The sequence below is a fragment of the Amyelois transitella genome, chromosome 2, assembly GCF_032362555.1.
Source record: "Amyelois transitella isolate CPQ chromosome 2, ilAmyTran1.1, whole genome shotgun sequence".
NCBI lineage: Eukaryota > Metazoa > Arthropoda > Insecta > Lepidoptera > Pyralidae > Amyelois > Amyelois transitella.
In genome coordinates this window covers 13,095,388-13,383,745 of record NC_083505.1, presented here as the reverse complement: position 1 = coordinate 13,383,745, position 288,358 = coordinate 13,095,388, and the positions used below count along the sequence as shown (strand labels likewise).

The following is a 288,358-nucleotide window of genomic DNA, read 5'->3' as shown; positions in this document are numbered from 1 at the left end:
AAGACCCAATGCATTAAATTTACCCTTCCAAACGTAAGGCAGGCCAATACTGACATAATACTGGAAGGCCAGAAATTAGAATTTGTTGAAAATACAAAGTTTTTAGGAATTATAATTGATGCAAAGCTACAGTGGGGTGCTCATATTTCTAAACTATCCAATAGACTTAGCTCTGCCGCTTATGCTGTTAGGAGGATCCGACAATTGACAGATGTAGCTACAGCTAGGCTTGTTTATTTCAGCTATTTTCATAGCTTGTTATCTTATGGTTTACTTTTATGGGGTAGCGCGGCTGATATACAAACTATTTTTATAATTCAGAAAAGGGCCGTTCGCGCAATTTACGGCTTAGGACCAAGAGACTCATTAAGACAACTCTTTAAGAAAATAAACATACCTACAGTAGCGTCCCAGTACATTTTTGATCTTATAATGTATGTTAGGAAAAATACCTCTTTTTTTCAAAAAGTTAGTGCCACAACTGATAGAAATTTACGTAATAAACATAAATTAGTCATACCGTTTCATAGGCTTAGCAAAGTCAGTAAATCATTTATGGGGAACTGTATACGATTTTATAATAGGTTGCCGGAGTCTGTTCTTGATATGCCCTACCGAAAATTCAAAGAGTATGTAAAGAAAGTACTTTGTGAGAAGGCTTATTATAGGACTGATGATTACCTTAATGATAAAAACATCTGGCTCGAGCTTGGCACAGGAACCTCGTAATTAATTGTAGTTTAATTTGAACTTAAATCAAAATTTCAGTACACTCTGTACATAAATCTTTTTAAAATTGGCAATCCATAAAATATATATATATATATATATATTTTTCTTTTTTCAATATTAAATCTCATAAATATATAAATCTCCCGTGAACAATGTATTCTCCCGTCCACATTATATTCTAAGTATAATTTAATATTGTGAAGTTGACGTTGTTAAAGAAAATGCTGCAGTGCAGTTTGTTACCGCTTCTTCTGCACTGACGCCTTGGAAGCGGCAGTAAACTTAGTTTTTAAGTAATATATTTGACGTCAACCAAGTTGTTAAACCATACGACAATTATTAAGCGATATAATAATATCCTATAATAATGAATAAAAAATTTTGAATTTTTTTTTTTTAATTTTTATACCCTTTGCGGAGTAGACAGAGCCAATAGTCTTGAAAAGAAAAGGCCGCGTTCAGCTGTATGGTTCAATGATGGAATCGAGATTTAAATAGTGACAGATGTCTAGCCCATCGCTTAGAAAAAGAATCCCAAGTTAGCTTACCCTTATTCGCCTTTTACGCTATTTGTGGGAAATATATGGTCCTTTTCTTAAGTGCTGGGAACCACACGGCACAACAAAACGAACATTTTATAAGTAAATCCATATCAAAACCCAATCTCGCCTTCAAAGTACATTAATTTCACACTGAGCGCAAACTAGAAAGCAAAAGTAGATGGTATTTTCCACAATTTCTCTTGAAACTGCAGAAAGTATTGGAAAAAACTCTCCTCGTCCGCTTTCAATTACTAATAGAAAAATCCCCTTGGAAGTCCGTGTTCCCAAGTACATAAATAGTTATATAAAGGACACATCGGGAAGTTTGTAATGGGTATGAAAGTAACCCTCACTGGGTTCTTTCATTTGTATATAGACTTGATAAGATCCCACTATCCTATCCTACTACTATTATAAAGGCGAAAGTTTGTATGGATGTTTGTTACTCTTTCACGCAAAAACTACTGAACCGATTACCATGAAATTTGGTATGTAGGTAGCTGAAGACCCAGAATAACACATAGGCTACTTTTTATCCCAGAGTTCCCGCGGGATTGATAGGGTTTCCATGCGGACGAAGTCGCGGGCGGCCTCTAGTATAGAATAACAATGCCTTCTTAGCGTAGTAGCGACGTTAGCTTGCGACTGATTGATCCAATACGGGTTAGGTTCCCCTCTAAAGGTTACGGAGGTCAGAAGGTGTCGAGATGTCAATTTACAAATACAGAACCGAATTAGAAACTCTAAAAATACATAAATATAATCACGTCTATATCCCTTGCGGGGTTGACAGAGCTAACAGTCTGGAAAAGACTGTTAGGCCACGCTCAGCTGTTTGGCTTAGTGATAGAATTGAGATTCAAATAGTGATAGGTTGCTAGCCCATCGCCTAAAAGAGGAATCCCAAGTTTATGAGCCTATCGCTTAGTCGCTTTTTACGACATCCGTGGGAAAGAGATGGAGTGGTCCTATTCTTTTTGTAATGGTACCGGGAACCACACGGCACTGCCGGGAACCACACGGCACATAAAAATAAAAATACATACATAAATATAATCACGTCTATATCCCTTGCGGGGTTGAGAGAGCTAACAGCATGGAAAAGACTGTTAGGCCACGCTCAGCTATTTGGCTTAATGATGGAATTGAGATTTAAATAGGGACAGGCTGCTAGCTCATCACCTAGAAGAATAATCCCAAGTTTATAAGCCTATCCTTTACTCGCCTTTAACGACATACATGGAAATGACATGGAGTGGTCCTATTCTTTTTTGGTGCCGGGAACCACACGGCGCCCTCTAAAAATACTCCTTTCATGCGCAAGGTCACGGCTCAAGGTACTTTTGACCTCATTTTCATCGAATTTTCTATAAATGTGAATCTATGGAGTTACCTAGTGGATTGAATTAGGATTTTCATAATGCCACGTTGAGCTAAATATCGCTTTATTTTCCGCTGGTATGAGTTTGTTCAGAGTTTTCAGTAGTAGGGTACAGTAAGTACAGCACAGAGTAGAGAACGAACAATAGCACAGAGTGCGAACGAGGAACGAATCTACATACATACATAAAATCACGCCTTTTTTCCGGAGGGGTAGGAAAACACTACATCTTTCCACATGCCACGATCTCTGCATACTTCTTTCGCTTCATCCACATTCATAACTCTCTTCATGCAAACTCGGCGTTTACGGGTACTCTTGACCTGACCTTTTGCCAGGACGTCCTTTTTGATCAAGATACGTTCGTCTAGGTCTTCCCACTCCGACCTTTCCCTCCACATTATCGACCTGCTTTCATTCATCCTCTCCAGATCTCCAAATCGAATCTATATAGTTAATTTTATTCGGATATTGTTGGAATTTTTTCAGTAATAATAGTAAAGGTTGAATCCTTATCTCTCTTGATAAGTGCCCAGGGTCCTGATATCGACTCCCATCTGAGCTCCACACAGGGGCAATATTATCTCATTCTTCTTCTTCCAACTGGCTTTGGTACAGATTGCATCCTCACCACTCTGGAGAGGAGCCCGGGGTAAGCTTTTGACCATAGAGCTTGAATTGGATGAGTTAGGTTTCTATACGAAGTGACTTCCATCTGACCTTTGCAGGGGAACCTTACTCGTATTGGATCGATCATGGTTACATATCCAGTTGCCTGAATGTACAGCTTTTCTCACGATGTTTTCCCTCACCGTAAGATTATTGGTTAGTATTCAAACTAATGGACATAACTTCGAAAATAGTCATTTGTACATGCCCAAGAATCCGAAAGGAACCAAACAGTAATAAGAGTTAAAAAAAAAGATTTTTTATCATTTCATAAATTTTGAAACTGCAGAATTTGATGACTTCAAACTATAAAGTTGGAGAATCAAACTTAAAAAGTCGTTAATATTTCAACCTGAAATGACACTTGGAATCCAAGATCAATTATTAAAAGTAATACGCGGGCAAATTCTAGTTTATATATATACAGTTTTAACTATTGTTTGCACTCAGTGTGTCTCATACTTTGTGCGCTAAGAGCAAAGTTTGGATTTGTGACTATGGCAGCCAGCTGTGTGCAGATCTGCATTCTTCTACAATCTTCCAGGGAAATAATGCACATCTTTTGTATTTAAAAATAAAATTCTTTCCGTGAAAATTTAAAACTAGTCTACACTACTGAAAGTTGCAATCCAAAGTTTAAATTCAATTGTATCAGTACCTTCACCATCTCACTGAACGTGGCCTTCAGTCGTCGAGATTGACTCTATGTTCCCCATAAAAGATCAAAACGTGATATATATGACTAGCTGTGCCCGCGACTTTATCCGCGTGGAAAAGTTATTTTGTGCATCATTGAAGCCCTCAAGGATGAATAATTTATCCCTTTTTTTCACATTTTCCATTATTTCTTCGCTCCTAATAGTTGCAGCGTGATGTTATATAGCCGAAAGTCTTCCTCGATAAATGGCCTATTCAACACCAAAAAAATTCGATTCGAACCAGTAGTACCTGAGATTAGCGCATTCGAACAAACAAACTCTTCAGCTTTATAATATTAGTATAAATTGGAACATACATACATAGAAATAGTCATATCTGTATACCTTGCATGGTAACAGAATCAACAGTCTTAAAAGATTGAATTTCTCCGTAAAGCAAACCTTAATCTATATTAGTTCCTAACCTAACGTTTAATGCATTAAGTCTAAGCTCTCTTATATGACGATTTCATATCTACAGCCGTAACTGGGTAACTTGGAGGTTGGTTGAAGTTCCCTCAACGTTACGATCATGGCGGACAATAAAACCAGATTTCAGAGTTCGCGCGAATCAGGAACTTACTAAGCAGACGGGCGACTTACTGAAAAATGCTACATATTTTCATAAAAAATACATTTATTTTAAAAATAGAACACAAGGTATCACTTAATGACGTCAGCAAAACTATATTATGGTCAACCAACATACATTTGTCACGCCTCTTACCTGGAGTGGTAGGCGGAAACTACAGTTTAAGCATGCTACCTATCCCTGAATACCTTTTTGCTTCTGCTTATAAATTTATTCATGACAGCTCATCAGTTCAAAGCACACTTGACCTGACCTTTTACTTAAATTTTATAAATGTTAGGATCACGATTCCGACAGAAGCATTGCAGCTAGCTTCTCCATCTATTATGATATCTGTATGATGAAGAGTTGAAGATACTGGTATTTGGATTATTTTGATCACCTGGATGGACCAGGGTTCTGGACTACTTCTTGTATTCTTTTATCATCTTCCACCTTCGCATTTTTTGGTAGTTTGCAACAACTACTAAATATTCTCCATGCATAGTCAAATGGTTTAGTTTTGATCCAAATCTTACTTAACCCTGTCACATCTGTAACACCTGGTGTAGCAAAATGGTGTGACTACTGATCAGGTTTGAATTTTACGGGCTCCATTCGTTATAACTTAGATTTCACTTATTATTGTACTAGCTGCGCCCGCAACTTCGTCCGCGTATAGTTATTTTGGGCACCATTGAGCCTTGAAGGATGAATAATTTTCCCCGTTTTCTTTTTCACATTTTCCATTTTTTCTTTGCTCTTTATAGTTGTAGCGTGATGTTATATAGCCTTGCCTTCCTCGATAAATCGAATCGAAAAAAGAATTTTTCAATTCAAACCAATAGTTCATGAGATAAGCGCGTTCAAACAAACAAACTTTATAATATTACTTAAGATATATGATATTTTCTAACACGACATACAAGTCACAAAATTTTTGCATTCAGCACCCATCCAGAAGTCAGTTGCTCACTTTAAAAAAAAAAGTCGCAAGTATACAACACTCTGCCACAAAGTACGATGACGTCGCGACACGACAAGGCTTCTAAGTTTATCGTCGGTCGCTCGGCGATTAAGACAATCGTTCTCACAGCGGTCAGTTACAGCTGTGATGGACGCACTCCATTCGGCAGATGGCTTTTAAATGACACAGTGTTGAGAGCCAGGCATCAACCTGCCACGTCACATTATATGGTGTATGTACTTTGGAACCTTCGCTACTTTATCTTTTAACTAGCGACCCGCCCCGGCTTCGCACGGGTGCAAAATTATAAATGTTATTATACATAAAAACCTTCTTCTTGAATCACTCTACCTGTTACAAAAAACCGCATCAAAATCCGTAGCGTAATTTTAAAGATTTAAGCATACAGACAAACAGACTAAAATAGCGACTTTGTTTTATACTATGTAGTGATACTTATGTTTTTAAAATTGAAAAAAGTAAAGTAAAAAGAATTTGTTCAAAAAACACCATAACAAAAGGGAAAGAATAATATGTACAAAATAGACATGTAGTAGTGCCGTGTGGTTCCCGGCATCAATACAAAAAATAATAGGACCACTCCATCTCTTTCCCATGGATATAATAAAAGGCGATTGAGAGAAGTCACAAGTTTGTAAAACTTGTGATTCTTTTTTAGGCGATGATGGGTTATCAACTTGTCACTATTTGAATCTCAATTCTATCATTAAGCCAAATAGCTGAATGTGTCCATTCAGTCTTTAAAGACTGTTGGCTCTATCTACTCCACAAGGGATATAGACGTGACAATATGTATGTAAGTGTGTAGACATGTAGTATGGTGCTCCCGAAATGGATTAAGCATGGGGTCGTTTATAGGAGGCATGAGAAAAATAATGAGCAAAATATTATAAAAAAAAAAAAAAAAAACATATAAGCAAATTTATATCCCTTGCGGGGAAGACAAAGCCAAACAGTCTTGAAAAGACTGATTGGCTACGTTCGGCTTAATGATATAATTGTCGCCTTTTACGTCATCCACGGGAAAGAGATGGAGTCGATTTTGTATTTATTTTTTCGAGATTTTTTATTACATTATGCATTCAGCCGGTAACCAACCACACTTACAAGTCCTTTATAAAATTCAGTCACAACCTTTCTATATTTCTCTGACCATAACTATTATTCCGACCGAGAAAAATCCCGAATCCAATAAATAAAACGTAAATGTCATGTATGGCCGAGTTATGCGAACTGCAAGCATGCATGCACGGTTGCATCAATTTGCACGGGGCGGGTGGACGCCCGGTGCAAATCCTTATCGCATTTATACTTTATCGGACAATCCGTTTACTGAATCGAATGTACACATGAATTCTATTCTTTATTGTATAAGACCTATTTTTGGTTTAACATTTTTTTTAACGAATTAATATCGTGTATTGAAGTAACGCATATTCAGGCAACTGGATGTGTTACTATTATGATTACTAGAAAGCGAAACAAAAAAATCCGCTATCTGCCTTCGCTGCGTGAATTTCCTCTCCCTTTGGGGTAGGCAGAGACATTCACTTGCTACGATCCTTACAGACCTCTCCCGCTTCCTCCACACTCATTACTATTTTCATGCATATTCGACGATTATGGGTAATCTTACTATCTCCCTTTTTTAAGACATCTAAATTTAATCCTTGAAAGTTGAATGAGGCCGGCCCTGTCCTACTTTTACAGTCAGCTGTGCCTTATAAATTCCTTTCGTACATAAAGACTGATTCCAATAGGTTAGGTTCCCTGCAAAGGTTATACGGGAGTGTCATACATACCTACATATCATAGCGTCTTTATCCCTTGCGGGGTAGACAGAGCCAATAGTCTTGAAAAGATTGAAAGGCCACGTTCAGCACGAGAGGGAAGGCCTAGACGAACGTATTTTGATCAAATTAAGGACGTCCTGGCAAAGGGTCGGGTCAAGAGTACCCGAAACCGCCGAGCTTGTATGAAGAGAGTTATGAATGTGGACAAAGCGAAGGAAGTATGTAGAGATCGTGGCAAGTGGAAAGATGTAGTCTCCGCCTACCCCTCCGGGAAAGAGGCGTGATTTTATGTATGTATGTATGTATCAACCGAATTTCATAAAGTTATTTTTATCTATAACAAAACACAAACTTCAACATCAATTTAGAGTTTCCAACAGACGGTACTAATGACACGTATTTATTCAGTTTCAGTCATAATACCTTGGCAAATATTCCTAATGATCGGAGGCACGCGAGTTCTATGAACTGACACCGGTTCGGTTTCTATGATAAATGCAAAGACTATTATCACCTATTGTTATTTTCTGCCGTGTGGTTCCCGGTACTCGAGAAAAGCTCCATATTCAACAGGGATGTCGTATAAGGCGACTAAAAGAAGTATCCCAAGCTTATAAGCTTATCTATTGATAGGCTAATTAGATAGGATTATTCTTTTAGGCGATGGGCTTGTAACCTGTCACTATTTATATCTCAATTCTATTATTTTTGCCATACAGCCGAACGAGGCCTTTCAGTCTATTCAAGACTATTTGCTCTGTCTACCCCACAAGCTATATAGAATTAATAATATGTGTGCATGTATGTTGAAGTTTGGTGATAACAATATTCATCCCTTTCGAGGTAGACAGAGCTAATACTCGTAAAAAGTTTAATTTTTATCTGAACGGCTTTGGTGATAAGCTGTTTGATTTCCGACAGAGAAGGAATAGGATCATTCCATCTCTTTTATACACGCAACATTATTTACGCATAAAGCTAAGGAGTAGAGTCTCGAAAAGACTAAAGTTATGTTAAGCAGGATGGCTATCAATAATTCAAACTAATGGAGAGATGTTTTTTAGTGATCCATCCTTCCTGGAATGGGTTGGTCAGATTTTTATACGAAGCAACTCCCGTCTGAACGTTGCCAGATTGGATCATGATAACACATTTTTCTGTGCAATCTTTATACCTAAAACATACATACATATGATCACGTCTATATCCCTTGAGGGGTAGACAGAGCCAACAGTCTTGAATAAACAGGAATGGCCACGTTCAACTATTTGATAGAATTGAGATTCACATAGTGACAGGTTGCTAGCCCGTCGCCTAAAAAAGAATCCCAAGTTTGTTTTGTTAGCCTCTCCCTTAGTCCCCTTTTACGACATCCATGGGAAAGAGATGGAGTGGTCCTATTCTTTTTTGTATTGGTGCCAGGAACCACACGGCACCTAAAACACTTCAGAATTATTAATAGTACAAACCAAATAATACTAAGAAGTGTTTTAAATTTGTCCGACAGTCAATTACTCAATTTCCGTGAATTCTTCGCATTAATTCGTTCTCAAATAAAAGCGGACTTTTAAATTGATTCACAAGAACATTAAAGTGACTTTCGAATAAATACACCCACACACTTCCCAAATAACTTGAGGATGAAAACTGAAAATTTACCCAAGAAACCGAAGATGTATAAAATGTTAGGTACCTATATAACAGTTATGGATATTTTTAAGGAGCGTCCGTGGTCGAATCGGTAAAATGCCATGCAAAAACGTAAATAAAGCTTAAGCCGTGACGTGTGGTTCCCGGCACCTGTAACAAAAAAAGTATAGGACCACTCCATCTCGTACCCGTGGATATCGTAAAAGGCGACTAAAGGATAGGCTTATAAATATTGTGGCAAGTGGAGATATGTATGTACTCCGGGATAGGCGTGATTTTATAAAAGTAGGTAATTGACCTCGTTCTCGGAAAGCCTAGTTTACTCACTTTTATAAATAATACAGGTATTAAATGCGAAGAGTCGCTCGATGATCACGAATCATTGTAACATGATTCGAAACGTCCAAAATGAAATAAAGGTATGTTAAGTGCGCGTTTAATCTATCTTAGATCTGCTTGTTCCCGTTTGCACTTCAAAGAAGTGTTTCCGGGCCCGGGGTCCGCCTTCGTGCGCATTTAATGTCTGTATTATTTATAAATAGTATAATACATACATACATATAGTCACGTCTTTATCCTTTGCGGTCTTGAAAGACTGAAAGGCCACGTTCAGGTGTTAGACTTAATGATAATATTGAGATTCTAACAGTGACAGGTTGCTAGCTTATCGCCTAAAAGAAGAATCTCAAGTTTATAAGTCTATCATTTAGTCGCCTTTTACGACATCCATGGGAAAGAGATGGAGTGGTACTATTCTTTTTTATATGGTTGCCGGTGATAGTATAATACAACGGGGCAATTTAAATAAAAATGGTTTACTTAATTCCATTGCGACTGAATTATATGATTCATTGTATTAACAATAAAATTAACGATTAATCGGAACCAAAGTTTGAATTCCGAGCGCGTCTGTAGTCGGCCTAATCCCAAGGTAAACGCGGGGGCATCAGTGGATATCGATCAACGCAAAACAGCACAATTAAAACTAAATCCAGTTGAGAAACTCCTTACTAAGCTCAAGATAATTGGTCCAGATTGTCCCGGCAGCCATTGGCAAAGTTTAAAGAATTGACTATTAGGCTAGACCTACTTTCAAAATAGACATCAACAAGGTTGTTAAAAAATATGTTCTGGGCGTACATAACATAACATAAAATCACGCCTCTTTCCCGGAGGGGTAGGCAGAGACTACATCATTCCACTTGCCACGATCTCTGCATACTTCCTTCGCTTCATCCACATTCATAACTCTTTGTGGCGACATCTCTACGCCACTCGCCACAACATCAAATCACACAACAACTGTCAATCATCTCGAAGAAATCGACGCGCTCAGCCAATAGCAGCGAAGAACCCAAATCGCGATTTTAGAGATTTCATGGATTGGAGCTATATATACAACCTCCGACACAACATCGTCGGAGCCGCGGTTCCCCAGGCATAACACCTAGCCTGGCGGAAGATCTTCCCTTTGGTGGCGGTCGAGCCGAATCATCGCTCCCGCTACATTGGTGACCCCGACGTGATTGGAAGCAACCTTCTCCATCATCATCAACTCCAATCCTCAGCATCACTCCTCACTCTGCAAGCAGTCTCACAGCAAGCCAGCAACTGGGTATCGCAGCAGGTCCATCGCAGCCGACTCACCGAGCTTCCTGGTCCTGTCTCCACCCGCACTCACTCTCATCGACTTCAGCGACCGACGCATCTACCGCAGCCCACGCCTGGATCTCTTCGACGGCCGCTCTTCTCTCCAGCGTGGCAGCTCTGCACGACTTCTACCGGCGCCAACAAGTCGACTACGCTCTCTACTGTCTCGACTCACCGCAGACTACGAGCAACGCAACGGCTCACTCCTGACTCACTAGGACTTCGAGTAACTTCCGACTCACTGGAAGACAACTGGCACTTGCAAGCTACTGAAAGCACAGATTGCACAGCAAGATCTCAAGACTTCAGACCTCCGGTCTTGGGGGGGAGTACTGTGGCGACATCTCTACGCCACTCGCCACAACATCAAATCACACAACAACTGTCAATCATCTCGAAGAAATCGACGCGCTCAGCCAATAGCAGCGAAGAACCCAAATCGCGATTTTAGAGATTTCATGGATTGGAGCTATATATACAACCTCCGACACAACATCGTCGGAGCCGCGGTTCCCCAGGCATAACACCTAGCCTGGCGGAAGATCTTCCCTTTGGTGGCGGTCGAGCCGAATCATCGCTCCCGCTACATCTTCATGAAAGTTCGGCGGTTTATGGACGTACATCCTACTAATATTTTAAATGCGAGTGTTTGTGACCATGTCAGGATGTCAGTATGGATGTTTGTTATTTTTCACGCAAAAACTACTGAACCAATTATATGAAATTTGGTACGTGGGTAGCTGAAAACCCAGAATAACATTTTAACTTTTATCCCGAAGTTCCCGCGGGATTAATTCCACGCGAACGAAGTCGCGGGCGGCCTCTAGTAAGACTTATATTCTTTTTTTACTTAAAAGATTTTTACACAGAACGACTCCCATTTGGCAAATAACGTTCAATATTATAAACACGTTTTACAGACAGTGCACATCTATTTTTATGTTTATCAATGGCTATCTCCGTTTGAATTGGCAAGGGTTAATGTGGGTAGGCGGCAATTAAACTTGCTGATCCGCTCGCGATGATCCCCCATTCTGGGGATCCTGGGTTTACTGGCCTCAGCTGGTGGGTGTTGGGAACATTTTTATGATAATCTACAAAGTCAAGAGATTACCCTTCAATTTGAACTTCATAATTAGTTAATAGGACTAAATTTGACGGCCTCTGTGGCGCAGCGGTAGTACGCTTATCTGTGACACCGGAGTTTCCAGGTTCGAATCCCGGCCAGGGCATGATGAGAAAAGAACTTTTTCTTTTTCTTTTTTGAAAAAGTTCTTTGTTCAGTCTTTGTCAGTACTGAATAACTTTACTAAATTGTACAGTCTTTGTCAGTACTGAAGTATAGATATTATTTGCCTTGCGTATTATAACAAATTATATTTCCAGTTGTATCATGGATTGTGGTACTACAGAACACGAGTTTTTGAGAGCTCTTTTCCCCATGGGTAGACAGAGACTTAAGATCTCATTCTACTTACCACGATCTTTACAGATTTGTGTGTATTCCCCTACAAAAATTACTCTTTTCCTCATAAAAGTATATAATAATTCAATAACAGCATTAAGATCCGTCTTCGACACATCAAAGGATCGTATAAAAAATATTGATTACTCCGTCTGTAGGCATGTGTTTTTATTACACCTATTCCATTCCAACTCAATACCACGGCGGAGATGTTAATAAAATGTTATATTTATCTTTCGCAAGTAAATAAATATCGTGTTGCAATATTAATAATAAAAATGGGCGCGTCAAAGGGCGGGCGGGCGAGGAATCCGTCAGGGCGGGCGGACATCAATATAACCTTATCAGCCCTCGGCAGCCGCTGACGAACTGTTAGCTTTTACCGCCTTATTTTAACTTGGCGTGAAAAAATTGTGTGTGTAACAACGGTCAATTGCCTTTATCGAGAAGTACCTATGTTTAAGTTTTGGTGTGCAGTTAACGTGTTCATATTTCTTTGGTTAGGTTAAAAAGTGATGGAGTGAGTACTGCGTTCTTAGCGTTTTTTTTTAATACACAGACATATATAATTACATCTATATCTATACCTTGGGAAGGAACTGAATACCTTTATAAATTCGGCCCTTATGTTTTTGTTCCGTTGTTTTTGAGTTTATTTGTTACAAACAAAAATATACAAACTAAATCATTCTCGCCGCTTTTAAGTTTACTCGTTACAAAAAGAAGTATTTAGTACAAAACCTTACTATTATTTTATAACTTAATTATTCGTTTAAAAATACCGTGTGATGTCGTGGTAAAAGGCGACTAAAGGATAGGCTTATAAACTTGAGATTCTTCTTTTAGCCTATGGGCTAGCAACCTGTCACTATTTGAATCTCAATTCTATCACTAAGCCAAACAGCTGTACTCAAGACTGTTGGCTCTGTCTACCCCGCAAGGGATATAGACGTGATTATGTGAATGCATGTATGCTAACCGATGCTCCTATGAAACGCATCTCAAAGAAACCTCTGAACATTGCATACTCTTTCACACTTGCGCAAATAAAACGTCTTCTGTGTAAATACTACGTTATCAGTATTTTTTTCCAACGCTTCATCTTTTATATGTTACTTATCCTGATAATGGTATGAGCAGTCGTGGCCGAGCGGTTAAGGCGTCTGACTAGAAATCAGATTCCCTCTGGGAGCGTAGGTTCGAATCCTACCGACTGCGAATATATTTTTAACCGCTTTGTAAGTGTTATTAACATACGAGTACATATAATATTAGCTTTTTGAAAAACAAAATCATCGTAATTCATTCATCGGTTTCACCTCTTTTTCCCGGAGGGGTAGGCAGAGATTTATCTTTTTACTTGCCAAGATCCCTGCATACTTTTTTCGCTTCATCAAATTCAAAACTTCTATTCATTATTATCGGACACTTCAACATCACTTAATAATTGTCATATCTTTTGGTTTCACAACATTGGTTGACGTCAAATAAATCACTTAAGCTTAACTAAGTTTAGTGCCGTTTCCAAAGCGTAGTATAGAAGAAGCGGTAACAAACTGCACTGCAGCATTTTCTTCAACGACGTCAACTTTACAATTAACCAAACTTAGAATAGAAATCCACATTCATAACTCACTTCATGCAACATCGTCGTAACCTTAATGAAATCGTCCTGGCGAAAGGTCAGATTTAGACTAATAAAAGAGAAAAAATATCTTTTTCAGTATTGGCTTTTACTCGTGGGAGCTCCTGGACTGCAAATAAAGAAGGCTCTCCTTTTTTAGGCGATGGGCTAGCAACCTGTCACTATTTGAATCTCAATTCTATCATTAAGCCAAAGCTGAGCGTGGCCTATCATTCTTTTGAAGACTGTTGGCTCTGTCTACCCCACAAGGGATATGGACGTGACCATATGTATGTATGTTTATTAGCCTATCCCTTAGTCGCCTTTTACGACGTCCGTGGAAATTATATAGAATGGTTCTAAAGTACCAAGAACCACACGACAATATGCGTCGTATAGATTCTCTATCTTACATAATAATAAGTAGGTATATATACGACGCGGTTTATTACTCAATACAATGCTCCAATTTTACGGCCTCGGCGCGAAATGTGAAAGTATCAAAATCGTGAGCCATCAGAACGCAAATTATCGAGTTAGTATCACGTAGCAGTCGTGGCCGAGCGGTTAAGGCGTCTGACTAGAAATCAGATTCCCTCTGGGAGCGTAGGTTCGAATCCTACCGACTGCGGAAATTTTTTATGAACTTTTCACTAATTTTTGATTAATTTCGCCGGGTGGTTCTCAGTATTTCAATAAAACAGGACCACTACAACTTTTCCATGGATGTCGTAAAAGATGACTAAGAGAGTGTGTATATTCTTCAAATGATTTTACCACGATCGGCAGCGGATCAGATATAGGTTATTCATCTAGTAATGCTTTTACCATTAATCAATACGGGTAAGGTTACCTTGCAAAGGTTGCGGAGGTCAGACGGGAGTCGCTTAGTGTAAAAATCTAACTCACTCAATCCAGAATCATAGTCAAAGGTGCACATCGGATTCCTCCCCGGATAGGTCAGGATGTAACCTGGATTATCGTCACGAAGTTATCGAAAACTGATTTCGACATACATACATACATATAATCACGTCTATATCCCTTGCGGGGTAGACAGAGCCTACAGTCTTGAAAAGACTGATAGGTCACGTTCAGCTATTTGGCTTTAAGATAGGATTGAGATTCAAATAGTGACAGGTTGCTAGCCCATCGCCTAAAAGAAGAATCCCAAGTTTATAAGCCTACCCCTTAGTCGCCTTTTACGACATCCATGGGAAAGAGATGGAGTGGTCCTATTCTTTTTTGTATTGGTGCCGGGAACCACACGGAACTGATTACGAGTTTATACTTAACTCCATTGTATTATAGGATCGGTAGAACGTCGGTGGTCGAGTCGGTAAGGTCTGGTCTAAACACGGTTGCGCATAAAGGCACCGGTTCGAATCCCACTGCGGCCATGTACCAATGAATATTTTCAAAGTTATGTACATTAGTTTGATAACCAACCGTTGCTCTTACGGCGAGGGAAAATATCGTGAGGAAACCTGCACATTCAGGCAACTGGCTGTGTAACCATATGACCCCGAAACCCGTATTGGGTTAGATTCTCCTGGAAAGGTTACGGAGGTCTGATGGGAGTCGCTTCGTGTAAAACCTGATTCACCCAATCCAGGATCCGTGGTCGAGAGCTTACCCCTCCTCAGGCTCCTCTCCAGAGTGGTGAAGATGCAACCGGGACTAAGGTCAGGTAGAAGAAGATTGTTTTTAAGGATCATAGTTGTAGGTACGTAAGTACGATCCATAGAACGGCTTGTTGTCCAGGGTAAAGTGGAAGGCTCTCGACCGCGCGGGAGGTCACCCATGCGATGGACCGACCAAATAAAGTCTGTGATTGGCGGTTCACTTAACGAGTGCAGCAGGATGACTTCCAGCAGGGAGAAATGGCGGGACATCGTAAGGCGCACATTGGCGCCCGCCTCCAACACTACATGATGACCACGACCACTCTGTCAAGAGTGACACGACTAAGAAGAAGTACATACATATGTAAAAACATAAAATCACACCTCTTTCCCGTTTTCCGTTTTCTCTCTTTCGTTTTTTTTTTGTCTCGTTCTAGGTACGTAAGTATATAGCTTTATATCTTTTGGTAACCACACGAGACCTTTCACCAAAACCTTACCCACTCAAAATGCTTAGATGAAGAAGTTTTCAAAACTTGACCATTATGCCTATATGACTTACTATAAATAGCGTGCGCGTTAGAGTGAAACCAAGTCCTAATGGTGCGATTATTAATGTACAAGACAGCTTAGGCTATTGTCTCGGCTATCTTAGGGTCCTATTATAGAAGGCTATAATTAGTGCTTTGAATTACTTACAAGGGTGGATAACACGTGACATTTTTTCCATGAAGTATAGCCACCAAATGTATGTCTTTTTTTTCCAATTCCTCTTAAAATTTTAGGCGAAGAATAACTATCTTTCATAGAAGATTGATTGCAATTAAGAATTATTCAAATTAAATAAATATTTATAATAGTTTATGAAAATTACTTTTTGATCATATGATCAAGTTCCAAATAATATAGTAAGTAAATGATTTTAAACTCAACATTTTAAAAAATTTTAGTACAAATATTAACAAAACCCAACTCAAATTTTTCTCTTTTATTGCAAAAAAAAACATAACATTAAATTAAGATTCAATTTTACAAAATGTAAACAAGGGCCTCCAATAAAGCATCAATTAATTTTCTAAACTTCATTACGGAAATGAAAACAAACTCATTTTCGTTTGACCCTTTTTGGTAACCGGTTAAAGCATGTGACGTCATCACCTTCAGCTATTATTCCAATGCTATTTCTGGTATAACATAATATAAATTTCGTAAAACACATTATGATACTTATAATTAAATAGAAATTATATAAAAATGTACACAGAAATAGTACCTGGATGACCAAATGCGTATTACCGTTTATTTGTGTGTTTGTACGAATGCGTGTAGGAAGTATTTTTTATCTTTAAAAAAATGTTTTAAAAAGTCAAAGTCGCGTAACATAGATTCCTTTACTTTTCTTTTAGAATGCCACTATCTGATTCTTAATTCCAAATTTTAATCAATCAGCTATCAAGATTAAAGTAATCTTTGATAATGATCATTGACTCTGTCTGCCCCGTAACGGCTAAAGACATACTACATTGGTATTTATATTTAAACCGTTTTAATTTTCGAATGTTTGAATTGACAACTATAAAGGTATAGTGGTATTTGCCTGTAAAACTGGCACAAATCAAATAAGTAAAAAAAAAAACAATTCCAATTTTGATTTCAGCTAAGCCATTTCCACCACATAGGAGAGCATTGTAGTACTCATGTGATAGTTTAAGTAATCACACTCGAGATCCAGCCGGCGTTGAGTCAGCATAACTGAAACCAAAACCTCGGCCTGAGAAGTAGTGATGGGATTATATTTGTTTAGCTCTCACTTATAGACGTTTTCTAAATCACATTTTTAGCTGTTGGCATTAAGTTCAGTAGCATTTTGTTACATACGTACATATAATCGTGTCTATATCCCTTGCGGTGTAGAAGGAAGCAACAGTCTTGAAATGACTTAATGGGTTCAGCTGTAGGGTTAAATGACGAAATTGAGATTTAAAAAATGACAGGTTGCTAGCCCATCACCTACGAGTAGAATCCAAAGTTTATGAGATTATCCCTTAGTCGCCTTAGATAATCAAGAGACACGAATTAAATAAACACCGTAATACTTCCTCATTATTCATGAGAAAAACCTTAGATTTTATCGTGTCGATAGCACAACAGTTTATATAAATAAAATAAATTTATCGATAAGTCGACAGGACATCACTAGGCCGCTCTCGGCCGACCAGTCCGGATAATTGGCTAATCCCGTTAGTTCGGTATCTCCGCACTCACAGACACACACTTTCAACTTACATCGTCACATATTTATTTGTAGGTACCTACCTAATATAATTAGTATTGCGAAATGTCGCGCGATATAAACGGCGTCGCGCGTGTCATACTACGGAAGCCGAGCTATGACTTGCTGCGTCTATGTTACCTTTCAACGTAGAAACTTTCGGAAACCACACGGGTTTTTGTTCGGCAATCTGTATTTGATGTGAAATTCAGAACCAAATTTAAAGCTCCAACTATTAACTAAATAAATATATAGGTACAGGAAAAAATACACATATTGAGTTAGCCTCGAAGTAAGTTCGAGACTTGTGTTACGAGATACTAACTCAACGATATTATATTTTATAATAAATACTTATATAAATAAGCATCTTAGACCCAGGCCAATCAGAAAAAGTTCTCGTCTCATCATGCCCTGACCGGGATTCCAACCCGCGACCTCCGGTGTCACAGAGAAGCGTACTACCGCTGCGCCACAGAGGCCGTCAAATGATGTGTGTTTGAGTGAAACAGCTGAGCACACTATTTAATTGCTAACTCTTGTCGGTGGAGTTAAGTGGAGCGTCCTCCATTCATCTTTTCTTCTCTGGTATTTTTTTAATTGTTGGTATGTTGATACGTTTTCTTTTCCCTTTATTACATACATACATACATAAAATCACGCCTCTTTCCCGGAGGGGTAGGCAGAGACTACCTCTTTCCACTTGCCACGATCTCTGCATACTTCCTTCGCTTCATCCTGTTGTAATTACTAATTAAAAGTTCAAAGAATTAAATAACGCAGTTTATTACTTGACGAGATTCCACAGAGAACAGATAATATATAGTCTATGACACAAGTGAGGTGACACACTCTCCAATAGTGTTGTATGAATCGATAAAGTCAAATTTTAATATTTCAACACATCCACATTCATAACTCTCTTAATGCAAGCTCGGCGGTTTCGGGTACTTTTGACCTGACCCTTTACCAGGACGTCCTTAATTTGATCAAGATACGTTCCTTTATTTGATTACATATTTTATTCTTGGTCTTCCTCTTCCTGTCTTCCCATTTACTTTTCCTCCTACTATTCTTCTTCCTCCTGGCTTTAGTCCCGGTTGCATCCTCACCACTCTGGATAGAAGCCCGGGGTATTCCTTTGATCATAGATCCTGGATTTTTACACGAAGCGACTCCCATCTGACCTTTGCAACCTTTGCAGGGAACCTAACCCGTATTGGATTGAATAGAATAGAATAGATTTATTTTTAAAATTGGTTCTTATTGACGTCACATCACTTAAATCTATATATTATAACTACTACCTCTTTCAAAACACATGTGTAGAAGAAGCGGCGGAACAAACTACACTTTTCACCTAAATCGTAGATGAATGCACATTGTCTACATTAAAAACATGAATAAATGTAAAACTATTTCAATACGAATATTTCAAATATATAAAGATAAAAATAAAATAAGATATGCACACACTGTACAAATTATGTCAACACCATGTCAAAAATGCACAAGCATTTAAGAGGCCATTATGTCAAGCTCGGGCCACACATGTTTATCATTAATATAATCCTCCGTGCTGTAATAGGCTTTTCTACAAAGCTTATCTTTAATGTACTTTTTGAATTTAAACTATCAGTCATTTCAAGAACACTTTTGGATAATTTATTATAAAATCTTATACAATCAAAAAATATATACATAATATATAAATAAAATGTTATAGATATATACAACGCGGGTTTTTAACTATTTGCATACCAAATTTCATTCGAATCGGTCAAGAGTTTAAGCTGTGAAAGCCAATAATCTTAAAAATACTGATAGACCACGTTCAGCCGTTTGGCTTAAACATCCACATGGTAAACGATTTATATGGACGACCTCCTAAATAAAGCTAATTAATTTCTATGAACATTTACGTAAACGAAAGTATGAACTAACAATATTTCTGGTTATTGTTTCAAAGTTTCTCGGAATATAATTCAGCAAAGGAATCGCGCACAGCCAACTAGAACTTTCTTTGCTCCAATTCTGACCCAACTTCATGGTTTAAGGTGAAGTTCTACAGCCTTCTGATAAAGGATTTGTTTCGCAATAAACAGCGTCTGAATTTCACACTATAACTCCTGTTTACTAGTGAAACCCTAGAATAGATTTATTTTCAAATAATAATTAAGACCGAAAGGTGAAATAAAGAAAAACATTAATGCAGTTATTGTGCAGAAAATATATTTTTTAAATCTTCTTATAAACTTGGCATTCTTTTACAAACTCAGGATTTTTTTAGGCGATGTGCTAGCAACCTATTACCTTTTGTTATCCATGGGAAAGAGATGGATTGGTCCTACTCTTTCTTCTGTTGGTGCCGGGAACCACACGGCACTAAAATTTTCCTTTAAAATTTATAAATAATCTAACACTTCTTGGAGATTTCTGTATAACTACCACCATAAATCTATATATAAATCTTCTTATAAACTTGGCCTGCAATTAACACCAAATTTTAATGCGCACATATAATTTGACACTACAAAAAGGTATTTGAATATAATATATGCGTAGCAATGGATCGGCGCCTTAAGCTTCCAGGCCAACTTCGTGATTTATAGAGTACTGTGTTCACGTATGAAGATTCGGGCCATTGTGGTGCCTCCTAACAGAATAACCTTCAACAATGGATGCAAAATACTAGCAATTGTACACCACTTTGTTTGCTACCACTTGTTGTGAATTAATTGTTCAAGAGTTATCTTCATTTTGATTCTATTTTCATTTATATCTTATATTATAAAGCTGAAGGGTTTGTTTGTTTGAATGCGCTAATCTCAGGAACTACTGGTTCGCATAGAAAAATTCTTTTTGTGTTTAATAAACCATTTATCGAGGAAGGCTAAAGGCTATTCATCATCACGCTGCAACTATAAGGAGCGAAGTAATAATGGAAAATGTGAAAAAAAAAACGGGGAAAATTATTCCTCCTTGAGGGCTTCAATGATGTCCAAAATAACTATTCCACGCGGACGATGTCGCGGGCACAGCTAGTGTGTTATATACTTAGTCGCATTATAGGACATCCATAGGAAAGATCTGGAGTGGTCCTATTCTGGAATGTCGGGCGGCACATAAAGGTTTAAAGCGGACACAGTCGTGGGCTACAGATAGCATTATCTGTGATACATACATACATATAGTCACGTCTATATCCCTTGCAGGGCAGACAGAGCCAACAGTCTTGAAAAGACCGAATCGCCACGTTCAGCTATTTAGCTTAATGATAGAATTGAGATTCAAATAGAGACAGGTTGCTAACCTATCGCCTAAAAAAGAATCCCAAGTTTGTAAGCCTATCCCTTAGTCGCCTTTTACGACATCCATGGGAAAGAGATGAAGTGGTCCTATTCTTTTTTGTGATAATTATATAAAGATATTATGAATATCACGCAGTCGGAACCACGATCCACGGGCGAGGGTTATATAAAAAATAAATAAGAGAAAATATGAAACGTATATGTATAAAAACATAAAAAGTCCCAGTTCATATCCACCTCTAACTCGCCAACGAAATATCGGTCGTCGAAATGGCCAAGAGTTGCCGCATTGTGGCGTCGCGTGGCGTGGCGTGGCGTGGTGTGGCGTGGCGTGGCGTGGCTAGTCCACAAACATCGGACAATCAGCGGGGAACAAACACTAACTCCCGATGGAACCAATTCCTGAATATCCGTTAGACAATTTCGGATTCATATTTTCGGTTTTCCGATATTCCGATGGCTCGGTGTGAAAATGAATATGTTATGAAGTTTAAGAGTGGAAATTTAACTGATGACGTCAATGTCATTTAACGTTCGATTTTTTTCATTTGTTAATTTTACATAGGCTTATAAACTCGGGATTCTTTTTCTTAGGTTATGGGCTAGCAACCTGTCGCTATTTGAATCTTAATTCTATCACTACTACTACTACTTAAAGGGGTAGACAGTTTTGAGCGTGTTTCCCGATAGAAGCTCACGCTCATGAGTACGAGAAAGACATTAAAATTTTACAACTGTTGCAGTTTAACTAAGCTGAGGTATTGTTTTAAAAAGGAAAAAGAACGCGTTTTAATTTAAATAGACAATTTCGTTATAATACAATAGTGGCAATGCAACCAGCTTTCTGGGCACGTTGCCGTGGGCAAATAGATTTTAAATACTCAAGAGAGAAAGGATTTTTAAGAATTAAGAAGAGAGTGCAATGTAATCGCTTTTGTTTCCTTTGTATAATTACGTCTCTATCCTGTGCGAGATGAAATATTCACGTGACTGGAAATTATGCCTAATCAAATGTATTTTGATACGAGTACATTGATGATAAAATATTGTTAAAGTCATAGATATAAACATAATAATCACTCAATCTTTACATTCATACATATTATCACGTCTATATCCCTTGCGGGTAAGACAGAGCCAACAGTCTTAAAAATACTGTTAGGCCACGATCTGCTGTTTTGTTTGTTGATAGAATTGAGATTCATTTAAAGTGTCAGGTTGCAAGCCCGTCGCCTTAAAGAAGAATCCCAAGTTTATTAGCGTATCCCTTAGTCGCCTTGTACGATGCATCGACGATCCATGGGAAAGAGATGGGAATGGTCCTATTCTTGTTTCGTTTGGTGCCGGGAACCACACAGCACTAAAATATTCCTTAAAAATATATTAATAACCTAACACATCTTGGAGATTTGCCTTTTATCAATAGGTAACTACCATTACGATAAAACAATCAACAAACAAACAAAATATCCGCAGTCGGTAGGATTCGAACCTACGCTCCCAGAGGGAATCTGATTTCTAGTCAGACGCCTTAACCGCTCGGCCACGACTGCTCATACTATCACATGTATAATTAACGATAATAATGAATAGATAACAAAATTTATTATTTTACAAAAACATGTGGCATTGAAAATTCATTTTTCAATGCTACAACTTTCATTCATTGAAAAAGACTAAGTATTGTTCTTGCTCCTCACAAAATAAAAGTTGGTAAGGCCCATGAATAGCAGAGTAAATCCTCAATGTGAAGAACTTCCTCCATCATTCCGCTGCATCCTCATCTCGCTGGAAAGGCACCCAGGCTCAGCCTATAGCCATAATCCTAGTCTTCATAAATTTGGTATTCACGCGAAGCAAACTTATGTCAAACTTACAATATGTCTGAAGAAGAAGCCGTTTTTAGGTTGAAATTAATTTACACGAAGCCTTCACGCTGGTCTGTGAGACATAACCAAGCCAGCTGTTTTTCTTTCTGTAAAGATTGTAAAAGCCGATCAAAGGGATGGCTAAACTAAAACGGAAACTTGGGACACCTTTTACGCGATTTGCTGGAACATGTTCTATTACTAGGTAATACAGCCGTGCGTGGCCTATCAGTCTTATCAAGTTTATTCCGCAAGGGATACTGACTAACTATATTTAATATATATTTCCCTTTAAGGTCTATGTCCTGATGATAGAAGTCCTAAATTACTAAATACTAATTAAAAACATAAAAAATCTATCGTTCATTGTAAAATCGGCGTGGTTAGCATCTAAACCGCGGGAATTGGTCAACATTCGAGTTCGCAAAACAAATGCATGGAAATTGATGGAAATGGTCGGACGCTGTGATTAGCGCGTGATCGAATTAACTTAACGAGGGGCTGATTGGAGGGGAAGAGCTACGAAACATGGAGATATTGACTGATATTTTTTAATAACATTAATATGTATGTCGTGAAAGGCTTGTATAAGCCTATCCCTAATATACAAGCCTATCCCTTAGTCGCCTTTTACGGCCAAATGTATACTTGGGATTCTTCTTTTAGGCGACATGTTACTTTTTGAATGTCAATTCCATCTTTAAGCCAAAGAACTGAATAACACCTATCAGTCTTCTTAAGACTTTTGGCTCAGTCAACCCCGCAAGGGATATAGATGAGATTATTTTATTTTATTTTTTTATTTTATTTATTATACACATAACAGAATACAACATACATTATATGCTAGATACACCGAAAAGCCTTTATTTCCTTCAAATTAACTAAAATTTAACAGTGGGAACTAACATTCGCTTCGCACAAACAATTAATCAGAAACCATTTAATGATTTCGCACGCTGTTTGATCAGATTATTTCATTTACCGTTATACATAACGTTATTAAATCAATATTGACTTTGATTGTGTTACTCAAAAGGCAGGGGCCGTTAGTTTTGCGTTTAAAATAGCGATAACAACTAGTTATTTTAGTTAATTACAGATTTTATATCAGTATAATAACCGACGAACTTGCATGAAGAGAGTGAGAGCTTGTTAGGCTTACCTGCAAAGGTTACGGAGGTATAGATTACAATGTAGTATTGTACAAGATGTATTAACAATACATGTCGTCGCTCGAATTCATTTTTTTTTTCAATGCCACCAAAAAACGCGGCTAAATCAAACGTCAAAAGGCAAAATCAGTATTGCCAACACACGAAAATAAAATACCATTTTTTTTCTAATGTTAACAATACCAACTTAGCATTAAAAGTATATTTCATAATGAGTTTCCGAACGCGCCGACGGAAGACACAGCTGAGTCAATATTAATTTTCTTAATTAATCTGTTGTTACGCCATTGACACAGCTGCCTGTTCCGAACTTCGTTATATTTTAATTACTTATGTACAACTAGTTTTACATACATCCATCCATCTATCCATATAATCACGTCTGTATCCCTTGCGGGGTGTACAGAGCCAACAGTCTTGAAAATCTGACAGGCCACGTTCAGCTGTTTGGTCTAATGATAGATTTGAAATTCAAAAGATGTAAGGTTGCTAGCCCATCGCTTATAAGAAGAATCCCAAGCTTATAAGCCTTTCCCTTAGTCGCCTTTTACGACAGCCATGGGAAAGAGATGGATTTTTCCTATTCTTTTTTATATTGGGGCTTAGAACAACACGACAGCTTTATATACACTGCCTCGAAAATATTAAGGATTTATTTTCGTATGTCTATATGATGATATAAGATATACATGTGTTGGAAAAAAAAATAAAAAATAATGATATTTTTAAAGTAATAAGTAGGAGCAGTCGTGGCCGAGCGGTTAAGGCGTCTGACTAGAAATCAGATTCCCTCTGGGAGCGTAGGTTCGAATCCTACCGACTGCGAATTTTTTGATATTTTAAAATACAATGGCGTAGCAATTTTTCAAGTAAAATCGAAGGAATATTATCTAAGGCAGAAATAAATAGTGTTCTAATGCGTAAAATAATTTTCTTTTATTCTCACACAAGCGGATTCTCGGGCAAAGCTAGTTTGGAATACACGTAAGGCAACTTGTAACTCGAAACTGTCGAAAATGCAAAACCTTTGAAACAATCCAAGCAGCAAATTTCTATTTAAGTTTAATTAGAAAATGAATTTTATAAATTGAACAATTGTAGAGTTCGCAAAACGCAAGTGTTTGGTTCAAAACTTGCTTAAAATTAATGACCTTGAAAGTTAAACCCACCTCAAATCAACTACCTTTCACTTTGCTTTGAAACTTTCATTAACATTATCGAACTTTAATTCCATGTCACAAAGTCAATTTTACTTTGTATGTGATTATTGTAAAAATATACATGTGATACAAAACACATGTTTTAACATAACAGAGTGTAGCAGTCGTGGCCGAGCGGTTAAGGCGTCTGACTAGAAATCAGATTCCCTCTGGGAGCGTAGGTTCGAATCCTACCGACTGCGGAAATTATTTTGCTTTAGAAATTTCAATGGAGACTAAGCTGTTAAGAAAGACATATTATGTATGTCACATACATACCTACACATTATCACGTCTATATCCCTTGCGGGGTACACAGAGTCTTGAAAAGACCGATAGGCTATACATAGACGTAGCATTCAGCTATTAAGCTTAATGATAGAATTGAGATTCAAATAGTGACAGGTTGCTTAGCCCATCGCCTACAAGAAGAATCCTAAGTTTAATAAAGCTGTGTGATATAATATATTTTATTTATTTCCTTCATTTGCCAAATTAGTGCTGTAACGCTATCAATATTTTCTACAATTTTCTTCTAAGGGATAAACTTGAAATTCTTCTTTAAGGCGTTGGGCTTGAATTTAGATTCAAATAGTGACAATATGTTGCTAACCTGTCACTATTAATAATCAGTCTTATTAAGACTGTTGGCTCTGTCTGCTCCGCATGGGATATAGACGTGAATATATGTATGTACCTATGTATTTTCTACTACACAAAGCGTGGGTTTTGAACCGGCGACCTTCACATCATAAGGTAAATACTATTAGGCAGTTGTTCAATATTGAATTTCCGTAACAAAGGGCAAAAAATATGATACGTGTCTCTGATACAAGGCCCTTGTATACCTACCGGTATTTTGATAATGTCGATCGCTCCGTACTTCACTCAAATTATGCCTTTGAGCTTACTGGCAAATTGTTTCAAGGAAGCATTGTTATTTTTTGTATTTTTTGTGTTATTTTGAATATAAATATTGATATCTTTTTGTATAGAGCAAAGTATTATGCTAGACGCAAGATATAACATGATTTTGTTTAAACCGCCTTCAAAAAAGGTGGTTCTCAGTTTTTCCTGTATGTATGGTTGTCGGCGATTATCTTGCGTTTCGCTGGACCGATTTTGATGCGGTTTTAAGAAAAGTGTTTGTTACACTTGTGAGAAGGTTTAAGAATTTAACCGACTTCAAAAAAGGGTAAAATCGATTTAAGAAGCTGTTCTCCTTTTTACGAAAATTATTAGTTGAATTAATTTAATTGTAACCTGTAAAGTAAATTTTTAGGTACTGAAATCTTTGTATGTACCTATTTTTTATGTGGAAAATTAAATTTCTTAAATAATAGCAAACGTTATTCATTATTTAGTTTCCATGTTCCTTCTCATGACTATTATTAAATTTTTAATTTTATTTGTTAACTTATGCCTATCAAGATAGTTGTAAATAATAAAAAAGATAATTAATTTACCCATGATTAAAATTGTGTAGATACGTCAGCAGATAAACAAATAGCGATAACATAAGATATTTTAACTCGCTTTCACATCATTGTTTATATATTTTCTCAAAACAAAAGTCACAATCCACTCGGCCATTTGCGATGTATTTTTTCAGGTTATAAAGCCTATTCGTTCGGCGGGCAATGGAAAACATTCATAGGTATTTGTCAAAACATTGCGAACGGGGGCGAGATGAAAACGAACGGTGTCCTTCATTGTTTGTCCGGTTTTATTGGATTCCCAATACGAAACCGACATTATTTTTATGTTTTTAAAGCCCATAAAATGCTCGCTTCAAAGTGAACAAGCCTTTTAGCGCTTTGAGCATTGAAAATATTGTGTGTTACGGCTGTTGCGAGTGAGAAGATGCGATGAGTAAGTCCTTCGTTTAGTTATGCCGTTTTATCAAAAGTAAGGAGTAATTACATAATTACTTACATTACATAATTACTTCTTACTTACTTTTCACGGATTGGAGCTATATATACAACCTCCGACACTACATCGTCGGAGCCGCGGTTCCCCAGGCATAACACCTAGCCTGGCGGAATATCTTCCCTTTGGTGGCGGTCGAGCCTGAATCATCGCTCCCGCTTCATACTATTTAATTTATTTTTAATTATTACTTAATACATACTAAGGTATCTTAAGATTAAGTTGCTTTACTTACTTCTTGTTGTATTGGTGCCGGGAACCACACGGCACTGAAAATAATATTTTAATAAAAATAATAAAGTATCTGAATAAAGAAGTTCATCCCGCAGGAACCAACCATCTGTTTGCAATATCAGCCCCGAGTAATATTTACCCTCTGCATCCATTGTACCGCTCCTGTAGGAACCGAGATTGGTGTTACGATCGCCAATATTGGTCATTGATCACTTATTCATAGACATTTGATAATAACTAAAAGGTTTATACATACATACATAAAATCACGCCTCTTTCCCGGAGGGCTAGGCAGAGACTACCTCTTTCCACTTGCCACGATCTCTGCATACTTCCTTCGCTTCATCCACATAACTCTCTTCATGCGAGCTCGGCGGTTTCGGGTACTTTTGACCTGACCCTTTACCAGGACGTCCTTAATTTGATCAAGATACGTTCGTCTAGGTCTTCCCATTCCAACCTTTCCCTCCATACTCTCCTTGTATATCTGCTTTTAAAGGTTTATAAACTTGGGATTCTTCTTTTGTTCGATGGGCTAGCAACCTGTCACTATTTGAATCTCAATTCTATCGTAAAGCCAAACAGCTGAACGTGGCTTATCGGTCTTTTGAAGACTGTTGGCTCTGGCTACTCCGCAAAGGATATAGAAGTGACTATATGTATGTATGTACAATTGCAGCGCAGATAAAAAGCATTAAGGATGCGTTATAATATTTTTTCTTTCAATAAACATGCATACATGTATACTCTTAAGTAGTTATTTATCGAAATTGTCTACAGGAATATAATTGTAAATAAACGCGAGCGAAACCGTGTACAAAAGTATGTATGTCGCAATATATATTTTTTATAAATCGATTTACATATCGATAAAAACTTTTTATAAAAATGTAATAAAAGTAGTCTCTACATTCTATTATATACATACAAATAATCACGTCTATACCCCTTGCGGGGTAGACAGAGCCAACTAATAGGCCACGTGCAGCTGTTAGGCTAAATGATAAAATTGAAAATCGTCTAAAAGAATAATCCCAATTTTACAAGACTATCCATTAGTCGCCTTTTACAACCGGATCGAGTCGGAGTGGGACTATTCTTTTTTTTCTGTGCCGGGAACCACACGGCACTACCCATTAGAGATGCTCAAATAGTGTATGCATTACTTTTAATTAGTCACATATTTTTTTAAAATATTTTTGCAGTCTATTTGAAAAACGTGGTCACTGTATCATAGTTTTTGATCTTATTCACTGCGATTTCTTGCAATGTTCTGTTAAATATTCTTGTACCTACTACTAAACTATATTTTAATTCAAAAAATATTTCTTTGTTATTTAAGTGTTTTTTTCATTTTCTTGACTTAGCCTGTGTCGGTAAAAAATACTGATCAAGCATAGGCTTCCATGGTCGCTCATCACGACAAAACAAATTTATATTCCAACATAAATTATAACTACTTACAAAATTATATACGTAATTAACAATTGCATTGTAGGAAATTCTATTAAATCGAGTTCATTTAAAAACACCGAAACTTTTAACCTAGACCTAGTTATAGTTTACCTTTTAAATAAATTCATTTCGAAGTGTCCAATAAACTAATAGCAGATACGAGTATAGATAATCAAAAAGTCGATAAGACATAAATATAAAAAGGTATAAGGTAAAGGAATGAAAGCAGGTTGACTAAGCAGATATACAAGGAGAGTGTGGAGGGAAAGGTCGGAGTGGGAAGACCTAGACGAACGTATCTTGATCAAATTAAGGACGTCCTGGTAAAGGGTCAGGTCAAAAGTACCCGAAACCGCCGAGCTTGTCTGAAGAGAGTTATGAATGTGGACGAAGCGAAAGAAGTATGCAGAGATCGTGGCAAGTGGAAAGAGGTAGTCTCTGCCTACCCCTCCGGGAAAGAGGCGTGATTTTATGTATGTATGTATGTATAAAAAGGTAATTTTTAATTCAAACATTCAATAACCAACCTGTACCTAAACAATTAAAGGGACATTTATTGCTAGAATAAAACACTACGGACGAACAAAAAACCCATTAAGGATAACAAGTGGAGTGGCGTTTGTCGGTTTGTCATTATTTATCAATCGTAGAGCTCAATTAAGGGCCCCTATTGGATTTCCCTGGATCGGGACCGTCATTTGTAAGGACCATAGATGTAAGAAGAATGTAAGACCGTAGAAGTGACAATTTTAAAAGGGATGGACGAACGGGTTAAGTGCCCGAATAAAATAACGTGATGCATAGTTGTTAAAATTCTACTTTGGTGTACAATGTTGATGAGATATAACATAGTAAAAAAAACTCATTCCTGCAACTGGGATATCATTTGGTTTAGGTTTCCTTCCAAAGATTAAGGAGGTCGAAAGAGAAAGTTATGTTTTTATGAGACGAGCGTCTCATAAAAACATGACTTTTCAATCAAGTATCAGATGCTTATTATACACCTAGGGATCTTCGACATAGTGGTAAGAACCGCATCGACACTTCCGCCATGATTTATGATTTCTACATCATCCCTATGATGTAGAAATCATAAATGCTTGTAAAATGTGACGTCGAAACTGATGTTTGTGACACCATAACGGATTCATATTTGAATGTCGAATCTTAGATTTATTTGTGTCATACAAGATTCCTCTAGTTAAAAAATAACATTATGTCATTTCTATAGTCTTATACTGAATTCTATGGTAAAGACTATTGGAACGTGGGAAGGTGAAAAATACAATGGCGATACGGTTCTTATTCTGAAAATTCTGTTATGAATCTTTTGGTGGGTGATTGAGTGACTGACTGATTGAACTATTTGCATGCCAAATTTCAACTCGATCGTTCGATATGCAAGTCAATCAGTCACAAACCTATACATGAACACATGTTTTTTCATTGTGAATCGAACCTGAATCTTAAACGCCATTGCCACTACGCCATAAGGGATTTATGTATTTTTTTCTTGTATACTTAGCCCTTATTATAGTACCGGCTACAACTACTTCAATGAGAATTCACCTCTGAATACTTACAAAGTTTAGTACAACACAATCATTGGAATTCAATTATATTTTACTTTTCAAATCATAATTTTCTTTGTCCTACAAATTGTAATCCCGGATGGTTAAGAGCCCCTCAGTTTAACAATAGCTAAAAAACTTATGTTTCATTATTCTATTTATGTTTTCTCCACAGCCTGGCAAAAGGTCAGGTCAAGAGTACCCGAAATCGCTAAGCTTGCATGAAGAAAGTTATGAATGTGGATGAAGCGAAATAAGTATGCAGCGATAGTGGCAAGTGGAAAGAGTCTCAAAAATAGATTGAAAGAGGCGTCATTTTGTTAACTGTACTGTACTATGTGTATGTATTTTTTATCATGGCAAGAATGGTGAATCCAAACTTATAATATATATGTGAAAGTTTGTTCGTCCCTTGGTTTTTCCTTATAAAAATGGAGACGAATATTAGATTGTTTTTTTTTTTGTTTTCTCGCTTACTTTTCATGTTTTATAAAGTACCAGGAAACACACGAACTAGCATAAACAAACTGTTAATGGTACGATTTTTATATATGCTCATATAAAACTGAAAAGAAAAGATTTATTTTCAAAATTGGATACAGAATATCACTAATTGACGTCACATCATACATCACTTATGTAAATCTAATCATATCTACTACCGCTTCCAAAGCGCATGTGAAGAAGAAGCGGTGGAACAAACTACACTGCAGCATTTACACCGGACGTCAATTAATAAATATAGACCTCTTAAATCTAAATCGTGGCCGAATGTACATTGTTACTACATTAAAAAACATGAATGAAAAACCGATTAATTCAATACGAATATTTCGTCAAATCAAATCAAGTCTTCCCAAGACGACCTCCGCTGCTCAGACATGGTATTCATAATATTATCGACCACAGATTTGAAAGCCTTGTGGTTCTAAACCTTTTGGGTCCACCGCAAGGCTTTCATAACCAATTCCAAGACATATGTGATTCCATATCAGCTATGGATTTGTTGCTTAATGAGCAAGTAAGGCGATAACCGGCCCATCTCCGTTTCCACTCCATTATTTTTGCACCGACCTTTCGGCTAAAAAGAGGTCGGGTTCCTGAGATATCTTTTCAAAGGGATAATAATGTCTGACGTTATTACTTAGATAGTTTAATTGATTTTCCTCTTTTCTTTGTCGTTATGCATTTGTTGAACGATTGCATTTTTATTAATGAAATTATAATTATTAAAATATTATCTATATTTAATAATCTATTGGTTGTAAAACTTGCTTATATTTGGATGACCAACAGCAAGTTTAATATAAATAATGAATAATGTAAATTTGATTTTGTCGAAAATAGTGTGGCCGGCACCAATATAAAAAACAATAGGACCACTCTATCTCTTTCCCATGGATGAAGTAAAAGTCGACTAAGCGATAGGCTTATTACATTGGGTTTTATTTTAGGCAATGGGCTAGCAACCTGTCACTATTTAAATCTCAATTCTATCATTAAGCCTTATATCTAAACTTATCCTATCAGTCTTTCAAAACTGCTAGCTCTGTCTACCCTGCAAGGTATATAGACGTGATAATAAAAGTGAGAGCTAAAAAAAAAATAAAAAAAACAAAAAATAAAAATCTTTTACTAGGCAACAACATAGCTTTAACTTAAAATTTAGGTGCTGGAGCCATCTTTTAAGCAAAAGAATGCTTGTGCCAGATGACTCCGCTCTTCTTATCGATAAGACACATAAATGTTACCTAAAGTGATTTAGAACATGCATGACTGAGGTTTAGCACAAAGATTTTGTTGTAATCTCGCTACATAGTGACACTTTCAAAGTGGGATTTGCGAAGGATGTAAATTTCTACCGCTTTTTTATTATTTATGTAGTGGAAAGACGCATGATTTTATGTATGTATGTATGTTTTTTATTGTCACATCATCAAATTCCCCTTCTCTTCACTCTTATGAATCTTTTTTAATTTTTGTCTAATTCTAAAAGTTAACACATTCAAGTGATACACGGTGTGATTTTTAAACGACTTTATTTTTTTTTATATTCTATATTGGATAAGTCACTTATCTTCCATCTCACCTGATAGTAAGTGACAATAAAGACTCAGACGTTACATGCCTATCCAAGAGATACCCATTTATTCTACTTTTAAATGTTCACGGACTGTACTTGTCTAGATATGCAGACGCAAGCAGTTCATTTCACACCTTAAAATAAAAAGGAAGCTATTACATTGTACTAATAATGTTTACAAAAGTATACCTAGTAGAAGGCAAGGGCCAGTATAATAGGACCACTCCATCTCTTTATCACGGATGTCGTAAAAGGCGACTAAGGGATAGGCTTGTAAACTTGGGATTCCTCTTTTAGGCGATGGGCTAGCAACCTGTCACTATTTGAATCTCAATTCTATCACTAAGCCAAACAGCTGAGCGTGGCCTATCAGTCTTTCAAGACTGGTGGCTCTGTCTACCCCGCTAAAGATATAGACGTGATCATATGTATGTATGCCAGTATTACGATTGGTGCTTAGTTATTAAAATTTCAAATTTAGGACGACTGGCTTCGGGCCGAAAATACCTTTCTCTTCATCTACGACAGTAGAATTTTGATTCAAATTCACCCGGAGTTTGCTTAAAATTCAGCTTAGAAAATGTCCATTCGTTAGAGCCAATATTTCATTGTTAATTTTAACGAGAGCCCGGGGGGAGGGATGAGCCGTTTTTTTGTGCGAAATTAAAAAAGTTTCCGTCAGATACGTCGGCTGTCTTTGCCCTGTCCAGTCTCGGATACATAACAGATGTTAAACTCACATTATGGACTAACTTTTCAAGGTTTGGGAGCGGATTTTGGTGGTAGATACTTGAATTATTGACGAAATAATAGATAATTTACTTCTTTATTAATGTTCTTTGGAGCATTATAATTAACTTGACAAAAAAAAAAAAAACAAAATAAATACTGATTGGCACATTGAGCTTGTGGATTTAGAAACAAGCTCTGAAACAGTTACAGGTGGTCATCCCATATCTATTTAAAATCTGCAGACAAATTATTAGACTAACTTGTAAAAAATGCGCTGAAGAATAAATTATAAATTTTGCTATAAGAAAAAGCAACAGGTTGCTAGACTTCATATTTTTTTCAAATATTTATTCAGACTGTTATGACTTATACGTGAATACATGATGTCGGTACACTAAGTTTACTCTTCTAGGGAAAGCCATTCCATTTTCTAAAGTTTGTTAGAAAATTCTATTAGCATTAAGTTCACATGTGGTTCCCGGCACCAATAAGAAAAAGAATAGGGCCACTCTATCTCTTTCCAATGGATGTCGTAAAAGGCGACTAAGAGATAGGCTTATAAACTTGGGATTCCTCTTTTAGGCGATGGGCTAGCAACCTGTCACTATTTGAATCTCAATTCTATCTTAAAGCCAAATACAGCCAGTCTTTTCAAGACTTTTGGCTCTGTCTACCCCGCAAGGGATATAATACGTGATTATATGTATGTATGTTCACCTATTGTAGCTTAAAAGCTTAATAGAATTAAATAATAATAAATTTAGACATCTTAAATGTTTGGACAAGAGAAATAACAATTAGGTAGTTACGAAATGTACACTTATGTATTTCAATTTGTTACTGCTTAATATTTAAGCTGTCTGAGTTTGGCCAAGTGGCATACGTGCTTTATATGTAAATAAGTTTAAAAAAATATATATACTTCTACTCTTCTTTATTTTCATACTGAAATGTCTTCTTTATTTAATTCGGCCCCAGGAATACTTATCAAGTCTGTAAGTATCTGCCGACGGTGTCCCCTGCTCGGCCTCTCAATAATTTCCCTAGATAGCCATTGGCAAATTGACTTAAGGCATCGCCCTAACAATTTTTACAATTCATCATTCCGCATTTTATTATCAAGTTGCCAGCGATAACCGGTCTGAACCGGTTTCCGCCGCCGCGAACCGATTTCCTCGATAATGGAATTTTTTTCAGCGCCCTCTAATGGCGAGATAAGGTTTTGACACGATGCTGGAATTTAAATTCACTTTGATTGGTTTTTTTTTGTGTGCTCATACAAAAACTGTTTCCACCTCTGTGGAGGATAAAAAGGACCAAAAAATACTTGAGTATATACGTGGCTGTTTTTTAGTATTTTATACTTAGGTGATGGCCCTTTTGTATAGGTCCAAAATATACTCCCAAAATACAGATAGACTTCGATACGTAACTCTTAAACCGTTAACTGACCTCACATCTTCCTTTTGACTTTAGTCCCGGTTGCATCTGTGTGTCTTTTTTTCTTAATTTGCAAAATTTCGATTCAGTCGATTAAATGTGAAATATAGACAAAAACACACTTACACATTAATAATATAAATATGAATAACTTTGCATAAAAACTTTGCACAGAAGTATAAGGTTGAAAGCATTTTCGAAACTGCATCCGCAGAACAATAAAATCTCTATGAATTGTGCGCGCAGGTTGCAAAATGCATGTCATCCGTAAAGTGCATCTTTTGCATTACCCCGGACCGAACTTACGAGATGCAAATCCTCTTGTTACAGAAATGTACTGGGAAAATAATATCCATCCATAATACCAACTAATATTATCAATGCGGAAGTAAGTTTATTTGTTTGTTTGTTACCTCTTCACGCGTTATCTTCTGAACCAATATTAAAACATATATATAATTGAAAGACTGGATAAAAAATTTCAAAACATTGGTTGAGTAATATATACTCGTGTGAAGAGATAACAAACAAAAGATTTAAGTAAAAACAGTATATGTATATGAATTATTTGATAACTTCAAATAACTAATTCCTATACATAACCTGTCATCTATACAAGTTACTACGTTTCTTTAATTTTTATTATGTATTGAAGAAGACAAAAAGAAACACATTTATTCCAATAAATTCAAATTGCGATGATCCGATTTTGTAACGGAATTAAAAAAAAAATATTATGTTCATTCGCTGCGTTAGTTGAAAACTTTTTATTTCAATTTGATACTGAGATTCAATTAAGTATAAAAATTTCAATTGCAAATGGACGAACTGAATCTTGGTGTAAATGAATAAAGACGCTTGGCGAACGTCAGAGGAAATTTTTTGTTAATGTTAAAAATACTGATTCAATTAAAAAGTTACTTACCTCTTCGGCGAAGAAATGATTTGTTGCGGGAATCCTGATTTGTTAAGATTAAAAAAAAATCCAACAAAATTGAGGAAAAATGTCTGACAGCTTGTTGAAAGTTTTAATTTATTTGTTTATAAATTTTCACTCGTGTCTATCTGTAACGCTTTCATGGCTAAGCTGCTGAACGAATTTTGATGAAATTTTATTTCAATATAGTTAATTATTCAAATTCAAACATATGCTCTTTTTTTCTTCAACAAGTTCTCACAGAAGCGAAGGCCCGAGCAGAAGCTTGTAGTTCTCTAAAAAAGATACACTAATCAATATTTTTAATCGAAAAGTTAAAGAGAAAATATTAATATTTTTGTTTCTAACGAAAAACCTGAAAACTGACCGATTTTGATTAAATTTGACACAGACATAGACAAAAGTTTAAATATAGGCTTTTTTTCACATACAACAGAATTGTGAAATTCAACTCTGAAAGTTTGACTGACAATTATTTTCCTAAACAACCTTTTCAGTCCTTTCAAGACCGTTTGCTCTGTCTACATCGCAAAAAGTAAAGACGTGAAAAGATGTATATAGGTATGTACAATCTTTTCTTCTCAATGAAGACCCCTAGTCCTGTTTTTACTGAAAACCTTTGATTGTCAGAGAATATTAATAGAAATATCTCCCCGGTCATATCTGATTGGACGAAATTCAATAAAAGGTTTTTAAATTTCAAAGGTAACTTCATAGTTATTCTGTGAACATTTTAAGGTTTATTTTCATTCGTTAAGCAAAACGAAGTCTTTGTAAATTGATTTGTATAAAGTGATGTCGCGAAAGGCTTACTAATATACATGTTTTGTATAATGGTGCGTACAGATTATGTAGCATAACATGATAAAATAACAATTAACATGTTTATCAATGTTACAGTAATGTAAAATGTTTTGAAGGAGTAAGTAAGTATTTAGTTATTTAACAGGTTATTATTGTTACTTTCAAATATTAAATACAACATTGTTATTCCAATGTGTATCGTTATATGTTGCAAAGTTGTAACTCTAGTCAGATAATGTGGACATCTTATTTTACAACAAAGTTAAACAAGATTGTTACAGAATCTATACGCACCTTTATATACCTTTTGACAATTCAATCTCTTATCTCGGACATAGGTTGCCATCAACCGCGGGAATGCAGCCAGAATTCTCAGAACTCGGAACGTTTGGAAAATAGAAAATAGTTAAAAATCTGATGTTAAATTTTTCTACCACGTTTATATTTTGAATTTGGATAGTAACGAAGTTGACGTTGATGAAGAAAATGCTGCAGTGCAGTTTGTTAACGCTTCTTCTGCACTGACGCTTTGGAAGCGGCAGTAGACTTAGTTTTAAATAATTTATTTGACGTCAACCATTTTTGTGAAACAAAAAGATATGACAATTATTAAGTGGATTTATTGTAATCTTTTTATGAGAACACATTCTTGTAAACTATCTACAGTTGAACGTGGCCTTTCAGTCTTTGCGAGACTTTGGCTCTGTCTACAACGTTGGGATAAAAACATTATATGTATTTAATTCGAAATTTGTTTCTAGTGTTTGTTAGTTATATCTTTATTGCATAGAAATTTATTCAGTAACAAGAAAATAGTAAGTACATAGTTATAAAAGAATTAAACAAGTGTTTTAATGAATGCAACATTGAAGTTGATAGAAAAGGAATTTCGTTCGCTGTAACGTAGTAGTGTCGTTTTATTTTGTAAACAGTGAGAATTAACAGTTAATTCGGTGCTATCCCGTTTTGTCGTTACTTACTTTTTACAGTTACAAACTTTGTTTAATTTGAACGTGTAAATAGAATAGAATAGAATAGAATAGAATAGATTTATTTTCAAAATTGGATACAAGGTATCACTTATTGACGTCACATAACTTAAATCTAATTATAACTACTACCGCTTCCAAAGCGCATGTGTAGAAGAAGCGGCGGAACAAACTAAGGAAAATAATTCTCGTTTCTATGAAAAAGAACTGAATGATGTAATGTTACAAGTCTATTGTACATACATTTAATTTCAAACCCCAATCCAAATCGCGTTATTTACAGTATTTTTAATGAATATCATTTTGGATTCCTTCTCATACATTTTAACATACATACATACATATAATCACGTCTACATCCCCCACGGGGCAGACAGAGCGAACAGTTTTAAATAAACTGATTGACATTCAGCTGTTTGGCTATCCAAGAATAAGTGTAATTTTAAACTAAGACTTATGCATGTGCTTAAAAACTTGGGATTCCTCTTATAGGAGATGGGCTAGCAACCTGACACTATTTGAATCTCAATTCCATTATTAAACTATATTCAGCTGAACGTGGCCTTTCAGTATTTTCAAGACTGTTGGCTCTGTCTACCACGCAAGGAATATAAACGTGACTATATGTATGTATGTTATTACCTATATTGTAACGTCTCCATATCAAAATAAACCGTCAATAACACGCCAGAGTCTAGAGATATTACCCAAAAGCAGCTATGTCTTATAATATTAATTTCACTCTGATAATTCTCAGCTCATAATATCGCTATATTAATTGCAGTTTTAAACTTTACCAGGACAACTATAGTACACTATAGTTGTCCTGGTGCAAATAAAATCTTTAGTAGCGGTGTCAGGGCTAAGTCATGAGCGATGGCGGGAGATGAGTTGGTCGGCTTTTGTAGCGCGATTCCGGCCTTGGTTAAAAGATTTTACTATACCCGGGTCGGACAATTTCAATGTTTATTATTTACGGTCACAATCTCAAGAAAGCTCGATAGCCGCTTTCAGTTTGATATGTGTTAATATAAAAAAAATCGTTTTAACTTTACATGGTTAGTCAGTAAGTTGGTAAGATGTTTAATAAGGATTAATAACTTATAAACGCAAAATTCTTTTGTCATATCGGACAGCTATTTTTTTTTCAAATTCCTAACAACAGCTATAATGATTTTGACGTTGATATAAAAAAACTGTCTTATATACATAATTTTGGTCTCAGCATACTTTGCTTCATCGCTCTATCAAAAAAATGTGGTTTCTTTAAAATAAATTGGTGTATCTTACACACCAAATCGGTAATTAACTTAAAAACATTAATTTTCTCTTTAGTTAATTTTATTAAACGCAGTTAAAATAAATTGAGCATAAGAGCAGATTGAAGAAAACTGAAGCTGAGTCTTTCAGTACCTAGAAACGATAAACAAACGCTTCCTCGATTAACTTGCGCCACACCCCTTGCACGTAGAAAAATGAAACTACCAGCTCTCCAGAAAATTTGTTGCTCTCTTGCACACGCCATGCAGTATTCAGCTTGTTACAAACTTAATAAGGGATTAATTAGTTTATCAACGCTTTGTGAGACTCTCGCATGTTTTAAAAATAAGTAGCGTCTGCTGGAATAAGTTCCAGCTGTTGTGTGGCGCAAAATTAAAACTGCATGAGCTCTCCTTTTGAGCTGGTGGTCGCTTTGTTACTGGCTAATAATGTATTTTATATTGTACGTGTAACTAGTTTTAACATGCATCTGCGCCCGCGCGAATTTAGCGCCATCTATACGCGTGATTTAGATGATTTATGCGCCACGTATACTATTTATTTATATAATATGAATAGATACTCTAAATCCCACGGGAATTTTTCATTTACCTATTCTTCCATCCGTAACATTTATTTTTGTATTCATTGGATCAGTAGACAACACGTGACGCAAATAAACTTAATTTCGTATTTATAATAGTATTGTGGTTTTTTATGTTTTTTATTTTTTCTTTATCTTTATTATTAACGGTATTTAATGTATTTAGTTAAAATCATATGTTATCAAATTTATGATATTGTATGAAATTTGGATTCCGTTGACTCCTACAGCTTTTCCCCAATAAGATCAGACAGCAGTTTATTTGTTTGGTAGGTATATCTTTATGTTTAGTACATAGTTATAAAAGAAACAAATCACTTGCAATGACGGACTTATGACGGGATCTCTTCCAGTTAAGTTAAAAGCGGCAAGACACTATGTTGTTAGCAACAATATAATAATATACTAACAGAAATACAAATAAAATACATAACAGTCGTTCCCTGAAATGGATCATGTTTTAAAACACACCCCGGACTGCCTTGATTACATACATATGTCACGTCTATATCTCTTGCGGGGTAGACAGAGCCAACAATCTTGAAAAGTCTGAATCTTTTTTGTATTGTTGCCGGGAACCACACGGCCTTGATTGACCGTTACATTTACCTAAGAAAAAAAACAGCATGCACATAACATGCACATGCAAAATAAAAACTAAGCGTGTTCAGATAACAAAAAAAAATATATTGCGAAAACACATGTTAAACATTAAAAACAAGTTTATGCGAAAAAGTTTCTAACTCAGTATAATGTACACCTATTTGCAGTGGAATCCCCGAGTTGGGGAGTTCCCGGGGGAGAATATTTTTAAAATTCAAATGAAATGGATGCACATTGCAGAACTCTGGACTGAACCAAAGTTGATATGTTGTCGTCATATTGAGAACAGTTTCATTCGACCTTTGACGTGTTACTGACCTCATTTTTGGAGAATTAACCGATCCACAAATTGAAAGTGATGTGTTTTCAATTTCATATACATGACAAGTTTTTAAGCCTTACGAGGTAGATTTAGTCAATAATTTTCAAATTTTCAAAAAAGTATGTCTACATGCAAAATCTTTGTTCATTAAAAACAAAATAAGTAATGCTCCTAACAAAACAAAGGAAACCTGGAGTGTTATAAACAAGGAAACTGGTAGAAGTAATTTTAAAGAAAATATTAATGAAATTAAATTTAATGATAGGAAAATTACATCTACAACAGAAATAGTAAATTTATTTGAACATTTTTTTACAAATATACCGTTGGAATTAACTCTAATATTGACTCATGCCCTAATGAAGCTGAAATTCTACTTAAAAATAATGTCAGCATTTGCAGTTCCAAATTTAAATTCTTAAATATTGACCCTACTGACATTATTAATACCTTTAAAGAACTTAATCTGAAAAAGTCTGAGGATTATTGGGGTATGTCGGCTGTTGTGATATGTCATATTATAAATATTATAGCTGGGGACTTAGCTTATATATTCAATAATTGTGTTGACCAAGGGATATTTCCAAATTTAATGAAGTATAGTAAACTAATTCCATTATTCAAGAAAGGTGAAAAATCAGATCCTGGTAATTATAGACCAATCTCAATTTTACCAATTTTGAGCAAGGTGTTCGAGAGAATCATGCTTAATCAAATGCAGCGTTACTTTAAGTCTAATAAATTATTTCATAGTCAGCAATACGGCTTTACTGAGGGGAAATGTACAACAGATGCAGGTGTGGCTCTTGTCACTCATATTCTCAATGCATGGGAAGACTCACAGGATGCCATCGGAGTGTTTTGCGATCTGACCAAAGCATTTGATTGCGTAGATCATAGAACTCTTCTGCTCAAGCTCGCTCATTACGGGTTCGATACTGCTGCCGTTGAACTAATTAAATCATATCTTAGTGATAGATTACAGACGGTAGATTTAAATAATACAAAATCGAAAGGAGCGACGGTAAAAATTGGGGTACCGCAAGGTTCCATTTTGGGACCTTTTCTCTTTCTGATATATATCAACGACCTGCCTTGCATGATTGAGAAACAGACTGGCATCGTGTTGTTTGCAGATGATACGTCACTAATTTTTAAAATGAACCGCCGTAGCGAAATCTGTGATGATGTGAATAGCACTTTAGCCGCCATCTCTAACTGGTTTACAATCAACAACTTACTGTTAAATGCAAATAAGACCCAATGCATTAAGTTTACACTTCCCAATGTGCGGCAGGCAAATGTGGATATTAGTATAAGTAGTAAAAGATTAGATTTTGTTGATAGTACTACTTTCTTAGGAATAACATTAGATTCAAATTTGAAATGGCATGCTCACATTTTAAAACTTTCTAAAAGGCTTAGTTCTGCAGCATAACTATTTTCATTTTACAAAAAAGGGCAATTCGATATATCTACGGTCTTAAACAAAGAGATTCCCTTAGAGATTTTTTCAAAAACCTAAATATTTTAACTTTGCCCTCCCAATACATATTCGATAACATCATGCATGTTAGGAAAAACTTAGACTCTTTCAAAAAAGTAGGTGAATGTACTAGTAGATCACTGCGGAACAATTACAAGTTGTCGATCCCAGCACATCGGCTGGCTAAGGTAGGGAAATCATTTCTGATTAATTGTATAAGATTTTATAATAAATTACCAAAAAGTGTTCTTGAAATGAATGAAAGAAAATTCAAACAGTATATTAAAGTTGAGCTTTGTAGGAAAGCCTATTACAGCACGGATGATTATATTAATGATAAACATGTGTGGCCCGAGCTGGACATAATGGCCTCTTAAATGCTTGTGTATTTTTGACATGATCTTGACATAATTTGTACAGTATGTACATATTTTATTTTATATTTATTTTATTTGACGAAATATTCGTATTGACATAATCAGTTCTACATTCATACATGTTTTTTAATGTAGACAATGTGCATTCGTCCACGATTTAGATTTAAGAGATCTATATTTGTAAATTGACGTCCTGTGAAAATGCTGCAGTGTAGTTTGTTCCGCCGCTTCTTCTACACATGCGCTTTGGAAGCGGTAGTAATTATAATTAGATTTAAGTTATGTGACGTCAATAAGTGATACCTTGTATCCAATTTTGAAAATAAATCTATTCTATTCTATTCTATTCTATTCTATTCAATATCGTAAGTACTTTATAAAATAACTAGCTTTTGCTCGCAGCTTCGCATCTAAACACGCGAATTTACCGCCACCTACACCCGCGAATTTAGCGCTACCTACCCACGCGAATTCATTGCCACTTACAAGAGATTACAGGTTATTCGCAAATCACAAGGTATCTATAGTATTTACTGGGATAAAAATTATACAGCGGGTTTATTATTACCTGTCACAATTTGAATCAAATTGAGACAGGTTGCTAGCCCATCGCCTAAAAGAAGAATCCCACGTTTATAAGTCTGTCCCTTAGACGCCTTTTACGACGTCCATATGAAAGAGTTAAAGTGTTCCTATTCTTTTTGATATTAGTACTGAGAACCACACGGCACCTATAATGTAATTTGAATAAAACTTGTGACACTTGTTTTATTTTCCAATTTATTTACATGAACATACATTAAATCCCGAATATTCATGGTAACAAGTTATAACTGTGAGTTCTTAATGCACTACATTTGCATACTTTGCGAACTTGAAACTTTATCTTCCACCAGTTTTTATGTTCACGAGAAAAACTCTTAGAGAATGTCCAATTTCTGGTCTAAAGCTGCTCTAGTAACGGCTAAAATGTGTTCTTCTTACACTTCAAAGAGGGGGTTTTTTAATGCCTAATACATACTTCTTCTTATGGTCGGATCGTCAGAGCGTCGATGGTCGAATCGGTAAGCTGCCCGGTTATAAAGCATGTTGCGCTTAAAGGCGCCGGTTCGAATCCCACCGAGGCCATGTACCAGTGACTATTATCGAAGTTATGTACATACAAAGTGCCGTGTGGTTCCCGGCACCGATACAAAAAAGAATAGGACCACTCCATCTCTTTCACATGGACGTCGTAAAAGGCGACTAAGGCTTTCAAACTTGGGATTCTTTTTTAGGCGATGGGTTAGCAACCTGTCACTCTTTGAATCTCAATTCTATCATAGAAGCTAGAAGCTAAATAGCTGAACGTAGCCATTCAGTCTTTTCAAGACTGTTGGTTCTGTCTACCCCGCAAGGGATATAGACGTGACCATATGTATGTATGTATGTTATGTACATTACCATCACAAAGCCATATAGCTAAACGTGGCCTGTCAGTCTTTCGAGGCTGTTGGCTCTGTCTACCCCGCAAGAGATGTAGATGTGATTATATGAATGAATGAATGAATTGTGTACATTAGTTTGACCGGTACTAAAGCCAGGAGGTAGATGAAGTAGGAACAGCTTCTCAATACAACATACATACATATGGTCACGTCTATATCCCAGTAGCCAGAGCCAACAGTCTTGAAATGTCTGAATGGCCACGTTCAGCTATTTGGCTTAATTAAAGAATTGAGATTCAAATAGCTGCTGCTGCTGTATGGGAGTGAAAGTTGGGAATGCAAAAGAAGCATGAAAGCAGAATAAATGCAGTGGAAATGAGAGCGTTAAGGAGTATGATGGGTGTGAAATTGAGTGACAGGATAAGGAACAGCGTGATAAGGGAATGTTGTGATGTGAAAGAAGATGTAGTTACAGGAATAGAAAAGGGTATGTTAAGATGGTTCGGTCATGTGGAGAGGATGAATGAAAGCAGGTTGACTAAGCAGATATACAAGGAGAGTGTGGAGGGAAAGGTCGGAGTGGGAAGACCTAGACGAACGTATCTTGATCAAATTAAGGACGTCCTGGTAAAGGGTCAGGTCAAAAGTACCCGAAACCGCCGAGCTTGTATGAAGAGAGTTATGAATGTGGACGAAGCGAAAGAAGTATGCAGAGATCGTGGCAAGTGGAAAGAGGTAGTCTCTGCCTACCCCTCCGGGAAAGAGGCGTGATTTTATGTATGTATGTATGTAGATTCAAATAGTGCCAGCCTAAAAAAAAGAATCCCAAGTTTGAAAGCATATCCCTTAGTCGCCCTTTACGACATCCATGGTAAAGAGATGGAGTGATCCTATTCTTTTTTCATTGGTACCGGGAACCACACGGCACTCAATCAAATTCTCAATAAATATCTTGATATAATATGGCAATCTACACGTAACTAAACCGATCAAGAGCAGACAATAGCTAACGAATGCAATCAAAGCACCTTGTAACATCACACCCCACTTAGGAGTTGCAGCCACAAATCCTATCAAATTGTATCTATTGACTGCCCCCGGGTTCTGGGGGGCAATTAAAGTTGTGAGGACACAGTCAACACAGGCGTTACACGGAACTAAGGAAGGGTTTGGAACAGGATGGTGGTAAAAAGATGCCGTGTGGTTCCCGGCACCATGACAAATAAGAATTGGACCACTCCATCTCTTTCCTATGGATGTCGTAAAAGGCGAGTAAGGGATAGGCTTACAAACTTGGGATTCTTTTTTAGGCGATGGGTAAGCAACCTGTCACTATTTGAATCTCAATTCTATCATTAAGCCAAATAGTTGAACGTGGCCATTCAGTCTTTTCAAGACTGTTGGCTCTGTCTACCCCGCAAGGGATATAGACGTGACCATGTGTATGTATGTATATATGTAGGAGAAAAATCTAGATCTTACATGCGTCACTCTTCTGTTCCGAAGGCGTAAGAAGAGACTACGACTGCGTACCTTTATTTTATGTCAGACGTTTCGAATCAGTCGCTCGGTGACCACAGATCATTGTAAAATTCAAATTCAAATTCAAAATTTTATTCATTACTATAGGATACTTCATATCCCTTAATAATTGTCAAAACGTATGGTTTAACAACATTGGTTGACGTCAAATAAATTACTTAAAACTAAGTTTACTGCCGCTTCCAAGGCGTCAATGCAGAAGAAGCGGTAACAAACTGCACTGCAGCATTTTCTTCTTCTTCTTAAACGTTGTAAGAAGATTCATAACGTCCGAGATAAAATAAAGGTACGTTACGTGCACGTTTAATACCTGTTTTGATAAATATTATAATGCAACGCGAAAGTAATAAAGAAACTTGTAGATTTTAACATAGCTTTTTTAGGTAGGTACAAAGAAAATTATCTTCAAAGGATACCGGCCAGGTCGTTAGTTAGGTATACAAATAGAAGAAATTTATTTTTTTAAATTTTGAATTGTATAAATAGAATATTGAAGGCAAGAAAAAGAGACCTTAAAATCAATTAGAATTTCTTTCAAAATGATCTTAACATCTATAATTTGACGGCCTCTGTGGCGCAGCGGTAGTGCGCTTGTCTGTGTCACACGAGCTCCCGGGTTCGAATCCCGGCCAGGGCATAATGAGAAACGAACTTTCTCTGATTGGTCTGGGTCTTGGATGTTTATCTATAAAAGTATTTATTATAAAATATAGTATCGTTGAGTTAATATCTCGTAACACAAGTTTCGAACTTACTTCGAGGCTAATTCAATTTGTCCCGTACATATTTATTTATTTATTTATAATTGCGCCATCCAGATCTCTAAGTCCGCGGTCGGAGCTAAACTTGCCCGGACTTGGCGGAGTTAGGCAAGTTGGGCGGCTTAAACCGGCGGACTTACGCCAACTTGAACTATCCGATCGACTCTCTAAAGCTTTTCGAGTAATTTGCTAACAAAAGTCGGACGCTTAGATTTGGGGCTTGTCTTGCGGAATTTAAGGGGATGTTATGTATGGTGGTGACCTAATTTCTGCTATTACATCTTAACCGTTTGGTTCCCGGCACTATTAGAAAAAACAATAGGACCACTCCATCTCTTATTGTTAAATGTGAAGGTATTGTTTTGTCAATCTTTCACGTCAAAACCACTGGACCTATTTGACTGAAATTTTTAATACATGCAGTGTGAATCACGGAAAAGGATATTGGGCATCGGCGGGTCGCGAAAGCTAGTTTGTACATAATTAATACAATACCTACAAAATTGTCTATCTGTGTATATTATAAATTAACGTCCGATGAAAGTGCTGCAGTATAGTTTGTTCCGCCGCTTCTTCTACACATGCGCTTTGGAAGCGGTAGTAGTTATAATTAGATTTAAGTGATGTGACGTCAATAAGTGTTACTTTGTATCCAATTTTGAAATTAAATCTATTCTATCTAATTTGTAGATGGCGCTGAATTCCCACGGACAAAGCTTCGAGTACAAGCTAGCGAACAATAAAGAAAAAAAATACCTTTTCCGTAAAAAAATGTCTGAGCTCATCACGAATACACAACACCTTCAGACAAGCTTTATATATATTATTACACAAGCTTTATACATATATATATACAAGGCACGTTGACAAGAACATATTCCTGTAACAGGAGGCACGTTAGCCCATTGATCTCACCAGCTTTCGGCAATACATTAGCGGCTGAAATATAGCCTTTTGGATAAATTAAAGACGCGTCTTCCATTTTTTGTTACGAAAAATGAACGTGCTTTCACATCATGGGTGGTAAATGGTGTGGAAATGCAGGAAGTTTAAGATGAAGTTGAGAAATGAGAGATCCCATGAGAATCTTATCAAAATTAAATATTATCGGTACAAATACACATATTTAGTTAGCCTATTCGTCATCATCTTATAAAGAAGCCCTTTCTTCCTCCTGGCTATAGTCTCGGCTGCATCATCACCAGTCTGGAAAGGAGCCCGAGGTAAGCCCTTGACCAGGGATCTTGGATTGGGCGAGTCAGTAGATATTTACACGAAGCGACTCCCATAGGACCTTTCCAGGGGAACCTAACCCGCATTGGATCATATGGTTACACATCCATTTGCCTGAAAGTGCAGGTTTCCTTACGATGTTTTCCCTCACCGTAAAAGCATCAGTAAGTATTCAAACTAATATACTAAACTTTTTTTAATGCATATAAAGAAGCCGTGTGGTGCCGTGTGGTTCCCGGCACTAATACAAAAAAGAATAGGACCACTTCATCTCTTTCTAATGGATGTCGTAAAAGGCGACTATGGGATAGGCTTACAAACTTAGGATTCTTTTTAAGGCGATGGATTAGCAACCTGTCACTATTTGAATCTCAATTCTATCATTAAGCCAAATAGCTGAGCGTGGCCATTCAGTCTTTTCAAGACTGTTGGCTCTGTCTACCCCGCAAGCGATATAAACGTGACCATATGTATGTATGTATGTATAAAGAAGCCCTTTATATGCCTTTAAAAAAAAGTATCTATACCAAAATGTGCGTAATAAATTTATATTCCCTGTGACATTACAAAGTCCTTCTTCTTAATAAAGGGTTAAAGTGATGACGGATTGTTAATTAGTGAGAGGAGTTTTAATATTCCCAAGTATTAATTAGGCCCGGGTAAATATTGCGAAGACCGTTTCAAAGAGACTAATTTCCACCTTGTCTCGACGACTGTATTTTATGGATTTAACTGAGTCTCAATTTATTTTTAACTAGCTGTAGTCCGTGACATTGGATGCGTGGAAGAATCATTTAGTTCGTTGAGAGGTTAGAAATTCTAGTTACCAAAATAAATTGTACCGTCACCAAAATGGCAATGCTGCCAGCCTTCTGGGCACACTCCCGCAAGTTGATGCCATGCGGGGACTGTACAATTTTAAAATATAATATTAGTTTGGTATCAAATTAGTTATTTATTTATTCTGATTAATTAATGAAATAATTCGATTGATTTACAAAATACGGTACTTAATAATATAGTATTTGTTTTTCTTATAAAACAAAAGGGAAATAAGTGTACCGTATATGTTGACTAGAATAAAAAAATGTTCATCAAAAAACATACAAACGATTAGTAAAGAACCATTAACCAGTGTAGCTACAAATGCAGTTGCCTTGTTGGAGGTTTAACTGTTAAGTTGTCAGTTACTATACAACTTATGGTCCTATATCTTACGATAGCGTTTGGTACTCGGCTTGTTTATACACACATACATATAACCTCTTCATCCTTTATGGAGTAGACAGAGACATAATCACGAAAAGTCTTAGAGTCTATTTCATATGAGATATAAAGCCAGGTCAGGTCAAGAGTACCTGAAACTGACGAACAAGAAACAGACTTAAGAATATGGATAAAACGAAAGAAGTATGCAGGGATATGCAAGTGGAAAGATGTAGATTCTATCTACCCCTCCGGAAAAGAGGCTTGATTTTATGTATGTATGTATAAAGCCATTAACATATGTACCTACCATAAAAAAATTATGCCATATACATATGTACGTACAGTGTAAAATCACCACTAAATAATATTCGCAGTTAATAGATTTCTATAAATAACACACCGATAAACCCAGTCCAAGTACTACTTGGACCATAAATGAAACTTTCATCACAGGAATCCATTCATTTTATGAGCTCTTAAACCTCCAAGCAGTCCTTAGCACAGACTTATTTTACAATCATCCCGCTACCGGCGCCTTTAAATTATATGACACTTATGAAAGTTCCACTGTGGTCTAGTAATGTATTATCTTCTGATATTCTTCCCGAATGAAGTATGCAGAGATCGGGACAAGTGGAGAGATTAAGCCTCAAGAGCCAAGACTTCAAGTGGGTACCTACGTACGTAAGGAAGGCTAAAGAAAGTCGCTTTTGTGAGTCGTGTCTTGATTAATTCAGGAATGTATAAAGATCGAAATCAATATTCTAATCAGAAAATAAGCCCTCGCAAGCACTTTTTTTTTTCGCATAGTGATGAAAATGATTGATTGATAGTCCTACTATTTCTAGTCCCTCAAAAATGTCTGCGCACTTCACTCCCAACTAAAACCATGTTTTACTAATCAGGATTTTATTTCCCAAATTCACCCAAGCAGACATTTTAATAATTTAAGCCGGCGGGTCTCCGGATAATATTACAACAGCTGATTTATAAATGGCAGGCCGCTTAAGGAGATTATTAAAATAAGTATCTGCCTGCTTAAGATTATGTAAGGGCTTTGTTGGTTAAATTTGTTTTTGTCAAAGAACTGCGTTGGGTCAAAAAGGCCACGTTCAGCTGTTTGGCTTAATGATGGAATTGAGATTAAATAGTATGTATACTTATGTATGTGCCGTGTGGATCCCGGCACTAATATAAAAAAGAATAGGACCACTCTATCTCATTTTCCCGTGGATGTCGTAAGAGGCGACTAAGGGATAGGCTTTTTAACTTGGGATTCTTATTTAAGGCGATGGGCTAGCAACCTGTCACTATTTGAATCTCAATTCTATCATAAAGCCAAACAGCTGAACGTGGCCTGTCAGTCTGGTCAGGACTGTTGACCCTGTCTACCCCGCAAGGAATATAGACGTGACTAGAACTATCCATGTATACATACTTACAAGTCTCGCAAACTTTGGCATTCGAACCAAGTTTCACAACCAAGGAAAATATGAAAGAAATCATGACCTTGACCGCGAACTCTGGACTCCACATTTGTAGGCGAGAAAATCACCACTACGCCAAGACGACAGCCATAAAGTAGGCTGAATCGTAAATTTTACATAATCTTATCTTTGCCAATGACAATAGTGTGTAGATTAAAATTAATGTAATCCTTGCAAGTCATAACCTTTTAAATGGAGCCTTGAAATATAGTGGATGAAGTACCCTGGGGGACATTCCAGGGGTTTTATTGCCGTCTTGAGAGCCGCTTAGCCATGATGGGGCTAACTAATGGTTGGGTATTACTTGTCTCAGTCAGTACAGAGTTTATATGAGCGTGGTTAGGTTAGTGTAAACTGAAAAATATTGATGAAAGTCAATAGGTTTTTGGTAAAATGAAATACTAAAGTCTCGAATCTGATTCGGATTGAGCGAAAGCGGCCCTAAAATACGTACATACAATTACGCCTCTCATTTCCAGACGGGGTAGGCAAAGGCTACATCCATCCACTTTCCACGATCCCTGCATACTTCTTGCGCCTTATCCGTATTCATAACTCTCTTTTTCATTTATACATACATATGGTCACGTCTATATCCCTTGCGGGGTAGACAGAGCCAACAGTTTTGAAAAGACTGAATGGCCACAGCTATTTGGCTTGATGATAGAATTGAGATTCAAATAGTGACAGGTTACTAGCCCATCGCCTAAAAAAGAATCTCAAGTTTGTAAGCCTATCACTTAGTCGCCCTTTGCAACATCCGTGGGAAAGAGATGGAGTGGTCCTATTCTTTTTGTATTGGTGCCAGGAACCACACGGCACTTTTCATTTATGTACACAAAATTATATAATTCAGTTATTATAGTACAAAGGTGCTACTTATTTCAATAGAAATCTCTTCCAGTAGACCCGCGAGAGGAGAGATGAATATTGGAGCAAGCTCGGAAGATTTCGTGTATTCTTGATGTGACCTTACAAAATGGCTGCAAAATAACATAACAGTGCAGAGTTTGTGTGTTTATCTGTGACTGTGGTTGGTATAAACTGATAAATAGTGTCAGTTAGAAAAAAAGTATAATATGACTTTTTGACATATCCATTTCAGACTGTCTTTAAAGACTTCTGGTCAAGGTGATTACTACCAATTACTATTTACGTCTCAAAATTACCGTAAAAACAGAAATTAACGGAATAATACTTTTTACTTGAGAAGCCGCAGGCATACCAATTTGAATCTAGGTATAAAATATACGTCAAATTGAGAACCTCTTATTTTAAACTAAAGCTTAGTTAAGGCATTCAAAACGAGATAATTTACTTAACAATTATACCATGAAAAAAATCCAAAAACACAATGCACCAACAAACATAAAAGGTTTGAAAACGGTCACTCTTCGGTCTTCATACAATGAAAGCTGAACCTTCGTAAATTTTGTGTTGTTTATATTCAAACAAACTTCTGTTAGCCCAGCCTACATTTCCTTTTATATCTGAATTCTGCAAACATAAACTGAAAAGGCCTCCACTAAGACGCAAACGGGGTGCTAACGTAAAAAGACCGCCTGATTTCAACTTGATAACAATAGGCGTGGCTAGTGACTCCGACCCTCACACTTTGCCGCTGAAACTAAACTACTTCATCGCTTCAAACAAGATCCGTTGCTTGTTTCGTTCGCTTGGTGAAATTAAATCTGGTTCATTAACAGTAATGGTTGTGTTGTTGTAGAATAATAAAATTTAGTTGTGAAAGTTGAAGCGGAAAGCGAAAGATAAACATTGTTGTTGATTAATCATTGTGAAATAGTATCGCAGAGATAACGTTGTGCGGTTCTCAGATTTTTTATGTTAAAAGGTTCCTTCGCGGCGCTGTTACATTTTAATTAGAAGTTGCAGGTGTGTATTTAAATGTACGATGGTTTCGTTAAAACCGAGTGGGATTTTTAAATGTATCTTATTGTTTACAGTGTCTTACGTCAGAATAATTCAGCAGAAATTTTTATTTTTAATTCCATCCAGCTGTTTAGTTTTGCTTTGCTTCTGTTAGTCTGTCGTCATCTCAAAAACAGGTTAATCAAATTGATAAATATATGAAGATTGCACTGGGCAGACAGCTAAGACTGCGTATATCCTTAACGGGGTAGACGGTGCCTATTGTCACAAAATTTGAAGGCAAATTTTGATAGCTTAAAAACGACATTGAGATTCGGATATAACAGGCTAAGTAGATAAAGTATTTTCATTTGTCACCTCGAAATATTACTAACGTATCCTTTCCTATTGACAAATGAAGGTAAACTCAAAGCATTTCCTGCCGTTTCTGCGTCAGAATTTGTATTTGGCAAATTAGTGCCTCCGCAGCAATAAGATCGTGAGAAATGTTCTCATGTACAGTGGACCACGCATAACACTCCCCAACATTAGCTTGTAAGCCGTCGCAATAGATGCCGTATTACGATATGAGTAAGTTGACGTTCAGCTGACTGTACAGTAAACGCGACACTTGACGTAACACCGTTATTTGTGGACTGACGTGATGCGAATACGACTTTATACGAGTATGTAGCACGAGTGTGTGAAATCTTCGATGAGAAAAATTACTGTTTTTGTTTCATTAAATCTATACTAATATTATAAAGCTGAAGAGTTTGTTTGTTTGCTTGTTTAAACGAGCTAATCTCAGGAACTACTAGTTCTAATTGAAAAATTATTTTTGTATCGAATAGACCATTTATCAAGGAAGGTTTTAGGCTATATTACATTACGCTGCAACTATTAGGATCGAAGGTATAAAAGAAAATGTGAAAAAAAACGCCGAAAATTATTCATCCTTGAGGGCTTCAAGGATGCCCCAAATAACTATTGCACACGGACGAAGTCGCGGGCACAGCTAGTAGGTAAATAAAGTGCCGTGTGGTGCTCGGCACCGAAAACAAAAAGAATAGGACCACTCCATCTCTTTCCCATGGATGTCGTAAAAGTTGATAATGGGAAAGGCTTATAAACCCGAGATTGTTTTATAAGGCGATGGGTTAGCGACCTGTCACTATTTCAATCTTAATTCTATCATTAAGCCAAATAGCTGAACGTGGCCTATCAGTCTTTTAGAGACTGTTGGCTGTGTCAACCCCGCAGGGGATATAGACGTGACAATATGTATATACAATATGTCAGACAGGAGTCGCTTCGTGTAAAAACCTAGTTTAACTGACCCCGGTCTTCTCTCTAGAGAGGACGCAACCATCAAAACTACCACTATATCGGTATGCCAACATGACAAATCAGAATTCTTTTGAAAATCATGTTCTATTCCATTGAAAAAATTAGTTATCTTTATTTTTGTACTCTATGCCAAGTTACCATAGAGTTCATAATTCAGTGAACTCCTACCTGCCTTTAAATTCCTAGCGATTCTCGCAGGCAGCACCCGAGTGGAAGCGTGTTGTATGTAAATGGCGGCCGAGTCTCATACATACAAACATGATGTTTCAGCAACTAGTTGCACTCAGGAGACGGGAACCAAGATGGAAACTACCTATAAATGGATAATGTGACGTTTTAACGTAGTTATTCTATGGATCTTTAAAAATTATCTCTCTCTTTTGCCTGAACCAGTCCCGGTACCAATAGGAAAAGGAATAGGACCACTCCATCTCTTGCCCATGCATTTCGTAAAAGGCGACTAAGAAATAGGCTTATATAAGGCAATGGGCTATCAACCTGTCACTATTTGAATCACCAGTTTTATAAACAAGTATTGTATTACAGTTTAAATTCACCTGTTATTTTCTGCCTACCTCTCTAAGAAAGAGACGTGAATTTATGTATGTTTGTATGTTCACACTACACGTTGTCATTGTCCTCGGTGAGTTTGACCTAGAATGGTAAGTAGCCTCGTAAACATGTCATGACTTGCTGGCTCTTGGCACTGCATCCAGTGTAAATCTCACCTAGCTTGGCTCGCAATTGTGTTTGGACCGTTAATCGACATCCACAACAGATTATGACCAAGTTTACTAAATTTACTAAAAGGGTATGTTAAGATGGTTCGGTCATGTGGAGAGGATGAATGAAAGCAGGTTGACTAAGCAGATATACAAGGAGAGTGTGGAGGGAAAGGTCGGAGTTGGAAGACCTAGACGAACGTATCTTGATCAAATTAAGGACGTCCTGGTAAAGGGTCAGGTCAAAAGTACCCGAAACCGCCGAGCTTGTATGAAGAGAGTTATGAATGTGGATGAAGCGAAGGAAGTATACAGAGATCGTGGCAAGTGGAAAGAGGTAGTCTCTGCCTACCTCTCCGGGAAAGAGGCGTGATTTTATGTATGTATGTATGTTTACTAATATATATGTATGTATGTATGTTTACTATACTATGTTTACTAAATTATTACATACATATAATATCAAACATACATATAAGCTATATCCCTTCTGGGGTAGACAGAGTCAACAGTCTTTAAAAGACTGATAGGCCACGTTAAGCTGTTTGGCTTTTATGAAATAACTAAATTAATAACTGGTTTATGTTACCGTTCACCGTGGTTACATCCTCAATACTTTAGTGTGACTTTAATATATTTTAATACTAGAGGCCGCCCGCGACTTCGTCCGCATGGAAACCCTATCAATCCCGCGGGAACTCTGGGATAAAAAGTAGCCTATGTGTTATTCTGGGTCTTCAACTACCTACATACCAAATTTCATGGTAATCGGTTCAGTAGTTTTTGCGTGAAAGAGTAACAAACATCCATACAAACTTTCGCCTTTATAATAGTAGTAGGATTAAATTTTTATATCTGTTTAAAAATTTTCATAATATGATATCACGTTCTTTTTTATTAACATGACATAATCACGTCTATACCCCTTGCGGAAACAGAGCCAACAGTCTTAAAGGCTATAAGAAAAATCCCAAGTGTACAAGCCTTAGTCGCCTTTTACGACAACCATGGCAAAGCGATGGATGTGATGTGGTCGTATTGTTTTCTATATTGGTGCCGGTAACCACACGGCGCGCCTCAAATGAAAATTATTTATCAGATATTAATTATTGTGTTCAACAAAACTCGAACCTGGATCAAGTTAGATACCAACTTCCCGGGCGGAACGATGGCCACTAAATCAACGAGTCCATTGGCTGGTGTAGATGCGCTGATAGCGCCGATATGAGCTGATTGCGATGCGCACGCGATCCCGGTAGAGATTAATGAACTGTTCGCACCTGACGTATCTATTGTTTTCACTATCTTGCCAGTTTGTTGAGCAGTTTTGAAACTAAGAATCATAATCGTCGACCTCGGCGACGCAGTAGTAACGATCTTGCCTTTTCATGAAGTGTACTGGATTCAAACTAATGTGTGATCAAGAAAAAAAGAGATCATTCTCTCATCGGCTGGATGGAATAGATGATTCTATTAAAAATAGTGCCGTGTGGTCCGGCACCAATACAAGAATTGGATCACTCTATCTCTTTCCCATGGCGTACAACGGCGACTAAGGTATAGGCTTAGAAACTTGGGATTCTATTTTTAGGCGATGGGCTGTCACTATTTAAATCTCAATTCTATCATAAAGCCAAATAGCTGAACGTGGCCTATCAGTCTTTTCAAGACTGTCGGCTCTGTCTAGCCCGCAAAGGATATAGACATGACCATGTATGTATGTATGTATTAAAAATACAATAATGCTGCGCTAACAATGAAATGTTTAAAAAAAATAACAATAACATACTGACTTTGGGTCTGGCTAAATCTGTTTAAATTGTCCCAAAATACATATTTATTTTATTTATTCACGCTCACCGCCGTTATTAAGGACAGACAGCCAACACAATACATATTACACACGCTTAAATATCCCAAATCCTCTGTGATAGAAACTCGTGGTGAATTTCGCAGAAACGTTGTGATACGTCACCGAAAATAAACACACGATCCATTTTTTTTTGTTCATAATTTGCTTTGTGAGGAATCATAATGCCCCAGTTAAATCCCCGATTCGTAAATAGCGACTAAACATTGTGACGGATATAATTAAATGCTCGTTGCCATGGCGTTTGATAAAGACGGGCATAATGCTAATTAATTATTACCGGATTTGATATAATCTTGAAACAGAAGTTGTCAAAAGATTCTTTGAAGTGTGGCGTTCCTCAGGTAACTTGGCTGCCGTGCCGGGATCCCATTTATAAGGTTTTAGGGGCGAGAGGAAACCATGGAACATTTTGTATTCAATTCGTAACTGTATTCTACTTTCATTACGTAGGAATAAAATATTATCTTGGTCATTATATTTATCCTTTTTCTGAGGTACAATTACGTTTTGGAGGTACTATAGCGCTAGTGGAAAGAGGTAGTCTCTGCCTACCCCTCCGGGAAAAAGGCGTGATTTTATGTATGTATGTATAGCGCTAGTTTAATAATCGCGTTCATATAAATCGACAGTATTTGAATCTCAATTCTATCATTAAGCCAAATAGCTGAACGTGGCTATTGAGTCTTTTCAAGACTGTTGGTTCTGTCTACCCCGCAAGGGATATAGACGTGACCAAATGTATGTATGTATTTTTTCATTAAGCCATCACCACGGCCACGGCCTCTGTGGCGTAGCGGTAATACGCTTTTCTATGACACCGGAAGGTCCCGGGTTCGAATCCCGGTCAGGGCATAATGAGGAACAAACTTTCTCTGATTGGTCTGGGTCTTGGATGTTTATCTATCTAAGTATTTATTATAAAATATAGTATCGTTGAGTTAGTATTATATCTCGTAACACAAGTTTCGAACTTACTTCGAGGCTAACTCTGTGTAATTTGTCTCGTATATATTTATTTATTTATTATACAGCTGAACGTGACCTTTCACTCATTTCAAGACTGTTAACTCTATCTACCTCACAAGGAATATCTTTGTAATAACATTTTTGTATACATATATGCAAATAAAAGTTTGATGTTTGAAGTTATATGCAAAGTACCAGGAACCACACGGCGCCGACGCAGTCTTGCCTTCAAAGCTTGGACGTCGGATTCGGAAGCATGTAAATTGGTGTTTATCGGGGGCCGTCGGCGGTGTTCGGGAGATACAGCCGTGACCACAATAGCTCGTCACCGCTCATTATGCAGTCCCAGCTTCATCCCGTAAAGCACCTTCGCTAACATAAGGTGCGATATTCGGAAATTAGGGAAAAAAAGGAACAGAGCCTCTGGGTCTTTTTCTTATGAATATCGTAAACGGCGACATATATATAGCCTTATAAACTTGGGATTCTTCTTTTAGGCGATGGGCTAGCAACCTGCCACTATTTGAGTCTCAATTCTATCATCAAGCCAGGTAGCTGAGCGTGACCTATCGGTCTTTTTCAGACTGTTGGCTCTATCTTCCTCGCAAGGGATATAAACGTGATTATATGTTAGTATGTATAAAATTAATTTCGTATCGTACACAGTGAAGACTCTTAATATATGATGCGAAATTCTGGTCCTTTTTTATTCGGTTCGCAATAACGGTTACAATGCAGTCTCAGCTTTATGCAACGAACTCATCGCTAACATACATACATATGTACATAAAATCACGCCTTTTTCCCGGATGAGTAGGCAAAGACCACATCTTTCCACTTGCCAAGTTTCCTGCATACTTCTTTCGCTTCATCCACATTCATAACTCTCTTCATTTCGGATTTCGGGTACTCTTGACCTGACTCTTACATCTATTATTTATAAGTTACAAATTTTTTGTTGTAAAATTTACAGAATGTACGAGAAAATTTCATAATGGCACACCCAAGTAATATTTTTTTTTTGATATGAACACAGCACGTATGAATATATGCTACTTCTTCCTCCTGGCTTTGTCCTGGTTGCATCCTCACCTCTCTGGAGAGGAGCTCAGGGTGTGCCTTTGACCATGGAACCTGGATTGGGTAAGACTGGTTTTTACATGAAGCGACTCCCGCCTGACCTCCGAACCCTTGGAGTGGAGTGGAGTAAAGCACGTTGGAGCTCTTGATAATACACACCTGTCTGCGAACCAGAAAGTAGTAATTTCGAATAGATAGATAGATTTAATTGCTATCAAAAGACACACATATAACATTAAACATACATACATACCATCACGCCTGTCTCCCATTAGGGTAGACAGAAACTATAGATTTCCACTTGCTGCGATCCTTACAAACCTCTCCCGCTTCCTCCACACTCATTACTCTTTTCATGCATCTTCGACGACTAGCTGTGCCCGCGATTTCGTCCGCGTGGAATAGTTATTTTAGGCATCATTGATGGCCCATATTTTTCACATTTTCCATTATTTCTTCGCTCCTTATAGTTGCAGCATGATGTTATATAGCCTAAAGCCTTCCTTGATAAATGGTATATTTAACACAAAAAAAAATTCAATTCGAACCATTAATTCCTGAGATTAGCGCGTTCAAACAAACAAACAAACTCTTCAACTTTGTAATATAAGTATAGATTACGGGTACTCCAAACATCTCCATTTTTAAAACATTCGAAATTTCACATTGAACATGAACACATAAAAACATGAACCTAATAAAACACAATCGTAAACAAGTAATAAGTAAGTAGTACAAGTAGTTATAACAAGTGAATAGTCTTATTATACCGTATTATCGTCATAAGGTTAAGAATTTCAAACGACGATGATAGAGAGACCAGAATAATAACAACGCTATCAACCATTTTTCGAAGCCGGCTAAACCATCTGCAGGTATTGAAAGGAGACTTAAGAATTCTTCAACAATCCTTTACAAACAGCTATTGCCCTTTAGAATGTTGAACACAACGGGATCGGATCAACAAAGGTGCACATGTTTGTAGCGGATTTCCCATATCGTTTGTTAACCAGAATACGCAATATGGAGAGGACAGATGTGGTACTTTGTCCATCAAATCTATACTAATATTATAAAGCTGAAGAATTTGGTTGTGCTGTTTGAACGCGCTAATCTCAGGAACTACTGGTTCGAATTGAAAAATTATTTTGTGTTGAATACACCATTTATCGAGGCTTTAGGCTATATAACATCACGCTGCAACTATTAGGAACGAAGAAATAATGGAAAATGTGAAAAAACACGGGAAATCCTTCCTTCTTGGCTTCAATGATGCCCAAAATAACTATTCCACTCGGACGGAGTCGCGGACACAGCTAGTGCTATATAAAAAGTTATCGCGTGGCATTACTCTAATCGCCAAGTTGATTAATTACTCAAAATTAAAACTTTTATCGAGAATCTGCTAGAACAAAAAGGCGGGAAGGTCGCCTTCTTTATTATCCTAACGCAACTTATGAACCAGGCTCCATTGTATGAGAAAAAGGTTGTACTTCGAAGAAAATAATGACATATAAATTCAAAACAATGACGCATCTGCCTTCACGAATACTATGAACTATTATATTTATTAGCCATTCATGACTCTTTCTATATTTTATAATTAAAAAAGTTAATTTAGCGATGTAAAAAATAAAATACTTAATGCATTATGAGGTTGTTTCTTCTATAGTCTTATTATTTTGTATTATAGATCTTTCTCATACAAATGCTAACCGGTTATCGGCCGCCGGGATCCGGCGCAGGGCGGTATTTCCTGGATTTTTCCAGTTACGACCGGCCCGATACAATACTCTATCAAAGGTAAAATCTAGACGCAAAGCTCTAGGATTACTCAGTACTAATACAGTGTACTGTACACTTACTTTCATATTTTTTTTTAATATGCAAGATTTTCAATTTAGTCAACTTTCCGTTTTTTTCCTAGCACTTAAGATTATGACTACATACATACATATAACCACGTCTATATCCCTTGCGGAGTAGACAGAACCAACAGTCTTGAAAAGACTGATAACCCACGTTCAGCTATTTGGCATTAAGATAGAATTGAGATTCAAATAGTGACAGCTAGCTAGCCCATCGCCTAAAAGAAGAATCCCAAGTTTATAAGCCTACCCCTTAGTCGCCTTTTACGACATCCATGGGAGAGAGATGGAGTGGTCCTATTCTTTTTTCTGTTGGTGCCGGGAACCACACGGCGCTTATGACAAGATTTTGACTCTATGTTTTTATCGTACTTGTCATTAACATGATCAATACATTATGATAATAAGTGAGATCAGCCTGAGAGATGAGATCTGATGCAATAATTTTACCATTAGACATAAACTATCTAGGACAAATAATTGGAGCGTCGGTGGTCTAATCAATATTGTGCCGGTAAAATGCGTGATGAGCATAGAGACATATGTTCAAATCCCACCTCGGCCATGTACCAATGACTATTATGAATACTAACCGATGCTCTTACGGTGAGAGAAAAGATAGTGAGGAAACCAATACATTTAGGCAACTAGATGTGAAATCATGATCTAATACGGGTTTAAGTTTTTTGCCGTGTGGTTCCTGGTACCAATGCAAAAGAATAGGACCACACCATCTCTTTCTCATGGATGTAGTAAAAGGCGCCTAAGGGATAGGCTTACAAACTTGGGATTCTTTTTTAGGCGATGGGCTATCAACCTGTCACTATTTGAATCACAATTCTATCATTAAGGCAAATAACTGACCGTGGCCAGTCAGGCTCTGTCTACACCTCAAATGATATAAACGTGACCATATGTATGTATGTTTAAGTTTTCCTGCAAAGGTTCTTATTAGAGTCGCGTGTAAAATCATGACTCACCCAATTCAGGATCTATGGTCAAGTACGTACCCCGAATTTTCCTCCAGAGTGGTGAGGATATGACGGGAACTAAGGTCAGGTGGAAGAAATAGACTATCTAAGACAACAAAAGTTCCTTCAAAATGAAACAATAACCGCCAATACACGGTGCCATAAAACGTAACGCGTTTCATATTGACTCGATACCGCCCGTAGCGACAAACAAACGCATAAAACTTATTATATGTATCATTTAAATAATACAATAATATGCCTGTCGCTGTATAATTTTACGAGTTGCGAGACAGGGCTGGCAGCCATCTTGTCTTAATATTTCTTAGCTCTTTTTTCGGTACGTTTTCCATTGAGAAAAGACAGCATGTTTAAAATATTATTGCAGCAGCCATTATAAGTGAGTAGATTCATTTGTGAACAAGGTTACTTAAGTAAGACAGGAGTCGCATCGGATATTCTTGACTTTTAGAAAAGAACGCAATTGAGTCGTTAGCCAGATGATTATCAGATAATTTTTTATTTATATTTATTTTTATATACGGGACAAATTACACTGATTGAGTTAGCCTCGAAGTAAGTTCTAGACTTGTGTTACGAGATACTAACTCAACGATACTATATTTTATAATAAATAATTATATAGATAAACATCCAAGACCCACGCCAATCAGAAAATGTTCTTTTCTCATCATGCCCTGGCCGGGATTCGAACCCGGGACCTCCGATGCCACAGATAAGCGTACTACCGCTGCGCCACAGAGGCCGTCGATTAGATAATAGATTAGATAGCCAGATGTTTATAAGATGCCGTGGTCTTCAATAAGAAGAATTCCAAGTTTATAATCCTATCACTTAGTCTCTTCTAACGCCATCCATGGGGACAAGATGGAGTGGTCCTATTCTTTTTTATACGTGCCGGGAACCACACGGCATTAGAACTAAGGGTGACATTAGGTAAGGGTAACTAGAAATCGGGGGAAAATAATCTATACTAATATTATAAAGCTGAAGAATTTGTTTATTTGTTTGTTTGAACGCGCTAATCTCAAGAACTACTGGTTCGAATTGAAAAATTTATCGAGGAAGGCTTTAGGATATATAACATCACGCTGCAACTATAAGGAGCAAATAAATAATGAAAAATATGGGGAAAATTTGTTATTCATCCGTGAGGGCTTCAATGATGCCCTAAATAACTATTCTACGCGGTCGAAGTCGCGGGCACAGCTAGTTAAAAATAAAAGTATTTGTTGGCAATCCTAGTGAAAACGCTCCGCATCACGCTTTCCACCTATTGGCTCCGGACTAACGGCGCGATAACAGTTAGAAAACACGACCAATATCGACTGCTGTCTTCCTGTTGTCTCGAAAGATGTACATACATATGTATAATCACGTCTATATCCCTTGCGGGGCAGACAGAGCCAACAGTCTTGAAAAGCCTGAATGGCCACGTTCAGCTATTTGGCTTAATGATAGGATTGAGATTCAAATAGTGACAGGTTGCTAGCGCATCGCCTAAGAAAAAAAAATCCCAAGTTTGTAAGCCTATCCCTTAGTCGCCTTTTACGACATCCATGGGAAAGAGATGGAGTGGTCCTATTCTTTTTTGTTTTGGTGCCGGGAACCACACGGCACATATAATCACATCTATATCCCTTGCGGGATAGGCAGAGCCGAGATTCTTAAGAAGACTGATACGCCACGTTCAGCTGTTTGGCTTAATTGACATTTTAATAGCGACAGGTTGCTAGCTCATCGCTTAAAAAAAGAATCCCTAGTTTATAAGCCTATCCGTTCAAATCCCACCTCTTTTTAGTGTTATATACATTAGTTTGAGTACCAACCGATGCTCTTACGGTGAAGGAAAACATCGTGAGGAAACCTGCACATTCAAGAAACAGGATGTGTAACCATGGATCCAATGCGGGTTACGTTTACCTGCAAAGGTTGCGGAGGTCAGATGGGTGTCGCTTCGTATAAAATCCTGACTCACCCGATCAAGGATCCATGGTCAAAGGCATACCCCAGGCTCCTCTCCAGAGAGGTGAGGACGCAACCTGGACTGGAACAGGAATTCTAAAAGATATTAAAATATTTTTTTTTGGTGCCGTGTGGTTCCCGCCACCAATGAAAAAAAGAATAGGACCACTCTACTCCTTCCCATGTGTCGTAAAAGGCGACTAAGGGATAGACTTATAAACTTGGGATTCTTCTTTTAGGCGATGGGCTAGCATCCTGTCACTATTTGAATCTCAATTCCATCATAAAGCCAAACAGCTGAACGCGGCCTATCAGTCTTTTCAAGACGGTTGGCTCTGTTTACACCGCAAGGGATATGGACGTGATTATATGTATGTATGTATGGTATTAAAACTTAGCCATAACGATCCTTCCCCCCTATTTGTCTTTAAACAATGTTAAGCCAATAACAATGATTGTTAAATCCACAACAGACCCTGAGTGGCCTCTTAAGTCGTAAATTTCAAGTACAAATCAAGTATTTCAAACTCTCTTAAGTTAAACATAATGATCGTTAAACAAGTTACAGTTTTGGAAGATTCTATAGCTATCAAAGTTAGATTGAGACGTATACTGTCTGAAAGTAGACCAGGCCTTCCTGTCTTTATAAACATTTTAAAGAATTATGAATTAAAAGAATGTATATTTTCTGTCTTTTTTAAGAGGAGATCAGCTGATACCATCTTGTATTGTGTTATATCTGAATTTTATGTTCTTAAACACAAATACAAGGTTTTTTTATTTGGCTTGTTGTATTTTAGACTCGTTAGTATGTATCATATATCATTTTAATAAAATTCTTTTTTTATGAGAACATATCGCGTCTTTATCCTTAACGGAATAGACAGAGCCAATAGCCACAAAAAGTGTATAGGGCTGCGCTCAACCAATTGACATAATGTCATAATTGAGATTCATACAGTGACAGGTTGCTAGCTCAAGAATCCCAAGTTTATTAGCATTTCCCTTCATTGACTTTTACACTCTACATGGGAAGAGAAGGAGATGGCACACACTACATATGTTGTTACTAACATGGAAGCTTCCACTAGATGATGTGTGCCTAACTGCCTATTTCCTTAATCGCCTTTAACGACATCTCGGGAAAAATACGGGGTTGTCCTATTCTTAAACGCCGGAAATCGCACGACACCACCAGAAGTACCCGCAAATCAAAATCAATATCTTATCCAGAAAAAAGGCCTTTGTACTTTTTGACGTCATTTTGCATTTCAAGTAATTAAATAGTCAAAAGTTAATTAATTAATTCGTCAAAAAGCTACATACTACCTAAGCACTTAACCCCCTAAAGGCTCCGTTCTATAAAAAGCAACCCTTTTAAAGAACAGAACGGAATGCTATTCAAAACGGCCCCTTCATCGAGTCATCTACATTATTTTTATATCTATGTTGATGTATTATTGTTATAGAGTCTTCTCCACTATTTTTATATCTATATTATTGTATTATTGTTATAGAGTCTTCTCCACTATTTTTATATTTATGTTGTTGTATTATTGTTATAGAGTCTTCTCCATTATTTTTATATCTATGTTGTTGTATTATTGTTATACACGGGCGGAAGTCCCTCAGCCGTCGCAAACTATCGTTAATGTGGATAATTATCAAAAAAGGCTTTAAATGCGAATTAAGATATGATTTGTGACGCAATTACGTTAACTGCCGAGTCAGTGTCTGTTTGAACCCTTAGGAATGGGTTAATAAATATTAAGTTGTTTTGCATTCTGGATATTAAATCTATCACTAGATATAAAGTCACTATTTTATCTGTTTGCATGCATTTGCTTATCTCGAAAAGTTTATTTATTTACATACAAACATACATATCATCACGTCTATATCCCTTACGGGGTAGACAGAGCCAACTGCCTGTCACTATTTGAATCTCAATTCTATCAATAAGCCAAATAGCTGAACGTGGCCGATCAGTCTTTTCAAGACTGTTGACCCTGTCTACCCCACAAGGGATATAGACGTGACCATATGTATGTATGGATTATTGGAAACGTGAAATTAAAATAAACTTGTAATTTCAAAAGGTCCGGTGTGTGACAGCGTGACAGGAGATAACAGGGAATATAATGCTCGCCGAAAACACGCGTGCGCGTGACATCGGCGGCCGCATTTCACCTCGCGGGTTTAAGGCGTGTCTACACTGTACTACTTTCGACACACGTGTTGAGTATTAATTTTGACTAAAATAAATAATTATAATCACGTTTTTATTCCTTCCTTAACCCACAATCTATAAAAACAAAAATACTGAAGGGTCACGTTTAGCAAGGCTTAATGATGGAAATTGTGACATATAGTGACAGGTTGCTAGCCCATCGCCTAATAAAGAATCCCAAATTTATAAGCCTATCCCTTAGTCGCCTTTTACGACATCCATGGGAACGAGATAGAGTGGTCTTATTCTTTTTTTATCGATGCCGGGAACCACACGGCACCAATGCACTGTCCTATTCTAAAATCTCAAGAACGACACGACAAAAAAAAAATTGCCAATTTGTAAATGAAAATTCACGGCGCTTCATTGTGTCCCGCGCTTTACACCGTCAGTGACGTCGTGTCAGGACGAATGCAGCGAGAAATGTTCCGAAAGTGTGACGCCCGCCGCGCAAACACCGCATACATTATGTATGGGGGACGTAACGCAGGTGGATTGTGGGAATCCATTTTAATATTCCCCGAGATGCTTACGGGAGTCAATATCAAGCGATGAGAGATCTTTTGCAAGTTTTGCCGACGTATGTTTTTAAGGGTTCGACTGTTCTGTCTTGAAATTACATTTTTACATACATACATACATGGTCACGTCTATATCCCATGCGGGGTAGACAGAGCCAACAGTTTTGAAAAGACTAAATGGCCACGTTCATCTATTTGGCTTAAAGATAGAATTGAGATTCAACTAATGACAGGTTGCTAGCCCATCGCCTAAAAGAAGAATCCCAAGTTTATAAGCCTATCCCTTAGTCGCCTTTACGACATCCATGGGAAAGAGATGGAGTGGTCCTATTATTTTATTGTGGGAATACATTTTAATATTCCCCAGATGCTTACGGCAGTCAATATCAAGCGATGAGAGATCTTTTGCAAGTTTTGGCGACGTATGTTTTTAAGGGTGTGACTGGTCTGTCTTGAAACTATATTTTTGCTGATGTATTTCGATTTATAAAGTAAAAATTATATATATATTATTAAATGCGAAAGTTTGTGAGTATGTCAGGATGTCAGTATAGATGTTTGTTACTCTTTCACGCAAAAACTACTGAACCAATTACGATGAAATTTGGTATGTAGGTAGCTGAACACCCAGAATAACATATAGGCTACTTTTTATCCCGGAGTCCCCGCGGAAATGATTCTACGCGGACGAAGTCGTGGGCGGCCTCTAGTATTACATATAGGTACTGGACTTTCCCATTATATTTTGAATGAATATAAACATTTAACGCACCACCAACTTAAAGTTTTTCTGTTTAAGTCCGCCTTATGTGATTTTTTTTGTGCAATAAAGTTTTAAATAAATTAAAAAATAAACATTAAGGGCGTAGACATTTTTACTGCAAACCCATTGAAATACATTTAATCACGTGTATTCTTTCATATTTATTAACTTATTTATTTTGTTTCATTCAGACTTTGTCAACAACCTGTATACAATATTACTTGTTCATCCATTAAATAATCTTTTGGAATTTCAATTCCATCATGAAGCCATTCAGCTGAACATGGTCTTCCAGTCTTTTGAAACATATTGGCTCTGTCTACCCCGCAAGGGATATGGACGTGTTTATATGTATATACATATATAATTTACAATGTAAAAATACACGCTAATGGTGTTACAACCAAAATTTACATTCCACCTTCTAATTTACCCCGTAACATTTTTATTTCCTTTTCAATTGTCATAAAATACGTATTATAATACCACAAATAACAATGAAACACATGCCGAACAATATCGGGAGAATAAAAACGCAAATTATTTCCTGCTATATGTTTTCACGTTGTTCCGTACGAATATGGACCTTACTTTGTTGAAATAGGGGTGGATTTGGTAATGTTTAGTTAAATAGAGTGGTACAGGTTATTACGAGCCAATAAGAGTCTTATTACACTCATATCGGAAGCCGGTATATCTCAGGATATCGTGTTTTGGTAGTATAACCCTTCATTATATTTATACCTGTGATATACGCGTAACTATATGTTGTACTATAATATACTAGCTGTGCCCGCGACTTCGTCCGCGTGGAATAGTTATTTTGAGCATCATTGAAGCCCTCAAGGATGAATAATTTTCCGCGTTTTTTTTTCATATACTCCATTATTTCTTTGCTCCTTGTAGTTGCAGCGTGAAGTTATATAGCCTATAGCCTTCCTCGATAAGTGGTCTATTCAATGCAAAAAGAATTTTTCAATTTAAACCAGTAGTTCCTGAGATTAGCGCGTTCAAACAAACAAACTCTTCAGCTTTATAATATTAGTATAGATTTATATCACCGTTCACCGTGGTTATATCCTCACCATTCTTTAGTGTGACTTTAATTGAAATACATGTTATTTATTTTATTGTTTCATTTCTATATCTGTTTAAAACTTGTCATATTAAGATATTATGCTCTTTCTTATTAAAATAACCTATAATCACGTCTATATCCCTTGCGGCGTAGACAGAGCCAGCAGTATTAAAAGACTGAAAGGCCACGTTCAGCTGAATCTCAATTCTATCATAAGGCCAAAATGATAGAATTGTGATTCAAATAGTGACAGGTTGCTAGCCAATTTACAGGTACAGAAATTAGTAATCATTTTAAACTGATTTGTTCATTAAACCTCAATTAAATTGAAAGAGGTTCGTCTGAGCGTCTCGTTACAGGACGTGAGCTGATTCCCGGATTCAGGCTGGATTAGTTCTAGAATCTAGATTGAATCTTACAGCGCCACCTGTTGGAGAACGTGTGTCATTATACTTAGAATTATATGTACAGTCATCTGCAAGATTCCGTTAATACTTTCTCATATAGAATGTTCCGTGTGGTTCCCGGCACCAATACAAAAAAGAATAGGACCACTCCATCTCTTTCCCATGGATGTCGTAAAAGGCGACTAAGGGATAGGCTTACAAACTTGGGATTCTTTTTTTAGGCGATGGGCTAGCAACCTGTCACTATTTGGATCTCAATACTATCAATAAGTCAAATAGTCGAACGTGGCCGATCAGTCTTTTCAAGACTGTTGGCTCTGTCTACCCCACAAGGGATATAGACGTGACCATATGTATGAATATATAGAATGTTCGTAAAGTTGTATATGGACCATTGCAGATGGTTGTACTGTCGCTACCAAATGAAGGTATAAGTATTTTTGGGTTCCACATTATAAAGACAAATCTATAAAGATGAGACGATAATATTTCTTGAATTTGTACTTAACTTAAATACGTAATTTATAATCGCATCCATACATACAAATACATACATACATACATACTATCACGTCTATATCCCTTGCGGGGTAGACTGAGCCAACAGTCTTGAAAAAGTCCGACAGGTTACGTTCAGCTATGGTATGGCTTTATAATGGAATTGAGCTTCAAAATCAGGTTGCTAGCCCATCGCCTAAAAAAGAATCCCAAGTTTGAAAGCCTATCCCTTAGTCGCCTTTTACGGCATCCATGGGAAAGAGATGGAGTGGTCCTATTCTTTATTGTATTGGTGCCGGGAACCACACGGCACTCATAAATAAATATCGTTTATTTCCTCAGATAACAAAAATTGACCACGGTTTCCTAATGCTAGTACTCAGCTAAGTTGGCATGTTACATCAATTTGAGGGCCTCTGTGGCGCAGCGGCAGTACGGTTGTCTGTGACACCGGAGGTCCCGGGTTCGAATCCCGGCCAGGGCAAGATGTAAAAAGAACTTTTTCTGATTGGCCTGGGTCTTGGATATTTATCTATATAAGTATTCATTATAAAATATAGTATCGTTGAGTTAGCATCTCGTAACACAAGTCTCGAACTTACTTCGTGGCTAACTCAATCAGTTTAATTTGTCCCGTATATATTTTTTTAATCTTTGACGAAACCTTTTGTGCTACAGATAGCTAGGTCTCCCCCTCAGATATTAGTATATGCTAGAAGAAGAAAAGTTTGACTGAACACCGTAAGTTAGAATCCTAAGACTGAAGCGTCTATCAGAGATTCGAAGTTTCGAAGTTCCTAACGTAAGCTCCTGAAAGCTCGACGCAGACTTTCCAACAAAACCTTATACGATTACTCGGAGAAGCTCTGTCTTCGCCTTCTGAACAATTTGAGCGTTCACTTTCATTATAGAAGTTGCATAGAGCGCGCAATCTTTTGTAGCTGTGTGCAAGTGTGATTCGTACATACATTTACTGACGTTTATATCCCTTGCGGGGTATACAGAGCCAACGGTCTTGAAACGACTGAAAGGCCACGCTCAGCTTTTTGGCTTTATGATAGAATTGAGATTTAAATAGTGACAGGTTGCTAGCCCATCGCCTAAAATAAGAATCCCAAGTACATAAGCCTATCCCTTAGTCGCCTTTTACGACATCCGTGGGAACGAGATGTAGTGATCTTATTTATTTTTTTTAAATTGGTGCCGAGAACCACACGGCTCCGATGGCACAAGACGTTATTTTATTGTACGTATTGTATTAAAACAATTGAACCGTTAGATTTTGACTTAGTAACAAGTCGGCATTCCGACTCAAGCTCATTAAGATGCGAAGGTCAAATCGCCATGAAGAACCGACCGACAGTAGGGGAAAATTTTAACATCCTTAAGGTACAGTTCCATTTTTGTGGACGCATTTAAGTCTTCACTGTAAAAGTCGAGTCGACTTAACTCTTACTCGTGACTTTGCTCTCGTGACAAAATCCAGGAATAAATATATAACATAATATATAATCATGTATATATCGAGACAGACCCAACAATCTTAGAAAGACTAATAAGCCACGTTCAGCTGTTTGGCATAATGATAGAATTGTAGGTGATATCTATTTGAAACTGAATTCTATTATTAAGTAAAACGTGGTTCAGCGTTTTCGAGACTGATTTCTCTGTCTATCTCGCAAGGGATATAGACGTGACTATATGTATGTATGGTGACAATTTTCTAACGAGATCGTCAGATATCTTTCCAAACGATTACACATACAACTCTTGTAACACAGTTCGTAGCAATAAATCTGCGCCTTAACAAGCCTTTTCTTTCTTAATGCCATTCCAAATGAAGAGGTTCTTATAACCAATTCTGATACTTTTTAAATTTTAAGAAATCACCCTTATCACCAACACGATAGAGCTCAAACAAAACGCAGTCGCGACGTGATTGAATTGTAAAGGGAAATCAATTGCCGCGGGAAAAAGCGCTTTTTTAATCAAATGGACTAGAAAAGGCGTTCCAAATTCAACCATTAAGTTTAACGAGGCACCTTTTGTCATATTTTCTTTTGAAATCGCTAGTAATTTTGGAATGCAATTAATCCGGTCGCGGGCTGGCTGATTTTTTTTTTTAATTTTTTTTTTCATTAATTGGTTTTCTTTTAACTATGGAAATCGGATAATTATTTCTCCAATCGGTTTTCGATGTTCGCTCTTCTCGATTATTTCGAAGCGTGGGAACAATGGCTCTTTGAAGATATTTCAATCAGAGTTTTTGAATGGAAATAACGCTTTACTACATAATGAATACGGATGAAATACAATAAATTATATATTCAGTCATTATCCATAAATGCATATTGAAATAATACTATGTTGTGCCGAGTGGGTATTGTTTGTTTATTTGTAATATATTTATTGTACAGAAATTCACACAGTTACAAGAGTACATAGCTTGTGTACATAATTAATGACATATAAACTAACATAAACTTACTGATACTAATAAACCTAAAACATATTATATTACTAGCTGTCCCGGCAACGTTGTTTTGCCATATAGGTAAATATTTTTTAAGTAATTTCTAGTTAACAAAATATGTTAAGGGAACAACCCTTATCACTAAGTGGTTTAAAAATAGATGTTGGCCGATTCTCAGGCCTACACAAAATTTCATTAGAATCGGTAAAGCCGTTTCGGAGAAGTACGGGAACGAACATTGTGACACGAGAATTATATATCTATACTAATATTATAAAGCTGAAGAGTTTGTTTCTTTGTTGAACGCGATAATCTCAGGAACTAGTTGTTCGAACTGAAAAAATATTTTTGCGTTGCATAGATCATTTATCGAGGAAGACTTTAAGCTATATAACATCAAGCTACAACTATAAGGAGCAAAGAAATAATTGACAATGTAAAAAAAACGGGGCAAATTATTCATCCTTGACGGCTTCAATGATGCCCAAAATAACGAGTGCTGTGTGGTTCCCGGCACCAATAAAAAAAAAAGAATAGGACCACTCCATCTCGTTACCATGGATGTCGTAAAAGGCGACTAAGGGATAGGCTTATAAACTTGGGATTCTTCTTTTAGGCGATGGGCTAGCAAGCTAGCGTCACTATTTGAATCTCAATTCTATCATAATGCCAAACAGCTGAATGTGGCCTATCAGTCTTTTCAAGACTGTTGGCTTTGTCTGCCCCGTAAGGGATAAAGACGAGATCGGCACAGCTAGTACTATATACGAGTAACTTACAGCAAAACACTATGTCCCTTTTGGGATACGAATAGTTAGTAGTTTGTTGACAACTCAGCTTATTATCTAGTTCAGCAAATGTTTGCGGTATTCAATATGCTACTGCCAATGGCCGCCCCGGGAACCATAACGGGCGACGTTTCCCGGCTAATATCTTGGAACAACCGGGACTATGGGAGACGGGCGCTGAAGTATTGGAAGTATGAAAAGGTGTGGTTTTCAGTGGTAATAAACAAAAAAGGAATAGGACCACTCCGTCTCTTTTCCATTGATGTCGTAAAAGGCGATTGAGGCTTGTTAACTTTAGATTCATATTCTTTTTGAGCTATGGGCTAGCAATCTGTCACTATTTGAATCTCAACATACATACGTACATAAATCACGCCTCTTTCCCTGAGGGGTAGGCAGAAACCACATCTTTCCACTAGCCACGATCCCTGCCCACTTCTTTCGTTTCATTAATTATAGAATTGTATCTCAATTTTATAATTAAGCTAAACAGCCGAACATGAACTTTCAGCCTTTACAAGACCGTTGGTACTGTCTACCCCACAAGGGATGTAGACGTGATTAAAAGTTATGTTCCAGGCAATAGAACAAAAATATGCCGTGTGGTTCCCGGCACCAATACAAAAAAGAATAGGAACACTCCATCTCTTTCCCATGGATGTCGTAAAAGGGGACTAAGGGATAGGCTCATAAAATTGCGATCCTTTTTTTAAGCTCTGGGCTACCACCCTGTCACTATTTTTATCTCAATTCCATCATCAAGCCGAGCAGCTGAACGTGGCCATTCAGTATTTTCGGGACTATTGGCTCTGTCAACCCCGTAAGGGATATAGACGTGACTATATGTATGTATGTATGTATGATAAACCTAGCACAGTCCCCTCTGTTCCCAACAAAGGCGTTTCTTCCCAACTCCAAAGTAAATACCCAGCGATTAATTGTTCCTCTCCTTGTATTTGAATTATCTCAATGGGATTCTGTTTCAGTTCAAAAGCGCTTTGTTCTTTAACTTTCAGATACAATTTTTAATTTATTAATCGAGTGCCTACAATTTAAGATACGATTCAGCCGGTATTCAGTAGTTATGATAATTTTAATTGTACTTAATACTGCTGTAAATAAAAAATATCGGAAATTGTATTAAATGTGGTCCCGTCATTCATACAAAAAATAGTCACGTCTACATCCCTTGCGGGGTAGACAGCGGCAACAGTCCTGAAAAGTTTGAAACGCTACGTTCAGTTGTATGGCTTTATGATTGTTATATGGCACTATTTGAATCTCGATTCTATCATTAAGTCAAACAGCTGAACGTGGCCTTGCTGTTTTTCAAGGCCGTTAGCTCTGTCTACCCCGCAAGTAATATAGACGTGACTATAAATATATACGTTCTCCAGCATCGTTAATCTGATTCAAGGGTTTCTAAGTCTTAGGCCGCATTTATACGTAAATCTGCTTAGTGGGCCTGCCTCATTTGCACATTACGAGTCATCAGTCGAGTCAAGATTTACATCTGTTGCCCGACGGCGGCGATAAAGAGGGTTATGTTCACAACAAGGTCATCTCAAAGCTATGGGGAAATTATTCAAAATTTTCCTTACATTAGGCAAAGGGACAATTAATCTTAAACCGTTAGTTCTATTAATAATTCCGTACTTAGGCTTGAACCTGTTTTAGATCACGGCAATGTGAAATACATTCATACATGCTTACATAAATTCAAGCTTCTTTCCCAGACGGGTCGACAGAGACTACATCTTTCAAACAAACACAATTTTACATTTATAATATTAGCGTGGATAAAAAAATCTCAAAGTAATCTATTAAAAGCTGCCAGCTCAATTTTTATTTCGATTTGAATCTCGTTTGCTCATGAAATGTTAACATAAATATCTTGTTAATATTGCTAAGTAGTAAATGCTCAGCTCAACCCGCGCTGCGTCGCGTGAATTCCGCTTATAATGGCATTAGTAATATCTAAGAAACTAGATATTGTATATATTCAAATGAAAATTGAGTAAATGTTGCAAAGTGGCAAACACTAAAAGGTTTTGCATTAAATTGAATTGAAAAAGCCTAAAGCTATTTCATACTTAATTTTTTTTTATGTATGTATATGGTCAAAATTGTTTGACTTTGGAAGGACTGTGGAAGCTGTTAGTAGCATGTCGTAGTAGGCTGTAGCGTCTCGTAGCAGGCTGTAGCGTGTCGTAGCAGGCTATAGCGTGTCGTAGCAGGTAGTAGCGTGTCGTAGCAGGTAGTAGCGTGTCGTAGCAGGCTGTTGCGTCTCGTAGCAGGCTGTAGCGAGTCGTAGCAGGTAGTAGCGTGTCGTAGCAGGCTGTAGCGTGTCGTAGCAGGCTGTAGCAAGTCGTAGCAGGCTGTAACTTGTTGTAGCAGGCTGTAGCAAGTCGTAGCAGGCTGTAGCGCCTCGTAGCAGGCTGTAGCGCCTCGTAGCAGGCTGTAGCGAGTCGTAGCAGGTAGTAGTGTGTCGTAGCAGGCTGTAGCGAGTCGTAGCAGGTAGTAGCGTGCGTTGCAGGCTGTAGCGAGTCGTAGCAGGTAGTAGTGTGTCGTAGCAGGCTGTAACGAGTCGTAGCAGGTAGTAGTGTGTCGTAGCAGGCTGTAGCGAGTCGTAGCAGGTAGTAGTGTGTCGTAGCAGGCTGTAACGAGTCGTAGCAGGTAGTAGTGTGTCGTAGCAGGCTGTAGCGAGTCGTAGCAGGCTGTAACGTGTTTTAACAGGCTGTAGCGTGTCGTAGCAGTCTACGTGATAACTAATGATATACTATTATTTTTTAGTCTACGCATTACGCAATAGAAAAACATATTGTTTTTATTTGAGACGATTCTTTTAAGCGACAAACTAGCAACTTGTAACTATTTGAATCTTAGTTGTATGACTAAGCCACCCTGCTCAACATAGCCTTCGACTCCCTTACTTTTGACTCTACCTGCCCTATTAAACTCAACTTATTATGAGTATATTTACGTACCAACTCATGACTATAAGAAGGTACCATAAATTTTGATCTCTGCAAACTTAATTTCGTTTAAATGTATACAAAATATAATTTAATTGACTGAATCTATCAGTTTTAGGTATACTTGGAAATACGTGGGTAGTTAATTACCTTATCCTTTTGAACAATTAGCGCACTAAAGGGTATACTCGTGGGCGGCCGCCATCACTGTAGAAAATACGATCGTTAGATACTTTTTACAACAGAGTGTATTTATTTCTAGATTACTTTTTCAGAGTTGATTTAATATTCATAAGATACATAAGAGATATGTATATATATTTTAATGTACCAATGACTATTTTGGTAGTGTAGTGCCGTGTGGTTCCCGGCAGCAGTACAAAAAAGAATAGGACCACTCCATCTCTTTTCCATGGATGTCGTAAAAGGCGACTAAGGTATAGGCTTACAAACTTGGGATTCTTTTTTTAGGCGATGGGCTAGCAACCTGTCACTATTTGAATCTCAATTCTATCATTAAATAGCTGAGCGTGGCCTATCAGTCTTTTCAAGACTGTTGGCTCTGTCTACCCCACAAGGGATATAGACGTGATTATATGTATGTGTGTACATAATAGATATAAATTAATTTTAATGTACTAATGACTATTTTCGAAGTTATGTACATCAGTTTGAATACTAATCGATGGTCTTTCGATGACGGAAAACATCGTGAGGAAACCTACACATTCAGGCAACTGGATGTGTTGTGTAACCTGATGTCTACCGTCGTGTCTACTGCAGAGGTCAGATGGGAATCGCTTCGTGTAAAAAATGTTTTGGTTTGTAATCTCTTTACGATTTATCTACTGAATTAATCTTCGTGAAATATTACGTAGGTATATGTAATTAAGAGTCTGGAGAATTTTTTCTAAAAAATAACCGTGGTAGGTATTTGCGAAAAACCTGTAATCTTTTGTGGTCTTAGGTGGCCCTGAATTCGTCGCTTTTTGTTATTGACGTTTAATTTGTTGCTTTTAATATGTGGTGCTCATTTCGTTAGATAAGGTAAAATTTAAATTTGTCACTTTTTTTAAGATGGCGCTAAATTCACGCGGGCGAATTAGCGTATAAAAGCTAGTTGGCTATAGTTCCACATATATTTAACTAATATTATAAAGCTGTTTGTTTGTTTGTTTGAACGCGCTAATCTCAAGAACTACTCGTTCGATTTCGAAAAATTCTTTTTGCCTTGAATTTTTATCGAGGAAGGCTTTAGGCTATATAACATCACATTACAACAATAAGGAGCAAAGAAATAATGGAAATGTAAAAAAACGGGGAAAATCATTCATCCTTGAGGGCTTCAATGTTGTTCAAAATAACTATTCCACGCGGACGAAGTCGCGGGCACAGCTAGTGTATAACATAGTTCCATTCGACCCCAAACACAAATGTTTTCTTTCAATCAAAGAGCGAGCGATTAACAACGCTTTCGACAAATGGCTTGCTTTGTATTTTTCTACGAGGCTTACCTTAAGAGGATTACCTCAAGTGGGGGGGTGTACAGCGGCAATTCGTCTTGGTAATGGCCCAAACAGAGGCCACGCCTTTTTGGGATCCCAAGAATCAAGAGCGTTTAAAACGAGAGAGTTTTCTTTAAGACGTTAATTTTGCGAGACAACCCTGATTTAGTGCGCTGTGTTTTGTCAACTCTAAATGGTTAGCTCTCCTTGTTTTATATAATCTAATATAAAAGTTTATGTCTGTTTGTAAATATTTTCATTGTTTGTTCAAATGCTTTGAAATGTGTGTAGGCTTATAAACTTGGGATTCTTCATTTACTATTTCAATATCAATTCTATCATTAGGCCAAACATCCGAACGTGGCCTATCAGTTTTATCAAGATTGTTGGCTCTGCCTACCCCGCTAGGGATAAAGACGTGACAGAATGGAGAAGATCGGAGGCCGTCTGGATTTTAAATTAAATCTTTGATTAAATATATTTATTCCACTTGAGCCTTTGAACCCTTCATCAAAGAATAAAGCACAAATACAACTATTTATTATAAGCTACAATAGAAAGGGTGCAGATTTCAATAGTAATTAAATGTGTAGAGGAATCCAATTGGACGCCGTGGAATTTAAAGAGATCGCCAGTAGCGCTGGAATCCTTTCCACTGAAATTGTAAGCCTGGAGTGTACAGTAGAAAATGTGTAGAGACCCAGCGATGTAATGGTTTCGCATGATTGGGAGCGACGAGATTTTCTTCGAAATTACTACTTGACACGACGTATTCTCTAAGAAACGTAATAATTGGAATCGAAGTTAAAGTACAATGAATATTTTAAAAAACAAAAAAAAAAAATAAGAAAAAAAAAAGATTAAACATACATACATACATATAGTCACGTCTACATCCCTTACGGGGTAGACAGAGCCAATAGTCTCGAAAAGACTGAATGAAGAGTAAAGTATGGATGTACATTGTACACACATTTTATATTTTCATTTAATTACAAAAATTTTCTTTAATGTGTGGTTTCTGGTACTTTAGAAATGGAACACTCCATATCTTATCCATGAATCTCGTAAAAGGCGATTAAGGGATAGGCTTATAAACTAGGGATTCCTCTTTGAGGCGATATGCTAGCAATCACTCACTATTTGAATCTCAATTTCCATCATAAAGCCATAAATCTGAACGTGGCCTTTCAGTCTTTTCAAGATTGTTGGCTGTGTCTACCCCGCAAGGGATATAAAGGTGACTTTATGTAAGAATGTTCTTTAACAGTAAGTGTGTGATCAATTATCAAGTCATCATCACAAAATTTAGGTTCCGTAATGATTCTTCTTTGTCGTATGCTCTTGACAGAGCAGTCGTGATCACGCATATATTTTTAGTGGCGCACAGCACTGTTAATTAGGCTTGAATAATTCTGAATCGAGGGCAAAGTCCAAAATCAAAAAGTTATAAACAATAATAATTTAAAGTCAACCTATATCACAAATCATAGAATGATCTAGAAAGCGAATGCTGCCTTGGTCTCTATGTGGACTCCTCTATAACCGAGACTCGAAACCAGTTACCGTATACGTATTTTAAGCAAAGAATTTAATATCCACGATGTTTAGTATGTTCACGGGATTTAACTTATTCTCCAATTCAAACATGTTCGTCGACGGAAAATTTTCAACCTTTTCGAATCAAATTAAGCTAATACTTCTTTTTGATCTAGATCAGTAGGTGGAATGTATTGATTAAGAATGACTTTGATTAAAAAAAATTTATTGTCGTCTCCATTTTACCTTCGTCATATGTAGTTACTTACATAAAATGATTATACATACATACATACAGTTACTATATCCTTTGCGGAGTAAAAAGTTCCAACATAGATATCTATGTTGGAACTTTTTACTCCGCAAGGTCAAACTATATAGATAGGCTACGTTCAGCTGTTTGACTTTTTCAAATTCGAAATTTAATTTATAATATTAGAAGGATTTGGAATTTCAAATTTTAAAATTAGAACTCCAAGCAAATAAGAAGGCAATAAAGACGAAGCAAGTCAGCGTAATCTGAAAATCCTGGCCGTAAAAGAGTACGGCACTAACATGAGCTATCCTTATCTCTCTCCAACGGTGACTGTTTATCGTTCAATTATTATTTTAATCTCGCCTTTACAGTACAATTGTAATGGGTTTGGATTAAGCCGGGAAGTCTTAGTACATAAGTATTATATCTTTGTGCCTACTTAAGTATATAAAAAATATTATAAGATAGTAAAATTGAAGACCTATTGAAATCGATTGTTTTACTTCAGAATCTCCCGGATTCCATCAACGGTCAGTTTATAATGAAAAACCATTGTTTCTAATTGGCTAGGATCATAAATGTTTTATTTTATGTATTTATTTAAGTAAAATTTAATTAGTATCCTATTACACATGTGTCAAACATATGGCCAGCTTAAGTGTATCGTTCAGTTCGTTTATAAGCCTTTTTTTTCATTTTTGGCTCCGTCTACCCCGCAAAGGATATATATGTGACAATAAATATGTATGGTGTAGAAACTTTGGTTTAACAATAAAAAGCTTCCCACAACAAAGTTTATAAACTAATATCCTTTAATATCTTCTTAAAAATATGGCCCATAACCTAGGCCCACCCATTTGACCATTTAAAACTTCTTTCTATGAACAAAAGTCGGTATAAATATCACAATCATTTAATCACAATCATTCAAATAGCCACATATATTTTTCTAGGGCAGTCATATTTCATCGCAAAATGAGGGACCCACAGAGCACTGAACAACCCACTATGATCTGCGTCACTCTGTGAAGAGACCGAATAGTTTTCACGAAAATCTGTGAAGTCCCATCAACGCAGCATATTATAAGCTAGATTTTACGTGAATTCGTAACTATGACAATATTTTATTATTGATGTCTCTAAACTAAGATTGCAAAAGATGTTGTCTCTGCCCACCCCTCTTTATAAATAAATAAATCTATACGGGACAAATTACACAGATTGAGTTAGCCTCGAAGTAAGTTCAAGACTTGTGTTACGAGATACTAACTCAACGATACTATATTAATTTTTATAATAAATACTTATATAGATAAACATCCAAGACCCGGGACAATCAGAGAAAGTTCTTTTCTCATCATGCCCTGGCCAGGATTCGAACCCGGGACCTCCGGTGTCACAGACAAGCGTACTACTGCTGCGCCACAGAGGCCGTCTCTGAAAAAAAAGCGTGACTCTTTCACGTATTTTCAGTCAGGCATTACAACTTTTGGTATGATAAAATACAAGCGTTTGTTCGTAATATTTTGAGTGGTATCAGCGAGTTGATACCCATTTAGTGGTTTGAGAGGAAACTTTTAGCTTATTTTATTTATATTGCTTTTGGGCGATGGGCTGGCAACTTGTCACAATTTGAATCACAATTCTATCATCAAGCCAAAAAGCTGAACATGGCCATTCAGTCTTTTCATGACTGTTGGCTCTGTCTGCCCCGCAAGGGATATAGCCGCGACTGTATGTATGTATTTCTTAAGCTGATGCTCCCATAAATTATATTTTAGCCAATTCAGTCACCTTTTCCCTTTAACGTTTAAAGAAATTCAGATTTGTTAGGGAAAACATCTTGAAGATATCTGAATAAAGTATGTATTGTATGAATCAATTTGAGGTAGGTACCCTTGCAAAGAATTCGGTCGTCAAATCACTATGCGCGTGCGGCTTTTTGTAAAAATCTCACTCACCCAATCCAGTTACAGTAGAACCAGAACTCCTTATCAGAAAACGACATATATATAGTCACGTCTATATCCCTTGCGGGTTAAACAGAGCTAACAGTCTTGAAAACACTGAAAGGCTACGTTCGGCTGTATGGCGAAATGATGGAATTGAGATTCAAATAATGACACCAAGAAGAATAGCAAGTTTGTTAGCCTTTCCCTTAATCGCCTTTTATGAGATGAGAGTCCTATTTTAAAGTTCCAGGAACCACACGGCACGGAAAATGATAAACAGATATTAAGATATGATAGATATGTGATATTTTGATGACTATCAGTCTTTTTAACACCGTTGGTTCTATCTACCCCGCAAGGGATATAGACGTGCCTATATATATAGTATATATGTATCACGATGACGTCATTATTCTATAATCGAACTCACGCCATCAACCTGCGCAGAAAGTTCAAATCTCGTCATAAATAAATTATTAATTTTAAAAACCCATGAGGGACAATTTTAACGTTAAGGAAACTTTGTCGTCTGTGCCCGCTGGCGCTATGAATCTTAAATAAACTCCGGGACATTTTTCAAATTAAACTTCAAGATAGGTACCTACATATTTATTATATTAAAACCCGTTTTAAATCTTTGGTTTTCTAGAACAATGGTCACCGTGTAATTATCGTACAAAGATTACATACATATAATCATGTCTATATCCCTTGCGGGGTAGACAGAGCCAACAATCTTGAAAAGACTGATAGGCCACGTTTAGCTATTTGGCTTTAAGATAGAATTGAGATTCAAATAGTGACAGGTTGCTAGCCCAAAATAAGAATCCCAAGTTTATAAGCCTACCCCTCAGTCGCCTTTTACGACATCCATGGGAGAGAGATGGAGTGGTCCTATTCTTTTTTATTGGTGCCGGGAACCACACGCCACACTTACAATGATTTACTACAAATTTCTCAAAAACTATGGTTACCTTAACTATGACCATACACCTGACCTTTAGAATGGAATAGAATAGATTCATGTCACTATTTGAATCTCAATTCCATCATTAAGCCAAACAGCTGAACATGGTCTATCAGTATTCAGTTATCAAGATTGTTGGCTGTGTCTACCCCGCGAGGGATGAAGACGTAACTATATGTATGTATGTTCTGCTAAATGTACTGAAAATTATACTGAAGCTGAGAGTAGAATAAATTTATTTTAAAAATTGGATACAAGGTATCACTTATTGACGTCACATCTTACTTAAATCTGATTATAACTACTACCGCTTCCAAAGCGCATGTGTAGAAGAACCGGCTGAACAAATTGCACTTCAGCATTTTTACCGGACGTCAATTTACAAATATAGATCTCTTAAATCCAAATCGTGGACAAATGCACAATGTCTACATAAAAAAAACATGAATGAATGTTAAACTAATTATTTCAATACGAGTATTTCGTCAAATAGTCTTAGCCTTTTAATCTTTTTAGAAGTTAAGTTCATCGATAACACTAGATATTAACTTATCATATCCCTTGTGAGGTAGACAGAGCCAACAGTCTTGAAAAGACTGTTAGGCCACGTTCAGCTATTTGGCTTTAAGATAGAATTGAGATTCAAATAGTGAGAGGTTGCTAGCCCATCGCCTAAAAGAAAATCCCAAGTTTATAAGCCTATCCCTATAATACATACATATACCTACTCATTTTCCCATATCTAATATATATTCACTTTCACTCAATCTCACTTTTCCATTTGTAATATTGAAATGGGCTATAAACAGGAGTTTACCATTAGGCTCGACAAAGCTCCTGTGCCTTAATAATCAGAGAAGAAGATGCATTTTTTATCGCCGAAACTAAGCCGGGCTTGTCCATGATTCCCTCTAAGGGCAGACGTCAGCTTTAAAACCATTAGAGGGGTAAATTATAGCCGGCTCGGAGCTCTCTAATCCACGGATAAAGATTTTATTTTTGGTGTAAAATGAAGAGACATCTTTTGGGCGCTGGCTCAAGATGTAGACTTTAGACTATTTTCACACTTTATCGCACATTGGGGTTCATCGAACTGGACCTAGATTAGCTAAAATAAAATAAAATTTGTAACTAAAATACATTCATATATTTAATGGGGAAGTTTATGTTTATTATTTGTATTTATGTTAGTATATTATTGCTAATAACACAACGACTTGCCGAATTTTTACTTAACAATCTAGATCCTTTATTGTTTGCCGGTTGACTGGAAAAGATCCCTTCATAGGATAAGTCCACCATTGCAAGTGATTTATTACTTTTATAACTATGTACTGTTTTTTGTATCTGTGTAAATATCTTTGCAATATACAAACAAACAAACATAGTAACACGCAAAGAAAAAGTATGTGCAACAGGATTACATTATTTTTACAGTAATTAAATCTTGGTATGTGTACCACGACATTAAGCTTTCTAGTATACCATGGTATTTAAAATGAGAATAAGTTTGATATTCCATTGTGCCCTAACCCGGAATCGAACCGGTTTAGAGGCAACAACACAACTCCCCCAATCTCCTTTTACGATATAAATTGGAAAAATTGCATGATCGTACATCGAACCTGTTGTTCAGAGACAGCAACACAATTCCCTTAATCGCCTTCTACGATAAAAAGAGCAAATAAATTAAGTATTGTAACACCTCATCTATCTTTAACAACTATATCTAAGGTAAAAGGCATATTTTTCCTAATGTAATGACTCGTCCAGACTCCGCAGCATTTCACGCGCGACGCCATCTTCATCGCGCGAAGAACTATCGCTGTTTCGCTTTTTATTATGACGTGAAACGGGACAGCGATAAAAATGGCGTCGCGCGTGCCACGCTACAAGGACAGCTTGTCGCTAGTAACTCGCGCCGTCCGTTGGATCTTGCTCGGGTTTAGTCTAAGCCTGCCTCGTATCAATATGATTTACGAAGGAACAAGTTTTACAAGCCACTCCGTTAATTATGTTTGTTCCAAATTAATTTGTCATTCCTTTATAATTGTGGATTTATTTGGTCCAAGTTTTTTGGGAGATCAGTTTATGATGGGATGAGTCAGAATCATCACCAAGCGGCGATTGTAAGTCATAAAACTTGAACTCATTATAAACATTCGCGTTGCATTATTAATATTAAATTATAATTTTAAATATAAATATCTAAAATTTCCGTTTATTGTGTTCGAAAACCATATACAATGTCCAAAAAATTAAATTTGAGTCACAAAACTATTTCAGTTATACTCATATTTTAATATTCCTGTATTAAAAATCCATTCCAAAAGAGTTAAACCATAAAATAAAACTAAATTGTTAAATACTATACCTACTAGTATTTTTTGCAAATTGCATTGATAAATTAGCATACAATACATATAATCACGTCTTATTACTAACGGGGTAAACAGACACAATCGTCACAGAAAGACTACAAAGCTGTGTATTCAAATAATCTAAGGTTGATTATTTGAATACACATCTATTGGTGCCGTGTGGTTCCCGGCACTAATATGAAAAAGAATAGGACCCCTCCATCTCTTTACCATGGATGTCGTAAATGGCGACTAAGGGATAGGCTTATAAATAAGCTGGCAACCTGTCAAAAAAAATGTATGTTTATCTATCCTTTCTGCACGTTCACGAGATCTAGTTTGATTTTCCACAATTTCATTAGTTTTAAACTAATTCTATTTTATGACTGCAAATAACATAAAGATCCCAATCCCCAGTTCACGCATGGGAACATAAAAATGAGCTGAGCTGCAGAGGAAATTTGGAGGGGCCTTAAGATTGTGCATTCCGGGCACCTTAGAATTCGCGCCGATGACTCCTCTATTGAAGGATTTCAAGAGATACCGATTGTAGGGCCATGAAACTTTGGTTATATTTTATTATTTTTTTAATAAATTAAATTTGCAAAAAAAATATTAGGGATCATGACAAGTGGGGAGAGTGTGTTGTCTACCCATTACGAACTAGTGACGTAATAAAATTTCGTACACATTTTCATAATACTTTGTTAAAACGCGCTTATTTTTAAAACTGAAGAAGTTCTTTTGATATACCTATAACATTCATGTGAAAATGTTACTTTAGTTGTAATACATAATTAGTTTTGAAAAAAGCCCTGGGGATGCTTTTTCAGCATTGGATCGATATTTTACTTATTGCACTAATTCCTAAGAATGATACAGGACATTTAGAACTTAAATGCTTGCCCCATGGACATACTGAGACGAATTCGTCTCTATGCCTCGCTTCTTCCTCCTGTCTATAGTCCCGGTTCCATCCTCGCCACTCTGGTGAGGAGCCCGGGGTATGCCTTTGACCATGGATCCTGGATTGGATGTGTCAGGTTTTTACACGAAGCGACTCCCGTCTGACCTCCGCAACCTGTGCAGGTAAACCTAACCCGTATTGGATCGATCATAGTGACACATCCAGTTGCCTGAATTTCCAGATTTCCTAACGATGTTTTCCCTCTCAATGCCCCGCTATCTGACAATTAAACATGACTTAGATACGAGAATGTACTGATCTTAAAAATTCAATGAATTACTACAAATATAATACCAGATTCGTACCGCCCGATTAGTGGCCCCACGGAATCCGCACCGAGGTTGTTAGAGCTGACGCGGCACTTTTATTTGCATCGTCGTTATTTCAAGTGCAGCAGAAATTGTTGTAGTTTATTCTAATTCTGGGGATTTTCTCACTGCACCGAATAAAATTAGGGTTTCTGCTTGCTTTATAGGTTTTCTAAGATTTTTTTGTTTGATCATTAATTTAAGTAGTATACGAGAGAAGGTGATTGCGCCGTGTGGTTCCCGGCACCAATACAAAAAAAAAGAGAATAGGACCACTCCATCTTTTTCCCATGGATGTCGTAAAAGGCGACTAAGGGATATGCTAACAAACTTGTAATTCTTTTTTAGGCGATGGGTTAGCAACCTGTCACTATTTGAATCTCAATTATATCATTAAGCCAAATAGCTGAACGTGGCCATTCAGTCTTTTCAAGACTGTTGGCTCTGTCTACCCCGCAAGGGATATAGACGTGACCATATGTATGTATGTACGAGAAAAGATAGCAAAACGTTTCCATCTAGGTCATTGATTCAATAAAAACAGTCCATCGCCTGAAAAATAATCTCAATTTTATAAACTTTCCTCACGCTCGATTTTCTCAGAGCACTTGCATTGACGCTTGCATTTAATAAATGTGCACCTTTCAGGACCAAAGTCCAAATCATGAAAAAGGTCGTCTCTTTCTCAATAACCACACGACAGTAAAAAACATACATAAAATCACGTCTCTTTCCCGGAGTTGTAGGCAGAGACTACATCTTTCCACTTGCCAAAATCTCTGCATACTTCCTTCGCGTCATCCACATTGATAACAGGTAAAAAAAAAACAGTAAAAAATTTGGAATATATATGGGAAAACCAAATATTTCACACACACGGCTGATCGACAAAAAGCAATCCTTGAGATGAAGTTGAAAGCGTAATATTTCAGCGGCGCGCATACAAGAGATTACAGAATTCAACAGCGCAAGTTCCCCGGTAATATCAGGGGAACATAAAAAATATAAAAATCGCTCGGACCGCCGTCCCACCGTTATAAATGGCCGGTAATTAGAGACCACGCAGCTTCGCGGACGGGCAGGGGGCACATTTAGTGAATTTCTTTTAAATAATTTTAATTATCCGTTATTAATATGAAAGTAAGTTTATTTGTTACCATTTTGTTCGTTCATTTGGCATTTTATTCGTTCGTCGCGTTTTTGTAGATGACGCTAAATTCCCGCTGGCTAAGCTGCGGGTAAAGTAAGTTATTAATATTATAAATATGACAAAAAGACGACTAAGAGGTAGGCTTATAAATTATTTTTTAGGTAGGATTCTTTTTTAGGCGATGGGCTAGCAACCTGTCACTATTTGAATCACAATTCTATCATTAAGCCAAATAGCTGAACGTGGCCATTCAGTCTTTTCAAGACTGGTGGCTCTGTCTACCCCGCAAGGGATATAGACGTGACCATATGTATGTATGTATCCGTTATTAATATGAAAGTAAGTTTATTTGTTTAGGGTTATCTACTGAATTAATCTTTTAAAAATATTATCTATACTAATATTATAAAGCTGAAGAGTTTGTTTGTTTGTAGGTATGTTTAAACGCGCTAATCTCAGGAACTACTGGTTCGAATTGAAAAATAATTTTTTGTGTTGAATAGACCATTTGAAGGCTCTAGGTATAACATCACGCTGCAACTTTTTGGAGCGAAAAGAAACGCGGGCTAAGCTGCGGGTAAAGTTAGTTATTAATATTATAAATATGATAAAAGTAAGATTATTTGTTTTTTTGATATCTCTTCACATGAGTTCTTTTATAGGTGGCGCTAATTTCCCCCGTTTTTTTCGCATTTTCCATTATTTCTTCGCTCCTAATAGTTGCAGCGTAATGTTATATAGCCAAAAGCCTTCCTCTATAAATGTTCTATTCAACACAAAAACAATTTTTCAATTTGAACCAGTAGTTCCTGAGATTAGCGCGTTAAAACAAACTCTTGTTTATTTGTTTGTTTGAATATTAGTAGAGATTAAATATAATATATATGCCGCTTCAACTATCTATCCATCATTTGTACCACAAACAATACACTCTCCTTCTGTATCGCCGGCCTTAATTTTACACTTTTTCCTAGCTATATTACGGTTACAACAGCGGCACTAGGCGGACGGCGGAGTTTTTGCTAACATTATCCTTTTACCGGTTATAATACCGGTTATGAGCCCCGAAAAACTGCGACGCTCACCACCCCTTCAAATTATGGGTTTTTCCGCGCGAGCGACGTCACGCCGAGTTTTTAAAAGTCAGGTTATGTTAAGAGGATGTATTTTGCACGGCGTTGCAGTTTTTTCGGCGTATTAAATCAACTGCCGTGTGGTTCCCGGCACTTATAAAAAGAAATAGGACCGCTCCATTTCGTTGCCATTGATGTCGTAAAATACAACTGAGGGATAGGCTTATAAACTTGGGATTCTTCTTTTAGGCGATTGGCTTGCAACCTGTTTGAATCTCAATTCTATCTGTAAGCCAAACAGCTGAACGTGGCTTATCAGTCTTTTTAAGACTGTTGGCTATGTCTACCCCGCAAGGGATATAGACGTGATTATATGTATGAATGTTTGTATGTTTTAAAATAACTCAGTTTGATTTTATTTGATGAATGTTTTGTACACCGTTGAGTCGTAAAACAGACTCATGGTGTTGAGTTATGAAAGCTTTACCTTCATGCGTAGCAAGAGAATTCAATAGCACGTGAAAGTCCATAGTCTCCACCACCAAACAGGAGATTGGTTAGAATTTTTGTTATTTTAAGATGTGGCTCTGTCTTTAGGTAGATAGATAAACTCTTAATTGCACCTTAAGAGTAAAACACACAATAACAGCACAAAACAGAGATGGAACAAAGGTGCTAATATATATATATACAGGACAAATTACACAGATTGAGTTACCCTCGAAGTAAGTTCGAGACTTGTGTTACGAGATACTAACTCAACGATACTTTATTTTGTAATAAATACTTATATAGATAAACATCCAAGACCCAGGCCAATCAGAGAAAGTTCTTTTCTCATCATGCCCTGACCGGGATTCGAACCCGGGACCTCCGGTGACACAGACAAGCGTACTACCGCTGCGCCACAGAGGCCGTCAGAGTTGCTAATGCAATCTCTTCCAGTCAACCTTTGGTTGGAAGGAAACCAAACAGGAGATTGGCGTAAGTGGACATCAAAATAAATAATGCAGTAAAAACAGAATATATACCTGTTAATAAAAAAATAGTATCACCTTAAATAACATACATAGATACATATAGTCACGTCTATAGCAGATGCGGGGCAGTCAGGGCCAACGTTCTTGAAAAGACTGATAGGGCGACACCTAGAACAATTTTTTATTGTATATATCTCTCTCATTCAGTGAACAAGTAAATGATAAAAAAATCTAGGATTTCTACAAGCCAAACATAAAATTAAAAAACTCAAAAAGGCAAACTAAAACCCGCGAACCGCAACCCGTTTTAGACATTTATTGTTTTAATGGCGGCGCTCATATTTCTCTTTGGTTTTTTTTACTTATTACCATTCCGCACTATGAATAAGCCGCACTATCATAGTTGGGGGCCTATTATTAAATGACGCCCCCTGAAAACTCCACATCACATTCGTATGCGAATTCTTCCGTTAGGGAACTTTACGAACGAAATTAATTTTAATATTATCTTAACTCGAAATTAAAAGTGTTTTAAATTGTCATACATACATACATACGGTCACGTCTATATCCCTTGTGGGGTAGACAGAGCCAAGACCCAGTCTTGAAAAGATAGGCCACGTTCAGCTATTTGGCTTTATGACAAAATTGAGATTCAAATAGTGAACGTGTCACTATTTGAATCTCAATTCTGTCATTGAATCACCTCACGAATCACCTCGACCACGTACCAATGACTGTTTTCGAAGTTACATTAGTTTGATAACCAACCTATGCTCTTACGGTGAGAGAAAATATCGTGAGGAAAGCTGCACATTCAGGCAATTGGATATGTAACCATGATGGATCCAATACTGGTTAGGTTCTCCTGCAAATGTTGCGGAGGTCAGACGGGCATCGCTTCGTGTAAAAACCTGACTCACCCAATCCAGGATCCATGGCCAAAGGTTTACCCCGGGCTCCTCTCCAGAGTGGCGAGGATGCAACCGGGACTAAAGCCAGGTATATTATATATGTTTACCCCTTTGGGCAACCATACTAATCGAAATATTAGTTGTAGGTACCTATCATTATAACTATTTCTATAAGCCCCAAACGCAGCCCCAGTAATAACAAGAACATACTAAAGTTCTTTTCAAGAAATAATAGAATCTGATTCCATTTTATCAATTTCAAATTTAAATTCCGAACGCTGACTACAAAACTCATATTTTCAAAATATACGAGTCAATATTCGTATACGACTGCCGCTGTGTATTAAAAAATCGACCCATGATTAAATTTTCATTTCGCATTCGGCTTCCGCGAACGCAAGACGTCTGCAATATTCATGCGGTCGTGCAACTGCATTTTGTATTTATCATCAATGCATGTACGAGAAATAGTCGTATCGGGACCTACCCGGGTAAATAGGACGGTATATATTTACGGAGAGTACTGCAATATGCTTGGCTTGTCTTTGCCATGAAAAAGGTATTGAGCTCAGTTGCGGACCGGTATTATTATGAAAAGGAATGGGTTTATGCAAGTTTTGTAACTTTTTTCTTAATAAAATATCGGATATATTTAAGAAACTAAAGTTATAACTAAATACGTTAAACATCAATACAATAGTTTCTGTGCGTCTAAGTCTTTTTCAGATGAACAGAGACTATAAATATATCCGCTTACGCTTACTATTACCACGATCCCTTCATACTTCTTTCGCTTTATCTAAATTCGCCTATCTTTTCATGCAAGTTTGTTTCTTGATTTTGTATTTCTAGTGTTTTTGTTTTTGTGATGGCAAAAAATGCACCCAATTAAGTGAAGATGAAATTTCTAAAATATTTATGGCGCCTTTCATAAGTTAACGAAAATGCATAGTCAATTCCGCATTTATAATATAAATTGGGATGAAAATTTTGGGTACACGAAGGTTTAAAACTAACCAGTTACCAAATATCGGTGTCCGTGCAAAAGTTACGTATAGTATGAAATGCTTTAATTTCGCACATTTTCGCAAACAAAAGCGTCCTTATTTCACAGGAAGAATTTCGGGGATTATTCATCTAGCATTGTGTGCGAAATAAATTTATTCGGTCATAACTCCTCATTGGAATCTTCATCTGTTGAAACTATGCGATTTTCATTATACGACTATTACGGTGGCTATTCTAAAAGCATTGTTTTTTTTTATTAATTTGTCATTAGTATATTGAAGTATTAAGGTGAATATATTTTTTATGTGGCCCAATATGAGTTCCCCTAAGGTTATTGAGGTCATTGGGAGTCGCTTTTCAAGATGAAATGTATTTATTACCTATCTAGCATACATATGAATCAAAAGAAAACCTCAAATAATCCTTTTGCTCTAATTTTGTATACAGATTACTAACCAAGTAGACATACCCTTAAATCATATGAAAAAATTGGTACAAGAACATATTATACAAGTCTCTTCTATCTCCCCTTGCGGGGTAGACAGAGCCAACATTATGTATGTTTCCAAGCATACATGGCATTCTAAACAACAGTAGCTAAATATACTGCGTTCTCGCCTCGGACATGATATCATACAGTCAGTGTATCTAAAGTATGAAAGCACGTTGCATGCCGTTTCATGCCGTTGCATGCCGTGCCGCAGTAACTCGCGTGCGGGGAACGCCGCGGCCTCTCGGAAACGAACCCGGGCCGTCACTCAGAGTATAGTTTCTGAATCCAACGTTTTTTAACCAGTTTTATGAGTGCTGTCAGTCAGTTAATCTATCATCAGTTTTTTCTGCGGTTATGTTCTTGCCGTGTGATTTTCGACAGAATTAAACCACTCTATGTATATCTTTAACATGGGTGTCGTAATAGGCGACTAAGGGATAGGTTGATAAAGTTTGGATTCCCCTTGTAGGCGATGATGTGTCAATGACTGATCAATAAAAATTTGAAATTGAATTAATAAAATGTAAAAAAATACTATTAAATATTGTAATTACCGGCGTGAAAATTTAGTAATCAATACTTAATATAATAAAGCTGAAGAGTTTGTTTGTTTGTTTGAACCATTTATCGAGGAAGGCTTTAGGCTATATAACATCACGCTGCAACTTTAAAGAGCGAAGAAGTAATACAAAAGTGAAAAAAAACGAGGAATATTATTCATCCTTGAGGGCTTCAATCATGCCCAAAACAACTATTCCACGCGGACAAAGTCGCGGGCACAGCTAGTTTTTAATAATGATAGCTCCGTTCACACAGGACTCACACACCAAGCCATAAATATGCAAAGTTTCGGCGTATTCCAGACAAATACGTATCTATAAGGGAGGCGCGTCACAAATTGCGCGCAGGTGCGCTTAATACGGATTTTAGGCAAATATATAGGACGAGGCTGCGACGATATATAAAATATTGGAGATTCCCGTCTGGGACGGACCAACATTATTTTATACTGTCTTTGATAGTGATATTTAATATTACATACTCTACATTGTCACGTCTAAATCCCTTGCGGGGCAGACAGGGGAAACAGTCTTAAAATGACTGAAAGGCCATGTTTAGCTATATAGGTTAGTGATGGTATTGAGAATCATATAGTCACGAAGTTGCTAGCCCATTGCCTAGAAATAAAATATTAGGTTTATTAGCCTTTCCCTTAGTTGCCTTTTACGAAATCCATGGAAAAGTGATGGTGTGGTTATATTCTACATACATACATATATACATACATATGTATAATCACGTTCTTTCAATCTATTTGGCTAAACGATAGAATTGAGATTCAAATAGTGACAGGTTGCTAGCCCATCGCCTAAATTCTAAGTTTATAGCCTAGACCTAGACTCCCAAGTTTATAAGCTAATCCCTTAGTCGCCTTTTACGACATCCATGGGAACAAGATGGAGTGGTCCTATTCTTTTTTTTGTTGGTGCCGGGAGCCACACGGCACGGTTTTATTCTAAAGTACCAAAAACCACACGGCACAAGATTATCCTCAAATTTACTATTGCCTCCACAATCCACATTCGCGTTGGTTTCAATACGCGCCGTTATCTTTCCAGTACATTTGTCAGCGCTGATCTGACAAAAATGGCCGCCCGCCCGCCCCGCTACATTGTCACCGTCGTTATTAATTTTAACATGCCGTTTAATGTGTATTGGTTATTGTATTTTTCATATGTTTTGAACATAAAAATTCACTTATTTTTATTTAAATCAACACAAATAATTTAAAAAGATTTTTTTACAAAAATTATTAGTTTTTTTGGGATATTTGGGCACAGTCGTAGACAAAACCTTTGGGAGTAAAATAGCTTAGTTTTCGTTAGTAGTAAAAATTAAAAAGAATTATTCATAAAACACCATAACAAAAAGACAAAAAAGGAAACAATAATATGTAAAAAAAACATTTAGTATGGTGGTCCCAAAAGTAGTCTATATAAGGTTTGCATTATGTCAATGCCTGTGCCGAATATCCTAAAAAAGTTCCAATAGTTTTTAAAGATATTGTTAAAAAAAACCTTTTTTTTTTTAATTGTTAGTATCGATTTGAATCTCAGTGTTTGAGATTATTCGTTCCAAGAAAATATACAATTTTTTTTCTCTATACTACAGACATGGATACGTGTTTTTGAAAATAGAAACTTAAGTAACTTTATTTTTTTTTTCTCAATATTATTTAATTAAATATTTTGTCAATATCCTAATTTTATTATATTCTTCACACATCATACCTACCACATTCGACATAAATGGTTCAGCACCTTCAGTAATAAACTATTAAGCCTTTGAAAGGAGCATCTCTTTGCCGCCATGACAGCGGAAGTGATTATGTGACGGAAGCGAGTGGAGAACCAACTGTAACGCTTATTGCTAACTTCATAATACAGATGGCGCTGATCGTTGTGAAGAAATATAGATAGAGCTTAGATCATTTATTTACTAGTTCTTTATGTGCTACTACTCAACTAGTGCCGTGTGGTTCCCGACACCATTCCAAAAAAGAATAGGACCACTCCATCTCTTTCCTATGGATGTCGTAAAAGGCGACTAAGGAATAGGATACTTATAGGGATACTTGGGATTCTTTTTTTAGGCGATGGGCTAGCAACCTGTCACTATTTGAATCTCAATTCTATCATTAAGCCAAATAGCTGAGCGTGGCCTATCAGTCTTTTCAAGACTGTTGGCTCTGTCTACCCCACAAGGGATATAGACGTGACCATATGTATGTATGTTCTTTATGAAGAACTTTTACGCTTACTTATTCAGTTATTTTAATCCCAAATTTGGTGGTGTTTCTCCTGGTTACACCCTATTTTAGTTCGGGAGTTGTGTCGTTGAAAAACACAAACTCTTTCGCATCTGACTGCCTTAAAACCTAACCTACATTTATTGCACATTCATGGTTTTTTAATCTTTATTCCAACATTAAACCATATAGTTAAACATGGCCCTTCAGTCTTTGCGAGACTGTTGGCTCTGTCTACCCCGTAAGACGTGATTGTAGGTATCATGATTTTTGCTTAACTATGAAGTAACCGCTGTTATATGACACTTCAATTAACTCTTAGGTGTCGTATAAGCAACAGATTCTACAGAAAAGAGAATTTGAATATGATATAAACTCTTAATCTGGTAACATTGCTCCCATTAATTGACAATTCGTAGAAACGTCCACGTCAGCTGAACAAAATAGCTTATCTATATTAGAAATATCTACGTGTAATGATTAGTCTTAGTTTGGTATTAAATCTGTTCGAGAATTTTGCAACCTTACAGGTATTGAAATTCTATGAATTACTTAATTATGAAATGGAAACCAGTTCAATCGATTTGCAGAATCCTAGAATTACCAATATAGATCTCAAAAAACATAATTCGCGCAGATACTAACCTAGTTTAAGTTAGAAGAATTCTTTTGATTTTTTGATAAAGCCCTTAGAAATTGGTATATCATAGGACCAATTAAAAAAGATAATAATTGAGATTTGTTTGATGTATCCATCTAAACACAGTTTATAAGATTGTTTCCATAATGTTTTTGACAAATCGTGTTGCGGAGGAATGTGTGTTTAGACATACATACATACGGTAACATCTATATCCCTTGCGGGGTAGACAGAGCCAATAGTCTTGAAAAGACTGAATGGCCACGTTCAGCTATTTGGCTTAATGATAGAAGTGAGATTCAAATAGTGACAGGTTGCTAGCCCATCGTATAAAAAGGAATCCCAAGTTTGTAAGCCTATCCCTTAGCCGCATTTTTTCGAAGTGTGTTTATGTTAAAATTATTTCTCTCTAAGATCTTCTCTATAATTATGTTCTTCTTGTTATACATAAATATTGTGTATTTAAAAAGATATAACTTAATATTTATCTTTGACTAGAGGCCGCCCGCGACTTCGTCCGCATGGAAACCCTATCAATCCCGCGGGAACTCTGGGATAAAAAGTAGCCTATGTGTTATTCTGGGTCTTCAGCTACCTACATACCAAATTTCATGGTAATCGGTTCAGTAGTTTTTGCGTGAAAGAGTAACAAACATCCATACATCCATACAAACTTTCGCCTTTATAATATCTTTGATAACTTATACTTATGATACAAGATTTCTGTTCTTGCAACCACCATAGGACAGACTAAATTCAATATAAGTTACCTACTTACATAATTTTCTTAATAGATGTTGTGAAAAGGTGGACTGTATAATTACCTAGATAAAATAAAATTTGTTATTATTATGAAAATAATGATATAACTCGTGAACAGTCGAATTGGTAATTTTTATTTGACCTTAGTGACAGAGAAAAATATAAAAGAAAACATTATACAATAAAAAGGTTATTACAAAAATAGTTCACAACAATAGACAATCGTCTTTCACATTCATACATCAATATTTCCAACTTTAATTAGCCGTAGTACATACATATGGTCACGTCTATATCCCTAGCGGGGTAGACACAGCCAACAGTCTTGAAAAGACAGATAGGCCACGCTCAGCTATTTGGCTTGATGATAGAATTGAGATTTATTATCCATAGTTTTCGCAATAATTATTAATTAAAAATAAAACCTTTGTATTTTGGCGCTATAAGTTTAATTAAAGCCGGGCGCTCGGCGCTGCGGATGGGCGTGGGCGGATGCGGTTTCAACGCGCGATGCAATGCAATGCAACAGTCAAGATTGAAAACACGCTGAACAGAACATTATTTTAATTTGTTTTTCACATTAATTATCACTTGTAAATGAACAGGCTGGCGGTGATAGCGGGGAATCAATTAAGCCAATGTGCTGTTGAAATTTGTTTGACGTGTATTTTATCAATTAGAATATATAAGCCGAACAGCTGAACGTGGCGATTCAGTCTTTTCAAGACTCTGTCTACCCCGCAAGGGATATAGACGTGACCATATTTATGTATATAAAAATATCTAACTTTTACAAACAGCTTCGCCCGCGCGTATTTAACGTAGCACCTATAAAATAATACAGGTTTTTTTCGGAATGAAAACTAACATAAGTTCTTCTCAAATTTCCGAAAAATCTTATTAACACAGCCTGTACCTTAACTGTTCCTTGAATATGGATTATATACTCAAAAGCCTTCCAATAAACCTATATTAATTTCAAGTAAAGTCTTCAATACATCAGCTATAGAAGGCTGTGTGTGCTTTTAATTAAATTTATTAAGCGCTTTAGCGGGGGTGAAGCGGAATTTTTTATGATAACCGCCCTGCGTATAACATGAACTTGTAAAGTAAACGCGTCGGCTTTGGTCGAAATTCAATTTTAATTAGTATTGTTCTCGTGTATAAGCTACTAGCTTCTACAGCGCTACTTACATGCGCGAATTTAATGCCACCTACTAAATAAACCAGATTTATCGCAAATCTTTCGGGAACTATAGTTTTTAACGGAATGAAAGTACCCTATGTCGTTCTCCAGGCTCTTTATTGTATAAATGTTAAATTTCAAGGAGATTGGTTCAACAAATAACGTGTGACGAGAGAACAAACAAACAAATAAACTTACTTTCGCATTCATTATATTAGTTAGGATATTACTATCGCTACATATAAAGTCCCACTATTTTCTCTGTCTGTAAGTATGTAGGCCCTAATGGATGAATTTTGATCCTTAGGCTACCCCTAAGGATCAAAATTCATCCATTAGGGCCAGAGCCAATAGTCTTGAAAAGACTGAATGGCCACGTTCAGCTATTTGGCTTAATGATAGAATTGAGATTCAAATAGTGACAGGTTGCTAGCCCATCGCCTAAAAAAGGATACCAAGTTTGTAAACCTATCCCTTAGTTGCCTTTAACGCCATCCATGGGAAAGAGATGGAGTGGTTCTATTCTTATTTTGTATTGGTGCCGGGAACCACACGGCACTTATCCAATATTGAATAATCTGACAAAGAGAGCCGACATCCGGTGACAGGTAAACGATGAAGAAAATAAAGAATGGGCATTAAAAACTTCTTTAAAAAGATAAATCCCTATGAAAAGAAGAAACTCATTGAATAATCATACGTCTACGGAATCAATTAAGTTGCAAAGAGTCTTAATGCAACGCGGAAAGAAATTAAAATATTTTATCCAGACCGTAGGGACATAGACCTTTAATAATGAGTAGTACTAGACATCATAGTTTAAAAAATGTCCACGAAACTAATAAAGGTAAGTATACAAAAATATCCCCTGTCTAGGTTAGTCTCACGCTCAGATCATTAATATGAAAAACAAAAAAAATACTTGTTTTTATTTCCGCGTTCTATTTAAACTCCACCAATTATCGTTAGTATTCGCTTACATTAGAGTTAGAACTAATATTATACACTGCTAAAAAGTGAACTACCTACTTTACAGAATCTCTATGGGACTTGCAATAAACGACGCTATACGCGAGTGAAGGCGCGGTTATAAGCTAATTATATGTCACAATTATCTTATACTCCAAATAATTATGTTCCTATTCCACTAACTTTCTTTCTCATGCCAAACTAAAAAAATTAGTATTGATAAAACTTATAATATTATCACTAAGCGAACAAAAAACGTTGTTTAATTTCAAAAATAAATTCAATAGAATTGCATTGAACACTGGAAATTTAATTCCATTATTCAAAATAATAAAATATTTTCAGTAAAACAATCTAAGACAATCAAGGTCATTGATAACTGAGAAATAATTAAACTCCACAAATCTAGCTTTCCATAATCTTAATGCCGATTTACATATCTGTGGGAGAAGTTATCAGCAATGCGAAACTCCTTTATGAGGGGCTTCGTCTTACTTATCAGTAATTAAGGTTAACGTTATAACCAGTAACGGTTAATGGAATAACGGTTATTACGTATTATTTGATTTTTACTGCCCCATTGACTGAGGCGATGGTACCGATTTTACGCAGTTATGTAGTTTAATCTGTTTTCCAAATGTCTAGTTGTGGCATGCGACTTTGTTTTTGGATAGTTGTGAAGTTGACGTTGTTGAAGAAAATGCCGCAGCGCAGTTTGTTACCGCTTCTTCTGCACTGACGCCATGGAAGCGGTAGTAAACTTAGGTTTAGGTAATTTATTTGACGCCATCCAATGTTGTGAAATCAAAAGATTTTACTATTATTAAGCGATATGAAATATCCTATAAAAATGTTTTTTTTTTTTTGGTTTTTGTGATCGTCAATATGTTTCGTTGTATTTCCAAATGTAGAAATTAATAAACGTACAATCTTCTATTATAAACATAATTTTATTTATGTGTTTATCATGGAACTCCACGATCATTTAGGGGTTAGTTGATATCGCTCAAATCTGCGGGGGCGCGGCTGTAAGTCCGATTCTCTTCATATTGTTTCTTTCCGATCAGCGATAAACGTCAAGGGTCCGATTTATGACTTCTGACATACCGACCCCGCGACCCTAACGCGTTACACTCTTTGATCAGCATCCATTGCTGCTTTTGTTGTTAAAAGAAAAAGATGCATACATACATAACATATCGCCGTGAGGTTCCCTGCACCAATAAAAAAAGAATAGGACCACTCCATCTCCTTCCCATGGATGTCGTAAAAGGCGACTAAGGGATAGGCTTACAAACTTGGGATTGTTTTTTAGGCGGTGGGCTAGCAACCTGTCACTTTTTGAATCTCAATTCTATCATTAAGCCAAATAGCTGAACGTGGCCATTCAGTCTTTTCAAGACTGTTGGTTCTGTCTACCCCGCAAGGGATATAGACGTGGCCATGTGTATGTTTGTATGTATACATACATAAAATCACGCCTGTTTCCCGGAGGGGTAGGCAGAGACTACATCTCTCCGTTTCTCACGATTCCTGCCTACTTTCACTTCACTCACAGTTGAAAGTCTCTTCATGCAAGCTCGTAGGTTTCGGGTACTCTTGACCTGACCTTAATATCGAGGTCAATAGGGGACGTATTGACGTCCCCGATCTGTTCAATATACAGTCTTCTAGACCTTCCCACACCACGGTTCCTTACATATAATCACGTCTTTATCTCTTGCGGGTTAGACAGAGCTACAACAATCTTTAAAATAATGAAAGCAATAGAATCTAGATTCATATAGAGACAGGTTTCTATGAACAGTTCCAAGTTAATAAGCATTAACCTTAGTCGTTTTTTACGACATCCATAGGAAAGATATGGAGAGGTCCTATTCTAAAGAGCCGGGTACCACACGGTATTTGATAAGTAGTTTAAAATTTAGATTTGAACAACCAATGGATCGTGAATTGTTAGAAGTTGTCGTTTTTCTCTAAAGAGATATATTAAGGGTGGAGTTTCAGGGCCAATTTATAGCTCGTAGGATGTGGGGCGAGTTCCGAATGTAAATGAAAAGCAGTTCTCAGCTTATTGAGTCCAAAGATGTAATAGTTTTCATGGAGTTCAGTCGACTGTCACGGATGTGAGACCTTAGGGTTTTATAGAAGCTATTCCCTTTTGTAGTCGCTTGGCGTTTTTATTAAATCATGCGTCTTTTTATACGTTTGGTTACGTAGTTTCTGTGTTATCGAATGAATAGCTTTTTTACGGCGCCTGATTTAGTTAGTTGTACAACTGGCTTGTAGTAATCTTGTATCACATCTGCGTGCCGTGTGGTTCCCGGCACCAATTAAAAAAACAGAATAGGACCACTTCATCTCGTTCACATGTATGTCGTAAAAAGCGACTAAGAGATAGGCTTATAAACTTGGAATTCTTCTTTTAGACGATGAGCTAGCAACCTGTCACTATTTGAATCTCAATTCTATCATTAAGCCAAACAGCTGAACGTGGCCTATCAGTCTATTTTTATTTTATTTTTATTTATTTAAATACAAATTGTAGTAAAACTATACATAGTAGTAAAATTATAAGGTGACGATCTACACTACAATTAAAAAACAGTGTACATACGAAGACCATATAAGAAAAATGCAAACAGTTAAAAGATACATATATGATGATAATGATATAGATAAATATTAACGAAGAAATTTTGGTTTACAAAAACATAGACAGGATAAACATTGACTAAGAATTTTTCCATAAGCTTTTTACCAGGTAAAAAATAAAATGACATACATACATACATACATACATATAGTCACGTCTATATCCCTTGCGGGGTAGACAGAGCCAATAGTCCCGAAAAGACTGAATGGCCACATTCAGCTGCTCTGCTTAATGATGGAATTGAGATCCAAATAGTGACAGGTTGCAAGCCCATCGCCTAAAAAAAAGGATCGCAATTTTATAAGCCTATCTCTTAGTCGCCTTTTACGACATCCATGGGAAAGAGATGGAGTGGTCCTATTCTTTTTCGTATTGGTGCCGGGAACCACACGGCAAAATAATAAAATGACGTTTCCTAAATACTCACATAAAACAATTTAATGTCACTTTAATTGATCAACCTTATGATATACCATTTTAAATTAGCATTTAGTTTATTAGGAATACTTGTTGACTTTTGAGTCTTTCTAAGACTAGTGACTCTGTCTAACCCGCAAGGGATTTACACGTGATTATATGTCTGTCTCACATCTGTGTCTATAATCATATTGACACAGGGAAGTGAGTTCGAATGTATCAAGCACATTCCTAAACTCTGACTAGATTTCAAACGGGTTAGGCGGAGTTTATCATACCTGAATTGTGATTTATGTTAGCGACATCGCGACAGCTAACGTCAGTTTATGAGATAACATGTATTAGGTATTAGAATAGTTGCCCGCTGACATTACTTCGGGAGGAAATAGATTTTGATTACGCAAACCGAACAACAATCTGTCACGTGTTTGTAAATTGTTGAAACATACATAACATAAATAAAATGTATCGTTAAGCCAAACAGCTGAACGTGGCCTGTCAGGTCTGTTGGCCCCGGCTACCCCGCAAGGGATAAGGACGTAAATGTATGTATGTATAAATAAATAAAATCACGCGTCTTACGTAGAGGAGTAGGCAGAGACTTCATCTTTCCCGTTGGCTCGATCTTTTATGCTAGTTTACAAGCCTATTCTTTAGTCCCCTTTTACGACATCCATGGGAAAGAGATGAAGTAGCCCTATTCTTTTTTCTATTGTAGCCGTGAACCACACGGTACATACATTAATTTAACACAAAATATTAAAAACATGAAACCGTAAGTTTTCATTCGCGCGGATTTTTGCAGGAAGTTGCATTTTAGAAAAATTATAACCTCCATTACAAAGAACGGGGTGCTATAAATCCTGCATTAGTTCAGCTCGCTGAGCACAAACCCTATTCGCTGATAACGTGTTTCAGTACATATTAGTGGCGATGAGACAGTCTGGACTTTGTAAAATACATACATACATACATATGGGCACGTCTATATCACTTGCGGGGTAGACAGAGCCTGTAGGTAGCAGTCTTGAAAAGACTGAATGGCCACGTTCAGCTATTTGGCTTAACGATAGAATTGAGATTCAACTAGTGACAGGTTGCTAGCCCATCGCCTAAAAAAGAATCCCAAGTTTGTAAGCCTATTCTTAATTCTTAAGTGGTCCTATTCTTTTTTGTATTGGTGCCAGGAACCACGCGGCACTTTGTAAAACATTAAACATTTCACCTTAATATTTTTAGCAACATCTATTACGAGTATGATCATTCGCAGAATCACAGGCACCAATATTAAAAAAAAATAGGACTACTCCATCTTTTTCCCATGGACGTCGTAAAAGGCGACTAAGGGATTGGCTTATAAACTTAAGATTCTTCCTTTAGGCGATGGGCTAGCAACCTGTCACTATATGAATCTCAATTTTATCATTGAGCCAAACAGCTGATCGTGGCCTTTCAATCTTTTCAAGTCTGTTGCCACTGCCTACCCCGCAAGGGATATAGACGTAATTATTTGTATGTATGGATCATGAACATACATATATACATTCATTCATGTTTTTTAATGTAGACAATGTGTATTCGTCCATGATTTAGATTTAAGAGATCTATATTTGTACATTGACGTCCGATGAAAATGCTGCAGTGTAGTTTGTTTTGCCGCTTCTTCTACACATGTGCTTTGGAAGCGGTAGTAGTTATAATTAGATTTAAATGATGTGACGTCAATAAGTGATACCTTGTATCCAAATTTGAAAATAAATCTATTCTATTCTATTCTATTCGAACAATATGACAGACAGCTTGTCAATAACTAGTTATTATATTACTACCTGTGCCCCCGACTTCGTCCGCCTGGAATAGTTATTGAGGGCTTCAATGATGCCCTCAAGGATGGATAATTTTCCCCGTTTTTTTCACATTTTCCATTATTTCTTTGCTCCTTATAATTGCAGCGTGATGTTATATAGCCTAAAGCCTTCCTCGATAAATGGTCTATTCAACAAAGAATTTTTCAATTCGAACCAGTAGTTCCTGAGATTAGCGCGTTCAAACAAACAGCTTCAGCTTTATAATATTAGTATAGATTTTGTCTCACAACAACGTATCTATGTATCGAAGAAACGAAGCGCAAACCAATAAGCGCTCACAATGGCGTTGTATGGAGACTGGATTATGAGAGCCCTGAAAAGACTTCTCAGCGAACCATCGCTACCTGGATTAGCCAAGGGTTGTACAAACATTATTATTTATTACCTTGACTTACATACATTTATATCGTCACGTCTATATCGTGCCGTGTGGTTCCCGGCACCAATACAAAAAAGAATAGGACCACTCCATCTCTTTCCCATGGATGTCGTAAAAGGCGACTAAGAAATAGGCTTACAAACGTGGGATTCTTTTTTAGGCGATGGCCTAGCAACCTGTCACTAGTTGAATCTTAATTCTATCGTATAGCTGAAAGTGCCATTCAGTCAAGACTGTTGGCTCTGTCTACCCCGCAAGGTAGATAGACGTGACCATATGTACATATGTATGTATGTACGTCTATATCCCTTGTGGGGTAGACAGGCCCAACAGTCTTGAAAAGACTGAATGGCCACGTTCAGCATTACCTTGACTTGCTTATCCACGTATTACCTTGAATTACTTCAATATTAGTTAAAAGCTTTTGCACCGTGCTCCCTACACTGTCTAAAGATACAGATTATATAACACTAGCTGGGCCCGCAACTTCGTCCGCGTGGAATAGTTATTTTGGGCATCATTAAAGCCCTCACAAGTTAAAGGAGAGTGTGGAGGGAAAAGTCGGAGTGGGAAGACCTAGACGAACGTATCTTGATCAAATTAAGAACGTCCTGGTAAAGGGTCAGGTCAAAAGTACCCGAAACCGCCGAGCTTGTATGAAGAGAGTTATGAATGTGGATGAAGCGAAGGAAGTATGCAGAGATCGTGGCAAGTGGAAAGAGGTAGTCTCTGCCTACCCCTCCGGAAAGGGGCGTGATTTTATGTATGTATGTATGTTAAAGCCCTCAAGGATGAATAATTTTCCCCGTTTTTTTTTCACATATTCCATTATTTCTTTGCTCCTTATAGTTGCAGCTTGATATTATACCTACAAAAGGTGTACAGGTTTTCCGCAAATCCTACGGGAACTATAGGTTTAAACCGGGATAAAAAGTATGTCCTTCTCCAGACTCTTAATTATATTTACGTAAAATTTCAAAAAGTTTACTTATTTAGATAACACGTGAAGAGAGAGATGAATTTATAATATTATTTGGTATAAATTATAGAATTCCAATCAGGCGAATCGATATAGCACACCGGTTTATCCAACTGGGTTAATCAGGGCAGCTAATGCCGAATGAATTTGATGTAAGCGCCGGCTATCTGCCGGATTTATTTCTATTGAAATATTTTATCAACAGATATCATAACAACGTGGATTAGTTCAATGGGCTTATTCAGGGCTGGCATTGTACGAATTCGGGATAAATTCATATTCATAAAATCACGTCTATATCCCTTGCGGGGTTGACAGTCTTGAAAGACTGACGTGCCGTTCAGCTGTAAGGTTTAATGATGATTCGAGATTAAAATAGTGACAAGTCGCGAGCCCATCGCCTATAAGAAGAATCTCAAGTTTTTAAGCCTGTCCCTTAATCGCCTTTTACGACATCCATGGGAAAGAAATGGAGTGGCCCTATTCTGAAGAAGAACATAGGATATCTTTCATCCCGGTAAAAATCTGTATTCTTTTGTAGGTGGTTCTAAATTCGTCGTTTTTTAAAAGGTGGTATTTAATTCGTTGCTTTTTAAATGGTGCCAATTTGGTCTTTTTTTTTGATGATTACCTCAAATGTCTCGCTTTTTATTGATGGCGCTCAATGGACACGGGCGAAATTGCGAGTAAAAAAAACTAATTTACAAAAAAAAAAAAAAACAAACGCCTTAAAAGTTTGGTTTAATTAAATACGGACTTTACCCAGATAGACAGCCCTACACTGACAGTGCAGCGTGCATGCTGCATTGAAATAAATCTCCCTCTAATAAAGTGATTTATATCTCCATTCGTATTGAAACGATTTTATTATCGCAGTTTTGTTCCCACCCGTAAATCTGGCAGATATACCAAAAGTCAATGTTTATTTAGTTATTTTATTTACGGCGTTACGATAACGTTTTATGCGTGGTCCAGCGCTTAAAAAGGAGCATTTCGAATTTAAAAAGTCAAAATATGTATAGGTATGTTTCCCTTTATATCTCTCCCATGGACGTCGTAAAAGGTGACTAAGGGTAAATCTTATAAACTAGGGATTCTTCTTGCATGCGATGAGCTAGCAAGCTGTTCACTATTTGAACCTCATGTTCATCTTAAGCCGAACAAACACGCAAAGATTCATTCATTTATTATGCATTCATTCATACGGCATCCACGGGCCCACATGTCAGTGTCATTAAACTGTCTTGGGTTTGTGGGTTCCCTCGGGGTATTGGTGTGTTTTTTGGTATCCATCCAGTCCCAGTCAGCCCTAAGGTTAACACTTAAAATAAGAACATACATATAATCACGTCTATATCCTTGCGGGATAGACAGAGCCAACAATCTTGAATAGAATGATAGGCCACGTTCAGCTATTTGGCTTTAAGATACGAGTATAATTGAGATTCAAATTGTGACAGTTTGATAACCAATCGCCTAACAGAAGAATCCCAAGTTTAAAAGGCAACTGAGGGATAGCCCTCAGTTGCCTTTTACGATTTCCATGGGAAAGTTGTCCTATTCTTTTTCTATTGATGCCTGGAACCGCACGGCACACAGAATAAGAACTGTTGACAAAATTTTACAGGTTTTTGTTTCTAATTACCTAATGTAGGTAAATTTATATTAATTTAATATGTAAATTTATATACATATGTTAAATTTATATGTAAATTTATATAATGATCATGTTGATGATAATTGTAAATTTATCAATGTTCATTTATATAAGACAGACATTATAAGTAGCAAAACTTACCAACAATAAAAAACTGCTAAAATTCTTTATTAAATCAAAGTCGGGAATCGGGGACTCCAACGAACAATAAATAAAGTGATCCTTCGAAATGTCGGTACAAGTTTTCATTAAGTTGCAGCCAATTGGCCATTTTTGAGACAGAGTAGACAGTTGCAGAGACCAAGTATCGTGGGTATATAAACTCATAATAAAGTTTTTTTATGTAACTAATAAGCTATTGGTAAGATGGAAAAAAAATATTACTCTTCCATCTTATTAATATTGTCATTACTTAATAATAACTTAATGATAACCAAAAAAACTCAATTCCATGAAGGAATAAATTTTTTATATCTGATTTTTTTAATTATCTACAAAGTTCCATTACAATCAAAGTATTGGCTCATGAGTTGATCACGTCAAATATTCAATATATTTATAATACAATACGTTTTTTTTTTTTTGTTTTAACTTTATTTAAACAACGCAAAAACCTGTATCAAGCCGGTATTTACATGACATCTTCGGCGTCCACGCTTAAGAAATGAATGATTTTGTAGTACCAACTACGTAATCAATTCACCTAAATTAAATCTTTGTCAATATGCGTAATTACTCTATCTCAGCTTGCTTGATACAGAATGTATTGCACTGACTAGGTCATTAGTTGACCTAATCATGGAATCTTTGTCTCTGTACATAATTACTCTGTTTCAGCCTTCTTGATACAGAATGATTTGTGCGTGGAGTTTTTTTTTTCTTTTACTTTTTATCTTTCCACCGCATTGGCTGCGACCTCCTGTCCAAACTACGGACGGGCCCGGACAAGTTAAATTATGTTACTGTGAGCCGGTATTAAGAACAAAAAATATACTTTTTCGAACTTTCACGACGCTCATAGAAATCTTATTAAAACAGGCCGCTGGCTACAAAGCTTTGCTGAAACGCAGAGAATAGAATTTTAATATCTCTTCTCCTGACGATAGATAGAGACTAAATTTTTTTTAAAGGTCAAATTACACATAGACTTTGCCCCGAAGTAAGATCGCTGGGGGATTTTTTTTGTAAACCATTTTCTCAGTTACCAATTCCGCATTCAAATCGGAACAATAGTTTAAGCGTTACAAATATATGTACACACAGACAGAAATTCCAAAAATCACATTTTCGGTGTTAAAACTTGGGATTCGTGTTTGAAGTGACCGGCTAGCAACCTGTCACTATTTGAATCTCGATTCTATCAATAAGCCAAACAGCTGAACATGGCCTATCAGTCGTTTCAAGACTATTCGCTCTGTCTACCCCGCAAGGAATATAGACATAACTATATGAATAAATGAATGCGTCATCACTCACGAATCACGAATTGTTTGAATAGACGTGATAATATGTAGGTATGTACATTTTTGGCTTTTAAAAGATCTTTAAATACAGACATCGGTTAGTACTATTTTATTATGTATTTCAATTATTACCTATATGTATGGGTGTAGATTTTACTTCATTTCCATGTTTGGACTTGTAAAAAAAAATGATGAAAGTAAGTTAATCCCTTGTTAGTAATTACTACAATATTTATTACCAAACAACAAGAATTTTACACGGGTGTTAATATACATATTACAATAAGGAAATCTTTACACTTCTCAAATGATTATTAATATTACTAGTCATTGTAGCCCGTTCCCTTGATAAACTTTTACGGCCGCGAAAACAAAAGCCACCCACTAATTACACCGGAATAATTTGACTTGAATTCCTACTAAAAGGAACATTCATAAATAGAGTATAATTAAAGACGGCTCTAAAACTGCACTTAGAGACGGAACGGGGAATATTACATTAAATCTGAGAAGCGGGGAAGTGCATTTACTGCCACAGGGTTCCATCTAGCCAGCGGATGTTCGACGCTGGGACCTTGTGGCACCACAATAAGGCAGTGTTGCCAACTACAATTAAACAGCAGATCAGCTGTAAAAAATTGTACCAACGTTTATTGAGACGTTACCACGTTTCTACTAGCGAACCGCCCAGGCTTTTGATGGGTTTATAGATACAAACCTTCCTCAGGAGACCCTCTTTACAACATTTCAATCATACATACATATGGTCACGTCTATATCCCTTGTGGGGTAGACAGAGCCTAATAGTCTTAAAAAGACTGATAGGTCATGTTCAGCTGTTTGGCTTAATAATAGATTTGGATGTGAAAACTGATTTACAATCGAAAGCTATGTAGTTCTACAGTTTAATCTGAGGTACTGGCAACACTGGAGCAAGGCGACTAGTGCTGGGAAAGAAATGGCGGATGTCGGAGGTGGGAATTAATTGAATTGGCTTCCCGCTTTTTACTTGCAATGTATTGTCGGTCCGAACACAGAGCATTGGGTAGGAAACACATTTATTCGGTTCCAAGTAAACTTAAAAATTCGGCCAAGTGCGAGTCGGTTTGCGTATGAAAGGTATTATCGAACTCTGAAGCCACATTTTTGGATATGTTGGAGGTACTAATGCACTCCCTTGCATTCGTATTTTATATTTTTTTTATTTAAATAACTATTATGTACTATTATTATAAAGCTGAAGAGTTCGTTTGTTTGAACGCGCTAATCTCAGGAACTACTGGTTCGAATTGCGTTTGATAGATCATGAATCTAGGAAGGCTTTAGGCTATTTATCATCACGCTGCAACTATTAGCGATATAGAGCGAAGAAATAATGGAAAATGTGAAAGAAAACCTGGTTGAGGGCTTCAATGATGCTCAAAATGACTATTTTGAGCATCATTGAGGCACAGCTAGTAATCAATAAAAACATATCTAATTCAATAAAAGCAGATTTTTTGGTATTAATAATATTTTAATTACCCATTGCTTGACGCACAAAATGCTTATCAATAAAAGCTCGCTCAGTACAAAGTGGCCATTAAACAGCCTTTGCTAATTGATGTTTTAACTACGATTTAAAATAGAAATTATTTTCGGACTTATTCATCAAGAGCTCTTGTTTGTAAATAACTAACCAAGGCTTCGTTTTTACTAATTATCTATATACCTGCGACCCGCCTAGGCTTTTCATGGGTTCGTATCTAACGAACCTTCCTCATGAGAACAACTGTTTCCAAAATTTCAAACATACATATGGTCACGTCTATATCCCTTGTGGGGTAGACAGAGCGAACAGTCTTGAAAAGACTAATAGGCCACGTTCAGCTATTTGGCTTAATGATAGAATTCAGATTCAAATAGTGACAGGTTGCTAGGCCATCGCCTAGAAAAAGAATCCCAAGTTTGTAAGCCTATCCCTTAGTCGCCTTTTACGACATCCATAGGAAAAAGATGGAGTGGTCCTATACTTTTTTGTATTGGTACCGGGAACCACACGGCAACAGCATATATTATATTTATTTAATTTTTAAGCGAAGAACTTCACAAACTTATCCAAAGGCGTTTAGCAATCAGAACGCGTACAGCTACAGACAACGAACATTATCGCACTCCTGATAACGCGGGTTTATCTCTCATTAGACGGCGCCGCGTATACCGCGAGGAGAAACTCGCGATAAATTTTATTGAGGCGCTTCGATACCGCCGGCGGGAGTTTACTCCGCTATGCTCTTAAGCTTAGGTATAAAGATTAAGTAACGCGCCTCCAAAACTACATACATACATAAAATCACGCCTCTTTCCCGGAGGGGTAGGCAGGGACTACCTCTATCCACTTGCCACGAAAAAAAAACCTAAAAGCTATTGCACCATTTTATGGAAGGCCTCATTTGATCGCTATGGAAGTATGTTAATAAATTTTTTTTTGAGACACAAACCCAGGGACGAGTTTTTAAACAATTCCGCTCTTATGCTTTGAGATATGACAATATATGCGGGTAAATCAAATAGATTGAGTTAGACTCGAAGTAAGTTCGAGACTTCTTTTACGAGTTACTAAATACAACGACACTAGGTATATCAATACACAATAATAAAAACAGTAAAAAAAAATTTACTGTGCATTGAGTATATTTTCAAAAAAATTATTCATAACGATGAACAAATAGTAACCGAGCATGAATTTGAAAAAAAACTCTGTATGTTTGTTTGTACACACTCATCTCCGGAACTACTGAACGAATTTGAATTAAACTTTTTTTGTTGTAGGTATAGCAATAATTTATTTTGGAATCTGGAACGGCTATATCAGCTGAACCTGAACTAAAGCTGAACCATTCCAACTCAGCTAAACTACGGGAAATATCAAAATTACGTCTTAACAAAAGTTGTTCAACCTGAGGAACATTTTCTGTTAGCGTATGAAAATGGAAGATCTGGAACACCGGATACAGAACTATTATAGACCAGCTAAATCATCCGAATTATAGAGAAGCCGTCTTAACAAAAGTTGTTCAACCTGATGATTCACGGTCCATGGTCAAAGGCAGACCCTGGTCTCCTGACCAGAATGGTGAGGATGCAACCGGGACTAAAAGCCAGGAGGAAGAAGACTTGCATAAATAAAAATCCAAGGCCCAGACCAATCTGAGAAAGTTCGTTTCTCATCATGCCCCAGGATTCGAACCCAGGACCTCCTGTGTCTTAAACAAGCACACCGCCGCTGCGCCACAAGGCCGCCAATAATTATAATAACAAATTTTTTATTTATTATATATATAACAAATTAATTATTATAACAAATTTTTCTCAGACATAGACATATTTTCCTGTTCTCTGTTGTCCACTAAAAACAAAGTGTGTACAAAATTTATCTTGAAACAGATTTCTTAATATTGTTTTCGGTTTTATTTTTTATTTTTATATTCTTTACGATTTTTGTGTAATGCTAATTGTATGCATGCATCCCGTTACATACTTTTAATTTAAATAACACAAAGTTCGTTAACACGCGTAGTTTTAAGTTATTATAATTCATATAATATTTACTTAATCGGCACTGTTTGGTCTATAATACTGTATACTGTTCTATAAGATATTTTATTTTGTACTTATGACTGTTTGTGCCAAAATAAATGAAAAAAAAAAAAAAAAAAAAAATATGAATAAAGCTTTGGCCGTAAATATTTTTTTAACGAATTACATTAATTTCCTGCTGCCACCTCCTCATTTACTACCGTTGTAAGTTACTCAAAAATTTGTGAATTAATGAGAAAATATATCTCAAAATGGAGCCGTTAAAACTACCGTTACATTTGAATCAGGAAATTGCATTTGGGATCAGACGGAACTCTCGCTCTATTCAGGTAACGGTTTTGTAAATTTTTTAGCCGCAAATTTATTCAAGACGTTATTAGCTCGTCATAAAAATGTGAAACTGTTTTGGTTTACGTTTTTTTTTTATAGAAATATATTGGGAAGTCTGAAGGGCACATAAACTGATATATTGTTTCGTATATAAATGATTATGATTATTATGACTACATTAAATGACAAACATAGTATGCTAACTGCTTCTTTTCTCGTGCAAATTCTAAAAGTCAAGAAATGAACCGACTTACCTTTTATTCTTATTTTAGGCAATGGGCTAGCCACCTATCACTGTTTGAATCTCAATTCCATCATTTTTGTTTTTTGAAGATATTCAGCTCCTGCCTATTCCGTAAGAGATAAAGACGTAATTATATGTATTTGTGATTCTATCAGTAAGCCGAACAGCTGATCATGGCGTAGCAGTATTTTAAAGACTGTTTGCACTGTCTACCCCACAAGGGATATAGACGTGAGTATACGTATGTATGTATGTATGATACTTACACGAAACTTTAAGCAAAAGCTAGTTTCAATATATAAATAATAAAGTTGCTTCCCACGTCTATCCCTATGTCTATATGTATGTATTGATCTACAAAACTTCACTTCACGGATTATGAAGCACTTTTTTTTATATATATACATACATACATAAAATCACGTCTATATCCCTTGCGGGGTAGACAGAGCCAACAGTCTGGAAACGACTGAATGGCCACGTTCAGCTGTTTGGCTTAATGATAGAATTGAGATTCAAATAGTGACAGGTTGCTAGCCCGTCGCCTAAAAAAGAATCCCAAGTTTGTAAGCCTATTCCTTAGTCGCCTTTTACGACAGCCATGGGAAAGAGATGGAGTGGTCCTATGCTTTATTGTATTCGTGCCGGGAACCACACGGCAACTTTTTTAATATATAGAGTACAATATATAGAGACGATATACCTAGCCTAGAGTGATTCAAGAGGAAGGTTTATAAATGTATAAATGCTACCCGTGCGAAGCCGGGGCGGGTCGCTAGTTTTGAACTAAAATTATAAACGATGCATCTTCGCGCACACTCAAAAAGGGTAACGGCGAGCTTTCACTGAGCTTTTGTTCTTCTGTTCCTTGACATTTCGCCGCTGCCTGAAATAATTGCGTTCTTAGAAGCGACGGAACTGAGAGTTTCTTAGAAATTTGACTTTACAGTACAGAATTGAATTATTTCTAGATTTCCGAGACTTGCAATGAATTAAATCAATCATTTACGCATCTTTTTTCGCAAAAAAAAAAAACAATGTTTCTTTCATACAGATTTAACGTGCATACATATAATCACGTATTTATCCCTTGAGGGGTAGATAGAGCCAACCGTCTTGATAAGTCCGGTAGGCCACATACAGCTGTTTGAATTGAATTGAAATTCAAATAGTAACAGGTTGCTAGCCGATCGCCTAAAAGAAGAATCCCAAGTTTATGAGTCTATCCCTTAGTCGCCTTTTACGACATCCACGGGAACGATACGGAGAAGCAGCTGGTTCGCATTATGTTTCGTCTTTGCTATGATCATGGAATTGAGATTCAAATATGAGGTTGCTAGCCCATCGCTTCTTACAAGAAGATCCCAAGTTAAAGCCTATCTCTTAGTCGCCTTTTACGACATTTATGGAAAAGATATGAAGTAGTTCTATTGTTGTTCTATCTAATGCCAGTAAACGACACGGCAAAATAAGAAAGTAAATTTATGAAATAACAAACCAAAACCGCCTTAATACTAAAAATAATGTTTTATACCACCCAATAGAATGTCGAACAATGTAACACACAGTAACCCAGGCCCTTCAGTCAAAACGCGGTACGTGTTTTAGTAGTAATAAAGTCATACGGGCGCGCCGTAAACCGGGCCACGCCTGAAAGAATTCAATTATGCACACCTGAAATTCAGTTGCCAAGTTCTCCTTAGGGGTAGTGCAGGGTGCCGCTGAATTCGTGCGTTCTCGCCCAGCGACTGGTGGTCGTGCGACCTGCAAACAACAGCCTGAACGACTGCCAGTGCTACCAACAAAAGTGATAAATTTTGCAAAATATGGCGTTATATTTTTTTCGATCTGCTTAACTCGAGTCGGTTAAAATCTGTCTTGAGTCGATGAGTATACATACATACATATGGTCACGTCTATATCCCTTGCGGGGCAGACAGAGCCAACAGTCTTGAAAAGACTGAATGGCCACGTTCAGCGTTTTGGCTTAATGATAGAATTGAGATTCAAATAGTGACAGGTTGCTAGCCCATCGCCTAAAAGAAGAATCCCAAATTTGTAACCCTATCCCTTAGTCGCCATTTACGACATCCATGGGAAAGAGATAGAGTAGTCCTATTCTTTTTTGTAAACAAGAAAAAAAAGAAAGCTTCACTTTTGCTTGTAAAAATTCTCCTAAAAAATGTTAGGGCTCATTTTTATAATATGTCGCGAAATATGGATACGAATAGACCGATTTAGCGCTTTGACATCAGTGCAGCTAGCAACTTTGTGAATCGGTCGCTGGGCGCTGATCGCAAGTCGCCGCACTGTTTTTGGTCGCTCAAAATCTGTCTTGAGTCGGTGCGACCGAGATCGTGCGAAGTTGGCGGCACGCTGCACAAACCCTCAAAACAGCGCAAGGATTCTTCAGCTTACTGTATTAACGGCTTGAAGTTTTCGCACTAAATTCTATTTTCACATGATATAAACGGCTGATCTACGGCTTCTTTTAAGAATAGTAAATTCAGGTTTCTTTATATTTAACAGTGTTGGGCAAATTATAGTGAAATACGTATACTCTATTATACATATATAACAATTGCATTCTTACGTATGTTTTATTAAAAAAAATATATAAAATCTTCATAGGTCTTAAAATTACTTCTACAATCAAAATACGTTAATTTTTATTTAAAAACGGTGTCCACGCATATATAAATCCATTCTATGCGAAAATATTTTTCATACTTTTATAGAACGATAAAGCTAGCCACTAAGCAAATTTGGGAATCTCTCTTTCCGTTTACCAATCAAAATACCAAACTTATTATGAAAGTTACCGTGTATAGGTAAAAATTATGAACACGACAAATGACAATCAATTTTACGTGCGCGACGTTCTATTTAATAATCCAATTCCTTTTAACCCATTTTTTCTACCACTGAAATCTTATTATTTAGATTTCTGTGCCTTCGACGATAGTTCTGTACTAAAAGAACAAATTATCCTAACCACCAGGTCAGCTCCGGGGACACAATATGAGTAACAAATGCAAGCTCCGACGATTTGCATACAACACTCCGCTCACGACTCGCGTCTAAAAATCTTTTTTCGGCTCCCACCGAGAACCGTTGCATGCAGCGAAGCACAACGGAATTATAGAGGAATTAATGGTACAGATACAACTTTAGCATTGGAGGATTCAAGCAATGGTTCATTATCTACACGAGTGGAACATCACCAAGCTCAGATATACGTGGGTTGTTTGATTAGATTAACGGACTTCTGATAATTGATTTTGAACCCTTCCACTGATATTTATTGCCCTTTCTTAATAATAACGTATGAACTAACCCCTCATTACAAAATCAGCCATCTAAAGAAAACAAAACTAAAACTAAAAGAGCAATTTGTTTTTATTAATATATTTTGGTCTGGCGATGAAAATAAAGAATAAATAAATAAATACGGGACAAATTACACAGGTTGAGTTAGCCCCGAAGTAAGTGCGAGACTTGTGTTATGAGATACTAACTCAACGATACTATATTATATAATAAATACACATTATATAATATTGTAATAAATACTTATATAGATAAACATCCAAGTCCCAGGCCGATCAGAGAAAGTTCTTTTCCCATCATGCCCTGGCCGGGATTCGAACGAATAAGAGATAGGAATAAGAGCGCTAACGAGTATGATCGGTGTAAAATTGAGTGACATGATAAGGAAGAGCGTGATAAGGGAGTACTGTAATGTTTACGAATATATTGTGTCAGAGTCATAAGAATAGAAAAGGGAATGTTTAGTTACTTTGTTTATGTAGAGAGGATGAATGGAAAGCAGGTTGAATAAGCAAAGATACATGGGGTATGTGAATTGGAAACGTTGGATAGGCAAGGCCAAAACGAATATACTTTTGTTGCGAAATCTAATCAATATAGTCACAAAATTATAAAATAAAATCACGCGACGCTATCAGACAAAAACAGCTAAAAACCTAAATCGCGCAAGCAAAGACTTCACGGATTGAAGCATATATACAACCTCCAACACAACATCGTTGGAGCCGCGGTTCCCAGCCATAACACCTAGCCTGGCGGAAGATCTTCCCTTTGGTGGCGGTCAAGCCGAATCATCGCTCCCGCTACACTTTGATTACACCGCGGAAGTGTTTTTGAAAAATCAGGTCTGAAAAGAATATCCAACTCGTAAGATGCTTAGTCTCTGTTCTCATCTGTGACACTGAACCGCTGACCAGGACCAACACTCGTTGTCTCTCATTTTCAGAGGCTTGTTAGTTTTTACTTATTACGGCCGCGGTAATAAATTCACACACAAAACTAGGTGATGCTGGAGCGAAAATCCACCTTTTGCTGTTATTTTTATTACTTTTGCCCATAAAAATGGCAATTACGTTTAAGTGCACTCATAATGCAATTTATGATCTTGTCATTTATTAACACAACAATAATGCCTCGCTTTTTATAGTGTACGTGACATGTCAATCGATTCAGCAAGTCTTCGTAAGCGTTTACGACATTGAGTGAGTCATGAAGCAATAATTAAAAAAAAGCAAAAAAACAGCATGATTTTATGTGTGCTGGCTTTTTGATTATGGATTTTCCTTTGTGCCGTGTGGTCCTCGGCACCAATGAAAAAGAGAATAGGACCACTCCATCTATTTCCCATGGATGTCGTAAAAGGCGACTAAGGGATAGGCTTACAAACTTGGGATTCTATTTTAGGCGATGGGCTAGCAACCTGTCACTATTTGAATCTCAATTCTATTATTAAGCCAAATAGCTGAAAGTGGCCATTCAGTCTTTTCAAGACTCTTGGCTCTGTCTACCCCGCAAGGGATATAGACGTGAGCATATGTATGTATTTTCCTTTATATTTTGGTTAACTAGATGAGATCCTAATTGAGATAAGTTCGTCATTGTACATATTCTTCTAAATCCAATGACTGGTTTGTAACTTGTTATATATTTTTTTGTGCAATGAAGAGTTTACAAAAGCTCGTAAGCAAATCCATCAAAGCGTTTCAGGACGGGCACGACCTACAGTAAAGAAGAACACGATGAAGAAGAAGAAGAAGTAAGAGTAACAAACAAACAAAGAAACAAACATTATTGTTATTTAATTCAAAATATATCAAAAGATTCGGGCGAATCTATAACATATAATATATATCTTTTAACAGTTTTTTTTTTAATTCGCCAGAAGTTTAGTAATTTTTGAGATATTCACAATGTTATTTAAATTTTTAGGGTTCGCGAGGTATTATTTCTTAGCTAACAACCAGTTATACCTATGTAATTTAAAAAATATTTTATTCATTAATTCGTGACAATATTATAAATAAATTCAATGGCAAATATTCCGTGATGCAGTGAATGAAATAAATACTACAAACATTTAGATCCGACAAATGCCAAGATTTGCAACAACATTCAAAGCGACCTCACGAAGTAAGCGAAGTGAAGTTTGCGTAACTCCTATTGGAGACTCGAGAACCCACTCGAGACATGTTCGATATACAGACTTCCTACTTATATCTATACTAATATTATAAAGCTGAAGAGTTTGTTTGTTTGAACGCGCTAATCTCAGGAACTACTGGTTCGAATTGAAAAATTATTTTTGCGTTGAGTAGACCATTGATCGAGGAAGCCTTGAGGCTATATACATCATGCTGCAACTATTAGGAGCAAAGAAATAATGGAAAATGTGAAAAAAACTGGGAAAATTATTCACCTTTGAGGGCTTCAATGATGCCTAAAATAACTATTGCACGCGGACGGAGTCGCGGACACAGCTAGTTTATAACATAAAATGTTATGACAGTTTAGAAAGAATCGAATCGATTGGTCTAGGGTCAGCTACCAACCACACAAAACCAAAAAAATCCTATGCATTTATTAATTTATAGCCTATTTTTATATCCTATTGCCAAACAAAGATCTGACCTTGAACTGAACAATTTAATTTATCAAAATTTGGTAGTTAAAAATAAAACAATGCTATACTTTAATATAATAACCCAGTATGCTCTCGTGGTAATTAAGTCAGTTAATTTAATTTTACTTTTCGTTTAGTTTCGTTAGAATATCGTCATCATTTTTTAATACACGTAGACAATACAGTTGTCTTAGAAAATAAACAAGCCACAAGCCACTAACTACACCGGAAAAGACAGAACAAATCTTCGAGCCGCCAGCAAATTACACCGCCTCTAATTTGATTCGCGTGGCGCAAATGATCCGCCGCGGACATAGACTAGTAATGATAGGCAATAAGGATAGACTTGGCAATGTGAACAAGATCATACATTTATAAAAAATATAAGAGCCAAATTACACAGATTTATAAAGATACACACACACACAGATATAACACACATTTTTCCATTTGCCACGATTATATATAAATCTTTTCATGAAAGTTTGTCATTCATAATGGGTGTTCTGGACCTAATTTTTCTCTAGAAATACCCTGATTGATCAAGGTACGTTATGTGCAAAGAAACTTCAGCGATCTTATTATTTTGGTTTGTAAGAACTCCGCAGTAGACTAAAGACTATAGTTAAAACAACACGGTAATTTATTATTTACGTAACATAGATTCGACATCCTACCCGTGACAAACCTGCAGTTTTAATTTACATAGCATAGGCAGCTGCCTATGCTATGTAAATTAAAACTGCAGGTTTTACAAACAAACAAACCAAAATTATAAGGGAATGTGGCTGAAGTTTCTTTGCACATAACGTACCTTGATCAATCAGAGTCTACCTGTCAATAATCGTCTTCACGAAAAGGTGATAATTAGTAGAAAATAATACGTTCACAGTCTATTCTTAACAAGTCTATGGTCCACAATAGACTTCAGCCGACTTCCACCCCGACACGGCGTCGAATAATTGAGCCGTGATAAAAACAGGGCATTTAGATGATGGCTTCATACGTCACGTTTTTGTGCAAGCGGACACGCGCGGGCGCAGTGCGTTACTTGTTGATGTTATGACATCCCCTTTTTTGCTCGCATCACCCCTTTTTGCGGCCGCTCCTTGAGCGATGTGCTAATAATTCCGTCGAGTATTATATTTCTTTATTTACGACGTGTCATTCATTAATGATACATTTTCTTTCTGATGTTGTATAACTCTATAGTAATAAAGTAGGGCTAGAAATTCTTTAGTAAGACATGGATCAATCGACTATTGCTATCGGTTTTAGTTTATACACACTGGCGTAGCGTACTGTAAATATTTTGTGTAAACTAACTACATTTTTAGTTACATTACAATGTTACACACTCGACTAAACTAAACCGGATTACATGATTTATCAACGCTTAACAATCTAACCGTGTGGTTCCCAGAATTAATAGAAATAGGACCACTCCATCTCAATCCCATGGATGTCGTAAAAGTCAACTAAGGGATAGGCATATAAACTTGAGATTATTCTTTTAGGCTATAAACAAGCAACTTGTCACTATTTGAATTTCTTTTCTTTTCGAGATTGTGAGCTATGTCTACCCAGCAAGGGATAAAGACGTGATTATATGAATGAACGAACAATCTAACAAACAAACCGACCAGCAGAACAAGGATTACTAACAAGTTCTGAAGCTATTTATGACGGCTATTTATTAAAACTTCTTAACATATAAGACAAGTAAGGCATTTAGTCCAGTGGGGCGACTCCAGGCAAGCCGGGGCAAGTTGGGGCAAGTTTTATTTGTCCCCGGTGTTTGGGAATCGAGTTCTATATTAGACAAACCGGCCGCTAACTACTGGATACCCGTGGGGTTATTATATTTAGTTATTGGTGTGTTTGTTGGAAAACTTTAGCAAGGCGAATGTATAGCGTAATACGAAACGATCGAACGGACTAGTGATGTACCATTGGGAATATTTAAGATATTAAATAGTTAATAAGTTTAAATGCCGTGTGGTTCCCGGCACCAATACAAATAAAAGAATAGGACCACTCCATCTCTTTCCCATGGATGTTGTAAAAGGCGACTAAGGGATAGGCTTACAAACTTGGGATTCTTTTTTAGGCGATGGGCTAGCAACCTGTCACTTTAAGCCAAATAGCTGAATCAATGGCCATTCAGTCTTTTCAAGACTGTTGGCTCTGTCTAACCCGCAAGGGATATAGACGTGACCATATGTATGTATGTATTAAATATTAACATACATAAAATCACGCCTCTTCGCCTCGGAGGGGTAGGCAGAGACTACCTCTTTCCACTTGGCACGATCTCTGCATACTTCCTTCGCTTCATCCACATTCATAACTCTCTTCATGCAAGCTCGGCGGTTTCGAGTACTCTTGACCTGACCCTTATTGTGTCATATGGTTTCACATCCAGTTGCCTGAATATGCAGGTATTTTCACAATGTTTTCTCTTAGCGTAAGAGCATCATCAGTTAGTTATCAAACTAATGTACATAACTTCGAAAATAGCTATTGGTACATGGCCGCGGTGGGATTCGAACCTGTGTCGTTATGCTCAACCGCATCTTGACCAGGCACCTTAACAATTCAACCACCGACGCTCTTCTAAATTACAACTCCATTAAATCATACATACATACATATAGTCACGTCTATATCCCTTGCGGGGTAGACAGAGCCAACAGTCCCAAAAAGTCTGATAGGCCACGTTCAGCTTTTTGGCTTGATGATAGAATTGAGACCCAAATAGTCACAGGTTGCTAGCCCATTGCCATATCCCAAGTGTAAAAGCCTATCCCTTAGTCGCCTTTTACGACATCCATGGGAACAAGATGGAGTGGTCCTATTCTTTTTTTTTATTGGTGCCGGTAACCACACGACTATTTTTTATTAAAACATAATGGCATACGATAGATAACACATTACCAAACCAAATATTCTACATACATTTTTGAACAATACTTTCAAAAACAGAACTCCATTGAACTTCGACGACTAGAATCGGCAAAAGAACAAGGCAACGCAAACCTGAGTCGGAATTAAAACATACATTTTTAAACCGTTGCGTCGTAAGACTCTTCCAGTTCCACCCCGGACCTTTCCGCTGTCTATTATTCAACTGCAAGCCATTGGATAACCATAAACAAAAAGATGACTTTGATTACATCGCCTACCTCTGCCTGAGAAGAAATAGTTCAAGAGAAAAAAAAATGTAGCACTTTATGATTCAATTATAATTTTTCTGGACGGACGATCTGATGTAGTTTCCTGGAAGAGATGGATGGGTAAGGCTCAAAATGGAGAAGAATGAGTTAGAGGTATAGATTTAATTTTTAAGAACATGGGCTGAAGAAGATCTTTTCTAGTTCTTCATGAATGCACTAATGATTAAGATGAAGACCGTGCGTGAGAAACCTTTTAAATGTTTAATGTATTTTTTTTTCAGATTTTTAATCATTCCTAGTTGACTATTCTATGTAATATGATTGTATGTTCTATGCAATCTGTGTTATTTATATTGTTTTAGGTGTTATTTTAGCGTTAAAACAATGTGCACCTAACAGCTTTATAAATGACACCGAACTCCGCTCGGTCGTCCAGGTACTAGAAATAATACTTACTTACCAGATTTAAAACCTCTAAAATCTCAATCCACTCCAACTCTTTCCCATGGATAAAAGCGATTAAGGGCCATCCCTTCATTCCTCGCCCATGCTAATAAACTTGGGATTCTTTTAGGTGATAGGCTAGCAACCTGTCACTGTCAATTCCATCATTCTTTGTGAAACTGTTGGTTCCGTCTACCGCGTAATGAATAAAGCCCTGATTATATATATACATACATATGGTCACGTCTATATCCCTTGCGGGGTAGACAGAGCTAACAGTCTTGAAAAGACTGAATGGCCACGTACAGCTATTTGGCTTAACGATAGAATTGAGATTCAACTAGTGACAGGTTGCTAGCCCATCGCCTAAAAAAGAATCCCAAGTTTGTAAGCCTATCCCGTAGTCACCTTTTACGACATCCATGGCAAAGATTTGGAGTGGTCCTATTCTTTTTTGTATTAGTGCCGGGAGCCACACGGCTCGATTATATATATGTATGTTGTAAATCTGAATATCTTACTCCAATTCCTATGTTTCAAATTGAGACGATTCCCTTGGTCAAAGTAATAATTAAACTTAATTCGAAGCAGACGATCCACCCAAGTTATACTAAATTCTAAGTACACTCTCCATTTATACGGAAATGCATATTAATCCACACAAGATTACCACTTTGACTAGTGTAGTGCTGATAAATTAAATTGTAATTAATACCTTATTCGATTAGCCGCATATAATCCGCCCGTATCGAGTGGGATATATAATTCTTGTGAAAACCTCATACCTTACAAATTGTTTGTGTTACATAAATGAATAAATATATACGGGACAGATTACACAGATTGAGTTAGCCTCGGAGTAAGTTTGAGATTTGTGTTACGACATACTTACTCAATGATATTTTATAATAAATACTTACAATGATAAACATCCAGGCCAATCACAAAAAGTTCGTTTCCTGGCCGGCATGCTCACGGGGTAGACAAAGCTCTAAAATGCCACGATCAGTTGGAGTTAGGATATCGGCTTAATAACGGAATTGGAATTCGAATAGTGACAGGTTGATTTTGACTAGATTTGTTACTTTTCTGACGCAAAATCTGATAAACGATTTTCAATGTAATTTGGTACACGGATAGAATTTAACCTAGAATAACAAAGTAAGTACTCAACAACATCCATGGTAGAGAGATGGAGCGGTCCTATTCTATAGTGCCGGGAACCACACGGCAATAATAATTAATTAATAAGTATGTAATAAAAAAAGATTTAACGAATCACCGTATCTAAAAATAGTATCAAGAACGGAACAAAACTATATCAAACAATTAAAGAGATTACACGAAGCTTTTAAAGTGTTGAGGGCAAAAAGTCGCCCTCTGGCGGAGATTTTCTGAATTATTCATAGCTGATGACGGAGCCGAGTGGTGAATCAATCTAATACGTCTTTATTTCTCAAGGGGAAGGCAGAGTAATATTCTCATAATCATTTATTCCTTGAATATGGTTACAATAGGTTACCTAAGGAGGACTCAATTAGGACAAACGCCTAGGATATTGATGACTTTAGTTGATACAAACACACACATATCACAACTATTTATTTTACGGGGTACAGTGCCTGCCATAAATCACAAGCCAAGCCGGATGGCATATGGGTCATATAGTAAGTTCGAGACTTGTGTTGCGATACTACATACTTACATACACACATACATATAATCGCGTCTACATCCCTTGCGGGGTAGACAGAGCCTTGAAAAGAATGATAGGCCACGTTCAGTTGTTTAGTTTTAAGATAGAATTGAGATTCAAATAGTGACAGGTTGCCAGCCCATAAAAGCCCTAAAAGAAGAATACCAAGTTTTTAAGCCTATCCCTTAGTCGCCTTTTACGACATCCATGGGAAAGAGATGGACAGGTCCACACGGAATACATACTTACGTTGCAATAAATCCTTTGGTTTAGATAAACATCCAATATCCAAGCCGAACAGAAAAAGTCCTGACCTATCGAACCCGGGACCTTTTGGTTCATAGGCGAGAATCCAACAATTACATCAAACTGGCCGCCAAAACATGGAATTAAGATAACGAAAAAGAAACGGTCAATTCCATTTTCAAATTCAAATTCAAAAAAACTCAAATACGAACAGGGATCGGGCGCGTTAACCCGTCAGCGTCGATGCCGGAATAAGTGAATATTCAGGTTGGGCTTAGCGCGCCGACAATTATGAATAATGCAACGTGCGCCCGCAACTTTTGAATTTTTCGCCGCACTGCCGCGGGTTATTGCCGCGCTGAGACTTAGTGTCGTTTTATAAAAAGCCATGTTTAAAAAATAAATGATGTGCATCTGAATTTTTTGAATCGATGAAGGTGTGTTACCTCGGAAGAATAACAGAGATGTATCTAGGGTGGACTAGTTACTGATGTGACGTTGTCACGAAAATATTGGGATTTTTTTATTAAATTCGTAAAAGGCAGTGCCGTGTGGTTCCCGGCACCGATTGAAACAATAATAAGATCACTCCATCTCTTTCCCATGTATGTCGTAAACGACTAAGGGATAGGCTTATAAACTTGGGATTCTTCTTTAAGGTGACGGGCTAGCAACCTGTCACTTTATATAAATCTCAATTCTATCAGTTAGCCAAACAGCTGAACATGACCTATTAGTACAATTTTCAATACTGTTGGCTCTGTCTACCCCGCAAGGGATACAGACGTTATTATATATAATTGGTTATGATGATATTGATATTTATAAGCCTATCCCTTAGTCGCCTTTTACGACATCCAATAAAAACCATAAACAAATTAGATATGTAATTAAACCAATAATACAAAGTAGATACACATTATCCCTCTAGCTCATACATTTCGGCCAAAACTAGTTAACAGCAATCCACTAAACATCCAAAGATGAACTGCGTCCAGTTAATACGAGCTCGATGAATTATTTATACGCCGAAATAGCCGTCACAATCAGTGGATTTTCAGCTTTATTGCTTAGAAAATAAAGCATATGAACATGCATTGAATCAACAATTGCAAAGCGAAAATTACTGCGAGCATGCGGTGGTATACATTTCTTTCTCACAAAAAAAAATACGCCGATTTTTGTGTAGGTTTCTTTATTTTCTGTTGAATGTTCCTTTGAATGTAGCAATTGCTTTGTGACTGCTACTTTTTTTTCTTTCGCGCTGCGCTGGACAAATATAATTAGAATTAGCAATTTCCTTTTCATGTGTCTTTTCCGCTTTCGGGATAGAATTTTTCAACTCTGAATACTATTTTGACGTGATTTTCTTGGAAAGTTTTATGTGTAGTTTTATTTTGCACAAATACAATCATGTATTTTTTATAATGTATGTTGAATTCTATCATAAAGCCAAACAGTTGAACGTGGCCTTTCAGTCTTTTAATGATTACCAACAATCTCTCTCTGTCTACCCCGCAAGGGAAATAGACGTGATTACATGTTATGATACAATTATGTAGCTCGCCATTCCTATTATTGTAACTATAAGTATATATATTTATATTTCATTTAATAAAATAAACTCTTTACGAGTTATATTTACTGAATTTTGAGAGAAGATTGGCTACTCGAAATATAGTATACTAAAGCGTTCATATGAATAATAGTGGCGGGATTTGCGAATAACCTTTTTCAAAAGAAGCGTAAAATTGACCGAACTTTGCAGATATCACTCGGGAAAAGTTACTTACTTATATCATTGTCACAAATAGATGCAAAGACCTTATTCCTTTACAGTCAGTCTTACAGCTAAAATACTATTTGGACTTATTACTTGGATTGATAGATAACAATTTTATTACTTAGTACGACCAGAGGAGATTACAGTTTAAAAAATAATATAATCATGTCTATATCTCTTGCGGGGTAGATAGAACCAACAGTCTTGAAAATACTGATAAGCCACGTCCAGCTGTTTCGCATAATGATAGAATTGAAATTCATATGTCAGCCCGTCGCCTAAAAGAGGAGTCTTACGTTTATAAGCACATCCCTTAGTCGCCTTTTACGACATCCATGGGAAAGATATGGAGTTGTCCTATTTTTTTTCTTTTGGTATAAACAAATTGTGTATATTTGGACTTAAATAAGTATATTCTGTCCCCGAAGAAAAAGGCCTTTTGGTGTTAAACCATATAATGTATATGTCATAAATTATTAATGCATCCAATATTCCCAAGAGGTGCAGTTATCCAGTATTTCAAAAGTTAGTATAAGGCATGTTTTCAAAAGATTCATAGCTTAAGCCTTCAGCTATTGGTACAGTCAGAAAAAACAAAACGCGTTCCATGAACAACATCGGAGCGATAGACAATAGATGGCGCTGTCACGCCGTAACTCGTGCGCGTCGACGCAAATCATCGTAAACCCTGCCTGTGCCGCCAACAGTTTTATAGTTCAGCCGGCCCGGGATGGGTATAAAGTGAGCACGTGCCCCTCTCAGAGGTTATGATAGTAAAAATTGTTATGGCTTGTGGTACGTATGAGTTGAACTAAAGTCTCCCTTATCTGGTATTTTTTTTAATTATCCACACCAGCATGTAACAAAATAAATGAAATAAGTGAATTAAAATAAGTGAATGTCACTCTGGCTGTAATAACGAAATATTTGATTCTTTTAAAATATAAGGCGTAATACATAACAATAACTCCTTCAAAAAGCACCGTATTGGATCTATCTACAAAAGCCTCTTAAAAACCGAGGTTGTATATAGGCAAGTGATTCCCAAATTAGATACAAATTATAATAATAGTATTTCAAGAAGTGAAGAGTGAATAGATTTATTTTCAAAATTGGATACAAAGTATCACTTATTGACGTCACATCACTTTAATCTAATTATATTTACTACCGCTGCCAAAGCGCATGTGTAGAAGAAGCGGCGGAAAAAATACACTGCATCATTTTCACCAAACGTCAATTTACAAATAGAGATATCTTAAATCTAAATCATGGACGAATTCACATTGTATACATTAAAAAATATGAATGAATTTAAAGCATGTCTGCCCTTTGCCACTTCCGAAAAAATGCCTAGATACGCCTCTGCCCCGAGAGATAAACGCCGCTGTCACGACGAGCGGTTCAAAAGTGAGTTCGACCGACGTTACCGAATACTATATTTTTTTATATTCTCATAATACGATACAAATGCTATTGATAGACGGCCTTGGGAGTCCCTTTGACCGCTCTATATTATTCATGTCTATGTGTTTCTCCTGTTTAGTAGATTCTGGGGCGGTTAAGTCGGTTCATGTACTGGTTTTATAGCTTACTAGCAATGCATAGAGGGTTACGCATAGTAAATACTTGGTAAGAGTACCTACATTTACCATGACATGAGCGAAACTATATCATTAGATTGCAAAAAAATTACATAATTATTAATACTTCTAGTGATTTACATTCCAGCGAGACAAATAAACAGAAAAAATAAGGGGTATGTTATTTATAAGAATGGGTGTCTGTTTTTCATGAAATTTTGCAGTAATATATATAGCTATGCCAAGTTTATAAGCTTATGCCTTAGTCGCCTTAACGACATACATGTAAAGTGGTCCTATTACTTTTTTCCTTTTCAGCCGAGAACCACACAGCATTAACTCCATTTCTTTTTATTTAACAGTCGGTAATAAAACAACAGATTCTAAATATCCAACTAATTGGAGCCTCTAAAAACATGAAAATGTGAATGTTACCACATCGGGTGTGTTTTCCTTCGGGCCCGGATTGAGCCATGAGCCGTCCTAAGCAAGCAGAGCTAAGACAACAAACTCAGTGATCCACACGCCATCTATGGAAATTATAAGAAAACAGCCGAGTGATTTGCAAATGTTTAATTTTTTTTTTTTTTGAGACTATGATCTGTTTTGTTACGTTATAAACGTGGTTCCAGGCACCTTAAAATATGATCATTTCGTTTCTTTCTAATGGATTTCGTAAAAGACGACTAATGTAAATTTGGGATTCTTCTTGTAGACGATGGGCTAGCAACCTGTCACTATTTGAATCTCAATCCTTTCATTGTTATATATTATATTATATTTATTTTATTTCCTTAATAGGTATCCAAAAAATTCATTCATGTTATCCTTTACGGGGTACACAGAGCCAGCGGTCTTGAAAGACTGATAGGCCACATTCAGCTATTAGGCATAGCGATAAAATTGAGATTGATCAAAAAAGTTTGTTTTTAATAAATTTAGAATATTATAAGCTTAATAAGCCTTTTTAGAAATCTACCGACTAATTTCCAATACAAAAGTTGCGTTCTAAGAATAAATTTCGTTCTATCGTCAATAATAAATCTATATATAATATAAAAGATGAAATTCAATGACTGACTGACAAATCGACGCACAGCCCATACCGCTTGGTCTAGGGACTTGAAACTTCGTGCTCGTGCAAGTTCTGTGCGTGGTCTAGGGGTGCACCCCTATCCTATACTAGCTGTGCTCGCGACTTCGTCCGCATGGAATAGTTATTTTTGGGCATCATTGAAGCCCTCAAGAATTAATAATTTTCCCCGTTTCTTTTACACATTTTCCATTATTTCTTCGCTCCTAAAAGTTGCAGCGTGATGTTAAATAGCTTTTATTTTTTCCTATTTAATTACTATTTAATCCTATTTAATTAAGTGGCAAAATCCTGTGCCCAACAATAAGAGGGGATTCCCCGAGAAGTTCCGGGGGAACGGAAATTATAGTTATTTTTAACGCGGGCTGAGCCGCGGGCGTGCTCTAGTTAGTCAGTCATAAATAAAGTTTCGTAACAATCAGCTGATTAATTTTGCAGTTGTTGATTTGTAGGATCCTAAACAAGCAATGCTGACAAGTCCACTAACTTATTTACAATAGTTTAGTTAGTTAGTGTATAGTGTGTTGGCACTTCAGAGTAGGACTACTTTATAGATGTCGTAAACGGCGACTAAAGGAAAGGCTTATAAACTTGGGACTCTTCTAGTTGGCGATGGGCTAATAACCTGTCACTTTATAAATCTCAATTCCATCTTTAAGCTATGCAGCTGAACGCGGCCTTTCAGTCTCATCAAGACTTTTGGCTCTGTTTATCCCGCAAGGAATATAGACATGACTATATGTATGTACATATGTATGTAGATTTTTATTTGTTTTTACATTTATTAAGGGAGTAAATGTTTAAGAATGAGTGACTGAGACACCCATTGTTGATTTCTGCCAAAAAATACTCGTGCAAAATTTCAACCCAACCGTCGAGATTTAATTTTTTGTCATGCTAACTTTGTCTCTATTTATGGCTTCAGACGTTGAAATTCGAAAAAATCATTTTCACAATATGAAGCTTATGTCCAAGGCTGGGCGTTGAGGAGTCAATAAGCCTTATTCTTGTATATAAATAACAAAATACACAATGCACAATCATCATTACATGAATATAATATCGTCAGTTAACATTAAAACAGCCATTTCAATGCTAATGCCGTATCACGAGCACTCTCATACATTTTAATTAACTCGCACGCCGCAAATATTTCACAACTTGGTTTTAATGCAACTGTTCAGAAGACTGTTACAATCTAGTAGAGTGCTGGCAACACTTCGCCGGAATGTTGGTAACATTGAGATAAGCCGACGGGGTAACAACATGGAACGCTGGAATGGCAATTCTGATTTTGAAATTTTGAAAATGCATTCTTAAATTTTAATGGCTACGTGTAATGAGCATAGAGTAGCAATGCTGTTTATTTTTTTTAAATTATTATTAGGCAGAGAAAGTCGGCACGTGTTTTCATGTCAGCCAGTGTCTAAAGACTAAAGTTAAACTTTATATTTTTTTCAATTTTTTTTATTATCTGCCGTGCAGCCTATAAATGGGAACTTTGCAACATAACCTCGGCGGAAAGGACAAGGTTTTGTTACATATTATTTTTGTTTTTGCGGCAACAGGAATACCTACGTGACGTATCAGTAAATAATATTGTTGCACGTAGAAGACCTAGTACATACTCAGCGAGGTTACCCCACTTTTCACAATTTTCCTTAGTTTTCCTTAACTGTTAATGTTGTGAACTATTTTTATAACAACCTTTTTTGTATAATGTTTGTTTTTATTTTTTCAAAAAATTAAAAAAAAAATTTTTATTCATTATTATAGGATACTATTATATCGCTTAATAATTGTCGTATGGTTTAACAACTTGGTTGACGTCAAATAAATTACTTAAAAACTAAGTTTACTGCCGCTTCCAAGGCGTCAGTGCAGAAGAAGCGGTAACAAACTGCACTGCAGCATTTTCTTCAACAACGTCAACTTCACAATATTAAATTATACTTAGAATAGAATGTGGACGGGAGAATACATTGTTCACGGGAGATTTATATATTTATGAGATTTAATATTGAAAAAAGAAAAAAAAAAAAAAAATATATATATATATATATATATATATATATATATATATTTTTTTTTTTATATATATCTATATATATAAAACTCTTCCGTTACTGAGTGACTGACTGACAGACAACGCACAGTCGAAACTACTGGTCGTAGACAGCTGAAATTTGGAATGTAGGTTCCTTGGGATATGTAGGGGAGCACTAAGAAAGGATTTTTGGAAATTCAACCCCCAAGGGGGGGAAAAGGGGTAAAAACGTTTCTATGAAAAATCTTATTCCTTGGGTTTATAAACTTGAAACTTGGCATGAACACGTACATAGGCAAGTAAATATGTTTGACATTATAAGTTTTTTCAAACTACCCTCCAATCGTGATTTAGGGGGTGCGATTGGGTGACCGATTTATTAACGCACAGCCGAAACCGCTCGGTATAGGAGTCTGAGATTTTGAACAGAGGTTCCTTTAGTAACATAAGTGAGCACTAAGAAGGGATTTTTGAAATGTCAACCCCCAAGGGGGGGAAACTCGACCCCCAAAATAATCAAATGGGGGGTCAAAGTTTGTATGAAAATCATCGTTCCGCTTTCACGCCTGAACCGCTGAACCGATTTTGATGAAATTTGGTATGTATATAGTTTAAAACCCGCGTTCAAACAAAGGATACTTTTTTTTCAAAATTCGACCCCCAAAATAGTCAAATGGGGGGTGAAAGTTTGTATGAAAATCATCGTTCCGCTTTCACGCCTGAACCGCTGAACCAATTTTGATGAAATTTGAAATGCAGATACGAGTTCAAACATAGGCTACTTTTTTTTTCAAAAAACAACCCCCAAAACAGTTAAAGGGGGGGTGAATCATCGTTCCGCTTTTACGGCCTAACCGCTAGGCCGATTTTGATGAAATTTGGTATGCATACAGTTTTAGTATTTTTATTTTAACGTCAACAGAAATTTATAATCTGTGAAAATGTCACTTGTCTAGCTAATACGGATCATGAGACACGCCTGGTGACAGGAGGATGGGTGAGCGGACAGACAAACTAACAGACAGACGGAGTCGAGTAATAGGGTCCCATTTTTACCCTTAAGGTACGATGGAACCCTTATAAGTGTTAATTTTTGATATGCAAAAGATAAGAAAATTTATTCCTTCAATGAACAATTTGTTTGATAATGTAGCAATAGATGGCGCCACCATGTCAAAGGCGCTATCGTTTGTCGTTCGATAATAATATGACCACGATGTAAATTATTCCACTAGCATCATAATACGTCAATATAATTACGTATCTAAATGCAGCCAAAGCGAGTTTCCTAGAACGAAGCAGCTCGTAAACACTAAACTTTAATTCCGAACGGAGCGGAGTCAAAGACAACGAGCCGCAGAGCATCATCTGTCAAAATCGTTCAATGTTTTTAAAAGGTCTTTAAAGATCGACCGGCCCGACTGTTATTGTTATTTATATTAAGTCTGGCTGAATTGCCGGCCCTTCGCACTTGGTGTTAGAAAAAAATAAAACGCATTAGGCCGCGCAACCGTGTTCTTATTTCGAATTCGCGAAGGTTGAATTTCGAACGTGAAAAATGTAAGTTAATTTATTTTGGGGGTATGGAATGTTGAGGATTGCGCGTCTTGTGTGTTAGGTACTCGTTTTTTGTGAGTGTGCAAGTGAGAGGCAAGATGTGAGTGTAGTCTTTTGCAGTACTAATGGGGATTATGTGGGATACGGTGACTTATTTCTCGCGCAAGATCTGACGCTCGATCTGAGTACGAATTGTAGGTATGACCCTGGCGAATCGATGTTTCTAACGATAAGTTTTTGTTACAATTTGCGCTCTTGAATGATGATTAAAGACGGTCTGGTCTGAGTTTTTAATTATTTGTGATCACGCACGATTTTGTGTTCAGACGAGAAGTATGAAATGTAGTTAGGTGGAGTCCTATCCAAATGTAATCCGAGAAACTATCTTATTTTTTCAATTTTTCTAGAATTATGTTATACCTACCACCAACAAAAAAGGGTCATCATTTAATAAAAGATACTTTAAAACTTAAAAAACTAAGTTATAAGACTGATTCCCGCGCATTTTTCCAATAAGAAATCTAAATAGAATAGCTCCTAACCTAAGTCTGAATTAATAAAAAACTTGTTACACCAATTAGGTACTATTTCTTTAATATAAACATTTTCCTGATACATCGTTGTCATAAAAATAACTTCTCATCCAAAACTCGAACAAAAAGGAAAAACAAATCGGTACAGACAAAATTTAGCAACATTATACTTCACTCGCTTTCTCAAGGCAGACGTAAATTGGTTTACAGCTAAAGAAGCAAAAACAAAACATTCGCAGGGGGAAATAAAGCACGGCGCAGGAGTATCGTATGTGGGACTGGGTCACATTGGGAACCGGCCGTCCTTGGCAGCCGCGCCGGTGTTAGGGCGCGGACACACTGAGGAATACAAATACAAATATCGTTTATGCAGTACTAGCTGTGCCCGCGACTTCGTCCGCGTGGAAAAGTCCTTTTGGGCATCATTGAAGCCCTCAAGGATGAATAATTTTCCCAGTTTTTTTTTTAACTGCAACTCAAAAGAGATAATGGAGTATCCATTATTTCTTCGCTCTTTATAGTTGCAGCGTGATGTTATATAGCCTAAAGCCTTCCTCGATAAATGATCTATTCAATGCAAAAATAATTTTTCATTTCGAACAAGTAAGTAGTTCCTGGGATTAGCGCGTTCAAACACACAAACAAACTCCACTCAGAACTGAGGAAAAATCAGTCAGACTGTTGGCTCTGTCTACCCCGCAAGGGATATAGACGTGATTATATGTATGTAAGTATGTTAATCGATTCCTTCTAGTAGGCTACACTAATAGAAGATTCCCTAAAATCCCAGCGGGATCGGGAATTAACGGGTATCGCGAGCGGAGACGCAGGCGCAGATTTAATAAATCTCTAGTGTCCGACCGAAGGTCTATTTTTGGCCGAAGCCGAAGCCGAAGCCGATTAATCGGCTATCGCCACAACCTTCGGCCGAAGCCGAAGCCGAAGCCGAAGGTTTATATTCTCTCAGCACTCAGTAATTAATTTTGTTCAATATTGTCTACAAGCTACAATTAATATTAAAATCATTTCAAAACCTCAATATTGAAGGTTTATATATTGACTGTCTCATATAGAAGTTGATGATATATCATAGAGATGGTTGGTTTAGACATAAACTAGCTGTTGCCCGCGACTTCGTCCGCGTAAATTTCGAGTTGAATCTTAATCATACAGTCAGATACAGACAGACAGACAAAAAATGTAACAAAAAATATTCTCTATCCGTTTCAGTCAAAATATTAAATGTACAGACAAAATATTTTTACCGTTTTATTATATGTAGTATTTTGATTTTCAGTTTTTTTAAATAAATTACTCAAACAATACAAAAAAAATTATTTTTAATAAAAAAAAATATCTTGTATTTGTTGGGATTCGAACTTGGACCGCCAACTTCACAGTCTCACGGGCTAACCACTGGACCATCGAGGCCATTGCGTTGGTGTCGAAATTAAAGTAGACTACATTATGGTCACGACTATATCCCTTGCGGGGTAGACAGAGCCAACAGGCTTGAAAAGACTGAATGGCCACGTTCAGCTATTTGACTTAATGATAGAATTGAGATTCAAAAAGTGATAGGTTTATCGCCCATCGCCTAAAAAAGAATCCCAAGTTTGTAAGCCCATCCCTTAGTCGCCTTTCACTTATATTTATACGTTATAGGTATAATGCCGTGGTATAATGATAAATGACTTTGAATTTTTAATTTCGTAACTTATTTGCAGGCAAACTGATGCCTTGAGTTCATTCAAATGTCGATAACTTTTTTTTTAGTGAACCGATTTTGATGAAACAAACTTTAAATGTTATTCTGAGTTAAAACAAAGCAATTGGTGAAAGTTTGAAGTAAATCGGTTCAGTACTTTCGGAGATAATCGTGATCATACATACAGACAGACAGACAGACAGACGAGAAATTAAAAAAAAATATTTTTGCTTTCTATTATTCATTCTAAGTGTCCCTCTATCCATTTCAGTCAAAAATACTAAATGTACAGACAAAATATTTTTACTGTTTTATTATATGTATAGATAAAAGTTTGTGATTTACCTACTGGTAAAAAATAATGATTTGATTTCTTACAAAAACACTCGTTTAAATACACGTACGGACTTGTTTTGATGCATGCAATCAGCAATGTGATATTTTGACAGTGACTCCCCGCCGCCTCATGACTTTCGTAACAGTTCGTTCAATCTCGACGGTCGCTCGGACCTTCGGCGAAACCTTCGGCTTCGGTCGGGTTTTGGGCCGAAGCCGAATGTTTCGCCGAAGGTGGATTTTTTGGCCGAAGGTGGCCGAAGCCGAAGCCGAAGCCGAAGCTTCGGTCGGACACTATAAATCTCCCAGTGTGTCCCGGCGTCAAGGTAGCCGTTAGTCGAGCCACTCCTGCGGCGGCTGTTGTTCTTTGTTACGTTAGTGTTTTTTTTTTTTATTTGATGCAATTCCTGTATCGGCTCGTGGAAATGGATCTAAAAAAAACTTACTTAATCTGGAGATCGCATTCAAGAATAGAATAGATTTATTTTCAAAATTGGATATGAGGTATCACATAACTGACGTTCAATTATATCTACAAGTTACCGCTTCCGAAGCGCATGTGTTTAAGAAGCGGCGGAACAAACTGCACTGCAGCATTATCCCCGTTACAAATGTAGATCTCGTAAATCTAAATAATGGACGAATGCAATTCTATGCATTTAAAAAAATATTATAAGTTTACTATTACCTAGTAGTACCTACCTATTCACATTATAAAATAACTGTTTATTAAATAAGAATAGACTTATTTTTTAAATAGGATAAAACAAACAAAAATAAGGCTCTATCTATAATTTTCCAATAAGAGTGAGAAATTGATTTAAACTAACGCTGATAAATTCCAATCAGACATACCCAGTAATTTCTACTCACACTCATGATTTATATATACCTACGTTTTGTGTGTGTGTGTTTGCAACCATAACTCACTAACAATATATCTAACGGAAACTAATTCGTGGCCACACATAAATAACATAGTAATGTAATGGTAACAAGAATTTATAGTCATACTAGAGGCCGCCCGCGACTTCGTCCGCGTGGAATCAATCCCGCGGGAATTCTGGATTAAAAAATAGCCTATATGTTATTCTGGGTCTTCAGCTACCTACATACCATATTTCATCGTAATCAGTTCAGTAGTTTTTGCGTGAAAGAGTAACAAACATCCATACTGACAACCTGACATACTCAGTACTTTCGCATTTATAATATTATTATCTTTTGAAGGAAGAAATTGTCATTTTTAAGCATTAAAAAAATTAATAGAAGTCTTATAAAAGATGTGATTGAATGTGTAATATTATTAGTATGTGTATTATTAGGTATGTGTAGAAATTAAATTTCATAAAATTTTATGTTAGGTACAGTAGTACACACTATTTAAACTGTTTTATTACATGTACGGAATAGATAATTACTATTTGACACGCGTAAACTTCAACACTGACTAATGAGTCAATAAAAACAAGGGCGAGTAGGGGAGTTTTCGTAAATAAACGACAATAGTTGTAAAGTCTTTGCATGACTGAAAAAACATGAAAGCGCGACGAAACTCGCGAACAAGTTATGAAAGTTATTAATAGTATTGTGCCGTGTGGGTCCCGATATTAAAGAATAGGATTTCTCCACCTCTTTACCATGGATGTTGTAAAAGGCGACAAAGGTCTAATAAACTTTGGATTCTCTTGTAGGCGATGGGCTAGTAACCTGTCACTATTTGAATCTTAATTTCATTATAAAGCCATACAGCTGAACGTGGCCCTTTGCTCTTTCAAGACTATTGGCTCTGTCTACCCCGCAAGGGATAAAAACGTGGAATTATATATATATATATGTAATAATATTGTCAGTTCGTCTGAGAATAAATAACATGATAGAATCATAGTTTATACATACATACATATAGTCTCAATTAAATCCCTTGCGGGGTAGACAGAGCCAGCAGTCTTAAAAGACTGACGGGCCACGTCCAGCTGTTGGGATTAATGATAGAATTGAGATTCAAACAGTGACAGGTTGCTAGCTTATCACCTAAAAGAAGAATCCTAAGCAAATAAGCCTATCCCTTAGTCACCTTTTATGACATCCATAGGAAAGAGGTGGAGTGGCCATCCTCATTTATATTGGTGCCGGGAACCACACGGCACTTAAATGTTTCAGTCCTCGGAAAAAACAGAAAACTCACGAACATGGCCTGTCTGTCTTTCAGGACTGCTGGCTTGGTCTTCCCCGCAAGGGTTTTAGACGTGATTATATGGATGGATGGATGGACTGAAACACTTTTAACGCCACTGCTTCCTTTACACTTCGGCGTAAAGTTTAGAACGTAGTAAACATTTAATGGGGTAAGTTTTACGAGTGACGGGAATGAGGGTGAAAATATTTGGTAGTTTGAGGTAATAAAATGGTCTATTGTTTGTTGTGAACGCCCAATTGGTTTTTGAAATAAAAAAACATTTTTAGAACACTTGGAAAACTTCTGACGATGTAATTATAGTATCTATACTTAATATTATAAAGCTGAAGAGTTTGTTTGAACGCGCTAATCTCAGGAACTACTGGTTCGAATTAAAAAAATCGTATTGTGTTAAATATACCATTTATAGAGGAAGGCTTTAGGCTATATAACATCACGCTGCAACTATTAGGAGCGAAGAATGTGAAAAAAACGGGGAAAATTATTCATCCTTGAGGGCTTCAATGATGCCCAAAATAACTATTCAACGCGGACGAAGTCGCGGGCACAGCTAGTCATAACATAAATCGTAAATTAACTGTTGTTCACCCTTGCCTCAATTTTGTATGCGATCCTCTTATTGTCGGGTTGGCTGGAATAGATCCCACTTAGGGATAAGCCCGCCTTTGTACTGCATTACTGTTTTATATTTGTAATGTATTTACTTACTCCTTTAGTGAAACATAAAGCATTAACTAACTAACTGCCTAAATTAAGAGTCTTTGCAAGCAACTTGCAATCGGATAGTGGTGCAAAAAATTATATATTTTGTTTCACCTGTGCGTTCTGGCATATGTTGAATAAATAATGATGTTTGGATCATAAAAACGGGGCAGCTGCCATTGTTTGTATTTTGATTAAGTTTTGTTTAAGCTCGATAGGAGAGAGCTTCAAGATTTTTAATGATTATACATATTAGGTACTAGCTTTTGTCATCAACGTTTATATTGTATGGCCTCTGTGGCGCAGCGGTAAGTACGCTGTCGTCTGTGTCTGTGTCCCGGGTTCGAATCCCGGTCAGGGCATGATGAGGAACGAAATTTCACCGATTGGTCTGGGTCTTGGATGTTTATCTATATAAGTATTTATTATAGAATATGGTATCGTTGAGTTAGTATCTCGTAACACAAGTTTCGAACTTGCTTCGAGGCTATCTCGATCTTAGTAATTTGTCCCAAATTTTTTTTTTATTTATTTATATAAAAAAGAATAGAACCCCTCATTCTTTTTTTCATGGATGTTGTAAAAGGCGACTAAGGGATGGGCTTATCAACTTGGGATTCTTCTTATAGGCGATGGGCTAGCAACCTGTCACTATTTGAATCTCAATTCTATCATCAGGCAGCAGCCTAAACCTGTTAGACTTTCAAGACTGCTGGCTCTTTCTACCCCGCAAGGGATACAGACGTGATATAATGGATGCTATGGTTTACATTTAATGACAAAAAAATTTTTGATATCTTAATTATGTATGTAATAAATAAAATTCTTTATTTTCAGGTAAGGACCTATTTATCATGCCAGAGATTTTTATTAAGTAAGTAATCACTTTATAAGTGAACAGGTCAATAGCTGCGTTGCTCACTGAGCGCAGTTGCAACGCGGGCCCGCGTTCAGTATGTCCATCGATTTCGTAGCTTGCGCAGCGTTCACCCCTATCGGACAGTCAGGCCAACACGACCGTTATTGCTATACTACAGTGCGGGACCGCGCCCAAACTGCTCCGTCCCACTTTTGCCCCGCACCCGCGCTGCTTTGTAGTTCTAAATATCTTGTTTATCACAATGGCGGCGATTTTTTATATTTTATAGAAGGTCTAAAAATGGTGCGCTGGCTGATCAAGAAAACGCGAGAACAGTGCACAAATCCTGTGATTGCTGAAGAGCTGAACTCTTATGATAACCGGGACATTGGTTTTTTGCCATTTATTGATTGGTTGCCGTGTGGTTCCCGGCACCAATAAAAAAAAAAGAATAGGACCACTATTGGACAGTCAGGCCTACACGACCGCCATTGCTATACCACAGTGCGGGACCGCGCCCAAACTGCTCCATCCCACTTCTGCCCCGCACCCGCGCTGCTTTGCTTTTTTATATTTTATAGAACGTCTAAAAATGGTGCGCTGGTTGATCAAGAAAACGCGATAACAGTGCACAAATCCTGTAATTCAGCTCTTCATAAACTGGGAGTTTGGTTCTATTGATTGGTTGCCGTGTGGTTCCCGGCACTAATTAAAAAAAGAATAGGACCACTCCATTTCGTCCCCATGGATGTCATAAAAGGCGACTAAGGGACAGGCATATAAACTTGGGATTCTTATTTAAGGCCATCGGCTAGCAACCTGTCACTATTTGAATCTCAATTCTACCATTAAGCCAAACAGGTGAACGTGGCCTATCAGTCTTTTCAAGACTGTTGGCTCTGTCTACTCCGCAAGGGATATAGACGTGATTATATGTATGTAGATTGGTTCTACAATAGTGATATTCCAACAGCACTGACCCGCGTCCGGTTTGAACAACGCTACCCGTAACCCAAAAATGAGCAGTCGACTGAAATAATGAAGAATATAAATTATCTTCGAGCCAATGAATCTACAATAAGAAAACTATGCACTTTCAAAGGCAGTTTCCAGCGTTGATTGAAGCGGGCCGGATGTGACCTGAACTGGGTCACTGGCTGCCGACGCCGCCCCCCTTTCACCCCCCTGGTTCGACACCGGTGTCCCCTAACGCTACCTTTTAGCCCCGCATAGTTTTCAGCTGTAGGGGTGGAATGTTTCAAGAAAGTATAAGTTATCTTTAATTGATCGCTTGCTTGGAGTGCGGTTTTTGCATTAGTATTGGTCGTTGTAAAATTTTATGAAAAAAAAATTAAAAAAAAAATTATTGATCGGTTTCAAACACGAGACCTTAGTACGTTACGTTTACGTTTATAGACTTTTATTTTCATAAAGACATATTTTACATAACCTACTTACATGAGAACATAAAATACAAAAAATAAATAAGTTCGTTGTCACACTAATAAACAAGATATAACAGCAAAAGTTCAGTAAACTGAGATTATGTGCTCGGCTAATTGTCTCTTATTATTATGACTACATACATACATAAAATCACGCCTCTTTCCCGGAGGGGTAGCCAGAGACTACTTCTTTCCACTTGCCACGATCTCTGCACACTTCCTTCGCTTCATCCACATTCATAACTCTCTTCATGCAAGCTCGACGGTTTCGGGTACTCTTGATCTGACCCTTTACGTCCTTTATTATGACTAAGATGCATTATTTGCAAACCACTGATACTGGCGATAATAGATAGGACAAATTAGAATACATATACTAAAAATTTATATGCTTTTTCAGCCAGAATAGGTAATATATAAATATATTTAATTGTCTGTTTATTTTTAATTGTTGAAAGTTAATTAGAATACTATATAGAACATACATACATACACATAGGTAATCACGTCTATATCCCTTGCGGGGTAGACAGAGCCAACATTATAATAATTATTATGGTAATATAGAACAATCTTTACGATTAAAACATAAAACAAGTGTGCAAAAGCGGACATATCACATTTGGGATTATTTTCTGACAAATAATTAATTGAGAACAATATTCTTCATAAGATAATATTATCTTATACGTGACCAACAGTCTCTCCGAGACTGTTAATAATAAATAATACATTTTATTTTTTTGTTGAAGTCTATGAAAATTTAATACATACCTACCTGTTTTTATATATTTTTCAATAAAGTTCGTAATTAACTGATAATTAATTTATACATTGAAAACCGCATCTGTCGCTAAAACAGACGACTTCGCGATGTTTTAACGAGTAGGCGCGGACGCCGAACATATCGATAACAATCTTACATACATACATACATACATAAAATCACGCCTCTTTCCCGGAGGGGTAGGCAGAGACTACCTCTTTCCACTTGCCACGATCTCTGCATACTTCTTTCGCTTCGTCCACATTCATAACTCTCTTCATACAAGCTCGGCGGTTTCGGGTACTTTTGACCTGACCCTTTACCAGGACGTCCTTAATTTGATCAAGATACGTTCGTCTAGGTCTTCCCACTCCGACCTTTCCCTCCACACTCTCCTTGTATATCTGCTTAGTCAACCTGCTTTCATTCATCCTCTCCACATGACCGAACCATCTTAACATACCCTTTTCTATTCCTGTAACTACATCTTCTTTCACATCACAACATTCCCTTATCACGCTGTTCCTTATCCTGTCACTCAATTTCACACCCATCATACTCCTTAACGCTCTCATTTCCACTGCATTTATTCTGCTTTCATGCTTCTTTTGCCATACCCAACTTTCACTCCCATACATTAATGTCGGGACCAACACGCCCCTGTGCACAGCCAGTCGAGCCTTTTTGGATAGTTTCTGACTGCTCATAAAGGCATGCAAAGCTCCATTCACCATGTTCCCCGCGTTCACTCTCCTTTCAATATCACTATCATACTTGCCATCTGATGTAAACTTTGATCCTAGATATACAAACTCTTTCACTTGCTCCACTTTTTCTCCTCCAATCAAAATATTACATGCTGTCATTTCTTTCTCCATTTCAAAAACCAGTGTTTTAGTTTTACTTACGTTCACTTTCATTCCTTTCTCTTTTAAAGCTTCATGCATACAGTTTACCATCTCCTGTAACTCCTCCGCTGATGACGCCAGTATAACCTGATCGTCGGCATAGAGCAGACATTTGACGAGTAACTCATTCATCCTTAATCCACTTTTAGACTCTTTCAAATCTGTCAAACAGCTATCCATAAATAGGTTGAACAGCCACGGTGACGCAACACATCCTTGCCTAACGCCTTTCTCAATCTTAAACCACTCAGTGTGCGCTCCGTTTATCCTGACACAAGCACTCGAATCCTCATATAAGGATTTCAGTGCTCGTATTAAGAGACTGCTCACCCCATGCATAGAAAGTGCTGACCACAATTCATTCCTCTCAACTCTGTCATAGGCCTTTTCCAGATCTACGAATGTGCAATAGACTTTTTGACTCTTGGCCAAAAACTTTTCGGCTATGCACCGCAAGGAAAAGACCTGATCAGTACATCCCATTCCCTTTCGAAATCCCGCTTGAGCATCCCATATTTTGTCATCAGTCATAACAATCTTAATCGATAATAATTACGTAATAGTGATCTGTATCATCGGGCATCGTAACCATTCATTTCCGTGTTTGTTCAGAATTATTTCCCCCGAATTAATAAAAGTTAAATTTATATAAGTTACGTGTGATGCTAAATGAGATGGCAATTTCGCTAATTACTAATCAAATCGAACATTTATTAAAATTTATCTGTTAGTGATTGAAAAAGAAATCCTTTTTGATTTCTTTTAAATTGACTTGCTTTAATATTAAGGTATAAGGTTTATTATATTCTATTTGACATAGTACTTACTTACATTTCCTTGTTGATACGACGAAAAAAGAATTACGGTTTTTTTATATGCTACATACACAAACAACGGAATATAGTTGAGCGCTGAAGTATAATTACGCATCGTATTGTGTATACAAACTTTTAACTTACCTATATTAAATACTAAATCTCTTAAGTGACAATTATATCTATTAAAAATATTTCATCGATAAAACTAAACCTCTAATTATATTGCAATCACTCAGTGTCGGTCATTTCGGTAATGGCGTGTCGGACAATGTGAGAGCCCGCGGGACTGCACGCGGGGAGGGGGAGATAGGGTGCGCAAGGGCAGCCGCGTGCCCTTCACCATCGGGTCACCTTGCGCAGGTACTGCGCGTGCGCCTATTGTCCGCGCAACCTGACACCGAAATATATCGAGTATTACTTAACATTTCGTATTTACACTCTAACGTTAGGCACTATGATAACATTTCCTTTGCCTCACTGCGCGCCATTGGTCCTTCGCCGCAGAATTCTAACGAGTTCCAATTTTGAATTTTTAAAACCAATTGCATTTTATAGGTGAGCGTGACAGGATAATTTAAGGAACGTTTTGGTTGGTTATATTTTTTGTTGCGCATGCTATTTCTGTTGTACGAACTTTGTATTTTTTGCTGTATTATGTTCTTTGTAGTAAGTAATTATTTTAATACGTCTAGTAGATATCGAGTGGAGTAATAACAGAAGTATTTAAGACGAGTTTTATGTGCGGGCGTCTTGTTTTGATCATGAGTTTTTATTTGTTAGTGTGAATAATTCGCGTCTGAGTCGTCTCTTGCGCATTTTTCTCACGAACGATATTATAATTGGAGTGCAAAAGGATAGTATTTTTTCTCGGGAACTGGTGACGTGGCTTTTAGGTTTTCCTGCAACCCTTTTGGCGAGCTTTCTTCTTAGAAATTTATTGTCTTTTATTTAGCTAAGATAATCTGATTTCCAATATCTCATGAATATAAATCTGATTAAAACTTTACATTTGGTAAAGAAATGCCACGAAAGAATAAGGTTTTTGAACAAAATAATCGGAAATAATCAAAGAACGATTACGTTATTATTTTATGATTATAACATTTTTGTAATGTGATATTGAAGATATTTTTGAAAATGTTATTTGTCTCTGTCTACCCTGCAAGAGATAAAGACGTAATAACATGGATATAGAAAGTTTTATCCTAGACAGGAAGATAAATAGCCTTCCCCGTAGAGGTAAGCATAGACTACAGATTTCTACTTTACACATTTATTGTAATAAAAAAGTCTGTTTATATTTTATTAATTAAACTAAATACATTCTTAGAATTCCATGTGAAAGATTTCCATTTAACCGCTATAACTGATAGTTTGATAACAACCTGTCTCATTATATGTCAAATGTATTTTTAAGTCTATTAAATTTGGACGACTTTTTATATCAACCTCGTTCACGCCACTGACGTTTTCATATCACTATCGTTCATATAAACACGTCTATACCCATTGCGGGGTAGATAGAGCCAGCAGTCTGAAGAGACTGATAGGCCACGTTTAGTTGTTAGGCTTAATGATAGAATTGAGATTCAAAAAGTGACAGTTTGCTAGCCAATCGCCTAAAAGAAGAATCCCAAGTTTATAAGCCTATCCCTTAGTCGCCTTTTACGACATCCATTGGACGGAGATGGAGTGGTCCAATTATTTTTTTATATTATATTGGTGCCAGGAACCACACGGCACTTCGGCACGACGTTTGTATCAATAATAATTAAATATAATTAAAATTAAAAAGACTTTTAAAAGAATATTACAAATACATTTTCATAATAAATAAATAAATCCAAGCACCACACCCTTTTAAAAAAAAGTTTAAGGTCAAATAATATAGTATAAGCCTTTAATTCTGCCTATAATTCTCTGTCACACACATTTTAATAACATTTCTAACATTATTATAGACTTCTCGCTATTTTTATGATAATCTTGTATAATCAGAATTGAAATAAACCATTTGGAATCAACCATATTAACGTTTACGAAGAAAAAGTTTGGGTTATATAACCTACGCGAAGCGGAATGGTTAACATATTTATGAATATTTTTTATGTATATAGACAAGCTGTCTGTTAGTTGAGTTGAATGATCGAGGAATATATTAATGATACTAGCCGTGCCCGCGACTTCGTCCGCGTGGAATAGTTATTTTGGGTATGATTGAAGCCCTCAAGGATGAATAATTTTCCCCGTTTTTTTTTTCACATATTCCATTATTTGTTTGCTCCTTATAGTTGCAGCGTGATGTTATATAGCCTAAAGTTATTCTGGGTGTTCAGCTACCTACATACCAAATTTCATCGTAATCGGTTCAGTAGTTTTTGCGTGAAAGAGTAACAAACTTCACACTGCCATCCTGACATACAAGCTTTCGCATTTATAATATTACTAGAGGCCACCCGCGACTTCGTCCGCATGGAAACCCTATCAATCCCGCGGGAACTCCGGAATAAAAAGTAGCCTATATATTATTCTGGGTCTTCAGCTACCTACATACCAAATTTCATCGTTATCGGTTCTGTAGTTTTTGCGTGAAAGAGTAACAAACATCCATACTGCCATCCTGACATACAAACTTTCGCATTTATAATATTATATATATAGTGGGATGACACCCGCTGTGCTTTGTTTAAATTTCTTAACGTTTATCTTAGAAACTATGGTTATGTACGGATTTTATTACGGTTTTCACCAATGGGAAAAAGGTCATGTCGTTATTTATTTATTCGTAACCGGTATTATAATTGGATGTTAAACTGTAATTTCTATCATTAATAATAATAAAACAATGCCGGTGTCGTGTGCTTCCCGGCACCAATACAAAAAATAATAGGACCACTCTTTCCCACGGATGTCGTAAAAGGCGACTAAGGGATAGGCTCACAAACTTGGGATTCTTTTTTAGGCGATGGGCTAGCACCCTGTCACTATTAGAATCTCAATTCTATCATTAAGCTAAATAAATGAACGCGGCCATTCGGTCTTTTCAAGACTGTTGGCTCTGTCTACCCCGCAAGGGATATAGGCGTGACCATATGTATGTATGTAAATATAAACAAAGAGACTGTTGGTGTGGCCTAGACCTACCTTAATCAAATCGGACACGTTCAGAGGTATGTATGTTAAAATACCTACATACTTTACAAAAGTTTTCTTTAAATGGTTGGTTTTTAAATTATTATAAAGCCAAGTGATTTTACACCTGACATAAATCGTCACATTTTGTTTACTTCTGGTTTGAAACTATTAAAGATTAGGACATAATAATATTATGTTACTAGCTGTGCCCGCGACTTTGTTCGCGTTGAATAGTTATTTTGGGGATTATTGAAGCCCTCAAGGATGAATAATTTTCCCCGTTTTTTTTTTATCACATTTTCCATTATTTCTTCGCTCCTAAAAATTGCAGCGTGATGTTATATAGCCTAAAGCCTTTCTAGAAAAATGGTCTATTCAATACAAAAATAATTTTTCAATTCGAACCAGTGGTTCCTGTGATTGGCGCGTTCAAACAAACAAACTCTTCAGCTTTATAATATAAGTATAGATATTTCAATTGACCAACTTTAAATTTCGAAGGCTGACCAAATTGTAAATTACCCTGGTTTTTTTAATTGACAAGAGTAGTAGGTACCTTGTTATCATAAGGAATGGAGAATTATCTACAAATCTAAGTGGATCGTGTTTTATTGCCATCAAGTTTATATATTACGGCAGAATCTCCGGATGTACGCCCACGAACATTCCCCTGGTTTGCTGTAAAGCAAAGCCGGGGCACGCAACCAGTTTCATAAATTTGGAGCGAAATTTTTTTTTGGATCCGTGATCGTTGCGAGACGTGTATTACGAGATCTTAACTCAACGATACTATATTTTATAAATAAATAAATAAATAAAATAAAAATCGTTTATTGCAGGCATAGCCCATAGTGTTAGTAACAAAGGAACTTATAACTATGTTAGTACATGTATATTAAAGTTTATTGACGGTGTGGTGTCTTTGGCTAGATGAACGCGAGTCCAGTGTTTTATAATAGCACTGTCCACGTCCAATCTAGCCGCCACCGTCTTCACCAGAATGTTGGTGCTGCTCCGGACTCGGTGAATCAAGGAAGCTGTGCGTTTTCTTATAATGGCTGACAGACTGTCAACTCCAGTCTCCGCCAGCATCCCCGAGGCACTGCAAGGACGGCGCATCCCCAACAATATAATAATACATATTATGTTAAAAGAAACCCCGACACAAATTTTACTTATACCTCTCTTTTTTGCATCAGGGGTTAAGCTAAGAACTCTATCGATTAAATCATCAATATTCTCTATCAATATGCGCTTTCACGAGTATATTCCCCGGCATTCGGCCTTCCTTCACCACTTTCAACCCCCATAACTTTTAAACGGCTCAACCGATTTTGATCAAACATGTCTAGCAACACTCGCATGTAAATCACTTTACGTACGTCACATTGTTAAAATTAAATACGGGTTAGGTTTACTTGCAAAGGTTCGCTTCGTGCAAAACCTGACTCACCCAATCCAGAGTCCTTGGTCAAAGGCCTACCCCGGGCTCCTCTCCCGAGTGGTGAGGATGCAACCGGGACTAAAACCAGGATGAAGGATCATGGTTATACATCCAGTTGCCTGAACGTGCAGATTTCCTCACGATGTTGTCCCTCATCGTAAGAGCATCGGTTAGTATTCAAACTAATGTACATAACTGCAAAAATAATCATTGATACATTTCCAAGGTGGGATAAGAACCTGTGCCTTTTTGCGCCACACGCATTTCAACCGGGCATCTTACGGATTCGACCATCGACGCTCTTAAACACGTACAAAATTCATCGCCGTATATTTTCATCTAAGTATCCAGTAAGTGTGGACTGTTTACACGTCATCGGTAATGGCTCGAGGCGGTCTCACGCGGCGCCTTGAAGTATCATAATTTGGGCACTGATGGCAAAATATGTCTATTTAGGTAGATATGTTGAGGAAAATATTGCTGGCATGAATAGTTCTATTCTCAATTTTGTTTCTAAACAAAATTGAGAGGCAGTATTTGAAAAAAAAAAAGTAAGTCGAGCCAGAATGAGCGTACCTGATTTTTTTTTAAATAAATACTTTTTATGTTTACCTAATAGGATACTTCGAATGGAATTTAATTAAAATGAAATATATCTTGGTTAATTTTTCATTTTTCAACTCTGAATGTTAGAGCGTCACTCAAAAAAAATATATATATTTTATTACTTTGAAAACGCGTACGAATAATCTACTAATAATTACTATTAATATTTTGTATTAGGTTTCAACCGTATGACTAATGAGATACATTTGCCAGCCGTCGGCGTCAATTTACCAAATTAAATGCGCATGATTCAATGAGGATCCATAACTGCGGTCCGTTTGACCTTTTGTCAGTGTCTTAGTAATATTATGACTAAATCGTAACATAAAAAACTACCGCTCGCGTATTATGTAAGTTTTTATTGCAAAATTTATAAACTGACCTGACGTTGAATCCTTTTTGGTATACATGTTACAGCCAAAGTAACAAATCTGGATATAATTATACCGTCTAGCCATTATATATAATGTCTACTCAATTTAGATCAAGTGATAATTGACACAATATACATACATAAAATTACGCCTCTTTCGGCAGAGACTACCTCTAATGACTAATTCACATTCATAACTCTCTTCATGCAAGCTCGGCGGTTTCGGGTACTTTTGACCTGACCCTTTACCAGGACGTCCTTAATTTGATCAAGATACGTTCGTCTAGGTCTTCCCACTCCGACCTTTCCCTCCACACTCTCTTTGTATATCCGCTTAGACAACCTGCTTTCATTCGAAGCGAAGGAAGTATGCAGAGATCGTGGCAAGTGGAAAGATGTAATTTCTGCCTACCCCTCCGGGAAAGAGGCGTGATTTTTATTATGTAGGTATGTATTACTTTGGCTAACTTTGACACGATATTATAAATAATGTCCAGATAAAGTGATTAATTTATTGAGTATATAATGAGCAGTCATTATGTATAATAGCTATTTAATCACTATGGCTGTAACATACATACACACACACACACACACACACACACACATTATCACATATCCACCCCTTACGGGGTAGAAAAAATATAGATCATACACCTCATAAGCTCGTTATTCTGGTTCATATAAATTCGTGCTTACTTGCATAGAAATAAAAGAAGTTTTATTTTTATACATATAATTAAAAGAGAGCTTACAAGATTCGTACTGCTGTCGCGTGCGGTGCGCCCGCGACTCGCAGGGACGCCGGATGCGCGCGCGCCGACACTCGCGCACAGATTCAACTTACGAAGTTGTAGACATGTCTATTATTTATTATATTTTTATTAAAAATTTCCCATTAAAATAAAAAAAAATATGTATATGAATATAAAGTGGCGATCACTCATAAGTCAAAATGAAAGGAAAATTATTAAAACTAACACACACTCAAATTTTTGTTTATGTTCATTATTTACTTGTGTGTTATTTACATCAGAATATTTTAAGAAGTGTAATATGAGCTTATAATGAAAAAAACTTTATAAAAACAGATGAAATGAGTAAAGAATGTAACGTATCACACTCATCTAATAATATAATTTAAATTTCCCTTGTTAAAAAAAATGCGTTTGCCAAGTCTAATTGCTCACTAGATCTGTGGCACTCACAGTCATATGAAAACATCAGTAAAGTACAAGTGAAGTGTCACTGCTGTCGCTACTAGAAATAGCTGGTAGTAGACCGGGGTGGGGGGAGGGGGGGAGGATGCCATTATACGCTTCCGTCGGGGTACACGTGCCGTGGCGGTTTTTTTTTTTTTTTTGTAATAGCTTTATTACGTTTGCGTTTTGGTTTAGGTATGGAATTCTGATGGTGCTGTCGATTTTGTTGCAATTTCGTGCAATTATTATTGTATTTGTGTCAGAGAATATGTATGTATGTTCCACTTCCTACGATTCCTGCTCTTTAACTTTCTTCATGCCCGTTCGTCATTTAGTGTTTTATAATGTAATAATATATTATAACTTCAGGTTTATGTATACGTACATACATATAATCACGTCTATATCCCTTGCGGGGTAGACAGGGCCAACAGTCTTATAAAGACTGATGGACCACGTTCAGCTGTAAATAGTGACAGGTTGCTAGCCCATCGCCTAAAGGAAGAATCCCATGTTTATATGCCTATCCCTCAGTCGACTTTTACGGAATCCATGGGAAAGAAAAAAAAAGTGGTCGTGTATTTTTTTTATTGGAGCCGATAAAAACACGTCACTTCAGGTTAATTTTTAAAATTTTAACTAATTACTCTAAACTAAGATATGTTACTCGACTTGCCCATTGCCGGATCCTGATCAAAGACATACCCCACTAGTCCTTTATATATATATATATATATATATATATATATATACATGTCAGATTGCAGTATGACATCGGCGACTTCCCTCAATCAAAAATGAATGTTATGCTGTCCAGTCAGATAACAATATTCGACAACAATAACCATAATATAACAAGACGTGTGTAAACTTACTCCAATAAATCTCAATTTACACCAACTTTCCAACCCACAAAACATGAATCTATTGCGACATAGATAGTAAAATTAATAAGATACACCAGCATGTTGCAACTGTAGTATCCGTAATCTTTATAAATTCTTGAGAGCAAGCGACGGCATATTTCACAGTGAGGCAAGAGTCAACGAAAATAATACTAAATGAATGTAGGCGGGTGCACTCGATGTTGGGAAGTATGATCGGTGGAGGAGGCATTTATTTATATAAAATTTTATTGAACTACAATAGGTGGACTTAATGCTAATAGCATTCTCTACAAGTCGACCTTTAGAATATAGCAAATAAATAAGACAGTGTCAATTTAAGAGTGAGAAAAAAATATGTTAACAAATGAATAGATTTAACTAAAAAAATATAAATTTTAGCCTCGCTTAAAATCTATAACGTGATGACCGTTTGATGGCAAATGCAAAATTGTTAAATGGCAAAAGAGGCTTATCCGTTCGTTTATTTTGTTTTTAAAAGCTACCGCTACAGGTGCTTAAGTTTTACGTAAATGTCAGACTGGAAGTAGAGGTGGGAAGGCTAAAAGATGCTAAAATTAATTGAATTAAAAAAAGACATGCAAATCAGCTCCAAACACATTACATGCAAAACAGCTGTCTTGAAATGATAGGCCACGTTCAGCTGTTTGGCTTAATGATAGAATTGAAATTCAAAAAGTGACAGATTGCCAGCAATCGGAAAAAATTACATTCTTATAAATTGATGCTACTTCAACTTGTAGCCATAATTTTAACGAATTTTTATCTGAAGTATTAACATTAATTATTACATATCATATGGGTTAGAATGTATTTAGTACTAAATTCACCTTTTACACCATTAAGACTCAAATAAAGTTTTAAATAAATAAACAATTGATTTGCCACATCCAAATACGATGCGCCCTGCCGCTTCGCACATCTCAATTTATATATCTCAGTAGAACTTTTATCTCAGTTCTGAGATTCACGGGCACGCTGAACGATATATACCGTTTACCCGACTTTTCCTTTTCATTTCAATGCTTTCGAATCTATTTCTTTGATTTATATAACTGAACGCCGCCTCTATTTGTTCATTCGCTTTGTGAGGCGAAAATGGGATGTTATTGTGGATTTCGGAGAGAAATATTATATTTGTATGGACGTTATTGTTGTTATATTTTTTGTGAAACGTAGGTACTTAGTTATCAGTTATTTCAGGTTTCTTGAAAATTATTTATTTAAAAATCTATAATACTTATACAAGAAATACTTTCGTTATCATTTGACTTCGAATGGATTAATTTTTGACCACAATCACCACATAAGTACGATGACCACAATTTAATAACTGGTAAAAAACATGAAAAAAAAGTCAATTTAAAAACCTAAGTCAAGTTAGTTACCTAAGTTTTAATCAAGTGCCTATAAGACTTGATTTGACGCCTTCTGTGGCGCAGCGGTGATACCGTAGGTCCCGGATTTGAATCCCGGCCAAGGCATTATGAGAAACGAACTCTTTTACAATTTTTAACTTCATTTATTGATGAGTATCAGCTTCTTACTGTACCCGTGGAGATTGCAAAAGTATCAATGGAAAGGCTAAAGATTCTTCTTTTAGGCAATGGGCTTGTAACTTGTAACCATCTAAATCTCAATTCCATTATTTAACCACTTATCTAAACGTTGCCTTCCAGTTTTTTTGGACTTGTGGCGACATCTATACGCTACAAGTCACAACGACCGTTCATGGGAAAATATCGTGATTTTAAGTATGTAAATTTAATATAAAACTATAATCAACATACATATAATATAATCACGTCTATATTCTTTGCGGGGTACACAGAGCCAACAGTCTCGAAAAGATTAATAGGCTGTTGTCCAGCGGTTTGGCTTAATGATAGAATTGAGATTTAAATAGTGACAGGTTGCTAGCGCATCACCTAAATGAAGAATCCTAAGTTTGTAAGCCTATCTCATAGTCACCTTTTACGACATCCATATGAAAGAGACGAGACGGAGTGGTCCCATACTTTTTTCTATTGGTGCCGGGAACCACACGGCACATACACGGTGTTATAAAACTGCTGTTGTTCAAAATATCGGAAACTTTTACAATTTCCCCCGCGACCGACCGTGCGAATCTAAATTGATCATTATTACCTCAAACACTTACGCGTGTACGTCAACGATTAGTTTATTTTTATTGTACAATTGCGTATGTCGTGTTGTTTGTACCTACCTACCGACGAAACACGTTTATTTCTGTACTCTAATCTGTACGCCCCCTCTCGGATCACGTCTATGAATACCAGATTACTTACAGATAAATGTGTGTTTGTTATCTAAGATCACAAGATTTGTGACATAAAATTTGATTGTTTATATGGGACCTTTCTTGGATGTAATTAATTTCGTTCGTGATACTTATAAACTTGGTATTTTTATTTAGGCGATGGGCTAGCAACCTGTCACTATTTGAATCTCAATTCTATTATTCAGCCAAACAGCTGAATATGGTCTATCAGTCTTCAAGGCTGTTGGCTCTGTCTACCCCGCAAGGGATATAGATGTGATTATATGTATGTATGTATGTAAAATATAAATAAATAAATATATAACGAGGCAAATTAAAACAGTAAAAAAATATATTAAGTTTTATTTGCACTACTTATTTATATCTGACTATTCAGGAAATGTATGATATCACTCGAATCGCCCTCAACTAAGACAAACTCGCAGTGAGTAATTAAAGCTAAGCTGAATCTTATTAATATCGTATGATTTACACAGACCAATAATTGTTATAGAGCACAACATACATATGTAAAGACTAATAGGCCACGTTCAGCTGTTTGGCTTTAAGATAGAATTGAGATTCAAATAGTGACAGGTTGCTAGCCCATCGCCTAAAAGAAGAATCCCAAGTTTATAAGCCTAACCCTTGGTCGCCTTTTACGACATCCATGGGAATGAGGTGGAGTGGTCCTATTCCTTTTTTTTATTGGTGCCGGGAACCACACGGCGGAAAGAGATGGAGTGGTCCTACTCTAGTGAATAGTGATAAAGCATGCAATACAATATTAACATTTTATTGAATTACATTATACGCGGATATCGTTGAGTATGTGGTGTCAAACTTAATAAACATATTAATACATACATATATAAAAACATATTATATATATATATACACAAACATATTTTTTTTTTTTTTTGAATACATAAAATCACGCCTCTTTCCCGGAGGGGTAGGCAGAGACTATCTCTTCTCAACTTGCCACGATCTCTGCATACTTCCTTCGCTTCATCCACATTCTTAACTCTCTTCATGCAAGCTCGGCGGTTTCGGGTACTCTTGACCTGACCCTTTACCAGGACGTCCTTAATTTGATCAAGATACGTTCATCTAGGTCTTCACACTCAGACATTTCCCTCCACACTCTCCTTGTACATCTGCTTAGTCAACCTGCTTTCTTTCATCCTCTCCACATGACCAAACCATCTTAACATACCCTTTTCTATACCTGTAACTACATCTTCTTTCACATCACAATATTCCCTTATCACGCGTATGTCTTTTATATTAATACCTACACAAAATACAAAATAAAATAAACATACATAATCCCACAAGACGGGAGTGTGCTTTTTCACCATGATCCTCGACTGAATAAGTCAGGGTTTTACACGAAGCGGCTACCGTTTGAGCTGCGCAACTTTCCAGGGAAACTAAACCCTATTAATAACCCATCACGGTAACAGAAAGTATATAGTTTAAATAATATATTGCCGTATCTATCGATTATAACATCTATGGCCGGAGCCAGCTACATTCGCAGGCATGTCCGGTAAATAAAGTTTATAAAAAACGGCGACATCTGTAGTCTGTGGACTATGAGAAGTGTGTAATAAAGTATTTATATACAGTGATGCATTACGAGTGAAAAAATTGCGAGGTCATATTACAGTTTCTAAGAATTTGCCCTACATATTTACCTTAATACTTAGTTGAATAACTTTATTAAATTTTATATGCACACATACACGCATCAAAACATACTTAACCGTCAAAAAGTTTGAACTGTTGAAACGAATTTATGCTTTCACGTTCATTTTCATACATTCATGGTCACGTCTATATACCATGTGGGGTAGACAGAGCCATTAGTCTCGAGAAGACTGAAAGGCAGTCGTTTAAGTTAATGACGGAATTGAATTTCAAACAGTGACAGGTTTCTAGCCCATCGCCTACAAAAAGAATACCAAGTTTATTAGCTATCATAGTAATACAACGATTTTGAAAGGTTCACTTATATAGTGCCGTGTGGTTTCCGGACCATTTCATCTCTTTCCCATGGATGTAGTAAAAGGCGGCTAAGAGATGGGCTAATAAACTTGGTATTCTTCTTTTAAGCGACTGACTTGTGCTGAACGTGGCCCATCAGTCTTTTAAAGACTGTTGAGTTAAACTCTGTCTACCCCGCAAAGGATACAGACGTGATTATATGTATGTATGTATCTTCACTTATAACAACGGTTATTTTAAATATAAAGAATAATCATTTAATTGTCTAATTCTCAAATTCTATGTCGATTTATGCGTTAACTGATATTTTTATCGATTGTTCAACAGTTATCGAGTATAATCGATATTTATTATATTCAAGTGGTAAAACTGTACTTTGAACAAGCGAGGCAAATCAAGGAGCATACTAAACGTGACTTGAATGAAATAACAGTTACATGAACAATTGATTTAATTGTTACAAATAGAATATTTTGTGAATACATACATATAATCACGTCTATATCCCCAAGCGGGGTAGACAGAGCCGACAGTCTTAAAAAGACTAATAGGCCACGTTCGGCTGCTTGGCTTAGTAATAGAATTGAGATTCAGGTTGCTAGCATGTCGCCTAAAGGAAGAATCCCAAGTTTATAAGCCTAACCCTTAGTCGCCTTTTATGACATCCATGGGAAAGAGATGGAGTGGTCCTATTCTTTTTCAAAATTATCTTATTCTTCTTCATATTGGTGCCGTGTGATTCCCGGCACCAATAGGAAAAATAATAAGATAATTTTGTAAATATCTATAAAACTCAATTTTACAGGCTTTGCCTGATCAGAATTTCCTGATTCCGTGGACGGCAACGCACTACCTTCCCCCTTTTACAAGAACTTGGACTTGACTTCCAACAGACGTATAGACGTGACTATATGTATGTATGCCTTACCCAAATTGTGGGATGTTGTAACAGAAAGTGCTTACAAATTCCATTCAAAATTATCGTAAAAGCACACGCCGAATACAGTATTATCACTCAAAAAGCAATGATATCTCGAGAACCAGCATTAAAATATCAATAAGTAATTTGGACACTTGGCGAGAGGCGGCGACGTCGGCGCCTCGCGTGCTAACTTAATTGCTCAACTGCTATAGTCATGTTTTACGCACATGGAGCGTTTGCACCGAGCAAGTTACTTGCGCAAGTGCGACTTACCACCTAAGGTATAAAAGGCGACTAATTTATAGGCTAGCAATCTGTCACTATTTAAATCTCAATTCTATTATTAAGCCAAACAGCTTAATTTGGCTTAACGGTATTTGCTCTGTCTGCCACGCAAGAACATATATACATAATATCACATCTATACATTCAGTCAGAAAAGTATCGGGAATGGATTATTTATTTATGGTTCCAAATTCAAATTTTTGTTTTTTTTGTTGTTGTTAGATTGGCACAACTGTTTTCCATTTTGGCGCGGAGTTTGAGTTGCATCTGTTGTTTACATTAAATACAGTGCTATTTTTAGTTATATCATATCTAGTGTGTATTGCTAATTTCATAATGGATAAAAACATCGAACAAAGAGTTTGTCTTAAATTTTGCATTGCCAATGGAATATCGTGTTCGGAGTCACTGAAAATGTTACAGAAGGCTTACGGTGAATCGACTTTATCAAAAACTCGTGCTTATGAGTGGTACAAAGCGTTCAAAAGCGGTCGAGATGTGATGGAAGATTTGCCTCGCTCTGGTAGGCCATCAACGTCTGCAACTGAAGTTAACATCGCAAAAGTGAAGGAAATAGTGACTGAAAATCCTCATTCAACTTTGAGAGAGATAGCCACCGAACTTTCTGTATCTCACGAGTCGATCCGTACCATTTTAACTAATAATTTGGGTATGAAACATGTTGCCGCTCGGCTAGTCCCAAAAGACCTGAATTTTTTTCAAAAACTCAATCGCATGAGAGTCGCTGAGGACATGCTAGAACGAGTCAATTCCGACCCAACATTCATGAAACGCATTGTTACTGGTGACGAGACGTGGGTTTACGAGTTTGACATGCAAACTAGTCAACAAGCTTCGGAGTGGCGCCTTCCAACTGAACCGAAACCGAAAAAACCACGCCAAAATCGTTCAAAAGTCAAAGTCATGTTGACTGTTTTCTTTGACTATCGCGGTGTTGTGCACTCGAAATTCTTGCCGGAAGGTCAAACGGTAAATAAGGAATATTATTTGAGTGTTATGCGGCGTTTAAGAGAGCAAATCCGACGAAAAAGGCCAGATTTGTGGAAAGAAAATTCTTGGATTTTGCACCATGATAATGCACCTTCGCACAAGGCCATCATTGTGAACGAATTTTTAACCAAACACTCAACAAATACCATCGAGCAACCACCATATTCACCAGATATGGCTCCAGCCGACTTTTTTCTTTTTCCTAAACTCAAATTACCACTTCGTGGCACCCGTTTTCAATCGGTAGAAGACATAAAAGAGAATTCGCGGCGAGAACTGACCTCAATTCCGGAAACAGCGTTTAAAAAATGTTTTGATGATTGGATTATTCGTTGGCGTAAGTGTATCGTTTCTAAAGGAGCATATTTTGAAGGTGATAAAATAAATTTGGATGAATAACAAACAGTTTGTGTATTATTGATCTTTTCCCGCTACTTTCTTGACAGAGTAGTATATATCTTGCGTAGTAAACAGAGCCAACAGTCTTGAAGCGACTGAAAGGAACGTACAGATGTATGGCTTTATAATGGAATTGAGATTCAAATAGTGACAGGTTGCTATCCCATCACCTATAAGAAGAATCCCAATTATTTACTTATACGTATATAAGACATGGCATTAGTTTAGGACGATGAAATTAAGTTTTATTCGTACAAAGCTAATAAGAAAATGTTAAGGCAGTTTTAGGTCTTTCTCACGCATATTTACGATCAGTTTATTTGATGTTTTGCCATCTGGGTCAAGCAATAACTTTGTAAGAAACTTACTGTAACATTATTAACCACAGCAAAAGCATCCACCCAAACAAAAATGTTAACATATCCTGAATAAACTGACAGTATCTATCAATTTAAAAAGAATTGGTTTAATCTCTTAAGCTTAGTTCTGTGAATGTTTAAATTTAGTGCAAGTACATTAGAATGGTTCAAACGAGGCATAGAACTAAGTGCGTGCTCCCAATACTTAGCAGTTGATTTGTATGAAATCGGGGCATCGTAGTGTAAAACAGATATCGCCGCACCTTATCTAGAACACCTCGCTGAAATACTGTGGATAATAGCCATAGAAATCTAGATAATCTATGCTAATATTATAAAGCTGAAGAGTTTGTTTGTTTGAACGCGCTAATATCAGGAACTACTGGTTCGAATTGAGAAATTATTTTTGTGTTGAATAGACCATTTATCGAGGAAGGCTTAAGGCTATATAACATCACACCGCAACTGTAAGGAGCAAAGAAATAATGGAAAATGTAAAAAAAAACGGGGAAAATTATTTATCCTTGAGGACTTCAATGATGCCCAAAATAACTATTCCACGCGGACGAACCAGTCATATTTCTGTTTAAATGACACACAATAGATGGGACTAGGTTTTGAACTTGTAAATTATTTATGTATGTTTTTAATTAAATAACACATGGTAAATAAAAGTACAAACACATAAGTATTATGAATATTCAGTATAGTATCACACACTCCTTAAACAATTTTATCTATTTTATTATTATCTATTTAAATTTTTATCATCCAGGAATTTTTGCCTACTTACATATAACCACGTCTTTACCCTTGCGGGTTAGACAGAGCCAACAGTCTGGAAAAGTCTGATACGCCACGTTCAGCTGTTCTCTTCATGCAAGCTCAATAATATCATATAACTAGAGGCCGCCCGCGACTTCGTCCGCATGGAAACCCTATCAATCCCGCGGGAACTCTGGGATAAAAAGTAGCCTATGTGTTATTCTGGGTCTTCAGCTACCTACATACCAAATTTCATGGTAATCGGTTCAGTAGTTTTTGCGTGAAAGAGTAACAAACATCCATACAAACTTTCGCCTTTATAATAGTAGTAGGATATACTCGTACGATAAAAAGTACTTATTTCATTCATAAATTGAATAACACAACCTTCCCTTTTCTGTGTAGTCAGCTAACTAAGTTACATCAAAATGTAGGCACGAAGAAAATCTATGAAGTGCAATTTTACTAACGTTATCGCAACATAACTCTGATGGGGCAATTATTTAGCGGAAATAACTGCTGACGCGCTGGAAACTTACTGTGCGTGTTGGAGTTTACCCCCCTTGAAGGAAAAGGTGTTTGGTGTACATTGCTTAGTCGTATTTAAGTAAGATCCTGAATTTATATATTTCATTTCCATTTTTTCCTGTCATACATTAAGATAGTAAGTATTTGTTTTGTAAATTGATGTGGTTGAAGAAAACGTTACAGTGTAATTTGTTCTGCCGCTTGCGCTTCAGGAATTACTTAACGTTGATAGTTTTCTTCTATTCGATTCTAAGTTTGGATATTTGTGAAGTTGACGTTGTTGAAGAAAATGCTGCAGTGCAGTACAGAAGCGACAGTAAACTTAGTTTTAAGTAATTTATTTGACGTCAACCAATGTTGTGAAACCAAAAGTTTTGACAATTATTAAGCTATATGAAGTATCCTATAATAACGAATAAAAATTTTGAATTAGAATTTTAAAATTTAGTTATGAGAAATATATTGCATAGTATATATTGTGTAATGGAATCAGCCCGCTGAAAAAGAGAAATACACCGTCGATTCCCGCGGGAATTGTGAGAAATCCTCTAAAAATGCACCCCTACACTACATGTTAAAAATTCAAATCTCTTTTATGTATAAGTGGATTAGTCAGCCAGTTTCCACTTTTATATAAAAAAAAAACCCACAGTAAATTAATGCTATTTATTCTATGTCTTTGGATCATAAAATTTTAAACGTTAAGCTTAAGTACCTATTTAGTACTTTCTATACAATGAATACATGAAATTTAACCAAAGGTGACATAATTATGTATGTGATGCCGTGGGGTTCCCGGCACCAATACAAAACTAGAAAAGGATCACTCCATCTCTTTCTCATTGATGTATAAGAAAACGTATCACTATTTGAATCTGAAGCCAAACATCTAAATGTGACCTTACAGTATTTTGAACATTTGGCTCTGTCTGCCCCGCAAGGGATATACATATACGTGTTTATATGTATGTACATATGTTTATAATTTTACGATTGTGAAGACGCAATGAATACAAAATAAAGCCTTTTTTGTCCGTCACGCCAGCGCTAAGTTTTGACAGTACGGCAGGTGTTAAATTTATATCAGTCTGAGGCCAAAATGTGCGTGTTTATGTTTCACGCGATCCCCTCACCGAGGAGGCAAAGTCTTTTACGACAACCGTAAATGTTAATTTTATGAAAATTTCCTTGCTAAATAACTTGTTTATTGTCCATTATGAAAATCTGGTGTGATAGAAGTCATGTCGGTTAGACAACAGTAAGAATTAGATGATAATTGTTTAGATTAAATAAACTAATCTAGCTTCAATAGTTTTTGACGGCTTCTGTGGCGCAGCGGTAGTACGCTTGTCTGTGACACCGGAGGTCCCGGGTTCGAATGCCGGTCAGGGCATGATGACCCTTTTCTGATTGGCCTGGGTCTATTTATTATAATATAGTATCGTTGAGTTAGTATCTCGTAACACAAGTTTAGTACTTACTACGAGGCTAACTCAATCTGTGTTATTTGTCCCGTATATATATATGTACATATATATACGAGTATATTATTAATGCCGTGTGGTTCCCGGCACCAATACAAAAAATAATAGGATCACTCCATCTCTTTCCCATGGATGTCGTTAAAGGCGACTAAGGGATAGGCTTACAAACTTGGGATTCTTCTTAGGCGATGAGCCATCAACCTGTCACTAGTTGAATCTCAATTCTTTCATTAAGCCAAATAGCTGAACGTGGCCATTTAGTCTTTCAAGACTGTTGGCTCTGTCTACCCCGCAAGGGATATAGACGTGACCATATGTATGTATGTATATATATTATTCAATAGAGCCTAACTAGTTTAATTAGTTTAAGAACGTCGGTGGTAGAATCGGTAAATTGGCCGGTTAAAATGAGTGATGCGCAGAAAGTCACAGGTTCAAATCCCACCGCGGCCACGTACCAATGACTATTTTCAAAGTTACGTACATTAGTTTGAATACTAACCGATGCTCGCACGGTGAGGGAAAACATCGTGAGGAAACCTGCACATTCAGGCAACTGGATGTGTAACCATGGATCCAATACGGGTTAGGTTTATCTGCAAAGGTTGCGGAGGTTAGATGTGAGTCGCTTCGTGTAAAAACCTGACTCACCCAATCTAGGATCCATGGTTAAAGGCATACCCCGGGCTCCTCTCCAGAGAGGTGAGGATGCAACCGGGACTAAAGCCAGGAGGAAGGAGGAGTGCCTAACTAGTTTGCTATAGAACTTTTTATCAAAAGATACTGTAAGGGGTTCCAAAAAGTGCTAACTACATAACATGGTGTTATATCACAATGTGGGTACGTACATACACAGATAAAAATCATATATTTCCGAGAGTAATAGACAAAGTTAACATATTTCCTCTTGCCACGATCTTTGCATACTTTTTTCACTACATCTCTATTCATCATTCCTTAAAAAGGCTGTCACTTTAGGGAACACTTGGCCGGAACTCCTTAATTTGATTAAGGTACATTCGTCTGAGCATTCCCCATTCAATATTATTCTAAACATACGTACATACATATAATCACGTCTATATCCCTTGCGAGGTAGACAGAGCCAACAGTCTTGAAAAGACTGAATGGTCACGTTCAGCTATTTGGCTTAATGATAGAATTGAGATTCAAATAGTGACAGGTTGCTAGCCCATCGCTTAAAAGATGAATCGCAAGTTAATAAGCCTATCCCTTAGTCTCCTTTTACGACATCCATGGAAATGAGATGGAGTGGTCCTATTATTTTTTGTATAAGTGCCGGGAACCACACAGCACTATTATTATATATATCTCAAAAGACAAATTTAAATCAGAAACGTAGGTAAATAAAAACTGATAATAAATTCTTTCCCTTCCAATCTCAGAGTGTGGTGCACGGATTATCCACAGTCATTTACGGAAACATGTGACACGTGCCTAAGATATACCACTGGAGTTGAACGACCTCTCATTAAAGGGCTTCCGATTTTAACTGACAACTATCTCCATTGCTCTCAAAGTGTGAAAGTGAAATTTTAGTGGTCACATTCAGCGCGCGATGGACATTTGATGTGTATTTCCCGGCGAGTGTCGCGTTACGCGCGCCGACCCTTATTTTTATTTTGTCAAATTGTAGCCGAAATAAAACTGGAGTGCAATAAAAATACCATTGGTAGGTAATGTTATTGCGAGTGATACTAAAATAGACGCTATGGGGCCGGCGCGGCGCGCGGCGTTTGATACTGAGAGGTAACATGTGGAAAATCTGTAGGTTTACAGGTAACTTTGTAGTTTAGAGTGTATAGTTTTTTTTTTTCAAGAAAACGATCTTGTTTTAGTCCCTAGGTCATATTGCTTAAAGAGCCTTAAATTTGAAAGTGGAAGGTTTAAGAAATTGGGGAAGACCGAAAAATAGATGGATACATACATACATACATATTATCACGTCTATATCCCTTGCGGGGTAGACAGAGCCAACAGTCTTGAAAAGACTGATAGGCCACGTTCAGCTGTTTAGCTTTATGATAGAATTGAGATTAGGGTTGCCAACTTTTTTTTACAAAAAAAACGTATAAAATTGTTTGAATGGAAAGAAATAAAGTATTTGGAAGATAAAAAAGTATTTTTCGAATTTTATGGTTTTATTGCCTTAAAAACGTATTGTGTGCTTTTAGCACATGCTAACAATTTCTTGCAAGCTTTAAATGCTTCGAAGGTTGTTTGACAATCAAAATTTAAATTTAAATAAATAAATAATTCGTTTTTTATTAAATTTAATGACGCCCTATTTCTCTCTTCTCGCCACTTCAGATTCATTACAGAAAAAAACTCTCTCAATGAAAGCTGAAGTGGCGGGAACGGACAGTAAATAAGTATATTCGCATACTTATGCATTATAATGTAATTTCGCATACTTTATTTGTATGCAAAAGTATAAAGTATTATTATCAAAAATAAAGTAGGATACGTTATTATAAAGTATGGTTGGCAACCCTAATTGAGATTCAAATAGTGACAGGTTGCTAGCCCAACGCCTAAAAGAAGAATCCCAAGTTTATAAGCCTATCCCTTAGTCGCCTTTACGACATCCATGGAAACGAGTTGGAGTGGTCGTATTCTTTTTTTTATTGGTGCCGGGAACCACACGGCACGGTAGATGGATGGACGGCGTAAAGGATAGTATGAGGAGAAAGGGAGTGACCAGTGAGATGGCAAATGACAGAAGTAATTGGAAATAACTGACATAATATGCCGACCCCGCGTAAAAAGACGGAACAGGTAGCGACAAAGATTTAAAGTCCCATACTAATAGATGAGATGATAGGTGTAGTATTACTACATACTAATAGAGATTGCCGTGTGGTTCCCGGCACCATAAGAAAAAAGGATAGATCTACACCATCTCTTTCCCATGGATGTCGTTAACAGCGACTAAGGGATAGGCTTACAAACTTGAGATTCTTCTTTTAGGCGACAGGCTAGCAACCTGTCACTATTTGAATATCCATCCCATTATTAAGCCATACAGCTGAACTGTTGGCTATGTCTACCCTATAGGTGTATACACGTGATAATATGTATGTTTTAAAACTGTTTCTACTTTACCCTCATTCTTCTTAACGGCCTCTATAATTTACAAAATTAAAGAAGATGAATTACATACATACATACAGACTACCTCTTTCCACTTGCCACGATCTCTGATGCAAGCTCGGCGGTTTCGGGTACTTTTGAGCTGACCCTTTACCAGGACGTCCTTAATTTGATCAAGATACGTTCGTCTAGGTCTTCCCACTCCGACCTTTCCCTCCATACGATGAATTATTTAAATTTATTTCTGTTCACAAAAAAAAAATACAAAACAGATTTATAATACGAATTGTAGCGTGACATGACAATGTACGAGTAACAAATTAGGCCGAGGAATGCCTGAATATCAGTCATAGTATCGTGTTTGGAATTCAGTTCAAGACTGTTGCAACCTCTGGGCTCGACGGGGATATGATAATACATTCATATAATCACATCTATGTCCCTTGCGGTGTAGACAGAGCCAACAGTTTTGAAAGACTGATAGGCCATGTTCAGCTGTTAGGCGTAATAATAAAATTGAGATTCAAATAGTGACGGGTTGCTAGTCCATCACCTAAAGGAAGAATACCAAGTTTATAAGCTTATACCTTAGTCGCCTTTTACAAAATCCATGGGAAAAAGATGGAGTGGTCCTATTCCTTTTTGTATTGGTGCCGGGAACCACACGGCAAAGCACATATACCTACATTCATTTATTGACATTGACGAATCCCAAGTTTAAAACAATATCTCTTATTTTTTAATTAAAAAAAAAAACAATTACAAATCCAATTTACCACAAAACGAAGAATCAGTTGCATCCACCGGACGATGCCGCAAGTCGTTTCTCGTCGTAATGATAAAAGCAACTGAAATAGATGGTGTCGTTCACCCGGCGACATATTTGGTTTATGTCTAACTTTAACTCCAGAGCCACTTATGTATGGTGGACAAACGGAGATTTCAGTGAAGTAGCTGTGAAAGAAGATGTAGTTACAGGAATAGAAAAGGGTATGTTGAGATGGTGCGGTCATGTGGAGAGGATGAAAACAGGTTGACTAAGCAGATATACAAGGAGAGTGTGGAGGGAAAGGTCGGAGTGGAAGACCTAGACGAACGTATCTTGATCAAATTAAGGACGTCCTGGTAAAGGGTCAGGTCAAAAGTACCCGAAACCGCCGAGCTTGCATGAAGAGAGTTATGAATGTGGATGAAGCGAAGGAAATATGCAGAGATCGTGGCAAGTGGAAAGAGGTAGTCTCTGCCTACCCCTCCGGGAAAAAGGCGTGATTTTATGTATGTATGTAGCTGTGAAACTTTATCTTCGATGCAAATGATGAAGCGGGAGTATTAAGCGACGTCCCGACGAAAGGTCAGGTCAAGCGTACTACCTGAAAACGAGGAGTTTGCATGAAGAGAGTTATGAATGTGGATGAAGCGTTAGGCGGGCTAGTAAACTTGGGATTGTTCATGCAGGCGATGGGCTAGCAACCTGTCGCTATTTTAATCTCAATACTTATTAGTCTTTCAAGACTGCCGTGTGGTGCCGTGTGGTTCCCGGCACCAATACAAAAAAGAATAGTACCACTCCATCTCTTTCCCATGGATGTCGTAAAAGGCGACTAAGGGATAGGCTTACAAACTTGGGATTCTTTTTTAGGCGATGGGCTAGCAACCTGTCACTATTTGATTCTCAATTCTATCATTAAGCCAAATAGCTGAACGTGGCCATTCAGTCTTTTCAAGACTGTTGGCTCTGTCTACCCAGCAATGGACATAGATGTGACCATATGCATGCATGCATGCTTTCAAGACTGCTCTGTCTACCCCGCACGGGACATAGACGTGACCATATGCATGCATGCATGCTTTCAAGACTGCTCTGTCTACCCCGCAAGGGATATAGACGTGTGTCCTGTGTGCAAATTTTATATCTCTTGCTCACATTAATATGGCGTTGCTTGCAACTCAATGTATGCGTAATGCTTTCAGTTTTTTTATTTAATAACAATTCGTATGTAATAAAACTAAAATAATTTTGCCTGGCGAAGTCGCGGTGAAAACACATTGCACAATCGTAAAAAAATGTGTCACTCGCAGTTTTTGGCCGCAATCACGGTGTTTACTATGACTTGAATGAAACGATTTATAAAATATTCGTTAAACTCTTCAAATTTCTAACCGAACTCCTAATAATACAAAAATTTTATGACGTTTGAGTCTTACAGGTTACTTACTTACATTATATTTTGATCGTGGTAAATAGTTATATTGAAATCTAGTTATTTCAGTAATTCGGCTAAAATAGCAATGAGAATTAGATACCTAGGTATCTGAAAAAGGTAGATACTTACCTACATAGGTATTATTCTTAGCCTTCGCCAATCAAATATTTATACCTGGGTCTCCTTCAACTCCCTCCATCTCTATTTTGGGTCCATTTATGAAAAGATTGTATCATTAATTTCGCGGTTTTTTTTTTTCAAGGATTGTAATTTCAAGTCCGGAATCAAGCGCCATCTTTTTTTTACTTATGAAACTAGATTTCGTTTTACAACGCCATCTATTAACAGCTACAAAGACAAGCTTCTATTCATAAAGCAATCTCAAGCTAACAGCAATAGTCCGTCGCTGTATTATTTAGTACTCTTTCTAGGCTATAGATGGCGTTAGTTGTAGCTTGCAGAGCTGAAAACGAAAACATTGTCTGTGATACCATTTTCCCGTTTTTCAGGAAACTTCTTAATCATCCCATAAAATGATTCATCGTGATTTAATTTCAATTCAATTACAATTACTGACGTTTTTCTAAATTGTATTATAGTAAGTATTCCTACCTATAACTCGTACACTTTATAATTTGGCTGCCTCGAAGGAATGCTTTTTGTTTTTTATTATTCTTTATTTTTAATTATTTTTGTATCTTTGATAATTGATAATGCCAATGTTTTGACAAATATTTGCATGCATGTAAGTATAAGTCTTTGAGTCTTCTTCCTTTTCCATAATAGAGCAAACCCTTCGTGGATGAATCCGTCCGTTTTTATATCAATATATTTTTTTATATACTATTAAAGAATTTCCATGAAATAAATAAACTAATAAAACAATAACTGTAAACGGTAATGATTTTAAGCCAATCATTTGCCAAACGGATCAATGCCATACACGCGGAACTGGCCACACAAATCTCGATCTTTGCAAATTTATCAATTTTAATACCATTCTAATATAAACCTTGTTGTTTTTGTTATAAGGTGCACGGTAAATGTGTAAGTAAAGTGGTTTTATGGGGTTTGGAGAGAAGTCGGTGCGTGATATTATCGCATTAAAAGACGTTCATTGCTCGTCGAATTAATTGACAGGATAGGCAATAGTTTTACATAAAAAAGAGTGCAAATATTGCCCTTTGCCTACTAAAAATGTAGCCAATGTCAATTAATGTCTTCTTTAGATACTCAACTCATTTTTACTACGCTTTTATTATTCATTAATCGTTTAGGTGCTGTGTGGTTCCCAACACCAATAGAAAAACAAAAGAACCACCCCATCTCTTTCCCATGGATGTCGTAAAAAGCGACTAAGGGATAGGGCCTATATATAAACTTGCAAATCTTCCCTCTTCATCTTCTTCTTTTCTTCTTGCCAAGATTTCCCATATTACCAAAGGGAACGGGAAAAAAATGGGAATTTCAGTCTTACGAAGGCGAAGTTTCGGGCTAAATTTATTTATTTATTTATTCAAACTTCACTGCACTAAATACAAATGTATAGCACAAATGGCGGACATAATGCTAGAAGCATTATCTACCAATGTAGTATATATTTATATTGTGTTTATATAAGGTTTAGGTATATTTATACTTTGCATTTTTTTATCTGTTCTGCGCCAATCGCCTATTTATTTTAATTTCCTTCCACCCTAAGGTTGACTGTAAGAGATTGCTTTAGCGATAATTCCGCCTTTGTACCTGTGTTTTTTTTCTGTTTTTCTTTTTCTTCTGGTGCAATAAAGAGTCTATCTATCTATCTGTCTACCAGTCAACCATTGGGTCTGACAGAGAACTCAGTATTAGTATAGTTGTAAGCATTTAGTACTTAGTTGAATCGGGCAGTGAATGATACAAAACAAAACGATTCTCCCGTCAAACTCGCGCAAGCATCACACTACGGCCGGATATATTTAGATTCGAGCATTCGCCCGCGAGACTTGCCCCCAGTAGCAACACTATGCAATAAGTGAAGTGTTTTAGTGTTAGTGACTAAACTAAAGTGTGGTGACATGAGTGTTTTATGACGAAGGCTTTGCCAGGCATGGATCGCTTCAGGAGGCCGAGGTTTAGACAGAGGAGGAGGGTAGGTTGATTGGCATATGACAGTCGCATGTTTTGGTAAGGTTAACTGTACATACATATTACATACCATCACGCCTGTCTTCCTTTGGGATAGGCAGTGACTATGGATTTGCACTATCTACGATCCTTATAGACCTCTCCCGCTTTCTGTACATTCATTAATCTTTTCATGCCGAGCTTGCATGAAGAGAGTTATGAATGTGGATGAAGCGAAGGAAGTATGCAGTGATCGTGGCAAGTGGAAAGAGGTAGTCTCTGCCTACCCCTCCAGGAAAGAGGCGTGTTTTTATGTATGTATGTTTTCATGCATGAGATTACGGGTAATCCTAACATCTCCTTTTTTAAAACATTCGAAATTTGGTGTTTGAATGTTCTGCGAGGCGGGCTCTGTCCCACTTTTACAGTCAGCTGTGCCTTATAAATTCCTTCATGAGAAGTAGGAGGGTATCGAAAAATGCCCGTTTTGCCGTTCATAATGGTGTGTTTATTGCCTACACTTATGGGAGTTGGCGTTGGGATGCATACATACATATGGTCACGTCTATATCCCTTGCGGGGTAGACAGAGCCAACAGTCTTGAATATTTGGCTTAATGATAGAATTGAGATTCAAATAGTGACAGGTTGCTAGCCCATCGCCTAAAAAAGAATCCCAAGTTTGTAAGCCTATCCCTTAGTCGCCTTTTACGACATCCATGGGAAAGAAATGGAGTGTTACTATTCTTTTTTGTATTGGTGCCGGGAACCACGCGGCACTAAGCCTATCATTAAGCCTAACAGCTGAACGTGGCCTTTAAGTTTTTTCAAGATCGTTTGCTCTGTATATCCCTCAAGGTATATCACAAGACTTGACTAAATGTATGTTCTCGTATGTCAAATTATTATTTAAATATAATTTAACCCTAAAAACTAATTAAATAAATAGCTCCTGGCTTTAGTCCCGGCTGCATCCTCTCCACTCGGGTATGCCCTTGACCATGGATCCTAGATTGGGTGCGTCAGGTTTTTACACGAAGCGACTCCCACCTGACCTCCACAACCTTTTGCAGATACCCTAGCTCGAATTGGATCGATCATGGTTACACATCCAGTTGCCTGAATGTGCAGGTTTCCTCACGATGATTTCCCTCACCGTAAGAGCATCGGTTAGTATTCAAACTAATGCACATACATACATACATAAAATCACGCCTCTTTCCCGGAGGGGTAGGCAGAGACTACCTCTTTCCACTTGCCACGATCTCTGCATATTTCCTTCGCTACATCCACATTCATAACTCTCTTCATTCTTCCACTAATGCACATAACTTCGAAAATAGACATTAGTACATGGCTGAGGTGGGATTCGAACCGGTGCCTTTTTGCGCCATACGCACTTTAACCGGACTACCTCCTGGAATGGTCATCATCATCACACAATCATTCTCCTCTCGTGTTTAATTTGAGAGGCTGCCTGCTGTGAAGGATTCCGGATCCGCCTATTATCTAAAGTGAGGTCAATTGTGTCAAATTTGTTCGGTCCAATTGTTCTAGGGTTTATTCGTGATAAACAAATATACAAATCTCAAATCTATACTTATCGCTAATCTCAGGAACTACTGGTTTTAGCGTCAAATATACCATTTATCGAGGAAGGCTATATAACATCACGCTGCAACTAGAAGGAGCAAAGAAATAACGGAAAATGTGAAAAAGCGGGAAAATTATTATTATATCCTTGAGGGCTTCAATGATGCCCAAAATAACTATTACGCGGACGAAGTTGCGGGCACAACTAGTTATATTATAAATGCGGTAATCAATTTATTTGGGTTTAACTCTTCACGGGTTATCTACTGAACTAATTATCGTGAAATATGACGTATATGTAGTTAAGAGTCTGGAGAAGCACATAGGGTACCTTTCGTCCCGGTAAAAACTATAGGTCCCGTGGGATTTGCGAAAAACTGGTATTCATTTGTAGGTGATGCTAATTTCGTCGCTTTTTGTTAGATGGCTTTAAATTCACGCGGACGAAGCTGCGGGTAAGAGCTTAAAAGTACGGGGTCAAGGTCTTTCCTTATGTCCCGGAAGGTCGCGGGTTCGCATCACGGCCAGGGCATGATGAGAAACGAACTTTCTCTGATTGGCCTGGGTCTTGGACGTTTATCTATATAAGTAGGTATTTATTATAAAATATAGTATCGTTGAGTTAGTATCCCGTAACAGAAGTTTCAAACTTACTTCGAGGCTAACTCAACCTGTGTAATCTATCCCATATATATTTATTTATGTCCCGTTTACCTCGTAAGGGATAAATACGTTATAAATGTATGTGTAAAACTTTGTATGTTAATTAATTCAATATTTGCCAGCTCAAGGTAATAAAACACTGACCTTTTGAACGTCGCAGGAAATTAAACAAATCGATTACAGATGTGCCGTGTGGTTCCCGGTATTAAAAAAAAGAAAAGGACCACTCCATCTCGTTCCCATGGATGTAATAAAAGGCGACTAAGGGGTAGACTTATAAACTTGGGATTCTTCTTTTAGGTGATGAGCTAGCAACCTGTCACTATTTGAATCTCAATTCTATCATTAAGCCAAACAGCTGAACGTGGCCCGTCAGTCTTTTCAAAGCCGTTGATTCCGTCTACCCCGCAAACGGATATATGGACGTGATTATATTATTACAGATCAACAAAACACGCAAAAATACATATGTATATACAAACTATGTATGTACAAATATTTTCATGAGTCACGCCATTCACGAAACTATGACGCAAACGTCGGTAAACATACGTACTTACACACATTTTACATACATACATACATACATATATTCACGTCTATATCCCATGCGGGATAGACAGAGCCAACAGTCTTAAAAAGACTGATTGGCCACGTTCAGCTGTTTGGCTTAATGGTAGAATTGAGATTCAAATAGTGACAGGGTTGCTAGCTCATCACCTAAAAGAAGAATCTCAAGATTATAAGCCTATCCCTTAGTCGCCTTTTACGATATCCATGGGAATGAGAGGGAGTGATCCTATTCTTTTTTTATTGGTGCCGGGAACCACACGGCACATACACACACTATATATGTACAATACATCTCTCCTCAATCATAACACATTCCCGAATGCATATGCATGACATCCATGCATAACATCCATCCATAAGTTCATTTGTTTGTTACCTCTTAAAGGAAGTGTGAATGAGACTGTTGGAGTGAAGGAAGGAAGTTGGAGGAAGGCCTAGACGAACGTACCTTGATCAAATCGGAGACGTTCTAGCAAAGGGTCTGGTCAAGTGTACCCGAAACCGACGAGCTTGCATGAAGGGAGTTATGAATGTGGATGAAGCGAAAGAAGAGCGCAGGGATCGTGGTAAGTGGAAAGATAAAGTCTCTGCCTACCCCTCCGGGAAAGAGGCATAGTTTATGTATGTATATATGTGTATAACAGTCTTGAAATGACTGAAAGGCCATGTTCAGCTGTTTAGCTTTATGTCAGCTTTGTAAGCGTATCCCTTAGTCGCCCTTTACGAAATCCATGGTTCCATAGATATGGAGTGGTACTTATCTATATTCATTTAAATTAATTCAAATCATTATGACATCACTCGAATGACATTTCAGGAAGCAAAATTATCCTGAAAATTATAAAGTACCTATCTTTGTTTCACTCCGTACCAGCAAAGTTCATTCAACTTTACAGCAAGCGGTTGTCCAATGCGCAGTCAGTGGCATTAGTAACAGTTACGATTCATACGAAGCGTATAATGGATTGCGACCACGTGCCGAAACTCGTACACCGTCGGAAAGCTCGTACAAATCATGCGAATGAATAGGGTGCAACCTTTTTCGTTACTTTGATATTTAGTTTGTTAGTAATTTTTTTTTTAAGATTTTCGTTTGAATTTTTTTTTTGTGTATCTGATGAGTATAGGCAGTTAGTTAAACGATAGGATACTAATTTAGCCAAATACAGTCATGGTTTTTTAGAAAACTTCGTGATACTTCATTCATACATTAATTCATACATTTTATATTAAAACAATAATTTTTACTTTTGGATTTCAGTTTTTTGATGAAAATTAGTAAAGACGACTATACTAGTGATCGTAAGGGTAACATTAGCCACCTTTTTTTCCCTGTGAATTCCCTTGTAAAATTCAAGATACATTGAAAAAAAATCACTGAAACTGAAACCTTTTTATTTTTCCTCCGAAGGAGATCCTTTTTACTGACTGCCTCCCGTGTCTTCACCCGGGAGAGTGTGGGACTCCTGAAACTATAACCTAACTATAACCAACGCTATGATGGAATCCACACTATGTGCTTATACTGAGGGGAAGGCAGAGACTACATATTTCCAGTTGCCACGATCCCTGCACACTTATTTCTCTTCATCTACATTCATAACCCTCTTCATGCAAGCTCGTCGGTTTTGGGTACTCTCGATCTGACCTTTTGCCAGAACGTTACCTATTTGGTCAAGATACATTAACATATTTCTGTATTAAAAAAATAGACACTAAAAAGCTCTCATCTTATCACATTACAAAACACTAGCAACCTGGCTTGAAGATGCATCAAATAGCACACAAACCAGGCAGCTAAAGAAAATTCTTTTTACAAAATTGACAAACAAACTTAAAGTGATAACAAATAAAATAAATTAAAAAAAAAGCTCTCATCGTAGTCAGTCGTACGTTGAACCGTACCAACGGCCATGAAAGTGGGTCAGCGTCGTCGCCGGCGCGGCGGCCATCGATCCAATATCACGCGCATGCGTACTCATCACCTCACGTGTACAAACAAAAACATATCTTACTACCTTTACAATAAATCTCATTTCAGACTGACAGTCTTTTGCGTGTCTGGCCGAAACATAGACATTACAATACAAAGAAAATTTTGCCTTATCATGTAAATAATTAAACTCGTTTTACTCTACCAAATGTTTACAATTCTGACGCAGAGATAAAGGAATGTTAACCTTAGTGCTAACATAATAAAGTTTGGTATCAAATTTGGGATTTAACACGTCCGTCTTTGCCGCATGACTATTAGCTACTCATTCATCATTCAACACGCTTGATTTCAACCTTAATTTCGTTGTATTAAGAGTGATTTTCACGTGTCGCCGCTGTAATGAATTACGGAATTAATTACAATAAGATCTTATTAGCAGGTGTTAAAGTTTAATTTTGAAGAATTATTTTGGTCGTCTTACGTTATGAACTACATCTGTTTTGAGGCTATAAATAAATACATACTAATGCGTCTTGAAATTTTCCTTGTTATAAAACTTGTACAAATTGTTCCTTGGTTAAAATATACATTACATCCTACTATACATAGGTAAATGGGATTCTTTTTTAGGCGATGGGCTAGCAACCGGTCACTATTTGAATCTCAATTCTATCACTAAGTCAAATAGCTGAACGTGGCCATTCAGTCTTTTCAAGACTGTTGGCTCTGTCTACCCCGCAAGGGATGTAGACGTGACCATATGTATGTATGTCACGTGTACACATAGATAAATGCGTGTGAAAATGTGTGGATGTCTGTAAGTCTTTTTCACGTAAAACTACTGAACGGATATTAAAATTTAATTCACTGGTGCCTGTACTATAGAAAAAAGAATAGGACCACTCCATTTCTTTCCCATGTACATATGTCGTAAAAGGCGATTTAAGAGATAGGCTTATTAACTCAGAATTCTTCTTAAAGGCTGGCAACCTGTCACTTTTTGGTTATTTACAATTTGAATCTCAATTCTATTATTAAGCCAAACAGCTGAACGTCGCTTTTCACTATTTTCAAGCTGTTGGCTTTGTCTACCCCGCAAGGTACGGTAAGATAGGTCTGCATGTAAAAACTGCTCCGTCATATAATATTCCTTACAAAAAAAATTACAATTTTCTGAAAAGGGCCATATTTCGTAGCCTCGTAGAGGTCTACGCTCTACGAGATCCGTAGCGGCGTAGCATGTCGTAGACGCGCGTAGCACATGAATTATTATGAAAGCTTTTCTGTGTTTTCCTCGAAAATGGCGAAGCTTTTGTAACTTTTTGTAAGTTTGTTTATCCGTAATATATTTATGAAGTATTTATTTTTATAAGTTATACATACATACATACAATCACGTCTATATCCCTTGCGGGGTAGACAGAGCCAACATTCTTGAAAACTACGTTCAGCTATTTGGCTTTAAGATAGAATTAAGATTCAAATAATGACAGGTTGCTAGCCCATCGCCTAAAAGAAGAATTCCAAGTTTATAAGCCTATTCCTTAGTCGCCTTTTACGACATCCATGGAAGAGAAATGGAGTGGTCCTATCCTTTTTTCTATTGGTGCCGGGAACCACGCGGCACCAAAACAAAAAAGAAATTAAAATTCAAATTATTTATCCATTTTTATGGGACATTTCAAAATCACTTAAAAATTGTCATATCTTTTGGTTTATCACATCGTTGGTTGACGTCAAATATGTAAATTACTTAAAACAAGTTCACTGCTGCTTCCAAATCGTCAGTGCAGGAGAAGCGATAACAATCTGCACTGCAGCATTTTCTTCAATTACGTGAACATCACAATTATCCATCCACGTTTCTTGATGAGTCACAGTGTAGCATATAAACTCCGACCTTGCCCGGATTCGCTTTATGTCAGAAAACTAAATTAATGAGATCACGCAGTTATTTCTTTATACTATGGCAGTTTGAAGCGTTGTCATAAAGATTTTATTTCACATACATACAAACTTATATCCCGCCATTATCCTTTATAGGTCTTATACATATACTTACATATAATCACGTCATGGGGTGTAGACAGAGCCAACAGTCTTGAAAAGACTGAAAGGCCTTGTCAAGCTGTTTGGCTTTATAATAAAATTGAGATTAAAATTTTGACAGGTTGCTAGCTCATCGCGTAAAAGAAGAATCCCAAATTTATAAGCCTATCCCTAGTCTCCTTTTACGAAATCTATGGGAAATAGATGGAGTAGTCCTATTATTTTTCCATTGGTGCCGGGAACCACACGGAACTGCCTGCTTGCTATGAAAATAAGTCCCAAAAATGCTGAATGGTTGTTAAAGCAATGACAGGTTGCTAGACCATTGAATAAAAGAAGATGCCTTTGATCAACTTTTACAATTTGTGCGGTATAAGAAGTAGCTGGCTCAGACTATGTTCTTTCTTCGAAATTCAGGTTCGAATCCTAGTCAGGGCATGATGACGAACGTGAAACAAACTTTTTCTGGTAGGCCTGGGTCTGTAACGTTTATTCATATAGTACATACATTACATATGATCACGTCTTTATCTCTTACGGGGTAGACAGAGCGAACAGTCTTGAAAAGACTGATAGGCCACGTTCAGCTGTTTGGCTTAATGATAGAATTGAGATTCAAATAGTTACGGGTTGCTAGCCCATCGCCTAAAAGAAGAATCCCAAGTTTATAAGCCTATCCATATAGATAAGTATTTATTATTAAATCGTTGAGTTGAGTAACCCTATTACAATAATAAAATATATGTCATAAAACCATACAACTGTACGTGGACTTTCAGTCTTCTCAAGACTGACGCCTCTATCCGACCCGCAAGGGATATAGACGTGACTATATAAGTGTGATGTGTGGCACCAATAAAAAAAAAGAATAGGACTACTCCTTTTATTCATTTGGATGTCGTAAAAGGCGACTAAGGGAATGCTTATTAATTTGAGATTCTTCTTTTAAGCGATGGGCTAGCAACCTGTCACTATTTGAAAATTTGGTCTTTATCAGTCTTTACAAGACTATTGGCTCTGTCTACCCCGCGAGGGATATAGACATCATTATCTGTATGTATGTATGCACTATATAAATGACATATCAATCATCATCACCAAAGCCACCTGTCCATTATCGCATCATAACAAACTCTCGCGCGTAACGCCCAAACCTGACCTAGTTGTCAGTCACGTTGCGCGCGCATCTCATTCACCCATCAAAGGCGGGAGGGGTGCCGAGGGGTACCGACTGTCGGTGTTGCCAGCTTATAGCTTTCTGCGCAATATCTAGCGTTCAAAATTCGATAATACATACATATATTCAAGTCTATATCCCAGCAGTCCTGAAAAGACTGATAGGCCGCGTTCATCTGTTTTGCTTAACGATAGAATTGGGATTATAAAAGTGACAGGTTGCTAACGTATCGCCAACATAAGAATCACAAGTTAATAAGCTCATCTCTTAGTCGTATTGGAACGGAAATTGATTGAAGAAAAATTGTGAATTTCACCAAGGAATAGTTAAACACGTCCAAGAATTCCTTCATGTAATTCAGCACGTGCATTGCTCTAAAATCACGAGGTAGTATTTGGATAGATCTGTCTTCGATTGTGGTAATCTAAATGAAGACTAATTATAACGTGATGCAATAGGAGATCCTTAGCGCTTATATTATACTAGCGACCCGCCCCGGCTTCGTACGGGTGCAAAATTCAGAAAAAATCAATGTTATTATACATAAAAACCTTCCTCTTGAATCACTCTACCTGTTACAAAAAATCCGTTGCGTAATTTTAAAGATTTAAGCATACAGACAAACAGACTAAAATAGCGACTTTGTTTTATACTATGTAGTGATAAATCACATTGAATTTTGACGAACCAAATTTAACACGCTAACATTACCAACGCAACATAACGTATCGTCTTTGGCGCTAAAAAATTACCAACCCAGCCAGTTTTAGTAGCAATTCCGCGCGTTCCCACAAAGGCATCTGGCAACACCCTGTGCCAGGGTTATTCGCCCGAGGACAGTGGAGCGAGCCGGACGTGTCATGGTCGTCAACCACGGCAGACCACGACGGCATACCGCTGGTCGTCCGAAGCGGCGACCTGCCGCCATGCCGTAATATGATCGGATGCAACAATGGGGCTGGATACAATAAATTGTTCACTCAGGTTGGTGGGTTCTGATTCGTTTATATGGTCACGTCTATATCCCGTGCGGGGTAGACAGAGCTGAACGGGCCGAGGGTCTGTTAGGTCTTGTCTATATATAATAAAAAAGAATTTTGCCCGTTCAAGGTGCGTCTTATCGTCGTCTAGTCTTAGTTTCGATTGTCCTTTTTTTTTCATAAGTCTGTCAGTCGGTTTTGGTCACCTAAATTGTTAAGTCAAAGAGTCTGTTTCAGCTGAACGGCCGCTACAAGAGCCAACAGTCTTGAATAGACTATATACATAGGCCACGTTCAGCTATTTGGCTTTATGATAGAATTGTGATTCTGTAATAATATATGTATATGGGTTCTAATTATCGGTGTTAAAGTGATAAGAACTTTTTGGTTTTATTATCGGTTATTATGTTTTGTGGTATGATGCCCTTAATAAATTAAATTCATTATGATAAATACTTGGCAATAGCCCGTGGTTATCATATAAAACATCAACAACGGTTGAAAAACAAAAATATAAATAAAATAATAAATTCTTTGTTCTCATAAAACTTACCCAGTAGAAGTTAGCGATGAGCCGTTAAATTCGCGTTTCTCTGATATATATTGTAAAAGTTTTTATTTACTTATTAAAAACTTTATTGATTCACTAGCTGTGCCCGCGACTTTGTCCGCGTGGAATAGTTATTTTGGGCATCATTGAAGCCCGATCAAGGATGAATAATTTTTCCCGTTTTTTTTTCACATTTTTCATTATTTCTTTGCTTCTTATAGTTGCAGCGTGATACTTTATATAGCCTAAAGCCTTCCTCGATAAATTAACGCAAAAATAATTTTTGTTTTTATTCCTCGATAAATGATCTTTTCAACACAAAAAGAATTTTTCAATTCGAACAAGTAGTTCCTGAGATTAGCGCGTTCAAACAAACAAACAAACTCTTCAGCTTTATAATATTAGTATAGATTACTTTCATGAGTAAGAAATGTATTAATTTTTTATGTATTTGTAGAGTAAGAATAAATATTTGTTCCTCCCGAGTCTCAGCCAATCTGTGCTTGATAATAGAAGAAAAAGTGTGTGATAAGCCCTTTATATTTCAATTGTGGTCGGATACATGTAGAATTGGTACCTAAGTACTCTAGAAGAGAATACATACATACATAACAATCACGTCCGTATCCCTTCGGGGTAGACAGTGCCAACAGTCTTGAAAAGACTTATAGGTCACGTTCAACTGTTTAGCAGGGCGAGCGAACTGTCACTATGTGAATCTCAATTCAATCAGTAAGACGTATAGCTAAACGTGACCTTTCAGGCTTTTCGAGACTGTTGGCTCTGTCTGCCCGTTAGGGATATAGACGTGACCATATGTATGTATGTTGTCCGATCTATGCACGCACCAATTTCTTATCATATTGTTGTATTATCGAAGTTATTATTCTGAAAGTTATGGCATGTTCCTACTTACATAAGCTGTTTATAATTATTGAAAGCTAAAATTTATCCCCAAATTTATTTTGTTTAATGCTAGCCCGTCGCCTAAAAAAGAATGCCAAGTTTATAAGCCTATCCCTTAGTCGCCTTTTACAACATCCATAGGAAAGGAGTGGTCCTATTCTGGTGCCGGGAACCACACTGTATGGCTTCATGCTGGAATTGAGATTTGATGACTATGTAGTATGTTCTTAACTACAAAGAAGTTTCATCTAATATATTTATTACCGAAATATACTTGAATGTCTCTATGCCTGTCTAAAGGCGAAATAAAATTTAAAAAAACTGGGTTAAAATAAAAAAATAATATTTAAACTTTATTACCGAAGAACTTTAGAACTAAGTACAAAATACAAATGTATAGCACAATTGGCGGATTTAATGCTAGTAGCATTATCTACCAGTCAACCATTGGGTCTTACAGAGAACTTTACGTGGTCAAACTTAATACAATAGATATTTATACTCACACAAAATACAAAATAAAATAATTATATACCTATACGCATTTTGATCGTGGGTTAAATAATAACTCGAGTATGAAGCGTTACAATTTCCAATAGATATTAATGGAAAATATAGATTTTAATGGTACGGCGTCGAAGGGTCGCCAGGGAGTTTCCATGAGGCGTAAATAAATTATATTCTTATCATACATACATACATACTTAAAAGCACGCCTCTTTCCCGGAGGGGTAGGCAGAGACTACCTCCTTCCTCTTGCCACAATCTCTGCATACTTCCTTCGCTTCATCCACATTCATAACTCTCTTCAATTATTATATTCGTATCAATTCATATAATACCGAGCTAACTATGTCTTTTGCTTTTAAGTTAACTTTTGTGCCGTGTGGTTCCCGGCACCAATAGAAAAATGAATAGGACCACTCCATATCTTTCCCTTGGATGTCGTTAAAGGCGTCTAAGGGATAGGCTTATAAACTTGGGATTCTCTTTTAGGCGTGGGTTAAAACTTGTCACTATTTGAATCTTAATTCTATCAACAAGCCAAATAGTTGAACGTGGCATATCAGTCTTTTCGAGACCCTTTTCTCTCTCTATCCCGCAAGAGATAAAGACGTGACTATATGTGTGTATGTATCAATTCATATAATACCTAGCTAACTATATCTTATTACTTTTAAATCTACCCCACCCCGTAATGGATAAAAAGTAATACTTAGCTGTATAAGCAAGAACGGAACGTGTGATGTGTAGGTATTTTTCTTCTAATTTGCGATTTGTGTAAAAAAACAAATAGGTTACGTTATTTTTATACAGAATAAAAATTGTGAAGAATTTTTAACTGACTCATTATATTATTAAATTGTATTGTACCAATTTCTAATTGAGACCATCAGCGAAAAGGTGATTGGACCATTTGCGATTTGAAATAATCATGACCAAATAAAAAAATTCTACTCAAGTTATTTCAAAGCAATGAAATCAATTTTTTCAGGGTCACGGTCGAGACTGACCGATACAAACAGGTTTACATATTATGAATTAGTTTATTTACAATTATTTTACTATTTTATTAGTTTAAAGTTGATTAATTATACTAATAAATGTTATGTATATACAATAAAGAATAATGTAATTAGACGAAAATTGATATACGTTCTGAAAAAATTACATTTTTTTTCACTTTTAATTCATCTTTACACAATTCTTGTCGTTATAACTTTGCAACTTTATATTTAGCTTTATTTTTGATACAAATAATCTTTCTCATTATTTAAAAGCGCCGGTGGTGGAATCGGTAAGGTGTCCGGTTAAAAATACGTGTGTCGCAAAAAGGCAACGGGTTCAAATTCCATCTTGGCCATTTACTATTTTCGAAGTTATGTACATTAGTTTGAATACTAACTTTATACGAGATTATCGAATTAATACATTTAATTATCTCCAACTAGTTAATTTTAATCCCACATCAAAATAGATCAACCAATGCAAATCGAGTACACCGAAAACGTATTAGCGCTACCCAAATAACCTGGTACTCCGTGCCGTAATAAAAAAGCGCTGAATTCGTTGGCTATGCCCCAAAACAGGGGCGTAAAATATGCAGGGTGGTATCGACCCGGGCGGTTCTGACGTCACGCTTTCGACCCGCCGCCAGTCTGCCGCCAAAACCTTCAACCTACTGCTTAAGCCTCCACTCCAGTACTATTCTTGATCAATCGCGCTCCGGAATCACCCATGAATGGAGTGCCTACGCTATATGCAAAAATTAAAAAGTAAATTCTAAATTTCGAACGCTTTTTGGATGTTTTAGTAATAAATGACAAAAAAAAAACAAATTAAGGAGTTAAATCAAATTTCGAACGCTTTCGAATGTTATTTTTTCCTGTGATAATGTTGGCCAGTGCTAATTTTGTTTCGGGAAGATGTGGATAAGGTGAGGCATAGCTAAAATATTTTTAACAGCTTTTTATATGTGGCCAGTTAATGTGTATTTTTTTTATTGCTGCTTGTAATGACAAATAATTTAAAAAAAAGTACTCCATATTTTTTCGTTCAATTTCTTATTGGAAAATCGTTTATCAATTTCTTTTTAAGACTCTTTAACAGAATTTGTTATCCTCAAAGATGGTATTTTGTATACTGATCGAACGTCGAAAAATATTTCTACCTTTTCATTATTATTTACTTACTACAGTAATTGTTCGAATATTTTTTACTTTATTTGAAAGAACCTTAACATAGAGCATGTTTGTCTGTTTGTGTGTTGTGCATTGCATGCAGTCGGCACGCGTCAACCAGTGACCAGTTACAAGCCCTTGGTAAGCACAATTTTATTTATTTTACTTTCATGTTAATTTTTCAATTTAACACAAAATAATATAATGGAAAAGATGCTATTCGTTCTTGCACATTACCGTTATAAAAAAGGCACAAATTCAAATTTAAAATTCGAATTTTTTATTCATTATTATAGGATACTTCATATCGCTTAGTAATTGTCAAATGTTTTGGTTTCACAACATTCGTTGACGTAAAATAAATTGCTTAAAACTAAGTTTACTGCCTCTTCCAAAGCGTCAGTGCAGAAGATGCGGTAACAAACTGCACGCACCTTGAATTAAAAACCTTTTTTGAAGTCTAATAAAGTGACAATTTATAAGGTCATTTCTATTAGAGTAAGATTTCTTACTATTTTTAAACTATTATAATAAATTATATACTATTTTTAAACTATTATAACAAATTATATATTTTTAAACTCGTTATTTGTGGAACTTGCCAACCACAGCTGATATCGGTGACCTTCAGTCTTAGATCCTTGAAGCTGTTTCACCTTATTTTTTATTTAATGCTGCCAACGTTTTAATAAAATCATCCCTCTCTTTCTAACTCTTACATCACAGCATTCCAGCAGAACAAATTTATATTTAATTACCAGATCAACTCTTATCACAGGATAAGCAACTCCGCCCGCAATAACGAAAAATGACACTCAATTTTATTTCCCGCGGAAATTTCTGGAAATACTCTCTTGGTGCCAAGTGATTCCCGGCACTATAAAATAGAACCACTCTATCTCTCTCCCGTGGATGTGTTAAAGGCGACTAAGGGATAGGCTAATAAACTAACTTTAGATTCCTCTTGTAGGCGATGAGTTAGCAACCTGTCTATTGTTTGAATCTCAATTCCATTATAATAAATAAATAATTAACAAAAAATAAATAAGTAAATAAATAATCACTGTAAAATAAATGTACCAGATACTCATAATAAGTAATATTAATGCTCGTATTGTAACATAACGTAAGTCAAATCTAGTTACGCTTATTATGGTCCTCTAATGATGACTACACGCACACATTGAAATGCTACTATCGAAGATCCTAACTAGTTCTGTGCACGCAGTCAGCACGGAGTTATATTTTATTGTTCAACTACAGACAATTTGTACGCGTCCACTAAATGTTGAAGTTCTCATTGTAAGTGATTTTTTGTAGATTCTTTTATGAGAATAAATTTCTTTAACCGTATTCCATTATAAAGCCATACAGCTGAACGTCACCCGCAACTTTTGCAGGTAACCTAACCCTATAAAGATTGCTGAAGTCAGATAGGAGTCGCTCCGTGTAAAAATCAGACTCACTCAATCCAGGATCCATGGTCAAAGGCATACCCTGGACTCCTCTTCAAACTCATGAGGATGCAACCGGGACTGAAGCCAGTAGGAAGAAGAAGTATATATACAATAGCTGAACGTGGCCATTCGGTCTTTTCAAGAATGTTGGCTCTGTCTACCCCGCAAGGGATATAGACGTGACCATATGTGTGTATGTATGCGATCACGTCTATATCCCTTGCGGGACTGAATGGCCACGTTCAGCTGTTTGGCTTAATGATAGAATTAAGATTCAAATAGTGACAGGTTGCCAGCCCATCGCCTAAAAGAAGAAACCCAAGTTTTTAAAAGCCTATCCCTTAGTCACCTTTTACGACATCCATGGGAAAAAGATGGAGTGGTCCTATAATTTTTTGTATTGGTGCCGGGAACCACACGGCACGTGACCGTGTGTATGTATGTATATACAGATGACATAGTAACAGTGAGCTGCATATTTGGTGCACTGCGGAAGTGGGCGCGCAACGACTCACGCGCTATGATAAATGCCGACACATTATGCTGGCATGACAAATTGTTATACCCTCATAATGTATACAACAAAATTATAATAATAACAATGTGACTAATTTTACAAACAACTACTTACGTAATATTTGACTAATTTTCCTTGTGAATTCCGACGTTTTGCGGTTCCTGGGTATAAATATTTTATCATTAAATTTGGAATCGCAAACTTAAGAAACTTTCTCTTTTATCTTTCTTTTTTAACTTTTAAATCGTATGTGCAATACATGATGTACTCTTATAGATATAACTATATAAATTGGGATTCTTTTAGTAGGCTAGCAACCTATCACTATCGCCTCATACTTTACCATGGATGTCGTAAAAGGCGACTAAGGGATATAAACAAATAGAAAAGACGCTTATAAACTTGGAATTCCTCTTGTAAGCAATGGGCCAGCAACCTGTCTCAATTCAAAATCCATCATAAAGACATAAAGCTGGACGTGGTCTTTCAGTGCTTTCGAGAATGTAAGCTCTTTACCTTTTAGTACTCTGTACCCTTTACCTACAAGGGATATAGATGTGACTACACGTATTTAAGGATAGTCAGTTGTTGCGAAAAGTGGCATTCTCACAAACTTTCGCATTTATAATATTAGTAGGAAAAATAGGTAGGTAATATTAACCACCTTGTCAAGTTCTCTGGATTGTTTATTAATGATAAAAGTATCATAACAAGGCTAAGGTTGATATTGTTACTAACATGATGATGTTAGTAACAATATCAACAGGTTAGTAGGTATCCTTAAATACTTGTCGTCACGTCTATATCCCTTGCGGGATTGACAGAGCCAACAGTCCGGTAATCAGCAGTTTCTCCAAGTTATCTGCTGGTTTTCTTACAATATGGCCAAAGTATTGAAGTACCCTCTAAAGAGAAATAGATCAAAATCTTTGGCCAATTTGGAGTTCCTTGATGATGGAGATAATAGTTCTACGATCCGTCTAGGTTATGCGCAGCATAAGCAGTATCCTTCATACATATGATAATATCCATAGACGTAAACAAAAATGCGGACAGAGTGTGTCTTCAAGAAAAGTGAAGCATGGTAATGGCGGCGTTGTACGCATGTGTGAGTGACAGAGAACTTGCCATTTCGTGTCGAGGCCTGTATAAAGTATATACAGAGTGACATTTAAAACAACTGCATCCTTTTAAACATAGACTATACCCAGGCTTCTGAGCCATTTGAGCCTATTTTTATTTAAATTAAACGTCATCATTTTCACATTTAAAAAACCCTCAAAAACTACGTCACACGCTTTATTGAAGACCTACAAAAAGAAATTAAAATTAAACATGTAAATAAATGTCTGAAAAATAAATTATTTTTCTAGTATCAAGATCAAGTAAGTACAGAGTTGTCGACATCGCTCAGCTGAATGAATGTGTCGTTGACCTCTGAATCTTACGCGTCGCTTTTCCGCCGGCCGGGGTGATATGACGTATTTAGGATCGTGGATTTTGATACTTTTATTTTTATTTCTGAAATATGAACTGATATTTTTCTATTAACGTTTTTAAATATCCTTTGGATGAGTACACTTAACAGTTAAATTTATGCAGTTGAATTAAAAGTCACCCTGTATACAGGCCGGCATAATATTGATGCTTCAATTTGCCGTATAGTAATACTCAGTCTGCTTTTTTTTCTACGTCTTTGTTGATATCAGCTTATTTTTGTTTCCAGGGCTCAGCAGATTCAAACTATTCCCAACCATCCTCGGAGCTGTCGCTGGACGAAGACAAAGAGGCGCTGCGCCGCGAGAAAGAAGCGCAGGCACTCGCTCAGCTCGACAAGGCACGGGTAAGACAAGTTGAGACATTACCCCTTACGAAGTAGACAGAGCCAATAAAGAAAGTGACAGATTGCCAGACAAGGAGGCGCTGCGTCGTGAGAATGTAGCGCTGGTAGGAAATACATCTATAAATGATTGAATGACTGACATGTAAACATAGTACAAACCGATGAAGTCTAAAGATCCGAAAGACATAGAAACCTTACGTGTGTAGCGAATCTTCCAAGGTACATGATGTGCCTTGGGGAACCGTGACGCCGACGATGTGGAGTCCGAGGTTGTATTTATGCTCCAATGCATGAAATCTTTGCTTGCGAGATTTAGATTCTTCGCTGTTATTAGCTTAGCATTCCTCGTTGTGATTGGCTGATGGCGTGTGACGTAAGAGATGTTGCCACATATGGTTTAGCATTTATGCAAATCACTCGAAAAAATTCGAAGGTCACGTTCAGCTGGTCGGCTGGTGTGTTGTGTGTTGTAAAAAAAGTTAAGCCTGATTGCAATCTGTAGGTACTCTTTAACGCTGATAACAGAAGAGCTTGTTCATCGTTAAACTGTATTTTGTTTAGCATAAAATCATCGAATAGCTGCTAAACTTTATTCGACCTCGATTCTTTAAAAACCATTCTGTATCGCGGTAATATTTTACCGCTATTATTGTTGAACCTTTACCGCTGTCTATGTATGCGATGACTTTGCTCAATTCGATCAAAATTCTTTTTTTAGAATTAGTACGCGAAACTTTTTAGAGTTCTCAATGTTACCGTAACTTATTTATTAACACTAGGTATATAAATTTATTGTGACATCTGTGCTGATATGACTAAAACTGCATTACAGTCGAAGCCCGTGGCGTTCGCGGTGCGCACAAACGTGGCGTACGACGCCAACGTGGACGATGACTCGATATATATAACCATAATATATATATATATTACTTAAGTGATGTGACGTCAATAAGGAGCCAATTTTGAAAATAAATCTATTCTATTCTATTCAAATTTATTGTGACATCTGCGCTGATATGACTAAAACTGCATTACAGTCGAAGCCGGTGGCGTTCGCGGTGCGCACGAACGTGACGTACGACGCCAACGTGGACGATGACTCGATATATATAACCATAATATATATATATTACTTAAGTGATGTGACGTCAATAAGTGATGGATGGATACAAGGAGGCAATTTTTGAAAATAAATCTATTCAAATTTATTGTGACATCTGTGCTGATATGATTAAAACTTTCTTTTTTTTTGTAACTATTACAGTCGAAGCCGGTGGCGTTCGCAGTGCGCACGAACGTGGCGTACGACGCCAACGTGGACGATGACTCGATATATATAACCATAATATATATATATTACTTAAGTGATGTGACGTCAATAAGGAGCCAATTTTGAAAATAAATCTATTCTTTTCTATTCAAATTTATTGTGACATCTGTGCTGATATGACTAAAACCGCATTACAGTCGAAGCCGGTGGCGTTCGCGGTGCGCACGAACGTGGCGTACGACGCCAACGTGGACGATGACTCGCCCGTGCACGGCAGCGCGCTCTCCTTCGAGGCGAGGGAGTTTCTACACATCAAGGTGATGAAGTTAATAATAAAGATACATATTACATATAGTCACGTCTATATCAGGGTTGACAGAGTTTACAGTCTTAGAAAGACTTGAAAGGCCACGTTCAGCTGTATGGCTTTATGATGGAATTGAGATACAAATAGCGACAGGTTGCTAGCCAATCCCCTGCAAGATAAATCCCAAGTTTTTAAGCGGATATGGAGTGGACTCTATGACTGGATAAAACGGGATATGGAATGGACTAAATAAAACACCACGAATAAAACGACTAAAAAGCGACAGGTTGCTAGCCCATCGCCTAAAAGGAGAAGCCCAAGTTTATAAGCCTATCCCTTAGTCGCTTTTTATGACATCCATGGGAAAGTGATGGAGTGGTTCTATTCTTTTTTTGTATTCGTGCCATGAACCACAGAGCGCACACGGATATAAACGATATTGATCTTAAACCATCAAAAACGTCAACCAAATATTGATCATACCGGATATAACCTACAATTGATCTTAAACCATCAAAAACCCAATTGCAGGAGAAATACGACAACAACTGGTGGATCGGGCGGCTCGTGAAAGAGGACGGTGACATCGGTTTCATCCCGTCCCCGGTCAAGCTCGAGACTGTGCGGGCGGGGCAGGCGTCCCGCGGGAGGTACCCGCGGCCCGCGTCCGCCGCCAACCTCAACGCGGGCCCGCAACCGCTCCCCAGCCGAGGTAGCACCCCTCCCACGCCCGGTACGTCATCCACGCCACGCCACGTCATTGGTTGAACTCTGAATGGTTGTATTGAGAAGTTGTCAAGTTAATTGTTGTCACAAAACAGCTCCTGTTTATTGTCATTGGATTACTTAATTTGTTTTTTAAAATTTAACTGATTTTAATTTTTCGTGCTTTTTTTTAAAATTATTTGCATCGATATTGTTCTGTAATTATGTGTTATTGCACCTACGATTTAATTAGTGCTTACTGGTTATTGATTTTCATAGTTTTTTTTATGAAAATACGCTTTGTACTATTGTTTTCATTTATTTTTGTTGTTATCACCATTTTATAAAACATCTGAATGGGTCATATTAGATTTGATAATCAGTTTTATCCGTCCCTATTCCATTCTGTCATCTGTAATATCGCGATCTCTAATTCTCGTTCATTTCTGATACTCGTGCGTTCGTTCGTGAACCCTAATTTACAAAATGGCTATAACTTCTTGATACAATCCAGTCGAGTAGACTCCGAATCGATAATGTTTTCTGCTTGGCGATCGAATCGGAATTATTTGCACATTGGATTTATTTTTTAGCACAACTGATAATTCTATGGTATTAAAATACATAACCTAACTAGTAATATACCATATTAATAGTACGGCACACAATACCTTTCAAAACAGTAACGACAAATCGAATAGTCCCTTCTTTGAACAGACATGTGTCGCTCATTTTGCGATTCACGGGGTACACGAAGCTAGAGAATATAATCTTAAGGGATATATTCTTAACGGGATTGATAGAGTCCTGTCCTGATATCAAACCCATCTCGATATCAAAGAATAATAAATAAATACGGGACAAATTACACAGATTAAGTTACCCTCGAAGTAAATTCGAAACTTGTGTTACGAGATTCTAATGATAGGTACTATATTTTAAAATAAATACTTATAAAGATAAACATTCAAGACCCAGGCCAATCAGAGAAAGTTAGTTTCTCATCATGCCCTGACCGGGATTCGAACCCGAGACCTCCGGTGTCACAGACAGAATCGCACTACCGCTGCGCCACAAGGCCGTAAAAAAGATATTATACCATAACAAAGTTCGCGAAGAACACGTTAAATCAAATTTAGAACTGCCGATTCGATCGCCTCTTTAAATATTTCTAGTTAAATCACACGTTTTGTACTAAACTGAATGAAAAATATTTTTGACTTCCTGTAAAAGAGTACAATTCGTTTGATTTAACTCTCAGGGTACAACGCAGTTGTCTGTTCTTTATATTTGATCGTCTTGCTCGCATCTTGAGTATTGAAAACTAATGAAATTAATAAAAAAAAAACAAATATAAGTTAACAAATAACATTTTGCAAATGATATTTTTCAAGTTAACAGTACTGGTATGCGCTTTGGACAATAACTAATCTGTTTTAATATTAATACCTACTACAGCTTTTTGAGTTAGAAACCTAAGTGGTCCTATTATTTTTTCGTTTGGTGCCGGAAACCACACGGCACAAAATTAATGATAATCAGTCATGATTTCATAAATTTGACAAAAATTTCCTACGAAAATTGTTGAAAGTAACTAAAGCTACTATCCGGTACACATATTCATATAGTCAAGTCTATGTCCCTTGCAAGGTAGACCTAAGGTCTTGAAAAGTCTGAAATGTCACGTTCAGCTTATGATGGAATTTAGATTCAAATAGTGCTAGCTTGCTAGCCTATCGCCTACAAGAGGAATCCCAAGTTTATAAGACTATCTCTTAGTCGACTTTTACAACATCTATGGGAAAGATATGAGGTGGTTCGATTCTAAAGTGCATACACAAGGCAATAAACACAAGAATTAGTCCATAAAATAAAGTCTAAAGTGTACGCCATGCTTATAATTTAGTAAATTAGAGAAAGACGATTAAAATTGCGTGTGTTACTGTGTTATTACGAAAAATTCTAAATTTAAAAATCTATGCAAAATCTCTTCTATTAATTACGTGTATATCTTTGTCAACTCTGAATATTATCTATTCTATTAAAATAAATCTGTACCTTCTTGGACTGCCGTTATTCCACTCCGTATCAATTGGTTTCTCTATTTTCTACTACAACTGTCAATAACGTTTTTATATAGAATGCATAACTGCTTTGTGCATTCATTCATCTACATTCACGCATCGCATTGCGATTGGTGAAACTTGTTAGGATTTCCTGGATTTGTCCTATTTAATACAATCAACACTCATCTCTGACATATTTACAGATGCCCCCTCCTTCGATCGAGGTAAGCCCATCAGATCACCCATTGAACCCAGGAAATGTTGCCAATTTTCACCGAACCCCATTTGGAGTTTTATTTTACTACTTTTTAATTTTGGAAATATCTTAAAAAGTTATTAACATTTGTTTTGTCATGCTCGCTGCTCGGCTTCCCATTTCCATTTGCATCGTCTATTTACGTATCTGTGTATTTATATCTACCTGTATATTTGCATTAGTATCTAAATTCTATTAAATATTAATGTAAATTGTTATCTTCCTTGATCAAAGCAAGATTTTATTAACATGATCAATTTTAAAAGCCCCCTTTATTGCTTCAGAATCAAAATCTTGCATTGATGCCAATTAAATAAAATTCCTCTTGATGTTCTTTTGTCTATCTATAAATTGTAAATATTCAATGTCTTTCTTAAATTTTTTGAGAAATTTGTATATTTTTTAAGACCAAATTAGACCAATTTTTATTGAGAATTTTGTTTATTTCTTAGACCAAATTAGACCACTTTAATTTAACAAACATCCTTAAAAATTTAGACCAGATTATTTCTTTAAAGTTCATGATAGTTTCTATAAGTTGCTGAAAATTGGTCTAAGAATATGTTGATGTTGTAAGTGAGGCAGTTCCCCTTAATATTAAAGCTATATATGCTGTATATGGTATGCATGGCAATGTCAAATACAAAGCAAGAAGTGAAACCAATCCCGCTTGTATGGTGTTGTATGATATGTGCTTAAGAAGCTGCCCTGTAATTAATAAGCTTTCTAAAAGGTTTATTCAGAATGAATTATCTCTATCAGTAATTTGTGCGTCTGTCTCAGTTTGACCAGTAGAAACAGATAATATCAAGAACTTTACTGAAGCAATTTAACTACAAGTATAGTCGAATTATTATATTTTTATTAAACACAATACGTTGTCAATTTAACAATGACAAAAACATGCAATCATTAAATATAATTGGTTAAGCGAGTAACTTGTAATAAAAAAATATTAATACGCACAAAAGATCCCAATCTGTACAAATACAATAGGGAACTGTGAAACATCCCAAAAAGTGTCCAAACTATACAAAAACTTATCTAATTCCCAGGTGAAGATTCAGACTCCGGTCGTGGCAGGGGCGCAGGCGCCTTACCAGCTAGCAAGGAAAAACGTAAACCGTTCTTCAAAAAGCAGGAGGCATGCACGCCGTACGACGTGGTGCCATCAATGAGGCCCGTGGTGCTGGTGGGACCTTCGCTGAAGGGGTACGAGGTCACGGACATGATGCAGAAGGCTCTGTTCGACTTCTTAAAGAGGCGATTTGAGGGCAGGTAGGTAACACTGAAAATATATATGTTTTAATTGTTTTTACTAAGATGTACAAAATGTTATGGTGTTTGCATTAAGGTTCAACTCGTCATATTTAATCTTTGATGTAATGTAGAATCTAGTTGGAAACAAAACCAATTTAAGATGGATTATTTTGGGAGAAGATCGATATTGAAAGAACACCTACCAACTAACAAACCATTAAGTCCCTAAAAACTTAAACAATCCCAACTAACATTCCTAACCTCAAGATTCACCAAATCTCCCATTCCAGGATAATAATAACTCGTGTGATGGCGGACATATCTCTAGCGAAGCGATCTCTCCTCAACAATCCGTCGAAACGGGCCATAATGGAGCGGTCTAACTCTCGCTCGACCTGCCTCCAAGAAGTCCAGGTACTTATGCTATTAAATTTTCCAGGATCATCATCACAAGAGTATCCGCAGACATTTCGTTGGCCAAGCGGTCGTTGCTCAATAACCCTAAGAAACCGATCATGGACAGGTCAAATTCGAGGTCGAATTGTATAGCAGAAGTGCAGGTCGGTCGGTGGTAGACGTAGATAGTGCTGAGAGTGTACCCGACGATATTGTGATAACCTGTTTTTTGGTGTATCAATGTGATTGCATTCATTCACGAAGACGGATTGTCTCGAAGTTCTACGTGTGACAATTACAACAGTTTTTGACCTTTTTTCGTGATTAATTCTCAGCGAAGATTTAGCATTAACTCTAAAACATACCTTAAGTCTTCGGAATTAAGAAACTAATAAATCTTTCAGAATAATTTAACTAAGTTTTTTTCTATTTTTTATGATTAATTTCTCAGATACCAGAATTTGATACTGTTCTTAAAGCTAACTTCAACAGTTTAACAAAAAATGAGCCTAATGATTGTTCGTTTTAAAAATCTGGTCATAGAACTATGAAAGTTATGAGACAATATTCACATTGATGCACTTTAATAAATGATATTGTCATGGCCTGTTCACACGACTTGATGCTTGACTTAGTAGATCTTTGGCATTGATCCATTCTGCAGTACCTACCATATGTATTTGTGATTTAATGACATTAACCAAGTTTTTGTTAAATGTGGCATTGACAAATTAACATGAAGGATTGTTATTCGTTACGATTGAAAGATTGATGGCCGCATGATTTAAAGTAATTAATGTAAATGTAAATGTGAATAGAAAAGTACCTACGGAATTATTCACAAATGTAAGTATATTTTGGATGCTTCATAACGCCCCAGAAAGTGAGAAGATTCGAACCTTGCGCATTATAAACGGACACTTTACCGATTCGCTCTTCTTGCTTGATAGGTAATTGATGTAGTAAAGTGGATGCGTCATGTATTCTTTGGTTCATGCACGAACCTTTAATCTTGAGAATGTTTTGCTATCTTGAAAGTGATCCTGGAATGGTGAAAATCTTTTCGGTCCAATCAAAAAAGTGCATTTGACTTTCTTTCAATCGGATTGATATCTTATCTACATGCATCGTTGGTTCAAATTACAATTTATACTTTGCGCAGGCGGAGATAGAACGGATATTCGACTTGGCCCGCACTCTTCAGCTTGTCGTGCTGGATTGCGACACGATAAACCATCCGTCGCAACTCGCCAAGACCTCGCTAGCACCGACCATTGTTTATCTCAAAATTTCAAGCCCAAAGGTAAGACGACAGAGAATAATGCTTATTTCTTGTCGTTCATTTTGCTGACGATTGCGATTATTTTATTGGAATTCGAGTTTTTAATGTTCGACGTCTTGACGATCAATTTAAGAATAAAAGCTGCATTGGATTTTGTATTATTAATTTCGATTTGGAAAATAGAAGTGCTTAACGATGGCTCTCTTCAGAATTAGTATTTATAATCTCCAGGCACATACATATAATCACGTCCGTATCCTTTGCGGGGTAGACAGAATCAATAGTCTTGAAAATACTGATAGGCTACGTTCAGCTGCTTGACTTAATGATAGAATTGAGATTCAAATAGTGGCAGGTTCCTAGCCTATCGCTTAGGTACAAGACGTATCCCAAGATTATAAGCCTATCCCTTAGCCGCTGTTAACGACATCCATGGGAACGTGATGGAGTGGTCCTTTTTTTATTGGTACCTAGAACCACGAGTCCCGTATTAAATATGGTGTGGTTAAACTTCCGTGCCGTGTGGCTCCCGGCACCAATACAAAAAAGAATAGGACCACTCCATCTCTTTCCCATAGATGTCGTAAAAAGCGACTAAGGGATAGGCTTACAAACTTGGGATTCTTTTTTTAAGCGATGGGCTAGCAACCTGTCACTGTTTGAATCTCATCTTTAAGCCAAATAGCTGAACGTGGCCATTCAGTCTTTTCAAGACTGTTGGCTCTGTCTACCCCGCAAGGGGTATAGACGTGACCATATGTATGTATGTATGGTTAAACTTCCACACTTCAATTTCCAGGTGCTGCAGCGGCTCATAAAGTCCAGGGGGAAGGGGCAGAGTAAGAACCTGTCTGTGCAGATGGTGGCCGCGGAGAAGCTCTCCCAGTGCCCGCCAGAGATGTTCGACGTCACTCTCGATGAGAACCAGCTGGAGGACGCCTGTGAACACATCGCGGAATATCTTGAGGTGATGAGACTTGTCTTACATACATACATACATACTTAAAATCACGCCTCTTTCCCGGAGAGGTAAGCAGAGACTACCTCTTTCCACTTGCCACGATCTCTGCATACTTCCTTCGCTTAAATACTTGTCTTGTTTATAGATAACGGAGGCGTGGGCGCAGATAACATCTTATCATTCATTCATAGTCATATAGTCACGTCTATATCCCTTGCGGGGTAGACAGAGCCAAAAGTCATGAAGAGACTGGTAGGCCACGTTCGGCTGTTTGGCTTTATGATAGAATTGAGATTCAAACAGTGACAGGTTGCTAGACCATCGCCTAAAACGAGAATCTCAAGTTTAAAAGCCCATCCCTTAGTATGAATCAGATAATAAATCTGTATTTATGCAAGAGACTGTGGCTTTCGCTTTCCCTAACATCACGTAAATAAAAATATACTTTTAAGTATAGTTCAGTATCTTCTTCTAAGTGGGGATTACTATACACTTTACACCTCGCGTAACCACACCGTTACCAAATGGTTACTCCAACCAAATGTAAGTCGTGGTAATAAACCGTAATCTTTTATCCTGTTGACCTCAGAGTATTTATTGTTTCAAATTAAAATTCCTAAACACCGTTATGGAATTGAATTTGTGACGTTGCCGTCCGTGTGGTTCCCGGCACCAATACAAGAAAGAATAAGACCACTCCATCACTCTCCCATGGATGTCGTCAAAGGCGACTAAGGGATATGCTTACAAACTCAGGATTCTTTTTAAGTGATGGGCTAGCAACCTTTCACTATTTGAATCTCAATTCTATCACTAAGCCAAATAGCTGAACGTGGCCTATCAATCTTTTCAAGACACAAGGGATATAGACGTGACCATATGTATGTATGTCATCATTAATATCAATTTAGCTATAAGTAGTTAAGTTTAAGCATTGATCTTTGCAAAGAGGAAAAAAACGAATTTGAATTTGAAAAAAAAAATATGTATGTGATGTTGTAATGTTTGCGTTTGCAGGCGTACTGGCGCGCCACGCACCCGCCGGCGGTGGCGCCGCTGTCGCGCGCGCTGCCCCACGCCGCGCACCACGCGCCCGCCAGCGCGCACCACACGCAGCCTGGTAACTATACCTACTAGGATTATATTTTTAACTATTTTTTTTAATGCCAGTTATACCTAATACACGTCTAACAGTATTTAGCAAAGAGTTCTTAAATAAAGATCTTAAAAAAGAAATAATAAGACAAGGGCTTGAAACCAGAGACTATTTTTTTTTAAAGTGGTTGATCAATCACAAAGTAACTAGTTATTTAAATAAAAAGTTTTTGAACAATCAACCGTGTTGTGCCGTGTCGTGTGGTTCCCGCCACAAATATAAAAAGAATGGGATGACTCTCAATCTCTTTCCTATTGATGTCGTCAAATGCCAATTATAAATTCAAAGTTGGAAACTTTGAAAATTAAATATTAATTAACTTTTATTATTACTAAAACGTTAATGAAAATTTCATTGATACTGAAAAGCGACTGTGGCTTATTAACTTGAACAAATGTGAAACTACGGCCTTTAAAAAAAACTCAGTCATCACCTGAAGATACATACATACAAACATAAGGTCACGTCTATGTCCCTTGGGGGTAGACAGAGCCAACAGTCTTGAAAAGATTGAATGGCCACGTTCAGCTATTTGGCTTAATGATAGAATTGAGACCTGAAGATGATATCCCAATAATCCCAACAGGTTATAATAGACCTAATTGTTACACCCATCTTACATAGTGTCTACTTTATGATTCCAATGCATCACCTTATAACCTCAAAATAACTGCATGTATTCTGCTAATATTAAATAGTTTATAAATACATTCAAAACATATATCCCTACTATTTAGAAGTTAATTACATTTTCCTTTGATTGCGAACCTACTATTTAGAAGTAAATAACATTATGTCCTTTGATAGTGAACCCCATAGAATTCAAAACTCTAAGTAAACATTTTTTCTTATACTTCACCTACTAATAAGAATCTGTCGAATGCTATTTTGTATCGCTGTATTATATTTTCTACTAAGAATAGCTTAGGTGTGTCGTAAGAACTAACTAAAAGAAAGCTACTTCCACGTACATACAAACATAGTACCTACACACGTTGTAATACCTACTTTGACGAAAAAAATCTATATCCAGCACGTAAAATGAGAGAGAGCGAAATATAGCGGGAGACAAGGATAGGTATAATTTCGGAGATTGCGATTAAAAATGCCGTTTCACAGATTCAATTACAAGCTTTATCTAGAAAGAGGTAAAAATTTAGTCAAATGACAAAAATAGATACTAGAAGATAAATTTTATAACAATGTTCACTAATACGTATAGATAAAGTCTGTATGTTTGTCTGTAACCATTTATTTCCTCTGTTGATCCCCCTGTGCACCACGAACATCGCGAGACCACGGACTCGTATAACTACGAGAGAGAACGAGGTAACTGACATTATTCTCACGTCACTTTTGTTTTTTTTTTTGACGAAATATTGTTTGATTATTTTGTATGTGGTTGGTTATAGATGTTATCGGTTTTTCTTTGGCTGTAGTTATATAAAATTAACTATTTATTTTTGAAGGTTTAGGACGCTAGTCGTTAAATTAATGCCAGCTCTCAATTTAAAAGCAGCCATATCGTGGAGGGGATAAGGCACTCTTAGTAGATACTCAGGGGATGCTCCCGTAGTTCGGCTAAATCTGTTAAATATGAAATTAGTTTTATTATTGCAGAATTTTATTTACATAAAATTAAATCTCATAAAGTAGGCTCAGTAGCTTTTAGGCAAGCAATCGCTTTATTCAATTCGTAACAATACAAGTGTTTAAAATATTAAAGCTTGTTATTAATAATTATAATTAGTTACATTTGATTTTTTATGCACGCACTTTGTTGAATTCTTTAAAAAATTCCAACACTGTGTTGTTGTAACCTCATCTATTAATCATATGAGTATTCTTTACCCGTATTGACTCTGTAAATAAAAATTATTTTGTTGTAGTAATAAATAGATGTTGTGTATCCCTTCCAACCCTATACCCTGAAGTTTCTTCCATTTGAAGAAATTACCCCATTGATTCCCTACCTATCATTTCAGTACCAGCCTCTGGACAAGCCTACTAACCGCCGAGTTGAAGACATTATTCCAGATATATACATTCATAGCAGAAACTCCGCCGATGGCCCCCCATTCAGGTTTCAACCATGTTCTAGCGGCTCCCGTCCCGTAACCGCTTCACTAGCTGATTGAGGGTGTCGCTTTACTAACTTTTATTTATCACCTATATCTAAGGTCAAGAAACCTGGTCCTAAACGATGCAATTATGTTTCCTGCGATCGCGTCATTGTGATCTATGACCCTTTCCTTTTACGACATTTCGCTTCCTTATCATGCTGGCGCACAAGCTGACACAAGTCCACCAGCCGCTGAGGGCTCTCGCTTCACTCTTTGCTTCTTACAGCGACACCGTCTCCACCTCCCTCAGCCGAGATAGTGCTGCCTTGTCCGGGCCGAGTGCGCAAATCCGGAGAGGCACTCATGCAGATGTCTCTCAGCCTAGTGTCGTAGCGACCTTGTCGCCACCAGTAAGTGAGGGTGTCCCCTGTCCTCGCCAGCTGTCAACTGTGACATCTCCAATCGTGTGCCGTTTGCAGTGTGCTGAGTTGGGCCATAGCTTTTTCCCTGTCCCAATCGAAGCGGTGCTATCGGGGAAGAGGCTAACTTTTGCCTTTGATTGAATTGTAATTTCTACTTTCGTTTACTGCTTTAAAATAAAACGTTTATACTGTTTGTCAAAGAGATGAAATAGTTTATCACTGATTTACTTTAAATTGTGAAAACTTCTCAGGCGGCGGCAGATCGCGCGCGGCGCGGCCGGAGCGGTTGGAGGAGGAGTATTATCCGCGCGAACGCTACCAGCGTTATCCGCGCGATCACTACCAGCGGGACCACTACCACGAGGGCTACTCTCACGAGTACCCGCCCCACGGTCAAGCCGAGCCGTACGAGCGTGAGGCGTACGGACATGATTATACACGGGACGCGTACGCGAGGGAAGATTACGGTCGAGATTACGGTCGGGACTACAGTCGTGAGGCGGGCTACACGCGGGAGGAGCGTCCGACGCGCGGCCGCGAGCGCGAGCCGGCGGACGAGTACGGCCCGTCGCGGCGCGCGCTGAACGCCGTGTAGCGCCGCGCCGCGTGTGACGTCACGCGTCGCCGCCGTGCGCCGCGGTCGTGTCGCCGCCGCGCCGGACGCCGAGCCTTCGCCGTCGCGGGGACGCCCCCGCCGCTAGTTTCAACGTGGTGCTTTTGAGACCGATTGTTTTGCGGTTTCGTGTATCCTTAATGTTTTATTGTCGCGCATTCCTGGGGTGCCGGCTTTCCGATGCTGAGCTTTGTGTCGCGCTTGCGGCCTTATTACGTGTTCGCGGAAGAGCGGGACGGACCGCTACGTGTGAAAGAGACGCGGGCTGTGGCGACTGAACCGCTCGCACCTGACGGTACGGAGCTCGCGTCGATTGTATAAATTTTACATAAATATAATTTTAGTACCGTTAGATATTATCTGTTTCCCATTTTTTGAACATACTCTGTAATTATATTGCATCGTCTGTACTTCATTGTTGCAATCATTTGTAAATAAAATACTTTATATCGACGATCTTTTTCTTTCCTTATTCACATAGCATAGATGGATAAATATGTCAGTTTCTGGTTTTGCCGTCGAGCTTGCATGAAGAGAATTATGAAAGTGGATGAAGCGAAAGAAGTAGCCCTCCGGGAATAGGCGTTTTTTTAATACACCTCCCTAAAAGGATAGATGGATAGAAAATAAATAAATAGTTATGAAAACGTATCGCAGTTTATTACAGGCATAGTCTGAAGTAAATTCGATGAAGTAACATTCCAAGCGATTCGGGGTCCTTGCCCCACCACATAAATAAGTTAAACATTACAATACATAACAGATAAATAAATCTAATTTATATAATTTTCTTTCGCTTGCCTCTTTGGTGTCTACTAGCTAAATAACACTAAATTAATTTATATACAATTCATTATGGTTCGAGTTAGACGTACAGAAATTTAATAAAATCTGATAAGTATAAGAAGTGAGGTGAAACACTAAGAAGACTAGAAACTTGAATACTCTATTGTTAATATTATCTAATTAATTACTGGGTTGCTAAGCATATTTGATGTAAAGAATAAGAATTTTATTAACAAAAATATATGGGTCATTGTAGTACTCCTGTCTTCTTCCTGTTGCAACAGTCCTAGGGAGAAGCCGGCAGACAGAAGAAGAAGTTTCAATGCGAATATTTACTTATTAACTAATCTTCTGATGAAGTAGGTAAGTACCCATATACTTAATATGCTATAACGCTGGTATGATCAGTGTCAGAACACAATATTTTACTGATTAGCTATTAAAATATGCGCTAGTTGACAGATAGTCTTAGAACCGTTTCTTTAAGATAATATTCCGCTTTCTTTTACACATTCCATTAAAGTATTCAAAAATTTTTTTTCTTATTTATGATTATTTGATTTTTATTCTTCATCAAAATATGAGACCAACTACAGACCAACAAGTATTACATTTGTATTTAAATGAAATATTACACATTAAAAAAAAACTGGGTAGTTACCATGTTTTTCACCTCAACAGTACCAAGCATTCCGTACAAAACTGAACCTTCGTAATTTACAATAAGTGTTAATTTCCCATGTTATTCTAACATACGTTGTTACAAGTTTATTGCATTATCTCTTTGGTTTCGCACTTCGTAAGAGATTATCGTCCGTCCCGTGTTATTAGCGTCTATTATCGTCCATTTATTTACACTTTATACTAAACTACACTTTTATTTACAACACACAAAAGTCTTCTCACTGTCCGGGCCCTGCGTGACCTGCAACCTTTGAGGATCCTCATGATTTGCGCGCACCTAACTAAATTGTCGGTTAGTCAGATATATAGATAGTCATTTTTCGATTCCTTGCAATATGTTATGCTGGGAAATTTGTATACGGGGCTGTATCTTTTTTTCTCTGCGTCTTCGAGTGAAAGAGCGGAGAGTGCGCGCGACGGTTCTTCGTCTTCACTTGAGGGGGCTTCAAGAGGGGGGAGGGTCCGGGGCGGCAGCGGGGGTGCTCGGGGGTTCCTGCGCACTCGGAAGTGACAGTTGGAGTCGGGCGGCCACGCCTGTTGAACCAGAAGCGGCAGGTCGTCGGGATGTAGTTTCCTCTCGCTTTCTAGAGATGGACACACCTGGAAATGAGGGCAAGTCTTTGTAAACCTTGTTGCGAAAATATATAATAATAGTGCCGTGTGGTTCCCGGCACCAATACAAAAAAGAATAGGACCGCTCCATCTCTTTCCCATGAATGTCGTAAAAGGCGACTAAGGGATAGGCTTACAAACTTGGGATTCTTTTTTAGGCGATGGGCTAGCAACGTGTCTAGTTGAATCTCAATTCTATCGTTAAGCCATATAGCTGAACGTGGCCATTCAGTCTTTTCAAGAATGTTGGCTCTGTCTACCCCGCAAGGGATATAAACGTGACCATATGTATGTATGTATGTATTTACACATATACACATGTATACATACATATACACACACCTTCTTGCTTTGAGTCCCGGTTCCATGTCCAGCTTGGAGTACGCCTTTGACCATGACTTCTAGATTGGGCGAGTCAGATTTTTACACGAAGCGACTTCCATTTTATCTCCGCATCCTTTACAAGGGATATTTCGATATTTGATCATGATTTCACACAACCAGTTATTTAGTTATTTAAGCCGAATTCCTCACAATGTCTTCCCAGAGCCGTCGGTCCTAACAGTATTGAAAAGACTGACAGGCCACATTTAGCTTTTTGGCTTGATGATAGAATTGAGATTCAAATATTGACAGGTTGTTAGCCCATCGGCTTAAAGATGAATCCCAAGTTTATAAGCCTATCCGTTAGGTATCTAGTAAAAGAATATAACCTCATAGAGTGAGAACCTCTCAACACTGTCAGAGGAATTGGAGACAGAGTCTCAACCTCAAGACTCGAAGGCCATTTATTGCTGGATGACTTTTTGATAAAATTGAGTTATTAGTACAAGTAAATAAAACTGTAACTAACATCATAGAGTGAAAAACTCTGCATCCTCGCTGGAGTCTGATACAGAGAAAATAATCCATAGATTCGAAGGCAACTCTTCGGTGGATGACAAAGACTTTTAGATGGAAATGTTAAAAGCTTGTCAGATGCTCATAGCCAGGAAGTTACCAACCTCATAGAGTAAAAAACTCTTTATCCTCGCTGGACTCTGATACAGAGCCGATAATCCATAGATTCCAACTCCCACTTTTTGGTGGATGACAAAGACTTTTAGATGGAAATGTTAAACGCTTGTCAGATGCTCATAACCAGGGAGTTACCAACCTCATAGAGTGAGAACCTCTCGACCCCTTCAGTGGAGTCATAGCAGTGCAGCAGGATGGCCAGCAGCTCGTCCACCGTGGTCCTCTCGCTGGTGAGCAGACACTTGTACTGAGAAGACGACATCAGAGCTGAGTCGTAGATCTTGACGAGACCACCAGGGCGCATGCGTAATGAGAACCTGAAATGAGCGGTTGGGAATATAAGTCGTTGGAAATAAGATTACTTTTACTACAACCAGAGCCAACAGTCTTGAAAAGACTGAATGGCCACGTTCAGCTATTTGGCTTAACGATAGAATTGAGATTCAAATAGTGACAGGTTGCTAGCCCATCGCCTAAAAAAGAATCCCAAGTTTGTAAGCCTATCCCTTAGTCGCCTTTTACGGCATCCATGGGACACAGATGGAGTGGTCCTATTCTTTTTTGTACTGGTGCCGGGAACCACACGGCATATAATAACTATTACGTACTATTTTCTTGTTACTGTGTAAATTTCTATGCAATAAAGATATAACAAACAAACAAACAACACAAACATTCGAATAATTCTTGGAACCCGATGATAGCTGCACAATTAGTGTTGACATTGTCGAACTATAAATCTATAAGCTACATTGCCACTGTAATTACTCTAGTACATGATATAATATTATTTCTATAAAGTTTACATACAAACTGCTTATTACTATAATGCAGCTGTAGTTTAGATAACAAAATCATTAACTTTTATATAAAAAAATATATAAATATACATAAATATAGTCACGTCTAAATCCCTCGCGGGCTAGATAGAGTTTTATAGTCTTACTTGCCACGATCTCTGCATACTTCCTTCGCTTCATCCACATTCATAACTCTCTTCATGCAAGCTCGGCGGTTAAACAAATATCAATATATTAAAGTGTAATTAAAGTTGATTTTGAAAAAAAGTAAGTGCCATGTGGTTCCCTGCACCGTGCCGTGTGGTTCCCGGCACCAATACAAAAAAGAATAGGACCACTCCATCTCTTTCCCATGGATGTCGTAAAAGGCGACTAAGGGATAGGCTTACAAACTCGGGATTTTTTTTAGGCGATGGGCTAGCAACCAGTCTTTATTTGAATCTCAATTCTATCATTAAGCCAAATAGCTGAACGTGGCCATTCAGTCTTTTGAAGACTTTAGGCTCTGTCTACCCCGCAAGGGATATAGACGTGACCATATGTATGTATGTATGTATCTATATAAGTATTTATTATAAAATATAGTATCGTTGAGTTAGTATCTCGTAACACAAGTCTCGAACTTACATCGAGGCTAACTCAATCTGTGTAATTTGTCCCGTATATATTTATTTATATTAAAATCGTTTGGACTACATAATTCTTACTATAGACATTTTTGAACATTTTGCAGGAAAACCCCCCCTTAATGTTTTCCTAGTCCACATCGTCACCACATCGGACCACCGGGCTTCGCTCTAAAAAAGACAGTCTTTTTCCGTCTCAGTCCTTCCGGCCTAGTCTATTTGTGTCGGTAAACATGCGCCGTAAAACTTTGGAACACCGTGTATTGACCATATGGACCGCTTAACCGTGGAGTTTACTTTGTTTACGAAATGTGTTTTCGAGTGTTTATTGTGACTGTTAGTGCTTCAGAAAATTGATATAAGTACATAGGTACTATCATACTAATATTATGAATGTGAAAGTTTGTGAGTATGTCAGGATGTCTTTATAATATAAGTATATATAGATAAAGGATTACGATAATGATTATATATAAAATGTGGTAGCTGATATAAAATTTAACAACTTGTTATACCAATATATCATTTTTATATACAGACACAAAGAAGTTTAAACAATCTACTGTTTTATAACCTCAACACTGAGTATTGTGACTTATATCAATTGCCGTGTGGTTCCCGGCACCAATAAAAAAAAGAATAGGACAACTCCATCTCGTTCCCATGAATGTCGTAAAAGGCGACTAAGGAATAGGCTTATAAACTTGCGATTCTTCTTTTAGGCGACGGATGTAGTCATGTCACATTTCTTAATTTTAGTACGAACACAATGTTTTACATCTTTTTAATAGAAAAGTAATCCAACATTTAAGGCTGGGTCTTAAGAGAATTTATCTTTGAGTGTTTCAGCTACATCATTTTAATCCTGATCTTACAACTCTTTACCTTCTAACCCATCATTCTCACATACATACATACATAAAATCACGCCTCTTTCCCGGAGGGGTAGGCAGAGACTACCTCTTACCACTTGCCACGATCTCTGCACACTTCCTTCGCTACATCCACATTCATAACTCTTCATGCAAGCTCGGCGGTTTCGGGTACTCTTAACCTGACCCTTTACCGGACGTCCTTAATTTGATCAAGATACGTTCGTCTAGGTCTTCCCGCTCTGACCTTTCCCTCCACACTCTCCTTGTATATCTGCTTAGTCAACCTGCTTAACCAGTACTTACTTGGAGTATCCTTTTGGATGACACGCCTGCAACGCAGCCGGCCTAGCGTCGTCGTCCAGAACCAGCTCGGTCCTGAGCCCGGCCGCCCTCACCCGGACCTCCATGCTCAGGTAAAACAGCCTGGGGTCTCGGTGCTTCATTCTGAACTTCCCCAGGAGGGTGCCGACGACCTCGCGCGCCGTGGTGCCCCAAGTGACAGACAGGGTCTTGTACTCTATGTCCGGGCGGAGGCAACGCGCGTACACTTTAATTGTCGTCTGAAAAAATGAAAAATGGTTGAGAATAGTGGTCGTTGAAACGTTCCACGAATGTGTGCTATTATAACATTTGCGGGGTAGACAGAGCCAACATTCTTGAAATTACTGATAGGCCACGTTCAGCTGTTTGGCTTAATGATAGAATTGAGATTCATATAAAGTGACAGGTTGCTAGCCCATCGCTTAAAAAAAGAATCCCAAGTTTGTAAGCCTATCCCTTAGTCGCCTTTTAGTACATCCACTGGAAAGAGATGGGGTGGTCCTATTCTTTTTTGTATTGGTGCCGGGAACCACACGGCACGATCACAATTACATACATAGTATAGTTAAGTAACAGAATGCAAGGATTGCGGAAATGCAGGTTTCTCATGAGACACCGGTGCAGTCAGCTTGTAGGTATTAGGTACAGTCACACAGGTAATTCTGTATGTATTTTATAAAGATTTAATAAAACATACATATGTACATAAAATCTCGTCTTTATCCCTTACGAGGTAGACTGAGCCGACAGTCTCAAAACGACTGAAAGGCCACGTTTAGACAGCTAAACTTGGCCTTGGCTCAATGACAGAATTGAGATTATATAGTTTGTCGATTAAAAAACGTAAGTTGTAATATTATAAGTTGAGCTTGTAAAGAATTTGATAGGAAAAATTGAAGTCCACATATATTTATTTTAACCATTCTGCCGTTCATATAGTTTAAAGAAGCTGTAAGGTATTTTCAAGAGATTTATATAATAAACTGTACTTGCTATTTGTAACCTACTTTCATAGCAAGATAATGTGGGCTGACAAACTACATTATTATTATTTTAGCATTCCTATTTTCGTTGCGACACTTGTTAAGGTTGTTGAAAAAAAAAAGGTTACATCAAAAAGGATCTATCCAAAGCACAAGCTTTTACTGTTCTTTTTATAATTTATTAAGGCCTGAAATCGACGTAAATTATTCCAAATTAATTTAAATTTATCATAATTATTAAGATGATCTTAAAAAAATTTCAATAAAGTATACACCAGATAAGAAACTAAATCTATACAAAAATCTAAATCTAAAATAAATCCAGCATCACACAGTATATATCCACACAAAAAAAACCGACACTGGCTGAAAATAATTTAAAAAAAAAACAACGACACTAACGAGAAAATTTAAAAAAAACTCACATGAATATTATGAGGATGCAACGCTAAGCGCATTCTCGGTAACGGAATGGGACCATCCATGACGCGCGGTCTCTTCCAAGTCACGGACACTACTGAAGCTAGTAGATACTAACGTACTGTGACTGAGGGCTAGGGCGCCGGAAACCGCTCCAGCCCTACAAAGGGTAAGCCGATACGAACCCACCTGTCGTCAGCCAGGAAGTCCATATGCATTGTATGGGGATTGACTCCCGAATGAACGCAATGTTATTTTTTTTTGCGAGCAGGAAATTCGATTCGGAATCACATTGTGGGAATATAGTCAAGGACGTTGCCCTGATTTATAACAGGTTTGAAAAAGTGATACCACTCAAGATTGATGGGGATTATAAAATATTCAATGGACTTTTTATTAGCCGTGACTTAATTGATATTGTTGGGATTTTATTCGAAAATTTAGATAGATCCAAATAATAACCTTTTTGACATATTACAGATAGTCTTATAAATTTGATTTAAGGTTTGTTAAATCAAATTTAATAGATCCTTTTGATACTTATAATAATTTCAGTCGCACATTACCTTCTGGTAATCAAGCTGTTTAAGAGACTAAATCAAAATTCAATTTAACTTATTTTAGGCTAGGAATTGATTTCATAAATAAAATAAATACAAATATCACACAGCTTACAGCACCGTCTGAAAGTATTGGTAGAAGTAGGCCTGCACTTGACCGGCGACTTGGAGACAGCAAAAACAGTTTGCCGGAAGATTTCGGAATGTGGCCGGACAGGGCGATTGACGGCGTGATGCAATCCACAATGGCAGAAAAAATTGAAACACCAACGACAGAGATGATAAAATTTATGATACGGCAGGAAATAGTAAATATAAATCTCATCGTAATGATGCTTTTTTGATACGGTGTGAAAATAAAAAGATTTATGAATTTAGAGAGTAGTTGAAAGAAGGAACTGAAATACTACGTAAAAAATAACGACTCAAGAATAATAATGTTCGCTAAGGTTTTCAGTGGATGTCAGGTTAGCGCAAAAAAATACAAAATGTATAAATAAAAGCTAACTTCAGAGTTAAGAAGGGAAGGATGCAACTAGAAGCACTTAAATATAAGAGAAAGTCTAATGAATGTAATAACACAATAGTATAAAATAATATCTCATCTCCGAGCTCACTTCAATGAACAAAAACAAAACCTTCAAACTCGACAAAATTTATAATATCTCCCATTCGCCGAGTACTAATTTCCTTTATCGCTGTTGTATCAGAATGCTTATAAAATGACATATTGCCATTACCCTCGTGACCTGCATCAGCTGCGGTTTGCCGCACATCTTCACCTATTCTGTGTTCTCACACAACTCTTAATTTAATAGGTTCCTTTGTAAATTGATCTAAATCACCAATGACTCATAAAATCCGCAGTCAATTAGTATTCCACTTTAATCCATCAAGGTAGACACGGGTCGTGTTTGATCTTAAATCTCTTAATTTATTAGCTTTTTACAAATTATTCAAAATGTTTAGTGATTCATCTCATGATTATTCACCTCTAGGTTGTAAAGGTGACAGTTTGATCCTCTTTAGTCATATGTGAGATAGTAGGTATCATAAAAAATTCTGATGGCAGGGTGTGAAAAATTACTTTGCTAGTTGAAAGGTAATTTTTAACTTTAACTAAGCTTAGCTATTAGCTAACCTTGGAAAGAAAAAAAAGAAGCGTTAATGATTATTTTATTGTAAAACTATTGGACACAACAGTTTCGTAGACCCGTGCCATGGTTTTTGTGACATAACCCTACAAGTGGATACTTCCTGAGCGCAGTCGACCGTGGACCAATGCAACTGAAAGAAGACCCTAAGTTTGAAACTTTATAAATAACAAGCAATGTAAGCATGTTTACACATTGTTAGTAAACAGTTCCTTGAACTAATAAGAGATGGCAGTACTTACTAAATTTCAATCAGAAAATGACAAAACAGGATTTAACCCACGCATCTATGGACAGAAACCGATTGTGCAGTAAAATATGAGATACATTTAATATTATTTTTTACATAAATAAAAAAAAAGATTCTCAGGATTCTTCTTCGTGATTGACATACTGTGCGTATCGAATTAAGTACTTACGTCACAATTACGATGTAAAGTCATCGCCTTGCTCAATGCGTAACGTAATGCTTCGCAACTGTTCTGACTCATCTTAAACTCGAGATGATAAAGTACCAATTCCGCTGGCATAATATCTCGTAAGGAATAAAGTTATGGGGTTAAATGTCGGATGACGGCCTTGCAGCGCGCAGCGTGTTATTTAAGGAAATCCAGTTATTAACGGTCGTAACTAGTTACAGCTGTTAATTTTAGCTAGTTGTGAAAGTTTGAAATGATCGATTGCTAACTAAGCGATCAGAGAATTCGCAGCATTATTCGTAGTAAGCACAATATCAAAAATCATCTAAAAAGGCGTTTAAGCATGTGAATCAATTTTGAATTTTGTTTGAAAATAGATTCTTATTTCCACACAAACAACTCTACTGCAAAATAATTGCGTGTACGAAAATGAAGATTAATTGCTAGCAACTATTAAATCTGTTCCACCAATAGGAAGCGACCGTGAAAGTACGCACATAGTAACGTGTCCGGTTTGATGTTACGACCAATACGATTCCGGTATTTCGCGCTAATTATTGCCGTTTCATTTCCTTTCCACCTTTATTCTAATGTGTGTTCCTTCTCAGGAAGAAGAGAGAATGTGGTTACACAGTGACCAAAACAAGGTATGAATGAAAGCATCATCCGATCAACATTCCTATGAATAAATGAAACTATTGCTTTCATTTATTCATTGGAATGTTGATCTGACAATTATGTAGTCATGTCACATTTCTCAGTTTTAGTACGAACACAATGATTTACACCTTCTTAATAGAAAAGTAATCCAACATTTAAGGCTGGGTCTTAAGAGAATTTGTCTTCGAGTGTTTCAGCTACATCATTTTAATCCTGATCTTACAACTCTTTACCTTCTAACCCATCATTCTCACATACATACATAAAATCACGCCTCTTTCCCGGAGGGGTAGGCAGAGACTACCTCTTTCCACTTGCCACGATCTCTGCATATTTCCTTCGCTTCATCCACATTCATAACTCTCTTCATGCAAGCTCGGCGGTTTCGGGTACTTTTGACCTAACCCTTTACTAGGACGTCCTTAATTTGATCAAGATACGTTCGTCTTATCATCCTCACCCTTACAAATAACAGCATTTTCACGGTACAAATGCCTAATGATACGTCGGCGGATGCACAAATTAATTCGGCGCCCGGTCTAAAGTTAGCAGCGACAAAAACTCGCTTCCATTTCCTAATTTCCTGAGCTGCCGTCACACCTCATTCAACCCAATTTAGAAGCGTCCTGTCCACGGGTTGGATGCAACTGTGCGATGGCCTGGACCTTTCTATAGATTTATCTAGAATGCGTTATAAAACATCAACGCCTAATCTTCTATCGGTTACATTAGAATTTAGTTGGTCATGTATACTAATATTATAAAGCTAAAAAATTTGTTTGCGCTCATCACGCTGTAACTATTAGGAGCGCAGAAATAATGGAAAATGTGAAAAAAACGGGGAAAATTATTTATACTTGAGGGCTTCAATGATGCCCAATATAACAATTCTAAGCGGACGAAGTCGCGAGCACAGATAGTCATCTATACTAACTTGATTGCTTAAAAATATTTATTTCTAATGGAGTCTTCTAATGATTAATTGGTTGTCTACCCATTTAGAGATAAAGACATGAACACAGGGATGAAGACAAACATCACATCAATGATTACAAGACATCAATGATTACAAACTTATAAATGTTTGACAAATAAAAATGTTTGTTCTCATGATTGCTCACACCTGTGTTGCACACTCTTTAGTTCTTGTGTGATGGTAACTGGATGAAAGTCAAAGTAATGTGGTCATAAATGTGATTTACATCATTCACAGTTCGTTTTGATTGATGATTCTCGGCTGGTGGTCCCAATCGTGAACTTACGGATTTCGTTTGGTTAATTCTTGCAATGAGCTGTAACGTGACTTCCTTTTGGGTTCATATTGGGTCCTATAAATTAATAAGCATTCTCTTGCTTCGTATTACTGTTCTTATAAAATTTTCTGGATAAATACGATTATGATACAAAGTTACGTAGTTTTTTTTTTGATCCAGTATGGACAGGCGTCTGGTTATATATATCATCACCAGATTGTTACATTGCAAGGGTATTTAATTCAATGAATGTGCGGGAAGTCCCTTCGATGTAGTCTAGGTTTTTAACTGCTGAACTGCGCATATGAGTTAATAAATATGTATGTCAACTCTGTCACATGTTCCTTTTACTTAAACAAAATAAGAAATACTGTTTTATTTATGGATGCCTTTTTAATTATGGATTTTTCTTTATATTTTGGTTGACTGGCAGAAATCCCAATTGGGATAAGTCCGCTAATGTATATATTCTTCTAAATCCAACAACTGTTTTGTAATTTGTTATATTTATTTTTATATGCAATAAAGAGTTTACAAACAAACAAACTGTAATTTTAAAATATGTAGATAATAACGATATAGTTACTAACACTGAAAAAATAAAAGACTTTTACTGTACTGGACATGAAATACCAAGTAATGGCTACTTGGCGTCTCAATGACCGCCCCCGACAGTAGTCCAGCCGTAAATAAATACATTTAACAAACAGTAAACATCCGTTTCCCAAGTGCCCTTATTGTCAATGTGTTCAATAGGGAAGATAATTTAATGTTTGTTGAGAACGTTGATAGTGGTACCGAAATTTAAGTACAAATACGGAGAAGGGGTCTCAAAATTTGTTGGAATTGTTTTTATTTTGTCTTGTACTCCAAAGGAATTTAATTGTGGGCAAAATATGAACCGTTCATAACGAATCTTTGAAAAGGTCAAAATATAATCGAAGAAATACTTTAAAAAACAGTTAAATTTCAAAGATTAATTTGTAAGGCTAAATAATATCGCATTGACAAGATCACACAAAGCCCCTCATTGCATTTTCAGCTTTAAGTACGTTTTGATATACAATTCTATAGTCTATGACAATACATATATGTACATATGTATTTCTTCAGAGTACACTTTTATCTATTAAGTGCCTAAAGGTCTATTAACATTGACTTTAATTATAGAAAGCCTTCAATATATCACTCACAAATCACAATTTAAACTACTGTCTCGATAAGTAACAGCTTGAAAGTGATCATTTTCATCGACCATCGCCCGAAAATCGATATTTAATTATGTTCCCCGTTACTTCCCATATCGACCCTATCAGTGAACTGTTTGACCTGACCGTAAGTACATTACCAGACTAGTGTCAACATCCGGTTTTACCCGCGCGTGTCCCCTATTGTCAAAGTCTAGCTACCAGCCACAAAAGATTTCTTAAACCAATTTTTGAATGCTCTAGAAGACTTTCTCTAAATACTCGTATTACAAACTAAGGTGCATGATTACTTCCCAATCCTAATAAATATTATTTATTTATTTATTTTAAACTTCATTGCACAAAAATGTACAAGAGACGGACTTAATTTCGTTAGGCGTATTAAATGCGAAAGTAACTTTGTTTTTGCAAGGTTTTGGAAGGTAACTATAAACAAATGTCTCCTGAATTTCTAGACCTCCCACAAATCATAGACTAATCAACAGATTATTCAACAAATGCAATTTATTAGTACCTACTAACGAAACAGTTAACATTAGAAGGAATTTACGACCATTCCAAGGAATTCCCGACTATTGTACAAACATCATCTCGCCTCAATGTTGATCCAGTTGTGAGCACGTGTGACGAGCGCCTATAAAATCACTATTAATAGGTCTGTCTGTCTGTTGTGTATTAGGTCAGGTCTCAAGTGATGCGCCTGATCTATTTAACTTAAGCTTGTTGAGAGTCAAGTACTTAGGGCTATTTTGAGAGATAGAATCGTTAGAACAGAATGATCATTACGTCATTGATAATCTTTTACTGAGACAAAAGCAGTAATTTTATAAATCACCAACGTAAGTACCTTTGACCATATCAATCAATCACTCAGATTATTTATCACCTATCACTATTCAAGACTTTTGGCTCTGTCTACCCTAAGAGGGATTTAGCACGTGACTATATGTATGAATGAATGAATCAAAATACAAGAAAAAAATAATCCATAATGAACCTATTTTTACCTATATCATATTTCTGTTTAGCTTCAGCATTTATGACTCCACTATTATTTAAGGTTTAAAGAATTTATTCCATAAAAATATGACAAAAAACCATCTTATTATTATATGTATATATAGAACCATCACTAGACATATAAAGGTGTAATATCATCTAAAGGTGATATGATTGTCGTAAAACAAAAACTGCCGGCACCTGCAAATCGGCACCGTATGTTCAATAAAGAACAAAAATAAAGCGGCAGTTAAAGGGTTAAGCAAAAACTGGCTACTAGCACGTGCGGGACCAGGTGCACAGGAAACTGAGAAATGAGGGGGTATTTTTTGTACAATCTCAGAGAGGCTGGTCTTTGAGACTTCTGTCAGATGTTCCTTGATCGTTTTTTGAATTATTTATTTAATTATAAGGTGCTTTACTTAAGACTAGCTTTTATCCGCAGTTTCGCCCGCGTTTTAACGTTATCTACAAAAAAAAGACAAATTCAACGTTATCTCCAAAAAAAAAACGCGACGAAATTAACAGCAACGAATGAAACGCCGCCTAACATAAAGCAACAAAATTTGTGACCCCTGTAAAAGAATGCAATTTTTACGCAAATCGCACGGGAACTATAGTTTAAAGCGGGATGAAAGGTGCCATTCGACCTTCTCCAGACTCTTATTTATATATGTGTTATATTTCAAGAAGATTAATTCAGTAAATACCCCATGGAGAGGTATTTATAATATTAGTTTGGACGGCCTCTGTGGCGCAGCGGTAGTAGGTACGCTTGTCTGTGACACCGGAGGTCCCGGGTTCGAATCCCGGCCCTCATGCCTCAGGCCCGGGCATGATGACAAAAGATCTTTTTCTGATTGGCCTGGGTCTTGGATGTTTATCTATATAAGTACATATTTATAATTATAATAAAATATAGTATCGTTGAGTTAGTATCTCGTAACACAAGTCTCGAACTTACTTCGAGGCCAACTCAATCTGTGTAATTTATCCCGTATATATTTATTGATTTTATTTATTTAGTTTATCTTTACTGTGGGGTAGAGATGTCACCACAACCCTATCGAAGAAGATATATCGCCTATAGAACAAGCATCACAGACGCCATGAAAAAATGTACAAAAACCCGTCCCAATGCTAATCAGATGAACATCCCGTTTAATGCTTATACAAGATCCAGTTAGAAGCAGCCCGCCAAGTCACGAAGCCAAAGTCTACAATTAGGTACAGTGTGCGTTGCTCGTTCGGGAGGGCCACATGCGTCAATTAACGACATCTGTCAAATTATATGTCAAACAAACAGCTGCATAAGACGCGCGTATGAGGATTATGTTTGACAAAGTTATACTTAAGTGCGGATGAACAAAATTGCATGTATTTATGTTTCGTATGTGAAGGAACGAAAAAACACATAGATAATAGAAATAATTAAAATTACTTTTCTACAGAAATGTATGAATAACTAATTGTGAATGCTTAGACTCACAAATATAGAAATAATCTAAATAATTAAAATTACTTCTCTACAGTAAATGTATGAATAACTAATTGTGAATGCTTAGACTTACAAACATAAAGTCACGTCTAATTTCCTTACGGGGTAGACAGAGCCAACAGTCTTGAAAAACTGAAAGTCTCTAATAGTGATAGGTTACTAGCCCACTGGCATCCATGGGAAAGATATGGAGCGATCCTATTTTGTTTTATATTAGTGCCGGGAACCACACGGCACAGCCTGAATACTTGGATGTTAAAGAATATTCGTCTAAATTTGAAGTAATACCACAGGAAGGAATATAATATCAGAACCAATGAGTGACCAGAGAAAAGAAAGCCATCTGATAACTTCTCTTTCGAAGTCGGTTGAAAATTGTACGATACTAGCGCCACAACGGATGTTTTTAGCATCATCGTTACAGGTTTTTGTGTGGCGTGGGATCACTGACCATAATCGGAACCGATGACCTGGTTAACCGAGTTTCTATGTATCAAATCGTTACATAATGAGTTGTGAAGGTCAATGGTTACCACAGATCATATAACATTGGACGGGGTAGACCCAGACGAAGGCTCCTTTATCAAATCGGGGAAGTCCTGGAGATGGAATTAGAATAAGTGAAAGCAGAGAGTGCAGAGAGTATGTTAGTTAATTTCTACATACATACATTAATAATACATACATTAATAGGTAGTCACGTCTATATCCCTGGCGGGTAGACAGAGCCGACAGTCTTGAAAAGACCGATAGGCCACGTTCAGCTTTTTGGCTTGATGATAAAATTGAGATTCAAATAGTGACAGGTTGCTAGCCCATCGCCTAAAAGAAGAATCCCAAGTTTATAAGCCTATATGCTAGTAGAGTATATATAAAATTATGCCTTTTTCCCGGAGGAGTAGGCAGACTTTATATTTCCGCTAAGTAACACTATTTGCATTTCAATTAAATCATCCAGTTAAACAGCTGAACGTGACCTATCGGTCTTTTAAAGATTGTTAGCTCTGTCTACCCCGCGGGGAACGTAAACGTGATTATATGTATTTAGTTATTTCAAAGTCCTTTGCGACTTTCCCTTTAGGCCGGGTCCAGACGAGTGTAACGTGTAATGTAAGATTACGTGTAATTTAGTATCAACAGTGTGGACGGCACACGAACTAAAGCGAATTGTGAACGCGAAAATATTTCAAAAGCTGTTTCCACTCAGTTGCTACGAACATGCCGAATAGGAAGGTCGTGATAGCTGGTGCGGCTTTTATTTTCATGTATTTACTAACTGAAGACCGCAAAAGTCGGAAGCGTCGATGGTGGAAAACTAATTTGTATAAAAGATCTTCTTTACTTGTGGAACTAAAATCTCAACATATAAGTGGTCAATATAAAAACTTTACCCGGATGTCGCCTACTGACTTCGAATATTTGTTAACAATCATTGCGCCTAAAATATCAAGACAAGACACTATAATGAGATCTGCAATTTCGCCGCAAGATAGACTGGCTCTAACACTAAGATTTTTGGCAACAGGAGATTCATTTACAAGCCTTCAATACACCTTCAGAATTTCAAAACAGTCAATGTCTTGCATTGTACCAGAAGTTTGTGAAGCGATTATAAAAGCATTGAAAGAAAACATTAAGGTGAGTTTTACATATTTTTATTTATTTATTAAAATAACAAATTAAGCTATTGTATTAAGTACGGTAAGCAAAATTAAAATTATTCCAAAATTAAAATTAGAAAGTTGAATCAAATTGTATCTTCAAATCATGTAGTACAAAATTTATTCTTTTCAAATCAGGTCATTCACAAAGTCTACATCTTCATATGAAGTTTGAGATAATTCTGAGGGAACAGGTGAAGCATATGGAGCAGTAGGGCAACTTGTTTGATTTTGACCTGTTGAATACCCTGAAGTAAGTTCTGAGCGATTAGACAAAGAAGGTGGTTCATTGCAGTATCTTGATGAAGGAACCGAGCCTGTTGTATACCCACTGTAATTGAATGCCGATGGATAATAATGTTGAGAAAAGTTAGTGCACCCTTCATCGGCTTTGAATATTACGTCCATTATTGCTCGCTGCACGGCATTTTTAGTACTTCTGTTATATTGTTGCATCTTGCTGCATATAAAATTTGAAAAGAAAAGGGTTTCACTGTCAAAATTGTTTGGATTATTGTTCCGGGGTTCAGGAGTAGGACTAGAAGCAGCACTCTTAAGCAGGCCAAGAGCCTCCGAAAGCATACCCATTTTTTTATTTTCGTCTGATTTCTTTTTTTTGGGGGCCTGACCAGTTGGTGATATAAATTCTGAACTGTTATCAAACAAACTGTTATCATTTTCGACACTTGTAGATGCACTCTGTTCCGGTTCATTTGTAATCTGTAATTAAAAAGAAATTCATTGTTTCAGCTGCCAAAAACAGAGTCAGAATGGATCCAGATCTCAAACAGATTTGATGAATTGTGGAATTTTCCCCATTGTGCCGGAGCCATGGACGGTAAACATGTCATTCTCGAGGCTCCGGTACATAGTGGCACAGAATATCGTAACTACAAATCTAATTTCAGTATAGTGATGTTTGCTTTAGTAGACGCGGAATATAATTATAAATTTCTGGATGTCGGATGTCAAGGCCGCATTTCAGATGGTGGAATTTTTAAGGAAACTGAATTATATAAAAAACTAGAAAATAATTCGTTAAGATTGCCTGCACCTGAAGCACTGCAAGGTAGAAACAAAGTAGTACCATATGTTTTTGTAGGAGACTCTGCCTTCCCTTTACAAAACAATATAATGAAACCCTATCCAGGAGAATACCCCAAGGGATCGCCGCGAAGAATTTTTAATTACCGGTTAAGCAGAGCTCGCAGGATTGTAGAAAATGTATTTGGTATCACAGCATCTGTGTTCAGAGTTCTACGAAAACCTATGCTCCTTCAGCCCAAAACCGTGGAGACTATAGTCATGGCTATTGCACACTTGCATAATTTTTTGAGAAACACGGATTCATCTAAAAACTTGTATGCACCCCCTGGCTCACTTGACAGCGACCAAAACGGAAGATTATGTGAAGGTAGTTGGCGGAGAGATTGTGAAATGTCATCTTTACTTCCATTGAATAATGTACCTAGAAGAGCTGCCTCAACGGCAAAACAAATTAGGGATGAGTTTAATGACTATTTTATGAACGAGGGTACAGTTTCTTGGCAGAATACATATTGTTAAGTTTTTTTTATCAAGTCGAAGGAAACTAGTTCAATGCAGTTACCTCTGTGTTGCGTCGTTTCCTTGGATTATTTCGATCTCCTAAAAATGCCAGCGCCTCGTAAGCAAACCATGTACTTTTGTACGTTTCATCCCCACCTGTAAAATAAATTACAATAAATAAACAATACAATAGAATATAGTACATATATGTATAGTTAAAATATAGTAGAATATAGTAATATAGTGGGTAAACAATAGAAGTAATAATTGTACTAATAGCAAGTAAGTGATAATACCGTAAAAACTAAATTAACCCATAACGCGTCCTAGTTCCTAACCGAGGCACTAACGTAAAACGGCACGAAGCGTCCTAGTTCCTAACCGAGGCAATAACGCAGTCTGTTGTCTTTGGTATTTTTTTTCAATCATTTAAATATCATTGGTCCGCCCAAAACTTCTGTAACAACCAACAGAAAGTCTTTGTCCTTCGTTTTTTATTTTTTAAACCAATGACAATCAACAAAAATTTTGTAAATAAGAACATATTCGTGAGTGAAGTACGCGACAAGACAAGTGCCTTCCGCCATTACTGTTTTTATTGTGCGGTGTGTAAAATTTATTAGCGGAATTATGTCAAAATCTTTTAGAAGGTAAGTGTTTGTTTAATGTATTACATATCAAATTACAGCTTATTAAATAACCTATTTATTAACATTATTTGTTCTGGCCTAAATTTATGATTTCATGTCGAAAAATCGACATCACTTTTACGAACTGAAATCGAACTACGATCGACAATGTTTTCATTCGTTTTCATATTTATTCTATCAAACTAAGTACCATATAAACTATATAAAGTTTAACGTAAATTTACTCAGCTCTCTGGGTTTTTAATTAATTCTGTTGAACTAGTTATAATATAAACAATAATTCGTAATTATGTGATTCTGATCGTCCATATTTTTCATTGCATGGCATTGACCTTGTAATAATGCGATCGCGATTGAAGTCGTTTAGACAGTACCGTTCGCAAAAAGTTTTGCAAATTTGTTTAATTATTTTTTCTTTTAAATATTATTTTCACTTTGTTTATTTAATAACATAGTCAAAATTTTTCAGTCAAAAAAGGTCTTATAAGTTTATCGAGTGTGTGTTTAGTGGTAGGCTTAGGTTTATGTGGCGGAAGTTGTAAATTTTAATTTAGGTTTCTGCACTAAGATTGTTTCGTAATTTTTATAGCAAGCAAAGAGCTATGGCTCGTATCAATGAATCCCGATCCCGATCACGTTCACGATCCCGTTCACGGTCTGTGACGCCGGCATCAAGATCGAGGCGGTGCTTGATCGAGCAAATGGTGTCAACGCACCAGCGGAGGGAACCACACGTAGAGGAGATGCCAAAAATTTGGAAACCGCCCGTTGTGTAAGTATTTACAATAACTACTTAAATATTTATTTTATATTTTATGCTACACGTATACCTAAACATATAATTTTACTTATTTCTCAGCGTTGATCAAGCACTATCTGTTCAGCGAACACCAGGTGGTTCAAATTATGTGGACCCCACGGCTTTGGTTCCAATCTGCCAAACTCCCCGGGGTAGTGTGCGTCGCCAATTCCCCCTCAAAATAAAACTGGAGCAGTCAATGCTGTAAGTGAATCTTCTTAATCAAATTTTTAGGCAATAGGTGTAATGAGCAGCCAGAAAAAAACTTGATGAAGTAATTTGATTATAGGTTTTCAGTATATTTGCTTTACTTCCTACTACTATTATAAAGGCGAAAGTTTGTATGGATGTATGGATGTTTGTTACTCTTTCACGCAAAAACTACTGAACCGATTACCATGAAATTTGGTATGAAGGTAGCTGAAGACCCAGAATAACACATAGGCTACTTTTTATCCCAGAGTTCCCGCGGGATTGATAGGGTTTCCATGCGGACGAAGTCGCGGGCGGCCTCTAGTGAATTATAAATGCGAAAGTTTGGATGTTTGTTATTGCGAAATTTTGGGTGTTTGTTATTTAATTACGCAAAAATTACAAAACGAATATTGGTGAATCTTGTTTAACTGGTAAGCAAGAAAATCACGAAGGATACTTTTTATCCCAAAATTCTCATGGGAGCGGTGCCTCGGGGTAACAATTGGTAACAACCCAGGCTATAATTTACTCATTGAGCCTTTAAACTGAACATGATGTGTCAAGTTTCTTTGTTAAAAGGTGATTGATATATTTTTTTGTTTCATGTAGCACCTCCGCACTAGAGCGGGTTACGGAAATGGGCATTGACGAAGAAGAAGGGAAGGAATTGTTCGAGCAAAAGTCGACGCACATTATGAAGTGGCTGCAAGATATCCCGGGGAGTTCAACACAGATGGAACAGCAGCCTGGACCCAGCCAGCCTAATATGCCATCAAAAAGTGGGGTACCACATAACATATACCAAGAAAATGTCGGGAGTGAATTTGACTCCGAATTCGATGATGAATTCGAATTGCAGGAAAATTTGCCAATAACAGCTGCGGAGGAGCAAGTGCCGTTATCGGAGGAGATGAGCCGGGCCTTGGATGACGCAGCCGAAAATTTGCCGGGCATATCGAGTGATTTTTCGTGGCAGGCCGATTATAATACCTTTAGCGGTCATGCTGAGATATTTTCTGGTCCAACTCCTGGACCTATCCATGATTACGATGGTCCCTATGAAGCTTTTACTAGTATATTTACTAGTGACTTCATGGGGACCATCGTGCGGGAGACCAACCGATATGCCCGGCAAACTATCGATGCACGTAGGGAATCAGGGCAATTAACACCTACATCTCGTCTAAGTCGGTGGTCTGACACCAACTTAGACGAGATGTATGTTTTTATTGCCCTATTCATTTTGATGGGCATCGACATCCGAACGTCACTTCATGAATACTGGCTCACGACTGGGATTCTGCAGCTGCCTTATTTTAGGCAGCTGATGTCATACAATCGGTACATTTTGCTAAACAAATTTCTTCACTTCATGGACAATTCTGCTCCGCAGAATTTGCCGCAAGGGGAAGGGTATTCACTTTCAGCTAGAGTAGCGAAACTGGCACCTGTAATAGTCCATTTAAATAAGCAGTTCTCGGCTCTGTACAATTTAAAACAAGATATTGCCATTGACGAGTCTTTGACCTTATTCAAGGGTCGGTTGTCTTGGATCCAGGCAATAAGGTCAAAGGCTGCGCGCTTTGGCATTAAATCTTTTGAATTGTGCGAGTCGAGAACTGGTTATCTGTACCAGTTCCGAATATATACCGGCAAAAATCCCGCAGGTAACGATTTCGTCGCGCCTAGTGAATACCTTGCTGGAAAAACAACGCAAGTGGTACTTGATTTGTTATCAGGCCTTGAAAATCGAGGGCATCTTGTCACAATGGATAATTTTTATAATTGTCCAGCTTTGACAAGATACCTTAAGAGTTTAGGGTTTGATAATTTAGGCACTTTGCGTCCGAATCGCAAACATGTACCAGTGGAGATCGCGAAGGCTTCGCAGAACGTGCCAAAGGGGACAATCATCGCTCGCCATTCTGGAGACGTTTCATGTATTGCATGGAAGGACTCCAAAATGGTGAACATGATTTCGTCTTATCACACTGACGAAACTTACGTTGGTCGTAAGGCAGGAAGGGATCTCGTAAAGCCTGTTGCTGTACGGGATTACAATAATACCATGGGAGGTGTTGATCTTAAAGATCAAAAACTTTCTATGTATTTATTGGAGAGAAAGAGATGTGTGAAATGGTATGTAAAAATGTTTAAAAGATTACTAAATGCAAGTGTGCTAAATGCATTTGTTATGTTAACCGAATCATTAAAGCGTCGCGGTTTGCCTTTGTTGTCGCATCGGATGTTCCGCACTCAACTAGCCGAATCTCTCGTGCAGAAACACTGCCAAAGAGCCCCAAGAGATATTCAGGTAGATGAAACTGAACATCTGAGGCTTCGCAGAGACTTGCTGCATGTTCCTTTAATGTTTCGGGGAAACGAAAATAGATCGCTTTGCCACATTTGCTTGAGGAATGATATTAAAAGAAAAGTTAATTTCAAATGCAAAACTTGCGATGAATTTATGTGCCTAGGAAGTTGTTGGGAGACTTGGCACTCCGCTGAAGAACTTCCTGGTAGGGTTGTTTTATCTCGCAAGAGTAGGCGCCGAAATTAACTTTTGGTTTAATATCATTGAGTGAATGTGATGAATGTTAGCGGGATTTAATGCCATGTTTGCGATTCGTGGGTAAAGTTAAGACATTCATTCGTTGTTTCTTCTCAGCAGTGCGAAATGCTAGTAGTTGCCAGATAATGTCCATGAAATGAAGGAATTTGTTTAGCAGCGTTACCGCTTCTTCTGCACTGACGCCTTGGAAAGGGCAGTAAACTTAGTTTTGAGTAATTTATTTGACGTCCACCAATGTTGTTAAACCATACGTTTTGACAATTATTAAGCGATATATAGTATCCTATAGTAATGAATAAAAATTTTGAATTTGAATTTTTAATTTGAGCAGTTTTTAAGAATAAATAAAAAGGTTAGCTTTCGTCGTCGACTGTCTATTCTAAGTTTGGATAATTGTGAAGTTGACGTTGTTGAAGAAAATGCTGCAGTGCAGTTTGTTATCGCTTCTTCTGCACTGACGCCTTGGAAGCGGCAGTAAACTTAGTTTTAAGTAATTTATTTGACGTCAACCAATGTTGTTAAACCATACGTTTTGACAATTATTAAGCGATATATAGTATCCTATAGTAATGAATAAAAATTTTGAATTTGAATTTTAAATTTGAGCAGTTTTTAAGAATAAATAAAAAGGTTAGCTTTCATCGTCGACTGCCTATTCTAAGTTTGGATAATTGTGAAGTTCACGTTGTTGAAGAAAATGCTGCAGTGCAGTTTGTTATCGCTTCTTCTGCACTGACGCCTTGGAAGCGGCAGTAAACTTAGTTTTAAGTAATTTATTTGACGTCAACCAATGTTGTTAAACCATACGTTTTGACAATTATTAAGTGACTAGCGAGCCGCCCCGGCTTCGCACGGATGCACAGCCGATACTAAATATATCTCTATTAGAACTAACTAAGGACCGCCCGCACAGCGGCTAACTAAGTCTTGCTCACTTCGCAACAGGCCGTGCAGCAGAAATCGCGGATATTTATAAGATCTACAATTAATTAAAACATTGTATGGTTCTATCTTTTGTAGTTTAGGCAGCGTACGCAAAATAAGTAACTTTTTGGTTGATTTTTTCAGTTTGTGTCCGAAAAATCCAAATATATTACGGAACCCTATTTTTTTTCCAAAATAAAATATAGTCTATGTTACTCGTGGATAATGTAGCTTTCGAATGGTGAAAGAATTTTTAAAATCGGTCCAGTAGTTTTTGAGCCTATTCATTACAACCAAACAAACAAACAAACAAAGTTTTCCTCTTTATAATAGATATGAAGTATACTATAATAATGAATAAAAAATTTGAATTTGAATTTGACTTGCTAATAGTTTGTAGCTTTGATAATATTATATAATGAAATTTTTTTAATAGTGAATATGTGCCTGTAAAGGTCTTATTTCTGAATAAATGCTTTGACATTTGACCAGGGTTCTCAAGTGATCTGTATTTTTCATTAAAAAAAATGTGGAATGGCTATAATGTGTATTATTAAATAATTAAAATTATCATTATCCCCTGATTTATTTATTTATTTAAAACACTATTGCACAAATTAACAAAAAAATATGTACAAAAGTGGACTTCATGCCATATGGCATTCTCTACTGACTAGTCTGATGACTGACTAACCATCAGACCAAACTGTGATAGCAGAATGGTGCGATAAAGCGCAAATGATCTATTACTAGCTGCGCCCCTGGGCTTTGGTCCCGTGAGAATTTCGGGATAAAAATTAACCTATATTTCCAGGTAATAATTCTACCTATGTATTAAATTTCATCAAACTCCATCCAGTAGATTTTACGTGAAAAAGTAACAAACATCCATCCTTACGAAGTTGCATTTATAATATTATATTAGTAGGAAGTAGGATGGATCTGGAATATAAGAATATCCAAGAGGATGTTGTTATATAAATGTAAGTAGTATCTATCTATCGCTACACAAATCTCAAACTCACGTTCGATCTATGTGATTTGTTCTTTTTTTTATTATAGCTGTAGCCCACGGCTCCGCCCGTGGTAAAAAAGTAGCTCCTGAAGGTTTAATCTGTCTCTGTGACAATTTCATTAAAATCTGTGCAGTAGTTTCTGGGTTTATTCATTATAAACAAAAAAAAAACAAATCTATCGCGGAGAAGCAATATTCGGCTGGGCGGAAAACAAGATCTTAATTTTTGTATGAACGAATGAATAAATAATATATATTTTTTACACTAGTAAGTGTAAAAAATATATATTATTCATTCGTTAGTTAAGCTATCTGAATATGTTTTTAATAGTCAATGTATTGTGTGGTATTTTAATTAGATTTAGGAGTTAAAATACGACACCCGAATTCTGGTGTATTACAACATTTATACAGAATGGACCCACATAAAATTATTCGATACTTAGCAAGGAATATGGTCGATTCATTCACTAAAACACGTTATGGATTTTGTAAAAAAAAACACACAATAAACTTGCGTAAAAATGACACATTACGATTGAATTACATTTTTGTTGCTAACGGTATGTTGCTCGATTCGTGGCTACGCACTCCGCCCGCGCCCCGCCTTCGCGCTTTCGCCAACGGTCGAAATTGACAGTGTCCGACGGCAATTGTTTATCGTGTGTCATTTGCATAGTATATAATTAATAAACAATTGAAGAGTAATTGTTTGCGTTCAAGTGTTGTGATTATACTCATTCGTAGCGGAATTTACTAAACTTTGTGTTATTGGGAAATATTTTAATGAAGTGTGAATGAATTTCGTGCAATTAACGTGTAAAGTGTGAATGGCGGCCAAAAAAATGTCATCTTTAAAATGTTTGGGGCTACAGATGATACTTGAGGTATTTATTAGTATATAATTTTATTTTTATCTTGATGCTCGTTTCGTTATCTTTTTTTAGGTATACAGTTCATTGAATATAATTATACGGTTGAAGCACAAAGTTAACTTTTCTGCGGAAAGTCGGCAAAATTTTCATTGTACGGGACGTTACCGGAGTGTAGACTATAGGAAATGCGGACGCGTCACGGGTTAATAAATAAAAGTGTGTAATATGTAAAGCAACATAAATTTATAATAAAACATACCTTTTCCGGAACTATGGCTCTTCTTTACTTTTCCTTTTTCTCTTCGATGTGAAGCAAGCAAACTAATCATTTTGTTTTTGCATTCTTCTACATCTCTTTCCAATGAATGAGCAATATCACTCCAAGCATCGTGTTTCAGATTTTTTTTATAGTATTGCGGGTTTTTTGGATCCCAAATAACAGGTTTTTTTTGATACAAACTAATAAGTTCAAGCGATTGTTCGTCACTCCACATCATGAACGTACATACGACACAACCGTCACGAACGCCGTCCAAACGAGCACTGCGAGCGTCTTTGTGTTCGCGCGAAAAACCGACAGCCGATGGATCAACCCCGAGCGCCGCGCGAGCGTTACATGTAATGCTCGTAGTGCCGTCCACACGTAGAATTCGTGTTACATTACACGGTGGATTACATTACACGTTACACTCGTCTGGACCCGGCTTTACAGTGTAATTCGGTTATTTTGACTTTTAATAATTGTATTCATAATGTCATTTTTCATATGTATTTTGTCCTGAAAAAGAGCGTTATTTGATGACACTTTTCTTTAGTCCCTTTCTACATCACAAGGAAAGTATGCAGAGGACTTATTGTGCTCATGTCAGAGATATAAAATCTGCCAACATCGTCCTCCCGACGTTAGTTCCAGTAGCGTTATGACCTCTCTGGAGCAAGGGGAATTCCAGATTCGTCTGTGACCAGGATACTGGGAATATTAAGTCATAAAATATGACTTAGGTATAGAGTCAATCTAACTATTTCTATGACTTACGGTTGCTTGATAAGTTAAAATATATATGTATTACCTGAAAAATAAAGAAAACTCGAATTAACAATCAAGTTACAATGTGTAAAAGTTAAGCATTTTTCATAATATTTTCCACTAAGCTAGCTACTAACCACTAACTTAATTTTTAAAAGATTTTTTCCGTGTGAATTTTGACACAAAAAGGTAAATTTCTAAGCGACTATCAATTAGTTAGAAATATTCATTCATTCATTCATATTCATCACGGTTATACTCCTTGCGGGGTAGACAGAGCCAACAGTCTCATCCCGGTCAGTTTATCAACCGTAAAAGATGACCGCGGGCTAAAAAAAAGCTAGTTTACAATTGACCCTGTTCGTTTTCAACGTTCACGGTTCATCTTAAATCATCATCAATTTTACACCGATCATCGGATCTAGTCGGAAAATCAATGCTTTCCGTAACACTCACGAAAACAAAATGTTGATTCTAACTGATTTCAAACTTTCGCGTTGCATTATACCATTTATATCTATACTAATATTATAAAGCTGAAGAGTATGTTTGTTTGTTTGAACGCGCTAATCTCAGGAACTACTGTTTCGAATTGAAAAATTCTTTTGTGTTTAATAGACCATTTATCGAGGAAGGCTTGAGGCTATTTATCATCACGCTGCTACTATTAGGAGCGAAGAAATAATGGAAAATGTGAAAAAAGACGGGGAAAATAATTTCTCCTTGAGGACTTCAATGATGCCCAAAATAACTATTCCACGCGGGCGAAGTCGCGGGCACAGCTAATGTATAATACAGGTACGTTATCTTTATTTTATCTCGGACGTTTCGAATCATACATCATTAAGCCTAACAGCTGAACGTGGCGTTTTAGTCTTTCAAGTTGGCTCTGTCTACCCCGCAAGGGATATAAACGCGACTATGTGTGTATGTGATTGTTCCTTTTGAGCTCGTAGTATTGAGTTTAAAGTTACGCTTTCTTACTAATCTAAGAAGATAAATAGCTTTATTTTTACCATCGTCAGCACGGCCCATCTGTAATGGCCGCAAACTATAAAACTACAAAGTAACGAACCCCCTGACCCGTGCCGGTTCACCCCACTACTCTGTTTACCCAGAATCCTGTGTTGCTCCAATGCCACATCATTCTCATGTCGTTTGATCTCCCGACTTATTTTTGAGTTGATAAACTTCAAAAATGTGTGTACCAAGTTAAAGGGTTGTAGCGATATGTAAAGTTTTTGGAGTTAGGACGCTTATGACAACTTTTTATTGCCACGTGCTTTCCGGAACCAACAGAAAAAAAAGAATAGGACCACTCCAGCTTTTTCACATATATATATATCGTTAAAGGCGACTAAGGGATAGGCTTATAAACTTAAGAGTCTTGAGAACTTGAGGATTTTTCTTTTAGGCGACGGGATCGCAACCTCAATTCTATCATCAAGCCAAACAGCTGAACGTGACCTATCAGTATTTTTAAGACTGTTAGCTTTGTCTACCCCGCAAGGGATACAGACGTGATTATGTATGTACATATAACACGCTACAGAACAAATTCATTTTTAATAACTATTATAGAAGGCGCTTTATTTAAATCGCTTCCGCCTATGAATTAAACCTGCAGCGGATGTTCGCACTATCATATCGTCCACTATATCTGTAGTGTTGTTGTAGTAGTACTCAGAACACCAACATTTGGTGCCTAAATACTGCATTGTTTGTCTGAACCGGACGCGGAGATAAACTGCGCGTATGTCAAGGTCTTATGTAAATATATAAATAAAATATAAATAAATAAATATATACGGGACATATTACACATATTGAGCCTCGAAGTGAGTTCGAGAGTTGTGTTACGAGATACTAACTCAACAATAGTATATTTTATAATACATACTTATATAGGTTAACATCCAAGACCCAGGCCAAGCAGAAAAAGTTATTTTCTCATCATAAAAAAAGGGTAAAATATTAAGTTGTTTGTATTCAAAAACATGTACGTAAGAAATGAGTTTATTTATCTTAAGATTTAGTAGCGACTAAGGGATAGGCTTATAAACTTGGGATTCCTCTTTTAGGCGATGGGCTAGCAACCTGTCACTATTTGAATCTCAATTCTACCACTAAGCCAAATAGCTGAGCGTGGCCTTTCAGTCTTACCAAGACTGGTGGCTTTGTCTACCCCGCTAGGGATATAGATAGACGTGATCATATGTACGTTTGTATGTATCGTTTAAATAGAGCAAATTTAAAATCATAACATAAATCACGATCATTTTATTTTCAGACAAATTTTATTGACAGATGTCTGATTTATATCAACTAAAATTTAATGTTACAAATTTTTGTAGTAATAAATAATACCAATATAATCTACTATTGCGTAAAATCCCCATAAAGTGTTATTTACTGCTTATTATTCTCTCGTGGCCTCCGTCGCTTTATTAATTCGCGAAAGCATAAAATCTTTTAAGGTATGATCAACAAAACAAAAAAGGCAAAAGGTCGTGTACTGCAAATAAGTAGCGACAACAAAATCAAGGCACCAACGAAAGGCCGCCCGCTGAGCGCTAAAATGTTAATTTAAAAATGGTTTTTTTATTTATTTTCACACTTATTTGGAATGTTAGTGGGCGATTGTTGTAAATGAATAGTATCGTATGGCTTGCCGTGTGGTTCCCGGCACCAATAAAAAAGAAGAATAGGACTAATTCTTCTCTTTCACATGGATGTCGTAAAAGGCGACCAACGGATAGGCTTATAAACTTGGGATTTTTCTTATAGGCGATGGGCTAGCAACCTGTCACTATTAAATCTCAATTCTGAAGGTGGCATATCATGATTTCATTACCTGTCCCATGAATAACATTTGAACAATTCTATTCATTTTAGTTGACGATAAAAAAAAAATATTTTCGTAACAAACATACCCTAAAGCTGTATACAGAAAGAAAACTGGTAGCCGGGGCCGAACTACCAGCGCTGGTCGGCGCTAGTAACTGTTACATAAAGCAAGCAGATTCTTTATTAATTTTTAATGTCGGGCGGCGCCAGCGCTCACCGGCACGTGTCGAAGATTATTGAAACTCGTCGGCGACGTTCGGCGCTGGTTCATATAAATTTCTGCGCCGATTACCCGCGTGAATCGGTACCTATAAGCGCTTGTAAGCTGCTAGCTCTCTATCTTTAAATGGTCTAAGTGGTAATGGACAATAATTGAAAAAATATCCAAAAAAAGTACGATGATAAACAGACAACAAATAGCCGTTTGTTTTATAACAATTACTACAGTGTGAGGGATGATTGAACCAGGCCGATCAAGTCTGGATCAAATATCACAACAAGGGCCATTATGACCGCGAAATCTGAGAACCGTTGTATCAATGGTTGCATCCATATACAAACAGGGTTGAACAGCAAAAAAATATATACAAACCTTTTTATATTACCAACTTTTCAAAGAAAGAAAGCAGACGAAGCTCTTAAAATATCCTGCTTTTGTGTAGGTATTTATATGCTGTGGTTGGTATTTCAATTTAGATTATGTCAATGCCTTCATGCTTAACCTTCAAAATAATTAATTTTTAATCAGAGTTTTTCATAATTAGATAGACTTTGTTGCTGAATGTCAGTCTCTTCTTTTAATTAAAAAAAATCACTCTTATAGTCACCATTTTAGGTTCAAAAAAGGTACACTATTATAAAAACGTCTAATCTGCGCTGTAACACATCTGAGCCTTACAATAAATTTGCAAACATTAGCTACCGAAGTAGGCGCCAGAAACATCATTCATCATCACTTTAAATGATCATTAGTTCATCATCAGTCAGCCCTGGAGCACTTCGCAATGTGAATGACATTAGCGACGTATACCATGCGTGCCTTCATTAGTAGGCCCTTCGCCTTTCTACGAATATGTCGGTTGTATGCGTTTGCGCACATTTTTAACGATAGATGCTTGTAAAGATTTAATTAAAAGAGTCTAGTTTGTTAAAGATTTTTTATTTTAAGGATTTTTTTTTTATGTTTTTTCTTTTTCAGTTAATCAATGTTTTATTAGTTTCTCGACTTCTGATTAAAAAATCCCTTTGCTGAAATTTTTAATGAACATTTTCCCAAAACGCAACTATAATTGTTGAATAATTAAACTCGAAGTGAAAAGGCCAAACCAAAAAAATCAATTCCCAGACGAATAGTAGAAAACGAAAAGTACGATGACAATCACCAGACGAATTTCAAAAACAAACAGACGAACATAACAAAATAACAAACCAGAACTAGTTAAAAAAAACCTCTCAAAAGCAGCACATTTTAGGCACCCCGACATTCATACACGCACCGACTGGAAAGTCGAGATGTTAACAGTAGATGCGTCGGTGGTACCGCGGTGGGCGGCGCGGGCGCAGCCTGCTTAACTTAATGACCCGGTTCGTGGATGCGAAACATATGACGCACGTGGTCAAACGGATCTTAAGATATTTGAGTTTGTACAAAGAAACGTTCAAATCTGTACGGTTTATCTTTTTACGGGTTAACCGTGTGGAGTACCGCTGTGCCGAACAGTGTTCTTTATGAGGAGAGTTGAAACTTAACGTTTGTCTACATACATACATCACGTCTATATCCCTTGCAGGGTAGACAGAGCCAACAGTCTTTTTTTATTTTGGTTGATAGGAAGAAATCCCGATTGGGATAAGTCCGCCATTGTGCATATTCTTCTTAATCCAATGACTGTTTTCTATTTTTTGTTATATTTATTTTTATGTGCAATAAAGAGTTTTCAAACAAAGAAAGCTTCATCATCAGTCTTTTCAAGACTGTTGGCTCTGTCTACCACGCAATGGATATAGACGTTACTATACGTATGTATGTAAGAATAAGTAAATAAATGCATTAATAATTATTTTATTTTGACTTCTTGAAAATTACATTTCTTAATAGCGGTTGCAAAAGGTTGCATGGGTTTATACATCGTTGGATTATCAATTTTCCTTCCTCTTTTCCTACGACGACGTGATCACCGTCGAAGATACCTTTTTGACCTTTAGTTGATGTCACTGGGGTTTTCTTTGGAAATCCCCCGTCTCATATTGGCTGTATCAAAGATACAAGTACTAGTTTAATTGATTGGGATATATATTAATAAATATCATTATAATAATTATTTGATATTGATTAATTTAATATTAATTTACTAACTTAACTCGGCCCTATAATAGATTTCGATCATTCATCCATCTTCAAATTACAAAGTACATTAAAATTACATTTGTAAGAAAGTCTATTAAGTGCATTACAGAACGAAGGATAATATCAATGATAAATATGTGTGGCCCGAGCTTGACATAATGACTTATTAAATGCATGTGAATTTTTGACATGGTATTGACATAATTTGTACAGTATGTACAGTACATATACATATACAATACACTGTACATATACATGTACAATACACTTGTTGGTAGTCAGCTCGAGGCAGGCTCAGTTATTTGCGATCCACATGAGGATAAGTACCTATTATTAATTTTCCATCATCAACTTGTAAGTTGATGTTGGAAAATTATTCACATGATAACTCAACAGTGACATCTAACACAAATGAATGAATGAATGAATGAATGATTTATTATGCATTGAATGAGTCATAATACAGTTGTTACATTTGTTACATTTAAAACCTTCTCAAAAAAAACTCACAATATGCACTTGTTCTCTCGTAAGGGATACTTCTCAAAGCGGGCTCATTAGATAGCCGTGCGCTCTCACGGTCCAGCGGGTTCCCATCCGACAGGAGTCAGGTGACATTCCTAGCGAGTTCCCGACCGTGACTAGAGGCTTGTAAAAAAACGACGCGAATGCAACACCTTGATAATGCAAGGATATCTTGATTTTTTTACATCTGATTCAATTCAATGAGCCATTAAGTTAAACGTGGTCTTTCGATTTAAACCATACAGTTAAAATGGTCTGGAGACTGACTCTGACTCTATCTACCCCGTAAGGTATTATAAAAACATGATGTATGTTTGCGGGTGTGTGTGACATTGTACCAGAATTTACCCATCGCTTCGCACACGTGTCCTAAAATTAGTGATATGTGCGAACTTAAAAATATTCGCTATGGATATACACCCTTAAGCAATTAAATCTATACTAATATTATAAAGATGAAGAGTTTGTTTGTTTGAACGCGCTAATCTCAGGAACTACTGGTTCGAATTGAAAATTCTTTTTGTGTTGAATACACTATTTATCGAGAAAGGCTTAAGGCTATATAACATCACGCTGCAACTATAAGGAGCAAAGAAATAATGGAAAATGTGAAGAAAAAACGGGGATAATTTTCAAAATTCATTTTTGAAGGCTTCAATGATGCCCAAAATAACTATTCCACGCGGACGAGGTCGTGGGCACAGCTTGTAATAATATATGTCGCATAAGCAATTTAAAAAGAATTCAACCAAAATAATTCCCAGCACACACTGACTAGCAGAACTAACTAGCAACAAGTCCTTTAAATAAACAAAGAAATAAAACCAAAGACCAATTAAATATGACCCAATTAAAATTTCAGATCTTTGCCCATAAGCTGTTAGTCTACAGTTGACAAGACAAAGCATTCCCAGACGTCCTACATACGTTGAGAACCGGTTGTGAAGGCTGAGCATTACGCATTCGTCGTAATCAAAGGAGACTTGACCTGTGTAGCAGTAACATTGCACACGGGCAATAGTGACAGCGGGGGCGCCAAGCGCAAATAAATCTACATTTGAAAACGCAAACTATTTGGGTACGTCTTTCAAAGGTAGAACTAAAACCATGGTTCTACCGACCTTCTGGTCCGAATCATGGAAGGAATGCGCTTCTCTTATGTTTGCTCTCTCACAGCGCACACTTTCTTGAGTCCCTAAAAATCTCTTTAGTGTCTCATTGCTTCTGTCTCTATTTTTGGGTGGGCTGACGATACACGCGTAGTCATGCCATCGTAAAATGGTCGCCTTGGTAATAGAAAATTGGTTATAGAGCATAACGTATTCATATGATATCGTCAAATACTTTGCCTATAATGCAGTATAGTGCAGTACCCGAGCACGCATGTAGGAGGGATGCCGAACATCGCTCGCGATTGCGACTTATTTCTAAATCTTTGGATATTCTCAAAAACCAGCATTTTGAAGACCGACGCCACAATCGGAATGTCAGGAGAATGATCAAGATTGAAGAGTGTAAACGGTATACAACGCGCTTACTAAAGGGCACCATTTGGTTCCTACACATAGGGCGCTAAAATGCTAGGGCCACCTCTATTTGTAATTGCTACTGGTGCCACCGGTAATTTACTTCTACATGCCACGGACTTTTCTTTAATGGTTACGATCAGGACTTTGTAAAGATGATTGCATGGCGGCATTATTGAAAGTCAAATTTGGTATCGGGAATCTTTGAAACTTAAAGATGTTGACTATGAAAATATTGAACAACCATCTGAGTAACAGTGACTGTTTTTACCAAAAAAGTATCTAAGAACTTATTTTTAAATCCATTCTGTTTATACAAATTAATTTTTTTGAGGAAGTCAAATGAGCAAAGATTATCCTCGTGCTCTTGAAATATTCAATAACGCCAGATTTTCAGTCAAAAATTAACATGAAAATCAATTTTAACATAACATACAATCACATCTATATCCCTTGCGGGGTAGACAGAGCCAACAGTAATCAAAAGACTGAAAGGCCACTGAACGCGCCGCTTTATTTTACTGTACCTATCCCTTTTCATTCCGCACAATACGACCGTGACAGCATATGTGGTTTCTTCGGAGCTCGACAACACTCGACGGCTTACGAATGGAGCCATAGAACATTTCAATTTAAATTTGAAAATTAGTGATTGAAGAAAAAATATGGCCGCAAATTGACCGCTCCGCTCATATAATAAAAATAGAAAAGGTGCGCATCTTTGAAACAAGAAGAACCCTGGCCAGGGCCCAAGATACCAAAATACAAGAAATTAAGGTACGTGTTGTGCGTTTAAATTCCCGCTTCCCGCTTCTTCCTTTCACAATATTCTCTTTACCAAAAATCCAGCGACCTACATAATTGTTTTTCCGCTATCCCAGCCACGTTCAGCGTTACGATAGAATTTAGATTCAAATAGTGACAGGTTGCTAGCCCATCGCCTAAAAGAGGAAACCCGTTAAGAATTAATTATTTTAATAAATTAATTATTTAAGCAACAAATAATACCATCAATAACATTAATAACTAATGCAACAAATTTCTTATTAAAAGTGAAATTACCATTGAGGAAACACTCAAACCTAACGATGTCATTTTTCACACGAATTTCTCGAAGCAAATTCGTTTTATTTCATTGGAAACAGGTAAAATCAAGGTTGTTAGTAACTGTTTATTTTGAACGACATAAAAAGTTGGCTGGTGGAGGTCACTTTCTCAGCACCCTTATGTAGGTTGCCGAGAAACCTTGAGAAAACCTTGGCTTCCGTCCAAAGTGTAATTAGTTATTATCTATACACATTCTTCGTGGCAGGAAAAAATGCATACATACCTACGTCTATATCCCTTGCGGGGTAGACAGAGCCGACACTCTTGAAAAACTGATAGACCATGTTCAGCTGTTTGGCTTAATGATAGAATTGAAATTCAAATAGTGACAGGTAGCTAGCCCATCGCCTCAAAGAAGAATGCCAAGTTTATAAGACTTTCCCTTAGTCGCCTTTTACGACATCCATGTGAACGAGATGGAGTGGTCCTATTCTTCTTTCTATTGGTGCCTGAAACCACACCTCAATTATATCATTAAGCTGGACGTGGTCTACCAGTCTTTTCAAGATTGTTGGTCCTGACTACCCCGCAAGGAATATAGACGTGATTATATGTATGTATTCAACTTTTCAATGTTTGTTATGGCACGACAATATAGTGTATTTTCCCGTGCGGGCAATTTATTTTTGTATACTGTCAATGTTTTTTGAAATTAACACCGCGGTTTTATTTAAGAAATGACGCATAATGTTTTGACTATTCAATAATTTTGAGGTTACTCTATCCTACAATAGACTCCAACGAAAACTTATTGTAGGTACTTTTCAAAAAACCATAAAGTTAAAAAAAAATTAAAGTCAAATTAAGAAACTCGTTATGAACAGGTTATTTTTGGCAATCGCGCAAAATGAGGTATAAAATCTTAGTTATCTAGGGCAAATCAAGTTCTTGCTAAATAGTTGGAGAAGTTTTAATGAAGATTTATATACTACTATTTATTTCTTTAATGCAATATCCGTTCATTGCCCAATTTTTTTTACAATTTAGTGCAGATTTTGTCAGTGACTATATCTAATATACTTACACTTATTTTTTTTTCTTATAGTCGATCGGCCAGCAACCTGTCGTTATTTGAATATCAATTCTATCATTAAGCCAAACAGCTGAACGCAGCCTATCAGTCTTTTCAAGACAGTTAGCTCTCTCTACCCCGCAAGGAGTATATCCCTAGATAGAGCCAACAGTCAACTCGTTCAGCTGTGTGATTGAGATTGACATTCATAAACATTTGTCATAAGAAATTCGAGTCGGAGAAAAGATGAAATGTCAACCTTCACTTGTTTTTCACCATGTTTTTCCCAAAATCGCAGCAATACTGCGCAAGCTCCGCCTCTGATCGGCATGCCAAGGTTTCGGAGATACCATTAGTATGCAAACAAACTTGCGTCAGGTACTTAGAATTGGCGTATATAAAGGTCAGTACGCGGAAACTAGGTAACCAGTACTTGGCGACAACTTTGATGTAATCAATACAAGTGTGACGACATCACTGACGTCACACGCCATCTGTCAATCATAGCGAAGAATGAAATGCCCTCAGCCAATAGCAGCGAAGAGTCTTAATCGCGCAAGCAAAGATTTCACAGATTGTAGCATAAATACATCCTTAACAACGTTGGAGCCGCGGTTCCCCAGGCATAACGCCTAGCCTGGCGGAAGATCTTTGGTGGCGGTCAAGTCCGCATCATCAATCGCTAGCTCGCTAGGTGCATCTATCATTATCATCTAGCCCGCACCCACTTCAATGGTGATAACTGAAAATCAGCGTTTCGCACCTCAGTTAGTGCAAAAATTCCGCTGAGTTAGGACCTTTTCTACTTGCTGCAGCACGCAAATGTATCTCAACTGTGTTTTTTATAATTTTTTTTTTTTTTTAGATATATACGGGACAAATTACACTGATTGAGTTAGCCTCGAAGTAAGTTCGAAACTTGTGTTACGAGATACTAACTCAACGATACTATATTTTATAATATAATACTTATATAGATAAACATCCAAGACCCAGTACAATCAGAAAAAGTTCTTTTCTCATCATGCCCTGACCGGGATTCGAACCCGGGACCTCCGGTGTCACAGACAAGCGTATTACCGCTGAGCCACAGAGGCCGTCAAATAATAATGTTGTGTTTAATTCTGTATTTTTTGTCGGTAGCAACTGAATTAACGTTTTTATCTATCTATCTATGTATATCTATCCATGTCCATGAATCAGGTTTGGGTAAGACAGGTCTTTACACAGAGCGACTCCTGAGTTTTTGTGTTCTGTGTGTCTACTCCGCAACATTTGCAAGACAACCTAACCCATGTTGGATTGGATTATGGTTACACATCCAGTTGCTATAAGCAGGATTCCGTCACGATGCTTTCCCTCGCCACAAGACAAAATAATCAAAGGTAAGATAAAAAAAGATAAGGGTATAGATATATATTTCAGAACAGTCATTGTTACTTTCCACGGGATAATTTTAAACCTGTACATCATCTTTTTTATATTTCTACTAGTAAAACTACTAGTAAATGAATACATACTTACATATAATACCGTGTGGTCCCCGGCACCAATAGAAAAAAAAATTGGACTACTCCATCTCTTCCCCACTTATATTATATATAAACTTGAGATTCTTCTTTTAGGCGATGAGCTAGTAACCTGTCACTACATATTTGAATCTCAATTCTATCAAAAAGCCAAACAGCTGAGCGTGGCCTTTCGGTGTTTCAAGACTGTTGGCTCTTTCTACCCCGTAAGGGATATAGACGTGATGATATGTGTGTTCGTATGTACATATAATAACGTCTTTATTCCTTACGGGGTAGACAGAACCAATAGCCTCAGAAAGACTGAAAGGCCACGTTCAACTGTACAGCAATTGAGATTAAAACAGTGACAGGTTGCTAGACCATCGCCTAAAAAGAATCCCAAGTTCATTAGTCTACCCCATAGATGTGATTCAAGTAAATAACTCTCTGTCATTAAAGTGATTTGAAGTTAAGTCACCCAAGTCGCTGACCACCTGAAAGTGAGGTGACCGTATGTTCTGAGAAACCCTGACTCATTGCCATTAAAGTTTCCTTATACGTCAATAAATGGATTAACGTCATACTGCTTACCATTACAGTTAGCACGAATGTTGTTTTCGGAATCCATAGGTACTATTATTTTAAGTGCGAAAGTAAATTTATTTGTTTGTTTTTTTTTTATCTTAAAAGGTTAATACGTACATATAATCACGTCTTTGCGAAGTAGACAGAGCGAACAGACTTGGAAATATTAAAAAGGTTGGTAGCCCATCGCCCACAAGAACAATCCCATGTTTATAAGTCTAGCCCTTACGATATAAGTAAGTACTCGGCGTTTATAATTTAAAGTATCTACTTAAATCATTACTTTTATATTCATTCAAATTTTTCAATGTAGATAATATGCATTAGAATAGAATAAGTAGTATTATTTTCAAAATTGGATACAAGGTATCACTTATTGACGTCATATCACTTAAATCTAATTATAACTACTGGATATTATGCATTCGTTCATGATTAAGATTTAAGAAATATATACCTGTCATGTCAGCTTGACTTGGAGACAAAAGATGGGAACTATATTTTCTATCACCAAAATTTATATTTGTCATCAAGTTGTATCACCTAATAAATAGATCTATCGCCACGAAATATTTTCGTTCTCAGATAAACAAAAATTGTTCCCAGGTATGAATTATCAAATTAATGTTAATATATGTGTAAAATAAGAGATCGATAACCAATAAAATTATATTGAATTACATGAATATAAACTTCGTTCTTATAATAATAGTTTTGTTACTTAAATAATAGCTCTGTGCTCAGAATGGTAGATCTGTCACCAAATAAATCGATTATCGATCCCTGACTGCGACTCCTTTTTATTTGATATTTTGTCACCAATACAGTAGTAACATTTTATTTCGTTCAGATATTAAATTAATAGTATTCGTTACCAATTTAATACATCAATTTATAATTTTAATGGAAAAATGATCAAAGGGGCGGAGAGAAATTGGCGCGCTTTAAATATTGACCAATCCGGCCTCAACGATGGGTAGTAGTTAACTATTGATTATTTTAACTTTACTTAAGTGTTTTATCTACTATTCTGCTAGCCATAAGCCAGCTATTTTAAACCAGCGCTGATTGTTCAGTGGTTATTATTTTTAAGAATAAATATTGATTATTTTAACTTTAATTAAGTGTTTTATCTACTATTCTGCTAGCCATAAGCCAGCTATTTTAAACCAGCGCTGATTGTTCACTGGTAATTATTTTCAACAATAAATATTGATTATTTTAACTTTAATTGTTTTATTTACTACTCTGCTAAAAATTTTATTTAAATATAATTTATACTACCAGTGGAAATTTAGAACCTTGGGAGTCTAGTTAAGTAGCAGAATCTTTTGGTTGAAACGATGATGCACCCTAATTTTTTATTTGAACTTAATGCAATTTTCTAGTAACATAATATGATTTATTGGTGATCTCTTTAAATTAGTTTGCTTAAATACTTATTAGGACACACCTATTATAATACATACAAAAACATTTATTTGGTACTAGACCTTATATCTCAGGATTTTAGGTGATTTATTGTGGAACTGATTTTGCATTGTTTGGTGACTACATTTTGGTGACAGATCTACTATGTTGAGGACAAACTCTATTATTTAAGAAACACAAAACTAATTAAATTGGTGATAGCTTAAATGATACCCACAAAAGATCAGTGTTGTTAAACTATCGATAGTTGGAATATCGATAATTACATTAATTATCTGTTATAAGTTTTAGCCCTTGTTGTACACATAATACGCGAATGAAAAATTTTGAATTTATTTTACCCCTTGCGCTACCACTAGACAGATTGCAGTGTAGTTTGATCCGCCGCTTCTTCTATTGCATGCATATGTAGAAGAAGCGGCGGAGCAAACTACAATGGAAGCGGTAATAGATTTAAGTGATGTGACGTCAATAAGTGATACCTTACCTTACTTATTACCGCTAAAAAATAAATCTATTCTATTCTAATAGCCGTGCTAGGACATGCCAATGACTAGTGTAAAACCGCGACCTTGCCTGCGTCCGCCTCGGTGTCCGCACTTCATGCAAATCACTTGGCTTTTGTTGAAAACGTGACCAATGAGAGTAATTGACACTCAACGTGACAGTGCTGTCAGTGTGAATATACCCGAATGGCTTTTACGGCAGGCCGGTGTGGACATGCCTTTGTTTTTTGTTTTACCGATTGATTTCGCTAACTTAATACAAGTTACTCAAAGTATAAAAATAATAAAGTACAATAAAAATATAAAACTCAGGAGAATGATCTGTTTTTGAACCCTTTCCTTTCTTCCTCTTGGCTTGTTTAATATATGTAGTTTGTATTGTGCAACCTCTTTTCTTTTTTATTCAGAATGTGTCATAACTGGCCAGTAACAAAAAAAGAAAAAGAAATTTTTTTAGGTGTGCATTTGATACTTTTTTACAATGTAATATTTAGTACAAATCAAATTGTTTTAACATTATTGTATCAATAAGTTCAGCGGTTTATTACAGTGCATATTTAAAGTTAAACCAAAGTGCAGTTTTACTTCATCCCAAGAGCATCCCCAGTTTATTTCAATATATAAGTTTTACTTTTTATGGAGTGCTTTAACGTACGTTGTCATCACTCTGGAGCCCGGGGTAAGGCTTTGACCATGGATCCTGGATTGGGTGAGCCAGATTTTTTACATAAAGCAACTCTCATTTGACCAATAACCGAATAAATAATCAGCCACGTTTAGCGGTTTGACTCAATGATAGAATTGAGATTCAAATAGTGACAGGTTGCTAGTCTGTCGCCTAAAAGAAGAATACCGAGTTCATAAGACTTGACGGCCTCTGTGGCGCAGCGGTATTGCGCTTGTCTGTGTCACCGGAGGTTTCGGGTTCGAATCCCAGTCAGGGCATGATGAGAAATGAACTTTCTCTGATTGGCCTGTGTCTTGGATGTTTATCTATATAAGTATTTATTATAAAGTATAGTATCATTGATCTCGTAACACAAGTTTCGAACTTACTTCGAGGCTAACTCAATCTGTGTAATTTGTCCCGTATATATTTATTTATTTACTATCCCTTAGTCGCCTTTTACGACATCCATAGAAAGAGATGGAGTGGTCCTATTCTTTCTTTTCTAATGGTGCCGGAAACCACACGGCACTGACACGCCGCAATCTAAAACTCATCCATAAATTTTAATGCACACAATGCAACAACAACGGAACTATTATAGTGCAATGAGCATAAAATAATTGCAGTGGAGTCACGGTCGTGTGAATGCATATCCGGTGATCCCACTTCCGCCATTCTGATTGGGATCAATTGGAAATAGGGCCCCCAGTCGGACCCGGGGCCCTTCCTCCGGGATAGGGACGGGAAGAGGAACTGCGGTGGGAGACTATCGAAATCACGAATCACTTCAAACAAATTGTATGTAGTTAGCTTTATCACATTTTTGTGATTATATACACATATTTTGTGATTATAATACGAGTAGGTACATATTTGAATTCCAAAAGACATTTAAGGAAGCTGGTTTTTCTTAAGTTTTTTTCCTGCAATACAAATCACATCTATACCTACTAATATTATAAAGCTGAAAAGTTTGTTTGTTTGAACGCGCTAATCTCAGAAACTACTGGTTCGAATTCTTTTTGCGTTGAATAGACCTTTAATCGAGGAAAACTTTAGGCTATATAACATCACGCTGCAACTATAAGGCGCAAAGAAATAATGGAGCATGTGAAAAAAACAGGGACAATTATTCATCCTTGAGGGCTTGAATGATGCCCAAAATAACATTTCCACGCGGACGAAGTCACGGGCACAGCTAGTCAGCTAATAAGTCTATAATTTTTTTTAATCGTTTCACAAAATTTTAATCGTTCTTCCGGGTTTTCTATTCGCGTTAATATTTAAGTAAAAAAAAAAATTACCGCGTTTAATAATTTATCGATATAAATCCCTCATAACTGTTAATAAAGGCGCATCCCTCGTCATTTGAGCCAAAGTACACAATGACCGGAGATGCGTTTAAATCACCAAAAAGACCGCGGTCAGAGGCTATCGCATCACTAATTGGCTCATGGGCAGCATTTCGGCGAATTGGATGAACAAACACACATACTATAACATCCTCACTCCTTACAGTAGACAGACACTTGTAACAAGTCCCGAAAGCCAGGGTAAGGCTTACATACATACATACATAAAATCACGCCTCTTTCCTCTACCTCTTTCCACTTGCCACGATCGCTGCATACTTCCTTCGCTTCATCCACATTCATAACTCTCTTCATACAAGCTCGGCGGTTTCGGGTACTTTTGACCAGACCCTTTACCAGGACGTCGTTAGGGAAAGGCTTAGATATTGATAGAATTTAGGTATCTACAGACATACATTTTGCTATCCCATCGCTAATAATGTTTTTTTTACGTTTGTCTGTTATTTCTTAAGCTACATACATACATTTAGTCACATCTATATCCCTTGCAGAGTAGACAGAGCCAACAGTCCTGAAACACTGAAAGACCACGTTCAGCTCTATGGCTTAATGATGGAATTGAGATTGAAATAAAATTGCGAAAACAATAATAAATAAATATATACGGGACATATTTCAAAGGTTAAGTTAGCCTCGAAGTAAGTTCGAGACTTGTGTTACGAGATGCTAACCCAACGATACTATATTTTATAATAAATACTTATAAAGATAAACATTCAAGACCCAAGCCGATCAGAGAAAGTTCGTTTCTCATCATGCCCCGGCCGGGATTCGAACCCGGGACCACCAGTGTCACTACCGCTGCGCAACTGAGGCGGCCATTACATTAATTGTGTCCAAATCAAACTCGACTTTCTGTCTTAGACGTTAGATTAGATATTACATCATCAATTCATGTTAGCATTATAGTACCCCGCCTACACTCAAAGGGACCGAAAGAGGTTATCTAGGTTCAACCTATTTGGTTTCACATTTGTCGACTATTAGACACGTCACGTAATTATAATTACTGCCAGTAGTATGTATGTTCAATTAAACTACGCATATTGTAATCTTTATGTAAATAACAAATTATATCGAAGTCAATTTCAAATATCTAACTCGTAACATACCTACACAAAAACACACATCACGTTTTTGTTTCTTATAGGAGTCTCACAAGATCATCTACATATACTAATATTATAAAGCTGAAAAGTTTGTTTGTTTGTTTGAACGCGCTAATCTCAGGAACTAATGGTTCTAATTGAAAAAATATTTTTGTGTTGAATAGACTATTTATCAAAGAAGGCTGAAGGCTATATAACATCACGCTTCAACTATTAGGAGCGAAGAAATAATGGAAAATGTGAAAAAAACGGGGAAAATTATTCATCCTTGAGGGCTTCAATGATGTCCAAAATAACTATTCCACGCGGACGAAGTCGCGGACAGAGCTAGTCGAATAATACAAATAAAAAACCATGTCTCACGTATACGTCAATTCATAGTATGCCCACGGCATTCTTCGTATCCAGGGCAAGTAATGACAAACTCACGATCACTACAGTTGCATCACCGTTGTAGTATTGATAAGTGTTATCAATCTTACGAAATTTCTTCAGAATGTGTTTTTGTGGCGATAAAGTTTGTTGTGATTTATTGTGTTTTTTTTTTACTTTCTTTTATAGATAAATGTTTTACGACTTATGGTACATACATACATATAATCACGTTGATATCCCTTGCGGGGAGGACTGAGTCAACAGTCTCGAAAAGACTGATAGGCCACGTTCAGCTGTTAGGCTTTATGATAGAATTGAGATTCAAATAGTGACAGATTGCTAGCCCATCGCCTAAAAGAAGAATACCAAGTTTATAAGCCTATCCCTTATATAAATATATTGATTGATTGAGTGTGGTACCGTGTGGTTCCCGGCAATGCCGTGTGGTTCCCGGCACCAATACAAAAAAGAATAGGACCACTCCATCTCTTTCCCATGGATGTCGTAAAAGGCGACTAAAGGATAGGCTTACAAACTTGGGATTCTCTTTTAGGCTATGGGCCAGCAACCTGTCACTAGTTGAATCTCAATTCTATCAGTAAGCCAAATAGCTGAACGTGGCCATTTAGTCTTTCAAGACTGTTGGCTCTGTCTACCCCGCAAGGGATATAGACGTGACCATATGTATGTATGTATGTATTGATTGAGTATACCTCGCACTAACGCAATAGTGACACACAAAGTAAGTAAGTAGATACATATCATCATGTATGTTTCGCTCAATGATATCCGTATTGACAATTCTTGACTGAGTCATCCCATTAAAGATGATTCTCGTCCTTTGAGCAAACATTTCATTATTTAACGCAATTAGTTTTGTGCCAACGAACTTAAGAATACTATAAAGACACTACCGATATATAGATCGATATATATACATATAAATATCTACTACCAATACTAAAGAAAAAGTATATAGTGGGCCTACTGGTAGAAATTTCTCTAGAAATAAGTGAAGTCCTCGTAGTACAGATTTCTCTTTAGTTTAAGTTCTATTTTTACTTTCTTAATATTAATTCATATATATTATCTTGTATATATCCCTTGCGGGGTAGATAGTCCCAACAGTAGTGAAATGACTGAGAGGACACAAAAGAAGATTCTCAAGTTTGTAAGCTTAACCCTTAGTCGCCTTTTACGACATCCACGGGAAGAGAGATAGAGTGGTCCTATTCTTTTTTAATTTTCATGCCGGGAACCACACGACAAAAAGAAGAAAGTCACCATTGCCGTAGATAAGAAATGGATGCAGTTGGAATCATAATTTGTACATATAAATCAGATATTTTGCCATACATACATGGAAGCTCCACTAATTATATTTACACGTCTTTGAACTATATTTTTTTGTCGGTCTTTCTTTCTTATTTCATTTTAATTTTTCTTTACCAGTAAGCCTGCACTGGTCGGTATTTAATAGATACGTTTTTACCGTACCGTTAGTGCCGTGTGGTTCCCGGCACCAATAAAAAAAGAATAGGACCACTCCATCTCGTTCCCATGGATGTCGTAAAAGGCGACTAAGGGATAGGCTTATAAACTTGGGCTTCTTCTTTTAGGCGATGGGCTAGCAACCCGTCACTATTTGAATATCAATTCTATCAGTAAGCCAAACAGCTGAACGTGGCCTATCAGTCTTTTCAAGACTGTTGGCTCTGTCTACCCCGTTAGGGATAAAGACGTGATCATATATATGTATGTATGTATGTACGTTTTTACCTACCATAATCAGCATTTTCCTGACATCAAGATTCCTCTGCCTATATCATTGATGTGCCATTGTCGCATCAAGGAAGTGACGTCACTTCCTACCATTGCTCGGCTTTCTACACATGTTCGTTGTGAGTACCCGACAAAATTAACACGAGTACATTTCACTATGGTTCTCTACGCTATAGAAGTGAACATTAAGTTTCACCAGTAATAATGTTCGCTTCAGGAATAATTCATAATTTTCTCATCAGTCTAAATAAATAAATAGGTAACAGAGTTCCCTTCACCAGTAAAAAAGAACCACTCCATCTCCTACCCATAGATGTCGTAAAAGGCGACTAAGGTATAGACTTATAAACTTGGGATTATTTTTTAGGCGATGCGCTAGCAACCTATGTCACTATTTGAATCTCAATTATATCATAAGTCAAAACAACTGAACGTGGATTATCAGCCTTTTCAAGAATGTTGGCTCTGTCTACCAGAAGGGATATATACACGTGGTTATATTTATATGTGTATGTATGTTTATCAGTTCTTTGATACCTATTTGTTGATAAATAAAGAGGCTTCATCAATGCACACTTTTCAATTTAAGCCCTAAAATTAAAGCAATACAATATAAACTCAATCGGGTTGAAAAATTCATAGGTAATAATATAATTTTATATTATAAATACTGGTAATCATTAAAAACTTATTAATGTTGTTTTTTTTTTATTTTTCCTCCAAGGCTAACATCGAAAACGCATACAACCTATACAGTATTTTATTCCTAAAATTTAACACAACGAAATTAGAGCTGGCCAGTCAGTTCGAATTTCGAACAATCAACATTGCCAGTAATAAAATAATGGTAGTAATCTGACCCCTTACGTAAGGTAACCCGATCGATTCTGCGCACTTTCTAATATTTATCATCATTTCAAAGATGCTACCGTTCGTGATACACACAGAGCATGGAAGATCACCTACTGTTTCATTATCAGTGCTCTGTGCTGCCGCCATTTCTGTAAAAATCGATTTAATATACCGCTTGGTAGTATCTTAAAAGTATAGGTAGTTTCTAAGGCCTACAAAAACTATTCTTGACTAATATATCTTTCAAATATACCTATTTACAAGTTTTTCTTTACTGATTGGAAGACGAAAAATGTTTTTATTTACTTATATGTGTAACTGTAGTTAGTCATAAATAAAACTAACCTAATTAGGTATATTGGTAAGAAGTACCTACATATTTTTATTAATTAATCAACTTTAAGACAGTGCCGTGTGGTTCCCGGCACTAATATAAAAAGAATAGGACCACTCCACCTCTTTCCCATGGATGTCGTAAAAGGTAATGCGATGGGCAAGCGACCTGTCACTATTTGAATGACAATTCTATAATTAAGCCTAACAGCCGAAGGTGGCCTGTCAGTCTTTCAAGACTGCTGGCTATGCCTATCCCGTAGGGGATAAAGACGTGATTATATGGATGGATTGCTCTCAGATACAGAAATAAACAACTTTTTACGTAGGCTCGAGTAAGTTTTCAAAGAATGAAAAGTTCCATCAGAGTAAACAAAATAACTTTTTCTATAGTGCCTTATATTGAATTGCTTTATTAAAAATAATGGTATATATCCGTACTATCCATATACAGATTCCATTATTTAGCCATCCAGCTGACAGAGCACTTCCAATTGTCTTCACATTCAGCCATTCCGTTTTGTTCAAGACAATTGACTCTGTCTACCCCGTAAAAGATACAGACAAGATCAAATGTGTAATAAACAATTCTTTGACTTAACCGACAGTAAATAATGGTATATGCCGTGCTGGGATTTATCGGTAAATGTGATAGCATGCATATCCGGAACGCATGTCGTCACCCATATAAATGGTTACCTGAGGAATGTCTCAGCTATAATGCATTGTTTACATGCATGTACTTGTTAAAAATTGCTGTGTATAATCGAAAAAATTTACTAAAATGGGGTAAAAATGTAGTTCAGTTTTAAAATTGTCTGTATTAAGACACAATTAATTTAATAAAATAAAAATAAATAAATGACTTGCAAATTTGATTTGTAAATTACACTTGTTAACATAAATATATTAATAAATAGGAATTTTATATGTGCTTGATAGGACAGACGTCTAATGTGACAACATATAGGTATACCTCTTTATACGAAAGACAAATAAACATTGATGTAGGCTTCGCGCCCGCCAATTTTATTAAGCACGAAAAAACTTTATGAATATTTTTTTCAAACAAACATACAAAATATCCGGGTGCAAGATGATATTCTACATCAACGAGAGTGCAGACCTACCTTTACAATTACCAACTGTCACCACATCCGCGACCATTCGATTAATTCCGAACGCATTACCACTGAGAGGTGTTGCCATTATGTTATACTTATATACAGGTTGTTTTTTTTTTCGTATGGGAAATTTTTACCGCATGTCTAACGATGAAATTGGGCGGGTCTCCAAAAAATAAATACTTTCATAGATAGCAAATAGCAAGAAAAATATTACTTTCACATAATAAAACTGATCCGATCAACCAATTTGTATAAGAGTCAAGAAGAATTTTTTACAGCATATTTGGACGATGAAACGGCAGTTTGAAAAAAATACATATAGCAAAAAGCTAAATAATTATTACTTTCACATATTAAGACTGATCAGATCAACCAATTTGTAGGGAAGTAAATTTTCACATCATATTATAATGATGAAATTAGGCGAGTTTCCAAAAAATACATATACAACTATAGCAAAAAGCGAAAAGAAAAATTACTTCCACATACTAATCTGATCAACCAATTTGTATGGTAGAGAATTTTAATATTTTATTTTGCAATTTTTCAATTTCTTTATGGAAACCTTCTCAGTTTCATCGTCCACACTGCTCTGTAACATCTCCTTAACGAATAAAAAAATCACATGTAGAATAGCAAAATGTCTCTTGCCACCTAGAAAATAAGATCGCCCTGTTAATAACTCCCTCGGCGCCTTTATTACTAAAGAAATGAAAGCGAAATTGTCTCTGATTAATATAAAGTTATGAAGAAGTCATGTACCAATTTTCTTGTAATGAAGTGATGGTGGCCACTGGCTAAGGTCATGGGATCTGACCTGGTAGGTAATGACGCCCTGAGGGGCATTAATGATGGTAAACGTAGTGAAAATAAAATTATTTGTAATGTACTGTTTCATATGTGTTTTAGTAAAGATTATAATTTCGTAAATAGCAATTTTGTGCGAGCCCGAGAATAATATTAATGAGAAGGAATTTTTCAACTTTCAGAACTTACATGAAACTAATGTAAACATTTTTAATCTTAATTATCTTACTACTTTTAATAAATTTTTGTTTTGTTTTGATTACTTTATATTCATTCTTGCATTTTTACCGTGCATCTGCCTCCGAGACATTTTCCATAAATCCTTCTGATATTTTAAATATATATAGGAAATTTATAGTTAGTTATGCAATATACCTAGGTTTTACAGGGCTGAGAAAATTTCTTGATTGTAATTTTTTAAACAATAGGCAATTTCAAATAATACCATAAGTAATAACTTATCATTAAAATATAATAAGACACTAAAATATAAACATTTTGAAAGCGTAATTAGAGAAATGAATCCCCTGGGAACTAGGAACTCTCTTCAATCTTAATAACAACGTGTTATCGATTTTCTACGTGACTGCGCAGTTAATTGCCACGAGATGGCGCTTTCTTTAGCAAAGAAAACAATGGCGCCCACGCCCCCGATTCTTACTCTCATATTGTTTGAGAAATGATAAATAATGCTTAAGTTATAACGGCATTCTTACTTTTTAATCATGAGACCGTCTAGTAAGGCGTTCGTTGTGGCTTCCTGTAAGAACCGTGCTAGTTATAAAGTCTAGAATTTCGTTTCGTTTACCTGTCTTGCGGGTAGTTGAATTTAAAATATTTTCGTTGTACAATAACCTCTTCCTCTCGTTTTTTCACTAACATGCACCGTCAGCTCAAAATTTTTAATCAGTGCAAGATATCTTTACTTTGTCGTACCATTTAAGTTTTATTTCGCCTATATATAGGACCAAGGATTTAAGAGAACTCGAAAGCAGTAGTAGATTTATACAAGTTGTGTTGACCTTGTAAACTATTTTGAAAATAAAACTATTTTCATTTTGTAATTATAAAACCTAGACCATAAGACAAGACATGTAGACCAAAGAAATAAATGTTGATACTAATGATTCTACGCTTAATACTCTCTCAAGACATTTCAAATTTATCATCATTCCCTTATATTAAGACACTAATTGCTCCATTCATCTACTGCATCTTAAGTTCTATTCTGCCAAGCAAAATCATAACATGTTTTTCTTCGACATTATTTACAAATCTTAAGCTATTGTGATTGAGTTTATTTTTGCATGAACATGTTTTATGATGATCCCAACAATATGCGCAGCAACAATGCGATCTCAGTTTCCCACGTTCAGAACATGTGCATCAGTTACAGTGCATCGTGTATGCATTGTTCCTTGGAGAGGTTTTTGTAAGTCTTTAGTATTCATTCTCTCGTATCCGTTATCCGGGTGTCATTGGGAATCACTTATACCAGTTATTCGGAACGAGGTTGCTTCGCTTAGGTTAATTTGAGGATTGAGATCATCCGTTTTTGTTTGTGTGTGTAAATGAACTAAAGCCGTTTTAAAGTCAAATGGTAATTTGAAAATTATTATCTATACTTTGTTTTCGGTTACTGAGTTTTTACATTCTTAATTACGAATGTATGTATTAATTTTCAACTACTTAGTAAATATATAATCACGTCAATATCCTTTGCGGGGAAGACAGAGCCAACAGTCTTGAAAAGACTGATAGGCCACGTTCAGCTGTTTGGCTTTATGATAAAATTGAAATTTAAACATTGACAGGTTGTTGGCCCATGGCCTAAAAGAAGAATCCCAAGTTTATAAGCCTATCCCTAAGTCACATTTGACGACATACATGGTGTAATCTTATTATTTTTTATGTTGGTGCTGGGACCACACGTTGCTATTACTCATAAAGTTATCAAAAATACATAGTAAATAGTGGGCAAATTTTTGTAGTAGAGTCAGTATAAATTCATTTTGTATTCTGACACGGTCTTTATATTAGCGACTATCTGTTTCTTTATTCTCTTTAAATTTATTTTTACGATACTGTGATTTAGTAGCACTAAAAGACCATGTGAACTGAATTGATGAAGCAATGATTTTGTGAGCTTAAAAGGATTTACTTGCACATGTTATAAATATATTTTGTTTAGGCGACGCCATCACATAAACATGTGGTCGACCTGCTTTATATAGCCGTAATTCTCTCAAACGACCATAAACAATAGTAATATTGACTAACCTAATTTAAAGATAGAATAGCAATGTCATAAAATATAAGAAAATCTAAATTGTGACATCTTTTTAATAGTAATCATAACTTGAATGACATGATCCAATATTTTTTTCAGTTCTGGCTGTTAGTCTCTGGAATGCTCTTATATAAAATAAATCCAATATTTTAAAGTCTGAAGGTTAGAGATTCGACAAACTTAAAGTTCATTTCAACACATTTTTGGTCTGATTAACAAGATTTTGATCAAAACTGAAAATGAGATTAATGCCTAATCAAAGCGCCCATTGCAACACTCTCTCGCTCACTTTCCATTGCTCGCATACAATACCGTCTTATCTAAACAGCACAGTAGTTCACAGCAATGGAGAACAATCGAGAAATCTCCAGTTATCACATCTGGCCATCTAATGTCAGTGTCGCCTTACTAATTAATATGCCGCTGAAGGTAATGGCTCATACAATACGGTTTCGAAACTGTCTCATAGCCACTATTCTTATGCCTGAATATTTCATTAAGAGTTGCATTAGCCATTGTGGTGTTTGTTAAAATTCTTTAGTCACTACAACGTTGTAATTAACTGCTTGATAAGTTATAATTTATGGATAGTTATCTTTTGGTATTTTTCTCATCATTTGTTTATTTTGGTCATAGTCTTTGATTATTCCCAATTTTATGATTTCTCAGATTTCTGTGTAATGTTTACTGTATTTACATTAGTGGTTAAATCAACCGATCTAATAATTTGTAAGCCATTGAATTTGTCCTAAATAGCTAATATATCTAACCGTTTATCCGCAAAAATAAATTTCGTACATGCTATCAGTGTGATCTAAATATTTGCGACTGTCAAACCTAAACGTTAACAAGATATTACCAGCAAACCAGATTAATCCATCGCTACCGTATATTAAGAAACAGATAACGAAATAACATTACAATTTCTTAAACGTGTACCGTTAAATAAACATGAGATAAGATATCACGCAGTTAAATCAGTCATTTCCTGTCGTCAGGCCGTTCGTCAGGTAAGGCTGTGGTCAATTTGTTGGTTCCCAGCGCTGCTGAGACCGAGGGAATGACGCTATTAACTCGAAGAAAGTGAAATCTATGTGCAATGCATTTTCTTGGTACAAATATTAAATCAGATGGTGTTGGAGGGAAAAACTGTGGAATAGTTCCGCTTTGTAGATTGCCCACCGGGAGTAGAGGAAATACTATGGTTATCATGTGCCATGTGGTTCCCGGCACCAATACAAAAAAGAATAGGACCACTCCATCTCTTTCCCATGGATGTCGTAAAAGGCGACTAAGAGATGTCACTATTGGAATCTCTATTCTATCATTAAGCCAAATAGCTGAGCGTGGCCATTCCGTCTTTTCAGGACTGTTGGCTCTGTCTACCCCGCATGAGATATAGACGTGACCATATGTATGTATGTATGTACTATGGTCATCATAATGTTACATTTTAATAAACTTAACAAATTAAAGGGATGTTATGTTTTAAAGTTCTATTCTAGGCTAAATCAAAAGTAGACGAACGAAACTGGTACTTATAAAGGAAAAAACAAAAGTCACGTAATGAGTACGACTATACCTATATATCGAATCGCTATCAATGATAAAACTATGGTATTTTCAGCAAAACGTAAATAAATGTTTTATTGAGTAATGAATAAAAAAAAACTTGAATGCTAGCGAAAAAATGATAAAAAATTATGATAGATGATAAAGTTTATTTTGAATTATGTTTATTAGTTTTTAAAAATTGTAGCGGTGCCAAGGATGATCTTTGAGAAACTCCAAGCTATAACAGTTTTTATTTGAAGATGTAAAACAAGTAATGATTTATGTTGATATGTATATACATTAAAATTTCATTTAATTTGAAACTAACTTCTTTCTTTTTCTTTATTATTATTTTTATTATTTTTAATATTTACAAATCTAATATAACATGAATAAATTTTTCTTACAATTTAGAAATATATATAGGGGAGACCGGGTACAAAAGTAACATTTTGTACTTTTACTTTGGTTTCTTGTTAGGTGTGATTATTTTATTGAAATGAATATAAACATTTAAACATTCCATTTATGGTCTTTACATCGGTATCTCAATTTTGCTTTTTATTGTTCATTTGATATGAATCACAGAGACTTGAAAAAAAATGGGAAGTTGTTACTTCCGACCACGTAGGCAGGTCGAAAGTAACACATTGTGGGTCAAAAGTAACAGGCCAAAAGGGTTCGTAAAGAAAACAATATAACATATTAAATTAACATATTATTTATTTTAGGACTTTACATTCAAAGAACTTGCATTTAAAAACTTAAAAAAATATATTTTAAGAAACCAAAACAACTTTTAATGTATTCTTCTAATAATGAGATCAATAATTTTTAAACTTTAAGCAATCATTTTTATAATCAGCCTTATTTTAATCAGACACACAATTGTAACATATATAACTGTGTAACTGTATAATGTTACATGACAAACATTATATTTTTTTGCCAAGGCTCTAATTTTTGTACCATTTCTTGAAAGCTCTTCAGCCGCTTTTCGGTATACTTCCGTGTCAGTGGTTCCTCGTGTGGTAGTTCTGATGCGCTGTCGCGGCATCCTGTTAAAATAAATACACACATAACAATGATAAGCAAACAAAGTTAACAAATCACAAAAATAACATGTTACTTGTGTACCCATAGGGCTATGTTACTTTTGTACCCGACCACATTTCTGTTAAAATATCAAAGATAACATTAAAAAGAAACGTGCTAGACAAAAATGAATTAAAATTCTGTGTAATCAATCTAATCAAGAATTAACATGCAAACATTCAGATTGGTATCATCTTTAAAAGACTACAAAAACACTAAATAAGAAAACGATAAAATACTTACGTTTGGTTTGTGAAATCACAAAACGTCTTCTCACACAACCTAACAGTGCGAGGCGCGGGTGGCAACTGAATGCAAGCGAAGGGGGGTACCGCCCCGCTGTGAACTTACGACATCAACGTGGTATTTGACGGTTAGATATACGCACAGAAGATTTGTTACTTTCGACCCGCCGTTACTTTTGTACCCGGTCTCCCCTATGTATTTAGATTGCAGATTTTAGCAACTTCTCTTGAATTTTTACCTTATTTTAATACGATCTGACAGACACTCAATCGAGTTACTAAATTAATAACTTTAACTAATATAGGTACCTTTAATCCGTCAAAATCCTTCCTCATCATCAAAGACATCAATTAGAATATGAATATTGTTGACGTCAACTCAACTAATGACCAAACAACTTGATCTCTGATATCGTACTCACCGTTCGCTGAGAGAGGTCAGCCACGGAGTCGTGTCGCTGGTCGAGGCTGCCCAGACTACAGCAAGATGCTGAGGAGGCGAGGCTCACGGAGTCTGCGCGCGCGCGGTGAGGTGACACCGCGACGTGTTTCAGCATGCCGACACCTATGACAAGGAAATAATAATTAAATTAAAAACAAAATAAAAAAAAATTAAAAAATTTAAATGAAGAGATGAGTTAGGCTTGACTTTATTTAAAAATGTTTCGCTCTTTAGAACCCCACTAACATCCCGTTCAATTTTAATATCACCTGTTTTAAAAAATCGAAAATATTTAAGTTTGCCATGGATGTAATACTTTCTAATAAATAAATGAACATTTTTGTTACTAACTTTATAAGAATGCGTTATCCAAAAGACTGATCGATAGCCTAAGCTTTTTTCCAGAGAAGACCTTTACGACCAAATAATAATTGTATTATTGCTAACAGGGAAATAAAAGCATTACCACTCAAGAAATAATAAACTAAATTATAACGAGTAATGATTTTATTACTGAAAGCAATGAAACAATAGCATTCATTCCACAAGAGACAAAATGAAACCATAAACTTATGATTTTATAACTGCTGCAAAAAAAAATCATTAAACAATTAGCAACTGAGTACTTAATGATTTTATTGTAAGGAAGCAAAAGACAGATGATAAAATGAAATTGCAACAAAATAATGATTTTATTAGAGCTTTCAAGGAAACACAACGGAACTTATTGTACTCGTTACAACAATCGAGTAATGATTTTATTATTGCAAACAAAATACAGCAGAAAATAAATCTGACCATGTAATGATTTTAAAATACTAAGAAAAAAAAGAAGAAACATTAAACCGAACTGCAACCGAATAATGATTTTATTAGTTAACAAAAGGAGAAGACGGTATTGTGACAAAGAACTCAATAACGATTGTGTTAATGTCGGAGACATGTGGCGCGTCTTGTTTGTTCCGCAACCCGCCTTCTGAGAACACTAGTACCTGATCTCAGCTTGTCTTAGAGACAAAAGATTAGTGATGTTAAACTATCGATAGTTAGGATATCGATAATTAGATTATCTGTTATAAGTTTTAGCCCTTGTTGCACTCTTTTACGCAAATACAAAATTGAATTTTGAATTTATTTAATACCTTGAGTAGTTAGTGCAAGGTATAATCAGTCCCGTCATTGATATAAATATAATGCTTTATTGGTGAAGTTATTCTTATACAAATGTGATTTTCCAGAATCGACAAGTGACATTTACTTTAAGTAAAGGAAATGATAAGTTGTTTATTTGTCATCATATAAAACAAAATGGCTTACCCAATTGTGTTGTTTATGCCTTTATTATTAAACCAGAATTCTTCAATAATAATGATATTGCGTGCAGACAATACAAAGTAACATGTAATGAAGTGGTAGCCGAGATAGCAAGCACATGTGCGCCCGCGCAAGGGGCGGGGCGCATCCGTTGCATCTGCTGCAATATTGTTCTACGCAAACTAATGTTTAACTTTTTTTGTAACAATTGAATGGGATGTGGTTGAGATACATCATGGGTAATGGATTCTTTTTGCTGTGAAATTTTAGCAGGTCGATGCCCCCCCACACAAAAAAAAATCTTAGCCACCATATTTTTCAGTTTGATCACTCTCATTGTTGTATATTTAGTAAATTAAACTTTTAATTTTCTATCTTACATCGCAGAAAACTTTTCTAATAAAATTATAAACATCTCATTAGAAGGTACTTGATGACAAATATTCAGGTTAATTAAAAAAAACATGCCAATAATAATAAGCCTGAATACACCTATCTGTATACCCCGCAAGGGATATAGACGTATTTAATTTGTGTGTGTGCGAATACATCTAAAAGTTATTGTTAGCTAAATTACGAAAAACTTATTTATAGATATTAATTTGAGCAATCACACATGATTTCAAATGTAGCATACGCACGGTAGTGTAAAGATCACGGCCGCCATATTTGTTTGACAATAGCAATTGCGCATACGCATCAATCAACATTAGATGCGTAACATCCGATAACTGTACCCTTTGACTATTTACTCGCTGTACTTATTATATATAAGAAAGAAAATACATAACACATTATAATTTAACTAGTAAACATACATACATATAATCGCGTCTATATCCCTTGCGAGGTAGACAAAGCCAACACTCTTGTAAAGACTGGTAGGCCATGTTCAGCTGTTTGGCTTAATGATAGAATTGAGATTCAAATAGTGACAGGTTCCTAGCCTAAAAGCAGAATCCCAAATTATAACGATATCGTAAAAGGCGACTAAGGGATGTGCCCTTAGTCACCTTTTACGACATCGTTAAGTGGCCAATCAATTTTTTCAAGACTTATGACTCTGTACATACATAAATCACGTCTATTTTCCTTGCGGGTAAGATAGACCAGAAAGGGTAATGACTTACATACTTCACATTGAACATTTAGATTGAAAAAAAATAATTCAAATAAGGTTTTAATACTAATCTATTAGCACCTTATGTAATCCATCAATCCATTTTTATTCGTGCCAAAAAAAAACAAACAGACACACACGCAAATAACATAACTGTCAATACTTGCGCAGTCGGGTATAAAGTCAAGGTCGGTGCGGCAGTCATAATGGTAGTCTATTTAGAAAGTAATGTGTGGTTATGTACTAAGACTCCTTATAAGTAAAGATTGCTGCTTTCCGACCTGGTTCTAGTTGAGTGCCGTGTGGTTCCCGGCATCAGTACAAAATAGAATAGGACCACTCAATCTCTTTCCCATGGATGTCGTAAAAGGCGACTAAGGGATAGGCTTACAAACTTGGGATTCTTTTTTTCGGACGATGGGTTAGCAACCTGTCACTATTTGAATCTCAATTCTATCATTAAGCCAAACAGCTGAACGTGGCCTATCAGTCTTTTCAAGACTGTTGGCTCTGTCTACCCCGCAAGGGATATAGACGTGACCATATGTATGTATGTATTAAAATTGACACCTTATTTGTAATTATTCCATTACATAATAACCAGAGATCGGATATTCGGAAGCATATTTACCTAAAGTTGGGGTGTTGGGTTAGTATGGAACGTACTTCTGTGCCTCAAAAATTCCCGGATTCGGCATTGATACACTTAATTTTCTAATTATGGTCTGAATACTGACTAAAAAATCACGCGGTATAATTCTGTAATCCCGGTAGGTAGGTAATTTTTTAATAAATATGATCATCCATCACTTATCACTTATGTTTATAAAGGTGTTTATCATACCTAATATACGATAAGTTTCAATTTCTTGTTTAATAAACTTTCCGGGATTCAAAATAATTCGAATCCCGAAAGCAAGAAGCCGCCTCCATACTTTCTTAGCCAAAATTTAGTTTAGGTAAATATGCATTCGAGTATCCGATCTCTAATACTAACACATTATCCCCAGAGAAATAACAAAGTGAACATTGATCGGCTTGAACCTAGACCTAGATTACTTCCAGCTAACCAGACATTAAGATGGAATCGTTTATACAGTTATTATTTTATTTGAAAAGTTTAAGTGATCAATGTGTAATATTTAAATTAAAATGTTTTCCGGCTGATTTTAACATCTCTGTACTCGATATTGACACAGAAAAAAGATTTTAAAAAAGGTTAAAATCGAAGAAAGATTCATCTGATTCCGCGGAAGCAATTAACACGCAATAATTTAGTTTTGATTGGATTAAAATTAATAAGCCACTTGGTAATTAAACCGCATTCTTAACTGATTAACAGCTATGGTTCAGTTCTCACATGAAAATGTTTGTTTGTAAGTTAAACTTAAATGAAATCTAAATATTTTTTCGCGTATTTATTGTAAAACTAGCTTTTACCCGCAGCTTCGCCCGCGTTGCATCCGGAAACAGTTTTTTCTCCATATTAGAATGGGATTGGAATAATTTGTTATGAGAGTATAAAATTGGTTGTTCCGTGTGGTTCCCGGCACCAATACAAAAAAGAATAGGACCACTCCATCTCTTTCCTATGGATGTAGTAAAAGGTGACTAAGGGATAGGTTTATAAACTTGGGATTCTTTTTTAGGCGATGGGCTAGCAACTTGACACTATTTGAATCTCAATTCTATCATTAAGCTAAATAGCTAAACGTGGCCATTCAATCTTTTCAAGACTATTGGCTCTGTCTACCTCGCAAGGGATATAGGCGTGACCATATGTACCTATGTACGATGTATGTATGTAAATTGAGAATTATTTTAGTACGCTGCTATACACAACATTGTTTGTTCTTCCATTTGTTGCCAAAATAAACAAATTTTGTGAATTGATACACGCGAACAGGCGACATATACATGGGCAGCCATGGGAAAAACATGGCTTTTCCAGATGCACTCCCGCAACTTGCAATGTATGCCCTTGCGCTTTGTTAATTGTTATGGCAAAACTTAGGTTTATGGGAAACTGTACCCATTTACATTGAAAAGTAAAATCAGTGGGGATTATTGGAATTCGAGGTATCATTACACTTTCCCCTTTACCTACACCTGTTAAAATAGTGGCGCCAATTATATTTTGCCCTAATTGAATTATTCTAAGCCTAGTTCCATTGCATAAACGGGGAGCATCTAAATTTCGCATCAGCATGATAGGTACACCTACTTTTAAATTTATCTTATGCGATGGAACACCTGAAAGTTCAAGCGAGTTCAAAAACTCAGCTGGGTACGAAGTGCTCTGTTCTGGTTCGATGACTGTGTCAATGGACAAATATAGTTTTGATTCACTTTGAATCTCATTTAAAATATTGACATTGACTATGTTCACAGTGTCGTAAATTCTGTTGCTGATCCGGATAAACTTTGACAATGAGCTCCTCCACATTTTCTACCAAATTGCAGAAATCCTGAGTGAGCGAAATGTAACCTTTACTGTCTGTATGCATGAGTCCATCGCCAATTTTTATGAGATTACCAGCATAATGTCTGGCATCTGCGTCATTATAGAGGTGTATGTCATATTCGTTGTAAGACTAAATTTTTAACTGCTGGCCATAATCTGGACGATTTTAGACAGGCTTTGTTTTCTTCTGCCGGTGTACCCCTTTGGATCACTGGCAAAGTCTGCCTAAAATAACCTGCAAGCAAAACTACCATTCCTCCCATAATATCTGTACTGTCTCTTAAATCCTGAAGAGTCCTGTTTAAGGCCTCTACAGCTTTTTTGTCAGCCATCGTGCTTTCATCCCACACTAAAAGCTTACACTGTTTCAGCATTATACCGCGTGAGATGTATTTGCTGAAATTGTAGATAGGGGATTCTTCCTGTGAAATTTTAATACAGAATGTGCAGTGCGGCCGCCATTAAGTAATGTGGCGTCGATGCCAGAAGAAGCAACAGCAGCAGCAATTTTTTGGTCTTTTCTAATGGACGCTAATAAAAGATTTAATAAAAAGGTTTTTCCAGTGCCTTCTGGAGCATCGAGAAAAAAGAGTGCACCATTTCCTGATTCGATTTGATTTAACACTCGTTGATAAATTTGACTCTGTTCTGGAAGTAGTTGAGGGACTAACTCGTTGACTTGCTGTTGTAATACTGTAATATCATAGTTTCTTCTACTGTAATATCGTAATTCCCGAACTATATCGTCATCTAAGTCATTTTCATATACTCTTTGTGGGCTTACCATTCCAAAATCTTGTAGTTTCTTTCCCGACATTGCTATAACCTTGTTTTCAATTTTAATCAGTGCTTCATTATAAATGTATGTGTACGCTGTAATGGTCGTAAAGCAAGCGCCATCTATTGATTATGTTGCAAAGTCATAATCTGACATTCTGCCAAATTGTATCTCCATTGATTTAAAATTCACTCCGCGCATTTAGCGCCATCTAGTGATTATGTTGCAAAGTTATAAATTCTTCTTCAAGTCATAATCTGACATTCTGCCAAATTGTATCTCCATTGATTCAAAATTCACTCCGCGCATTTAGCGCCATCTAGTGATTATGTTGCAAAGTTATAAATTCTTAGCAGACGTCTCCAAATCGTAATCTGACATTCTGCCAAATTGTATCTCCATTGATTCAAAATTCACTCCGCGCATTTAGCGCCACCTATGTAAGAGAGCACAGGTTTTTCGCTAATCCCACGGGAACGATAGTTTATTTCAGAATAAAAGGTACCCTATGTCCTTCTCCATACTCTGAACTATAATATATCCGAAATTTCAAGAAGATTGGTTGTGTAGATAACGCGTGAAAAGAAAACAAACAAACAAACAAACAAACTTACTTTCGCATTTATAATATTAGTATGATACAGTATCGTTGAGTTAGTATTTCGTAACACAAGTCTCGAACTTACTTCGAGGCTAACTCAATCTGTGTAATTTGTCCCGTATATATTTATTTATAAGTATTTATCAAACAGCTGAGCGTGGCCTATCAGTCTTTTCAAGACTGATGGCTCTGTCTACCCCGCTAGGGATATAGACGTGATCATATGTATGTATGTATGTATTTGTCAAAAAGCTTCAAACTACCTAAGCACTTAACCCCGTTGAGGCCAACGTTCAAGGAACAGTAACTGTAATTTGCACAAACAAATCGACCACTGGTAAGAGAAGATGCACCAGCTAAAGAAACTTCCAGTATTGGTCATTGGTCCTCGCCAGATGGATATGAAATATGATATGAAAGGGCATAGTTGATTCTACGAGTATTCTTGATAAATAGTGGTGGCTCTGTCTACCCCGCTAGAGATATAGACGTGATCATATGTATGTCTGTGCATTTATACCCATACATTTATTTGTATGTTTGTTTGTTGATCTGCATTAGCTGCATATTTCAGTAATCCGCTAAATGAAAAACCTTCAATCTGTTTGCTTTGCACGTCAAATCTTACGTTTGTTTATAAGCAACCACCGATTTGCTCCTTTTAAAGAATTAACACTATTTGGGTTTATAATCGTTCTTACATTTGTTTACATTATCTTCCAAATGGTGTTTATCGGTTCAAAATTCGTAATTTTGTTTAAAAAAGGACATGATTCATTACAAAATTTATGTCAAAAAAGTTCTTTGTGTTCATTTTACTGTCATTGTTATAGATGTTAAATTTCACATTGCAAAATTATAAATATCAATCATAATATCTAACATATATACATACATACATATGGTCATGTCTATATCCCTTGCGGGGTAGACAGAGCCAACAGTTTTGAAAAGACTGAACGGCCATGTTCCGCTATTTGGCTTAATGATAGAATTGAGATTCAAATAGTGACAGGTTGCTAACCCATCGCCCAAAAAGGAGTCCCAGTAAGCCTGTCCCTTAGTCGTCTTTTACGACATCCATGGGAAAGAGAAGGAGTGGTCCTATTATTTTTTGTATTGGTGCCGGGAACCACACGGCACAATTATCTAATTTGGATCAAATAAAACGATATCAAAGTTTTCAATTTCCTGTACATATTTTAGATGTGTATTTCGAAATATATTAGATATTTTGAAATTATCATCACACTTTCAATTTAGGTGTCATTCTCTGTCGTAATTTCAATTATTAAATCCGACACAAATCGCTAACATACACATGTTCTCCGACATTTAATTTAACTGTTACAAGTTATTTAACATCCCGTGCTTTGGCCGATATACTCGTAGTTATTCCGATCATTACAACAACTTGCTTCATCATTTTATTTTTGGCGCTATATCGCTACGGGTATATATTATTCTTCTATCATTTTAGATATAGAGATTGTATTGTATAGTTGTAAGCAGCGAATATTTCTAGAACATGGAATAAACGCCGAATGATATCCTTTGCGTGGTAGATAGAGCCAACAGTCTTGAAAAGACTGAATGGCCACGTTCAGCTATTTGGCTTAATGATATGATTGAGATTCATACAGTGCCAAGTTAAAAGAAGAATCAGAAGTTTTTAGCCTATCCCTTGGTCGCCTTTAACGACATCCACGAGAAATAGATGGAGTAGTCTTAACACAGATTTTTGAAACAAACATGTGAGTATTAGGAAATGAAAAAACTCATACCCTAAAAAATTTAATATCCATTAATAATGAGAATAATATGGCAGGTAGCAACGAATTATTTGTATGCTTAGACCATGTTTCAAATATAATATGTAGATCATTGACCGAAGTGTGTCAATGTTTGATTTAGGTAGGTACCATTGTTATGTTGCGTCTGCAAGTCGTGTGCCTTCTAACGGGTTTGTCGTCATGTTGGATAATACCAAGTAATATTTCTATGACATCGTTGCGAAAATGATTTCGAAATAAAGACTAGTTAGCATGAGATATCTAATTAAAATGATTCTAGATATTATTTATCTGTCCCGTTTCTGTCATTGTCTCGTCTTTATCTCGGTTAAGATTTAATAATTTTTTTTATTTTTATGTATTCTAGGATCTATTATAGCTTTTTGAAATCTAAAAATGAACAATGTCTTTTTTTAGATTTGATGGATTTTTTTATTTACATAAATTAAATTTCAGACTGCATAAAAAGCAAAATAATATTTATATATATATATATATAAACATATATATTGTAACTAGCTTCAGAAAAACAAACCTGTAAGTATGCTATTCATAGAACTGATCATCAAAAGTTAATTAGATAGATCACTAAGGAACCAAATAGAATAAAAAAAGGACAATTTGTAAGTTCTGCACGTAAACTTTATTAACGGTGACTCTTTTTGGTCTGCTGATTGCCTGAAAGAAACTGACATAATGAAATCTGAATGAAAAAATCGTGGTACGAGTTCATTAGAAGTGCCAAATGTAAATTTTTACAAGTGAGATCATTTAGTTAAAAACAATCTTTGCCAAGTCTAATGCCAGTTTTTTGCTATTTTACGCTTTTTTAATCCACATGTCATCAATATACATCATTAAAATTCCTAAGCAAAGCCAGGAGAAATATCAATACGTAATGAACCTATTAGATGCTGTTAATTCTGGCATCACTCAACATTCTCACTCGTTAGCAAGACCATTCGTATCATAAGATTGATAGTCCGTCGATAAACATGGTAACTTGAATAAATATTCAGATCCAGTTATTGATGGATCGATATACAAATAAATTGATGTAATTACTTGTATATCGATCTTTATAAATCACTTTAAAAGGTGAGACCTTTATAAGAAAAGTGGTTTGTAAAGATTAGGTAAATCTACACTGGTGATGTGATGGCATTATTGTGTGCGATACTGCAATAAATTATAGTAACTAGATCTTATATGGAAGAAAATCTTAACGCGTAAAGTATGTTTTTATCTAACTTTAATTTGTAAATAATGATATTTGCAAGCTTAACAACATTTTTTGTTCGTATTACAGATTTTTCTTTGAAATACCAAAACATTTTTACTATGATTTTGACCGACAGATCATCTTTTTTTATACAGCTTATTAATACTAAAGCTAAAAATATTAAAACCTCAGATTTTATTGAGTAACCGACCACATCCTGCGCACGCGCGCTTCAAAGTGCATGATTTTGTACGGAGGAAGCCGTAAATGGTATGGGATGTGAAGTTTCATCACCAAGTCGCATTTCTCCAGTTCAACCTGAGGTATGTGGATGCATTTACATAGCTACATGGACTTCTGCATCTTAAGTAAACAGTTACGATTTTTAATTAGATTTTATTCCGTTATCATAAGGTTGACTCGAGGTTCATTTGAGTTATCAAAGCATGATCTGCATCTGGCTCGAAATGTTACTGGGGTATTTGAAAATTGTAACGATTTTTATTGGTGTTCATGTCGAAATTAATGCGAGAAATGTTTGGTCTTCAAACTCTCTCATATTCACAGTGCGCGATAAATCAGCAGATAGTGATATTTTACATGTTGCATTAGAAATCACTAAATATTAACCGTTTTGTTCAATTAAAGATACCCGTGTATATTTTTTTTTCTTACGACATCCACATTTAGAATAAAAATTTCCGATAAGACATAATTTTAAATAGACCCAAAGTCACCAACTTATTAAAAACCTTTAGTGATGCTCAAAATGTCGAACTATAAATTAATAATTTATATAAATCTCGATTGCTGAGGTTTAATCGACAAATACATCAGAATACTGGTTTATGATGTGTAAGGCGTGATTCCTGCAAATGCAACTGATTTTGCATGTAAAGTACTTAAGCACGTGTTGAACAATTTGTTTATTCAAATCTAGTCAGGTTTTTCCAGGATCTGAATGGCTTCGGCCTTGAGGTCGGGGTCGTTAGCACCCGGGGCTTGTTGCGTATGCGCCGGTCGCGTACGCTCAGTGATAGCAGATTCGGTTTCCGGTTCGCTCGAAGAGTTATAAAAATCTTTCGGAACGGATATGTTTACTGGTTTCATTAAATTCTTAATTAAGTGAAGTAGTCAAACGGTATGTTCTGGTAAGTATCGTGTTGGAATTCAAAGAATGCAGTCGAAACGATATCCTTATTGCTTTTATTGATAATGGAAATTTACTTCAGAGTAAATGTGAAACCTTTCGAAATGAAAAAATAATTATCATATATCCAATCACAAGAAAATAAATATGAAACATGAATACTTGAAACATATAACATAAATTGGTGTAAATTAGCGAAGTTTTTGAAGTTTAAAAACACTTTAATCTGCTTCTCCATTTGTCTCTAGTAGGTTTATTTTCAATTTCATACAAGTATACTAGTCATGAACCCAAACAGTAAAGAAACGCATTAAACATATCACTTTATGAGTTATCTATCAATAACTTAATCTTGGCATGCTGTTACTTAAATCTGGATTGAGTGAAATGGTTATTTGTGATTTGTATCTGTCTACGTCTGTTATTGATTCTATCATTTGTACTAATTCATTTGCATTGACAAAATAGGAAAGGCTTATAAACTTGGGATTCTTTTTTAGGCGATGGGCTAGCAATCTTTCACTGTTTGAATCTCAATTCTATCATTAAGCCAAATAAGCTGAACGTGGCCATTCAGTCTATTCGAGACTGTTGGCTCTGTCTACCCCGCAAGGGATATAGACGTGACCATATGTATGTATGTAGGTATGTATTGACAAAATGAGTAGATATTAATTATAGCGTGCTCAAAACCTGATTAAACGTTATTGTTTTAATTCGTGTTTTGTATTGTTTTTGTTTGGTCACCTTCGTTCTCGTCCTTATTGTATTTATTTTCTTAGAAATATTCTTCTACTGCTATTTCTTTAGATCTTACAAATCTAAACATTCAAGATAATATATCAACTCTGTTTCAAGCCAAATTAGGAATTTATCGACTTAAAGTAACTACATTTAACTTTATTTTCTCGTAATAAAACTCAGATAATGTAACATTTGATTCGTCAAAGCGTTGCTTGTCTAAAGTCTGACATATCTGCGGCGTAAAGTTTTTCTGCTCGGGTCATTGTTCTTGTAATCCAATACGTAAAGCCGTATACACACCGTGGTATCATAGCACCCATGTTTTTAACTTCTTTTGTTACTGTGCAAATTATTGAAACCTTTCAACTTTTATTAAATTACACAAATTTTACCGATCTTATGACAATTCTTTTGATTTATATTAACTTTATCATATCGAAAAATATTTTTATTACAGACAAGTCGTGAAAAAAATAAGCCAAAAATGTTACAAGTAATGAACGACGTCGAAAATACACTTGAATCCAAAAACGGAAATCGTAAATGTTAAAGATTAAAAAAAGAGACAGATTCAAAACAATTTAAATAAGATTACAATTGGAAACTATTCATAACTCAAGATTCGAATCATGGCAAAGACCTATTAATGTGTCGCCGGCTTTAGGAATATTTCACTAGAACAACGTGCGTATCGTACCAAATTACCAACGACATTGGGTTAAATTTGAACCGTATGATAATTCGGGCCACGGGCAGCGGAAGTCGTCTGCAAAAAAGCTTTAGAACGATCATACAAATCTCGACGAACGGGACCCGCATACCTGATTATTTGATATTGTCTATTTTTTGTGGGTGATTTGTGTCCAGTGCAGGATAGCGTCATCGCTAACTTGAATAGAATCAATTTACATAATTTAGACCTCTGTGCAATACTATACTTTTGTTTGGGCATTTAATATGCAGCGTAACCTATTTAGGGCTTTGTTAAGATTTTGCGATTTTGATTATTTATATTAAACATACGAGTAAGTATGGCGGTACGACTGAGATTTTACATTGCTTAACGTATATTTAGATAAAAGACTGGATTCAAAAAAAATATTTATTGATATTTCTCGTATTTAATATGTTGTTGCGGTTTTCTCTTCTCTATGATGCTTGACCCTCGAAGTTAATCTTGTAAAAAGAAATAAGTTATACAAATAAATAAGTATCCGCGCCTAACATAGGCCCCTGATAACTCCAATAAAACTTATTGTATATGCGTGAAGCGTTTCATCCACCATCCACCAATTATACCGACGCTGTCTTCACAGACGTGTTTTGTTTACTAATTCCTTTCCAATATCGAGAACATTGCAAGTTCTTGGATCCACAGGTGGCTCACATAGTCAAACGCTCGAGTAAAATCATTACTGAGACGCATTGTACTGTAAACGATGAAAAATTGTAATTTATTACACGCAACATCTTCAATCTCTCTATTCTTTTGGTGTCGCTTTCATCAAAGTTCTTTACGCTTAAATGTTTAATCACTAGAATAGAATAGAATAGAATAGAATAGATTTATTTTCAAAATTGGATACAAGGTATCACTTATTGACGTCACATAACTTAAATCTAATTATAACTACTACCGCTTCCAAAGCGCATGTGTAGAAGAAGCGGCGGAACAAACTACACTGCAGCAATTTCATAGGACTTTCACTTATATTATTATATCAACAATATTTGATATGTGAACATACCATGTTACAACAAAATCATCATTGAACATTGAGAATGACTGGTATTATTTCAATGAGTGCCCGTATAATTTCTACTTGAAAGTTTAAATTAAGATCGATTTTGACAACGTAAAAATGCCATATATCATTACTGAACCTTACCCTTCTTAAACATGACTTAAATTGTAACCAAACCACCAACCTTCCAAAGAAATCGCTTTACTTTTCGCTATGTTCCTAAGATACCATCTAATATTCCTCGCTAAGTAATATATGTTATCTATGTGTTCTGATTGTAATAGTTTAATCATTTTTGTCATGTAACATTTTTCTATCATGCAAGATAAATATTATCATTATCTAGATTTGTAAATTGTAATCACGACACGAAGAACTCACGGCAATGATTTCCAAAACGGGACAGTTTCGACGATTAACTTTCTATGAGCATTGTCTGGTGTGGTAACCTCTAATTGTGTTCATCTTGAACATTTTTCGAATTTATCACGCGACTCCGTGAGCAAACAATACTAACTTTTTCTTAGAAAATTAACAATGAGGGTATTTTTAATTGCAACTCGATTCTTTTCTACTTTTTGCGATGTTATAAGTAGACATTTTTTTGAGCAACAAATTTCACTTTTTTGCATCAACAAAAAAATTTATTAGACGATTTATCAATAATTGGAAATCAAGATGAATTGTGTGACTACGGTGAGACTTATGACATTCAGACTGAGGTCACTACTAAAACAAACAATGCCTTCACTAAACAAGGATCCAATTCCGGCACAAGTCGTTTTCATTCTTAAACCAACCTTAGATTCAATCAGTGACCAGTATCCAGTAGAGTTAATTTACTTCAATTAACTAACAATTAGCCGGCCTTGTTCGCATCCCGCTTCTGAACAAATGGTCGTACACCACAATGCAGAGACCACTTGCTGTTCGTTCAAAACGTCGAGCATTTCATCAAGTAACTTTTTATTACCCTTGACTTCCTGGTGCGTCAATTAATCAAACATTTGGAGACAAGATTAAGTGATGGACGGCCCATATTATACCTAATATTTATTGCTGTTTAATATTTGTTTATTGAACTTATTTGCAAGTAAAGCACAGGCTTTTCTAGAAGGTCAAATTTTAAAGTATAAAAAAATAACGTGTAAACTAAACACAAACATTTTGCAGAGTTAAAAACATATATTTCAACCTTTAAACTTCTTCGAAAGTAACGAAGTGTGACTTAGTATGAGGAACTCTAAAAACTTATTCAATTAATTGTTTAGACAATATCTAATTTTTGACCTTTGATAATAACGAAAAAGCGACAAATACTATACTATTTACTTGTCGCTGTAGCTGTTTCGTTTTGTTCTTCTTATGGTGCATTAAAGAGTCTATCTATCTATTTAAATGAAAAACCAAAAAGAAGTTATTCTGAGTACTCAAGCTATGCGTCCTAAACGTTCAGACAAACATTACATTCCAGGAGAACAATGGAACATCTACCTCCAACAAACAGGATGGAAGGTACTACCAGTGCGTCAAGCGGTGATCGGAGTACCAAAAGAATTAAAACACAGAACGATTCTACAGATTCGTTATTTATATATCGTATACATAGATATTTTCATATCTATGCCGACATGTTTTCTGATAATGTTATTTATAATTGAAACACAAACGATATTAATTATTTTTTTCTATTTAGATGATGTGGTTTCTAGTGTATGAAAGAACTTACATTCATATAATCACGTCTATATCCCTTGCGGGGTAGACAGAGCTAACAGTCCCGAAAATATTGATAGGCCACGGTCAGCTATTTAGCTTAATGATAGATTTGAGATTCAAACAGTGACAGGTTGCTAGCACGTCGCCTAAAAGAAGAATCCTAAGTTTATAAGCCTATTCCTTAGTCGTATAAAGAAACATAAATATAATCTTTGTATCAAGTTTAACATTGTCATATTACATTAGCAGTTAAGTACACATAAGAGTTTCATATCTCATCAATATGACATAACAGTGGACAAGAACGAAATGCCAATTCTGTGGACTCCCTACTGTGTTCAAAAGTAGGAAACAGGCGTTCAGAGTGTATAAGATGAGTTATAAATCCAGGGCGATGGTCAACAGCTGCCGCCAATTGAGACAAATGAAGACGGCGCCACAAGCCGACTCTGCCTTAACTCGATGACTGATATGACGGAGGGAATCCTAATATGCTGGAGAAAATTGTCTTAACTTGCGTAAGATGTCATTTTATTGTACGATGTATTATCCTCACCGGTAATACTTGGTAGCATATTTTTTGCCTAATTGGTTTATAAACGTATGATTATAGTTTGGTGCCGTGTGGTTCCCGGCACCAATTAAAAAAAAGAATAGGATCACTCCATCTCGTTCCCATGGATGTCGTAAAAGGCGTCTAAGGGATAGGCTTATAAACTTGTGATTGTTCTTTTAGGCGTTGGGCTATCAACCGTCGCCTTTTACGACATCCATGGGAAAGACATGGAGTGGTCCTATTCTTTTTTGCAATGGTGCCGGTAACCACACGGCACTAATACTCATATGAATAGATTGCTATTGACCTGAATATGATCAAGAAAAAAAATGTAAGTTTATAAGAAAGTATGCTAGTGTGTTACTCTTAAACACTAGCTAACCGAAACTAGACCTAGTTTCGACAATCAATACAACTTCTAAATTCATTGTAAGTAGTTGTGGTCAAGTACAATGGTCAACGGAAGTGGAAACCACAAGGCAAGGCCCGACAATAAGGTAATAAAAAGACAAACTAGTAACTGATCGAAAACTAGGCGATAACCTCAAAAGATTTATCTAAACAGGTAATGACATGTTCTGTTTCATGTTTTATTTTGAACTACTTCATGAGCAGACAAGTGAAGAATCTTGAGGTTTTGCGAACGAGAGCCTTGTTAATCGTTTACTATTTCCACTACAGTTCATACTCGTATGAGATCTTCAATGGCATGCTCATATCTACTTTATTTGAAACTAGCTGTGCCCGCGACTTCGTCCGCGTGGTATAGTTATTATGGGCATCATTGAAGCCCTCAAGGATGAATAACTTTCCCCGTTTTTTTTTTTTCATATTTTCCATTATTTCTTCGCTCCTAAAAGTTGCAGCGTGATGTTAATGTTACATAGCCTAAAGAATTCCTCGATATTCGACGCAAAAATAATTTTTCAATTCGAACCAGTAGTTCCTGAGATTAGCTCGTTCAAAAAAAAACAATCTCTTCAGCTTTATAATATTAGTATATGTAGATGATATAATACATGGCTCTTCACAACAAGTTGATATTACACAAATTGCAATAGGTACTTTAAGTTATATATCCCGATATAGTTTTGTCTACATTTTCCAAACATTCAAAACGGACTAAACGGCTGTTCAATTAAAATTTCCCGTTAACCAGAACAAATAAGAACCGCTATCAAACCAAATACCTGTTATCAAACATTGCCATAACACGAGCAAAGGGTTTAACCTACTTTGGTGGTGTTGATTCAACGAGGCTTATCTCTGCAATAAGTAAACTAATAATAAAACCATTCTTATCTATCCGTTTGTACAGCCTTGACTGGCAGCGGATGCTGGTTTGAACGATAGTTATTTAAATATAATTATCAAGGACAAATTTGACCGGCCCTACGATATGGATTGTGTAAATTTCTATTTCTAAGAAAACGCTGAACAATTGATATCAAAAAAAAAAATTCTAAAGGTTTTTCTTGATGGCTTCATTAGCATTGATTAGCGGTAAATCATAGCCTTATTCTCTTGAAATTATTATGTTTTCATCAATACGTTTCATTATTACGTTTCAATCATAGCCTTATTCTCTTGAAATTATTTCACTTAGTAGTTAATTGAGATTAATTTTGATTATATTCGGACAATAATAAATATTGCAATGAAAGAAGCAGATAATAACGTGCAACACAAAAGATTAACACAACCAAATAAAAGCTTTAAAATCTAGATTTTTAAAAGACACAAGACTTTTTGTCCAGTCTTAAAGGGCAACGTCCACCATCGGAATGCCAGCGGGAAGCCTCGCTCCAGTGGCGCCTTGCTCCACAAATAAAATTAAAAAAAATATTCAAGTCACCGCCGCTGTCAATATATTATTGGATGACAATAATACACAATACGCTCCAGAGGCGGAATGTTACGCACTGCTACACAAGAATGCCACTATCTTATGCTCACTCAAAAGACACTTCGATTGTCATCTGAATTTCAATTTCGAAATCCAAATTCTAATCTGGAGTAAAGTGATCAATATTAAATTATCATTCAAAATCAACAATCGAGTTAGTTTCAGCACATTCCTGAATGGTTTTCCATGCACACACGCTAGTTTGCGTGATGCGGGAACTATGCGAGTAAGGATTAGTTATCAACACACTTTCCCTTGTCACTGCCAGATGTTTTCGTGTTTGCCGATTGTAATTGGTGTACTGTGTTAAATGAAAGTAGGTCTGCAAAAAACATTAACACCGGAGATGGCAACTGAAATGCGAAATTTATCGGCCGAATCAGTAAACGCAGCCAAGCGGCGAATCATTAACGATACTGAATCATCTTTTGTTGATCGTGGTGATCTATTAAGTGATCGGTCGTTTCCTAGACCTTTGACCTCTGTCAATATAGCGTTTGTATAATTTATATGTCGCACATATGTCATTAATAAATGAATTTGAAGAACAAAATGTTTGAACACATGAATCATCGATAAATTAAACAATATTCAAAATATATGAAGCCCTTAAGCTCAATTTAGTCTAGTCATTAATTCTTATAATTTTAGGACTTTTAAGCAATTCGCGCCTATTCAAGCGTACAGTAAATTCGAACCCAACGCTAATAACGCCTTCCTCCCATTGACAAGCGCAGACAAGACAAATGTCGCAAGAAACACCCACAGAGAGCGTGAGACAGCATTGTGCTGTGTGCCAACTGGTTCTCACACAAAAATGTATGCAAGAGCCATCTGTAATAGTAGAGCAAAATGCAGAAATCTCGGGAATTGTTCAGTTTTGCGCAACCTACCTCGACTACGGGTAATTGATGGAAAATGAGCCGGCAATTGTGAAAAAGAAACTGATTGACATCTAAAAAATAACTGCCGTTCTTTCCCATATCATCACGCAACGGCTATACGTAAAACTTTAGCATCAACTCAGTCGTTAGATAAACGTTTATGTTAGGATTTGAGATGTCAGCTTAGAAATGCGATATGCAAACACCCGAAGGTTTACAGATTAAAAAATCATGCAACACAATTTTAATGTAAACTTGTCCTAAGCCAACATTGGATATTTTGATAGAAGAGTGAGAATAGGACATGTAAATATAGCCTTATTTATATGTATGTCTTTAGCAATTCCACGTACATAATGAGTACTAAACTACTATGTATATGACTAGATAGAAGACAATGTATCTGCAGGTTTAGTGAATCATCAATTTATACTTAGTACCACGTTATGTACACAAGTATGACAATCTTCTTAGGATTGTAATGACAAATTACTCGACAAACAAGAACTATATAACGATTATAGCCATTTATGGCTATTTCACATTTTACACTATTGAGAACAGATTTTACAATGTACTTATGTTTGTATGACTGAGTAACTAAACTCCGGAATCACTACATAATTGTTGACAATATTAGTTACCTTTACATCAAGTCCTGATAAGTCTGTCTGTTATATATTTTGAAATAAAGTTTTAAATAAATAAATAAGTAAAAAGACTTAGTAGAACACAAAATGTTCGAACAAATTCAACAAGAAAAACACGCACCCTACTTAAGGATAACTTAAAATAGCTATAAGTAAGAACATAACAACTGGATCTTATACCCAAACACTTAAACATTTATATCCTAATCATCATTGTAATGCTATTTGCTAGACAAATGAGTTTTTGCAACTGAAGCTACTTTAAGTGCGGTAACGATTGAATTGCTTTCTCATGTGGTCGATTTACCACCTTTGATGCGGTTAGGGTTATCACTTATAAGGATTCGAGCCTAGTCTTCATATTTGTAAGCTTTTTCTTGAGGATGTAGTCCTGTTTCGAAAATATTTCCTTAGATTATTACGTTGTTACAACTGTTTGTATTTTTTAGTAAAATTCGTCCAGTTACTTGGCCTTTAATAAAAAATATATTTAAGTAAGCAAATATGTAATGTGGATGACATAAAAAAGTTAATCACTTCTCAAATATCAGTATTATAGTACCATTTTCTTAATCTAACAGCTCATAAAAGTTCACTGCTACACTAAGGCGTCCCCAAAAATAGGTTGTTTTTTACCCAAAGTCACCACGCTGGGCAGGCGGGCTGGTGACCACAGTTTCTATTGATTCTGGACTTTATTGTCATATAAGCGTAGTAAGCGCTGCTGCCTCCCAATGAATCCCTCAATCGTCTCTTACGATACCCGCGGGAAGATATGGGGTAGTGCTATTTTACTCTGCCGGCACCACACACCATTTCCCTGCTAAGAATAAAATTAAATTCCCAACAGAACAACCAGGCTATCACTTATGATGATAATAATGACAACCCTATCATCTACCCCATTCTACACAAAACACATCTATTTCTACCAGATACTCAATTACATCATTATCAACACCTGTATTGCTTAATCAGATTATCTTGTAAGTACATTTTATTGGTACTTCGGACGTGATTTAGAAAGACTTCTTATATCGTAAAACTAATTTATAATGATAGCCTCTCAATCACTAACATTACTTCTAATCACAGCAATAACAACATAATCTTAACTTTACTAGTGATTTCCTGAGAAATCTATTTTATCATTCAAATAATCATTCAGATTCCGTTTTTTCTTCTTAATATGCCAAAGATAAAGTTAAAATTTGGAATCGATTCTAAATTTATGACAGTAGTCATAAATCATCAATGTAATTTGGTTAAAAATCTTTAAAAAATTACTTTTTGTCCACATTGATATCTTAATCTTTTAAATAATTGGTCTTCTTACAACCAAAGCTTAAAATAAGGGGGTGAATGTTATGTATTACTACCTAAAATTCCCGGTATTCACACTACACGCCCCCGCTATTATCTAAAACGATTGTGAGGTTCTGTGTCTATAAACACGTTTCCGAGCTCAACTCCACCATAACAATAGGTCCCCAGCGTTGGTCAAATTGGTTTGGTCGATCGCTTCGATACTTAGAAGAGAGTAGCATTGTTCGACCAACCCACACAGACCCGATACACGCTTCCAATTGTTATGGTAGAGCAGTACAATGGAACAGTAAACATTTTGAAATCGTTGTTATTGTTATTTAAAACCGCTATTGCGTTTACCAATGCAGTAACGTTATTATGGATATGAAGAAAAATACAAATGTACTAAAACAAATTGGCACACTAAGGTGATTCATGCGAAAAACTTTTAGTTTTCTTGAAGAAAAACATGAGTCATTTGGCATTAACATCAAAAGAAAATTGTTGGAGTTTCAACAAAATTTGTTTTAAAATTTTCATCTCAAAATTTCATTTCAAATTTGTTTCAAAAAATGAAACGAATATAATTACTGAAGATGTAACAACTGTGATAATTATTAATTGTAGCAATAGTGCAGTTGTCATAGCAAAACTTATTTCTAGCAATAACGTTTTTTTCATGAGAGCCTAGTTAGAAAAGTTTTGAATATAAATTTCTAAAGCTATAACTTTAAATTCAATAAACTGTGTAGATACGATGTTTTTTCGTAGAAAAGCATATCAAATTCGAGTTCAAAGAATTATCTTTAACTCATAAAAGTAAAACATTCCATAAAACTAGTAAACAGTAGCAATATAAAAATGCATGTGGCCAATCAACGCGGTGCTGTGAAATCGTTCACAATGGACCATAAACTTTACAATAGTTTCAGCTTACCTGATGAGGACTTCCTGATACTGAAATCTCACTTAGCCCTGGTCAGGGGCGATCACAACAGACCAAGCTCCATAGCACATCGCACAATGTTTGAGGGTAATTGAAAATTATCCACTAGCACTAGATCGATCGCGCGGGCACTCCAAGCGTCGTCGCGACACGTGCGTCGCGCGCGGAGGTTTGGCGCGGAATGCCTTGTAAAACGTCGGCCACCCTCAGCGGATCTAGCTAGAGGCGTATTTGTGCGCTGCGCTTGCGATCATTTTTTGTAGTTTTTTGTGTGATGCCTGTTGTTGCTGTTTTGATTTGGCATTTGAATTTAATAAATATTGTTTTTTTTTTAAATAAGTCACAAGTTAACACTTCTCTAGTGTCATTTTTGTGGGTCATCACTTCAATGTGTTTAATCCTATTTCACAGCTCTTAGAGCAAACTTGAACCATAATTTAGTTTCAATACGAGTATGATTATTATTTTTTACAAGTTTTTACTTCATTACTTACTTTAAAAAATATTCAATAAAATTTGTTCATTCATTTCTAGATATGGATAAAAAATCGTTTTGAAACAAAACATTACTTAACAATGAATTCAAACCTATTGGGTTTACTCGTAATGTGATGTATTTGATAGCATAGGTAAATGATAATTGTTATATTTCATCGGAATTTCAGTTCAGCAAAACATTTGCTTCCTTACAACATGAAGGAGGAAGTCAAACAGCATGCTGGTAATTATTCAATGCGCATTGCATTGTCGATGGTTACCCAACGATCACGTGCTCCGATACCACACACGAGACTTCAGCTGCCGGGGATTTATATCAACGGTGGAAAGTGTTCAAAATATGATTAATAGATTACAATAATTATAAAAAATGATAAAAAAATGTGCGGTGTGGTTCCCCGCTCAGCTATTTGGCTTAATGATAGAATTCAGATTCAAATAGTGACAGGTTGCTAGCCCATCGCCTAAAAGAAGAATCCCGAGTTTATAAGCCTATCCCTTAGTCGCCTTTTACGACATCCATGGGAAAGAGATGGAGTGGTCCTATTCTTTTTTGTACTGGGAATCATACGGCACTGTTTGAAGTTTCAGGCGTAATAATGATTTTATAGTTACCAAGTACTCAGAACAAAGCGTACTTAGTAGATACCTAACCTACACGTAATCGCTTCAATCATAGGTACCTACCTGAATCACAGACATACTTTGTAATCGAGGATGTAACAGTTTAGCACAAAGATTCTCATGAGCCTCATTACTTACCTACTTTGTTTGATTGAGGATATGAGAGGTAAGAATTGTCAGTATTCAAGACTTTATCGCTAAAGTGATCACAATTCTGATATTAAAAGCATATTTTGTTTTTTTAAACAAACTCTGTCTACCCTCTCTAGGGTATAGACTAGATATAGGGTATAGACTAGGTAGACAGAGCCAACAGTCTTTTCAAGACTGTTGGCTCTGTCTACCCTCAGTCTTGAAGAGACTATTGGCTCTGTCTACCCTGCAAGGGATATAGACGTGACTATATGTATGTTTGTTTTTTAAATAGCAACCGGAACATTCTTGTCATTTCTATAACACTGAAATAAGTTAAAATCGACCAAAGGAGAAAAAAACAATCCAAGTGGGAAAGATATGATGAAATGCGTCATCACATGTATTATTACCTGAAGCACGCTGGCGCTGTATTTTCTGTTAAACAACTGACATACAAAAAAATTTTAATTCCTGCAAAAAAAACCTCAGCAGTTTTAAATATCAGTTAATCAGTCAGTCAGTGTCCTAATTTATATGTATAGAAGATAAACTGGAGTTACCTATACAGTGAGATTGTTAGTTCCAGAACCTTAGACTCGTACGTAAGTACGTAACAAACTCACAACCGTAACGGAATATTCACGGATGCGTGTCCAAAACCAAAATAACAACTTGAAATACGTAACATTTTACAAGTTATGATTAACATGACACTGAAAAAAAGTATGTCTATGTCAATATACAGATTATAATAGAAATAATACGAGTATATAATAAAAAAACGTTACTTGCGTTTAAACAAAAATTTAAACTTAAATTTATTTTCTTTTTGTACGTACGTTGTGTGTTAAGTTTAAGTGCACTTTTTTTATTTTTACATCCTACTAATATTATAAATGCGAAAGTTTGTGAGTATGTCAGGATGTCAGTTTGGATGTTTGTTACACTTTCACGCAAAAACTACAGAACCGATTACGATGAAATTTGGTTTGTAGGTAGCTGAATACCCAGAATACCATATAGGCTACTTTTTATCCCGGAGTCCCCGCGGGAATGATTCCACGCGGACGAAGTCGCGGGAGGCCCCTAGTAATATATATAATAACGTTACTTACGTTTCAAAAAAAAATTAAACTTAAATTTATTATATTTTTGTGGGTAAAGTGCACTTTTTTTACAAACATAATATAGTGCCGTCTATATCCCGTAGACAGAGCCAACAGTCTTGAAAAGACTGATAGGTCACGATGAGCTGTTTGGCTATATGATAGAATTGAGATTCAAATAGTGACAGGTTGCTAGCCTATAGCCTCATAAAAGAAAGCCAAGTTTATAAACCTATTCCTCAGTCTTATTTTACGACATCCATAGGAAAGAGATGGAGTGGTCCTATTCTTTTTGTATTAGTGCCGGGAACGACACGCCATATTTTTCTTTTTTTAACCTCAATTAATAATTAAGTTAATTAGAGGTGTACCACAAGGGTCTATTTTGGGATTTATTTTATTTTTAATAAATATCAATAACTGAATTTATGTTATCATCATTTTGTAACCAGACATTAAACTAGTATGTTTTGCTAATTGAATTAATCTTTTGAAGTCCATAGAGATCTAGGTGATAATTCGAACAATGTTTTATGATTTAAAATTATTATTTTATTGGAATCACCTTCAAAGTTAAGAGGCTGGGTTATCAGAACCATCAACAAACAGTCGTCAAGCGTGACCGCTGACTAATACCCGGTAAACTGCCGTAAGTTTATTTTAGGTGTGATTTGTAAGGTTCATAGTAGGTATATGAGCATGAGTAATATATAGCACTAAAGGTACAATAAAGTGTCGTGTGGTTCCTGGCACTAGTACAAAAAAGAATAGAACCACTCTTATTCGGTCTGAGGCGTCAATTTTAAGAGTTAGGATATAACCCTAACTAACGCCAAGTGGAAATAAATTACATCAGAAGTAGGTAGTTCACTATATGTTTTATGATATACCTTACCACAGAACATCATTATAATTAGAGGGACGATTAGGTAATAATTTCCGAGCGACTAGGAGTTGACGGCGCGTGCGCACCGCCGCTGCTCGTGACGCGTGACTCGGCGTCACGCTTGGCGACGCGGCAGAGCATTGTTCTCCCTGGTCCTGCCCAGCCCAGCTAATCAGATGTAATGGGTACTTACCAAAATGTGGAGGGTTTTCTACCAACAAGGTAGAACAAGAAGATTCGAGAACAAATTCACTGCTGGGTGAGGAAGGATTTGAAATTTTGAACAGTTTCAGATGATTTCAAAATTGATCATCAGATTTCAAAATTGTGGAGCGTTAAAGTACTGACTTTAAAAGGGCCCAATTGTCCACATTCGTTGCATCTGACAAACACCTAGAAAATTGTCATTTCCCAATCAAGAATCGTTATCATCGTCACTCCAATAACACACAAATACAGTTTTATAGCCAGTTAAAAAACCTAGCGCAAATAATGGCTAGACCAAATCCAATTACCCACAAACAATAACGAGTCGCGTGAGTCATTTTGCAATTGTATCACGTTGTTCCTAGCAGATTACCCGACTTTGTTCGCCTTGCAAGAAAATTCATGTTGACTCAATAAATTTGCAGGTGTTTACAACAGAATACCTACATGCAATTATTTATCAATAGTTCCCAGCGAATTGACCTGAAGCGTCTCCATTTCAAATTTCATAAAAATAGGTTTCACTCACAGGTTTAGCTATGAAAATGTATCAGGCAGACTGGTCAGTTGCAATATGTTCGATCCCAAAAAAAGGGTCTTAAGGTTAAGTAAATGTTCATCTATGTCTATTTTATATTTAGGTACATCTAGTATTTACTATGTAGATCTACATACATACATACATATGGTCACATCTATATCCCTTGCGGGGTAGACAGAGCTAGCAGTCTTGAAAATACTGAATAGCCGCGTTCAGCTAATTAGCTTAATGATAGAAAAATGCAAGACTATTGTAAACTTCGGAACAACTTAAAACTTCTTTCGGACATAACCACTATAAATGTAGCATACACGTCTTTTTTGGCGCCATGGATTAGATTAGCCTAGGTATGGCGGATACACCAAAAATGTACCATACAAAAATATAAAAGTACGCATAATAAGGTCATTCGCGTCCAATTTGTGAACAAAAACTCGTCTTCAAAGATCCCGGTGTGATATGAATTAGAATCAGTCATATTGTTAACATCCCGTGTCGTTGCTCGGAGTTTACAAAAAATATCCATAGTTTACTGTGTTCACACTGGGCAATTATCGGCGATTGAACGCTAACAACGATCTTATGATGAGAATAACATCGTGAAGAAACGTTAGGACAGTTAATTAGAATAGAATAGATTTATTTCCAAAATTGGATACAGCGTATCACTTATTGACGTCACATCACTTAAATCTTATTATAACTACTACCGCTTCCAAAGCGCATGTGTAGAAGAGGCGGCGGAACAAACTACACCGCAGCATTTTCATCGGACGTCAATTTACAAATATTGATCTCTTAAATCTAAATCGTGGACGAATGCACATTGTCTACATTAAAAGACTAGAATGAATGTAGAACTAATAGATAGAGCCAACAGTCTTGAAGATACTGAAAAGCCACGTCAACTGTGTGGCTTAATTGAATTGAGAATGGCCACGTTCAGCTATTTGGCTTAATGATAGAATTGAGATTTAAATAGTTTAAGGTTGCTAACCCATCGCCTAAAAAATAATCCCAAGTTTGAAAGCCAATACCTTAGTCGCCTTTTACGACATCCATTGGAAATAGATGGAGTGGTCCTATTCTTTTTTGTATTGGTGCCGGGAACCACACGGCACGGCACGGTTACTTTCCCAATTTGAACATTGTCCAAGGATATATGACGCGACATGCTTGAAAATTGTGTGATATCGGTATTTGTGATGGTCGTCAAAGCCTTTCATCCTATTTCCGATAGGATGGCACGTAGCCAAGATAATGGATTATTATTTAACTATAATTATTAACCGTAATGTAATGAACAGTGGGAACTGAGAACAGTGCCGTGTGGTTCCCGGCATTGCAATACCGGCAGTGCAGTGTGTGATTTGTGTGGTTCATAGTAGCATGAGTAATATGTAGCACTAAAGGTACAATAATGTGTCGTATGATTCCCAGCACCAGTACAAAAAAGAATAGGATCACTCCATCTCTTTCCTATGGATCTCGTAAAAGGCGACTAAGGGATGGGCTCACAAACTTGGGAATCTTTTTTTCAGGCGATGGGCTAGCAACCTGTCACTATTTGAATCTCAATTCTAACTTTAAGCCAAATAGCTGAACGTGGCCTATCAGTCTTTTCAAGACTGTTGGCTCTGTCTACTATACGAGGGATATAGATATATATAGTGACCTTATGTATGTATATATGGAACTGAGAATACAATAGCTTCAAGCCGAACTGTAAAAAAATACTGAAGACATGATGAAATAAACCTCTTGTGATTGTTCTTTTAGATGACTTGTTAGCAACCAACTAGTATCTGAATCTCAATTCCATCATGACACCATCATTTGGCCTTTTTTCTGGGTACTCAAGACTGTTAGCTCTGTCTATCACATATAAAATTAAGACAATGCATATTGCCTACAGACTTCGTGTGGCTTAAATCTGTCTACCCCGTAAATAATAAAGACGTGATGTATTAAGCCTACAGACTTCGTGTGGCTAAAATGATTATAGTTACCAACTATTTTCAGAGGCGAAATAACTGGCGAGTGTCTTGGTGTCGTCTCGTGTACCATTACGGAGCACATACATACATATGGTCACGTCTATACCCCTTGCGGGGCAGACAGCGCCAGCAGTCTTGGAAAGACTGATCGGCCACATTCAGCTATTCGGCTTAATGATAGAATTGAGATCCAAATAGTGACAGGTTGCTAGCCCATCGCCTAAAAAAAGAATCGCATCTTCTGATACAATATAAAAAAAAATAGATTCTCGGTACAAAACACAATTAATACATATATGTATTTGTATTGACGGAAGCCAGCTTCAACTAATTAACTGACATTACTTAAACATTTGATGGAGATGTAGGTAACCTTGGCAAATGTAATTTATTGTTTACACGAACGTGCGAATTCTTTTGTTTTCACGACATAATAATGTTAATTGAATAATATAAAAATAACCACACAAGTCTCCCGATTAAAAAATCATACACGTATTCTCATATTAAATAAATAAATATATACGGGACAAATTATACAGATTGAGTTAAACTCTAAGTAAGTTCCAGACTAATGTTACGAGATACTAACTTAACGATGCAATATTTTATAATAAATACTTAATAGATATACATCAAAGACCCAGGCCAATCAGAAAAAAATCTTTTCTCATCATGCCCTGACCGGGATTCGAACCCAGGACGTCCGGTGTCACAGACAAGCGTACTACCGCTTGCTATCGTTGAGTTAGTATCTCGTAACACAAGTTTCGAACTTACTTCGAGGCTAACTCAATCTGTGTAATTTATCCCGTATATATTTATACTTATTTATATATATTTATTTATTAACAGCTAGTAATATAACCATTGAAAACCATTATCAGTTTGTTTTAAGGGCATCTCCCACGCAGATACGTTGAAACAGATAAGTAACTTAAAAAATCGTAAAATCTCTTACTAGTCCCGCCTACAAATAAACAGCTTTAGCATAATATCAACTATTTCATTCACAGACACTATAAAAGAATTGGCTAAGTTATATTTTCTTAACCTATAGTATATTATATTTTTTGTAAAAGAAGAAGGTCCTTTATATTTTTATTTTATTTACAAAGTTTTTCTTTCATAAATAAATATATTTATGTTGCCGTCCACGTGAACAGATTTTCCTTGCTACATTTCCTACGACAAAGCTAATGAATAAATCATAAAAGGCAAGTGGAAAGAGGTAGTCTCTGCCTACCCCTCCGGGAAAGAGGCGTTTATGTATGTATATATGTAGAAAATACATACAGTCAGTAAAAACCTTACTTAGCCAATTCCAACGATGTATAGAAATCAAAATAAAGGGCCCGCCTACGTTAATACATGAGTTGATTGAAATCAGCGATTCGCCTACATACGTTCGCTAAGTTAGGTAATGTTTTTATTATACCAATAAAGGAAGTTGTCACTCAACGCAGGTGTTTAAATGTTAATGTAGAATTAATTGAAAAGGCCATTTTTCGTCATAAATACTAGCGCTTCATCAATTATGTGCGTTGGAAGGTAACAATTAGGTACATGTAATTCGATTAGCTGAGCGTCAGTGGTCGAATTAGTAAAGTGTCCGGTTATAATGCGTGATGCGCAAAGGCACAGGTTCAAATCCCACCTCACATGTAGCGATGACTATTTTCGAAGTTATGTACTTACATTAGTTCGAATACCGCTACTCTTACTGTGTGAGATAACATCGTAAGGAAACCTGCACATTCAGGCAACTGGATAAGTAACCATGATCGATCCAATACGGATGAGGTTCCCTTGTAAAGGTTGCGGAGGTCAGATGAGAGTCGCTCCGTGTTAAAATCTGACTCACCCAATCCAGGATCCATGGTCAAAGACATACCCCGGGCTCCTCTCCAGAGAGGTGAGGAAGCAACCGGGTCAAATCCAAGAAGAAAGAGTAATAGTGACAAATAGTTGAGAAGATTAACAGAAATAAATTCTTTAAAAATCATTAACAGTATATGTGTCTGGGTGACCCTATCCTGAACCTCATGTCTGCCTTCCATTTCTCTTCCAATCTTCACCCTTATTATTGAAATATCCTTTATAGCCACCCACATCTTCGTCTCCAGAATCATGATAACACACATGGACAACAGGCTCCTCCAAAGAGCTGAGATCGCAACCGGAACGCCGCCAGGAGAATAAATAAATAAAATATAAATATAAACGGGACAAATTACACAGATTGAGTTAGCCTCGAAGTAAGTTTGAGACTTGTGTACAACTACTAGATACTAACTCAACGATACTATATTTTATAATAAATACTTATATAGATAAACATCCAAGACCCAGGCCAATCAGAGAAAGTTCTTTACTCATCATGCCCTGGCCGGGATTCGAACCCGGGACCTCCGGTGTCACAGACAAGCGTACTACCGCTGCGCCACAAAGGCCGTCTAAAAAAACCTTCTTTCAATATCTTCCAGTCCTAATCGTTACCAAGATCATAGAACAAAAATATGGAGATTTCAAAAAATCGAACGAACGAATATAGAAACAGGACGCACCTGTAAAGCGGCGGAAATTTCAAAATATCACTAATGTAGGAAGTTTTGGCCCAATAAACGGTGTTGCCCAATACAACACGTTCACTTTCTTCCTGTTGTGAATAATTCCCGATGTGTTCCCGGTTTCTGATATAACTCTTACCACGAAATATAGCTAGGGTTCCTGTTTATTAACATTATTTCCGATGAAAGAAATCAATACTATTGTTTAGTGGTCGAGCTCGCTAAAATGGAACGTGGGTTTGTTTGTTTGGGTAGTCGGATAAAAATAGACATGTTTGTAGTTTTATACTATAGTTATATGCACGGGGATAGGCTCCCGTGGGAATTTATATTTGATGTGCACATAATTATAAACCAAAAATAAGCCAAATTTTGAAAAAGATACATTCAATAAAAGCGTTATTTTCTACCGCGGCCATTACTAATGTCACTTGTGTGAGTTATGCGTTCTTTTCACTACTGCTTTTACGGAGAGAAACTTCGTGAGGAAACCTGAGTGTAAACAAGAACCCGTGATCCAATTTATGTGTGTTATGTTAGTAAACTTAATTATTTATTTACTAGCTGTGCCCGCGTGGAATAGTTATTTTAGGTATCAATAAAGCCCTCATGGATGAATAATAATATTTCACATTTCCATTTTTTCTTTGCTCCTTAAAGTTGCAGCATGATGTTATATAGCTTAAAGCCTTCCTCGATAAATGGTCTATTCAACGCAAAAAGAATTTTTCAATTCGAACCAATAGTTCCTGAGATTAGCGCGTTCAAACAAACACTCTTCAGCTTTATAATATTAGTATAGATACAGAAAAAAAAACAGTATGACACTTCGTAAGTACAATGTTGACAATAAAAATCCAATATTAGGTTTCCTTTATTTTTACCATATTACGAAGTTTGTAAATGCGTTATTACAAAATTAATATCAAATAAGTAATAATTAATTAATAAACCTTCCAAAGGTTGCAGATTTCAGACGGAAGTTACCTGGCAAATGTTGCGGAGTTCAGACCAGAGTCACTTCGTGTAAACACCTGATAACCTAACTTACTCTGTCTATCGTGGTCACAGGCGTACCCCAGGCTCCTCTCAAGAGAGGCGATGGATGCAAGCAGGACTTACGCCTGCAGAAAGATGAGATTCATATTTACAGGTAAATGGATGATTATTTATAAAAAGGAGTGAATCTATTCTTCTCTAGAAAATAATGGAAACCCTATGGTTTCCGTGGTATGGTATGGTATGAGTAGGTACCTATGTGCCTACTTAGCTGAAAATACTCATAGTTTACAAACTTGAGTCAGATCAAGAGAAACGTGTTAACAATAATTCACCCACGAAATTTCGGCGCGAGCTGTTTGTTTATTGTTTAAAGCCATAATTCGCACAGCCCAGGAACCAGGTGGGAACTGAGAATGTCCAGAATCGTCTGATGTAAATCCACTTTAAATAGCTAAGTTTTGGTATGGCAAACCAGGTTATGGATGATCAGTTTTAGCTCCTCTATTATATAATTATAGTCTCGGTGTAAATAATTAACCTTAACGCTATCTTTATTAATACCTAGTTGACGCCCGCAACTCCGTTTGCGTGTTATTGTAAAAACGAAGGTAAAGGTTATTGAATTTACTCAAATCTCGGTACTTACATATTACAGAGTAGCTGGCTGGTTTTATTATATGTATTGATTAATTAACCATTTTCTTTATTATTATCGGAACTTTAACCCTTTTTGCAGTATTTGAGTTTATAAGAACTTGGTGAATATTGTTAGACAGAAAAATAGACAGATAGAACGCGGGAAGAGATGAGTAAGAAAGATTATGTAGGTACAAAGTGAATAAAAAATCTATTTCAATCATCTAATGTAAATAAGTGACGTTAAAGCCAGTAATTTTTTGGATTTTATTAAGTCAAATTTTATATTTAAAAATTTTATAAATCATAGGAATTTAGAATACGACACATATCTGGCCTGATGTCAAGGTTCTTCGCAGCAGTGTAATATTTTTGCACACATAAAAATTTTATAATGCCGTAAAAAATGTTTTAGACTAGCCGTTACAATACAGATTGTGATATAACAAACATGACGTTTCATTACTCCAAAACAATCCGCGTGGCATGAGATTTGACAAGATAAGCTGTTTTACATGAAAACATTTCACTACGTTTAAGATATTTAAAACAAAAATAGAACAATAAGATTGATGTGTCTATGGTCTCAAGGTATTTAAAAATGTAGTTTATTGGTGTGGAATCTCGCTCGAACTACGACCGGGCCTTTGAAACCGAATACGCGAGAATCCGCGCTTTCCTAATTGTGCTGAAAATAGTCGCCGCCTCGCGCCACCTGGGTTGGGGTCTCCACACGGTTATTGCTTCTGGGACTAGAGAAGAAAAATTTTAAACCATAGATTATTAATTACGGAAGTTGTAGATTACTATTTGTATCATATGATTAACTAGCTGTGTCTGCGACTTCATCTGCGTGGAATAGTTATTTTTGGTATCATTGGACCCCTCAAGGATGAATATATTTCCCCGTTTTTTTTTTCCATTTTCTTTTATTTGTTCGCTCCTAATAGTTGCAGCGTGTAATATATAACCTAAAGCCTTCCTCGATAAATGGTTTATTCAACGCAAAAATAATTTTTCAATTCCAACCAGTAGTTTCTGAGATTAGCGCGTTCAAACAAACAAACTCTTCAGATTTATAATATTAGTATAGATTATTATGATTGTCAATGTCATTGTCAAAGGAGATAGAATAAAACAGTTTGTGATGGCGTCATCATGCAACTGAATCTTAATGTTGGATTATTATGGATGGTTTTATTACGTAAATTCCTATATAAAACACTATTTAAAACTTAGTGTCTTTTATATCATTTAAAGGTTACCTGGAAGAGATCGCTTTTAGTGGTATAGTCGCCTTTTGCTGTTAAGATTTTTATACATGTGAATTTTATGTATATTACAATTTAAAAAAATTGTATTGCTTTTTTTAATGTATTCAATGGTCCATGTTAATTTTAATTCTACGTTTTGATTTTGTAAATCGTATCCATTTTACCGGCTAAGTAACATCATAGCTTCTATAACCTTCTTCTTGAAATAGAGATACTAAAAATTGTAGTGGAAACATCTTGCGTGACAACCAACAATCTGTTTTAATTATATGAAAAATATGTAATTCACACCGTGTCAATTTCTGGTAGAGCACAGATAAGCTAGACAATAGTGCTTACGTAAAGGAATTACATACGCCGTATACATAATACAATCCGTACATAACATAACAAATCTACTAATCTTTACTAATATTATAAAGCTGAGGAGTTTGTTTGTTTGTTTGAACGCGCTAATCTCAGGAACTGCTGATTCGAATTGAAAAATTATTTTTGCGTTGAATAGACCATTTATCGTAGAAGGCTTTAGACTATAACATCACGTTGCAACTATAAGGAACAAAGAAATAATGGAAAATGTGGAAAAAACGGGGTAAATTATTCATCCTTGAGGGCTTCAACGATGCCCAAAATAACTATTACACGCGGACGAAATCGCGGACACAGCTAGTATTAATATATATTAATACTAGCTGTGTCCGCGATTTCGTCCGCGACCAAGTTGACGATAAATAACGGATTTATATATATAAATCTGTTATTTATATATATAAATCCGTTATTTATCGTCAACTTGGTCACCACAATAACGGAAGTTAATGCAACAACAACCCGTCAATATTTCACGTACAAACACCAAATAATACTACGTACGTGGTAACACCCTTGCTCAGCTATTTAAAGATCCGCTTCTCATAATTTACTTTTATTGCCGTTAAATGACTACGACTTAATCTTAGCTCCTGTTGGTAACGGAGACCCTAATGGTTATTCAAGCAAATACATACATACATATGGTCTGGTCACGTCTATATCCCTTGTGGGGTAGACAGAGCCAACAGTCTTGAACTGATAGGCCACGCTCAGCTATTTGGCTTAATGATATAATTGAGATTCAAATAGTGACAGGTTGCTAGCACATTGCCTAAAAAAATTCCAAGTTTGTAAGCCTATCTATCCCTTAGTCGCCTTTTACGACATCCATAGGAAAGAAATGTAGTGGTCCTATTATTTTTTGTACTGGTGCCGGGAACCACTCGTCACACGGCAAAATTCAAGCAAATTTATATGAGTTACTTTTACATATGTGGCGACATCTATATGCCACAAGGCACATCAAACAATCACGTGATGCTATCAGTAAAAAAAAACAACGAAAAGTCTAAATCGCGCAAGCAAAGATTTCACGGATTGGAGCATATATAAACTACCTCCGACTCAACATCGTGTGTCGCGCGGTTCCCCAGGCGTCACACCTAACCTGGAGGAAGATCTTCCCTTTGTAGCGGTCGACCCTGATATTCGTTCCCGCTACATTTGTATTATAATACTCATATATTATACAAACAAATAGTGTCAAATTGTGCAAACCCATCGCCTAAAAGAAGAATATCAAATATATTAAAAAAAAATGCCGTGTGGTTCTCGGCACCAATAAAAAAGGAATAGGACCACTCCATCTCGTTCCCATGGATGTCGTAAAAGGCGACTAAGGGATAGGCTTATAATCATGGGATTCTTCTTTTAGGCGATAGGCTAGCAACCTGTCACTATTTGAATCTCAATTCCATCATAAGGCCAAACAGCTGAACGTGGCCTATCAGTCTTTTCAAGACTGTTGGCTCTGTCTACCCCGCAAGGGATATAGACGTGATTATATGTATGTAAGTATGTATTAAAAAAAACCTTTGATCACTTTAGCAGTCTGTACGAAAAATATCACATTGTCCTTGTACTTTCTATAATATGATTAAAATCAGTCTCTAACATCAAGGAACTCAAAATTCACAATTCAAAGTTTTTTATTCATTATCATAGTATACTTCATATCGCTTAATAATAGTCAAATCTTTTGGTTTCACAACATTGGTTGACGTCATATAAATTACTTAAACCTAAGTTTACTGCCGCTTCCAAGGCGTCAATGCTGAAGGAGCGGTAACAAACTGCACTGGATCATTTTCTTACACAATATTTTAATCAAGCTTATAACATGTGGGTGTGCAAAAAACATAAGTTAATTTTGAATAATGTATGTTGAAATGAGAAAGTATATTAACATTAAATGTTGGTACTTATTAACCTTATAAGACCTTCTAGATTCGAACCTTTACCCCGTGGGCGGCGCCCACGACTGGCCCTATTCGGGGTGATGTAAAAACCGCCCATTATGGTAAATAAATTGACGAGTTTCTCATTGAAGGTAATACATACACATACATACATATAATCACGACTATTTCCCTTGCGGGGTAGACAGAGCCAACAGTCTTGAAAAGATAGACAGGGCCACGTTCAGCTGTTTGGCTTATTGATAGAATTGAGATTCAATTAGTGACAGGTTGCTAACCCATCGCCTAAAAAAACAATCTCAAGTTTGTAAGCCTATCCCTTAGTCGCCTTTTAACACACCCATGGGAAAGAGATCGACTGGTCCTATTCTTTTTGTATTGGTGCCGGGAACCACACGGTAATATTAGCTGAGAATCTGTTATAGCTACATTAATTTCTTGTTGCACTAATTCCTTCCTTGTTTCGGCTTTAGTCCCGGTTGCATCCTCACCACTCTGGAGAGGAGTCCGGGGTATACCTTTGACCATGGATCCTGGATTGGGTGAGTCAGGTTTTTACACGAAGCGACTCCCATCTGACCTCCGCAACCTTTGCAGGTGAACATAACCCGTATACGATCCATGGTTACACATCCAGTTGCCTGAATGTGCAGGTTTCCTCGCTATGTTTTCCATCAACGTAAGAGCATCGGTTAGTATTCAAACTAATGTGCCTTTTGCGCCACACGCATTTTAACCTTACTGTTTGCCGTGTGGTTCCCGGCACCAATACAAAAAAGAATAGGACCACTCCATCTCTTTCCCATGGATGTCGTAAAAGGCGACTAAGGGATAGGCTTGCAAACTTCAGATAATTTTTTTTAGGCGATGGACTAGCAACCTGTCACTATTTGAATCTCAATTCTATCATTTAGCCAAATAGCTGAACGTGGCCTATCAGTCTTTTTAAGACTGTTGGCTCTGTCTAACCCGCAAGGGATATAGACGTGATTATATGTATGTTTGTATGTATGTATGTATGTATGTTCCTTACTGTTTCGACCACCGACGTTACTGCGCTGATTGCATGATAATAATCAGTATCAATGCATAATACCTGAAACAGTGACACCGGTAATTTGCCGGCGCGGGAACCAAACCCAACACCGCTCCCACGATCTTCTCGCAAGTAACACTACACTCACTACCTCATTGGGTAGGTACCATTACGACAATGCTACCGTTGTGACGGAGGAATTAGAGTTATAATTGAAGATAGTCATTTGAATATGTCCAAGGCTTTATTACTTCTGATTTTGCGAAATGATTCCTTTGGTAATAATATAACCATAAAAAAGAAGAAAGTCAAAGAATCAAATTCAAATTCAAAAATTTTAAATATTATCGAAAACTTTATATCGCTTAAATAATTCAAATTCAAATTCAAATTATTTATTGCAAATGTAGGTAACACAAGGGATGTTATATACATATAAATAGTACCGCTACATTTTACCTTTCGGCATGCAATTACTGAAGTTCAGATTTTATAAAATAAATAATAAATAATTCAATGTAAGCTAATAAGTCAAATAGTATGCACAGTTCAGTTATACAATTCAATATAATAATTTTATGTCAATATCAATTATAAAAAATACCAATTTATAAAATGTCTGAGAGATATTCGTCAATGCTATAATATACCTTGTTTTTTAGCAAATTTAGGACACTACGTTTGAACTCCACATAATTTAATGACAGTATGTCATTTGGTAAATGGTTATACAATCTTGGTGCCTGAAATACACAGAATATGAAAATATCCAGATTTACTTATAGGACAACATACTTTGTTAGGATATCTACTGCTATTACGTTTAGTGTACAAATTTATATTTCTTTTGACAAATGTAACACATTCAAATATATATAAACATGGGACTGTTAGTATTCCTAAGTCCTTGAAATGGGATTTACAGCTATCAGTTTGCTTCTGCAGTTTACAAATTGCTCTTATGCATCTCTTTTGTGCTCTAAACACTACTTCCTTTTCGGTAGACTTTCCCCAAAACATAATTCCGTAACATAGGGCAGATGAAACGTATGCATGGTAGGAAACTAACACCGTTGATATATTGACTACTTTACCGAGCATGTAGAGAGCATAGGAGAACCTGTATAGCCTATTACAAACACTTTGAGCATGCAGTTTTCACTCGAGGTTAGTGTCTATGTGAATGCCTAGGAATTTTGCATTATTTATATCAGTAACTTTAGAGCCTAGATATTCTATGTCCATTGGATGGGATTTTTTTCTTTGATTACGGAAACGCATAATTTTTGTTTTGTCCATATTTATCTTTAAATTATTAGATTTCAACCAACTCATAATTGCTTCCAAGGACTTGTTTATTTCATTTTGCAAGGTTATGTTATCCTTCCCTATAAAAATAACGGTACTATCATCAGCAAATAATACTACTTGATGATTTACTGTTTTTGGGAAATCGTTTATGTAAATAAGAAACAGTAATGGTCCCAGGATACTACCTTGAGGGACACCACAGTGAAGGGTTCGAGTCTTGGACATGTACTTTTTTCAGTTCTTGACTTTGGGCATATTTTTTTAACGAGTGTTATTTGTTTTCTATTTTCTAAGTATGATTTTAGCAGATCATAGGCCTTTCCCCTAATGCCGTATGCCTGGAGTTTCAGTAAAAGAATATTATGGTCAACACAATCAAAAGCATTTGAGAGATCCATGTACATTCCACAAACGGATTTGTTTGCATCTAAATTAGTGAGTACGGTGTTTAGAAAATTGTCATATCTTTCGGTTTCACAACACTGGTTGGCGTCAAATTAATAACTTAAAACTAAATTCTATGCCTATTCTATGCTTCCAAAGCGTCAATGCAGAAGAAGCGGTAACAAACTGCACTGCAGCACTTTCTTCAACAAACAACTATCTAAAGTTAAAATAGAAATGTGGACGAGAGAATAGTTTTTTCAGATTAACTGAAACTTATTTTAAGATTGCAGTCTGTCACTATTTGAATCTCAATGCCATGCCGCTGAATGTGGCCTTTCAGTCGTATTAAGACTGTTGGCTCTGTCTACCCCGTAAGGGACGGGAAATACTTCATCTATAATATCTATAATAATATTATAAAGCTGAAGAGTTTGTTTGTTTGAACGCGCTAATCTCAGTAACTACTGGTTCGAATTGTAAAATTCTTTTTGCATTGAGTAGACCATTTATCGAGGAAGGCTTTAGGCTATTTAACATCAATGTGAAAAAAAAAAACGGGGGAAATTATTCATCCTTGAGGGCTTCAACGATGCCTAAAATAACTATACCACGCGGACGAAGTCGCGGGCACAGTTAGTTATGTAGATATATATGTCACACACAGTAATAATGTTTCTTTATTGGAAAATTTCTGAGAAATACCATTTTACAGTAACCATTATCACTTCCCAAAACTGTTAGTTGCATTGTGTTTGTACGGAGTTTCCCACAGAAGCCCCGGCACGATCTAACACGGTTTGTTCATCCATAATGACACTAGAGTCAGCCAATTCTTTTAGCATTCCGTACCAAAGCGACCCGAAAATCCAATTTCTCAAACAGGTTATCGAATGAGGACAGAGTTCGTTATTTTCTTTCAAATTTGCATCGTCGTCCGCTTGGCGTTTTTACTAGTTGCAATTTCTTAAGGGCGACCGCCTATGACATATACTCGTATATATATAATCACGTCTTTATCTCTAACAGGGTAGATAGAGCCAATAGTCTCCTCTCAAAGACTGAAAGAACACGTTCAGCTGTATTACTTAATGGAAATCAATGAGATTCAAATAGTGACAGGTTGCTAGTCCATCGCCGATAAGAAGAATCATAAATTTATTAGAATAAATATTTTTGGTTAATACGTACATACATTATCACGTCTATGTCCCTTGCGGGGTAGACAGAGCTAACAGTCTTGAAAAGACTAATAGGGCCACGTTCAGCATATAATCACTACATCACTATCACTACATAGTATAAAACAAAGTCGCTTTCTTTGTCCCTATGTCCCTTTATATGCTTAAATCTTTAAAACTACGCACCGAATTTTGATGCGGTTTTTTTTAATAGATAGAGTGATTCAAGAGGAAGGTTTATATGTATAATAACATCTATTAAACAGTGGAGAAATACTGTTATTTTTGAGGTTTCTAATGTGATATCGTTAATTATCATATTTCCCTCCTAGATTCCTACGAGATTTATCAAAATAATGTAGGTACTAATTATTTGTACACATTGAAAAGGTTTACAGAAAAACTCAGCGATGGTATATGTCTATCTCTCATGGATATCCCACAATAACATTTTTTTGTAATTTACTTTTTACGACAATCAGCATTGCACCCGTGCGAAGCCGGGGCGGGTCGCTAGTAAAATATTATTTTAGTGTCTCGTTAGTGCCCCAAAATGTATATCTAATGGTTTCACGGTTCGTTCAGATTATATCTTATTATTTAGACGACCTTGTTGCTCGGAGGCGGCCGAGTGCGACCATTGTTTTATCTGTGGGATGGGAACGTAGACAATCGGCACAGATAACATTATTAGGTCCCATTCGTTATGCTAGATTTCAATTAATAACATATTTAAGACGTAATAGAAGTGTCTAAAGGTCATAGGACGAATCTGAATATATTTTGATACCAGCTGTTGCCTGAGACTTAGTCCACAAAAGCTGTATTGAACATTTAAAGAGGTGAGGGAGATTTTTTTCTTAAGAGTACATTGACGAAATACTCGTATTGAAATAATTAATTTTACATTTCATGTTTTTTAATGTAGACATTGTGCATTCGTTCACGATTTAGATTTAAGAGATCTATATTTGTAAATTGACGTCCGGTGAAAATGCTGCAGTGTAGTTTGATCCGCTGCTTCTTCTACACATGCGCTTTGGAACCGGTAGTAGTTATAATTAGATTTAAGTGATGTGACGTCAATAAGTGATACCTTGTATACAATTTTGAAATCTAGTCTATTCTATTCTACTTGTTTTTTTTTTTAAGTTGGTCTAAGCCGCTGGTGCCAACACACTTCTAAGAACGCATTCAAATCGGACCAACAGTTTTCGCGTGATCCGAATACAAACATACAGACAGTAATTATAAAAACCACTTTTGAGCTTTTATTGGTCATAAACAGATCCCCTACATCGATTTTTGACAATATCTTTCCAGTAAATACATCGGTTAGTCACCATTTTATATCAATGTACATACTTCGGGGCTAACTCTATCTGTGTAATTTGTCCCGTATTTTATTTTATTTTATTTCTCTTACCTGCGACGCATTACCAAAACGCCACATCTATTGCAAATTGGAATGCCAAAAAACGCCCATCGTTATTACGCGTATCAAATGGTCCATCAAAGATTAAGGGGAACGGCAAAGCTGAATCCTGCACCTGTGTTCTCGAAGCTTGAACAATGTGTGGGCGTGGGAATGTTTTGGCTTCCCGACCGCAAGGATCGTTCCCACAATCAAACACTTCATTTTACCCAACTGTCGCAAAAGGAGAGCTGTATTTGGGAATTCATGGCGAATCTAATCATGTGTCATAGTTAAATAAAGTTAGAAATATGAAAATTAAAAAAAAAAAATATTTTATAAATAGATTTTTCCTGGTTCGAATCCCGGCCAGGGTATGATGAGAATAGATATTTTTCTGATTGGTCTGTATCTTGAATGTTTATCTACATAAGTATTTATTATAAAATAAAGTATCGTTTAGTTAGTTAGTATCTCGCGTAACAAAAGTCTTGAACTTACTTCGAGGCTAACTCAACCTGTGTAATTTGTCCCATATACATTTATTTTATTTATCAATTTTCTCTATATAACTCGT

At 36.6% G+C, this 288,358-nt stretch overlaps 5 protein-coding genes, 1 long non-coding RNA gene and 5 other non-coding genes across 17 annotated transcripts; 7 read left to right on the top strand and 4 right to left on the bottom strand.

Annotated features, from left to right (window-relative positions):
* The first annotated feature begins 13,275 nt into the window (after positions 1-13,275).
* On the top strand, positions 13,276-13,357 carry Trnas-aga (transfer RNA serine (anticodon AGA)). The gene has a single exon. It is a non-coding gene; the product is annotated as a tRNA-Ser (tRNA).
* Positions 13,358-14,312: 955 nt separating this feature from the next.
* Positions 14,313-14,394, top strand: Trnas-aga (transfer RNA serine (anticodon AGA)). The gene has a single exon. It is a non-coding gene; the product is annotated as a tRNA-Ser (tRNA).
* Positions 14,395-22,442: 8,048 nt separating this feature from the next.
* Trnas-aga (transfer RNA serine (anticodon AGA)) lies at positions 22,443-22,524 on the bottom strand. The gene has a single exon. It is a non-coding gene; the product is annotated as a tRNA-Ser (tRNA).
* Positions 22,525-24,757: 2,233 nt separating this feature from the next.
* Trnas-aga (transfer RNA serine (anticodon AGA)) lies at positions 24,758-24,839 on the top strand. The gene has a single exon. It is a non-coding gene; the product is annotated as a tRNA-Ser (tRNA).
* Positions 24,840-25,334: 495 nt separating this feature from the next.
* On the top strand, positions 25,335-25,416 carry Trnas-aga (transfer RNA serine (anticodon AGA)). Its single transcript has one exon. It is a non-coding gene; the product is annotated as a tRNA-Ser (tRNA).
* A 47,946-nt stretch (positions 25,417-73,362) lies between these two features.
* Positions 73,363-74,139, bottom strand: LOC132904378 (salivary glue protein Sgs-3-like). Its single transcript, XM_060954614.1, has 2 exons — positions 74,132-74,139; positions 73,363-73,912 (listed from the first exon to the last, which is right to left on the bottom strand). The coding sequence occupies exons 1-2, from the start codon at positions 74,137-74,139 to the stop codon at positions 73,363-73,365; spliced, it is 558 nt and encodes a 185-aa protein (XP_060810597.1).
* Positions 74,140-164,399: 90,260 nt separating this feature from the next.
* On the top strand, positions 164,400-194,611 carry LOC106132190 (voltage-dependent L-type calcium channel subunit beta-2). 7 transcript variants are annotated; one of them, XM_060944700.1, is made up of 11 exons: positions 164,400-164,540; positions 181,323-181,439; positions 182,907-183,026; positions 183,548-183,749; positions 185,991-186,011; positions 187,099-187,321; positions 187,743-187,863; positions 188,862-189,002; positions 189,781-189,948; positions 190,960-191,062; positions 193,835-194,611. In XM_060944700.1, exons 1-11 carry the CDS (start codon positions 164,478-164,480, stop codon positions 194,176-194,178), a joined length of 1,623 nt encoding a protein of 540 aa, XP_060800683.1. In that variant the 5' UTR covers positions 164,400-164,477; the 3' UTR covers positions 194,179-194,611. The 7 variants fall into 7 exon arrangements, with proteins under 7 accessions (XP_060800683.1, XP_060800705.1, XP_060800698.1 ...); XM_060944705.1 differs by lacking the exons at positions 164,400-164,540; positions 187,743-187,863 and adding exons at positions 173,345-173,489; positions 187,594-187,717; XM_060944722.1 differs by lacking the exons at positions 185,991-186,011; positions 187,743-187,863 and adding an exon at positions 187,594-187,717 and having other exon boundaries at positions 183,548-183,728.
* A 241-nt stretch (positions 194,612-194,852) lies between these two features.
* Positions 194,853-268,882, bottom strand: LOC106132209 (uncharacterized). Its single transcript, XM_013331566.2, has 5 exons — positions 268,680-268,882; positions 247,769-247,911; positions 199,900-200,156; positions 197,435-197,612; positions 194,853-196,266 (listed from the first exon to the last, which is right to left on the bottom strand). Exons 2-5 carry the CDS (start codon positions 247,901-247,903, stop codon positions 195,964-195,966), a joined length of 873 nt encoding a protein of 290 aa, XP_013187020.1. The 5' UTR covers positions 247,904-247,911; positions 268,680-268,882; the 3' UTR covers positions 194,853-195,963.
* On the top strand, positions 210,154-212,348 carry LOC106140646 (uncharacterized). The gene is made up of 2 exons (XM_013342259.2): positions 210,154-210,709; positions 211,483-212,348. The coding sequence occupies exons 1-2, from the start codon at positions 210,290-210,292 to the stop codon at positions 212,296-212,298; spliced, it is 1,236 nt and encodes a 411-aa protein (XP_013197713.2). The 5' UTR covers positions 210,154-210,289; the 3' UTR covers positions 212,299-212,348.
* On the bottom strand, positions 210,599-212,480 carry LOC106140645 (uncharacterized). Its single transcript, XR_009657080.1, has 2 exons — positions 212,342-212,480; positions 210,599-211,452 (listed from the first exon to the last, which is right to left on the bottom strand). It is a non-coding gene; the product is annotated as an uncharacterized LOC106140645 (long non-coding RNA).
* Positions 212,595-218,498, top strand: LOC132902089 (piggyBac transposable element-derived protein 4-like). The gene is made up of 4 exons (XM_060945897.1): positions 212,595-212,930; positions 213,520-213,702; positions 213,790-213,933; positions 214,534-218,498. The coding sequence occupies exons 1-4, from the start codon at positions 212,911-212,913 to the stop codon at positions 216,482-216,484; spliced, it is 2,298 nt and encodes a 765-aa protein (XP_060801880.1). The 5' UTR covers positions 212,595-212,910; the 3' UTR covers positions 216,485-218,498.
* Positions 268,883-288,358: the final 19,476 nt, after the last annotated feature.

Bases quoted from the DNA above. Each gene is read 5' to 3' on its own strand.
- LOC132902089 (XM_060945897.1), top strand. From the start codon at position 212,911: ATGTCAAAATCTTTTAGAAG. The intron at 212,931-213,519 runs GTAAGTGTTTGT...TAATTTTTATAG, and splicing joins ATGTCAAAATCTTTTAGAAG to CAAGCAAAGAGCTATGGCTC. The intron at 213,934-214,533 runs GTAAGTGAATCT...TGTTTCATGTAG, and splicing joins AAACTGGAGCAGTCAATGCT to CACCTCCGCACTAGAGCGGG.
- LOC106140646 (XM_013342259.2), top strand. From the start codon at position 210,290: ATGCCGAATAGGAAGGTCGTGATAGCTGGTGCGGCTTTTATTTTCATG. The intron at 210,710-211,482 runs GTGAGTTTTACA...TCATTGTTTCAG, and splicing joins CATTGAAAGAAAACATTAAG to CTGCCAAAAACAGAGTCAGA.
- LOC106132190 (XM_060944700.1), top strand. From the start codon at position 164,478: ATGACGAAGGCTTTGCCAGGCATGGATCGCTTCAGGAGGCCGAGGTTT. The intron at 181,440-182,906 runs GTAAGACAAGTT...ACCGCATTACAG, and splicing joins CTCAGCTCGACAAGGCACGG to TCGAAGCCGGTGGCGTTCGC. The intron at 183,750-185,990 runs GTACGTCATCCA...ACATATTTACAG, and splicing joins TAGCACCCCTCCCACGCCCG to ATGCCCCCTCCTTCGATCGA.
- LOC106132209 (XM_013331566.2), bottom strand. From the start codon at position 247,903: ATGCTGAAACACGTCGCGGTGTCACCTCACCGCGCGCGCGCAGACTCC. The intron at 200,157-247,768 runs GTGAGTACGATA...TCATTTTTTCAG, and splicing joins CTGACCTCTCTCAGCGAACG to ACGACAATTAAAGTGTACGC. The intron at 197,613-199,899 runs GTAAGTACTGGT...CGCTCATTTCAG, and splicing joins CATCCAAAAGGATACTCCAA to GTTCTCATTACGCATGCGCC.